This window comes from Orussus abietinus, unplaced genomic scaffold, assembly GCF_000612105.2.
Source record: "Orussus abietinus isolate OABI.00-Male unplaced genomic scaffold, Oabi_2.0 scaffold125, whole genome shotgun sequence".
Taxonomy (NCBI): Eukaryota; Metazoa; Arthropoda; class Insecta; order Hymenoptera; family Orussidae; genus Orussus; species Orussus abietinus.
In genome coordinates, this window is record NW_019394403.1 from 1 (window position 1) to 269,275 (window position 269,275).

Below are 269,275 nucleotides of genomic sequence, written 5' to 3' on the forward strand. Positions count from 1 at the left end.
GTTAAGCTGTCGGTAGAACAAGCGACGACCATCGGTAACGTAACGATAACGACAGTTGTCGTTACGAGTTAGAGAATAGGCGCACTGGTTTAGGCTCGTCTTATACAGAGAGAAAATCTTCTCTCTGGTCTATATTCTTACCGTCATGGAAAACAAGCAACATATGTTGCGGGTTCAATACCAACCCGTCACTACCGTGCATTTCCGAGTAGAATATGGATTTATGTAATATCGGATTGAGTAAATATCGACGGTAAATACTTAAGCCCAGCTCCACACTCGAGTTAATCTGAGTGTGAGCAGGGATGAACAGGGAAATGTTTCAAGCCTTTGTTAGAAAGTGAGGCACGGCTCACTGGCGCCCTCTTCGCCCTTGTAAGAGTTGGAACTGCTTTCAAAGGGGCGAAATATTCGTAACCGGTAAAACAGTACGGTAAGCATGAAATGTCATCTCGCGGCTAAAATATGAACTGCTTTCAAAAGGGCGAGAACTTTTACCGTTGATAAAAGAGTATGGTCCGAATCAAGTGCCTAGCGATCAGAAGGTAAACTGGTTTCAAAGGGGCGAGAACTTACATTATCGGTAAGAATATCCGAATGTAAGGAATTCAAACATGTGATTATCCTACATTGAATGATTATAGAAGCAGATATTTCAGAACAGACTCTCTTTATTATGAAATCGGTAAAATTAACAGGAGTGATCTGTCATTCTCTTCTTCATCACTTCGACATCCTAAAATTCCTCGAAGTCCTTAATTGCACGGGATATTTCTTGAGCTCCGACACTAAATGAGAAAAAAATTAAAATCAACTATTTTTGGTACATTAATATCGAGACAGTTCGGAAGATCAATGTATCACTGACGTTTGAGAGCAGGAAACACCACCTACACTGTATTCCTCATTGTCTTTTAAAATCGTAGTGGCTTGTGATTTTAAACAGAGATCATCTCTGTTTTAAATTAATTTTTCATTCTATTAAGTTATGTGTATTGATAAATGAAATGTGCATGTGGTAGAAGTAATCTTTAAAACAAGTTTCTTACCAATTAAACTTAGCGTGCGCGAATATTTCAAAATCTGCTGGGTTGATTTTGATCAAATTTTTACGGAGATTTTCCTTCTAATTTTGCGAAGTATACAGGCTTGATTTTTTGTNGTATCAGATACATTTGCCGATTTTATTATTAATAATAGAGACATTAACATTTTTTTTACAAAAAGGAGTGAAATCCCCTCAAAACATCTTCGGTGTACAAAAATGTAGCCAAATACATTTGTCTTTATTCAAATAATTGCAAAAATAGCTCAAATTGCTCCCTTCCCATTAAAAGCTCAAATCAACTATTTTTGCCAAATGTCACAGTACATTTGGTTTCACGCATGTTGTATGTGCAAGATTTTCTGCTTCCTCAAACCGAAGACAAATATTAAAAACTATATTCGAAATAAATTAAAAAATTACAAACTAAATTTGAAAACAATATTTTATTTGACGAGCACCCGAGGTATACTTCTAGCATATGATCATTTGGGTGCTCGCCAAATAAAATATTGTTTTCAAATTTAGTTCAACATTCTAAGTTAATAATAATGTATGACTATCATCCATGAGATGCTGAGGTTTCGAGGGACTCTATGGAGTGGAAAAAATTCCTGTGGATAGTTCGACTTCCTGGTTACTTTTCAAGAGAGTTCTATCGGCTAACAACGACAGAACTCTCTTGAAAATGGTTGTGGGAGCCTAGAACCATCCTCGGGACGTCTTTTACTGCATAGAGCCCCTAGAAACTCCAACGTCTCAAGGGTGATAGTCCTAAATTATTATTAACCTTTAACGGAATATTGTTAGCCGACAGAACTCTCTTGAAAAGTAACCAGGAAGCTTAGAACTATTGCAAGGAATTATTTCCACTCCATGGAGTTCGTTGAAACCCCTGCGTCTCAGGTATGATAGTCATGAGTTATTATTAACTATTAACATAATGTTGTTAACCGACAGAACTACGTTGAAAAGTGACGAGGGAACCTAAAACTATCCGCGGCAATTTTTTCCAGTCCGTAGAGACCGTTGTAAACACCGCATTTCATGTATGTATGTATGTATGTACATACCCTATGGTACTACGTTTCAAATTGTTAATGATGTTCAACTGATTGTTATCGATAGAACTATCGATTTGTGTTACCTAGAACTCTTAGTAACGTTAAAACCTGCAAGACTATGTACTTTTTTAATCAGATTTTCATTATTGAGATGCTACGGGACGTTAGCATCTCATTTTTTCAATTTCATTTTTTATTGACTAAATAAACAGAACTATTGAAATAAACTGCGGAGAACTCTAGAACTATTGAGGATGCTATTAGAACTCTACATTTTTCTTGAGATGACAGCAACTGATATGTTAATTTCACACTGCCATTCCGATTCCACATACTCGTTCCATTTTTTTTTTTCATTCAACCGACGATGGCAATCGATAATGCGATTGCGTGCGAAAACTGAACTCGGCGGTCGGAGGCATCCCGGAATGCGCTCTCTAGGAATAGGCTCTTTGCCCCCGGATGGAGTGTGAGAGAATCGTGGAGTGACTGTATTGGAATGAATGCGATTGATCTTTTAGATATAGCTAGGGAGATGGGATAGTTGTCTGGAGTAACGTCTCAATGTAAGTAGGCATGGCCAGAGCGTGATTTCTTCCTGAGGGTTTGGGGGGAGATTCTGGACTTAGGATACTTTTCCACCGTTCGCTCTTCCGGAAGAGCGAAGGATGTCCGTCCTGCGCCTGGGGTTCTATGCCGGCGGTAAGAATTATTTCCCGGAAAAAAATTCTTCTGCTGTATTTCTCATCAATATTCCAAAAATGTTCAGACCAATTTAGGACATCAAATTCTTTCCACAAAATCACTTCCTCCTGACATTAAAGGGTTGCGCCTCGGATTCTTACAAGATCAATTTTAGTGGAGTCATGAAATTTTTTTAATAAGGAACGTCTAGACTGCCGCGAGTAATTAATGGTAGTCTGGAAACTAAATTATCCGCTCAAAGTACTTCCGGACGCCCGCGATTGTGACAATTTTTGGACAGGAATGAAATTAATTAGACCGCGCATGAAAATCCGAATAAATGTGCAATACGCACGGACTGCGTATCCTCGGATCGTAGACTGTCGTTTTGCTTCCTTCTGGACCTACTGGCGGAGTGATTTTTTTTTAATCCGAAAATCAAGGAAATGCTAAGCGTTTAAGACGTAGGGGGCTCTGCCCGAAAAGACTGCAAGAGTCGAAAAAGTTATTTGCCGAAACGGTCCCTTCGGAAGAGGGCAACTACAATGACCTTCCATTCTTGGATTGACGGGGGAGAGACGGCGAATAATAATTTGTATTGTATTTTGTTAAGTCTGCATTTAAATGGATTTTTGCGTACTTAGTGACGTGAAAAATACCAGTCCAGTAAGTTTAACGAGATTGATGTACCATTAATATTCTTGACTTTTAGTAACTTATTCGCTGTCTATTCTCAGACTTCATGGATTTTTTTGAACGTTCTGTTTTGCCTGTTCTTTTGTGCCCCTTTCCAGGTTTAGGTAGATCATAACAGAATCCATTTTTTTTTTCAAGTCATCATGGGTAGTTCATCGCCGCAGATCTTGCTGTACTAAGACTTGCTGGTTAAGAGATGTTAAACGATATTTGTTATCACAGAGATGAGTTGGGAACAAAGATGAGAAAGTTCCCTGGATTGGACCGCCATTGGGGGATATCAGGTGGCAAGTGTGTTAGCTGTCCACATCCTCCACCGGGGGGCAGCGCAGAACGCGATCGCGTGACCCTGCCCGTGGCAATCTCCCTACTATCTCTGATGCCTAGAAGCAGGGTTGGGTAAGTATAATACGTTAAGTAATATACGTGGTTTTCTATATATATATTACAACGTATAATACGTCCCTAGTTTTCTACACAGGCACGAAGTATATTGGCCCAAACTAAATGTGCAAGGCGCATGCGCAATATCGTTAATAGCCAATGAGAGTCCACCTATTTACCTCTAAGAGGGATTCTCATTGGCTATTAAGGGGATTGCGCTTTAGACATCCACAAATACGCGCCATTCGAAATCAGCCTGGGAAATTTGAAATGTATGTAATAACGGTTGATAACAGCTATTTGATGTCGTAAGATTCGTAACCAATATTTGTATCAAAATGTATAAAGGTGAAAGACGAAAAAGTAAATTATGGTATGAAACAAATGGACAAATGGATAAAACAAAAACAAATTGGTCTGATAACTTTTGGGATTACTTTATATACAGCTGAATATGACACTACCTATTTCCTTAATTACCTATGTAGTTTTCAAAATCCCAAGCTTTACAAAATAACAAGTTATTGCGTTCAAAGCATTCATAGTTATACCTGTTATATCATACACTAATATTCACTAAAATTAAATATACTTTATATAGCAGGCTTACTTGATACTTTTTAATCCTTTCAAAAAGAATATTTTCATCCATTCTCTTTCGAAAATTGTCATGAGCCATCGTCGATGCTTGTATACTTCTTTGGACAGATATGTATAAATAAAAAGAATAAATTCAGTTAGAAATTAAATATTAAATCAAAAGAATTTTAAATACTAGAACTAAATAAATTTTCTCATGAAAATACTTACGTTTACATGTGTACTAAAAGATGTTTATAACCTAACGGATACCGTTTGCCATACCTCGGTCTTGTCCGTCATCTAGGATACGTTTTCTACTGGTTTTCTACGGTAAACTACTTGATTTACGTAATACACGTTAAAAACTTCGAAAATCGTGAAATTACCCAACCCTGCCCAGAAGGAAGCCAGCGCGACGGAAAGGAAGGGGTAGGAGAGCCATACTGTGGTGCCAGTTTTTTAGCCTTCTGATTGGTACACCACCTGCTTCATATTTTTTGTTTGCTTTAACTTATTTATTTTTGCCACTCTACGTAAAACATCATTTTTACACTTCTTTATGCTACATGTGGCATATTGTATTTAATGAGTATATTTAATGAGAAACATGAATATAAATATTCGGAACGGCTTTAATTTTTATAATTTATTCCGTATTAAATTTTGTAAATTTAACGATTTTTTTTGTATTCTCCTTTTAAGATCCTCTATTTCATCATTAGCAGCACGTATTGGAATATTATTGTCCAAACTGTAAAAATAATTGAACTATTACAATTAATTCTAGGATTAAGTAGATGTCTATCCAGTATTAATAGATGAAATTCGCAAATATGTATTTTTATTTATAAAGAAAAATCAAGAATAGAGTAAATGGTTCAGAACAATAAATTTTCAAGCATGGGAATTGCATACTTCTTTAACAAATATTTCTTCTATGTTAAATACAAAAACTGAAGTTACTGGTATCACATAATAATAATTCTTACATTTGTTCCCTCGTTGAAATTATATCGTCCAATAGTTCCTGTTCGAAGTATTTTTCCTTTGCATTGATACCATACATCTTGCTTAAAGCTTCAATATCTTTGTGTTCTATTATTAAATTATTTTTTGTTTTTTCTAACAGTGTTTCATATTCAGTAATAATTTTGAGCAGATTTCCCTTCTTCTGTTACAAAAACAAAAGAGCATTCTCTACCATATAAGGTCCAGACTATGTTTATTACTTAAAATAAAAAGAATAACAGAACATTCTTAAAAACTAATAGTTCCTAAAAACTGCATATGTTTTGTAAAAATATTTAGTACATGGATGTGGACGAAATATAAAATTATATATCCTAATTTATATTAGTAAGTGAATTTTTCTGTGATTTATGAGTTTATAAAATAAGTATAATTTTACTTACATACTCAATTTGAGCAGCTGGAAATTTTTGTGAGATGCATTTCATTTCTGATTGCATGTTTTGCCTTGTAAAGAAATAGATAACACTTTTTTATTGACTTTAGCATAGCTTATATTTTGGTAATATTTTGTATTTTATCCGATTACATTGATGATTGAAAAGTTAAATTATGCAAACCATTGTTCGTGTAGTCTTTGTGAATTCTCCATTTCATGTTGATTCAAGTAATTTTGTTTATTAATAATCTCTTCTTTAAATAATTTTAGTTTGCTTTCATTAGGAGCGATTTCTTTAACTATTTTCTCTAATAGTATTTCTAAATCTGAATTGTGTTGATTAACTTGATACGGTCGATGAAGCCATTTAATTAATGACTCTTCTACAGCTTTTAACTCTACATTCAAATTTTCATTCTACAATTTGTATAAATGTGAGTTTCAATATGCAGAATATTCATAAATATGATAATAATCAAGACTGAGCAAAGTCAATTAGAAAAGAATACCACGTTCAATTTTAATATTTAGGGGAAGGAAGGGGGTTTGTGTACGTATGAACAGAATTCCAATGCATAGCAGCAAGTAGATAAAAATAACTCAGTATTTAACCAAATGTGAGATTGATATTTGTTTTACTGCTGAAATTGCATAGTTTTATAAAAAAAATCTTGTTACCGAAGCTTAGATAAAACATTTTCAAAATCTGCGTCACGTAAAATGGAAATTTGCATACATGTATACAGAATAGAATACAATATTATTAATTACCTCTTGTATTAATAGGTTAACCATGTTTGGACGTCCTGTTTTCACACATTGAATTTTAGCAACACAGTTTTGTTTCTCCATCTCAAGATGTATTAAATTTATGTGAAATATATGGTATTGTAATGCGAATTCAACGAAAACAAACTTGAACAATTTAAATGGAGCGCAGTTTAAACGGTTTAAACCTTGGACTTTATAGGCATGGAGATTAGATTCCAGGAGGACGGACCATAGACTGCCATGAATGAACAAACCTAAAAATATATGGACGGAGCCTAAAGTCCTATCTCAGACTGTGGGAGGGGAAGCGACGCATCAAGAAGGGAGAGATAGGATAGCCACATTGTTGTGCTTATTTTTTCAGCTTCCCGATTGGTAGGTCATCGCTTCCTGTTTCCTGTTTACTCTAACTTATTTCTTTTTGCCACTCTTGTGCATGCATACGTAAAAAATCATTTTTAGCCTTCTTTATACTACAAGTGGCATATTGCACTTCATTCACTATTTATCTGTTTACACTCGCACCATTCTTTACCTACTACTCTTAAAGTGACAACTAAATCATAGCCAATCAGAGGAACCTAAGATTTTGGCATAACAATATGGCTACCTTCCCATTGTTCATACGCATTCCTCCCTTAGTTACTACGGCACTCCCCCTCTGTAGGCCTATTCTCTAACTCGTAACGACAGCTATCGTTATCGTTAATCTACCGAAGCGACACCGTAACGACAAAACCTATTCTATAACTTTCTTGAAGCGACAAACGTCGTTAATGTAGCGACAAATGTCGTTATGGGTATCGGTAGTATATCGAGCCCTAAAAGACCTCTCGCTAAGAGCGTAACGAGTAATGTCGAAGCGTTAACCAATGGGAATCCAAGAAAACCTCTTCTCTCATTGGTTCCATCGTGACATTTAAAATATATACAGAGACTCCCAACCAACAAGCTTTAATTAAACGCAATTTATGAATTTAACCAAACAGCAAATTTAGCTTTTGTAATTATTGACGTGGGTATTAATTTTGCGTAAGTTAAGTAATATAGAAGCAGTACATTCTAAGGTATGCATANCTTCATTCTATTTTAAAATTGTAGTGGTTTGTGATTTTAAACAGAGATCATCTCTGTTTTAAATTAATTTTTCATTCTCTTAAGTTATGTGTATTGATAAATGAAATGTACATGTGGCAGAAGTAATCTTTAAAACAAGTTTCTTACCAATTAAACCAGTTTTAACAACATTTATTGATATATTTTGGTATATTCATTAATTTATTTCTTCAATATAATATTCTTACATAATTGGCATATTTTTATGTATTAACACTATAGGAGGTGTTTTAATTAATATTACAGTATGATTTCTTTTTATATTTAATATCCATAGTCTTTTTTACCGACATCAATTGACGCTGAGACTGAAAACGAACTGTAGGTAAACGTGGTAGCTTCATTCTGTCGGTACCATGATCTATTTTGAATCTGCTAACACGTGTTTCTTTACCGATACAGAAAATTTCGCCCCTTTGAAGATGTTGCCATCGATTTTCCGTCGGTTTGGCGCTGAAAGCTGTAGGTTTTGCAGAAACTCGGCTGCCTCAATTCTAATGGGGGCGTGAGACATCTCCCTGCTCACCTTTGGTTACAGCAAGTTTAAACCTTGTATAAACCAGTTAAATTTCGTTTAACTAGAGCCGTGGAATCGGGCCTATGTGTAATCAGCTGGAAACGTCATCTGGAATTGCAGACTATAAAATCGAAAACAGGGACGACTCAACTAAGTCACAAAGATGGTTCCTGAAGATTCTATCATAGTACTATTTTCGAGTTAAATCTCTTTCAAGCTTCGTGACGGCTCTGTAAGCGTAAAATGTACGACATGTATATTACAATATTAGTAAAGATAATTCGGCAATTACTAATTTCGCAAAGTGTTTGTGGATAAAGTAAAAACGTAATACCGTCTTTTTGGAACCATTACGATAGATCTCACGACGTCCCTTTTCTCTTTGATGACACTGTGATCAAGTTTAACTTGAATATTTATATTATCATTATTCTTGTTTTACATTGAGAAACACATTCTCAATCATCTCCTGGTAAGAATATAATGTAATTTTGATTCTTGTAACATTACACCTGCTGATACTTTCTTGTATTGTTGGCAAGTGTAATGTCATCACATTCGCTTTACGGGTACATATGTATGTATGTATATACTAATGCATATAACGTGAATCATACTCATTATACATACATATATAGTGATGTGTCATTTGTCTGTTTCATGCATAGGCAAAAATGATTGAATCACAAAAGCTACGCTACCAATTCATTTTTAGTAAACTGTAAGATTTAAATTTTAGTTAAGAAGTGGAGCTCAAACATTTGTATTACTCTGTAAGTTATTTTTGGTTGTCCATAATGTCCTTCAATTCCCTAGCTGTAACAGCTAGAATATGTACATTTTTTATTGAATAATACAATAGTTCAGTGTTAAATTCCAACACTATCATTTCTTATGCTTACAATGGTTATATATCCAGTTATGTTGTTTATAAATCTTTGTTAAATCTTCGTTTTGTTTGTCAATAAATAATAACGCTATTGCTCTGTCAAAGATAGATAAATATAAATCAGTGCATAATATGATTTTATTAAGTAAGAATATCAGCAATAAAATGATAAAGTATGATCTTTAAAATTGACATTTTTTAGTATTTTTGTATGACATTTCTATGCCATACTTTTTGACAATGCTGGTATGTTTATACAAAGTTTATACAAAGAATAGTAATAAAAATATTAGCAAAAATTTACATACTTTATCATGTTATTGAAAATGTGTTTGAATTGTAGAATTTCTTTAGTTTTACTTGATGTTATTTCAGTTTTATATCATAAAAAGGAGTCGTACATTATTGATAAGTTGTAATGAATAGGGGAAGTTTTATCAAACTTCTTAAACTGGTTGGACTCAGTTGGTGCAAAGGCATACCATTGGTTAGTCGGGTTAGTAATCATAGGGTTAGAAATAAAGAAAAAATGCTTGATAACAAACTTGACAATCTATTGTGATACATAGTTCGGCAGGGATTGTATAAATGACAATGATCTGTAATTCATCAATGACTAGGCGTGCCTTCAACAACAACTAAGTCTTACCAATATTAAACCTTTTATGAAACTCATTCTGCATATGTTACATTTTATAGAATTTTTGCAGCAAGCTGGTAACAACTTCGGGAGTTCAAATGACTTTCTTATTCTACCTGTGAATGTTAAATATCAATATTTATATTTATATTCACTGTGTATTGGAAAAACGACTCAAGGAAAATCTCAAGATGGAAGATGATAAGAAAATCTTCCAGCCATGGCCCTATATGAATTTAATTTCAATAGTTACATCTATTGCAACAAAATTGGCAACAGTCGGTATTATATGGGGATGGGGTTATATGAATTGGAACATTGCATGGTTGGTCGCACCTGTTGTTGTTAGTGTTTTTCATGGTGAACGTAGTAAAGACAGGGTATTGAGAAGACTTACAGCTCAAGCTACAGTTATGGCAAAGGAAAAACATATAATAATGAGTAGAATGGATGAATTACCATCCTGGGTCTATTTTCCAGATTTCGATAGAGCAGAGTGGTTGAATAGGGTATGTTTTCATATGTTGCGCTATGATTGATAAATATACAATTCTGAGAAATATATATATTGAATTTTTCAGATTCTTTATAAGGTGTGGCCAAGCATGAATCATTATGTGCGCACAATGTGTAAGCAAACGATTCAACCTGCAATTGTTGAACGTCTATCTGAATACAAGATGAAAGGATTCCAATTTGAAAGACTAGTATTAGGCCGAATTGTAAGTTTTAACCCTTTAGTTACAAAGTGTTACTATAGTGGCTTAGGTCCGAACGACATTTTTTAAGAAGCACCATTAAAGTGGCTTCCACCTGACCAATGTGTTTTTACAAAGTGCAACTTTGATGGCTTTCGTCATTTTCATGCATTCAAAATAATAGATGAATGTTGTATTCATATAAAATAGCACTTTGTGATAGAGTTATTTCTATAGGCAGTGCAGCTTCAAGTCCACTACTGCTGTAGTGAAAGGGTTAAAGTTTCTTATCCTATTTTCACAGTTAAAAAGTATAATCTCATTATGACAATTTTATAAAGTAACATATACATCTATTCCATTCAAAATGTATAGTTGTAAATAATAATTCTGGAACTTAAGTTTCTGTATATCGTGTTCAGCTGTTTTCAGAAAGATAGGTGCACTGTATTAATCATATAACTACATTTTAGTTTAAATTTGAAATGAAAGTAAATTTTTGTTATACTTCTAAATATCAGAAACAGATCAGTTTTCATTGATTTAGCAAGACAACATTCTTTTTCAATTTCAGCCACCAAAAGTGTGTGGAGTAAAAGTTTACAGCACAAATACTTCAAGAAATGAAATAATTCTAGATATGGATCTTCTGTAAGTATCCATGTCATTTTATTATGAATTCATTTCTCTTGTAAGAGGCATTATATTCTTGCTGACATAATTTTTTAGATATGCTGGAGATTGTGATGTAAACTTTACTATTGGAAACCTCAGAGGAGGAATTAAGGATTTTCAGGTACTTTACCAGTTTACGAAATTATTTGTACTTATATTTTAAGAAAAATAAGTAATGAGATTTGTCATAACATTTTTAGATACGTGGAATGATACGTGTGGTTATGAAACCTATGATATCTGTTATGCCATTAATTGGTGGTTTACAAATATTTTTTTTAAACAATCCTGCTATTGACTTCAATCTAGTTGGAGCAGTCGACGTACTTGAATTACCTGGTTTCAAGTATGCACATTACAATTTTTATTTAACAAATATGATTTGCATATTTGAAAACAAATGCTAGCTTGAGAAAATTACAGTGACATTTTACGGAAAACAATTTTGGAGCAAGTTGCGGCAATTGTCGTCCTACCAAATAAACTTGTAATACGATTGAGTGAAGAAATACCTCCTGAAATATTAAAAACTCCAGAGCCAGAGGTATGGAATTGTATATAGGTGTACATTTCGTATGTAAATTATAAATATTATTTAAAATTTATAGGGGGTCCTTCGCATTCATGTAGTTCAAGCAAAACACCTTATGAAAAAAGACATTGGACTATTGGGTAAAGGCAAGTCTGATCCTTATGCTATTATCACAGTCGGGGCTCAGGAATTTCGGACTAAAACTATTGACAACACAGTGGATCCAAAGTGGGATTATTGGTGTGAGGTAAGAAATCAGTTTCACTCTGAACTTTTACGATATTAAATGCATGGCTTTTCAATATATTTGAATACGTTAAATTATTTAGTGCTCTCAAACACAAGATATGTGGTAAGAATTAATGTCTTCCAATTGATACAAACCTGTAGATCTTACATTATAAGAGAGCTTTAGGATTGATAACGCACGCTTATTTTTTATAGTACTTTAGCACTTATACAGTTTTTTTTTTTATATATATTTTCAACTATTGCAGCTTACTGAATGAACTTTGTGTTGCGTTTATTTTCCAGTATCAAACATATTTTTTATACACTGTATTAAAGGTACATTTTATGTTTTCCGCTATATTACTGTGGTAGGTGTTCTAAATTGGGATTGAATAATAACATAAAGAAGTTATTATTTAATTAAATTACGTGTTTCGATCATTTTGCCGGTTACGTTGAATATTAGGAATGTAATAATATATTATAAATTATTCATTCTTATTTGATTCAGTACTCTTATACAATACTATTCGTTTTGGTATGTCGCGTGTATGTGATACGTGGCGCGTTGTACGGGATTAGTGTGCGGTGACATCGTCCATCGCTCAGCAACTGACTATACATATTTGGGACTATGATGGCACAAAGGAGGATGAGAGTTTAGGAAGGTATGCAATTTCAGTGTTCATTTAATTTGGCCATCACAATACAAAAACGAATTTATTATTGCACATTTTTTTTTATTGATAACACATTTTATTAAATTACGTTAATCGTAATTTTTATATTGTGTTGGCCATATATACATAAGAAACAGTATCACTGCAAAAGAAAGAAAACATTCGATCAAAAACTAGAAAACGTTCAAATTTCGTTTTACGATATAATTCCTATTACCAGTTTTTAAATATTTTTACAATTAATTTTAACGCCAACGGAATTATTTTGTGTAACTAGTGCGGTTGTTACGTGTTCAAAATGCCCGCTCATAAACTATTCCCACTCATTTAAATTGTGGTCAAGAGTGTTTTTTATGAGATAGTACTTCTTTTCTGTAGTATGCATTTCATACTTTGTCTCCAATAGCGAATTAAGCTTCCTATATTTGTACGCTTTTTACAATTCCCATGTGATCAGCATGTTGATGTGATGGAATAAGTAAAACTATGGTTTACTAGATTGCTTGTGTAGTTCAGTTGTGCATGAATGTTGATGTAAGTAACAAAATATTTCACAGCGACATTTATTTTTTTTTTGGTATTCAGTATTTTTTTAAGTCATTTTCATCGCCTTTATTATTAATTTAAATTATTTGAATACTCTGATAATATTTACGTTAATTTTCATTAAATATGACTGACTAGATTTTTTTTTTAATTTAGTTAACGTGCGATGAAGGTGAATTAATAATCAATTCAATGAATATGTACGGCCAGTGGCCGTAATATGAAATTTACATTATAATCAATTGGAAGTAATGATATTTTTAAATACATTATGGATGTATGAACTATTATTCATGTGTTTTAGATGAAGTAGGCATTTCATTGTGATTAAAAGAAGCTCACATATTACGGAATATTTATTCAAGCAAAATCATACTTTAATCGTTTTCACAATATTCTCGTAGTATTTAGTAGAACCTTCCTCAGCATTAATAACAGTCTAAACTCTTCTTGGCCTGCGTTAGATGCATTTATTGGCATCATGTTTCAATTCAATAGATATGATGCCAAACTTTTATTAATGCTTTGATCAATTTTGTTTTAGTTGTAATGTTTCATGTTTTTTTTTGCAACTCTTCTCTTAAGATGTTCTCAAACATTCTCAATGGGATTGACTATCAGTACTACCACCAGTCAGAAGCAATGATAGTATTGTTAGCATTAAACTAAAAATACTTGTAGAGGAAGAAATAAGTCTGTGTTCGTAATAAAAAGCTTTGAATCTAAACTAATGAGAAAAGCTATACTGTAACTAATAAATTGACCACCGACTGTAAAATTGATTCTACATATTATTAAGACTTTAAAGATATTCTTGATTCTCCACATTCAGCATCACAGATATTTGACCAGAAATTATTGCTTTCATTTAATCTATGTTAAATTTGAATCTTACAATTTCATTACGTATCAAATCATCCAAGTTAATTTCTTGATTTACTTTTATGAAGAATATTAGGCAAGAATGAGTGTATACCGTTTAATGAAACATATATATATATATACACATAATTCTTTAAAAATGTTCAAAATCGTAACACATGCAATTTTTATCTATTCATTATTCATCATACTATTGGCATTTAAGCTATAATCAATCCACAATATCGGCAAGAAGCAGATGTATCGCTTTAGGATTGGGATCCTTCTCTGCTTGGTATACAAAATAATGACTTTCTTGGAAGGAAGTAGATGAATATAGAAGTCGTTTAAATTTTATAAACATCTGAATTAAGTACTGTAACTGACCTCTAAATGTTGGGACTGTACTATTATTTCTAACTTGTATCATACCTTAATAATGTGAAAGAGTGATCTAGTTGAAATACTTGCATGTAGAGGTATAATAGTAACCCATAGCATTTATTAATAATTCGCATGGCAATCAGAGAAAAATTCGATACTTATTAGTTAAAAATATTTCAATTATCATTATTTGTATACAATACATTAATTTTGAACCTAATTTATAATTCGTTTTGATTTAATTTTGTTTATTAAAGGCCATTAGAATCGCTCGTTTCAAGGCAATATTCAAGTACCTTAAGCAAGCATTGTATGTATGTTAAAAGCACTTGTATATTATCCATATTAAAAGAGTTAAAGTCCCAATTCACCTAATTATAAAAACATCTGAAATTTTTATCTATGATTACCGTAAGAGAGTCTTGGTATTTCTACCTTTGGTGTTCCTGCTTCACATATGTTAAATGGCAGAAATGACTAATTTAATCTTAATCATTAACCATTTCTACGAATATCGTAATGAAATGTTCAGATTGTTGAATTCTTATGAGAACTAACTAAAGCAGCTTATGTGTGGTGATAGTTTATGGTGGAGGAAGGTTCAAGCCGTTACGACATGGTGGTTGCTCGACTTTTTGACAAAGACAACACTGGTCAAGATGATCCTCTCGGCAGGTATTGCTCGTCGTATCATGTAATCTATGAATCACTAAGTGCAAACTTTCGAAAACAAAATAGCTGTCCTATATATTCTTATTTTAAGAAAAATGAGACAATACGCTACTTTTTAAAACGTACTGGCAGTGTACAGCATGCGTATGCGACGTTCGATAAAAATATAAAAAATAAAAAACTATCGCGGTGTACAAAGAAATAGCTCAATGCCAAACAGTGTGTAGTAGTGTTGTAGATTGGTTAATACGTATGTTTAAACTTCCAAGTAATTGAATTATTTAAAAATAAAAATTTGTTATACCCACAGAGAAGCCCCACCCTGAGATGTTGCATGCATAGTATTGCATGAAGTATCAAATATATTTTAAAAAGTGTATGATTTTAATGAAAAGCTCATGTCATACATCACCAAATTTTGCATGATAGTTGCTTTAATACATATAACAATGTAGCTCTTAACTTCGTTTCCTGTGAGCAGTTACTCACAATCGACGTTTAACGTCTTTGTCTGCTCCGATTATAATTTTCATAATATTTTATTTAGGGCCACCGTTGAAGTTAGTCGGGTGCAGAAGAAAGGAACAATTGATACTGTGAGTGAAAAAATAATACGTAAAAAGTGCTACCTTTATGAATGTATATTATCAATTATTATAGCAATTAATATCATTATTTTAAATTATTCTTTCTAGTGGGTTGCTTTAGAATTCGCCAAACATGGAATGGTGCACCTACGTCTCACGTGGTTGAAACTCTCCACTAACATTGCGGATCTCCAGACTGTAATTTTTTTAAATTATAATGTAAAAGGTGATGTGAAAGTGACGCCAAAGAGGTCTCGTTTATGAAACTTTTCTCTGAACTTGGTGCACCGAATCGTTTGAAATTGTACAGTGTGAACATGGAGTCTGTAAGAAAGGCTTCTCTCACTCATGAAATTTCAATTTTAAAACAATTTGTTTGTAGACGTTTTTTAATTAAAAAAAAAAAAGGTATTTTATGGACGTCGGGGCCTTCCTTATAGCCTCCATATTCTCGTTGTAAAGTTTTAAACGATTCGATACACCCAGATTGGATGAAAGTTTCATTACAGATGAGCGGGGAGATATATCACGCCATTATCGAAAGGGAGGCACGGCTCACTAGCACTACGAAACTGCTTTCGTAGGGGCGAAATATTCTCTATCGGTTAAGAAAAACGCGTCTGCAGATTTCAAATACAGCACAGTCTTGATAGGATGAAGTTATTGCGTTTTCGTTTTTAATATCAGGATCAATGTAGCTTGGGAAAGGAGACTACAAATACCAAATAACCTTATGCGTGGGTGATGGAGATTACGGCGCGGTACGCACGCATACCCTGCTTTACCGGTCATGAAGGTTTCGCCCCTTTGAAAGTAGTTACAATTTTTACAGGGGTGTACAGGGCGTAGAGGGCGTCAGTGAGCCGTGCCTTACCTTTAAATAATGGCGTGAAACATGTCCCCGGTCATCTTTGGTTTCATGAATGGTTGACTCCTCTGATGCTACTTTTACATCCCCTTAAAAATAATGAAATATTTACATTAACAAAGATGGACATTTTTTTTAGGCTTTACATGAAACTCAGAAGTTACAAGTCTCATCATTAAGTACAGCTATACTTATTCTTTACATAGACTCTGCAAAGAGTCTTCCTGTAAGTTGCCTTTTTCTAATTTTTATTGGCGAAGCTAAAGAGAAATCTAATAAGTGTTTTATTATCGTTGACAGTGTCTGCAGGGTAGTAAACAACCCGATGTTTATCTTGAAGCAAGTGTAGACAGTAAAAAGCAAAGAACCGTTACAATACCACGATCTTGTGATCCAGTTTGGGAACATGGATTTACATTCTTAGTTACTAATCCAGAAACCAGTGTTTTACATATAAAGGTATTTAAAGCAGTGCTACTAGGCAGGAGTTTCTGTATTCGTGTATCACTACTATTTTTGTGATTCTGAAATGGAGGAAGATAAATTTAATTATTTAGGTTTGGGACGAGAAGTCTGGAACAGTTATTGGCACCATGAGTTATAATTTATCCCTCGTCATGAGAAAGGATAATCTCGAGGTTACACAACAGCCTTACAATTTACAGGATGCACAGTCTAAGAGCAAACTTGTACTTTCAATGATGTTGCGTGTAAGTATTCTTGATATAAATTTACAGCCCAGAATACTTAAACGTTCACTCACAGATTCTCAGATACGAAGATCCTGAGCCTACTACCGAAGAAGACAACGATGACGATCATGATATCAACGAATTGAACAAGCGGATAGAGCGACAAGAATCAAACATTAGCAACACTGCGTCTAATAGTGGTATGTTGAGAATCTAAAGGTTTATTCTGTTTAACCCTGCATTAGTGCGATGGCTAATTGTCGCCTATCACAACAGTTGCGGTAAACTACTGAATTATACTCATATTGGTATGCGCACGGTCGTATGTTCCAGTGTTTTAGGAATTGCGACGAGAGAGAGAAAAAGAGGAGACAGCTCTGAGGGTATTTGTTTGTATCCCCTTTTTTTCAGTGCATGCTTGTCAATTAACATTTCAACGTCAGCAAAACATTTCGAGTAACTGTGTGCGAGAAAGGACCTAAATACCCTCTACCCACTGAACACCAAACATAACAGTTACATAACTTAAAACTAACAAATAACATAACGTTTGGTACAGTGTAATAACCTAACAGTTACGTAACATAAAGCTAACTAGTTACATGACATTTGTTACAATGTAGTAACTTAACAGTTATGTAACATGGAGCTAACAGGTTACATAATATTTGTTACTATCATATCTATATACATGTAGCGTACCTTTGTTACTCTTATTTTACATTATGTTACTGTCCTGATATTACTGTGTACATGCAGCACATGTTTGTAACAAAACAAAACTACATTGATGCTAACTGTCATCTATTTTATTACATCTTCGTCATCGTCATAATTATAATTCATCGTCAAATGTCATAAGATTAATACATGTCATATTTTGTTTACTACTTGTATGAAAAAATGTGATTGTAATTCACATGCGCATACACATTATCAGTAATTGTTTGCTAATCGAATGAAATTATTGATTTTTTTTTAAATCAGATAGTTTATCATTCACATTATTTCAGTTACAGTCTGATTTATTATATAATACCTACTTATTACCAAGTGCCACGAAATAATACAAAATAAAACATTGCATTATTTTTTTTATTAAATGTTTGAAAAATTAATATTATTTTAAGGTAACTGAACTTATAACATTAATATAACATGTTACCTTATTGAGTGGGAAATAATAACAAACATCTAACTTCCATGTTACTTTTATGCTACATAACACGTTAGCTTTGAAAATGTAACATTTACCTAACAGTTATATTAGTGTTCTGTGGGTACGGCCCTCTCTTTCATTGCGGGGATTAGCGCATTCCAGTATATAATTCCAAAGTATAATTCAGTAGGGTAGATCACATTCCGCCACATTAAAGCAGGGTTAATATCATGCTATTTTCTTTTTTTGTTGTTATATTTTGAGCGGTACAAATATTTTTTCTTGCAGTTCCTCCTAGTCCTTTACAGAAACAACCATCAAAGGAATCTGTCAATTGTTTAGCAAGTGGCATAATATCAACTGACGAGACAATGAATTCTACAACTAAGGCTGATGAATTGGTGCTTGCAGAAAGAGATACAATAATTTCGACAGTGTCAACAGAAGCATCTGCAAGTCCAGGCGTTATACACAGAAATCCAAGCATTACATCATCATCAGGGGCATCAAAACTTGGAAGGATTCAATTGACACTTCGGTACACTGCTTCGAGACAGACACTTGTTGTTGTTGTCCACAAAATTGCGTAAGTGAATACTTTTTTGATAAAGCAATTGATATACGATAAAAAAATTGTAATCTAGCTTTAAATTTTTAAATATCTTTAACAAAAGACAAATATAAGGATCGTAATTGATACAATTAATTCAAACAAAAATTCATATATATGATCGAAGATATTTTTATTCTAAGTAAACGAAATATTGTATATGATGGTAATGGTGATAGTTTGTTAGATTAATCATTTAAAAAATTTACCTTTAACAATTACATTTTTTCTTTAATTTATTTTTGCAGCAATTTGCCTCTCCCATTGAATGATCCAACTGATGTGCCAGATCCTTACGTTAAGCTATATTTGATGCGAGGTCAGCACAAGGAATTGAAGCGCAGAACTGCAGTTATCAGTAACAATTGTAATCCAGTGTTTGACGAACAGTTGGAATTTGTTATTCCACGATACGATTCTGATAATCGCACGCTAAAAGTTTCTGTGTGTACACAGAAAGGTTTTCTTTCATCTGGCAGTAATGTAATTGGTCAAGTTCATTTAAACTTGTCTGAAATGGATTTAGTCCGTCCAGTAACCAATTGGTACGATCTCTCACCTAAAAATAAAGACTAGAAAAAAAAGAAAGGAGGAAAAAGGAGGTTAACATGGCTTTGTAGACTCTTTGCGAAGCAGCCTCCACAAGTTCCTTCTTAAACAAAAATATTTTCGACATATGTTTTTAAAAAATGAAAGTATTACATTATTCAGAACGTCGATGTTAAGTGAGAGGCTAATTACTTTGAAGCTAACACTGCGCACGTCACGGTGCCATTCAGGTATATTATTTATTAACAGTTTATCAGTAGTTATGCGTGACGCAGAGTAACTTAAATATGGTGCTAATAGAAATCATTCGTTCTTATAAAGGCGATAATTAAATTTACAGTTGATTATTAAATATGTACATTGAGATTGTTCATAGTCTATGCATAAACATTTTATTTACTACATTTATCATAGTGTTTTTTGCATCTGAGATTTATTTATAAACTCAGTAAATATTTGTAATTAAATCTATTTTAGGTACCGTGAAGTCATATATTAGGTTCTACGTGCTTGCATAATACTACTTATAGAACTGCATTTGCCTTTGTTAATACTTTTTCAAGTTGCATTTACGCTGCTTAGCTATCTAGTGAGGTTATGTATATGTATATTCGTGCACATAACTAATTACAAGTGGGTAATTTGTTACAGTTCATCTTGAAACAAATATAAAAGTTCAATTTAATCATTAATCTTAAAGGAGATTTCTGGTAATGTGTTGCAATGAATCAGCACATAATTATTTGAAAGAAATTATTTAACCAATATTTGAGCAAATTTACTGCACTTTTTATCAAATGTTATAGTAATTATCAACGAGGAATTAATAGAGTACTTTAAGACATTGAGCGTACTAAAAAGAAATACTTATATTGCCAAACATTTTCTATAACTAAAAAAAAAGTCGCGTTTCAACTAGCTAATGACTATAATTAAGTCACCAGATTTTATAGAAGCATTATATTTATTCAAGATTTTTGCTATTTCTATACAATCGCATAATATGGCCGGACATAATATAGGATATGAGTGTACAAACTGTTAACTAAAATAAAAACAGCACGAGAGTTTTATTACATTCCCATCATGATGTAAAGGAGGCAAGGTGTGTTCCCACGGAGGTCTCTTTTTTGACTTATACCGCGCTTTGCAAAATACCGCCATATTGCATTATATTAAAAGTATCATTGGTTAGTTAACAAACATGGCGCCCTTTTGGAAATATATTATGACTGGTATGTCAAAAGGGCTGCGTCGTCCCACGCCTTATCTCCTTTACATCATGATTCCCATATTATTACAATATTTTCGAATCCCAAATTTCCAGACTCACTTCAGAAAGGTATTTTATTACTATTAATATTCATAGATCTATAGATTATAAATATTTTCATAAATTACATGAAGAGGCATTATGCACTTTTAATTAATAAATACATTGCAACATTAGCTTATGGACTTATCTTTATACCTCCCTGCAATCATCTATAATTAGATAATTATCATTCGAGCACCGAACCCTTCAGTCTACAAGTTTCCAAGGAAACGTCGAGGTAAATAAATTGTACCCTATATTTTACTTTGACTGTTGAGTACTTTGACTGCTTTGCCTACTCATGCCTTTCTTGTCGAGTTCATATTAGAAAGGTTATTTTCTTTATAATTCTTTTTTTCACTTTCGATTAAACGTTGGAGTTTACATAAAAATGCAACGTGCACCCTCGCTACCTCTTCTTCCAGGATTTAATTTCGACACAAAAGTAAGTAGTTGTCCTTTAAATAATTTCAAATATTATAACATGATAATACACCATCAATTCTTAACATTTCCCAACTCAAAATTCAAATTAACGTGGATTTATTATAGATTGGACAAACTAGATTCCATAGGCGTCAGAACTTTGACAAAATTCATGATGGTGTGTACTACTTGTCTGAAAGAACAATGTTTGGTAACCTCGAAGGTTTTTCGAAATTTGATCGCTACCCTTCAGTTTATCCCCGAGGAGAGGTGCGAACGGTCCCACCCTGGCTAGCCTTTGACGGACAGGTGGGTTGATAATTTTTAGAGACATTTTAAAGAAAATACCTAATGTGATACCATAGAATAAAATACGTTACAAAAAACATATAGGTAAAACAATATACACGTTTACTTTGAGATTCATTAATATGTGAAAAATGGAGCCAGTTGACCAAGTGAAAGATCCTCACGGAATATTCCCTATATATCAGTTACTTAAAGGTTAATAAATCTTAAACAGCGAATACCCACTGAACACCAAACATAACAGTTACGTAACATAGAGTTAACTAGTTACATGGCATTTGTTACTATCATATCTATATAAAAGTAGCGTAACTTCGTTACTCTTATTTTACATTATGTTACTGTCCTGATATTACTGTGTATATGCAGCACATATTTGTAACAAAACAGAACTACATTCCCAGTGAACACTGTTATATAACTGTTAGGTAAATGTTACGTTTTCGAAGCTAACGTGTTATGTAGCATAAAAGTAACATGGAAGTTAGATGTTAGTTATTATTTCCCCCTCGGTAAGGTAATATGTTATGTAACAGGTGATATTAATGTTATAATTTCAGTTACCTTAAAATAATATTAATTTTTCATAAATTTAATAAAAAAGATCACGCAATTTTATCAAAAATTATATAACTTTTTACTTTTAATTATTTTTTGCTACTTGACAATAGTTAGATATTAAAGGACAAATCAGACTTTCAATGAAATTATGCAATGATAAACTATCTGATTTTAATTAAAGACTATTAGGATTTCATTCCACTAGCAAACAATGACTGATAATGTACATGCGCGTATGAATTAAAGTTACATTTTTTCATACGAGTAGTAAACAAAATATGATATACATTAATCTTATGACATTTAACTATTAATTACGACAATGATGTAATAAAATAAATGACAGCACCGATGTAGTTCCGTTTTGTTACAAAATATGTGCTGCATGTACACAGTAATATCAGGACGGTAACATAAGATGAGAGTAACAAAGTTATGCTACATTTATATAAATATGATAGTAACAAATGTTATGTAACCTGTTAGCTCCATGGTACATAACCGTTAAGTTCCTGTATTGTAACAAATGTCATGTAACTAGTTAGCTCTATGTTATGTAACCGTTAGGTTATTACATTGTAACAAACGTTATGTTATTTGTTAGTTTTAAGTTACGTAACTGTTAGGTTTGGTNAACGGTAATAGAACATGTTACATAACATGTTACTTTATTGAGTGGGAAATAATAACAAACATCTAACTTCCATGTTACTTTTATGCTACATAACACGTAATGTTTGAAAAATTAATATTATTTTAAGGTAACTGAACTTATAACATTAATATAACATGTTACTTTATTGAGTGGGAAATAATAACAAACATCTAACTTCCATGTTACTTTTATGCTACGTAACACGTTAGCTTCGAAAACGTAACATTTACCTAAGAGTTATATAACAGTGTTCAGTGGGTAACTGTTTAATAAATTTTGAAAAATACAAAATAGAAGAAAGTGGGCTATAGTGAAATATTTCAATTATTGCAATATTAATCTTTAACAATTTTGATTAAGCTTATAAAAAACGCACTAGATATTAGTCATTTTTCCTACCTACAATCGGCAACTTTAATTACAAAATTGACGACTGTGAGATATACATGCTCCTGTTTTTCTACAAACGCTGTTTTTTTGTAACTCACATGTTTTACAGTCGTTGCTTACTCATGCTTAATTTAAAATACTATTTACAGTAAAACGAAATGGTTCGAAATAAAAAAAGGCGAATAAATATTGGCAGTTGTAGCGAAGAAAGCATGCTTATAACTGTACAATTAATATAAGATGCAAGAACTGGATATAACACTTTCAACAATAAGAGTACTGATCCGTATATTGAATGCGTATCTGGTCAAAGTAATAACTTTGGCACAAATGACAATATCAAGGACGCCGATTTTCTAATGAACTTAAATCTTGGTATAAACCAAAGATTGAGTTCAATTTTCGTTTGTTCGAAAAGCGTAGGTGACATTAATCATTATATAGACCTATATGTATTAAACAATATTATTAAATAATACTAAAGGTGAAACTTTTACGTTTGTTTCATTATGTCCTGCTGCTTGTTTCACTGTACCCCATATGTGGACAAGTGAAACATTTGTATTGCTTACAAATATCTGAACTTAAAAAAGACTCGATGATATTGAAAGAACAAGTAGTTAATACATAATTACACAATAAAAAGTCTATTTAACAATATGCACTAGGTCCCATTTTTCTAAAGATTACGCTTTTAAACTTATCGCGGTTTCAAACTTTTTTGTTCCGCTATACATCTGCCTCCTCAAAACATATATTCGACTTTGTTGAAACGTAATGAACTGATCGCATTGATGTAAATCTGGTTAGTCTCTGCAATGTGTACAATATTAAGGTGAATCGTAAATAAAATACGCGTCTTATTCTAAATCTTGATCTTACTTCTTGATCTTTCCAGAGACTGATGTTCAAAGCATATTTTCAAGAAACTGTTCAAGAGAGGTGGAGTTCGAATTTCCAGATTCGTGTAGTCACTATTAGTTTCTTTCTGGAGGATGGAACTATTAAAATATCAGAGCCGCCAGTGAACAACAGTGGCCTCGAGCAAGGTTTAATAATAGACAATCTTTTATAATAATGCGATTTAGAAGCTGTCTAGACCGAATGTTTTTATATTCTTTGCTTCCCGCACTATAATGAGATAGTGTACGAAAGAGTGATTTCAAATTTCAAGTAAAAGGTAATAGTTTGGGAACAGAGGGAATATAGTCTCCACTTCGTGTAGTTAGAAATTTGGCAGACTAACTTTCCTTCTCGGTTAAAAATTTGTGAGTGGAGGGCAATGAGTACTGTGAAATTGAGGACACTAGGAGAGAATAATTTGAAATTTAGGACGAAATCGTTTGCTAACAATGCTATGAATAAGTATAAAACATACACTAAATCATATTTATCGTTTCGTTTTTGCAAAATTAATTATTACGTTACTTTTACGTCATGAGAATTAGCGGCAATTTTAATCCTAGGAGTACTTCTGAGACGGCAGAGAATACCAATGCCAGAACCAGCGAGTTATCGGTTTTACGATATTTTGGATCTTAACATTGGTAAGGAACCGCAATTTTTTGGCCGCGTTTACAAAATTGTAGATTGTGACGAGTTTACCAGGAGATTCTTGAATCGTATGGGGATCCCTGTACCAAATTCTTTAGAAATTCCTTCTGATCGTTATAACGAGGGACGCAAAGTTGTAAGTAATTATATTATTAAAAGAACATATTAGATAATCATAAGATAATTTAAGATTTTAAAAGACTCGCATAAGTATGATTTATTATTTTAAGAAAAAGTACATGGATGATTTTATTTATAAATTTAAATATTATATTTTTATAATTAATTTAAATACAAAGATTGAAGGTTGTTGAATATGTCTGAAATATTTCAGAGATATCTAATATAAACAAAACGTTATATAAACATGTTAGAAAATCATAAGATAATTTAAGTTTTTAAGAAGCTTACATAAGTATGATTTATTATTTTAAGAAAAAATACGTGCATGATTTTATGAATAAATTTAAGTATTATATTTTAATAATTAATTTAAATACAAAAATTACAAGGTCATTTTATATGTCTGAAATATTTCAGGGACATCTAATATAAACAAAACGTTCATATTCATACTCTAAAAGATACCGTTTAAGCATTGTTCTGTGTAGGAATTCTTTCCAAAAAAACCGAATCTAAAGATAGACACTCTGGGCCAATTCTTAAAAAACGACAGGAAGGTTCTGCGATTTTACGGCTATTGGGACGATTCTGACAGTCCTTTCGGAGTCGTACACCACTTGGAAATACATTATTATCTCGCCGACGATACAATCGAGATAAAAGAAAACATTCCTCCGAACTCTGGACGAGACAGCGGGGTGACGTTTGTCAAAAGAACAAAAATACCTAAGGTAATCGAATTAACAATTTCAAAGTCAGAGCGTAGGAAAAATTTAAACAGAAGACCGCATTCAGTTTTACTCCAGGCTGGATCCCATAGGAGCTCAAGAACCCTACACGGTACTTAATGTTTTGGGCGAAAATGCCGCATCCACATATTACGTAGTAGATCCTTTGGACACTGGAAAGTTTTCTAAAGAATACTATAAAGATAATGATCTCGCTATTGGAGCACGAATCAGTGTTTTTGGTCGAGAAGTTGTCATTGTTGACCTTGATCCGTTTACGAAGGAGTACTATAGGTAAACCATCTTCAAACGTAAAAACCAATGAAGAATAAAACTGGCTACTATGTACGAATGCTATTTCTTTCTGAAAAGTTTTTGATAAAAAATACATTAATACCTTAATAATACTGGTTACTAAATTTTTACATGCTTGTATGTTTTGTTTTCGTATAAAGTTTGAAATTGAAGAATTTCCAATTAATCGTTCTTGATTGCAGAAAAAAGTACGGAATTAATGATTTCACGCCACTCGAAATTCCGAATACGGAGTCATCTTGTAAATCCGTGAAACCAGAAATCCCACCGTATAATGGTTTCGGTTCTTATGATGATTCCCTTGGGAATTGTTTTTCGGTGATACCGAAAGCGCCCAAGATGAACTTCACGAAATTCTACAACTACGACAAGTTTGTTAATTACTCTTTTGTATTTTACGTCATTATTATAAATAAATTGTTCCTCAATTGTTTTATTTCTGTTACTAGACACGGATTCGATGGTCACGTCTTAAGGTACCGGGCAAAAATGATTTCTAATATACCTGAAAACGTGGAAAGACATTTTATTATCAGAATTTTTTTAATGGATGACACTGTCTCGATATTCGAGTTAGCACCGAGAAACTCAGGTAATTCTTTTATGCGTTTTATGTTTCTTAAAAAAGTTTCCGATTTGACTACTAAGGTGCGCACTAATCTACGGATCCAAAGGATACAAACAGTTGGGGGATACTTACGTTTGTTACAGTTACCTTTTATCGTTGCTTTCCTTACCTATTGATACTCATTGATCACTGATGATCACTCATTACCGTACCTACATCTTAAATCATTTCGTTTCAGTCAACTAATCTTTTTCTCAGTGCACATATTATTTGCAACTCCATAGATGTTTTTCAACATTTTTCTTTTAGGCGGCTTTGTTGAGGTCCACTTTCTATTGCCTTGCCGTAACTTATAAGTGATGTTAATACTAGAGCAATAAAAACATTCAATAAGCTTAAAACTTGGTGTTCTCAGGCTTCGTAAGCAGCCTTTTCCAGAAAAGAATGCGAGTAATGTTGCCGGGGCAGAACGTGTTTACAAACAAGCCACCAAAATATTACGAACCCCAAGACTTTTATGTTGGTGCCCGATTAAATCTCTGTGAATTCCATTTCTTACTTACATCCGCAGACGTGTACACGTTGCGTTATATGGAACTTCATTGCGACAAGGTAGACTTTGGTCCTTAAAGACGAGTTCATTAACTCTAGACTTCATGTATAACTTTTTCTACCCTCTAATTCATGACTAGGGAAGGTATCCACCCCGCTTGTTTCTTGTTGATAAAATATTTCTTATCGGCACTAGAGAGGAGTGATAATAGATGAATCTCTCTGTTTTTAATAAGGAAGTGAATGGTCAGAAGCAAATTTAATTTGATTTAAATTTAGTTAATGAAAACCCCATTTAAAGGCTGAGGAACAATAAAAATTGTCCTCTTAGAGCGAAGTTTCGAACGTTACTGGGGTGGGTTTATACCCCATTCATGAGTTTTAGGGTTAATTATGAGCATTCGACAATCCCGAGTGAAGTCATATAATGCTTTCTTTTCCGTTCTAGTTTCCTAAAGCTAACATAAAATTAATCATGGAAAAACTAAGAGAGTCCTTGAAGCCAGTTTACAAGGAATTCCTTAAGGAGTATTGTCCTTGTCCGAAAGAAGATATTCAGAAACATGTGTTGGAATATAGGAGGCTTAAGTATGAACTCAGATAGGCTACTTAATTAATGAATTAATGTCAAGCTTTCGAATAACTTATACTATTAAATTTCTCTGATTATAGGGAAGCGCTCTGCAAATATCTTGGTGATAAAATAACCGAACATGAGATGATCACTACTGCTCGACATTATTCATCCCATGAGAAAAAAGAATTTTACTCCAGGGAATATATCAGGCGAGTTTTCAAAAATCAGAGACATTATAGTCTTGAAATATGCGCAACTTTAAGATGAATTGGAAAAAAATGTACCGTTACGTCATGAAATACTCATTTACAGGAGACTCGTACATACAGAAATCACTCGTTTGCTATGGAATGATTTGGACAGATTGTCGGAAGATCTTCGTTATCGAGATCGTATGAACACGGGATACTTATCTCGCCACGATATATACACAGTTTTACGAGGATGTAGAGTGCCCATGGACATAGAACTTCTTAATTCTATGCTAGACCAGTAAGTAAACTTGAACAATTAAATTCCTATATATTCGTAAAAACATTAAATGTTATATATGGTATCGGTTTAAACCTTTGACTTTTACGACTATTTTTACAAAACCTTCTATGAGTGTTAAAAATTCGTTATAATTTAAACTGGTATAACATTTTTAGTGTTCTAAGCTAAAATTCTTTCTAATTCTTAGCCTTAAAACAAACGAAGAAGGGAAGATCGATTACCATGACTTGTTAGAGGTCATGAATGTGAAAATAAATCCTGTGACTCCTGTTGTTCCAGTCAACATCAAGGTACGTTTTTCCATAATATTAAAGTAATGAAACGTAGAACAGAATTCTGTGATTTATGTTTGTGTTTAACATGTGAATTTAATTTCTTTTGTGATTTTTAGACGGCGCTATGGTGGGCTTCAGAGAAGGAACCGGATTGTGGTGCGGGAATAGATTGGTGTGCATTCTTGAAGGATTTAAATATAGAGGATGAAAGTATACCAGAAACTGGGAAGAAGTAGGAAAATTCGTAAAATAAATTGAATTAGAAAGTCATTACCCAATCTGACTTCTTGATGTATTTAATATTGCAATCTTATCAAACATTGATCGGTTTTATCCGGTTGCTGATTCTCAAAACGTAAAACAGAAGCCTTAGATGACACTACAAGTCCATTTATAATGTGACTTTATTATAGATACATTGAATACATCGAAGTACGCATTCTTTTTACACTCATTTGTCAGGCTGTCACCGCCTATTCCTTCAAGAGACTCTTATGCACTTATAACGCAAATGCATTGTTACATGGAGTTAATAAATACGGTACACAGACATAAATTAAATTTCATTGACAATACCTAGCTTGGCTAAAGTAGCCTTTGAAGATATTAAGCCTTTCTATATTTTTGTGCATGATATTTTTACATCTAGTACGTCCGCCAATAGTTGCGGACACCTTCGAAATCACATTCATACTGGAATACTCTACGTACAATTCTAATTCGCACTAAATGCGAGCCGGCCGATTCTTCTATATTTGCACCAGGTTTGCATTTATCAATTATGATCAATACCGACACTGATATCCGTCATTTGATGCTTCAACGATTACCTCATCCTGGAGGACTATTGCAGCCTTTAATCTGATCTAGGTAAAGCACTACCTTAAATAGCTTTATTTTCTTTGCACGAACGTTTTGAGAAGTTACTATTTCAACGCTTTTAGTGCCGGATATCGATATATCGTCCTTTTCTAAGTGGTAACGACTTCGGCCGGCACCAAAAGGTTAAATAGTGTTCACCCAATCTCGCAGTGTTCTCACAATTCCGAGTGATCTTTATATCTCGCCTCTATCAATGATTTCAATTGCATGCGTATGTTGTCACGACGTTTCGGCAAGTCTTACATTTGACGTAACAACAGATAAAATATTTGCAGTTGCATCTTTCGAGAATTTCTTCCGATTTTTTGACGTGACCCCTACCGCAACAAAGGTACTCACATCCATCGTACCCCGAACTGCTACCATTGCATTGTCTGAAACATAATTCCTTTAAAATAGCACCAAAGTATTGGCATATAAAAAAATTCATACGTTATACTAGCTTATGCATGAAATGTACTATCTACGTCCCTACTCAACATTAAAACTTTGGTCTGAAACTTTTTTTTCAAAAATGTTTTTGTTTCTAAAAATATTAGACCGTTTCCAGAGTTTTCCAACACCCTGTATATAAATATGTAAGCATAATTCAACCTTATAATTATGAATTTTTCCTAGATGTATTTAATTTTNCCATTTTGGTTCTGGTCTGGGCTGAGTTAAAAAGTTTTTTTAAAAAATCCAAATTTAGAATGTGTTAGGACAATTCTTAGGTGATCAGGAGTGATGTGTCAAAGTTTCGGACAGTTTGGTCTAATACCCTTAAAAAAAAAGTGTTGTATTCGAATCGACTGATTTGAAGGGTGTTTCACTTCACCTTAAGAGTGCTCCCGCGATTTTGCTCCCGTTAAATTGGAACGATCGTCGAAAACGTGCAAACGGAAAGGACCGTTGACCGAGTTAATTGAAAATGAAAACAAAACTAGATGAAAGCAGAGGAGTCGAGGGCGGTTCAAGCGGTCGTGTAGGGCTTCGAGAGGAAGAAAAAGAGTACGTCGAAGAAGGAGGCGTCACCCGTTTATTTGTAACCCATTCAACAGACGGGGCGTTAAATATCGTTCGGTCTTGAAAACCAGGATGAAAAGACGAGGCGTTATGTGATAAACATCGTGCACGCCCATCCCGACGTAATTACATACGAGCTGTAATTATCGGTTACGACTGTTGGGAAATGTACAGATTAAATCACCCCGTAAATCGAGTGGCAACGCGCGTGTTTTATCCGTGGGCTCGGAATCTCGTTTTCGATCCCTTCCTCCCTCTCTAATGAACAGGGTGCTACACTGCCACTCCGTATGTTATTTTCATGCTAATAGCCCACCGAATAACGGAATTTATTGCCTTTTTTGAGATCTCCAACGCAGATCTTCTTCCGATGTTAGGATGTATCCGAGATCAATGAAATATGAGGGATGCCGTTTATGATTATCCTATGTCATGCAATATATTGATTAAAAGTTCCTTAATATTGAGAACTACCGTCAACGGGTGGGGAAGATTGAAATGACTCAAAAGTATGACTTAGAGATAGGTTATATCATGAAATGGTAACGGTTAAGTTCATTTTGCTCGCTAGCTGGTTAAGTTTGCATTAATCCGGTACACTAGAATGGCTAGAAATTGGCTAGAAAATCTCCGCTTTACGTATATGGAGGAATGTCAACGTGTTGGGATTTCACTAAATCAAAAGGAAATCCTTGTGCTCGCGTAGGAAACTTCCGTATATGGGTTTCATTTTATGATTTTGGATATTAATACCGACCTGTAATCAACAATTTGTTCACTTCTGTCAAATTGCTTTGTTCTTAAGTAAATGAGTTAAATATCTAGACATGTAAATCTTTTGCATTATTTTAATTCACAAAATAACAAATAATCAATTTCATCGGTAAATTAACAGTGAATAATTACTTGTAACCCTTCTAATGGTTTGAATAACATACGTCCAATCTTCTCGACACAATTCCATATAGCACTAGGATGGAGGGTATGAAATCTCTTTGGGATGAAATATGGTATGAACGGAGTCGTACGTGCTTTCGCAGATTCGTGCCTAATGTAATGACAAAATTTGACAGCGCAGTCTCCTCAAGAATCGTAAACCTTTGAGGAATGCACCATTAGATTGAAAGGATTAAAGCTGTACTGTAGGAACGAATTCTTGCTCGTGAAAGCGACTTCGGTTACTTGCAAGAACCGATCAGTAACATTGGAATGTCGTGGGTGACGCTAATTTACAGGAAACGGGCGTGAATAATTCAGGACGGTCCAGCCATCGCTCGGTTCCTTTTCCCATTGTCCTCGAAAAAACCGTGGCAAATGCGATCATAGTACGGTATATAGAATTTTCCTTCCTAGAAATCGTTTCGAATGCGCTTTGAATACCCTTTGTTATTATGGTCCAGTTATATTGGTTTCCTCCTCTCTTAGTTCCACGGTCGTAATAAAGTAACGATGCGTGTCAAAACCATGCCCAATTGTGACGAACCCTTTTTTCTCCTGGTTCGCGCATAATTTAACAATCGACAAAATTACTCCTCCAAATGTTATACTCCTCAGTAAAGGTACCCACTCTGACCACCTCTTCCAACCACCAAAACATTAACCTGTTAAGGTGAAGTGAAACACGTCGAGGAACTTGATCGACGTCGATAAAGAAGATTTTTCTAAATGCCTACGTTGCCGACGTTCGTTTTTATATTGACAGCTGTGTCGAATTACATTGAACATTGTACCAAATGGCATACTCCACCTGTCGTTTTCGTACAATAAATATAAAGAAATCGAAGTAAAACTCCAGAAATCCTCTGGATTCATTCTTTCTGGAGCCCTAATTGACTGCAGAGGGACTCCCTGCGCCATCTGTGATTTCCAGGTCAATTAAATTTTCCCTCCAAGACCTCGTATTCCCATCGTATTAGCATAGAAGCGCATACAACACTTTTTTTGCCTTTATCCCGTTCAAATGCGAGTTTATTGATTACCAGAGTGTTCTAAATTGTCGTAAAATTGTCCTGACCGTTTCGTTTCTCATATCAGAGCCTTCGATAATTATATATTGATCGAAATATGAGAGCTCAACGCCATTTTGGTTCTGGTGTGGGCTGAGTTAAAAAGTTTTTTTAAAAAATCCAAATTTAGAATTTGTCAGGACAATTCTTAGATGATCAGGAATGATGTGTCAAAGTTTTGGACAGTTTGGTCTAATGCCTTTAAAAAAAAGTGTTGTATTCGAATCGACTGATTTGAAGGGGGTTTCACTTCACCTTAACCGGGTATGAGAAAATTTTTCGACATACCAGGAAGACATTTCAAATGGGCATGACGACTTTTTTCGTTACGGAAGGTGTGATAATATTACTATTAAGTCCCATTGTGAAACGAGTTGTACAAAAGTTAATTCCCCAGTTAACAGGTTAATATTTTGCAGTCCGCCGATGTGTAAAAGTCGTCGTCCGACGTATTCCGACGTTCAACCCGCAAACGGCACGGAATTGTCGCGGTAAGAACCTTAACTGTCAAGAAAAAACAGATCGGCAACCAATATTAATAGGAGCCTTTATATTGACATTCATCTATTGTTAAAAAGAAATGTGGCCAAATACGCATCAAAGAATCAGCTTGAACTACAGATCGCTATAGAGCCCTAGTAGCACAAAATATTTGTCCTATATTTTCTATATATTTAACGAATATCGTACATTTTGTAAATATTTAACAGACATTTGAAATATTTGCAAGACGTTTACTTTAGAATATTATTTCTATAATATTTATATAATATTACCTCCATGTGTTTTCATAATATTTTTCTACCAGATATACAAAACATTTCGTTTCATTTTATTGCAAATATTTTTTAAATATTATCCGCCGAATACATTATAAACGTTTTAAAAATATTTAAAATCAAAATTACACGTTTTGCTCTCATAATGAAATAGTGGAACGAAAATATTAGAAAAATCTCTCGTGTTTTTTGATACCAAATGAAGTGTCCGATAATAGTCGTGAAGTAAAAAATGTTTTTTTATTACATGTTCATAAATTAAAAAATATAATTTCTTGATATGTTTATAAATTATTGAAACTAAATATGTCATTGAGATTTTCAACAAATATTTCAGATATCTACGAATGAAATCTACAAGAAATCTTAAAAATCCGTCGCTTCAGATATTTAGCAAAGATTGTTAACAAATATTTAGAAATTATTCCATGCTACTAGGGAGTACTTCGTCCTGCGCATCTCGAAGTGTTACAAGTAGGTTTACCAATCTCAGGAAAATTGTAGCCGGAATCTACGTGGTTGCCTGAAACACCCTGTTTTAATTACAGGTAGTGTAAATAAATATCTACGTATCGGCCGGGAAGAGGATAGTCGAGAGAGGACAGGTTCTCTCCCGGAGTACCCTGGCGTACGCGTGTCCGGAAGAAAGCGCGGCAATAAGAGAACGACGAGAAAGGCACGATGAAAGGAGATAAAAAGAAAAATGGACAAGTAGGATATCCTAGAAGTACATCGAGGTGTCCGATACGCGAGCTTGTAAATCGTCAGCGGCTTGAGCGGTGACATTTACGGACCTACGCCGAGACATGGATGACAGGCGCGGTTTGCCCTCGTGGGCAGCGCAGGCCTCCCTCGCCGCACCTCGGTCCGAGTCACTCAATTCGACTCGAGACGGAGTCTCGGGCCTCGGTACATACGTTGAGAATATCGGCTGCTCTCTGTCACCCCTTGCGTCCGACATGTCGTTTAGAGGAAACGACCAGTCACTTAATAGTTGTATCTACGCGGGGCCCGACCGATGGGCCTCGTGTCTTGCACGCGAGTTCTACCTGGACTCGTTAAGGTGAAGTGAAACCCCCTTCAAATCAGTCGATTCGAATACAACACTTTTTTTTAAGGGCATTAGACCAAACTGTCCAAAACTTTGACACATCACTCCTGATCATCTAAGAATTGTCCTGACACATTCTAAATTTGGATTTTTTAAAAGAACTTTTTAAATCAGCCCAGACCAGAACCAAAATGGCGTCGAGCTTTCATATTTCGATCAATATACAATTATCGAAGGCTCTGATATGAGAATCGAAAGGGTCAGGACAATTTTACGACAATTTAGAACACTCTGGTAATCGATAAACTCGCATTTGAACGGGATAAAGGCAAAAAAAGTGTTGTATGCGCTTCTATGCTAAAACGATGGGAATACGAGGTCTCGGAGTGAAAATTTAATTGACCTGGAAATCACAGATGGCGCAGGGGGTCCCTCTGCAGTCAATTAGGGCCCCAGAAAGCATGAATCCAGAGGATTTCTGGAGTTTTACTTCGATTTCTTTATAATTATTGTACGAAAACGACAGGTGGAGTATGCCATTTGGTACAATACCCAATATAATTCACACAGCTGTCAATATAAAAACGAACGTCGGCAACGTAGGCATTTAGAAAAATCTTCTTTACCGACGTCGATCAAGTTCCTCGACGTGTTTCACATCACGTTAACGCAACAACTCGGCGGATTTTTTTTGGCTGAGTGGGCCATTTAAAACTAGCCATTTTGACTGGACTTGGTAATCCTAGTGTTAAGAATAACAAGTGCCTTCTGACGCCTCTTGAGCTGGATCTGTTATCTAACCCCTTCGCTGTGGAGCAAAAATGAACTTTTTTGCCACTAGCATGGGAAAAAAATGTTCTCGAATTTATTCGATGATTTTATTTTATTCAGGTTTTTGAGGTCGTTGAATCCTGATTTGATAACAATCGAGAAGAATAGCAAAATTCAAAATAGCGGATCCTATACGGCGGATCAAACATTTCAAAATGGTTGGGTGTTTATTAAAAAACGATATCTCAAAGTATTTGGGGGCGATGAATCTAAATTTGAAAATAAAATTTCAAAATTCAAAACGTTCTTTTTTATACTAATTATTTTGAAATGTTTGATCCGCTGTATTGGATTAGCCATTTTGAATATTGAAAATTTGTCATTAGCTTTGGATTCAGCGATCCCAGAAAACTATAAAGATGTCCACTTTTATCAAAATTGGAATGGGGTAACCCCACTATTTATAGATGGCCGTATACGGCCATCCACATCTGTGGGCCAACGTTTTTTAGCCGTATACGGATCACCCACAGTGAAGGGGTCAAAAGAATTACCTGGTTACGTAACAACCTCATTAACTTGAGGCTTATTGGTGGATCCGGTTAATAGGATTCGAAATTCTATCATCTGCTCCAAGTACCTAAGATATCGGGTGCTTTTTGGCACCTTCTGCACGCTTGATGTGTCGTTTAGAAAAAAACGATACGTTACTTAACCGCATCGATACAGTATCCAACCGGTGGGTCCAGTCAGTGACCATTTACCGCAAGACTCTATCCTGGATCCCGATTGTATCGAGGATATTAGATACTCTCTATCATCCTCTTGACTGGACTTATCATTTAGAGCAGAGGTTCTCAAACTTATTTGGCCTATCGGTCCTTTTCAAAAAAAGAAATTACTCATCGCCCCCCCGGAAATCTATCTTAAGGTGAAGTGAAACACGTCGAGGAACTTGATCGACGTCGATAAAGAAGATTTTTCTAAATGCCTACGTTGCCGACGTTCGTTTTTATATTGACAGCTGGGTCGAATTATATTGGGTATTGTACCAAATGGCATACTCCACCTGTCGTTTTCGTACAATAATTATAAAGAAATCGAAGTAAAACTCCAGAAATCCTCTGGATTCATGCTTTCTAGGGCTCTAATTGATTGCAGAGGGACTCCCTACGCCATCTATGATTTCCAAGTCAATTAAATTTTCCCTCCGAGACCTCGTATTCCCATCGTTTTAGCATAGAAGCGCATACAACACTTTTTTTGCCTTTATCCCGTTTAAGTGCGAGTTTATCGATTACCAGAGTGTTCTAAATTGTCGTAAAATTGTCCTGACTCATTCGATTCTCATACCAGAGCCTTCGATAATTGTATATTGATCGAAATATGAAAGCTCGACGCCATTTTGGTTCTGGTCTGGACTGAGTTAAAAATTTGTTTCCAAAACTCCAACTTTTGAATGTGTCAGGACAATTCTTAGATGATCAGGAGTGGTGTCAAAGTTTCAGACAGTTTGGTCTAATATCCTTAAAAGAGTGTTGTATTCGAATCGACTGATTTGAAGGGGGTTTCACTTCACCTTAAGCGAATCAGCAGAAAGATGCAGGGACAATCCCATTTATAAAAATAAATTATATTTATTCAAACCCCCAATTGAATCCGAGGCACCTATCGTCTCCCTGGATCGTTTCTGTGTTCCCTAGGGAACGGTATTGTCCTCTTTGGGAAACACTGGTTTAAAGGATGCGAAGTTTTACTTAAAAGATGTGTCTATGCGGAGTTCGCTCCTAGGCCTCGCGCGTTGCGCGCGAACCTGTCATGGGCCCTGCGCACGTTGAGTAGATAGGATATCGAGTTTACTCTCTAACACCCTCTACGTCCGACGTATCGTTCGAAGGAAACGACGAGTTACTTAATAGCCGCAACGTCCAGTTTTATTGCTCCCTTCCCTATGGCCTTCTCGTTACGAGCCATCCGCAAGCGGACCCAGCACGGGGCCATTAGCGCGACCATAACGCCGACTTTACGACATAGTTACCTCTATGCATCGAATGGGAGGAAATACATTTTTTTTTTCCTCTCTTTTTCTTTTGTTCCCCTCGTTTCCTTCACCCCTTCGGAATGTACGAAACATACGTGGATGGAACCTGGGCCCATACGTGTACCTACGATTGTATGCTCGAGGTCGGGCACCGAGACGTTGACGAAGAACAAATTGAAACTCACGCGAACCCGGTGTAATGGGCCAGGAGACCTCACGTTTCTCCAAGCTGTAAACCGAAGTGAGAAGATCGAGTGTAAAACCTCCAGTTTATGGAGGCTTTACGAGGTTATTTCTGTAACGAAGATGAAGGATCGAAGGAGAAGAGCGTAGGTACACCCTGCCGGACGCATCGCGATTGCGGAATTCGTGGTGGGAATATAATTTTGTATCATACATGGACATGTATAATCGGTGCATATTTTGAAGATAAGATTTTGACATAGGAGGAAGCGAAAATCGAATAAACTCCTTATGTACGTTTTATGATTTTAACCCGGAAAGAAGTAAAAGAAGAAGATAATGGAAAAGAATAAAATTTACGAGAAAACGTGCATATATGTGTAGGGGAGATTATTGTACGTATTAAGACCATAGGGTGCTTTCGGCTACTTCAAATATTTGCGACGTATTGTTGCAAAATTATTTCTTTCCCTGCGTCGCAAGTGGTCATCTCTCATAATCACAGTTAATCATTGTTCGATTGCACCTTATGATATTGATGATTCTAACGATTTCATAATACTTCATAATAAACGAAACTCTGATCCATGATGGATTTACTAGCAATTATTTATAAATTATTCTTAATTATACGAAATTATTCTGCAGAAAAAGTGTAATTGACAAATTTAATAACTGTGTGATCCTAGATAGACAAAGTGATGCAAAATTTGCATGCAATTTGCCTCATAAAAGATCATGAAATGAGTTATGAAGGTGTTGTTTATGAGTCCTCATTTGGAACTCATATCTGCAGTACACAGTGATAAACCAAAAATACTTAAATATGAAACAAAGTTAAGTACATGCAATGTCTCAATATTTGTACACTTATGTACAACCAAATTTATCTCACAAATTACTGGTGAACAATTGCAGCGTCCGTAGCTCATATTTGAGCCATAGCGTGACAAATATACCGCAAATGTTTCTTCAAATCTATTATGCAATATGCGTACATATATTGCAGACATTTCATGCAGCAAACGGTCTGCAAGTTGTTAGTAAATCGATTTTTCTCATCATATGATAATCATGGAGTTCTATCTAGGATACTTATCATTTCTCTCCATTATCTTTGAAGCATAAGATAGGTCATAAATGCATACAAAGTACAAAAATGGCTTAATTGCAGGTAATTCACAAGTTAGCGATTATTGGCCGAAGAATAAGTGCAGAAAATATCCCGTTTGGTAAAATTTACCTTCCAATTGTACCGAGGCTGCCTCGTTTCTTATCCGGGAGACAATAATCGGGGCTCTTTGTAGTATACAGAAGATTATCGTGATGATAAAGAGGCGGCAATCTCCCACCAGACTTAGATTTGACTTCCGCAGCTTCGGAGTATCTGCGGAAGAGTCGAACACCGGCGATGGCAGGTCCAGAAGAGCTGAGACCTCTCCAGCACGTGCGTAAGCTGCAGGAACCGGAAACTCCGTGGCACTTGCATTCCAAGGACAAAGATTGTTCCACGGCCTATATACAGTAACGGTATAGTCTCAACTTTTGTCAGGAATAATCCCTCCAATAGAGTCAATTGTACCTTACAGCTACAAGTTAAATCTTACCAAAGCGGGGAAACTTTCTTCAAAGGACTGCGCATTCACAGTTATTAAAAAGGAGTGTTTTTCCATGAAAAATAATATTTTAATTTGATCATTTAGTTTAAGGGCTCACCCTTCTTCCAGCTCTGTTGTTGTGCATGTTGACGGCGTGCATGAGTTTCCCGGTTGCACCTGCACCTGGAGGACTCGAACCCTGAAGAAACCTTTTGGCCATTCTGGAGGCGGATCTAACGTCATCGCCGCATCCTCCCCACTTGAACGAGTTTTTCGAGAACATGGCGTCAAAAGAGACGGAGGTCGAGGCTGAAGAGATCAGGGTAGAGGGGACCGGGGGATCCCTTCTAGGTGGCATTGCACAGGAACAGGCAGCCAAGCTTCCGAGGGCGCAGGACCTCGCCAAACGCCACACGGCTGCTGCAGCTGACATGGCATACACGAAAGCCTGCTCTCTTGTTCCTGTTGAAATATTTTAGACATTTATCTGATTTTCCCCAATCAATGTCAAATAAATTCAGAATTATTTGACGAAGTCTAATAATCCCTAAAAAAGCGAGGTCCGACAGTTTATTAATCTTAGAGAATTAATTTTTGTATATAACACATATTGAGATATGTGAATTCGACAATGAAGCCAACGTGTCGGTTTATCTACTATGTTTCAGGACAGCTTTGAAAGGAAGGACAGAAGCCACTGTAGTCAAGGCGTAGGTAATTTCTGTGAGTTGATAATAGAATCTAATTAAAGGCGGTTGCACCGGAGTCTTCTCATTCGTTGAGATTCCCACGCCAACAAAGAACACCACCTAGCTCTCGAAGTGTATCTAACCCGCTATCTTAATCTTTCTGCAAGGAAGGAAACCCCACCTATTTGACTTTCTATTTAAGGAAACGAGCCACCTTTAAAACATAAGGTAGACGGACCAGTACTTCATATATCGCATCAATATTTAATCAATTCCAGAATCTAACAATCATCTCTTACATTAATTGATAAAATCGTCGGTTAGATTGCCCATTATTTGAAAGCTACTGCCTAGAATTAGTTACAAGTAATAAAGCCTCTTTGTTTTAGTTGCAAAACGCATCGAGCAACCTATCATTTCTGCGATAGAAAATAAGGTCCATTACCGATCTGTTATTAGCACTCGTGAACACTGAAGGTATATCGGTAATTATCATTATTTCAGGAGGAAGACGTTTTAAGAGTAATCGCTCTCTCTTTATTGTTCCTTCTCAAAGAACTGAATTCAATTCGCAGAACGCAATTAATTTTCGATTGAAATGTCTATTGCTAAATCCATGGTTGGTAGTTTTACTTTGCCTAACCCTCGTGCAGACCTGTGAACAGTTCCGCTGTATAATCAGGAGCCTTTTCGATGCTGCTGCAGTTCCACCGGTGATGTCGAAAGGCATGTTGGCAGACGGTCGACGTGTCCTTGGCAGCTTGGACCAGTCCCTGCATCATGTCAGGGGTTGTCCTGCAGGCTCTAGCCTGCTTTCGCTCCAGGAGTCCTGCACTCTTGGCCGCTGTGCAAGCCTCGCGAGTCCAGCTCCGACCGTCCCCTGTTCGACCTAGGGCCCTGGAAATAGGAGAAAGGAAATAACGCTTTTAACTCTTTGCACTCCTAAGGCCAGGTCTTGGCATTGACTACCTGCGTCTAACCAAATTGCTGGGAATGCAAAGGGTTAACTAAGAGTACGCCATAGATAGCAGGTCCCCATGTTGCAATATTAATTGACACAACATTGGTAAAGTGTGGTTTACATAACGGCTAAATATTGCGAATATTGCTACAATATTGAATGTGAACATTTTGTTCTATTGGTAGAATATTCGATAGTAATACACAAAAGCAATATATATCCATTTTTGTAACAAAATGCAATTGTAGCAAAATATATTATAACAAAATACTGCGGGCCTAATGACGTTTATTCTATATTGTACCAACATGTTAAATGTAATATTTACTGGGACGCGAAATATTATATTTGTTTAATATTGGCAAGTAATTAATAATATTCGACCAATATTATATCAATACATTATTAATATTCGTTACTACAGGAGGCGCACCTGATATTCGACTAATCGGCGCCGATTACTGGTTACTTTTCAATTCATTATTACAGGCAAATTATGCACTGTAGAAAAAATAGCACAGGACTTCTTCATTCCATTTTTTACAAGAATAGCGCTATGTAAACCGTGTCCACCATTTCTGTAACAACCTGCACACAATCGCTCCCTGTACCCACCCTGCACCCTACACTCTACAACCGCTGCAGCTGCAACTGCAGAGTGCAGCCGCACCCTGTGTACAGATAATTTTTTCAATATAGGAATTGAAGACAGTTGGTTATGTACTATGCAATCAGCCCCATTGTGCAACCAAGTATCTAAGAATGTCGGATATAAGGACCCTCGTACATACCCACTTGCGTTTATTAAGACTTCTTTTATAATTTGTAGGTTTGTACATTCGAAAAGAATTTCTAAATTTCCCGTCATCGTTCCAAAATTATTCTGTACGATCGCGGAATGACGAAATTATACGGTCCCAAGTCAGTGAAACAAACGGGTTCCGAGAAAGACTAGAAACAGAATAGGAATTACGCCCCACGATTTCGATGAATTGATCGAAAATTCCAACAGGTCTTGGCCCTCCGAGGGAGAGGAAGCCACTCCGAATCGTAATGGGATGAAAATCATGAAGGCCCGAAGAAGATGCGTGAATTTTCATGAGACTTGTCCGCCTGTAAATCAAGGGTGAATTTAAAAAATTATAGGGCATGGAACTGAAGGGTGCTTTAAATGCCGCGGGGCGATCCGGGTTATAGGTTATGGGAGGTAATTACGAACACCTGAATGTTGAAATGGTTCGAGAGCTCGGATGCGTCTAGACGTAATTATTCTGACAATAACCGGGATTGGAGTTCTCGTATTAGGGCTTGCTCGGTCAACAATTATCCACCTAAAGAAGATTTTCAAGCCTTTTTCGTCACGTATCATGATTTCCTAGCATTGGCGATACTCCACCCCCCTTCCTTTCCGTGTTTGCAAAAAATGAAACTTTTACTAAGACTTATTGTACAAAAAACAATTCATGTCTCTGCCTGTTTACAATGCGTATACAGCGTCGAGGCGAAAGTCATTTCGAAGTATTATAATTGAAATAATTCTAGGGCGACGAACATTGACAGTCTAATCGATGTTCTTTTTTAGTGTTTTTTATTTCTGTGCCAACTATGTTATCTAAAGAAACCTACGTCGCAGATTCGCTCCTCGGATTTAATATGGCACTCAGTTACAACACTATACACACAAAGCGTGATATTATTTTAATTAAGAACATTTGGTCATGATTATTTTATTGATTTTGATTTAAAAATAGAATAACGGAATCGAGAGTTAATGGACGCTTATTAAAAAGATCATTATAAGTACTCCATCTTTCGCATAAGTTTGAGTAAAATTTTCTGAGAGAACGAACGATTGTTTTCAAGAAATCGAGATAGAGGGAGAGAGAGCGAAAGAGGGCCGGGGAAGGAAGAAAGAGAGAGAGGAAAAAGGGGGAAGATTGGGAGTTGGATCGGGAGCGGGGAGCGAGATTTCATTTTCTATGGGAACCGAAGGGACGGATAAATTACGAGGCTGGAAACATTAAGTCGTCATGTCGGAAATCCATTGGCGAAGCAGAGAGGTACACAAGCGGGAAGAGACTAGCGAAATTTTTCATCGGGCCCCTGACAAAAAAATGAGAGCCACATCGATCGGAGAGGCCAAGAGTTGGAAAGTAAAAGAGAAGCCATAAATATCCCCAGGCAAGTTATCAGCTCATTAACAAAAGATACGTACCGACCGAGAGTTTAGGCCCAACCGATCAAAAAGGCCTAACGAGAGGTCTTAAAGGCGTATATTTCAATGCCGACGAGGACGGATACTTGGTAAATTCAATTAAGGTGTTATGAAAGGGTCGTTCTATATACATCAAAACGTGAAAATATTTATAAAACTTTTCTTAGAACTGGATCCATCGAATCATTTGAAACTTCAGCATGTGATTATGGAGGTCTTAAGAACGAATGCGATGCTTATGAAATTTCATGTGACAAAAAATAATGTGTCTTTGGTTCTAGTCTGAGATAAATAAAAGATTTTTTTTTATTAAATTTCACGAACATCGCGTTCTTTCTTAGGGCCACCAATGATTCGATGCACCCAGTTTGAAAAAAAGTTTAATAAATATTTTGATGTTTTGATATATATAGAATAACCCTATCCTAACGCCTTAAGATTCAGGCTTTGCGGAATAGAGTCGCGAAGAGTCGAGCGGAAAAAAGTAAACGTTGTGTAGGAGCAAACACGACGTTTAGTCAGGCAGCATCGATGAGAAACTTGACGACAATTTCAGCGAATATCGCGACGAGTTTTTCCACCGGAGGTCCCCATTACGTTTCTACTGCATCCCGGTAGACTTTTCAACGGTCGATAGGACCGATAATGAATCTTGTTAATTGAAAAATCAGCCGGCACCTGCCCGATGGACGAGGAGCCGATAAGCGCGAAGTGCTAGGCACTGTCGTTCGGAGAGCATTTTCTAATCGTTCACTCGTCGTATCTATCTCGTGCCTCGAGAAATCCGGCGTGAGGTTTCACCCCGTTAATTGCACGACCACGTATCGGGAGGACGATTTTTCTGGGATGCTGCAAGATATACGAGACGGAATAGATTCTCATTATACCCCGGACAACGATTAATGACTGGTATCTATTATTACAAGCTGCCTTTGCATATCCTGACGCGATTTTATTTACAGAATTACGTCGGACGATAAATCGGTCGGGCCGGAAACTCGTTGAGGTAGATCCCGGAGCAAACTGCGGAGCGATCGAGTACTCGAGTATGCATGAGTAATGAGTAATACCCGCCGACCAATTTTCCCTCGAACGACGTCGCACCCGCGACAACGCTTGAAAGTGTTATTTATTGCGTTCGGAACGACGAGCACTTTCGAGTCCCGGTGAGACCTCGGTAGACTTTATTATCGACTTTATTGAGTGAGCACTTTCAGGCTGGCCCTATGCCCCCCGAGCACGAGGTGTGCGCTCTGGGTCTTGAAGGGCTGTAATCACCACCTATCGGAGAAACGTTTCTCAACGGCCCCAACCCCTCGTCATTTGATCAAACGTACGAGAATCCTCGTAAGAATCGTTTATGAGGTGCTTAAGATATTCACCGCGCGACTAGTTCTAGATAATTCGACGATTCATTCTATAAATCTCGTACCTCTATCTCGCTTGAGCGAACGAATTCCAGCTCTCCCTTGACAAGCCACGCTCGTATCCTCGAAGAGTTTTGCAGGTGTCTACTTTTAACTTTCGATTTCCTAGCCGGAGGTTACGGTCTTAAATCAAAGCGTTAATTATTCGGCCGCCCGGTTTCTAGAGTGATCGAATCCGAATTAGTAATTGCATTCAATTAAAATCCCTGATGGTGCTGCGTCCTTATATTGTGGGCGCGTTTCTTTTTTTTGCGTCGTTTTGATGAAATAAATATATCCGATAAACCTCTTCGTATTTGCTTTAGTGCGTAAGCTGCGGCTTTGCGGGGGCGGTTAAAAAAAGGCACCGTAACTTGGATTTAAGTACGATGTATATTCTTATTTAAATTGTAGTTTTATGCAAGGGATTTTCGGGTCCGGGCCTCTTGATGGGCCATTTCTATGAAAATCGTGGGATCGTAAACTTAGGCTTTGACGGTGTACAGCGGATACTATAGGCCGTGATTTCGAAATTAATTTTGATTTGCAAACCATAAAGTATCTTCTTTATCACCTGATAATAGGAGCGCGCCTCCCAGCGCCGGAATTCAATTCGTGAAAACGTCCCGGAATTTGAAACTGATATTATGTCCGACCTCAGGTGTGATTTACACTTGGAATTGCGAAATTAGCATACGTTTATACCTGCCTATCGCAGTTCCGTATGGTCCGATGAATTAAATTAAATGCAAATTAAGACACCGAGTGACCAATACAGACTACAACCGCTACAAAAGCCTTTGATTCCTATTGATTTAGATCATCCTTTCAAAATTCATTTCAAGAAAACATGCTAACATTTAAAAAGGAACTTGTGATCAATAATTACTTCGTATTAACCCTAGTAACACAAAATATTTGTCTTACATTTTTTTCACATTTAACAAATGTCGTACAGTTTATAAATATTTAGCAGGCAATTGAAATATCTGCAAAACGTTTACTTCAAAATATTATTTTTGTAATATTCTTGTAATATTAGCTCATTTGTGTGTTCGTAATATTTTTCTTACAGACATACAAAATATTTCGTTTCATTTTAATATAACTGTTTTTTTAAATATTGTCTGCCGAATACATTACAAACGTTTTAAAAATATATAACATCAAAATCACACGTTTTGCTCCCATAATGAAATAGCGGAACGAAAATATTAGAAAAATTCGTCGTGTTTTTCGATACCAAGCGAAGTGTCCTATAATAATCGTGAAGTAAAAAATGAATTTTTATTATATGTACATAAATTAAAANGGGGCGGTTAAAAAAAGGCACCGTAACTTGGATTTAAGTACGATGTATATTCTTATTTAAATTGTAGTTTTATGCAAGGGATTTTCGGGTCCGGGCCTCTTGATGGGCCATTTCTATGAAAATCGTGGGATCGTAAACTTAGGCTTTGACGGTGTACAGCGGATACTATAGGCCGTGATTTCGAAATTAATTTTGATTTGCAAACCATAAAGTATCTTCTTTATCACCTGATAATAGGAGCGCGCCTCCCAGCGCCGGAATTCAATTCGTGAAAACGTCCCGGAATTTGAAACTGATATTATGTCCGACCTCAGGTGTGATTTACACTTGGAATTGCGAAATTAGCATACGTTTATACCTGCCTATCGCAGTTCCGTATGGTCCGATGAATTAAATTAAATGCAAATTAAGACACCGAGTGACCAATACAGACTACAACCGCTACAAAAGCCTTTGATTCCTATTGATTTAGATCATCCTTTCAAAATTCATTTCAAGAAAACATGCTAACATTTAAAAAGGAACTTGTGATCAATAATTACTTCGTATTAACCCTAGTAACACAAAATATTTGTCTTACATTTTTTTCACATTTAACAAATGTCGTACAGTTTATAAATATTTAGCAGGCAATTGAAATATCTGCAAAACGTTTACTTCAAAATATTATTTTTGTAATATTCTTGTAATATTAGCTCATTTGTGTGTTCGTAATATTTTTCTTACAGACATACAAAATATTTCGTTTCATTTTAATATAACTGTTTAAAAAATATTATCTGCCAAATACATTATAAACGTACTAGAAATATTTTAAATCAAAAGCCCAACATATTTTGCTACAATACGGAAATGGCAGAACGAAAAAGTTGCAATCATTTTCTGTGTTTTTCGATACCAAATGATGTGTCAATTAAAATGTTAATATTTATGTATCTATACATAATCTAAAACGAAACCTTCATTTTGAAACACATTAAATCTTTTTTATTTTACTTTCTTTGTAAATCAAAATAAAACAGTTCCATATGTAAATATTCCGTATACCCTTTCTCTTCTAAACTCACTTCGATTAAAACGCATTTCCCAACCTACAAACCCCTTTAATCGATTTCAAGGTGTGTGTACCCTGCTACGATTCTAGAATTAGCGATCCTCGTCATTTGGAAGGCCACACACGAAGAGCCACTAGAAGTCAAGGGTTGCGGCGCGGACCCACGCTTCTCGACTTCCTCGACCGCTTGCCATTTATTCGATTCTCATTAACGAGCCTACATTAATCTTAGAACCCGAGTAGACTCTCTCGAAACGACGTGAGAACATCGATAGAGCCCTTAATCATAGATCGAGTATTAATCGCGATCGGACTTACAACCACTTTATGCACGAGCCACAGTGCGCTGCCAGCAGTAGAATCAATATCGAGTAGATCCTCAGGGTCTTCGGTGGAGATCGATTCTTCGTTCCAAGCATCTTCGTATCTCACATCCTCAAGACGCGAGCACACTTTTCTTAATTCCGTAGACGAGTATTTAAATCGAGAAGCCGGTGTCGATGATCGGTGAAAGAGGTCGATCAGAGATCGGTGCATCGAAGAGTCCGTTCTTCATGGCCGCCGATTAATCCTAGCATCGGTTGGTTCACATCAGGAATGAAACTGATGAGATTTAAGCCAACTTTATTTTGGAATCTTGAATCAAATTTCATAAGTACTGAAATCATTCTCTTTTGGGGTACAACGCGCATTCCGTCTCCTCGTTTCTAAAATTTTGGGAAAATGTTGGGCGAAAAAAGATAGGGTTTTCGATAAACGTAGGAGGGCATACAGCAAGATAATTCTTAAGTTGAACGAGTTCTCCATTGTTTCGGAGATAGACAAAGGCACGCACTTTCGGGTTCCTTCGATTTAGTGGGCGCGGACACGCGAACTACTCGTTCGTCAACAATTAACGTCAAACTACCCATAACTTTGAGCGTCAATTATCCCTTCTCTTAAATTAGTACTCTATGGGTACAAATATATAATTTTATCATAATTTACGAGGTGGCCCATAATGATCACTCTAGATTTCTTTCCTGCGGTCTGGGGCAAAAGGTCGTTATGCTTTGGAGTCTGCAACATTTTTGCACGAGCAGTGCTCATGGAAATGTATACCTATATCCATTTTAACAATTTAAATAAATCAATGAAGCTTAATACGACTTCCGCGTATACAGTAAGCAGCTACGACAGAGTATGCGCGTGGACGAGCGAAGAACTTTAATAAGTTGAAATTCATGAATTTGTAAGAAAAATTCTTTACATAATTGAAACTTCATAATAAATGTCACTTCTGTTTATCCATTCAACCGAAATCAAATAAACTAATAAATCCATAATTACGCATTTACCGGTACTCCGACATCACCGTTCCCTAATTTCCGAAAACGTTTTTAACGCAAACAAGGGTAACTCGATCGGAAACGAAAGAATGAAATTAAAATACAACTCGTCGTCGATCTTCGGAGTCTGAGAATATTTCGAACCGCGTATGTGTTCCGTGCAACTGCAGCGTCCACGTTAGCGTGGATGCGCTCTCGGAGGAATCGATGGGTAAACTGATAGAAAAAGGTCATTTTAAAAAGCTAATAGTCATTATCTGAAAAGAAAATGATTTTCTTATAAGAGTCGAGCTCTATGATCCATATCATTCGTATTCGTGGGTTCATCCGAATAAGGTCGATGATAAAATGCTTGACACCCTTGTGCAAGACCCGTTTAATAAAAGTTAAAAAAGATTCTCCTTTTGCGCCCGGTAACAGCGGCGTCTTACACAAAGATGCACGGAATACCATTAATGTGACTTGATTATAGACAATATACCTCGGTTTCTCAAAAGAACTACTTGGTAAAAATGAAAAATTCTCCTTTTGCATCCGAGGTGCCCCTGTCATTGGCGTTCTTGGTATCCAGCGCCCTTATGTCTTGTATAAGCTTCTTAGTGCGTTCTGTCGGCCTTGCAACCGAAACCGACATACCAATTGATTTAAAACCAAATGATGATATTCACTTTACCGGCATCACAGTCTTTCACGCTGGGCAAATTTCCCCCCTTTTTTAACACTTTTTTTTTTTGTTTAATTTGAGCGGGAAAGCGATGCAAGTGAGACGAAACTCTTGGCCGGTCTTTGAGGTCGAGGCGCACTTCGTACCGTGAGCAGTTAAGTGTACGCGGTGGCGTGGATGCGCCCTCGGTGGAGTCGGCGCGTGGACAGGCGGAGGATGGCAACCTCGAAGAGAAGAGAATATTCGGACTGACAACTGGCCGCGGAAGAGGCGGCTGCGAGGAGAAGGAGGAGACGAAGGAGGGCCCGGATGCCCCACCACCTTTGAGAGCAGTTCACTACCATCCAATAACCATCTGTCATTTGCTCGCGTTCATTCGGAATTTTCATTCGCTGCACCCTCGCCTCCCACGCCCCTCGCTCCTAAATGGCTACGACGCCGACGGCGTCTTCTTCAAGGGCGATATTTTTCGTGATCCCGAAGAGGACTCTATTTCGAACCACGTCACGCGTTTCGGCATCGATGTTTCTAAACTGAAACTGGAAATTGTCTTTTCTTAATACTTTTTACCTTTTTCTTTTTCCCCCCTTTTCAATGGCAACCTATTTTTCAAGTCGGAGGACGTAATTACTTATGATGTAAGATTTGACAAAAAGAATATCGAAATTCAGAAAGTTGGAGAGTTTTGAGACTGCAGATTTTTACATTACCTTCAATTAACCGGACTTCAATTAAAGCAGGATTAAAGATTAACGGGTGATTAAACAAAATGTAAACGTGGCTAAACGTCCAAACCTCCTCCCTTATTGCCATTGTTGTATATCAGCGAACCTCTTGTTACTCTCGCAAAAGTTGTTTTGAATGGCAAAGTAGATGTTACTTTTGTTGGAATAGAATTTCTAATTTACGAATCTTTAGTTTACAATTTGTTACGTTGATATACTTTTCACTTCAGCGTGCGCGCGAGCATTACCCGCGAAAAACAAATTTGCTTCCATCCATTGAAACATTCATTAATTTATTTCTTTATCTCCTTTTTTTATTCTCTCTTCGTGACCTAATTATTAAAGTCATTGGCATCCTATTCAAGAACATTCAGAAGTTCTGCCTAGAGAGTGCGTTGTTTAAGCATCGTAAACACTTCAAATATAAATGAAGTCTAAATTACAGATGCTGTTGTTGTAAGGTAAAGCGAGGGATCTCTTCCATTGTCGTTTCTTTTTTCCCTTCATTTTCTTGCTTTCAGTTATTCCGATGCGTTTAGTCGTTTTGTTTTCAGCAGCACAGAAAAGGGTATCCATTACGTGATACTTTTCTTCTCTGCTCGTTTTTATTCACGCCCTACTTTGGTACATTTTCCGCGGCATTTTAGTCTTCTAAGGCCGTCCCGTTTTATTCTTCGTATCTCACGTGGCTCATGTAGGGCCTGTGCGATTCGCACATTGTTCGCTCATGTTACCGCTGTGGATGTTACATGCATTATAAAAGAATAAGTTATGAGTACTTATAGAATGTGTTATTTTGTACTAAATTCTAATACTAGCTAATGTAGTCAGCAGATAAACAATAAAAGGATTGATAATGACGAACATAGGAAAAAGTAAAATATTTCTAGTTAATGACAATAAGACTTGCACCACAATTGCAATCACATACCAAACGTGATAAAGTAACATTTCTCGTTTTTACGACAAATGTTAGAGCACCGAATATTTCCATTAAACTAATATATTCTAATTAAAGCAGAAAAACATATATTGCAATGAATGCATAAAAATATGCAGTTAGGGTACAATACAGGTTGAGCATAAATTTAGAGTTTGTTTGCAGAGAGGCAATCACGGCTTTTTGTGGCGTTTCAAATTGACGCCAATGCGAAGAAAGCCATCGAGGATATACAAATAGTATTAATAACAACGACGCGTCATGGTCGCACCACTTTTTTTTATTATCGAAACCGGGCTATTCGTATGGTGAATATTCAAATGAACGTCTTGGCGAACTCTCATCTTTGTAGAGCGAAGAATTGACGGCGTTGCCTGTTGCATCGTCGCGTCTTTTCTTTGGTAGTATAATAAGAAGAGATCTGTCGTTCGGTCGATTCCTCGGCTTCGCTTAATGCGAGTCATGGTCGTCTCTTGCTGCGCAAGCAATAAATTCGTTCATTATGAAAGTTCTTGTCATCGGTCTCAAAGCTTCAAGAATACCCGACAGTTTAGGTTTATTGTTAGCTTTCACAGGTTCCATGCTTATCTTCCCGGGTCACCGTCTCGAGAGAAACAAAAATGTGTTCCGGTCGATTTTGAGGCCTTTCCCGAATTCTTGGATCTCCTCGAAGTTATCTGGCCGTGATGCTAGGTACGGAATATTCACAAAGGTGCCGCATGATCATTAGACGTCCTCTACAAATTAGGTTCGGCCCCCAATTTCACCTTCATCTTCTGCTCCTTTCCCTGAGGATTACGGCGGGATCTTCGGGAAGAAGCGTTACCCTTCTTAAGGCGATGTGAAAGTGGTGTCGAAGAGGTTTTGTTTATAAAACTTTTCTCCCAACTCGGTTTACCGAATAGTTTGAAACTTTACAACGTGAACAGGGAGACTATAAGGAAAGTCCTGAAGCTAATGAGATTTCAATTCTTTTCAAATTTGTTTATAGGTATTTTCAAAATAGCCTACAAAAAATGAAATTTCGCGAGATTCAGGACCTACCTTAGGGTTTCCGTATTCACGTTTGAAAGTATGAAACGATTTCAGATATCCAATTCGTAGAAAAGTTTTATGAACGATTGAGCTTTCGGATGCCACTCACATTCCCTTAAGTCGTATATGAGAATTTTCTTCCGAGATTCTCGAAATTCTGTGTAATGTCCATTTCGGATGATGTCTATTTTAAAGATTGTTAAAGATGAATCCAACATTCGTATTGTCTGATTGTAAGTCGAGGCGGATTGAAGTCAGTCTCAATCTCTGGTTTTTCGGCATTTTCATGCAAATAATGATTATTCCAAGTTTTGAAACTGGAGAGTATTAAAGGGTTAATTCTCTCCTATTTTCTGAATTGCATATAAGTTCGTGCATGTTTTAAATTAATTTGTAGCAAGTGGAAAAGTACCCTGATAAAATCACCGATACGTAAGTCTCAATTTCTTATATGTGAATAACATTCTTTAGAAGGTATACAATTATATTTGTTATCATTAAGAAACTATTTCTGCATTAAACGTGATTCCGAACTCATGTGCGTGCACTACCTACGTGATGTACATGTAGTACAATGGTTGTATGTCATACAGTAAACTCGTGTAATGTATTGCATGGTAGAAAATTACATCGTGTATTTAACGAATTTTTTCAAAATTAATTTAGCGAATTAGCTCTATGTTGACTTTTCACAATTTGACTTTTAATTAAATATTATATTCCTTAATATTACAGATAACGAAATTCAAGCGTTATTATCGTTGGAAATATATGTAGACGTTTTGTACCCGTTAAAATACAAACGTTTCGTGGTAAATTTAAAACGTTGAGAACGTTTCTCGTATGTTGGTGAATTCTGAAGAGATATTTCCTTCTTTCTGTACTCTCAGTCGGTTCTCTTCGTTCATTCTAAGAGGATTTTGGGTCGTCAATTATCCCATGTTCTTGAAGCTTTTTTCTACATCCTCTTCTTGTGTTCACAAAGAAAGTACATACTACCCTGATATATAGTGTAAAGTAAAAAAATATACCATTAAGTATAACTTGTGTCACTTTATTAACTTGTTTGATTTTCAGTTTGATTTTATATGAACAAACAGTGGCCATACCACGTATAATACGTATATTCTTAAACGTATATCCCATGTGTAACTATGCAAGTGGTTTTCTACATAATGTAATTTCATTAAAGCCGTTTAAAGTCTCCTGAATTCAAATAACCAGCACCTTAACTACCTCTTTTAGAAACATTCCGGATACGTATCCCAATGTCTAATGATTTCAAGGCATTGCCTTTAAGATATAACGTTACTCTTCAAATTCTTATTATATCCTAAAGGAGGTGTCATTTTATCTGATTTAAAGGAGTGGTAGTACTGTATGTTTCAAATAGAAAAGCTCAAATCTAGGCAGTTTTGTCGCATCGACTGCACGTCATCCCATCGTGATGCTGCAGACTATACGACCTGGTCTCGAAAGGAAGAGCTCGAACACGTATTTCAAAGTAGATAGTAACATTTTACCTTCCCACCGCAACCTTTGTGTTCTTCCCAATCATGTATTCACTTATCAATAACGATAATAATGATCGGTCACATTAACAAATAATGTTTAGAGTTAAATGTACTGTTCATGAAACATGTACACCGTGTAAAAAGGCTTTCAAGGAATATTCAGAAAAAACATTCCAAATATTTAAATAATACTTTTCAAATATTTATTTTGATTCGTATTCAGAATGAAAGGGATGAAGTCAATATTTTTGAAATACGGGATTTTGTAATAATCCTTTCGCTTCGGACAAAAATAATGGTTAATCCCACTGCCGTCAATGGATGAGATGGAAATTTTAATGTTGAATGCTCACGAAAAACCGGCGACTTGCAACATACGTTTTTAAGAGAACAATGCAATTCGTCAAGGTCATCCTCATCCCTAACGACCGTGCCGGTACAATCGTGTGGTATGCTACCACCGAAATCCATTATGACTCATCCCATTCAATTATGAAGCAACATCTGAATGCGCCAAAAATACAAGAAAGTCAATGTCAAGATGTTCCCAGGCATGTACCGAGGACCAAAATAGTCATTGTAATTACTTCGGGTTAACCTTTTGGTTACGAAGCCGTTTCGACGCATGGACCAAATTCATCGACGTGTACATCCTTTACATCCTAAACATCCTTTAGTAACCAAAGGGTTAAACGATCTAACATTGGAAAAATATTTCATTACTTTTAAATGCCGAGTCCCTTGTGAGGAAACCTTTCCGTATACATATTAAGCATTAATGTTTCTTTCGAAATACATTTTGGATTTAGTACATTTTCCCCTCTCCACGTATTCCGAAAATGTATTTCAGGTTGCACCGCGGTAGAACCGTGGGTAGAAAAATAGTTCCGGCGATTCCGAGGGGTTATGAACTCAGTAAATCATGGATTTTAATGCTCGAAATCACGCGGAAATCTGTTGAAAATCGGATGCAGAAATCACTGGAAATCACTGAAACGTCACAATTTTAAGATCAAACGTCACTTGTTACCGAATTGCATTGTTGTTTATCATATGAAATTAAATGCAATTTGTTCTCAAAGAAAGAAATCGTTTCACTGCTTCCCGAGTGAATACTGCCTCGGGCGATTTCTCAAAAAACCATGAAGCGAGGGGCTATTCACTTAGAAATCAGTGAAAATTATTCCTTTCTTCGAGAACCGATTGCTTTTGATTTCATGTGATAAACAACAATGCGATTCGGTAACAAGTGACGTTTAGCTTTAAAATTGTGACGGTTCGGTGATTTCCAATGATTTATAGTGATTTCTGCTCGCGATTTCCAGCTGTTTAGCCTTAAAATTGTGACGTTTCGGTAATTTCTAATGATTTATAGTGATTTCTGCTCGCGATTTCCAGCTGTTTAGCCTTAAAATTGTGACGTTTCGGTAATTTCCAATGATTTATAGTGATTTCTGCTCGCGATTTCCAGCTGATGTCCACGTGCTTTCGAGCATATTAAAATCCATGATTTCCTGAATGAATACCCCTTTGCTTTGAAGAACGGCGAAGAAGATTACGTCGTGCTCGGAAGTCGGAGTGAAAAAAGTGTACCGGGTTCTGGCTTTATTTCCTTCCTTCATTGTTCGTTAAGGCACACGGAGACATCGGCCGTTGGGTAGACAAACGCGGCGGCAGCTGGGTGCTGGCCGGCTATTAAAAGCGACTTACTCCCCTCGTGTCTCTTCGCGAGACTTTCTCGCGGCTCGCGCGCGCTTCTCACCAACCCCGAGCATCCCTCAACGAGGCTAGCGAAGAGTGCGCCTCTACTTAGGTACGCGAGCCCGATGCAAGTATGAAGATCGCTAAATGAGCCGTGAGAGAGTCCAACCGAGCAAAAACGATGGCGACGCTCCGAGCCTCTTTGCGGTGCGAAGACCGTCCTTAAGAATTCGAAAATCGACCATTCAAGTCTGCAACAGAGTAGCCTCAAAAACGTAATCCCTTCTCTTCCACGTTCACAGAAAAAATTAACAAATATTTGAAGCAGTATCACAAATAATTAGATTGATGCGACTTGCGTGAACATATTGTGAGAACGTTAAGGTTTAGCATTCACGATGAGGAAAGCGCGAAAGGTTGAATGTGTGTAATCATTCTTTTAGAAATTAGTTTTGGGGGAGTACGCTCGTGAAACAGAGTCCATTTTTATCTATGAATTATTTCATTACTAGGATTGGGTGTAAGAAGAGAGATTTGATAATGTTACCTTTATACTTAATATGTACGAAGAAAACTATAGTGCTTTTACAACAAAACATAAAAGCACATTTGTCATTGTTTGAGATAGGTTTGAAAATTAGTACATTAGGATATTCGTTGTTACAGCGAATATATTTCACGTTAATTAATCTAGTAATTGAAGAGCTTAACTGAACTAATAAAAAAAAACTGTGAACAGGAGTAATTAAAATTTGTCAGGGTTTTGTGTCAAAACAGAGTTTTCTGGCCTGATTCGCGAAAGCTATTATTATGCGATCATCTGCGTCGAAGTTATGGTCTTAATCGAAATTTTATGCACCGACTCGTATCCCCCGCGATACATCGGCATTAAAATGATATCAACATATCCTAATTCCACGACAAACGGATCTCATCTGCATAATCCTTATACAATGGGATGGAATGAAGGAAAAAGAAAAGTAGCTCCACGGGAAGCTTTCCCTTTCCCCATAACAGTTTGTGAGTATTGTAAATCTCTCCCTTGCGCTGGGCGATGCAAGTCCCCGCACCCTACAGACTTTTCATCAGACGATAGTTTGATCGATTTGACAATACACATAAGATTTTATAGGAGTGTGTACATCTACCGATTAAAAATCGGCCGGCCGATCAAGCTATCGGCCGATAAAAAGTGCACGGGCCCTAAAGAACAAAATCGACACCGTAATTAAAGAACTTCGTAACCGGTAAACTAAGGAAAAATTATCCAAAGATATTAATCTTCTTTCGCGGACGCATTAAAAGCAAAGATTAGCTAACCGGATCAAACATGACATAATGAATGGAAGCGTGTACGCCGAATAGGTATAAAATACTTTATACAGAAGTCAGCTATTTATTTTCTTAATCTAGGGCTTAAGGGATAAGGAGCGTGCCTCTTCTCTCAAACTGCAATCTCCCAACGACAAGAAGATTCTGGCAAACTGAAAAATGACTCGGGGCTTAATCTTTGTAAACGAAACCGCGAATATAAACGACACGTCATTTACTCGGTGTCCTCGAATGGAGTTAAGGAATTTTTTGTCTTAATCTGGGGTCTCTTTCCGAAGAGGAAACATCCCAATACCCTTTAAAATATTACTTATGATTTGTTTGGCGTTCTCATAGGCCCACGAAAAAAAAATGACAAGTCGTTAGTTCTTTCTTTTGTAGACAAGAATACGAATCAGAAAAGTGTAAAATTCGTCTTTTACTTACAGTCTTGCACTGTACATTAAAAATTGACACGTTATAGATTTATTCTATGGCATAAAAGTAAACAATCTAACTAAAAAAATATTATTCCATGTTTGTTGGTAGTGAATACTATGTGTATATAAATATCCTCGCATCTTTTTTCGTTTAATGTCATTTAAACGACTGTTTCAGGAAAAGATTACACTCAATACCGAGCAATTAATTTAGTGTATGCGGCGAGAAAAACAGACTGCAGAGGTGTGTGAATACTCCTTAAAAAAGTTGATTGGCCCGCACTCTTAACCCATGGCATCCAAACTCCGTTAAAGTGACCGGGAAAGGATGCTGGGTCCACATCTGCATTAGTTTGCGGCATCAGTTCCGGACGATACTGATCGATGAAGCTGTTTAAGACTTCGACGATCTACAAAAATAAACGAAAAATAACTAAACATTCTGAGAGTAATTTCGGAATACCTTAAACAGATGATTGCGAGATTTCCAAGGATATGTCTGAGTAAGAAAATGATTAAAATAGATTCTTACATGAGGATATTCCAAGGATACGTCGGCGGTCTCACAAGGATCTTTAATAACATCGAATAGGCAATATTTAGAGCAGTTAGCTGGAGCTGTACGGTCTTCGCATACCACTCTGGCTTTTTCTTTCAATTCGATAATTTTAGATACACTTAAAGTATATTTCGATTGTGACGATATTGCAAAGCCCGCCAAAGACTTGAGTACGTTCTCTGCGTTATACTTTGGATTAGACGGTTCACTGCCACTGTCACCGTAATAATCACCATACAGGTCGACAGCCCCTAAATATCACAACATTAACGACAAAAAGAAATCACGAATCAGCCAATAAGATCAACAGCAGGGTCAAGCCAGGGACTATTCTCTCGGAAATCAGGTAAAATGATGTCCTTTGAAATCTGTTTGTCATTGATTTCATATTATGAGCAACAATGTAATATCATAGAAAGTGACGTTCCGCACTAAAATTTGCGTAATATTCTGCACGCGATTTTCTTTGCAACAAATAATTTTCCATTGATCTTAAATGGTTGTCGACGAGTTATATCGTTGTTACACGTTTCGAATAATTTCAACATGTTACAATGTGCAACAGACTCCCACTGATTTTCAGCTGATTCCATACGATTTCCAAAAAGATAACGCAACCCTAGTAGCATAGAATAATTTCTAAATATTTGTTTGTAATCTTTGCTAAATATCTCAAGCGACAGATTTTTAAGAATTTCTTGTAGATTTCATTCGAAGGTATCCGAAATATTTGTTGAAAATCTCAATGACATATGTAGCTTCAATAATTTATAAACATATATTANGAGATAATATTCTAAAGTAAACGTTTTGCAAATATTTCAAATGTCTGTTAAATATTTACAAAATGTACGATATTCGTTAAATATATAGAAAATATCGGACAAATATTTCATGCTACTAGGGAAGATTTCCTTAATGAATAACCCCTCGGGATCCAAGACGTGGCTTGTAGTAGTCATACTTGCCTTTTACGAGTTTGAAACGACCAGCTAAAGCTCCTTCGAGATTAGCGACTTCGTCGATATTCAGAAGTATGGATTCTCTGGGAGTTTCTTTGTAATTGCTGAGAGCTGACCACTGGTCTACTCCGTCTATAGGGCCAAGGTCAGCAAGATCACCGCCTGCAGCTGAATAAAATGTTGGTAACCAATCCGTAATGTGGACCAGCTGATTCGAAATCCGCGAGCGATCCTTTATGAGCGGCGAGTAAATGCAGGACGCTCCGCGAATTCCCCCCTCATAAAGGGTGAATTTTAACTAGAAATAAATTAATATTATAAATCACATTTAACAGTAAAGGCAATAATAATATGCGATTTTAGGATTATCGAAACGGAGATGACTACTTTGCCGAGTAAACCGAGCAAAAATCTAATCGTAATGATTAAATATACCTTAATGAAACTATGAAATCAAGAAAATTGAGTATTATTTAAAAAGCGTATTAATTTCATTCAATCTGCACTTCGTAACTTATTTTGTTGATAGTTCCAAGTAAAAATCTATTTGACAGAAGAATTTCTTTTTATGTAGAAAGTAATTTTGTCGTTCAGTATAGGTTTGTACGCAATTACGCGTTGAAGGTATCCCTAGTGGCACAAAATATTTATCGTATATTTTCTACATATTTAACGAACATTTTGTAAATATTTAGCAGACATTTGAAATATTCGCAAAACGTTTTCTTTAGAATATTATCTTTATAATATTGGTATAATATTAGCTCCACGTGTTTTCATAATATTTTTCCACCAGATATACAAAACATTTCGTTTCATTTTAATACAANGTTCTGGTCTGGGCTAAGTTAAAAAATTTTTTCAAAAAATCCAAATTTTGAATGTGTCAGGACAATTCTTAGATGATCAGGAGTGATGTGTCAAAGTTTCGGACAGTTTGGTCTAATACCCTTAAAAAAAAGTGTTGTATTCGAATCGACTGATTTGAAGGGGGTTTCACTTCACCTTAATTCAATTGAAATTGTCGAGACCGACCCCAGTACGACTCACCCGCGTACTTTCTGCGATCAATAGACTCAACGTAACCCAGAGTTGCATTGACCGAGGCCATGTCGCGAACTTCGAGGGTATCGTCGTTATCACTGGAGTGAGGAGCCCCGTGAGATATTTGGAGATACAGAGGCTTCGAGGGATCATGACTGGCAATGATACTTTCAGCTTCCTCCGAGATGGCGTCCGTCAAGTACGTCCTGCCATACGTATAGTCAGCTGCCAAGGTGGTGGCAGTATCCCTATGAAAATCGTAACCGGTACGATTCTGGGTAAAGAAAAGTCAAGGAAATTTTACGCCTTCTCTTCACACGCCGCTGTCGTATATACACCAGTGGCAAGATTGCCGACAGGAGAAATTTTGGAATCCTGCCAGCCGTCGCGTGCTTTCACGAATTGTTTTACGTTTTGCGCTTTCAGAGCCGACCGCGTAGTCACAACTTGAACCTGGCATAACAGGACTAACCTGTTGAGTGATGGTATAATTGAAGTACTGGATGTAACCGTTGTAGTAACCGCGGAAGTCGTCGAATCCACGTCGGGCCGGCGTGTAATTCTCCGAGAAGTATCCTACGTGCCATTTACCCACCAGGTGAGTACTATATCCCATTCGGCGAAGGTGCTCCGGAAGGAGAACCGTGTCCAGAGGAATGCCGCGAGGCTCGCCGGCCTTTAAAGGGTACCCTTGCATTCCTGCACAAATTTTGTTATTAATTTGAAACCGCCATTTTAATCTGCACTCATGTCTATCCTTCGATCGCGTGATATTCTGTTTCGTCTCGTCGTTTTAGTTTCGTGACAGTATTTATTTAATTGACTACCAGAAATAACATGCGGTACAAGCCAAGAATTGCTAAGCCATGTAAACCAATTAAAATGTTTAGAAAAGAATTTTATTCAATTTACCCTACAAAGTACATTCGGATTCTATTTCGTATCCTGGACCTAATTTTATCATTTTTTTCGATATTCAGAATATGATAAGGAATATCACGGAACTCGAGAGTCAGTTTTATGTCATTTGTAAATAATTAAATTTATTCGTTATCATTTAAAATGAATTACCTGCCCTGATAGGATATCGTCCTGTGAGGAAAGCTGTTCTCGAAGGAGTACACGTCGGTAGAACATAATGTCGGTTCAGTATTACCCCATAATACGCGAGCGCGTCTATGTTAGGGGTTGGTATCTGGTTTGACCCGTGGAAACCGACGTCGTTCCACCCCTTAATTAAAACAAACCAGCTCGTTTTTAATAAAAATCCAATTTATTGCAAGGTATACGCATACAAGGTGTCCCATTTCAATCAATTCAGGTTAATATTTTGTAAACTGTGGAAAATAGCGAAAAATGTTTCAGTAAAAAGTTGTAGGGTTTGAAAGGGATAAAAAGATACAGGTAGTGATTTTTAGGTGAAGGTCATTTCAAGGTCAACATCATTTGTGTAGAATAGAAAGTACTATTTTTTATGCCAGAAATCAATGGAGCGTCAAATTCCACGTAAAATTACCATACGTAATACTTGGAGTTATGTCGACCAGAATTGGATATATAGGTCGAAACGTGTTGTCACAAGTGAAATCTGGTTGGCGCTAATGGATCGTATGAAATTCAATTCTTTTCAGAGGATGGGGTTCATGTAACTTTGAACCTTGATTATCTAACATAAAATGTGATTCCCAACAGTTCTTGGTGTTAGAGCCCTTTCTTTGAAAGGAGTGATTTTCACACGATCCATTAGCGTCAATCGGACTCCACTTGTGACATGTTTCGACCTTTATAACCCATTATGGTCAACGGAACTTCACATGTTTCTACATAGAATTTGATATTCTATCAATTTCCGGTATCAAAGTCCTTTCCGTTTAAAAAAATGAAGTTCACCTTGTAATAAACTCGAGTAAAACCTTCGCGTAAAAGTCATGACCTGTGTTTTGTTAACTTCTTTAAACTCTACAACTTTGTATTGAAATGTTTTTTGCTATCTCCCTCAATTTACGAAATATTAATTTGGATTGATTATAACCGGACACCTTGTACTTACATACTCAACCGTCAAATATAGCACGCTGTTTTGTAGTTATTGCTAATTCGTGCAATTAGAATAAGATTTTTCATAAAATATGCAAACCTTTGCGTCGGCGTATGAAGGTAAGAAGAATATTTTGTGTTGCGCTTGAACTGTATATGAAAGACAAATGATAACGCCATTTGTGTCGAATTTAATCATTCTCGCAAATTAAGTTACGCAGTAGGTGTTGGCGTATGTCTTTTAACTAAAGTCATGTGATTACGATACGCAACCGCTCTTGAGACCTGCGATGTGTCCTTCACCTAATTTTGAGGAAATGCTACACTACGTTTAGAACACGGAGAAAAGATACTTCATGAAGATAGATTTATTATCGAATGGTGCAGTCTAAGAGTTTCTTTTTAGGCCCCGTCGATGTGACAAAATGCTGCGAATACCTTGGCACAAATTAGGCAACTGTTCCTATATGTATTACAATTTGTCCTTCAATTCTTGAATACGTAACTGATAATAAACAAGAACCTTACCAAATCATCCGCAATAATGACGACGATATGTGGTTGTTTACTCGACGTTTTTTCAAAGTGGCCATTTTTCCTATGTACTGATATTCCGCAAACGTACAATACCGCAAATGCCCATATTATGCTGAAAGATCCTATGATTCTCCTGTCATTTGGAAATGCCGATTTTATATTAATACACATTTTATACAGTAATAAATTAATTTTCTTTAAGAATTTACAAACGATTATTAGAGTGGTCAGTTTTCAATCAATAATTTTATACCAACCAAACTTTTCTTAAGCCAAGACGACCTTGGTAATACAATTTCATTTCTTATTTAACAATGAAATATTACGTTGTATTGTATTATTTACTTTAGAACTAATTTTAATATATTAAAGATGAAAAGCAAATGAAGAATTACCCGTTCAAAATGGATAATTGTACACAAATGTATTTCCCACCCAAATTCTCGATTATTACATTAAGTGTATAATTTCAAATTCAAATGCCGAATCACTTTTTTTCCGTTTATCAAATACGTGCAAGAATAGACATTTGAAATGTATTTATTCGAAATGCATATCAAATTACAATTGAAGCTCTGATTTCTTAATAAAAAACGTACAACCTGTTCTGGAAATCGGCGCAGATAATTTTTCTACAAATTGTTCGACTTATTTTAAATGAAAGTATACACGAATTGTGAACAAAATATTGCAAAATGAAGTGTTTGTATATTGGATAGATAGGTAACAAAAACCCACATTTTTTAAATTTCTTCTTCGCAATATTATTTTCGTAACGTACGTTACTCAGAATTTCATATCCATGAAATGTTATTACTATTGATTGAATTAATTTCATTTGCGTAATTTGTGATTTTTTAATGTAGTCTTATCTTTACTCTCTAATTGTCACACTAATTGTAAATAATGTAAAAAAATTAATTTGAATTGTAGAAATATTTTATTACATAATGTAATCATAATAACTCAATTTGAAGATTAGACACATATATTCTTGAAATAGAACATTTAATAATACAAATAACAGAAATTAATCCTTATCGAATCCTTATACATATTGTACTTACATTTCTGAGACTTGTTGTTATGGCTACGGGTCGGGAGTAAATGAACAAGAAAGTAGAGACACGTGCATTTATGTATCTTCATTAGATAAGCTAAGGTAATGCTGCGGTGTTCCACGAACTTCATACTCGGAATAGTTTCCACTTAAATATTTCCGTTTGATAATTCCGTTTCTCCCACTGGAAGATTAACAAGAACAATTTCCTTATCTTAAGAAATATTATTTCAACTAATATTTTTTGTTTAATGTGTAGATCTACAATATGGAACGTTAAGGAAGTTTGAAAGTAAAAAACACCGCTTAAAACATTTATCAATAACTTGTGTCACTTAAGGTAGATAACTAACTCGTAATATTGTCATTTTATTACACTACTGCACAAGTTTCAATAAATACTATATTTAACTACACCTCACGCTGCTATTGGCATGTCGAACGCTTATTCACGGATATAGAAGAAAACGTGTCCTAGTTATTCACGACTACGGATACATTACGCTTAACACATTACCAACTGAAAGCTTATTAATTGGTTTTGCGATACCCGTGATCGCCATTTATCCCCAAATCCGCCGGTAAGTAATGTGTTAATAGTTATTCCGCTATTGGTGTATAAAACGTAAAATCGCCAACGAAAAAAATAAATATAATTAGAATATGTGTTATCCGCAACGATTGAAATATAGTAAATATAGTTGTACCAACCTACTTGTACTACCGTTGGTGGTCGTAGTATGTAAACAGACTTACAAATACCTGAATGAATTTAGTAAAGAAATACTATTCTTCTGAAATATTGTGTAAAATTCATTATAATCTATTTACACTACGATCATTGTAAACCTTTTTCATTGATTATTAACTGTCGTAATAAATTCTGATAGAAACTGAAGGTGCAGTTAACATTTGAAATGTTTGAAAGTTGAAATTACATGACATACCACGTTGTATTTGTTTTATCCTGCATCGACAAACTTAATGTTCTGGAAACTATTGGTTATGCATTGACTTTACTAAACTTCAACTTTATTTAAATCGATATCTGTGTCTTCTCTCGTAGACGAGTAAAATACCGCGTTATTACTTTTGATGGTGCAAGAATCTTGCAGTCAAATGAATACTCTCAGTCCAACTATTAATAATGCCATTCCGAGATGTGCACAAACCGCTAATGTACTAATTGCAGTTGCAGCACTCGCATATGCGTAGAGCATTGCTCCTGGATTTAACCAGGGTTCCCAAGTATTGTTTTTTCCCCTCGGATTGGCCATCCAGTCAATAGGCAATTTGGCTTGCTTCATCAGGACATTCCCGTACTTTTCCAGAAACAGATCCAGTTGTGTGACCATCTAAAAATTAATGTATGGTAAAGGCAAAATGAAATGAACATTAAAAAAAAAGTGTTTCAGCAGCCAAAGGTGAAAATTTTATCACTGAGATAACAACATCGAGGTATGAGATGGTTAATTTAACAGACCTTACACCCTAATAAAGTAATAAATCAAATTAATTTTTTCATAATAATGCCTAAAAAGCGATTAACCAACACGCCCTAATTTCAACATAATTATCAATACAGTAAAAAATACTGTGCGGCGGTATAATACTAAAAACCGTCCTTTTGTATTAACTATTCATCATGTATTTATGTATTTCTGTTCTCCTTCTTTCCAGACAAAATAATGCTCTGCAGTTATTATGATATTTCGTCGATAAAACTGGTTAATAGTAATTATCAACAGCCAAAGATAAGTTTTTATTCCTTGAGTCTTCCGACATTTTAGTTCTTCACGTTTTCTTGAAGTTTTTTGCAAACAAAAATGCTTATCGATTTAGAAAAAAAATACTGAAGTTCACTTAACGACAGGTAGTAATACCAGTAAACAAATGCAAATATCAGTAAATTATATTCAACAAAAGTTCTCTTTTAGTTATGTCAAACGTAGGTTCGTTACTTACTCTGGGATACTCCTTTGCAATATTGCGAATCTCGCAAGGATCATTAACTATGTCAAAGAGACACTCGGTTTCGTTGCAGGACCCTGAATTATGTCTTATGAAATGGGTGGCGTTTGCGTAACACTGAACAGTTGCTTTCTGTCGAAGAGTTATCATTGCGCTAGGTTGAGTTACGGGACCACCAAGATGAGCAGTTATGCTACGCGAAACTGCACTCCTCAGAACTCTAGTCGTATTGTAGAGGGGAACATCCCGATTTCTTCCCGATTCACCATGATATCCGTCATAGTATCCACGTTTAACGGAGCCTGCAAGCAAAGCATCATAAGACGTTTACAACTCGGACATTTACGACTCGAAAGTTATAATCGGTATTACGTGGATCCATTACCTCGAATAATTTTATACCGTCCATGTATAGCCCCCTCGGTTTTTGATACTTCGTCGACATTCAATAGGAGCGAGTCCCTGGTTGGAGGACAATCTTCACCGAGAGCTGGCCATTGATTTATGCCATCGATGTCGCCAAGATCCTTCAGATCACCACCGGCAGCGGCATAAAATGTTGGAAGCCAATCGGTAATGTGTATCAGATTCTCAGAAACGTATGCCATCTGGTGTAATCTAGGAGACCACAACGCTGCAACTCCTCTCACGCCTCCTTCGTACAGAGTGTATTTTGTCTAAAAGAAAGATAATTCAAGATCTTAACGGAAAAGATCATCACAGTAAGGTGCAATTGCGCGACATGATGAACTATTTATCGTGTCACGTTCAATTTTTTGCATAATTGTTACATAAATGACATGAATAATAAAGAGGCTAATAATGTATTATTGATGATAAGGCGAGGAATATGTCAGTGGTGACTATTGAGTACATACTCCTTTTAAAGGGTAATTGGAACCCCAATTTCGAAATTTGCCAATAGAAGCTGCACCGTTGTCGCTGAGGAACAGGATTAAAGAGTCTTTCAGCATTCCCTTGTCTCCCAAGGAAGCAACAACTCGCCCGAGAGAATTATCCAACTGGGCTACCATCGCTACGAACGAAAGATACATTACGATGGAAGTCAAGAAACTTTAGATAAATCTCAGGTAATTTTATATAATTGGCAACATTTGGGTATGCCTTATTCCTACCAGCATACTTGCGACGATTGTGTTCGTGGATATGAGAAAAATCTTTGTTATTGTAATCCTCGGGTGGCATTTCCACGGGTGCATGAACGGCTAGGTGAGATATTTGAAGGTAAAGAGGTCTTTGGGGATCATGATGATCAATAATTCTCAATGCCTCTTCTGTAAAAAGATCGGTAGCGTAGATACCGTGAAGTCCGTATGCTGGGTCATCCCCACTGTGCAGGTCGAATCCAGTCATGTTCTAAAGTGAACATATTAAATTGTTCCGGAGAAGAGTGCAGTAAATCGTTCGTAAATATCAAATTCAACCATATTCAAAAGACAATGAAAAGCGGCAAAAATGCGACTAATCGTTCCAAGAAACGTATGAATGCAACAATTGATTACTCACTCCTTGGGAATATTTATAATCGTAATAAGTGATGTAACTGTTGTAAAATCCAAGGAATGAATCGAAACCTCTGTGAAGAGGCGTGTGCTGAGGTGTATGAAATCCAACGTGCCATTTTCCGATAAGCTTCGTCACGTATCCTAATCGACGAAGGTGTTCCGGTAAAATGCGCACATTCAAGGGAAGTCCTCTCGGTTCACCCCCCTGAATGCCGTCGCCCTGCATTCCTGAAGGATTAGAAATATTTTTTACATTTGTACGCATGTAACAAATCATTTAAGTAATTTAGCAAGAAGCTTTGCTCACCCATTCTAATGGGATATTTTCCAGTGAAAAAAGCAGTCCTAGATGGTGTGCACGAAGGAAGTACATAATGCCTGTTTAATATTACTCCGTTGTAACCAAGAGCGTCAATGTTTGGAGTTGGTATTTGATTTGAACCGTGAAAACCTACGTCATTCCACCCCTGCAAATGAAAATCGATGAACCTTATGAGAACTCTTTTTGTTAAACGGAACATTTTTGTTTATATTTAATTTTAAATATTCAAATTTAAATATTATATCGTACGGGGAACTTCCACTTCGTAACGCAATAAAAGTAACTAATGATGATTTTCATAACAAAAAATAAGTTATAGAAATTGGATAATATTACAAATGTCGAATTTATATCTGAAGTCGAAAATTACAAATGGACTCAGTATTGTATTTTACTTTTTTAGGAAAAATATAAACATTTCGAGGACATTCTTATGAAAGGTACTAGAATAAAAATGAACTTATGCAACCAGAATATATTAACGTCGCCACTTTGAAGGAATTTTGTTTGGCAGATGAGTCACTACGGACAGCATCCTCATTGAGGGCGGGGGCGTTTAGACAGTATGTGAGGATTGGTAATTGTCTTAACTAAGGCCAGCGTTAACTTAAGACAGCTTCATTGCAGAGTAATCCTATTAAGAAGGGTTCAGACAAAAGGAACGACTGACATCAGGAAGAGCAAATGCAGTAGATAACTACGTTTTGCATGAATGGAACCTCCTACTTTCTTTACGCCAACATCTACAACCCACGTTCCATTATTTATGATACTTTAATTAAATCATTTACGCGCCGTGATACTTATAATATACATAAGGACTATTGTAAATTTGTAGTTCTCGTTACTTCTTAAATCAACGATAATAATAAAAGTCACAAAATATATGGAGGGTATACGATTGAAAAAACAAATTTTATTGCTCATCTTTGAATGCAAGCGAATTTTTTTACAGTCGCTTTAAATTTTACGGTTCTAAAAATATGCAACAAACTTTATATTAACAGGAAATAATTTAATAGTGTATGTTTCATAAGAACTGTTCAATTTTCGATTATTCTGACGTGTATTAATTTGAGAGTTCGTGCGCCTAAAGAACATAAAATTCTGGATAATTAGTATTCCAAACATCGAGTCAACTTCTCTTAGCCTGAGATAAAAAATCTTTCAATAAAATCTTATTGACGTAAATTATATTTATTCCCTTTAAAAACAGATTAAAAAAAGAAACTGCCATATCTTTAAAATAGAAGTAAATTTTAGTTACTGATTGACATCCCATAAACAAAATAAATGTATGATAAAACTATACTGCATAGATAACAATCTTACCAAATCATCAGCCATGATCACAATTATGTGAGGTCGTGTCTGATAAAGACCAGTAGATGTTCCGATATAGAAACCTATCAAGTACAGGACGATACTCGTCCTTAATGCGAAGTCAAACACCATGATCACAAATAGTTCCACCACGGATATTTATCTATATTAAGCACGACATCGATTTTCACAACACCAAACAATTTTTTTTCGTATTCATATAAAAAACCATGAGTAAATGGGGTTAGAACATCGTGAACGTCCGGACTGAGAAGCTCTAAAAGGAATAAACGCATTTATATAGTCCGCCTACGAATAACAGCATGTATGGTGTTTAAAGGGAGAGGGAACATATACTAATGATCCCAGCAATGAACGAAATACGTGCTTGAGCTAGGAACCTTATCAACTTACGAGTGATCTTGTCACTAAATTTTCTACTCGTGCATATATTTCAAGAGTGGCTCCAATACAAACAAATGACAAAAATGTTAACCTTAATATTATGAGAATAAACTCAGAAGGTAAAGGTCTTCATTAATTTGTATTCTGTTGAAGAGAGCCATATTTTCCCATGTCAGCATGCATAACAAGGGCAAATCATTTACATTAACAATAATGTCAATTATTTAATGAATGTGTTTCATATAATTATTGTTGATCCGTATAATACTCAGAACCGTTACTGCTTAATGGGTACCCAGTGAACACTGTTATATAACTGTTGGGTAAATGTTCGAAACTAACATGTTATGTAGCATAAAAGTAACATGGAAGTTAGATGTTAGTTATTATTTCCCACTCAGTAAGGTAACATGTTATGTAACATGTTATATTAATGTTATAATTTCAGTTACCTTAAAATAATATTAATTTTTCATACATTTAATAAAAAAGATCACGCAGTTTTATCCAAAATTATATAATTTTTTATTTTTTATTATTTTTTGGTACTTGACAATAGTGAAATCGATATTAAATGACAAATTAGACTTTCAATGCAATTATGTAATGATAAACTATCTGATTTTACTTAAATACAATTAGGATTTCATTCGACTAGCAAACAATGGCTGATAATGTATATGCGCGTATGAATTAAAGTCACATTTTTTCATACGAGTAGGAAACAAAATATAACATATATTAATCTTATGACAATGACGATGACGATAATGTAATAAAATAAATGACAGTTAATACCAATGTAGTTCTGTTTTGTTACAAATATGTGCTACATATACACAGTAATATCAGGACGGTAACATAATGTAAGATGAGAGAAACAAAGTTATGCTACATTTATATAGATATGATAGTAACAAATGTCATGTAACCTGTTAGCTCCATGTTACATAACTGTTAAGTTACTGCATTGTAATAAATGTCATGTAACTAATTAGCTCTATGTTACGTAACTGTTAGGTTATTAGATTGTAACAAATGTTATGTTATTTGTTAGTGTTAAGTTACGTAACTGTTAGGTTTGGTGTTCAATGGGTACCTTTGTTTCTAATCACATCATATTTTCGCATTTCTATATATTGCATTTTTAATATATCTTCATGGGCAAGTTAAGAAACAGAAAGTAAAGATTTGAATTAAAATAATAATTTTTGTCATTATATTATGTTGTACCTTAAACCACACATTTTTACATGTTACATTTTGCTTCATTAATGCCCATGTATTGTTAATGATATTGCAATATAATGAATACAAAATAGACTATTTTTATTATAATATTTAATATATTACATCCGTGCTTAAAAATGATATATTTATCGTAACAAGTTCATTATTGTAGAATTATCTGTAACTTATCTTGAATAATATTCAAAGCAATACCATTTACTTTGTAATGTATCTCACGTGCGCATGCGCGTTTCATGGTATGTACCTTACTTAAAGGAAAAAAAACAAAAGGGTCGTACTTTCAGGGTCGCAAGATCAAACGGTGTTAATAAGAGGTACCAATTATTTAATTCACCACTTCCTTACTGAAAAGTAGGGCATTTGGAAAGTCCTCTAAGTAAAAATAACACGGAAGAAGTTTATGTAAGAAGAAGGTCCCAACTTATGAATCACAAACATGAATACGCAACTCTTCGTGGGTTGCTCATATCACTATAAACAGGGCTAGTAGGGCTTATAATTTTATTCCATTTTTATTACACAATTTATTAGCTGAAAAAGTTTTGTTGACCATTATTACATGTACATGCATATTGTAGCCCGTCTTTATATAACAAAATCGTTGGTTTTCGTAAAGTTTTGAAAAAATTAAGATCATTCTAAAAATTACTTCTTCCTTAGAAATGTAAGCTACGTGGGATGATATCTATAAAAATTGTAGATGCTGGAAATTAATTCTAATAACTTCCATTACATTTTCGTCGCCCACGATTAAAAGAGCAACTAACAAGGGTTTTTGAGTGGAGTATTGCAAATAATATTAATCTAATTTTATTCATGGTATAGATTCTTCTTGAAACATCTGTTACATTTCATTTTTAAATTGAATAACATTACATTTCTCAAAAATCATTAAAAACAACGAAATATATGTAATAAAGTATGCTATCAAATGTAATTTTCATGCAAAGAATGCATTCTTAATCCTCGTACATCCGTTTACCTTTTATTTTATTTAAGCTTAGCTATGTATGTGTGTACGTACATACATTCAGAGATAAGTTACATCAGTTTTTGATGATCAATTAACAAAACAAAACATGCCTGTCCTCATTCTCATAAAGGGCTTTATATTTATATCTGGATAGAACTGACCGGCTCCAAAAAATGTATCGTGGACGAACCGGTTGACAATTAGATGATTTCATAAATTGCCGCCGGAAGTGCGAATTGCAGGCGATAAAACTGTTTTCGTGTGATGGAATGTAGTGACATATCTAGAGTATCGTGCTGGAGCAAAATATCATTTACCATAAAGGAAAGCAAGCGTTTATCAAACAAAGTTACGTAAGTTAAAATTCACTTATTATATACTAGGTGCGAGATGCTACCGCGTCTCCTATGTCAACAGTAGAAATTTCTGTCATCATAACCTATCTTACTTTCAATTCTAAATCGGCAGCGTCTACAATATCTAGTTAAACAAGTGAAAATACAAAACGTGTCCTCCAAAGTCCAAATAATGAAATGTTCTCAAGGAAGGAACAATTAATTCAACGTACAGGAGAACATGGAATTGGTCGTTTTGACTTTTTAAAACTTTTAGTTACTGAATTTAAAACTACTAAGTCAAAAGGTAACCTATATTTCTTCATGTTACTGCGAGTCTTTTATCACTTTTATGTACTTATCACTACCATCTCCTCAGATGCAAAGCAGCAAGTTTTGGCTAATCTGGCAAATTTTGCATATGACCCAGTAAACTATGAATATTTGCAACGCTTAAAAGTTATTGATTTGTTTTTGTTAACACTTTCTGATGACAATAAGCTATTGGTTCGATTTGCTATAGGAGGTATATGCAACTTATGTTTAGGTGAGTCAAAGTGTCATTTGTGATTCTTAATATATAATACAATTAACGCAACTTAATTTCTAATTGTGTATAACATAATTTTAATAGTTTAAGAGAATACTATAAAAATTATGCTGTGTTACAGATGTACAAAATAAGGAATATATTTTACGTAATCAAGGCATATGGATCATTTCATCATTACTTTCTTCATCCGATGAGGAAACCGTTCTGTCAGCGATAACGACATTGATGTTTCTGATGAATCCCACTTCGAAGAAAGAAATAACTTCATCTGAAATAATCAAATATATGCTAAATTTCTCTGAAAGTGCCAACAGTCGAATTAAAAATTTAGCTCAACTATTTTTAATGGACTTCTGTGAAGCCTCCGATATCGATGAAGTTAAGAAAAGTTTAGAAATTGTTTCAGTGTGAGAAGCATATTACAATTTATTAATGAAAAAAATGCAGAAGTTGTCTCATTTGAAAATGATGCAAGTTCTTCGACACCAATTTAATTATTCCACAAAAGTTCCTGCAATTCTTGATTGGGTCGAACTACAAAAAAAATTGAAAATTGGTAGTCAGGCTTCAGTTGTGAAAACTGTGACAAAAATTGATATACTTAAATTTGCTGAATTAACAGGAGACTGTAATCCAATTCATGTTAGTGCAGAGAAGAATATTGTTCATGGGTCATTATTAAATGGTTTGGTATCTGGGGTAATTGGCACTAAATTACCTGGACCTGGAACATTGGTAGTGGAACAGTTAATTAAATATCCAAAGCCATGTTATGTTGGAGATAGCGTAAGAGTAACAGTAACAATTACATCTGTAAGGAAAATAGTTATGTGTAAATATTCCTGCATTGCAAACCAAGAAAGAGTAGTTTTAGAAGGAGAAGCAAAACTTATTGTTAGTAATGAGAAGATAAAGCAAGCCTTAGGCTCAAAAACTGAAATTGCTCAAGCACAAGTTTTCAAGGTAATAAAAGAATGAGTACATATTTTGTATGTATGTCAACATTTAAAAATTATTTTCTTAAAATGAAAGGATTTCTTGAAGTGTGTCACTCACCATGTAACTTTGTTGACTGCAACGTTTGCAAATGTGTCTCATTTTTGCAATATCAGCGATTGCACCATCTGAATGCAAATACCGGTAAGCTTTCAGTAAGGTAATACCTGCAAGGAACAGGCGACATTTTCGTTCCGGAAGTTGGATTGACATCCACATATTCCCAGTAAGTTTCAGTCGGTGTCATTTACCATTTTGAAGCATATGTGCTAAGTTATATCTAAGGTTAAAAAGATAAATTAATTACTCCTCTAAAATTGAGAAAAAAACATCTGTTTTGCAGAGAAATATGTCAACCTATCTGATCCTATTGCTTTGCATATCATTGTGTTGTGCTCAAGATAATAATACTGTGGTGGAAAACACTTCTACAACTGAAGCTTCAACAACTGATGGATCTGTTGGGTGCATTTGTGGCGTGTTCTTAAGTGGACAGTTCAAGAAAGGAAGCAAGGAACAGCCGAAAGGAAATCCTGCATTGTTACATGAATATTCGGATTCTTTTCCATGTACTGTTGTTGGAAACAAATTGTGCACCAATAAATGCCTGGATGTTGTAAGTCTAAATTTAATTGGATCATAAATAGAAATAAAAGAAAGAACAATTTGTTGAAAAGTATACACATTTGTTACTTTTTTTAAGTTTAAGGTATTTGGACATGTAGAAATGTTTCATCTCCCTTTCCCATTTTATAACCAATGTCGTAATTAAATTCTCCCAGAATCATGTAACAAATTAAAGGTACAGTTTACAAAGATAATGCTAACAGATATTGATGCCATTACATTATTTCTGCTGAAAAACAGTATAAACCGTGTATAAGGCAATCTGTTGGTTCGAAATGCGTATAAAGTATAATAAATAAAAAATGAAACATGTTAAACAAATAATTAAGCCCAAAATTGATATCATACACCTTCAAACAGGATAATGGAAATGGAATGGAATTAATGTATTAATTAATAATTTTTAATTCTGAATTCTGTAATAATATAGAATATTGAATGTTTTACATGGAATTAATATCTTGTTTTGCTTAATTAAACATTTACATTGCAGATAGTAAAACATTTACCAAATAGTCCTGCAATTCTCTGTGGCTCCATTGATCGGGATTGTCACAAGGAAAGAGTAAGTATTAACTAATTTTTTTTTTCAACTTGTTTATTACTCGGTAATACTTTTCTTTACAGGCATATCTTTTTATAAAGAACTGTAAAGACGAATGGATTAATACTAATCTGTCTGCTGGACGAGAATATTGCTGTAAAGATGGTATTCCATACAAGTGCCCCATTTTAAGTTGAATAAGTTAATCAGGTTTTACCGATAGTACTTGAACTTTCTTAGTACGAATTTTCTTTAATAAATTTGGTACTTTTTGCTCGAAATAATGCTTTTAAATGCCCCGCCCAAAGAAATCTAAATTTAACTTTTAAAACAGTCATAGGTATCTATAGTATTTAGGAGTCCAATGTCTATCGACGTGAAAATTTAAGACCGTCATGCTACACTTAAACATTTTGTGATGATAATTTAATTTGAAAATTCTGTCAGAACAATATGGTTGCTTCTCTAACGATTTATAAGACAGAACAATATAATTTAAATATGTGTAGTGTTCAATTATATCGTAATTGAATGATGTTCTGGTATAACCTCCATCATTAAAACTATATTTTTGTGTTATATTTAGCCTCTGTGTCAATTTGCAAGGTTTCTCGCAATATGCGCATTGAAAATTTATTCCAGAACAAAAATTATTTTAAATAATTTTTGAACGCTAGTATATAGAAGATTGTGCATCATTCTCATGGATTTAGAACTTTTGATTAAACCGTACAGTTCTGTTATATACTAATAAATACAACGTTTCTGCTGGGTCAAACCGTTCAATTTAAATAGCAGACCAGAAAATCATATGTGTGACATGTAATAACTGCTTATCCAAAAAAAGAGGACGAAAAAATGTGTGCTCATTTGCTGACATGTCCATTGTGTTCGCAACCAGGTTTCTTAACATTAGATGCACTTCGAGCTGGACTCGTAAGTGTAGCAACACGTCCATTGGCATGCCCAATATGTAACGAAGTGCTACTTGGTATAGATAAACTTACAATTCACTTATTTGGTCATACAATTAATCAAAATAATATTGAAAGTGCAACGGAAGTACCAAAGATCACCAGCGCTGTGTCTTGCAATAATGTTCAAGAATTAATTCACGGCAAATTAAACATTTCCAAACAAGATGAAGATGCACCTAAGTTGCACAAAGAAGAAAAAGTATGCAATCCAGCTTTGAATCATGACATCAAAATATTTAGTAAGGTCCCGATCATTTCATTACCAAAAGAAACATCGTTTTTTGTTCAATCGATTAATATCAGAGACAGCTCAAATATAGTGAATTCTGTAAGTCCACATCAAAATGAGGATTTATCTCTAAAAACAAATCAGATCATCTACATACAAAACTTATCACAGTTGCAAGAGATTTATCCTCAAGCAGAACACGTAGAGCAGTCTGTGCCAATACAGAAACCTCTTTGTCAAGTAAATGATACAAATGTAAAGAACAATTCTTGCGAGCAAAAACTTATGGATAATACCGTATCAAATTATGTCAACCAGTACACTCAATGCAAAATATCTCCAAATTTGAAATTACAAAGTGAACCTTCCAAAGAACAGGAAAATATACCTGCATTCCAGACTACTTGGATAAAAAATATATGTAATGATAGTTCTCAACACAGACATCAAGAATCTGTAGTGCCAAGTATAATCACTTCAGATGAAAACAAAAGTCAGCAACATCTTCTAGAAATGTCTACTGTTATTACAACTATTGGGTCAGCTAGCTCTGACAGCAATGTCCCAGGTTTTCAGTCAGTCTCCTGCATCCCAACTTCAGCACAACCTTCTTGCTATATGAGAGAAGATTCCATCCCAATTTCGTCTGAAGCCATACCCGCGAAAGACATTTCAGATAAACAATCAGAAAGTTCAAATCAATCAGGATTGTTATCACAACTGGAAGCCTTTAAAATTCTCGAGACGAAACAAAAAATGGTACGGTGCGACATTTGTGGATTTCACTTTCCGGACAGTAATATTTTGCTGTTACACAAACAACTTATTCATACCATCGATGAAAAAGATTTCAATATTAAGTCAGACAACATGTTGAAAAGTTATCCTTGCCATCTGTGTTCAAAAGTTTTTAAGATGCGAGGAAGTCTCATGATTCATATGAGAGTTTCACACATGGGTTATAATTTAGGTAATGATTTTTTCAATATTCATGATTTACTGAAATTAAAAAATGCTAATGTAAATTCTATATAGGGTCTTCACTTAAGCATGGAGAGACTGCATCAACTCTGAATGATAATGGATACAATTGTCCAACATGTGGAAAGAATTTTAAAAAGGTATTAATTCATAAATAATATTATGTTGATATTTTAATCTTTTAGATGATAATTTATGATGACTATGTTACTTCTTTTTCATAGGAGCAACATGTAACTCAACATTTGAAAACACATGAAGGTAAACAATGGGAATGTGATGTATGCAACAAAATGTTTACTACAAAATATTTCCTAAAGAAGCATAAAAGGCTGCACTCAGGAGAAATGCCATATAAGTGCACTATTTGCGACAAGACATTCACCTTCCAGCAATCGTATCACAAGCATAGACTTTATCATAAAGATGATAAACCTCATACATGCGCTACTTGTGGCAGATCCTTTAAAGAACTATCCACTTTGCACAACCATGAACGCATTCACACAGGAGAAAAACCATTTGCTTGTGAAACTTGTGGTATGTTAAAAGGATTCAATATTTTATTTTTTACGCTTATCGCTTAGAGTATCGGAAGTAGATGTTACTAAAGCACGCTTTATTGTTTTCAGTTTTTACTAATGATCTAATACTCAGTACATGTTGTAATGTAGGAGTGTGGTGCATGAGTTAACAAATAAAACAAGGTAAGTTTCCAAATTCATAACAGGTTTGTCTTTCGATTCCTGTTAGAAAACAATTTATAGAATCTTATATAAAATGATAAAACTACACAGAAAACGGTAAAATTACATTTCAATGTCTCCTATAAGATTCTGTCAAATTTCTTCAACAGGAGAAAACATTGACTACCAGATAATACAGATATACTTGGGTTGTCCAGAAAATTCGTTTCAATTTTTAAGTCCTAATGTCGCCTACCAAAAATCGGTACGAACTTTCTGGACAACCCAATATAATGATATTTCTAAAAATTTGGATCACCTCTTAACAGGGAAATGTTTTCGACAACGGATTTCATATTTAGTTCATCGTAGAATTCATACAGGTGCTCTGCCATACAAATGTACAGCTTGTGGAAAAAGTTTCAGATACAAGGTATTTCATGAATATTACATTTTCATTTTCTGGCTTCATTATTTATCTACCTCTTATTTTTTCACATAGGTGAGCCAACGAACGCACAAATGTCCAGCACAACCACCTGGTACTGTTGTGAGACAGTCCGATAATCTGGTGGAAAGATTAATGCAAGCTTCCCAAATTAAAGATGACCCTACGAAATCTTTTGATATAACAAAACAACACACAATATCCAATCAAAAAAACTTGAATGAAGATAAATATATTTTAATAGTTAATACCAATGGTCAACCAACTTTACCAAAGCACTTGAACATAGAAGCAGTTAATTCTACAAATAAGGAAACCAATGAAAATTGTACGAAGAAGTACAATAAAGACAATGAAGAATTTATAAAGGATCTGTGGAATCCTGACGTTACCAATGAAATACCGATGAAGAAACACGAGTTCCCCATCAAAGAACATGCGTTATATGAAAAAGTGAAAGTAAACGACACTAATGATTTCTTTACAATGGTAATGTCCCCTTTGGAAAATGAATTGCCATCCCCTTCAACTGAAATGGAACACTTAAGACTTTCATCTCCTGTCGATCGGGAGGAACAATTAGGTAGAAGTGACAATTATAACAATAGTTCAAATAACTATCAAAATTATGTAGACAACATACAGGAACATTTTCAAGGAAGATCTAGGATTGATTCTCTACAAACTATAAACGAGGAATCATTAAATCAACTGCTGTATGGAATCCATAAGAAACAATGATGTACAGTTTGAGAACTTTGTACAATAAAATTTGTACTTTACTCGAAACTACAAGAGATCAAATTTGCGTTCCACATTCATGAAAAAATCAGTAGTCAAGAATTACACTTCACAATATTTCTTATTTCGGTTACAGCAAAATTAAAAATACTTAAAGTATATATTATAATTAATCCTTGCAGCCTTTTTCCACTATAATTTCCTGTATTTTTCCTGTTCTGTATCCATGTGCCACATATTTGAAATATCATTTCCATGTTCTCCTGTACATCTTTCTCAAACAAGTCGACATTCCAATAAAATACTCTATTTATGGATGGCCTTGCAAGCACATTCCTGGCTGCATCCCCTTTCTTTGCCATAATGTCACCCCCGACATATCCGTTTCTTTGTATCGCATCGAAGATAAAACCGTTTGGCTAAGGTCGTTGTCCTCGGCAGTAGTATATCCTTATACCTTATCTCCCGCAAATTGCGTCCCTTTCTGAAGTCGAAGCAGGGACGCGAGCACAAACGGGCAGGCGGTGTGCAAGGACAGCAACTTGACTGGGGTCAACGTCTTGCCTGAATCTGTCTGAATCGGTTACATTATATCGATGCATAAAGCCAGGGTGGAAACAAATTGTGCGCCATTTCAACCGAGTGAAGGATCGTGCATGAAAATAATGCCCTTCGTTAAAATAATATTAATCATAAGTTCGACAAAGAGGTACCGAACCAGTTAGAAATCATCTCCGTGTCAGCTGTCCGTGCGTCGTAACTTAAAACTCGTTATCTCGTTTTCCGATAAATGCGATAGGGAGCATCGGTAGGTCTCATCGGCATATGCACACGTTACTTCGTTTTGTCGGTTTTGTAATCGTATCGCGTTCAAGATTGCCACCATCGGCGCCATCTTGCGTAGTACGGCATGGCCCCCTGGAGCGCGGTGATTGGCCGAGACAGCTGAAGCAACCTGTTCAACTCGACGGACCCTGGCAGACGCATCTCGATAGCAGACGACGCACCGATCGACTTGACAGCGCATTCCGTGTTTTCACGTGTCTCCTCGCGCATCTCGTTACATAACTAGGGTCCCACTTCCAGGGAGGAGCTTCCTTTTTCGGTAAGTAGAATTAAATTCGATGAGAACCCTTTAACGGGTGTAGCCCCGAGGAGGTCCCGATATCTCGATCGCCAGGGCGAATTTATCGATTAAAGGGGGAACGGAGGACTCGATGCGGGCCGCCTTGACAAGGGTTCGGGAGTCCTTTGCGGTTTATCACCGGCCAATTGGGCTTCGTCAAATTATAGTCTCGACCAATCACGGCTCGCGTGCCACGGTCGAAACCAGACAGGAGAAGTATACACGACAGCTGTTACAACGCCGACGTTGCCAGATCTTCAAGCTCCCGCTCTCCACAATTGCGAAGTAACCTTATTAAATCAAGACTCTCGTTCCAAAGCTTGGTTAGTTTGACTTTAAATTCCCAGTCCTGCCACCGAGAGCTGAAAACTCCTCGCGCGGCGAGTCCTTCGGTGACTCGGATAACCGAGAGGATTCGAAGCAATCCGGAGAATTGTTAAAAAAACTTTTAAGTGCCCGTAACGTCGACGAAGTACAATCTGCCAAGTATTTTGCTGCTTTAACTCGTGCGTTCGACGTGCGATTCCAACAGCAGGGGATACGTTCTTTACGATGTCTGAAAGTTGCGCCAGGTAGCACGTGTCGATCCGAACGAATCGAGACATCCGTCATTCTTCCTTTCTCCCTCGTTAACGTGCTACGGCCATGGCGTTACTCGACGGTAATAACATCGAGATCGCGTTCGATCTCGCGTATGCGACGTAAATTCCTAGAAAGAAGTAAGACGACGACGTCGACCAACCAAACGCGCCGGCCCTGCGAAAGACTTGAATTTCCCGCCGAGTCGTCTCTCCCGGGGCTCGGGCGACTTGACAACGCAGCATCGGATACGAAGCATATGTGCGTACCGACGGGTTTCGGACGGCCACCTACACCTGCGCAACGCACGTGTCCGGACAGGTCCGCACGTTAGTCGTACGTGTCGCGTCTACTGCGCCCACGCGTTCGATGCAGTCGACAAAAGCGAAGCGGAGGGATCAGCTGTACGGGTGAGGGTGCGCGCGCCGAGACCCGCCACGACGGGAAGCCTCGGTGTCATCCCTTTCCATCGAGTCCGAACGCGTCGGTTGTCCTCGGGTTTTTACGGTCGCAAACCCTCGGCAGTAACCCTGCTGACTCGAATGACGTATCAACCGATCGGGGGCGGAGCAACCCGGGACCTTCTTCGACCGAGCGCTCAACGCATTCCGCCCGATTCGCGTTCCTTCGCGTGCCTCGATCGCCGCCTCGGCCGAAGTCGGCCGCGCTCGGGTGTTTCCGCCTCGCGTCGGCCAGTGCGTGTCGGCTGTGTCCGATGCGCAGGGTTTGTGCGCGGTGCGCCGCGAGCTACGTAGGTAGCTTTTAGAGCGTGCGCGTCCGTGCGCCGTCGAGTACGAGATCGTGTGCGAAAGTGCGCGGGTGCTCAGAGATCGTTCCCGTTCCGAGTGTTCCGCGGTGCGTTCCGTTCCGTTCCGTTCCGTGGTACATCGCGTTCCGAGGCCCTACGAGAGACGATCGTTCCGTTCGCGCGCGACTCACGATGCCTCGAGCGCGCTTCGCCGACATTCAGGTAATCCGTCGTCCTGAGTCGCCCCGAGCTCCCGAGGCTCCGCTCCCCTTGCGAACGCTATCCGATCGTCGAGGCGACCGCGAAAGCGAGAGAGAAAGAGAGAGAGAGAGCGAGAGGAAGGAGGTGCACGGCCTCGGAGGGAGAGAGGGAGAGACTGGGCACAGAGGGAGGGAGGGAAAGAGACGGCTAGAGTAAACTCGTCCTCCATTACAAGCAAGCAAATGGTGGCCCGTTGGCCGCGAGCAGACCTCTTTGTTACCCGTCATCTAAACTTTACTGTGCCGAGCGACGCGCAGGAGATCGACCTTGCTCGCGACGATCTGTCCCCTCGGTTTCGCGTCGCTTCCCCGGGGCGAGTCTACCTCGTCGTAACGCTCTGGGAGCGCCGTTCGATACCGAAGAACGAACGCGAACGAGCCGAGCTCGAGACTCCTCGAGGCTCGACCTGCCACAGGACTCGCCCAGCCTGCCTAGACTTCGCTTCGCGTTGGGTTTGTTGTGATTCTCGTCGCTACGATATCGGGACTAGACCGGACTTTCGATCCCTTCCGATCTTCGATCTTCGGCCCCGATATGCCTCCCCGCGAGAGTCTTTTTCGGGCCTTTTTCCCCATTTCATCCAAGTCCCGAATTACGAGTGAAGTTTAGAGCTCCAGCTTCCAGTTTGTATTTTTGAAACGACACTGGATCGTTTTCAGCGCTTTCACTTGTCTCCGGGAATCTCGACGGCTTCTGTTTTCGCCTCGAATGTTGCATTGTTGCAATAGGTATCGTGATCGTTCCCTGAAGCTCGAGCCCCGCGTAACGGAACTACGGTGGTGTAAGCGCAGTTCGCCAGCTTCGGAAATTGTTGCGAGTATTTCGCGCGAAGCTACGCGTCTGGCCCTCGACGAGATCGTGCGTGTTCCGAATTGCCTAAAATTTGCGCAACATTCTCGTTGGGATAATTTGTTTCCTTTTTTTTTCCATTGTCGGAATTACTCTGCATTTTCGTATCATTTTAGGGAGGTATTTTTAGGATAACGGTGAATCGTTTACAAGGCTTTCATTCGATTTTGCAAAAGACAATGGGTTATTCTGCTTTTAAAAATTGCTAAGTTATAAAGGAATATATACGGTTCCTTCAAAGGATTTGAATTCAGCGAAAAGCTTAGTGAACATGAAATCGTTGACGAGCTAGCACTCCTGAAATTTAATGTGCAGCTAGTCGTGCATAAAATATCCCTTTTTTGATTGTATAAAAAAATTGGGAAAACTATTTACTTAAACAGAAGACAGCCTCTGGGAAGCTAGTTTGAGAATGTATCGTTCGAATGCCTGAAATTCATTTTTAACGTTTTCCTTCTCAGCCAGAGGGGTTTGTATCCATGACGTAATGAAATTTTGCATTATTCGATTAAGAATTACTGGTATAAAAGTGTTTACTTCTTCTTTTTTTAAACAATTTATCTTTCTCTTATCTCCCCCCTTCCTCTCTATCTCCTGGACTTGGGTGTTTGTTTTCTGCTGTCAAAGAAGGATCTCGTGATTGTGTATTTCATGTTCTATGTACATGTCTAATGTCTTCAAAGCCCAGTAAAGTATTTTAAATTATCCGTTTGTACTTGAAATTTTTTTGTCTCTATGAATTATTATGTAATATCTGATAAAAAAGAATACATTAAACATCTGTTCATAATTAGTCTGATTATGCATTACCGATGTCATGTGATGCACGTAATCATAAACCTATCTATATTTAATATTTTATTATTTTATTTTTTTTAGACTGCATTTCTGCTATGCAAAATATTTTACCTAATAACGTAATACTTCTTCACTTAATAGTAATACCTGTCGTGATTTAAAATACGTTTGTTATATTAAAGATATTTTTAATGTTACTTTTCATGAATAATTAGTGTTTAAATTTTAAGATATATTAAATTGATGGAACAATTTTGAATACTGTTAAAGCTATTGTCGGAATATTATTTAATTTCGTACAAGTTTTTGTAATGTAACTTTGTTATGATGCAATAGAAAGCAATACAATTATGAGATGCATTTATAATTTTTTATTTTCAGACAGCATAGTGGCATGAGTCGATTAATCTATGGCAGATCAACAAGATCAGTCGTCGTCTGGGGGGTCTGTAGAGAAGGCCAGTGCTTCGGCAGACACCTCTAAACAAAGGGGGAAAAGCTCTGGTAGTGCTGGTACTGGAAACAGGAAGAGACAAAATAGTAGTGCCGTACCAGTAACGTTTGAGGAAAAGCGGCGCAGACAAGCTATTGGTGATCTGCACCCTTCTTCTCAGCCTTTACATAATACATCCACGCATCGACGTCTCTTTGATTCCTCTAAGGGGGAGGGCTGGACAAGGGGAGAACGCAAAAATCATGGCACTGGTCTAGGATTGTTACTAGGTTTGTGTGATTCCTATTTACATGAATAAAAAGGAGATACTTGTTACTTATTTTGATTTTAACGAAATTATGGGTCTTTGACTAATTTTCTTTCTGTGATTAGCAGACACAGATCGAAGACAGCAGCAGAAAGCACAGCAACTAAATTACAACATTAGTGGTAGCAGTACAAGAGGACGTGGTGCTGCCAGGTCCAGCCAACCGGATCTAAATTTACCACCCATTGATTGTGTAGCTTCGCGAACTCGCTCCCGTACTCCACAAAACTCACAGGCTTTATCACAAGGAAATAGTAACTACGAACTTTCCATATCTAGTGGGTTCAACAATAGAAAGGTTTCATTGGTTCACGCTAATTCCGTGTCATCAATAAACAATCCACCGACGCCGCTTACAAATCATCCATCCACTTCGAGGGGTAGAGGTCAGTATAAAAGGATACTTTTACATGTAACTTGTGCCATTTTTATTATTGATTTTGTGTTTTATTTGATGTAGCGTACTTATTCAATTATTTTCTATTTCTGTGGCATCACTTTCATAATATTGAAATTATTAAAGTTTGGGGCAAACTCATTTCCTTTAGTAACAAATCAATAATGATTGATGGTGATACACTTTGTAGTAATATTCTTCCAAAATGCCTCATTACTATTTAATGCTACAAGCAGTACAGTAATTAAAAAGAGATGAATTTTTAGGTGTCTTGAATTAAAATATTAAGTTTCGAATAGGATATTCTTGTATACGGTGAGATGTTGCAAAACTCAGATTGAATTGAAACATTTTCATCTAATCCATCGATTGCTTACTTTTACTTTTCTACGTTAAAATTGTCAACAACAACAACAAATTGGAATGTACAGCGAACGTATTGATTTCCTGCAGAAACTTTATTCACATATCAAATATTTATATTTTTCTAACCTATTGATTTTGATAAAGTACAGAATGATACTACTGAATTAACTTTGCAACATATTTAATTGCTGAATCAAAATGACAAATGTAAGCAGATCGTGAAAGCTCATTCTGTAACATTTTCGTTTAGTTGGATTGAGATAAGATCGTTATTTGATAAAATTACAAAGTTAGATTTATCAAAATAAAAGTCATAGATCAGACTGTATCATTAGGCCTGAGGATGAGCGAATGTCTGGAAGGATTTGTGTCCGCTGTCAAAGCACTTTTTCCAATATCGGCACAATCATATCACCAAGAAGGTAAGCCTAAGGAGATCGTAGTCCATATCACATTGTTTTTTCTTTTCTATTTTTTTAACCTCCCGCGTGTAGATACTTAGAAAAGAATGCAAAATATATTAAAAATATTAGTCACTTTGTTCTGCTATTGACATATGAGCAATGTCGTACAAAATGTGTAATATAATAACACATTCAATCTTCCCTATCCAGTATTTTTGTGCATGACATTTTCTTAAAATTTCTGTTTGATTCTAATATATTTTCATGAATCTAGAGAGATCCGATATACAACAATGAGAAAATTTTAAGTTGAATATTGTCATAATTTTTAAGAAGTATAATTATATAAGTTGTGATTAAATACAAGGTGTATCACTCATAATCACAGTGATACATGTTAAATATCTTGTGGGTACCCCAATTGTCACAGGAGTAGAATGCAATTAAAAAATATTGTTTTGCACCAATTCCTTTTGGAAGTTCACCGTATATTCTTATGGAATGATTAATCTTGAAATTAATTATTCCTGTTGGAACGCATTATTAAAACGGCCGATTTTGCCACTCACAATTTGTTATTAACCCTTTGCGGTCGTAAGGCGGACTATGCTCGACGAAATATACGCATGTTCAGATGTGCTACAATCACAAAGGGTTAATATTTGGAAACGAAAATTCAAGATCGAGAATAATTTTCTCAAGGTTTCAAGAATCTCAAAATATTCTTATTCTCAGTTGTATTGATTTTAGTCCCAAGTAAATAGAAACAAATACCGAGATTACGTAAAAGACGTTAGTCCGACTAACATCTTCTAAATTTACGATTCCATAGAAAATATTTTCTATGGAATTGTAAATTTTCTATCTACTAAAGGAGAAGAGCAGCACTGAGATTTCAAATATAGCATTTGTTTCATTATACTCGGTTCATTGAAACGGATGAAAACAATTGCGCAGTAACTTGTTAGTTATCACCACTGCTTATCAGAAATCAAAGAAATTCTTCAGTTTACTGGAAAAAATTAAGAATCAATGTCGTTACTTGGATAATCATAAATCTTTCGTACAGTTTAATTTCTGTTACTGATTATTAATAAGAAATGTATTACATAATTGTTTAGTTTTTGCAATAATCACGGATTATGAAAGAAAGATTTTACATTTCAAGATAAGTGATGCTTCGAACATAAACGTTTTCACTCGTTAAAAATTAAAAAAATGTTAGATTGCGCTACTTGTAAAGAACAATTGTGCAGTTGTATGTATTATTCTCGTTCGCCATTATTATTATCTGTGGGCTCTTATATCAAGGCGCAAGTTCCCCTGGTCGGTCTTAAATGATGTGTCACGCAATATGTATTCAGTTTCTGTCAAAGAAAGTATTTGAGATCCATTAGTAGGGTTTGATAATTTTTCAAATTAAACGTAGTACCCAGATAAATAAAATCTAAGTTATCTTTAACACATTTTAATCAACAGACGTATCAAATTTTCTGTACTCTGAAACTCTGGATTGGTATTGATTCGGTCTTAATGCAAGATAACGATGTAGCTTTGTTGTGACACATGTAATGGATCATGCAGTTATACCGAACGGTAACTTGATTAATTCTTTGTTTCTTTGTGCAGTTCTGAATAAAAGTTGCGGGTGTAAGACAATATGTTCTTATTCAAACCTTACTTTGAAACTACTTTGCTTCCGGAGAACCGGAATGAAAAATATTTAACGAGTATACAAGTGTATACAGAGCGCACATCACATTTTAAATAGTAATATAAATATCCATTCTCATTCATTTGAGATACGTATGCAATATTTGAAAGCTTCGAAAAGTGTCTAAAAAGTGGCACGTAGTGTGAGTCTTTGATGAAATCGAACACTCGGCATGGGCCTTTCTTTAAGTGAATTATGTTTGAACGCCACAGGATCGAAGTCCCAAAGCAGCAGTAGCTGTGCAATCGGAGGTGCGAGTGGTCAAGTTTTGGGTGTGAAGTCCAGCATCAGAGTGGGTAACGCAGCCAGCAATTCTGTGGAGAGTGGTGGCGGGGCGTTGGCACATGACGGGGCGGGCACCAGCGGAACCGCAGCAACTCCGACTGCCACGCCGCTCGTGTCAGCCACCGCTGCTGCTTCACCGCTCGTGTCCGCCACTGCCGCAGCGAATCCTGCGCACCCTTATCCTACGCACAAGCACCTTCTGCGCTCTCGAGTAAAGCTCTCCAGCGAGCAGCCGAAGGAACTGCCGATTGGCAACAAGACCCCAGGGAAGCATCATAAGAAAGACTCTACAACGGGCTCCTGCTCCAGTTCCAGGTAATAAAGTCCAGTCGAAAACCTGTTAAACGTTAAAAAGATCACTTTTCGGAATTTGCATTCGAGAGGCGACGCTCACTCGTCGCTGGCAACTCGAGGAGTGAAAGCTTCTAATGCGAAGGGGTAGAAGTCTGTAACCGATGTCATTTTATTAGGTAAAACATTCGTACTTTAATGGAAATAATATTTCATTTGCAGACATCGCTCTTCATCGCGCGCCAGTAAGGCAGTGGTGGAGGGTGGTTCTGGCGGAGCAGGAGTTGTAATGTCTGGTAGTGAATCGGTTACTAATAGTGCCACGCCAACGTCCGTTACCTCCTCGACCCCTGGTAATCAGTTAACGTCTACTACAGGTGAGGAGGAGTCAGCCTCTACCGCTACATCGGCCACGGGTAATTGCTTAGTCCCCAACCTAGAGAAGAAGACGAATCTTTCTATCTCAGTTATTTTATGAGGACACGTATACATTGGCTTGTGATAAATATTTAGCTTCATGCGTGATGATCAATTGTTACAGCCAGTGGAGGACCTTCTGGAATGTCCGGAACTACGGGGGACAGTGAAAGCGACGATGGCGAAGTTGGAAGACTTCAGGCACTTCTTGAAGCTCGTGGATTGCCACCTCATGTCTTTGGTGCTTTGGGGCCTCGTATGCAACACATACTTAATAGAAGTATGGGGGCAAGTTCTGGTAATTACACAAATATACGTAACTCTAATTCATTGCATGCGTCGTCGACTATTTTAATTTAATTTTACTTTTTATAAATGTGTATAGTCAGTGAGTTCGGTTTGAAAATAGTCGACCAGTGGTTCGAAAAAAGCAATGAAATTAAGATAAAGATATTTATTAATTCATTTTGTATAATTTTTTTTTGTTCATCAGCTGCGAAAGCGCAACAGCTTCTAGCGGGTCTGCAAGCTGTCGACGATGAGGGAGAACAACTTCAAGCAGTCATCGGCATGGGAGAAATATTGGTCATGGGGAACGAAGATACATTGACTGGTTTCCCCGTTAAACAAGTGGTTGCAGCTTTAATCAACTTATTAGGGATAGAGCACAATTTTGTAATAATGACCCACGCGTGTCGCGCACTAACATACATGATGGAAGCACTACCTCGTTCATCGACAGTTGTTGTCGACGCGGTACCAGTGTTCTTGCAGAAACTAGAATCCATCGAATGTATGGATGTTGCGGAACAGTGCTTAACTGCTTTAGCAATGTTGTCACGTAGACACAGTAAAACGATCTTACACGCGGTAAATATTTTTCTTACTGACTTCTGAACTTTTAATAAGCTTCTTTGTCCGTTAAGATGATTTAACTATTCTGTTAATTCTATTAATTTCGATTCCAGGGAGGTGTGTCAGCTTGTTTGAAATTTGTCGACTTTTTCAACATCGCTGCTCAACGTGCTGCATTAACGATCACTGCGAATTGTTGTCAGAATCTACATCCTGATGACTTCCATCTAGTCGCCGACAGTTTACCTCTGCTAACTAGCAGATTGGCTAACCAAGACAAGAAAAGCGTAGAATGTGTTTGCCAAGCTTTCAGTCGCCTGGTCGATAGCTTCCAGCATGATCCAGCAATGTTGCATAAGATTATTAATGCGGAATTGTTACAAAATCTGCAACAACTAGTAAGTTCTACTTATAGTAAAGTTAACGAAGGGATGTACAAATAATGGATTTTATTTCTTTTTGCAGCTTATGATTACCCCACCGGTCAATAGTATCGGCAATTTCATTACCGTACTACGAATGCTTTCTGTGATATCTAATCGTTGTCCCGATTTGGCACAGCTGCTCCTACAACAGAATATCGCCTTCACTCTCAGTTACCTTCTGACCGGTTCTTTGGAGGTTAAAACTGAGGATGTTGAGTTAGTGCCACGATCACCGCAGGAGTGGTTCGAGATTACTTGTCTGATCGAAGAGCTTATGCCTCCTTTGCCAACGGACGGTATATTCAGTGTAAATAGTTTACTAGAGAGGACAGGCAATCAACAGGAAACGGTGCATTGGGAATGGCGCGATGAGAGACATTGTTGCCATCCTTTCAACACAATTGATTCCAGGATTATAGAGGTATTTTGCTTCGTGTTTGTTAATGTTATGAAAAGTGTAGAAAAATTATACATTATTTTCACATTTGTTAGATGGCTTTCCAAAATGGAGAGGATGAAATATGTTTGTCCACATTGGGACGCACGTACACGATAGATCTGACTGTGATGAAACAAATCAATGAAGACATTGGAATGGCGAGAAGTATATTTCGTAGAGTGAATGCCAACCCGGCTGAAGGAAAAAGTCCAACGTGTTCGTCTAGGTATACGGCAACAAAATTATTTAACGCATATACAATTATGTTGGGCATGCATTATAACGCGATTTTTTGTTCACAGCATGGATGTCGTGCCTCCAGTCATAGAAACTAACGAATGGTTGGTATCGTTTATTCGAACGCTATTTTCGGTGCTGTACGAAGTTTACAGCAGCTCCGCTGGTCCTGCTGTAAAGTGTAAATGCCTTCGTGCGCTACTGCGTATGGTCTATTATGCTTCTACCGATCTATTAAAAGTAAGTAGCACAAAAACTAGTATTTGGATGAAAATGAATGACACTGTTATTGTAAGGACATTATATAATTTAATTTCGTGTAATACTAAATGAAATTCGTTTTCCGGACAGGATGTACTAAAGAATCAAGTAGTATCATCCCATATAGCAGGAATGTTGGCATCTCAGGATTTACGGATAGTAATAGGGGCTTTGCAAATGGCAAGTATTCTGATGAAACGATTACCACATGTATTCGGAGTACACTTTCATCGAGAGGGAGTGCTGCACCAAATTCGGCAACTGGCTGATCCTGATATACCTCTTGGCGTATCACCACCTAAGTGTCCTTCCGGTAATGTAACTTGCTAAAGCAATCTCATGAAATTTCGTAGCTGACAAAGAATCAATTAGTACGCTAAATTCAAGAACATATTAAAGTTGACTGACACACATCCATTCCATATCCATTCAGTAGCCATCATATTTTGTCAGAGTCACTACACGACCGTCCACGTTACATCGGTCAGGCAATGTTAGTTTTCAATTGTTAAAACAAAATTAAATTCATTAATAAAAATAACCTAGATACAGAAAGAAATGTGTTAATGAAATTACAAAGTATAAAACTTGATCAGGAAGAAGAGATACAGAGAGTTGTAAACGTTTCGCCATTATAAATAATCAGGCTAAGTAAAATTGTATAATGGATGTATATTTGAATTTAAGGCACCTTTAATATCTATTATTGGTACTATTAGTTCAAACTGCGATTTTCCTTATGAAATTGATTTTCCATTTGTCCAGGTACATCATTGCCAAGTCCACAACCTGGCCCATCAAACACACCGCTCTCTTCCACCATGACGTTATCTTCGAGCTGTGCCACATCTCCCGTAGCATCTCCAACGACAAATGGTAACATTTTGTTTGGCGCAATCGCTACGAGTCAGTTAAAACCGAGCCTAGCTGCTACTATGGAGACCCGTAGTAGAACTGACTTGAATGTCAGTGTTGACGATACAAGCACGCCACAGAGTGCTCACTTGTGAGTATGCATTAGAAGTTTCAAAAAACAAAAATAGTTAATTTTGTAGGATTGTCAAGTCTTGAACTCAGTTGTTATTATTTTCATTATTATTTTCTCCTTCAGAAGAATTGGGGATGTTCTGAAGAGGAAACGCCAAAATAAAAAAGGCCGATTTCCAAGGTTGGGTGGAACTACGCCACAACAACCTCAACAACCCGATTCCTTGTTCACTGGTTTTACTCCTAAGAACAATAGATTTTTGGGGAATCTCAATCCTGCTAGGTGGGGAAGAAAATCCTCGACTTCTAGTGCCACGAGTGATAAACGCGATTCCAGCTCCTCCACGAATCTAGCGAAACCGCCCAGTAATCCAAGTCTAACAGGAGGAAATCGGGACAAAGCGAAAGCTTGGGTTCGTGAACAGGCATCGCAGTTTCTGTCCAGATATCAGGACGACTCACCATGTACACATCCTGCACTCACTGTCCTTGCACGGCTCACGTCTGCAATACAACGTCTACAGTCCAACGTAAGTTAGCTTAGAAGTTTTGCACGTTATATTAACTGTTTAACGGTCACCGCTAAATCATGCAAATATGCAGAATGAAAGGAGAAAAATATAGACAATATCCTATTGATTTTAATAGAAAATCTTGAATTTTAAATGACTTTGTATTAAGGATAAATTTCAATTTGTCTTGTATTACATAAACCAAACACGAAAAAATGTGTTTCTCTCAAAGTTATATTTTTAATGTCAGTGGCGTCGATAGTGTCTGCAATTTTTATCCAATAGACTTCGGACTTTCACATGATCATTCTTTTGTGACATATTTAAAACTGCTTTTGCTACAAATATTTTTTATACAACCTTTTTTGGTAAATATCAACATTTTTCTTTCAATTGTATCTTATTTTCACATAAATCAGTATTTTTTATATCTTATCTTTTATATATCTTTCACACTAGCCCAATAAGTGCTATGCAGTAGAAATGAGGAATTTTTGTTTTTTGTCCCACCTCAAAAAAACTATCCGTAATCGACATTACCGTAACGAGGGTTACCTGAATATAGGTTGTTGCGGCAAAACTACTCTATAGCCGTCACTTTGTGTTTTAAAAGATGTGTACATGTTCTTTTACACCTATATAACAAAGTCTTATTAAACTAATGTTCTATTTACTGTTTCTCCATTTTCCGAAAAAAATGTGGAAAAATCGCAATGATCAAACTTTTATTGTGGTGTAATCTTTTGAGTAAACTTCACGCATCTCACTTTAGTACTTATTTCTTGAGAAATTTGAATAAGTATAATTGCTTTGTCAACTGCCGATTATTTGAGATAACAGTATGTACATAACCAACATTATTGTTTACATAATTTAAACATTCTATGAACTTAATCTCACTTAAGGATATTGACTATAAATCTCCTGAGTAGACTTTTATGAACTAATTATTCTATGCTTTTACAGGAATTAGACGAAATGCTATCGGCTCTTACGGAATTACGTGATATAGTTTTGGAAAGTGATATTTCACCATTTGAAATGAATTATAGCGGTCTGATTAAGGCTTTACTTAACTTCCTCACTACTACCGACGCTCCTGGTAATCGTTATGATCGACTTCGTATGTTTTGGAAACTGTTTGCGGAGTCTACGGTAAGTGGCTTTTTTTTATTGCTGCATATTTTCATAATATATCTTATAGATGACTGTTTTGCTGCAGATACAGCAAGATAATAACACGGTAGTAGACTTAAACCCTGGAGCGTTTGGAGCTTTGGTTGCCAAGTTAAACAGCTGTGTTGCACAGCTTGAACAATTTCCAGTCAAAGTGCATGACTTGCCAGCAGGTTCTGGTGCTGGTCGAGGTGGCACGAGTGCACTCAAATTTTTCAATACCCACCAATTAAAGGTATGAATAATCGGTAGGCAGGTCTCAGACGATACTCAATTAATAAATAATGATTTTACAGTGCAATCTTCAACGGCATCCAGACTGCAACAATCTCAAGCAGTGGAAAGGAGGTACCGTTAAAATAGATCCTTTAGCTTTGGTTCAAGCTATAGAAAGATACTTGATGGTTCGAGGGTATGGTAGAATCAGAGATGCTGAGTCCATGGTCAGTGATGATGACAATAGCGAAGATGATATAGATGATACATTGGTAAAGACTACATTACGCCTAGGGACAGTTGTGTAAAGTCAATATATATTTCATTCGATGATAAACATTTGTACATGATTTTATAGGCAGCGGTAGTGATCAGCCAAGGATCGGCGAAGCATAAGCTCCAATTTTTGATCGGAGACGAAATATTACCGTTCAATATGACCGTCTATCAGGCAGTAAGACAGTTCGGCTGCTCTGGGGTTGACCATTCCGAGGCCGAGGCAGATAGTGAACCTCCTCTTGGGCACGATGCTGTCTGGGTTCAAACGCATACAATATATTACAGGTACGGTTCAAAGGCCCACCGTTTAAATAACACACGCGTTTAATTATGTTATTTATATATTATATACGAATATGTTGTTGTTATTATTGTTGTTATTGTTGTTGTTGTTATTAATACGAATACATTATATACGAATTTTCTTACACTTTATGAAGGCCTGTGCCCGAAGAAGAAATCGCTACATCCCCCAAACCTGGCTCGAGTTCTCAAAGTAGCAGCAGAAAAGGCAAAGGAAAGAGTACGAAAATTAGTTCAAAAAGGAAAGAAGACAGTCTTTGGTTGGAAGGGACAATTCCGCCGCCGCGTTGTCCACTAGCTTCGTACTTGGCACCTGTTTTGCCTCCTGTAGTTACGATCACTGATGCCTCCGTCGACGGCCTGTGCCTACTACGTCTTCTGCATGCTTTGAACCGACATTGGGGTGTTTTGTTTCCGCATATAAAGAGTATCAGTCTCTTATCTCCTCAAGACTTTATTAATAATAAGATCGCTGCAAAGGCGAGTAGACAATTACAGGATCCTTTGGTTATCATGACCGGAAACCTTCCGCCATGGTTACAACAAATCGCCACTGTTTGGTGAGTATATTTTCTTTTCCACTTTATAATTAAACGGATGATAAAATAGTTAGACTGATAGCACTTTTTTTTTCCTTGCAGCCCTTTTCTCTTTCCGTTCGAAACTAGACAATTATTACTGTATGCAACATCCTTCGATCGAGATAGGGCATTGCAGCGACTTTTAGATTCCGCCCCTGAGCTTTCTGGGTCTGATAGTCAAGAACGCGTTACGCCTCGACTTGAGAGGAGGAAACGAACAATATCACGAACGGATATTCTGAAACAGGCCGAACAGGTTATACAGGATTTGGCGTCCAGTAAAGCGTTGCTTGAGGTGCAATACGTCAACGAGGTAACTATCATACTTATTTAGCGCTATCATCGTGGAACCCGTGTATATTGTGTGATTATTATTTTTAGGTCGGTACTGGTCTCGGCCCCACGTTAGAGTTCTACGCTCTAGTTTCTCGTGAACTGCAGCGAGCGGATTTAGAACTTTGGCATGGTAGTTCAACACCGAGCGAATCGGGTTACGTGCATTCTCCACACGGTCTATTTGTCACTCCAATCCCTTGGAATACCAAAGTATCGCACTTGGCTAAACTGAAGACGAAGTTCAAGTTCCTTGGGAAATTTATGGCAAAGGCAATTTATGACTCTAGAATGGTAAGTTTATCAGCCATTAATGCGAACCACTGATTTCACCTGTAACATAAAATTGACATTTACTTTACAGCTGGATCTACCATTCAGTTTGACCTTCTATCGATGGTTGTTGGCCGAGGAGCATACATTGACCCTTGCGGATTTGGCTTATGTCTGTCCCGATGTCCATCGTACACTCACTAAACTTCAAGATGTCGTAAGACGGAAGGAAGCCATCGAAAGAGATCAAACTCTTAGGTCTAACGAACGCATTCAACTAATCGAGTCACTGGACTTGGATGGCTGTTTAATTAGCGATCTCGGTCTCGTCTTTGAATTACCTGGGTACGAGAACGTCGAGTTACGGAAAAATGGTGGCGAGATACCAGTCACGATACATAATCTGGACCAATATATCAAGGTATGTAGCTATTATAAAAATAAACACCATGCGGATAAGAACCGATACAAATGGAGATTTCAATTCTTTACAGCTGGTGGTTCATTGGTTCTTGTACGAAGGAGTATTCAGGCAAATGGAAGCATTTCGAGAAGGCTTCGAGTCCGTTTTTCCCCCAGCACAGTTAAGACTGTTCTTCCCGGAGGAGTTGGAAGCGGTATTCTGTGGCCATGCTCAAACAGGTGGCCAATGGGACGTTAAAACTCTGCTCGAATGTTGCCGAACGGATCACGGCTACACGCCGGACTCTCGGGCGATTCGTTTCTTGTTTGAAGTAATGGCTGAATATAATAGCGAAGAACAAAGGCAGTTTATCCAGTTCGTCACGGGATCTCCACGACTGCCTGTTGGAGGTCGGTTGGGATGAATTTATTTATACAGAATTAATTGAGAAGTGCTCGAAGTTAAGAGTCCAATATTCATGCGAGATCAATTTTACAGGATTTAAGAGTTTAACGCCACCCTTAACGATAGTCCGCAAAACCTTCGATCCATCCATGAAGACGGACGACTTTTTACCATCTGTCATGACCTGTGTCAACTACTTGAAACTGCCCGATTATACTACTTTGGAAATAATGCGAGAGAAGCTCCGAATAGCTGCCCAGGAAGGCCAACATTCGTTTCATCTTTCCTAGAGATGGAAGGAAGTGTCAACGTGTTTCATCTCGATCATTTTCCTGCTCTTTGAATCGAGGATGGGGACACGGCGCCTGTCGAAGAGTTCGAGGAAAGAGAACGCTATACGAAGCATTCGGCAACGAGAAGTTTTACACTTTGTATGGCTCTCTTCGAACAGATTTTTTTTCTTCATTTACCCAAGGATTTCATTGAAATAAATTCCAGTTTGGTGTTTATTTTTTTACGTGTACCAATTTGGATTGTGATATATATTTTATCAGACAAAGTGCAAAGATCGCATTTGTGTCCTTGACCGCAGTGAGGAAGGGGGGAGAGCAGGGGCGGAGGAGAAACTCGACCGTTGCGGTTGGCCGTGAGTCGGGTGAATTTGAAGGTGGCCTGGCTCCAGGGATTTCGTCTTCGGTGTGTTACGATAATAAAAACAAACCTGTAAATATATATAATTATCTCGACATAGTTTGATATACACAAGTCTATACATAAATACTTTATATAATAGTAACAATAGCGATACCGCAACAGAAAAACACCGATACTAACTAAATTATAGATCGAGAGGACGTTGAATAGATGTAAGGAAAGTTTTATATCATCAGCGCATCGCACGCTGCCTCGCGTCGCCACTCACCATCTCGTAATGCAAAATGCGTATACGAGACAAAATCATTAGTCATTCGTGGGGATACACGTGGGTCACATCGAAGTAGAGCGTATGTTCGAGGTGGACCGATACGTCTGATAAGAACCCAGCAAGCACCCGTAATATCATGCCGTACCTCCGATTCACGTCTCATCTTTTGTAATCGATCTCCTGCGTTCGCTGCTTTGCTCTCGCGGCAACGTTCCGAGCACTCGTGCGAACCTTCGTGCAAAACACTTCTACGTTTAATTTTCGGTCAATGTATCATCAATAATTATTTCATATTTCTATCGTAGATAAGATAGTTGAATTATTAATTAGTTATGTAAGGATGCTGCCAGCATCGCCAGACCGTGTCACCGTTATGCAGAGAACCCAGCCGAAACCTTCGATACAAAGAAAACATCGTGTTTCTGTCGTTATCAAACGTCGTGTTTCCGCCTCATTGATATTCATCATAGTTCGTACGAATCAGTGTAACGGTCGGACAAAAGGAGGCTTTCTTCACTTTTGTCACATTTTGCGATTTTCCACACTTTGACAACCTCTGTTATTTACATACGCGAGCTTAATTGTTGAAACGATAGCCGAATTAGTAGATTCGAATTTAAGTTGCGTAACGTGTAAAGAAGTTACTTGCCAAACTTATAGCTGTATACAATTTAGTTAATATGTTACAATGTAATGATACTTTAAAGATATAGCTTATCGAATTATAACACCGTGGACGATACATCGTCTGGTCTGGCGGTGTACGATGATGTTTGTTACATTTGGCAATGGTTCAAACGTGTTATTATATAGCCTTTGAAAAACGGAACACTTCGTTATTTTATTATGTCATGAATCGCTTCACGACGGAATCACGGCTGGTAATGCGTATGACGAAATTGGAAAGTATCAATGTGAAAAAAAAAAATATGTGCAAGAAGTCAAGTCTTAGATACTCGTCCCATTAAGGGTGTAACGATTCAGGATACGATCCAGAATTACAACATATTAACATTATAAACGAAAGTTATATTTATATCGATTCCCTAGTATAAATGAATTTCACTTTGATTGGAAATTTTTGTTTCTTTGGATTCCTTCAATAAAAGGCGACGTAACTGATATATTACTCGGAAAATTATTCCTAACAGGTATTCATAAAGGTTGAATCTCAAAATGGCGGTTTCCAGGTACAATTTTAATCCTGTTCAAATTATGTATGTTTTATATCCATAAGGATTATTTGTGGCAAAAATCAAACGAAATTTCACAAGAATTATATATTTCAACAATTTACAGAAAATAATTGTGAATTACAAAAATTGAATCATACGAGATATTTTGATGTTTAAAATATCATTCCCAACCATCCTAGAATAAAACACGTGCCTCCGATTGGTGTGAAACGGCTGAACCTTTTGTCACCTGTGAATGCATAGTAATAGCAACTTCCACAGAACAGTACTATTCCTGATACCATAAATGTTCCAGCCTAAATGAAAAATAAACACAAAAATGTAAGCCATACATGTTGATCGATGTAATGATTAGTAGATAAAAGTAGTTACTATGTATGGTGCCCTGCATAAAGGTAATCCCATCAAGGCCAACGTGTGCACAAAATGGTAAAAGGAGGCTGTTTTGAAAACTTCCTTTTGGTCTTGGCCTTTTTCATCTGGATATTTTCCTAATAGAATTACCAAGTAACCCAGAATTATGTGAAATAAAAAATATTTAAAATGATGACGAACTAATATTTACTGTGTGTGCCAGTTGCACCCAAAATAATTGCAGCTGTTCCACTTATAGCTGCAAGTCTTATAAAAGGCCCGGATGCAGCTGCTAGTTTCCACAAGGGAACTGGATCCGGAGTTACCATTTTAACTTGCACTCTCGGTTGTAGTCCTATATAATCTCTAACCTGCAAAAAGGAGCTAAATGTTTAATCCTGCTACATAAGGATCCTGTCGTGAGCACCACAAAATCATGCAAAGAAGTTACTTAAACTTTCTTATGAAAATCAATACTTATTAGATTTAAGTAAAAAATGTAATTTTTTATAGGGTGAGAACTGTAGTATACCGTTTGTTCACACTGAATTGCACAGAGATAGCATGACATTTCATTCTTCAAAGTTACAAAGTTCAGACTTTCGATTAAATATGGCACATTCTCATGTAATGTTGCAAAAAACGAAAATACTTTATTATTTAACTTTTCTTAAACTCACAGCGATTGATGCAGTTTTTGCATAAGAATACGCTCCAGAACTGATCGGATTAGTAAACAATGTGTAAGATATAATATCTTGTACTCCCATTGTCCTTTGTTTACATTTGTACTACTTATAATTTACAGAAAAATTTGACCGGTTTTTGGGACACTTCCAAAATTAAACCATCAGTTCAAAAGTTTCAATTACGCATAACAACAGGATTCTTACAATTTGATTGACAGAAGATACCGGGGAAATAGTAATAAAGAGAGCGGAACAGAATTGAGTAATTTCGCGTTTTTCTAAGTTTTTGACGTATATTACGTAAACCAAGTAGTTTACAGCAGCAAATCCTAGAAAACCAGTAAATTACGTTCCAATATGGAAGATGTCAGAAACGGACCATAGACGAGTGCCGAAGTAAGTAAGGAGGGAACATGTAGGAACAAACAATGAAAAGCTAGCCATATTGTTATGCCAAATTCTTAGCTTCCTCTGATTGGCTGAGATTTAGATATTACTTTAAGAATAGCGAGTAAAGACAGAGATGAGTTGGAAGATTGCTCACGGCTAGGTCGCGCGATCGCGTTCTGTGCTGCCCTCGGTGGAGAATGCGGGCGGCTCGCGCACTTGCCACCTGATACCCCTCAGTGGCGGCCCAACTCAGGGATCTTCCTCATCTCTGCTCCCAATTCATCTTTGAGTTGGGCCGCTACCCGGCTCACTGATTAGGCAAAGCCGTCTTTTGTCGCGCCGCCGAGCACGCCTGTAAGCAAATCGATTGGTCTCACCCAGTCGATGAAAGTTGTTCAGACCGACTGATATGGTTACACGCATGTTCGGCGGCTCGACAGAAGACGGCTTCACCCATTCAGGTAGCTGGGTCGCGGCCAGGGATCGCGTAGAATCTGTCGTGATAAGATGCCATGAAAATTAAGAGAATGGCGAGGAATATGAGGGACGTATTACGTGCTACATTCTAAATTTAAACCAACGGGGCGCATTAGATTTCCATTGACGGCATTCTCGTTCGTAATGAGGTTCAAGGGAGGCTCCGTAGATGAAGGGGTGGTGTACGCCGGATTTCCGTGTCGAGGCTTGGGGGACTCGAAGACAATGCGGTCAGTGCGCAACAGTGACCTCGGGCCGCGAGTGCCAAGGATTAAATATCGTTCAATGAAAGAAGAGGAAGCGGAAGCAGAGGTAAAAAGCAGCCAATGACATCTTCAAGGTGGAGGCAGATGGAGCCAAAGCCAGAAACCCCGGATCTCCTTCGGGAGGGATCTCCTGGGGGAGTATCGCGTGAAGCAGATGAAACGCCTCGTCAGTGAGTTTCCATATTTCGTTCCTCCGGCCTCCTTATGTCGCAGGGTATAAGGTCTGTGCTGGCACGGGGGCCGGTTCTATGTTTGCCGGTTTATTCGAGGAACCACGAGTCGACGAGACGACCTCTCTCGAGCGGCCGCGCTAATTTTCTTTGTTTTTTATGTATCAATTGAGACTAGGGGTAGACCTCTCCCGGGTCCGCGGTAGTTTTCGGTTCGCGATGCTTAATCGAGCGCCGGGAAGTCGGATGACCCTCCGACTTCGAGGCCGCCGGTTCTGCGGAATTTCTAGATTGAAATTGATTCGAAAAAGATGCAGGAGAAGAGTCTCGCGATGAGCCGAACCCGAGTCAAGGTGGCACGTCAATGTTCTCGCGGATCGCTTTAGAACCGCCATCTCGACGAGGGGGCCGACTTCAGAAATTATAGGTTTCTTCAGCCAAGCCTTCACTACCCTGGGACCGTAGTGTGAGCTGGGCTTGGCCTTTTTTTAACTAGAAATTGTGAAATATCAATGTCGTGTAGAGTCGGTAGCTCATCGGTAGTTCGATATTTAATCAATAAAGTTAGGTGGTTTTCAGCTTCATCAACTGTAAGTGTCTCTTCCTGTAGCTGCGTTCCTTGCTGGCCCTCGCCCATCGACTCCTCTAGGAGCGAGTTGAATGTGTCAGGGCTAGAAGGCGTGCTAAAAAAACTTTTTTTGAAAACTTCTTCGATTGCCATTCGGGTTCCGATTGCATGTATTCATTAAATTTTTTAAAATTTACACGGCGATGGCAATCGATGATGCGTTTGCGTGCGAAAACTGAACTCGGCGGTCGGAGGCATCCCGGAATGCGCTCTCTAGGATAAGGCTCTTTGCCCCCGGGTAGAGTGTGAGAGAATCGTGGAGTGACTGTGTTAGAATGAATGTGATTGATCTTTTATATATATCTAGGGAGATTGGATAGTTGTCTGGAGTAAACGTCTAAATGTGAGCAGACATGGCCAGGGTGGGATTTCTTCCTGGGGGTTTGGAGGGAGATCCTGGACCTAGGATACTTTTCCACCGTTTGCTCTTCCGGAAGAGCGAAGGATGTCCGTCCTGCGCCCGTGGTTCTATGCCGGCGGTAAGAATTATTTCCCGGAAAAAATTCTTGTTGTATTTCTCATCAATATTCCAAAAATTTTCAGACCAATTTAGGACATCAAATTTTTTTCACAAAATCGCTTCTTCCTGACATTAAAGGGTTGCGCCTCGGATTCTTACAAGATCAATTTTAGTGGAGCCATGCAATTTCTTTAATAAGGAACGTCTAGATTGCTGCGAGTAATTAATGGTAGTCTGGAAACTAAATTATCCGCTCAAAGTACTCTCGGACGCCCGCCATTGTGACAATTTCCTTTCAGAAATGAAATTAGTTAGACCGCGCTTGGTAATCCGGATAAATGTGCAATACGCACGGACTGCGGATCCTCGGATCGTAGGTCGTCGTTTTGCTAGTTTTTGAATCTGTTCTCGGAGTGATTTTTTTAATCCGAAAAATCAGGAGTTGCCAAACGTTCGAAACGTAGGGGGCTCTGCCCGAAGAGACTGCAAGAATCGAAGAGGCTATATGCCGAAGAAGAGGGCAACTACAATGGCCTTCCGTTCTTTTGAACGGACAGTCATTAATTGTTTTGGCCACGTTGTCCCTCTTATTTTTCTCTATGCCGTTTTGTCGGGATTGACGGGGAAGAAACGGCCAAAAATCACTTTGATTATATTTTGTCCAATCTGCATTTTTGCATACTTACAAGGAAACACTCCCAAGTGTCTGCCGCTGATCTTATTGATTTTCATATATGTTGAAGAACACCAAAACCTAAGAGACACGTGTTTTTTTTTTATCTGCAATAGTTCACATTGAAGGGGTGAAACAACCCTCCAAAGTTTGGCGAAAATTCGATTTTTATATTAATTTCCGTAGAAGCAATGGAGGGATTTCGACGAAACTTGGAATAAACGTATTCTATATACAGACAGTGAAAACACAATATTGTCCAATAATGCTACACCACCGGAAGGGGGTGAACTACTCAAGTGAAATTTTGTTGTAATATCTATTAAACAAGCACTCCTACTTAAGTTCCACTTAATCCATGTGATTGCTCACAAAAAATGAGGAAATACGTGTTTTTTGCTTTTTGCCAATAAACATTTATACATCGGTTGAAAAAAGTTGATGAAGGTGGTTATATCCTGACTATATTTATTGGGTTATATCGTAATCAATTCATTGTACATAAATCGTGTAAACGTGTTAATTCTTCAAATCACATGCAATTATTTATAAATAAATTAAAAAAACACTTTAAGAGACTGAAATTGTTCTGCAACAGATTCGATGACAATATAATCCAATAAAGATAGTCGGGATATACCAATATACTACCTACATCCCTTTTTTTCAACCAATGTATAAATATTTATTGGCAAAAAGCAAAAAACACGTATTTCCTCATTTTTCGTGAGCAATCACATAGCGTAAGTGGAATTTAAGTAGGAGTGCATTTAATAGATATTACAACAAAATTTAGCTTGAAGGGTAGTTCACCCCCTTCAGGTGGTGTAGCATTACTGGACAATATAATGTTTTCACCGTCCTTATATAGAATACGTTTATTCCAAGTTTCGTCGAAATCCCTCCATTGCTTCTACGGAAATTAATATAAAAATCGAATTTTCGCCAAACTTTGGAAGGCAGTTTCACCCCTTAAATGTGGACCATTGGAGATAAAAAAAAAGACACGTGTTTGTTAGATTTTTATGTTCTTCAGCATATATGAAAATTAATAAGATCGGCGGCGGACACTTGAGAATGTTTCCTTGTTAGTAATATGAAAAATACCAGTTCAGTAAATTTGATGAGATCGATGTACATTCCATTAATATTCTTGACTTTTAATAACTTATTCGCTGTCCAATCTCAGACTTCATGGATTCTTTGCCTGGCCTTTTGTGCCCCTTTCCAGGTTTATGTAGACTACTTAACAGGATCCGATTTTTTTTTTCCAGTCATCATGGGTAGTTCATTGCCGCAGAGTTTGCTGGATTTTTAAAAATATGTTCAAAGATGTTAAAGGAAGTTTGTTGTCACACAGATGAGTTGGGAGATTGCTCATGGGCCGGGTCGCGCGATTGCGCACTTGTCACCTGAAACTCCTCAGTGGCGGCCCAATTCAGGGATGAGTTGGGAGCACAGATGAGGAGGATCCCTGAGTTGGGTCGCCACTCGGGAGTATCAGGAGGTAAGTGCACGAGTTGCCCGCATTCTCCACCAAACGCAGCACAGAACGCGATCGCGCGACCCTGCTCGTAAACAATCACTCAACTCGTCTCTGTTAGTAATTTATTGTCATAATCTTAAATATTGGCTAAGATATGATTGTTGTATTATAAATGATTAACAAGACAAACAAGAAACGAATGACAGTTTCAGAACTATGCCGATTTTTGATATTTTTACAAGTTCAATTAATTACAAATACAAAACCACATTATGTTCATTTAGTACATTATTTGTTCTAGCGTTATCAATTATAACATTAGTAGGACCACTGGTTATTGTTCACCTTAGTGGAGGTATGGGTTTAAATATTTTGGCTTGTCAGTCTTCAAATATGTTAATATTGCACACTTTTGACATTTATGAGTATACATTTACTATAGCAGATTATGAATTGCATGTATTTTATTTCAGGTTTTTGGCTACGAAATAGTATGTATATGGAAATACCAGAAATTACATTTAAGCAGAAGTACCTGTTACTCGCTGAGAGTGGCTTTGATTCCAACTCAGTTGTCTGTTCTACTTTTGCAACTTACAAAGAGAATAAAATTGCAGATAATTGTACTTTGATTAAGGTAGTTTATTACTTCAATAGTCTAATTAATTTTATGTGAATATTCTTAAAATAGTTTTTTTTATAGGTTCAAGAGGCTGATACAAATAACGATGGATTAAAAGATGTATTAAAATTTGAAGCACATTTTTATACAGATGTACCCATTCGCTCTATGAAGCTACTTCTGTTTTTTAATTACAATCTAACGGTTAATAATATGTGTATTTTGTATTAAAGTTTCTATATTATATAGTGTGTGAAAAATAATATTATTTTTTTAGAAGCTTGTACAGACTGCAATGGAAACTATGGCTGTTGTGGATTATACTCTTCCATATCCTGTCCAAGAAATATATTTCGTAAGCGATTTAAAGTTACGCCAAAAAAGTGTTTTGCAAAAAGATAATATTCATAATTTATACAATCAAAGTATTGACCTAGATGACTTAACCGTACATCAATTACTAATTGATAATGCAAAAAAAGCACGTAAGTAATTAAAAATGATTAAATATAAATGCCATATCTCAAATGATTATTCACTAATTTTCATATAATTATATAATAAAATATTTTAGTTACAGTCCAAATTACGAATACTGAATTCACATGGCATACTGGATTCTCCAACGACAGAGAATTTCTAGTTCAAGGTGAAATATTTTATTTACAAGTGCCAATATATTATCAGGTTGATATTTGGGAAGATCTAAAATGGGCATGGATGCAATATGTATCCATTCTTCTCGTTTTTATTTATATAACCAAGCGCTGTTTATACATTGCTTTTACTGGTGGATATCTAAAAAGTTATATTGTAAGACCAGAAAAAGTCAAATAAACTATCACTTTGAAAACATGTTTTTTTTTTAAATATCTTCCGCAATTCTGTATTAGGTTTCAAGTTGTTTATACACAGGGTAATAATATATAACAAAACAAGATAATCCACAAAAGTGGTTATTTTAATAAGATCAAAAATATGTCCAGGAGAATATAAACTCCATAGATTTTAGTGCAAGGTTTTGTCATGTTCATAATTGAGTTAATTATACCAAAAAAATTTTAGTATCTACGTTCTTGTTTACGATCTGTTCGTTGTTTCATTTAAGTATATTGCAATTATAAATATGCTACGAAGTTTTCATCTCTTGAATCCTAATACATTTAATATTGGGTCTTCAAGTATTTAGTAAATAAAACTCTCTCTTCCGAGGAGTACAGAAATAATAAATATTTTTTAATTCACTGAGAAATTTACAGACCGAATAATTTTATATTAACGTTTTTTTTCCCGTGACTTTAATGTTGCATGCCAATAATCAGTGTGTATGCTTCCTTCTGTATAAATATATGTAATTTTAATGGCCATAGAGAGTTATAACAATGAAGGTTATTCAGGCATATACCTGATAACTGCTAAATTATAATTATCAGAGTAATAATGCCGGCATTAGAGTCAAGTATGAATGTGGATCGATACGCTTGGTTTTCCGGTAGTGAACCCGAGTTCACTTGTCTCCAACTGAGTTTACGTATAAGGTTGCTTAGCAAGAGTTCTCGCGTGAGGTGAGTCAGAAGTAATTGGAATACCGTCCTGTTTCTCTAGGAACGCTACACTCCGAAGCACCTGGATGTCTTAAAAATATATAGCACGTCTTTAATTTAAAACATTCGGACATTTAGTAAAAATCTAAATTACAGATTTCTTTGACGGAATCAAATGGAATCGGGGTAATATCTACCGTTCTAATACGTTTCATTTGATTAAAGTATATATTTCACCTTATAGGCATTGATGTAGAACGTAAACATTGGGTTTCATGAAATTGTGATATGCTAACCGAATTTTGTATCGTAGGTTGCTAAAATATTTTCGAATCGGGATAATATCTACCGTTCTAATACGTTTCATTTGATTAAAGTATATATTTCACCTTATAGGCATTTATGTAGAATGTAAATATTGAGTTTCATGAAATTGTGATTTGCTAACCGAATTTTGTATCGTAGGTTGCTAAAATATTTTCGATACACAGAATTGTTATCCAAATTTTTGAATAACGAACAAATATTATACAAAAGTATATATTTTTTTTATAACACATGTATGGCGGGCTTGCGTTTTCACACCCTTTAAGGTGATATGAAAGGGTTATTCTATATATATAAAATGTTAAGATATTTATAAAACTTTTCTCCAAGATGGATACAACTAATCGTTGGAAACCTCAGCATGTGATTATAAAGGTATGTACAAAGGAAGAACGCGGTGCTCATGAAATTTCATTTTTGAAAACCAATTTTTTTCATTTATCTCAGGCTAGAACCAAGAATACATATTTTTTGGAAAAATGAAATTTCATGAGCACCACGTTCTTCTTTAGGGTCTTCATAATCACCTACTGAAATTTCAAATGATTCGGTGTGCCCAGTTGGGTGAAAATTTTTATAAATGTTTTTACATTTTACATATATAGAATGACTCTTTCATATCACCTTAATAATTTTAATGTTTAAATTTTGGAAAACAGTTCGTTTTATCCGAAAAAGATTATCGTTTTATCTTGAAAAAGGTACGAAGAACATGTTAGCAATTCTACGTATGGGATAGAAGCACTTATAGTGCGTTAATTTTTTGAGAAAGGGAGGGCGAAACAGACCTGGTCTCTTAGCGAGGGGTGCGAGAGGGTCGTATGTGGTAGTATGACCGAGGGACGAAACCGCCGCCGCCTCGCAGCTACCATAGAGCTTACAGAAATTGAGACGACATTGCACATGTCGTTACGAGTTCGAGAATAGTCCTCAGGAGGTCAGACAGGGAATGAGACCGTCTTTCTTTAAGTGATGCTGGAAGTATGTATGTACCCTGCGCGCGCATAGGAGTATTGATACACGAAATTTAAACGATAGGTCGAATAACAAAAACATGCGAAGATACTTGTTCCTTATTGGAAAAGTTCCTTATAATGAACGAATATTAATTTGGTGCTTTTTTCTGATCTCTTTTTGTAGGTTTTACATATTTATGCGAAATAGGGCAGTCACAACATGTATATAGGTATATGCAACACTTGCGCAGGAAGAACTTCCAGCAGCGCTTAGAGAGAAAAAGAGACCTCTCGGTTTACCATGTTGCGGACATCCCCACCTTCACCGCTACTTCTATAAGCTCTATGATAGCTACCCTCTTGAACTTGGCGTAGGCGCAGAGCGGCACAGAGCGGCATGCGCAAGAGCGCATGGGGGTGCTGGGCAGCAGCCAGTGGCGTAGCCTCGGTTACTACCCTGCCCAGGCACAACAGTAAGCTCGACCGTGGGGCGGGCTCGGCCGCTTCTTGTTAAATGTATGGCACTGTTTCCTCGGGATAGTTCGGTACAGAAGCCTCGCCCTAGTTCCCCGTTTAATGACGAATGAGACTGCGCTGTGTATTTCGTTGCACTTTCACGCGGACACAACTTAATGGAGATACGTCGAAGTAATCCTTCCCAGGAGGAAAGTATGCGTCGCCGAGATTCAAGACAAGGTGAGTTAAATTACTGGAATCGTCGAGTCGATAATGTCTGGCTCAAATCGCTCCGGTTAAATAAGGGTAATAAATTAGTTAAAGCATTTTTTGGATTAGAGTTGACCCTGGAATACCAGTGTCATAATAAAATTGATTCTCATCGGGCGGTATTGTCGATGACGATGTACATATGTTGCAAAAATTAAAGGGGTTATTAAAATGTGGACATTTTTTGTGGAATGCTTCGTCTTAGCCATATGGAACGGGAAAAAGTACACCGATCGTTTTTCCGAATTATCCAAATTATCTTTGCTTTGCCCTGTGTCCCTTCCAATTATAACTTATGCTTCTAGACACCGTAAATCGTACGCAATTCTTATGACCGTGTATTCTCGATGCGATGTCAGTGTTCAATGAGAACGCCTTTTACATGTGTTTTGCCAAATCGCATCAATCCTCGTTCTTTAGCCATTTTCCTCTGGTTGAAGCATTTTTATTCATGGACATCGACGAATCTTTTTTTGGACGAGCCTTTACGATTTCTTTCCCGTGTTCATTTTCCAGAAATTTGTTACAACCCGAATTTTTAGATCCTCAAGGTATGCAATCTGTTAACAGGTTTTTATTAAGTATCAGATGTTTCCAGATTGTCACAATTATAGTTAATCAACAGAATGCAATATGAGATTACTTTTAATAACGTAAAATAGGAACCATAGAGGCAGTTTTTGTGACGAACATTGAATTATTGCAGTTTTTCTAAATTCAGTACTAGAGAACCTTAAATTCAACAAATACTTCTTATTTTCATATTCGAGTTAAACACACGGGTGATTTGATTTTGATTATCACATAATTGGAAGAAAAGGTATATAATTCTAAGTTAAGAGCTGAACAGAAAGTTGATATTATAAATAATTGGCATTTCGTACATTTCAGCATGTTAATATTTTACATTTTGAGAAGCATGAACATATTGATATAATAATTTCCTTATTTGATTCTTTGTAAATATTAGGTTTAGAGACGAAAACCCTATGCATTGGCATCCGGTTATATTTCTGTGTATGCAGGAAAACTCATCAGTAGGGGCAAATGAAAATTACGTTACTTTACTTTTAAAATTTACCCGCAGCATAATACTTACTCATAGTTTATTTAAATTATAGAAAACAACTTGAATGTTATTTAAGAAATTCAATTCTCATGAATTTGCAGAGGATTTAATTATTGGTTATGTTCTCGTTATCAGTCATATTATTAGGGTAATATAACGCACTAAAAATGCTAGCCATACCGGTGTATGTTATAAAAGTAATTCCATGAATTATTTCGTTTTGGAATTGGACACGATAGAAATAAAATTTGTAAAATAAGTGAATGCTATTTTATACATATAACGTATATACTAAATTACAACATGAATTTAATGATGGGCTACAAAATGCCTTTAAATTTACTGTGAACTTCTGTCCTGGTAAAAGGTGTCAGTTCTATTTTGCTAAATTTCGGAACATTTCTTGTCTTCTTGCTTATGAGTAATGTGAAGTTGAATACATTGAATATGGCTACGTGTCCCTTATGAATTTCAAAATAACACTGCCCAAAGCGTTTCCTGTGACAGTTTTTTTTTTTAATAATGGAGGCGTGAGCTTAGAAATATAACAGCTAATAAACGTACGTTCTATTAATTATTGATGTCACAAAATTTATTCGTGTAAGGCTGAATGATTAATTGAAAACCTGTGCTTGTGATAAAGAATATTTCAAACATCAAACAGAATGAAGGTAAAATTTGTAAATATTAAAAATTTACATTTAAAAACAGTGTAGATCGTTGATATGTGAAAATAATAATTAAACACTAAATACATAATTATTACTCATAACATGTGACATGTAGTTTTTGGTTATTTTTAAAACATTTAATTGAAATGTGTTTTAGGTAAATGTCTTAAAATTATGTATTACATAACTAATTTATTTCAGACTAAGCGGATTGCACAGAAGATTCAAGGTATTAATCATGACAACAAGATCAAAGGAGAAAGTGGTAGCTGCCTTTCGTAAATTGTTTCGCTCTTCTGAGAAAATCGACGAACCAAATGGAGCAAGTAGTTCAACAAGTTCACCATCCCGAAGGCTGTTAAGTCGTCATCATCGACCTGATGCAGTTACTCCATCCGATGGATCGCTGCAGGATAATCCTAGTAGCAGTCATAATGGTAGCTGCTTCTTTAAAACAAAGAAATCCACTGAGAACTGTTCGAAAGCAATTACAAATATGCCTGAAAAAGGCTTGCGTTTACGAAGATTAATGAAGGAACTTAGTGAGATTCAAAGAATACAGAATCGACAGGAATCCACTTTTACCGTGGAATTAGTTAATGACAATTTATATGAGTGGCATGTACGATTACACAAGATCGACCCTGAGAGTAAACTAGCAGAAGATATGAAAGAGTTCAACATACCTCATATACTTTTGCATCTAGTTTTCCCTGAAGATTTCCCATTCTCACCACCTTTCATGAGAGTAATTTCACCACGAATTGAAAAAGGCTTTGTGATGGAAGGAGGTGCAATATGTATGGAATTACTAACTCCGAGAGGTTGGGCAAGTGCATACACGGTCGAAGCAGTCATTACACAATTTGCTGCTAGTATCGTTAAGGGGCAGGTAGGCGATAAGCAATTAATATTTTGCTAATTTTATACTTGCTATATTAAATGACATGTCAATACATTTGAAACAAAAATATTATGCTTATTATTAAATTACGTAAACTTGATGATATGCATTTAAGGGAAGGATTACAAGGAAACCAAAGACGAACAAGGAATTCAATAGACGATTGGCTGAGGAGTCTTTCAGAAGTTTGGTAAAGACTCATGAGAAATATGGTTGGGTGACTCCGCCGCTGTCCGAGGGTTGAAAATAGTCGCAATAGATAAGTTTTTGCAAGATGAACTACCTTCGATTATAATGTCTCACCAAATTTTCGTAAACAATAGATAATTCTTTATAACTAAATGCAGGAGTAGTATGTATTTAATTACAACACATTGGAAGCCAATTCTTTAATCATTGCCAATACGTTTGTACTTATCAGATTTATATCCTTATCAAATGATTACATTTCAATAATTATATAAAATATTACATGTTCCTTCTGTGATTAATATGTAAGGCACTAGTATTTTATTTTAATTTGTTGTGTTCATAAGTCATTAAATATTTCAACAGCTCAAATACAAACGAAAATCAATAGTTATATGTCCTTGATAAATGCAGTTCCTTAATGGAATACGGATTGCTTGTAAAAACAATGGTCATATGCTAGATAACAATGTTTGATTTGTCACATGTATCAAGTATACAGTTCCACATATTATTTCACTATAATTTTGGTGAATTAAAAAATACCGACTTCTTTATGTTAACATAAATAAGTGAATATGTAATATAGTTAATAAGAATTACCTGGGTTTATTATCTTAGTAACTGGGTTCGTTAGGAAAAAGGTTTTAAATTCTTGTTTTGGAATCAAAATGTTACAAAAACATATATCTTCATACTTGTAAAAATGTTTCTTATTAATATAAGGTAAAGTTTTCAAGATATAGTGATGCAGTTAGTTTCAGTAAAATATAGTTTATTAGATACAATACGTAGTATTATAAATTACGTGCCAAATAAATATTAATTAATATCCCAGTTGCATTTGTGGATACAAATTGAGCTACATTAAAATTGTATATACGTCGTGTATTTCTTGTGTAACACCTTTTCATAAAAATAATATTTTTTATTGTAATATATTAAGTGGGTAGATGGGTAAATGTACAGCGCATTGAATGGCAACAAAAACATGATCGTCATTCTTTCATGTAATTACGTATGTTGTAAATATATTACATTTTTAGAACAAATAAGTAAGCTAAATACAGTTGTGCATTAGGCAATAATTCAGTAGTTGATCAATCAATCAGCTTTTCTCAGTTTGTACAGTGATAGTGTGATGTTGCTCTTTATTTTTTCTCAGGTTTATCACGTAATGTACATTTGTGACGACAAAATCTGGCTCTTTAACTGCTACAGTGTTCGTAAGTATTCAGCCATAACAAAAAATTTGTCTTAAACCTGTACATTTATCTTCATAAAATATTTCCACATTATCCTCACTTAGAATTGCTTTCTGTGTTGTTTTATTTTTTAAATATTTTCAGAATATGCTATCGATGTATCAGCATCATATTACAAACGTTTCTATAAATGCCCACCTTTAGATCCATTCCGGCCTAAATATTCAGATTGTCAAAATAGGTATCACAACTCTACTCAATATGTATTTAAAGGCACAATGGAAATTAGAAAAGAGAGAAAAAAATTACTCCAATCATTTTTTTAAATTTAACATTAAACCATATTTGAATTTAAGAAAGTACATTATATGTATATATAATCATGTGTGATGTAACATATTTGTTTGTTCCTTTTCTTTATATATATATATTATTTTCTTTCCTTTGTTTTATAATTGATAAGTTCTATTGCTAGATCGTATAAAATATAATTCAGATTTTAGTAGTACTTATAAATAACCCAAATTTCCATTATTTTAATGTTTGTTGCTTTCTCAAGGCATTGTCATTAGTATCTCAAGACAAATTTTTGAGACTACGTTGAACTATAAATTTTGTACTCATACAGTTATTGAATATTTTTGTAAACTATATAGAGTCATTAAATATGCCATATTTATCGTTATGGTCATTATGACAGCATTGAAAATTTAATGTACCGCATTCTTCTAAAGACAATTAAATGTCATTTCTTCAAATTTCCTTATTGTATTCAAGAAGTTGCACTTGTCTTTAAAGGTCATCTATCAAAATAGTTCTCGAATATCATTCATTGCTTTAAATCTCCGCTGTAATCGGTTACGTAGTTTTGCGACTACTTTTTCAATATTCATCAGCTTCCTTGACGACTTCCTACTAAATATTCTCAATCGCTCTTATCTTCTTCCACACACATGAACATTTTAGCACAAGTCATAGTGAATTTGTCTAAAAGAAGATGAAAAGTTATTTTGAAAAAAAGCTCCATTGATATAATACAATACTGTATCATACTCATACTTGTGCAATCTACTTACGTGAAGCATGGACGAACCACTGAGGTTTGTTCTTTTGGTATATTAAAATCCAGTAAACGGGGATACCCGATAAAATAATGATAACACCCATGCCTACTTCCCACGGCGAGACATAACATGGCAATGTTACCAAAAATGCACAGATTAGGAAAAATGTGATGGGTAACAGAATAGGTACCTGAGAAATAAAAAATGTTGCAACATAAATATCGGAAAAATCACGAAAACTTAATTAATTAGCATTTCGCGGTACGTTCCAATATAGAGAAAAATGGTTATCATGATAATACTAAACAAGATCATTTTCAATTGCACCGTTTTAGAACTTGAAATTTTCATCTGTAACAAAATATCTTGTTTACATATATATTATAATTACCATATTTTTATACGGATTTGTTGCCTTCTTTGCATTTTTGAATTGTTATAATTTAAAGACGGATATGTTACATTTTATATATAGAGGAATGAAATCATAGAGACGGTAGTATATAACGTTCATTGTGAGATTGTATCATTTTTAATTAATTATTTTCCATAAGTAACAAACAACCCAGAATTTATTTATAATTATTATACTTACTTTGATGGGCCGATGAAGATCAGGTTTTTTGTACCTTAGCCATAAGAGGCCAGATATTGAAAGAGTAGTAAATAGTGCTTCAACAAAGCTCACGTAATCGATAAGCGCATAAACATCATCAATTACCAGAAGAGCTAGGGTAATGATGCACTGCAATGAGAAATTATAAATGCCATTAATTTAGTGAAATTGTTAGATATTATGGTAAGTATTACATGTAATACTAATATATTAACTATAATATAGAGTAACATTACTGCTATAGGTTGTGCCTATAAGGAAGAGTTTGTTATACAAAAAGCGGTTAATATTTTTCCAGGATCATAATATGAACTATTTTTTTTAAACATGGTACCAACAGTTGTAAGTAATTTGTGTGAATAAAATAACACGGCTGCAGTGTTTAATTCATAAATCATTTCTAAGTCCTTAAGAAAGCGTTTATTGTTACTTTGATCAATCTTTTGTTAAGGTAATAAAACTACAATTGGCATAATTGAGCGGTAACTAACGTAAGCCTTAACTTCCGACATCAATTGATGGAGGAAAGTTCATTGTCAAGTAAAGTTTATTCTGTTGGTGGTCATTTTCTTATCTAAAAAACAGAATTACGCACAGCAATTATAAAATTTCATTCATGCCGTATTTCACGAAAGAAAATAGTAGTTTTCTAGTAACTACAACTAAAAATTTTGTTCTGTGTGGCATAACGTGTAGATTACGTGAAGCATGGGTGAAATATCCTTGCTTGATATCTACAACGTTAAAGGGTATACGTCACTCTTCTTTCTTTTCTTAAATAATATTGCACACGACGTTATACATTTATGACAAGGAAACGATAAAAGTTTACATATTTTCGTCGAGGAATTATCGGTGATAGGCCGAAGGGTGATAAATGTCGGTGGACAGGCCGTTAAGAACGATTGACGGTTCAGTTACGGAACAAACGTGAAGGTAATGCATAGAGGCAGTGATATTACTTGACGCAGCAACACATAAATATACAGCTTTGTGATTAATCAGTGATTCTTATTACTCGAAGTGTGCATTGAACTTTAGACGTTACGTGATGATGGGCATTCCTAGTTAACGTGCTTTAGATTCTTAGGTGGATATTATCTAAAAGGAACCAAAATATCTGTAAACAATTTAACATGTTTGAAATAATAAGTATTGATGGGCATTTCTAATTATCATGCTTCAGATTCTTAGGTGGGTATTATTTAAAAGAAATCAAAATATCTAAAAACAATTTAACATGTTTGAAATAACGCGTGAAAAAATAATATGTCCAACTCCCTTTAAAAACAAGTTTACAACGTACTTTAAGTCCGTTTCACAGGAGCTTCACCCCCTTCACACGAATCAAAATGATCTTTATGACCTTGATGCACAATATACTATTTAAATCATAAAGAATGTCTCTATATAAACCTTTCTTGCACTATAATGGGTTGTGGAAAAATGAGAGAACGTGACATTGCAATCTTTTTTGAGGAAAAAGGTTTTAAATATTGAATGATATAAATACTGTGTTGAAGTTTTAGTAGTAATTAATGCGGAAAGTAATTCAAGGTAGTATATTCTACTACACTTGAAGTATATGTCATTACATTTACGCAGTGAGTAGTCTTACACCTATATTTACTTTCGATTTATTTGTACATGCAGTAGGTTCAAGCATACTTACAAGAAAGATAAGTGAAGGCATGGGTGTTAGGTTTTTAACATTGATGAGAGTTATAGCAGTCGGTAGATGACCATTACGAGCACCAACGAAAAAGAGTCTCGACGATACTAATATCGCACCGTTGAGTGCCCCGAAGGTCGAGCAAGCTGCAAAAACGGGAATGGTCCAAGCCATCATCCCCAGTACTTTATCACCGAATGTCTGGAATAATATATTCATCGATTTTTCGTTTCATAAAGAAAGTGGTCTTACATCTTTCAGGTGTAATACTTACAACTGCAACGGCGCTTGAAGCCAAAATTTCAGGTCGTGTCAGGACTACAAAATAGGCTACGTTAGTGAGAACGTAGATAACGGTAATCAAGGGCATCGAAATGCATATTGCTTTAGGAAGATTCCTGATAGAAAATTAATAAAACAAAAATATTACTGCGTATATAAACGGACATAAGTCGCTATAAAAGACTTAACATATTTTTTTTGTTTCCTGAGCGTTTTTTGACAGTTGTTGGAAATTTGATAACATTTTCTTCTTATTGCAGGTAAACGAGTTAAAACTTATTTTTCAATTAACAACCCTTTAAAGTAACAATTTTAAACGCCAACGTTCAAATTTTGAAGGTCCCTATTGCGATCTTTTTAATGCTGACAGTGAGTCCTTTAATAAGCCTTTACATAACAACTTAGAAATGGGTCATAATTGTCGGTTTCATTACCTATTAGATATCATATTAGGTATACATTTGCTCACCGATATAATCGTTCATTAAATAGATACTGCGCCAGAAAAACGTATATTCTAACGTAAACGAGTATCGTGAAGTGCTATGTCAGAAATATTGAAAATATGTATGAAATAAAAAAAAGAAAATGTCTATACATTTTGAAAAAGAATCATTATATACACTTTCGTTAATTACACAATACAAATTATAAACGTTAGAAGAAACGTTTAAAATATACGTAATCGTTCTAGTTCCTAAATTCACAAACCTGTTATAGGTAAGTATAGGCAGTACTGTAGTCGATTTGACGTTTTTCTCGAAAAAAAAACTACTATTTTATCTTGGTGAACTATGTTATCACTTTACAGGTCGCTTTATTCGGTTTCATTGAACTCTCGAGAATGTGACTGTCACAGGAAGTGAGAGCGGCCTGTTAAGTGTTATTGACAAGGTCTTGGTAGCATAGGTGTCCATAGAAATAGTAACTTACTTGTGAGGGTCCTTCAGTTCTTCTGTAATGAAATTAAGATAATTCCAGCCAGCATAGGAAAATAGCCCGGAGTAAACTGCCAATGCCATGTAACCCGGCTGTGTATTGGTTCCTTCCATTGGATTTTGGAAATTTTCCGTATTTCCTAAGCAGAGCCACCAAAGTCCAGCAATGATAATTATCACTAGAGCGAATATTTTGGTGGCTGTAAAAATATCTTGTACTCTTGTTGCCCATTTGACATTGTAACAATTAATGGCAGTCAGAAGACCTGCGTGACGTAAACAACATTTCATGTCAATTGCTTTAAATTATGAGAAATAAGTACGGCAATTTGTAATCAAGTGTTAGAAAGTATTTAAATGCAATACTTTGAAATATTCTTCGTAGTTGTACATTCTCTATACCATTCTAAAGTTTAACGATAACAACGTTAAAAATATAGTTCTATGTATCAGTATATAATACTTTCATGATCAGTTAAAGAAACATTTACTGCCTCTTAAAATGGAATGTAGAAGTAGGAAATGTTTTAATTGGAAAATATAAAAAATAAAAACATATACATACATATTCCTCAAAAACGAGGCGCCTTGTTGTAATTAAAATACGTATTGTTCGAAATAATATCGTATACAATAAAGTATTGGATAAATTTAGTAAAATCGTTGCAGTTTAGAGCAGTCTGCAATTTATTTTGCCAGCCATTCTCTGAAACGTGTGTTCATTCACCAAAAGTAAGACACACGTTTTTCGCTGTATAGGCATTACTTGACGTACACAGTTGAAAACATTCTACATGATTTACGTATATATGGTATATAATCATGACTTTTTAATGATTATCAATTTATATCGAAACATTTGATCTATCATTCTCTTTAAATTTGGAACAGTATACTTTCGAAACGTACTTGGCCAAACATTATTTATAATTAAAACCTGCGATTTACTTACACGTGATTGTTGCAGCCAGCAAGCGCACTGCAACATAAGGAGGTTCGCATGTCGGCCATACCGGTTGCAAGATGTATTGTGAAAACGTTAGTGCAGTAATAGCGTTTCCAGTTGGTACCAATACGAACAAAGCTACCCACAAATATAAGAATGCAGGTAGCGGTCCAAACGCATCGCCAATGTATGCGTAATCACCACCTGACTTCGGTATCATCGTTCCTACATTAAAGTACAAAAGAAATTCATTAAACCTTTCTGTCGCATGATTCGTACGCCAACGTCACGTCAGAAAATTATCTTTCATGGCTTTTGAAAGTAACGGTATGTTCAGCGCAGGAGCTCTAATTTATTCCAATGAAATAAATTATAAACCCAGTTCTTTCAATTAGCTAACAAAAAGCTGCATTGTCCTATAAACCGGGTTTATGCGAAAGTAATTGGAAACGTGACCTCCACTAACTTCATTACGAAAACCGTTTTTGTTACTTCACCTTCAACATAATAACGGTAGTAGGTGATCATGTTTAAAGATGAGTGTATTTGTGAAGTGTTCCACGAAGGTACTAATAATTGTCCAGTACTGTAAAAATAAATTATTGAAACACTATCTCGGTCTCAAAGGCTGACGGGTTATATAATGAGCCGAGAAAATTGTTTTTCAGACAGCGTCATCCTTCCATTAGGCCTATTGTAATTTGCAGGAAATTTATTATTTAGCAGAACTTAAAACTGCAGAATCGGCTGCTAGAATGTATGACTTATATTCGCCTCAGAAAAGGATGATCGAAAAGAGAGGTTACGGAAAACACTGCACTCTGAAGTCGATGAAAAAGCATCGAATATAAACCAAAGAAAAGATGTTTGAATTTTTTAATCTTATAATCTTGATTAAAAGATGCTAAAACCCGGCACATAAGATATCTGTTCCTCATCGTTTTATCGACGACATGCTATAACCGATGATTTTTCGAAAAATTCGTCATCTCTTAGACATCTTTTCGTCGTTGTGTTTGTTTAATCCGTATCCGTTCAGGGTATTTCAGGAAGCTGATGGAAATAACGTTTTACAATTAGATTTAAATGAACTTATACATTTCCGTATTCGTACTGACACGGAAGTAATACGGAAATGAATGAATACCCCAATATAATTTAAAGAAATTATTTCTATTGATACATGAAAGTCAGTGCAATGTAGTGTCATGGACACGATATGGATATGTTTAAATCGACATATATTCGAGGCATGGCGGAAAAGTTCGAGCAAGTATGCGTGCTTTGCGATCACTTTTGCATTATCCATGATTTTCAATTATCCGCGCATCCATTTTCAGTTATTATCGTGGATAATCGGGAGTCCATTATTTACGACTTTCTTTTTATAAACAATAGAATAATAAGGATCCATGTATCAGATTCGATCAATCATTGTAGGTGAACTAAACCTTTGGAATACTGCCTCCCTGTTCTAAATCCGATAAAGACGCATCTCTCTGAACAGATAATCTTTCAATTAGAGGTGTCCTCATCAACGATAACCGATGGAGATTGTAGACTACCTGAGATAAATCACGTTAGGAACGTTTTCAGGAACAGGCATTATCGTTGAAGCTCACATAGCACATATTTTTTTGTCTGCGAATTATACAAAATTTGACAAATCGTCTCGCAACTCATTGTGAACACGTATATACGCGCTTACCTGTAAAATTACAAAAACCAACACCGCGTACATTCTTTCCGCGCCCTTTCAAGAATTAACACAAGTAAATTTGTAGATGTGGGGAAATGTGTCTAATTAAGTGTGAAATGCATACATATCGTTAATGAAACGATGTAGTCTTCATTCTAAAATTTCCATTGATCTATCGACTTAAAGATTTCTAATGAAATTAGTGAGCCACGATTTAGAAAGAGCGATAAAATCCATTTATCGAAGTATTAATTTCTCCATTTTTCCTATTATGAAGATCTATCCCGGGATTCTTAAAGCCGGTACTAATCTATACTCATGGCGATGGCAGGTAAGAAGATTCGCCGAAATCAACGTCCTCTTTCACCACACGACAAAAGATTTCGAATGTTGAAAAAGGGTGCCATGGTTGCGTCAGAACGAGAAAACGTGCGGGGGTCGTTGCCCAAAAATCGCACACGTATAATACACGTGAACACGTGATATGAATCATCTTATGGTCCGAAAGTTCCTACTCCGTCAAAAAGCGAATCGTAATCGCAGAATAAACGGTTTGGAAACGAAGCTTCGTTGTCGAGATTTCGAGAATATGGAAATCTGTCAGTATTGTACGAGCGCACCTGCCTAATTTAAAGTCTCGGCTTTTTGGACCTCGATCGGTATTCCCGCGTTAGATTGATTTCGTAAACGATTTTCTATCTTTGTAGGGAAAGAAAGTAAGAGAGAGAATTTTTGTTCATCATGTGGTAAATATGTTGACGCGCGCGAACGATGCGAAAATTGGAGTAGTGGCGACGGTACGTATCACAGTCGTTACGATTGCTATACTTAGCAGATATTACTTTTTCCGAAGTTTCACGAATAAGCTTATCTTGAAAATAACCAGAGCACTGGAAATCAAGGAACGCATAGTATACCGTCACGAAGGCATTATAATTCACTGTAAAGAAAGTCGCTCTGTATAAATCCTCCGCGAAGAAAAAAAATGTTTCACTATAATCATGACCACCCTCATGTATAAAATGAATCCGGTAAACGTAGATGTACAATTACCGAAACGTACGCATATTCGGCGTACTTTGCGAAAGAATTTTTCTCAAAATCGAAGGTGCGCACGTACCTATTTAATCCTTCATTCAAGTAATTAATCAATAAAGAACCACTCCAGTCCATTACGATGATACGCGCGAACAACCCCGCGCAAAAGGGTTTCGAACCCACCGAGTTCGGCGTAGCAGAGGGCTCCGATGAGGGAGAGCAATCCGGAGAAAACCCATACTATGATGGCCAGGCCGACGCTGCCACTGTTGAGCAGGACACCCTTCGGGGAGACGAAGATACCCGCGCCAATGATGACGCCGACGATGATGGCCACACCGTCAAGGAGACCGATGTCCTTCTTCAGTTTGACACCGTCTTCGGAGGAAGCCGTCCTCGCGCATGTGGCCGTCTCAGCGGGTGCTACTTTGGCCGGCATTTTGACAGGGCTCGGCAGCCGCTGCGTGCGATCTAGACGCGATGCGAGGATTTAAAGTGAAGCGCACGGAAGAGCGCGCTTAACTTACGTGGGCCGAGGCGAGCGGACGGGCGCGAACTGTCGAACTCGTGGCGCGCGTGGCCCGGCTTGACACGTGGTCGCGGCCGGCCACGACCGGCTCACCATAGGCAGGGATGCCGGAGACGCGCCGCGCGTCCCCCGGCCCTGCTCGTCCTCGTCGAGGAGTCCAGAGGAGTCGCCGTTTCGAATCGAGGGAGCGCGCTCGCAAATCTCGGCCTGGACCACGTGACGCGAGGGGCGTTTCGTAGGACGGAAGTCGAAGGTACTCCCTCGGGAGTCGGGGCACACTTGCGCGTTGCCGACCGGCGCGTTCCCGACAGGCCCCAACCCCTTTAAAAAACATGGCGGCAAGTTCACTTCGAACTTCGAGCCTGCAGGCAGAGTACCATTGGCCTCGATCCATCGATTTACCGATTTCTGGCCTGGATAATGCAGGACTCGGAGGGGCCTCGTCAAGGTCTCGAGAAGGGGTCCGGATTAGGAAGCGACCTCGATTATCGGAGTGTCCTGCTGAATAGTCGGGAGAAGGTAGAGGGCAACGATCTTTCTCAAAATGCTGAGGGAGAGCCTTTCGAGATTTGAACCCGGTGTAACTTTGGTTTTTGATTGTTGACTTTTTGAGTGGTTATCTAATCGTAAATTGTGGGGCTTAGATAAGGTCTTGGGAATGCATTTCGTGTGGAAAAGGAATGATGTTATTTGGGTAGGCTAGTGGCGAGGGATAGGTAAAGGATAAATCGTTTTAAAATGATGAGGAAAGTTTTTTCAAGATTTTCTAGCGTCCGTGAAACGAATGAAAATAGATCAAGGTATTTCCTATCTTATTGTAAGAGATGACAAATAAATGATAAAAGATACCCAGGTAGTGTAAATAAACATCAAATATTCTTATATACATGGTCAAATACGTAAAAAAGAAAGGAAAAAGAAAAAGGCCTTCAAATACTCCACCCGTGAGTCATCAGGATTTGAACTAGATAGTTGTAGATTGTACTAAATGATAGGGATATATTTTGAGAGAAACCCTCAATACGTTATTTTTACAGAATATGTCCTACCATTATATAGTAGTTTTCCATTTTAAATTATACGATTTTCAAAAAATGATCGATAGTCAATTAAAATTTCTTATTTTTCAAAGGAAAAAAGAGTACGTTTTAAAGTAATTTTATGCAAACACTAGCTAAATAAATATTTTAAACGGAATATTTAAGAAGACGAAAAAAGGCGATTATTTAGATATAAACGATTCAAAATTTTCCATGTCTTTACGGCCCTTTATTATGATTTTCGGTCCTTTGAAAAACGTTTCTTGATGACATCTTTGTTAAAATCGTTCCTTTACGTAATTGTTATTTCCTTCAGCGAGAAAATAAAATATTGTGTCAAGTTGTGTTTACGCAATGTCGCGGAAAGTACACCTGAGTGAATTGGGGCCAACGACTCAAGGGACTTGAGCAAAAAAAAAATGACGCACTAAGGAATGACAAGAAAGTCTCAAAAATGTTGTTTAAAATATAAATTAGAAATATATACGTGTCCCAGTGATACGTTATTTCTCCGACATGCTTGTTAATTCCTTATACAAGAAAAAGCAATATGCTGTCAGTTGCTAAAATTGATTCGTGATAACCGAGTAACTTGTCACACAACCGTGTTAACGATTCTGCTTGAACCTTGCATTGTGCAATCGCAGTATCTCAACTTGTCGCGTGTTTTGAATTTTTGGCTTGATATAAAGCAGCTTGTAAAAATTATATTTTTCTCGTAGAGATTGTTAAATACCTTAAAAAATCGCAACACAGTTTTTGCGATATTGTTGTAAAGCCGTTCTATATGTCGGGTTTCATAAGTTATTCTAGATATCGAAATTGGAAGTAGAATAACAACTCTGGCCAAGTTTAATTATCTTATTTACGATGATATTAAAGAGAAATATATGCATGTTTCATAATCGCGGGTGTAATGACGTTAACCTGAATTTAACTTCTCATATTAATTTAGCAATCGTCGTACTTTCACTCAAACATGAAGTTTTGTGAAAGATCGTAATTCCCTTTTGCAAGAGTAGTAATGGCATTAAACGTAACAAAGGAGTGACGACAACGATACGCTGCAAACTGTGGAAAATAGTGTACACAGAGATTATCATTTTTTCCAACGGCACTTTATAGACGCACTAACGAGCTATGATTGTTAACATAAAAAAGATACTATACCGTTTCACTTCCAACACATTGCATATTCGCAATGCACATTGCTCAGTCTACTTAAGGAAGGGTGCAGTTATGGCTCGCTGATGCATACCGACTTCGTATAAACAATATCCTAGTAGTATAGAATAATTTCTAAATATTTGTTTTTAATCTTTGCTAAATATCTCAAGCAACAGGTTTTTTAAGATTTCTTGTAGATTTCATTTGAAGATATCTGAAATATTTGTTGAAAATCTCAATGACATATTTAGTTTCAATAATTTATGAACATATATAGAAATTATATTTTTTAATTTATGAACATATAATAAAAATACATTTCATTTATATCACGACTATTATCGCGGACACTTCATTTGGTATCAAAAAACACAAGAAATGTTTATATTTTCGTTCCGCTATTTCATTATGGAAGCAGAACGTGTGATTTTGATTTTAAATATTTTCAAAACTTTTATAATGTATTCGGCGGATAACATTTAAAAAATACTTGTATTAAAATGAAACGAAATGTTTTGTATATCTGGTAAAAAAATATTATGAAAACACATGGAGCTAATATTATATAAATGTTACAGGGATAATATTCTAAAGTAAACGTTTTGCAAATATTTCAAATGTCGGCTAAATGTTTACAAAATGTACGATATTCATTAAATATATAGAAAATATAGGACAAATCTTTTTTGCTACTAGGGTATGCTTGAATAGGAATCGACTTTGGATTAATTCGAGTTTCTCTTTTGCTCACAAATCGATCAGCGGATGATTTTGTTTGAACAGATGATTTCTAAAAATGGATAAAAAGACCAAAGAAAGTCGCGAAGACGTATTCAAGACGGTATACACCGCGCGTCGGATTAAACATTATTATCTTGTTTCATTGATGATGCAAAATCAACTGTCATTAAAGTCAGTGTTTTGGAATTACATGAGTATAACTTTACGTTCAATCAATAACTTGTCGAATTAAATGAAATTCGTTGAAAACAAAAATTCTATTACTTAAGGCAATTGTCGAGTGAAATCTTGAAAAACATAGTATTTCTTCTACGTATTTTGTAAATAGTTTAATTGTCCGCAAATTATATATTCCACATTTATACAATGACTGTGTGTATCTTAATGCGAGCGTTATTATTGTCAAGTATTATATTGTTTTCCCGTAACCGCAGTAAGTCGAATCCCCTTACTTAAGAACACCGCACACGATAGACAGTCGGTAACCGATAATTTTTGTCGTCCATAATGTTCACGATACATTTTATCTATCTTTTTAGTCGCCATATGCGGTGTTTCGTAAGAATCTATTGTGAACATTTTGACTGATAAAATTGTCAGTCATCGACTATCCGTCGTGCGTGATGGCCCTTAAATCTCGTAGAGATTTAATAGAAAAGGCTACGTTACATACCGGTCACAGTACACATACATGTAACAAATAACACGTATTTACCTGAGTATATTAACATTTTCGGTTAATGATTTTCATAGACATGGCGACTTAAATAAAGAGTAAATTACACAGGTGAAATAGATTCGCAGATGTTGCTAATGTTCTCTTTTTTTATACGATTATCAATGAGTGTATTACGCACACGACGTGTTCCTTAGTTTATTCAAGTATCGCGAGATTGTACTCGAGACCTCCAACGAAGTATTCTTCGTGTGGCGTCAGATTGTAATTTAAATTCAAATTTATCTTAAGAACACTAATCAATTGATTGGTGATAATATTTGATTCGTTACGTTTGATCAGGAAAGCAAAGAAAGCTGCTTTTCAAGAGTTTCAAAGTTACATCACTGTTTTGAGATTGACGAAAGAACAGATGTTCATTGACTTTTTTCACTTGTGAGATTTATTGACAGGAATAACGTGATATGATCAGATGCGTACGTTGCATATACGTTGGCTCTCATAAATGGATGGTACGGTATAAACCAATTCAAAGATTTTAAGCGTCTTCATGGGAGTTAAACATTTGTAAGCGCTGTGACAAGATTTTGTTATATTTATATTTGCATGAATAAATGATAATAAGCACGGAACGTTATGCTAATTTTCTCTCTACGCGCTTTCTTCCATGCTGACAACGTATACTACATTTTTCAACAATAAGCAGTACTAACTATATATGAGGGGCGAGCCGGTCCCGAGCTCTTGAGAGAACCCTAGATACAATGGCGCAGATTAAATAAATTCAAGTTTGAATGGAACGAATTAATCTGTGCGTATTCTCCATGGCTTTCTAAATGTACATATGTTTAAGGCTTTCCAGAAAATCTATACTTGTTTTTTTCATTTTTTTCCTTTTCCGGACGCACTTTCAATTGACAGAAGTAATGAATGAAGAAAGATAACCGAAGTTATAATTCAACGATTTCCCATTTGAAATTCTAAATTTCAAGCTATCGTATCAATCCGAATAATTATAAATTTTAATAATTTGGAAAAATTTGAAGCGTTCTTGAGATAAGTGCAAAATTATATATAATTATTAAATATGCATTAAAGCAGAAATTGTACTATTGCAGATACTTGATTAACCCCTTTTGTCATTGTAGTGGACTATTGCTTTTAGAGAGATATGATATTAGAAAGAGAATATTAGTAAGTATATATTATGCTAATACTTACGAGCGTCGTTATCGCTAACAATAATGAAGATATCGATTATTTCACCGAAAATTCGTAGACATGCGATTGTGAATGCTACGCTTATGTCGTCAGTTAGAAGCTTCCGGCTGCTATCGGTCTGCCCCTTTCAGTTACAGAGAATCTGAGAACACTTTTCAGCCCTCTCGCTATCAACTCTATGTTCAACCAAACAAATTTACGATTATGAGTTATTTACATCTATATTAAAGTTCGCAGTCACACTGAAAACTATCGGTCGAAGTACATGAAAACTAAACGATACCTCACTGCGTCTCACAGTACGTTGCTACACCTCTTCTGCATTTAGACAAGAGCGAGATAATTTGCAGACTTAAATTAAACTTATGTGCGACTTGACGTTTCCATTATTATTAACGCTTATCACTAACTAGCAAATTGTGCTCTTTTCAATTTCAAGCTGTCGAACAGTATTCGCGTACTGGTATCCGTGTCTTTCTTGATAACATGAACTCTCAATTTTCAATTTACAAATTTTTATAGAATTAATTACTCATTAATAATCTAGGTTTTAACTGAATAATAAGGAAAATTAGTTGTGACGTTTACAGATTACAATTTGAAATCGGAGATGCCAAGTTTCATTTTTTACGCTTGAATGAGAAACCACAATTTTTAGAAAAAATTATCTACAGTAAGTAAATTAACATTATTCTCGATTAGAAATTTCTACGATCAATTTGGTAATTTACACGAAATGTATTAAAATTATGGAGATTCAAGGCTCTAACGCAGAAATTAATATTTCTGCGTTAGAGCCTTCCTAACAGTCGAAATGAAAATGTTCGAAGTGGTTTCTTCAATCGAAGCTATAAGCATCTCAAGATCATTTAGAAGATTCCCAAATTTAGTGAAAATTATTGAAATTTTCTAAAATTACATTGTGAAAGCTGCCTACAATGTGGAAGCGGATTTCTTACACATCTTTGGAAATGTTTAAGTTATTATTAGAAAGAAAATTCTTGAAAACCTGTCTGTTTGGCTGCTTATATTTACAGTTTAATGATGTATGAATATTTTATAGATTCCATTCACATACACTTCCAGCATAAGAATAGGATAATAATGAAGGATTCAAAGAGCATAATATAAATTACTTTTTTCAAATGTAATTCCTTTAATTTTATAACTTTCTTCTTTTGGTAGTTTACTCTTCCTCTGTAGAGTTTGAATACTAGACCGTAAAGCATGACGGATCTTCGTGACCGACGTGAAGTTGACTGCTAGGAGTCTATACTTATATAGTCGAAGGTGCTGGCGGAAACGTAGTAACTAAATACGTTTACTCGCTGAAATATATAGTAAACTGGAATGTTCGCCGCGCTTAAGAATGCACGGCGAGTTTGTTGCAGAGAGACATAGATTAGGATGTCTCTGCATCCTTGTCACACGAAGTTTAGTACCCATTTGTGCGAGAGAGATGAAATGATGGATGTCTCTTTGTCGCAGTTCCACTCCCAGATTAATCAATGCGTGCGCACCGTTTATACCGTCCGAAAGGATAATTTAGTATCATTCACAATTGTCATCGTGTAGTAGAAGTGCCAAACTTAATTTGTAATTAGACTGTACAAAAGCGGGCACGCTGGCGAGTGTTCCAGTTTACTATATATCCTGTATATATCAGTGGTGAATACATGCCAATACATACTGTAAGCCTTCACTTTGCTTTATCTTGAATGTGTTCCTGAAACGTTTGTATTTATCGTCCATGCTGTTCCATGTTATATGTGTTTTATAAAAAAAACAGCTCATAGATTTGTTAAAGATTTGCTCTATGTACTATATGAATATAAAATGTGTAAACGAACGAGTAAGATAGTATCAATATCTCCTTGAGTTTCTAACCTCAAAATGTGACAGTTAAAAATCGACTGATTAGAAAGTTTATTATTACCTTAAATGCATTTAAAATGGAAAATGTTGAAATTGAAGATTATCACCATCACGACTTTACAACTGCCACAGAATGGGAAGTGTTCATAGCACGCTTAGAAGAAATCATTCGAGAATGGAAACTCCCTCAAACAAAAATTGGTCCTCCCTTAAAATCGGGTGACTTCTTGAATTTATCATGGGATGAAAATGTTGAAAATTTACATTTTGCAGGTATACATTTATTGCATGATGGTTTCTAGACTAATACGTTAAGGTTATAATCATTTATAAAGCATAATAATAAGTTTTTAATTCTTTTAGATGTTGAGTTTTCGCTAAAGCATTATAAGCTAAAGGTTGAAAACGTCTCGAATGTTGAAGATGGTTCAGACAGTGACGAGGAAGATTCTGTGGAAACTAAAACACAGTGTCAAATAGACTGTCTTGATACTTCAAATGACTTTTTAACGTTAACTGAAAGACATTTAGAGTTAGCAAATTACTTTGGTATTAGGGAATTTATTATTTTGGTACCAACTAAACAACTTGCTATATCAGATGAAACAAGAATTAAAATATTAGTAAGTTCTTTAACAATTGCATCACATAATGCACATTGGTAAGTAGTCAGGTAGAACGCTGATAATTTCAATTTTTTTTTATTTGTTATTGATATGTAGAACAGTGTGCATTACAGCTATATGTGTTTTTTTGTTGTGCTTTCAGTGAAGTTCCTGCATTTGTACAAATACATGAGCCATGGCAAAAATTTTACCTTGGTATTAGTGTCGGTCAAGGAATACGTACACATTTTGAGATGGTGCACTTGAAAAAGGTACCTCCTCACTGCAGATGTCTTAATGGTATATACTTTATTGTGGGTACATTATGGAATTGTAAAATACAATGCAATTATATACATTTATTTCTGTTAGGTTTACTTGCATTATTTAAACAAAAAATTGGAGAAAGTTGTGGTATACGTTTAGATCCTACATTGGTATCTATTCGGTTCTCCTACTTATTGAAAGATTGGACCAATAGCACATGGACACAGGAGCCTCCAGATTTTGATTTCTTACAAGGAAAGACACTAGGTGTGGCTGAATTAGGAAAACTTCCATTTGGAGCCACGCTTGACCCAGTAGGGTAAAAATACATTTGATACATTATAAAATTAGTTTCTTTTACAAGTATTATATATGTCTCGTTATCATGGTCTTAATATTCTTTCTATTTTAGGGAACTGCATTTGTTTGCAACGTGGCCTCAAATGCTAGAATATGTGATAGTGGAAAGTGAAACATTTTCTGATCTTGAACCACCATTGGCACCGGAATGGTCGGTACAAGTTTCAATGGTGCCATCACCTGCTTGTTTACTTGGAGAATATCTAAGAGATTTCCTTCAATTATGTTACAATCAGAAGACTATCGTTGAGTTGTTAGGCGATGATGTTAATAATGCAAATGATGATATTAATAGATTGAGGTCTGCGCTTAATGTGTTGACAGCATCTAAAATACCAACATTATCAGATGTTGTTGGTAAAGCAACTGCTAGAAAACGAACAAATACAGAGGGGCCAATTACAGAGGAACTTTTACTGCCTATCATTTACTTTTTGTTCCCTGATGCAGATGAAGATTCGGTGTGTATACTTAAATGTTTAAAACTATCAATAAATATAATTTTGGGTAGAAATATACCAATTATTAAATAAGAAAATATTTGAATAAGGCAATTAATACAGTAATATCAAAATCAACTTCCCTAAGTATTTCAAGTATGTATGAAAATAATTAGATTCATAATTATTTTAATATAGCACATACAATTGCTGTTACTAGATCAACGTTTCAAAGCAGTGCTACTTTCGGTTATATTTTTCTTCCAATTTCACAAAAACATTTGCATAAGTATGAAAAAATTTGCATCCTTAAATTCTTTCATATTCAGGTTACCATTCGCTTGATCAAATTTGTGAATTTTCATTAAACCCATTCGTTATTTAATGCTTAAATGTTTTCTTAGTTTTCTCAAACGAAAAATAGCTGTTAATTATAATTTAACTTTCTAGTCACATGAAACAGTTGTGATGTATATGATTTTTCTCATGTTACAGAAAACTCCATATGATGACAACGATGCATATAGCATTGATGAAGATCAGTGGAAGGGGGTAAAAAGTAGTGCAGTAGATGGTCTTGTTTGGAGACTTGCAATCGTCGCAGCACATTGCACTCAAAGTTTTGGAGGTGCAGCAGCTTTAGCTCAGTTGTGGCATGAATTCGTTCAGGAAATCAGATTTAGATGGGAGAAAAGTATTTCTATACCAGGGTAAGTAAATATTTTGATTAATTTACGAATATGTACACATATTTTAATCGCTTATAACATACATACGAATATTGCACGCAACTGTAACTAAAACACATGTATTGCACTGCCTTAGTTTACACACGCACGAATACGTATTTTGGGCCCGGAACATTAGTTAAAATTATGGTATAAGTATCAAGAATTTGTGTTTCTTGGTTCTTTTCTTTTCATTACTGTAAATTCTTGCAGTCTTTGGGTAAAGCTCATGCATAATAAATTTGACTTACGATTGAGGTCCATTATTCAATATAAATACATACATGAATTAAATTACCAGTTATTGAAACTCAACGTACCTGTTGAACACTTTAATTATTCTTTTTCTTAAGCACCCTGTTCAATGGTCGGAGTTATACGTAACCAAAATAGATTTTCTTTTTTTGACATCCTGTTATTGGATATCAACGTTAACATCCTGTTGTAGGATTCATGTAACTTTAGCTGAGTTTCTCTTAATGTTCGCGAAACGAGACGGTGATTTAGACAAAAAAAAATGGAATGAAAAATACCGTTCTCATTTCTAAACTTCAATTAAACCTTACATTATTGATTGTTCTGCATTTTTAATTAATGATCTAAATAGTATATGGTACATATGCCTTAGAGTTTTTAGCCACACGCAAGACTTTCTAACTGCACTTTCTACACGTATGAAAAATAGAACTTTTCATTTCACACGATACCAAATTCATAATATAAAACATGATTCAAGTAATTAAATGCTCTGTTCCAAACATTTCCTACTTTCAATCGGTATTTACATCACGTATCTTTAAAACAGAAAATGGATGTATCGGGGTCGAAGGAAATGGAGCCATAGCCTTTTGAGCGAAAACGGCAGTATTTTTCTCTTAGGTCTATTGATTTCCCCAGCAAACAAAAAATGAGGGTATACGACATTAAAGTGGCACGAGACCACTTCTCGCAGTCGGATTGCGTGCCATGTATATATCCATATCGTGATCGGTCCAGTTGTTCTCGTCGTAATTATTCAGGGTGTGAGTCGATTCTGCGAGACTGTAGCGGCTACCAGGTCGGGGAGGGTGTTGCTCAAGCGTCCTATTCCTCGATTGCGGTCGTTGTCGCCTCGAAGAAGTGTGCGCTGCCAAGTGACTCGCGGGGTAACTTGCCCGTGACATCCTGTCCGATGCTGCAGCCAAGGACTGTCTCGATTGACGTAGTTCTGTAACAATCGAATTTCATTTGCTCATGTGAATTCCATGATCATTGGCGAAACCATCGTCAATAGGTTTCACTGATTCTACAGATCTGTATCGATTAAACGGTATGTCGTGGTTTCTGCAAGTCGCGTATTATCAATTGATCTACAGGAGCAAGAGCATATACATTTTTAATACTCTCCAGGGAATCTGTAACTTCTGATTTTTGGAAGAGATTACCTTAACCTGACGCTACCTAAACAGGACGTCAAAGTTCGACGTATTTTGAGAAAACGCTGATTCCTCCAATGAGAAATTCAAAAACTTAAATGATCGGGACAGCCAGAATTTGCCTATAATTCTATAGGTGTGAATATAAGGAAGTGTTCAGAAATAAGAAACTATAGCTATTCTTGATGCGAGGGCTGATTTTTGTGGACGAATATTTAACAAGACATGGGATAAATTCTCTCATGGACGGATTACGTATCGCGTTTCATTTTGGGCATATTAAGGCCCGGTTCCACAACTCGAGTTAACTGGAGTTTAAGTGGTTTACAGTGATTTAAACCGAGTGTTCCGAGCGTACCGAGTTTGCGCCAGGAGCCTTAAATATTATAAAAGTACCTGGCCTTGTATTCACGAGATTAGAAGCCAAAGCGCTATTGGCGAAGTAACGCGTTGAATTGTTGGAGAAGCTGTGCTGAGACTGGCCGTCTGCAACTGATCTGCCGGAAACTTTGTTTGGATAATGTGACGTTTGAGATCGAACATCGTCAATGCAGGGAGCTCGTGTGATGGAACCTGGGAAGCAGAAACGCTCTTTCAACCTTGTTTTAAAATGTTAAATCGGGGATAGTGCGAAGCCAGAAATATGAAAACATTGTAGGTGATCACCTTGACGATCTACGGGAAAGATCCTTGGACGCGGGATGCTCCGATTGCTGTAAGCGGACACCTGGTCCCACTCCTTTTGTGTGTTAAAAGCGTTTAACGTCGCCATCGACGATAACGGACCACCTGGACTGGGAGTGGGGCCAATATTGGAGCAACAATTCACCGGCAAACCGGTAATCGGACCACTCATTTTGGTGCTTTGCTCGATAGTGTGGAGGGTGTGTAGTTTTTTGGCTCTTCTTCGGTTGGCCACGATGAAAATGATGACTGCGACCACGATCGTGGCGCAGATTGCTGCACTCGCAGCGATAGTTATTTTGTCCATGTTCGAGGTTAGCGAATTTTCTGTCCTCACTTCTCTGCATTGATTGTACGGAACATTCGCAGGCGTGACGTTGGTTTCCTCTAGGGAAACAACACAGACTATGATACATTCCTGTAATCACAAGATACAAATAAAATGAAGAACTGGTTGCATTTAATCCTTTGAACGGTCGGCTTTTTCCGTGGAAACCGAACATTAAATTAAGTTTGTCCTACCTGGGAGGGCACATTCTTAATCTTGAATTCGCGTTCACTAGCCTCCAGAGGCGGGGCCTGCTTGAATGTCGAATCTCCAAATAAGCGGTAGATTACTCGAAAACCAAGGATATTAGGCTCGTCGGTGTCCCAGTAAATAACGACCGCGTTGTCTTGCCTGAGGACATCTTTTACAGTGATATCCTTGTTGGCAGATTTAGTCTTGTAAAGCGGAGACCCGATGACCAGTGGTGGTTTGGGATGGTTTTGCAACGAGCCCAGATCTTGATTGTGCCTCGACGGAGGTATAGTGGTTCGCATTATGACTACGTTTCCAGTTCGGCTAGCAGTTGGTCTTGCAGTTGTGCTCATAGTTGTTGTTGGTGGTGGAGGTGGCGGTTCCGTCCTCTTGTATATCGTCGTAGTTGGGGACGTGGTCGCTACGGACGTTGTTGTAGCCACTGTTGTGGCACTCAACGTGCTGGTTGGAACGCGAGTTGTTGGTAAATGCATTTCCGCGACTCCGTCTACGGGACCCGTTGGTTCTTTGGTATCCACGCTTTCCACTGTGCCTATGCCGATTATTTCCGGAGTTTTTTCGCAGGTCATCTCTGCAATCGGTAGAATATTCGTTTTAAATTGTACACGTTCAACGTGGGGAATTTTTTATGCGAATGAATTTAAAGCCTTACCTTCTGGGTTGATGTTGTAAAAACTTCTGTCTTGCAGACGCAGGGGAGCTCCACAGAATTGTGGTTTACGCTCTCGACTTGTAACCTGTAAATCTTTCGTGCGAATCCATTCGACGATCCATCTCAGCTTGCAGTCGCACACCAGGAACCGTCCGCCGAGACTCAGGCCACGTAAAGTTCCGTTTAGGCGAGCCAGAACTGCCTCAGATACCGTCGTCAACGGGTTTCCGTCGATGGCGAGCAAAGTTATGGATGGGTTGTTTTGAAAGGCAATAACCGGTAATTCAGTAATTAGGTTGAAACCGATATCCAGCACCTGCAAGGTAAAAATATTTGTGACCAAACGATCCATAACTATCAGTTGCGTTCCTAACACTAAAACTACCGACGATTTATACCCCCATTACAAATACCATTTAAACCGGTCAATTTGACCCGCCGGTAATAGGTTTAGTGTTAAGGAACCATTGCAGTTTATTCGTTACATTTCATAAGTTCAAACTCACCTTTAAATCATGCACACTATTGATAGCACCGGTGGGAAAATCAGGTAGGACGTTGTTGAGGAGACTAAGGGAGCTCAAAGTGTTCTTAACACCGTGGAAGGCATTTGAGCCAATGTTTTGGATAAAATTCCTTTCGAGATTGAGCCCCGTTAGGGAATCCAATCCTTCGAAAGCTCGTTCACCAGCAGACCCTGGAAGCTCCCGCAAGCTGTTTTGCGACAGATCCAGAAAGGCCAAAGCTTTCAAACCCCTGAGGGCCTCCGGAATCTTCTTCTGTCGCGTTCCCTTCAGGTTCAGGTTTTTAAGGGTATTTTCCAAACCCCGGAATGACCCGGGGACAAGGGTGACCTCGTTGTCGGACAATTTTAGCGTCATCAGCTTCAGTTCACCAAAAGCATTTTCTTCTACCCTGGTGATTTTGTTCATCGACAAGTCAAGGACGGTTAAATTGCGCAGAGACCTCAACGCCTCCGTGGGGACTTCCGAGAGCTCGTTGTGCTTCAGGTTTAGCGTCTTCAAGGAGTTCTCTTGACCTTTGAAGGTGTCTTTGCTGATAGTTTTGATTCGGCACCCGGACAGCTGAATATTGTTGATCCTCAGGGTGGACAGCGACCCGTTATTAAGGGCGCCTATTGTGCTGTTGTTCACGTAGAAGAGGTCTACGTTGACTTTTGCCGCGTATCGACGCATTGCCGATACAAGCTGGCTATAATTTACGTTGTCGCATTGTATCGATAGTTCCTTCGCTAGATTATAGTCACAAATGCAGGAGCTATCAAGTTCCGGTATTTGCGTTGTCCATGGACAAGGGGACGTCGCTACTGCACCGCTATACGCTGCCGCTAATAGTAGCAGCAACCACGTCGCTGTTGGACCTAGAACACAAATATGAAGAACGGTTGACTCTCACTTCGACATTTAACAGCTTTCGGACCTCCTAAGAAATTAGAGATCCATATGTATCTAGTTATGTCACGCGGCCGGGTTACCGTAATTCGAGATCCCAACAAAAAATAAGAGAATTTCTATTTAACCCTAGACCTCATGTATCGTTGTTTCTACCCTCTAACTCATGATTAGGGTAGATATTCACCCCGCTTATTTTTTTATTAACAACATGATTCCTATCAGTAGTAAAGAGGAATCTTAGTATGAGAATCTCTTCGTTTTTTGTAATATTATTGCATTCAGTGCCTGAATGAACTGGTTCAATTTTTTGGTCGGACGCTCAGACCGCGTCTCTTATCATTCATGTACACTTTGAGATTTTCAAGTTAAAATTACGAGGTTTATCATTCATATTCGGTAGCGATGGTACGTAATAAAACAATTTATCTTACAACAGATTGATAGTATCCTAATATGTGATATTGTTCGGTTGTTCATCGCATACAATTTTCGCGATTTTTTTACAAAGTGCAGGAAATAATTACCATAGAAGTTTACGCTAACCTCGGAAACTCATTCTTAACCCTAGGATGTGGTTACCGATTCATCATATGGAGAGTTCTTAAGAGAGGGAAAGAGAGACGTCACGCGACGAGGTAAATTACTTTCGCAACATTTTTCGAAAGCCCGACGTTCAGTCTTAACGCAAACGTGAAATGTCAGTTACGCAATTTTGATTGCTCCTGTTGTATGACCAATTCATTCTACACCATTTTTCATTATTGAAGTTACTTGAATTAAATATATTCAAAGCCCTCGGAATCAGTGACAAAAAGACTGACGAAATTAGGATGTTTTGTAATTTTTTTTTTACTGAAAATAACGAATGAATCCAGGAAAAATATAAATCGTTCAATGCGGTTTGAATTTTAACTTTCTATATACACAGGAAAGAAAGGGGAAAAATCCTAAGAATGTTAAAAGAATCCAGGAAAAATATAAATCATTCATTGCGGTTTGACTTCTTACTTTCCATTTACAAAGTAAAGAAAGGAGAAAAATTCTATGAATGTTAAGCTTCATCGAGCAATTCAGTTTCTTGCTTCTTTACGACCGATACAGACCGAGCAAACATGGTTGAACAACAATTGAGCATTGTACGAATTCGTTCAATGTACGCGTTTCCCACCAGTTGGATAGCAGTTAGCAACGACCATAACTTAATTTAACAAAAAATGTAGAGCAACACTGCCTTGAATATGGACGCTTCGACAAGCTTTCATTTTTTCATGTACCTACTAAGCGAACGTCGTAGTTACAAGCGGTGGGATTATCTCTGAGGAGCATTTAATTATTATGCAACTTTTCTCTCAGTAAATTAGTAATCCGCCTTATTAATTATTCAATAATGTCTCCCGCGTTTGTGGCCATTCTTTGGTTTTTGAATATATACCCGTAGAAAAAGAATTCACAGACATGAGAAGAAATTTTACTTGCCGCAACAAACGTGAACAGGTGAAAATGGGTCAGCAACATTATTGTCCAGAAATATTTTTGTTATATTGACAACAACCAAAAAATGATTACTTCACTGGAGTAACACAAATCTATTCACAATTGCAATATCCTTCTCTAGCGACATCAAATTGCATATCGCCTATTCGTTTGAATAGTAACGACAATATTTTGGAGATTGTCGCAATAAATTCATTTGTTAAGGTGAAGTGAAACACGTCGAGGAACTTGATCGACGTCGATAAAGAAGATTTTTCTAAATGCTTACGTTGCCGACGTTCGTTTTTATATTGACAGCTGTGTCGAATTATATTGGATATTGTACCAAATGGCATACACCATATGTCGTTTCCGTACAATAATTATAAAGAAATCGAAGTAAAACTCCAGAAATCCTCTGGATTCATGCTTTCTAGGGCCCTAATTGACTGCACAGGGACACCCTGCGCCATCTGTGATTTCCAGGTCAATTAAATTTTCACTCCGAGACCTCGTATTCCCATCGTTTTAGCATAGAAGCGCATAAAACACTTTTTTTGCCTTTATCCCGTTCAAATGCGAGTTTATCGATTATCAGAGTGTTCTAAATTGTCGTACAAGTGTCCTGACCCTTTCGATTCTCATATCAGAGCCTTCGATAATTATATATTGATCGAAATATGAGAGCTCGACGCCATTTTGGTTTTGGTCTGGGCTGTTAAAAAATTTGTTTGAAAAATCCAAATTTTGAATATGTCAGGACAATTCTTAGATGATCAGGAGTGATGTGTCAATGTTTCGGACAGTTTGGCCTAATACCCGTAAAAAAAGTGTTGTATTCGAATTAACTGATTTGAGGCGGGTTTCACTTCACATTAATTTAGCAAGTATTTCTTCTAAAGAGAGCTCTCCAATCGTTACATCTACGATTCTATATAATTACAAACATGTTTGTTCTTGGTGCGATTGTTCCTGCAGTAAAAGCAAAGTTTAACGGTAATGCTGTTATTTGCCAAGAGTTGCAACTGCCTTTTTTTCCGTGTAGTTAAAAACGAGATGCCGCCGAGAATTCAGTTACAGTGAGTGCCTTGAAAATTCTGAACGATGACAACCTGGATCCATTTATGAGGTCTGAGAGACGGTGGACCCTGTTATTGTTGATGGCCTCATGGGAGTCATTCATCTTCTTACTGCTAATTTTTCTATGAATGCATCGAGACTTTGAAAATTTTGAAAATTCTGAACGTTGAAAACCTGGATCCATTTATGAGGTCTGAGAGATGGTGGACCCTACTGTTGTTCATGGCTTCATGGGGTTCATTCATCTTCTTACAGTTAATCTTTCTATGAATTCATCGAGGCTTCGCATGTTACATGGACATTTTGACAAGTTCGATAAAAAGGCTAATTTTCCGAGGGAAGAATCGCAACGCGAGTTCTGATAGACTCGAGTTCCTCGAGGAGTCGCGAGGACACGAGTCTTCGAGTCGAACCCGTTACGAGTCAATGCCCGGTGTGAACGAGTCCTTTAGTCGATGTAGGTACCTATAAACGATGTCGCCATACTTCGCGACGTATGCACGTACTTTGCTGAAGCTATGTCGGATGCGAATGGGACGTAAATAAAACTTATACATTATATAAGTGTGAAAACTTTTACGACCAAGCATACAATGCACTTACTACTCGCGTGGAGAATTAAGAGTTTCAACCGCGATCGTTTAGTCACTATCATTTTAATAATGTTCTAGTTATCCTTATCAGTGTAATCGAAGAGTTAGAAGGTAAACGTTTTCTCCACGACCTGGGGAGGAAAATATATGGAGAATATACATTTTATTTATTTTTACTCTTTATTTATTATTTATTTTATAGCGCGTTTTCATAATTAAATATTTAGTTCATGGTTTGTCATTGTAAAATCTGTAGAAGAAATTATGGCAGATCGGCGAATTATGGGGAATTTTTATAAATGTGTTGAAATAATGGTAGAGAGTTCATTGTAATGCTTCGGCGATGTATACACAGTTGTGATGTAATTTTTGGTACGGATATCCATGTTCGCGAGTGGAGTTATTACGTTCAGTTACACGGTCGATAGATTCAGAATGGCCGAAACTCACGGACATTACTTCCTGATAAACAAGGTTCTCCTTATTTAACATGCTGATATACCTCTTTAATATACAAGTAATGCGCTTTCCATCCGCTCGTGTTAAAAATACAACTATTTGCACAAGCCATAAATTGGTTTCGTAACTCTCAAGCACGTTCTCGATATATCGGAAAGATAAACGAAAAAAAAATATATAAATAATCAACACAGGACGTTAAGTAATCGCAATACATGTGCGACAGGTTGTGGCAAATACGTATCATTAATTGCAAAATCTTTCTTAACGCGAACTCTAACTGAAGAATCGATACTTTATTTGTGGTTATCCGAAAAAGTACACAGCACTTGACTTTACCTCGTACGGCTTCGTGGCACCCAAGGAGCTTAAAGGTAACATTTTGCGATATTACAACTTTTCAACACTTTCAGTACCTTCGTTGACTTTAAAGTTCTTTTAGTGCCCTTCGAATTCTCGTCCACCTTGAAATTCTGGACCAGCAGAAGGCCTCGGTCTCCTCGTTACTTTTCGCAGCCGCTGTTAAACGGTTCCACGAACATCTTCGAATTCTTTCCTAATGTCTAATATTTATTTTGTACTCTACAAAATACTTTTCTCCGAAAACGTTCGCAGTATTCAAACTGTCTTTTGTATAATTTATGGTATATGGCATGTTATGCTTCGACTGACTCAGGTGAATTTATTATACAGTGGAATGCTAAATACCTGAAATAGTACACAGGAATAAAATCTTCACAATAATAAAACTTTTAGTTTTAAAGCAATATTTTTAATATACGATTTAAGTATTTTTTATTTAACTGGACTTGGAATTCCTTATGACGTAAATATTTACGTAACATTTGTTCTTTGGTGAGCCATCAACAATTGATAAGGGATACCCTGTAACGTAAAAGCACGTGAGGAAGTAGAACAAGTAGCTATTTTTCCGTTTTCTTCTATTCATTTCCTCTTGTGCGATTATTTACGCAAAATGATGTCTCCCATTATTTAGGAGCGATCTACTGGTTATCGTTACCAGACAATCAGACAATTCTCGTATCAATTAACGCGTTTTTATAAATTAACCAGCATCTGTAGAGAATAATCCAGAATATGTATGATTTTACCGGTTTGTGCAGAAATGCTTTCCGTGGGGACTTGATGCGTATTGCAGTCACTGTACAAAACAGTGCGATTACGTACACTGGTAATATAACGATTGTGCCAACACCTTTGTCGCTACTTCCTCGGAAATCCTTGCGATGCAATTCTACCGAGGGAAATGTCTGTCTTTAAAGAAATCACCGAGTTGGAGAAAAAATTGCCCAAGTCCAAACAGGTCTAACCTTATGCTATTTTTCTTCTTTCTTAGTGGGTGTTCCCATTTACGTCTCTTACTTTTTGACATATGAATGTTTTGCGTGAGTTCGAGTCATTTTTCGTGAAACGAATCTCAAAATGTAAGACAGTATATGATATTTCTATATCTCCTTTTTTTAACGACCCAAATTGAAATAAAATAAGAGAAAGGTTTGGATTTCCTTGAAAGGAGTAAGCGTTTGTAAAATAAGGAATACCGAACGTACCGTTATCTTCGTCTATAGATGCAGTGTTAATTTTCATGAAAAATGTTTACCCTCGTGAAATTGGTGTATCGTTTACATCAATCATATTTATCAGACATTCGTTTTTCGTTTTCAAAGATCGATCTTATGAAGTCCCAATTATCGGAAACATTTCCAGTCCCCATTAGGCCCGATAATTAACTTTCTAACGTACGAAGGTAATATTAATCGGAGGTCCTCTTATTTTGACCTTGCTGTGCTGAATAGCGTTATTATATTTACTGTTATGCGCATGTTTACTCGCTCAACGGGAACCGCTTCTAAATTGGCTAGCATTCGAGCAGGTAACGCACGATGCACGGCTGCTACAAGCTGCGAAACTTTGCCGACTCGGTCAAGGCTCTGTAGGATATGAAAAAGCACCTCGTACTGACATTGAAATGTAATGAAAATTTCTGTAAAGAATTTCTCGGTTGCGGAACCTCCATGACATCGCGAAAACCCGCGGAAAAATGTCAATTACGCGTCCCCTCGTAATGTGACGCAATTTTGATATCTCGTTGCAATAATCGCCACAGCAGCTGACATGCTTTTCGTTCGTTTCCTCGGGAAGAGTACTGTTACCGGTGGTAACTGAAACGAGCGTCTCTCACGCGAAACTTATACGTTCTAATAAATCCGGACCGTTTTGTGCATTTTTTAACGTACGTTAATAAACTCTCTACTTGTTAGAAGGTAATAACGTTGCGTATCGGTGACGTTGAAATGTCCGGTAGGCACGGCACGATGGGCTCCTAGGTGATGGATACTTCAAAATACCGCTTATGTAAATGTAATTAGGGCCTATCGGGATTATATTAGTCGAGTTACCTTAACGAGGCAAGTCATTGACCTAGGAGAGGAATTTAACGTTCCTCGCCCTTTACTTCGCCACATTATGCGATACAGTCACCGCTCTTGGTTTGATTTATACATGTAAATATGTACCCGTTCCACCAACGATATTAAAAATTCAAGGTAACATTAAACGTTCATTACGGACTAAGAATATTTTATAATTGATGAAAGTTGTGAAATAATACACGACTACAAACGACTCCGAGTTTTGGTTTGCTCGGTCTGGCTTGGGTATGGTCGAAGATTGACTCGGAGCATCCTTCGGGATACTTCAACATTCTGGTCTCTCCAAGGGCAGCAACTAGACGGTAATAAAAAATCGCACCCCCACTCGCGCGAATTCCGCAAGAGGAGTCCCACCGAAGTTCTCGTATACACGTAGCTACATTTTCTTGGACTACAGTTCTCTTAGACTTTTAAGTAAGGTCAGAATATTTCCGTTTATTTTTCCGAATATTTAGTTCAAATACGTCGGAATTTTCGAGTATACAAAAATGCTTACATCTGGACTCATTTTGACGGTATTCATTATTTTCGAACGAAAACGAGCACGAGGTGAGCGAGTGAGTTTACTGAATTTCTAGTTCCTCGAAGTAGAGGCAATGTCTCCTCTGTCTCTAAACTGCTACCTCTCTTGCGGGTGCAAGTGTGTCTTACCAAGAAGTCCGTTAAATCCCGTTAAATTATGTACCTAATCTTCCATTCTGAAAATCAATCTTTGAAGTACTCCATCTTCAAGCGACCGGCACTCCATTGTATCGGCGCGCAAAAGCGACTCTCTTCCGCTTTCCAGGATTCCGCGGATGGCTTCCGTGAAATGCCGGAAACGATCGTTCCGCACCGGCTGTTGTTCGCCTCTCGTTAAGAGGACCGATTAGAAGAATGCTTAATTAATTAACGACGCTCCAAAGCATCGGGACGCGGAACACTTGCTATCAGGGACACGAGCCCAGTTTCCCAAGCGCGATGCACGCGCGCTGCGTCCTCGTCCTTATCGCAGGAATTTATCTGGCCGCCGATTCCACCGATTCGCCCGAAGAATCAGGATCTTTACTGTTTCATTTTCAGAGAAAAGAAAAGAAAAACGCAGATCCATTTTTAGATGGCCTTTCTTTGAGCAAGTTTAATTTTTCCTCATTCCGCTCTATAATCTGGATAATCTTTCGGACGGTACAGTTAAAGTGTAGGTTAAACAAAAAAAAAAGAGAAAATCAGAAAATAGACCCCATGGCAAGTCTATGACGATAAAATGGTTTTAAAAATGACTAGACTCTTTCCGGTCAATTCTCTCTGTTTTCTTGTTAGATCATTTCATTTTTAATGATTCTTTTTAAATATTGGTACAAGAGCTACTTGACAATGTGAAAGCGGAGTCGAACAGATTTTATGATTTGTTAATCAGGTAAATAACATACATTATTACATTTGGAGATGGGAGAAGTAACGCGGACTACGTTAAAAGAGTAATAATTCCGCTTCCTCTGCCGTGTTTCCCTTTTGTTCGAATCATTGTTTTTTCATGCAATTATCTGGGCTTCGTTGATATTTCTTTTAACAAACTAAACTTGTAATCGCAAGTTTATGTCTTAACTAGTTATTTATAATAATACCATCATTACCCCTACTGGTATCATATAGGTATATATTCCACTTAACTGATGTAAACACAACTACGGTGTACGAGGAAAACGGTGGATTACAAAATTAATTCAACATTTGTGCAGGTTGCAGGATTCACAACAAAACAAAACATTTCACTAAAAACAAGTGTAGCATATCGATCACTATTTATGGGTAAATTCCTTATACGATTAGTCAATATAGAACAAATAGGAATTTTATAAATTATTGCCGCGCCTGAGATCTACCAAACCAGACTTTCCACTCGATCAATCTCGAGAATTGCGTGCAAAAGGAAATCCGGTCGTTTTTAAAACAGGCTACATAATTGTAGCTTTATTTTGCATGCGTTGGAAGGTAAATGCATATCAGCATAGCTAATGAAAAATAAAGCGAGGGAACGACAGATAATAATTCCCCGTGGACATTGATAAACCCTAGGTATTTCTCTCGACGTTTCACACATCCTGCAGGCATCTATTTGGAAAAAAAGTTGCCATGAGGAGGAAGCCGGTTTAATAAACACCGGTGGGCCCTTCGTCGCGGTTGTTATACCTGGAGTAATTGTAAAGACAGCCAATAAGAGGCGGCGATCTTATAAGGAATTATCGAGCCGTCGGCGTATGATCGAGAACGTGGTGGACGTTTTTCTCCGGGCTGCATGTGGCCTTGACGGGACGCAAGATCACTGCAGAATCGCCATGCGATCACCGCAGGACCACCGCAGGTTTGCTGCAGAAAAGCCGCAAGAATCGCTGATAACTTGTCCCGCGTGCATGTCCAATGAGTTTACGCGCCGGCTTTCCCTTAATTTACCTTTTCCATTCCACTTCCAATTGTGCGTATAACGGACCACAATACATGTAAACCCGAGAATTTAATCAGTCACTTACACGCGTTGCGAGAAAATGCTGTTTCGTGTATTCTTAGGCGTCCCAACAATATAAATTCTGATTTCATAAGTAAAACTCAACATGAAGAATTCATCTGCATTTTCGCCGAATTCATTTTTTCTATTGCCAGAATCGAAATTTCTGCATTCGAACGAAAATTCATTTGAACGATAAGTGAACTCTTTAAATTACATTTTAAACAGTTGATTTTTTTTTTTTATGATCATGCTTGAGGGAAAAGAACAAGATATGGATTATGCAGAATTTCGTCGAGGTCAAATTATATCGGCGAGTGTAACATTTTGGAGAAACGATTCCTGGTCATCCTTCATTTCTTAAACCTGTATTTTTATCACAGTTAATGCTCCCCTGCGGACGCAATTACAACAATTAACGCGACTATTTCTTCACCACGAGAGCGTTTTTCCACCGCTCTAATGACTCGATTTTAATATCCCGTCGTCGTTGCTCTCCTTTTGGGCAAGCATGACAAAATCCCGAGTTTCCATAGGCTTTCTCTTTTTATTTTGATCTTATGACACGGTCACTCGTCTTGAGGATCGAGGATCTCCTTATGCAATTATTTCTAGCCAATTGTAGATGCTTGCCAACTGACATCAGAGTCTCGGGTGCGTTACGAACTGAGAATTCGACGTGTAAGACACGATGACGCATCTGAGCCCGGAGCATAATGAAATCCCAACCTTTCACTTTCATTCTCTTTGGACGCTGCTCCCTCTCTTTCTCTCTCTTTCTCTCCTCCCATACAAGAATCATTTGCGGAAATTATTCTATCGTGTAGAACTATGCGACCCGCATGCGGATATTGCGGGTTGATTACCGTTCTCCGGAGAAACTGAGTTCTTTTCAGTAGTTTCAAGAGATCCGCAAGGTGTTCACACTTCCGTGTCAATTTTATCGTGGCTCGCTCCGATTTGCGAAAAAATTCGTACCATCCCAGGTTTACTAAATTTCGAAGTGCATTTAATCACGATACACGGGTCTGAATACACGTTTTCTTGCACGGCTTATCCGTAATACAAAATTCCCCGCTGAATCACGCGGTTAAGCCATCAGAGAGAGTATGCAGAAACATCTAATATTATGGAAGTGAGGAAACAGAGCAATAGAAGAATTCTGTGATGCAACAGTCCGAAAAATGATAAAGTTTGTTAGGCACAATGATTACTAGAAGGAAATCATTTTTGGAATTTATCAAAGTTTTGAATGATATATAGACTTACAAATCTAAATAGTGGAGCAAAATTTAAACGATCCGCATGTAATGCTACCTACGAGTACCTGTAGGTAATATCTTTCTTAACGGACACAAATCGTTTTTCCCAATTCGGGTAGTTAACTTTTCCCCGAGAGGTAGACTTCCGTTTTATACGGCTGACTGGAACAATCGTGGGTTTCGGATGTTCCAACGTTCTCAAATTGTCTCACATAATGCTAGAATAATGCTTTATTCACCCGCTCCGTTCAGAACTGATTTCGTAACTTTGTACGAGTTCCCTCATTCTGGTAATTAATTGAAAAAAAGATCCCGAATTCTGACGAAAAATAATGGGCGACTCGGAAAGTCTTACAATATCATTCGCAAGTTCCGGATTCATTAACGTTCTCGAATTATTTCATACGAGAACGGAATAACATTGCGTTCACACGACCCGTTCGGACTGATTTCCTAACTCTTTACGAGCCGTTTCCGATTGTCGCGGTTGACCGAAAAAAAGGATCATTATCTGAATTCCGATCAGAAACGTGGCGCTCTGAATGTATGCCGTCAGGGACACGTATCTCTGCCGTATAATTACATATCACCCATGCTGTCGCGCACCAGTCGGTGGCACAATTGCGTTGATACAATTAGACGAATAGCGTAAGACTATTTTTCCCACCCCTTTCGAGACCATTGTTCGAGCTACGGGCCGAAAGAAGTGGAAGTGCGTACGTATCTCCTTGCGAGGATTTCTCACACCGCGCGTATAAGATGTTCGAGAAAGCGGAGGTCAGCTAAACAATAGTTGATGCCCATGACAGAACGATCCACGAGAGGAGGCTTTTGATAATCCCTTAAGATGAAGTGAAACCCCCTTCAAATCAGTCAATTCGAATACAACACTTTTTTTTAAGGGTATTAGACCAAACTCCTGATCATCTAAGAATTGTCCTGACACATTCAAAATTTGGATTTTTAAACAAAATTTTTTAACTTAGCCCAGACCAGGACCAAAATGGCGTCGAGCTCTCATATTTCGATCAATATATAATTATTGAAGGCTCTGATATGAGAAACGAAAGGGTCAGGACAATTTTACGACAATTTAGAACTATCTGGTAATCGATAAACTCGTATTTGAACGGGATAAAGGCAAAAAAAGTGTTGTATGCGCTTATATGCTAAAACGATGGGAATACGAGGTCTCGGAGTGAAAATTTAATTAACCTGGAAATCACAGATGGCGCAAGGTGTCCCCGTGCAGTCAATTAGGGCCCTAGAAAGCATGAATCCAGAGGATTTCTGGAGTTTTACTTCGATTTCTTTATCATTATTGTATGGAAACGACACATGGTGTATGCCATTTGGTACTATATCTAATATAATTTGGCACAGCTATCAATATAAAAAGGAACGTCGGCAACGTAGGCATTTAGGAAAATCTTCTTTATCGACGTCGATCAAGTTCCTCGACGTGTTTCACGTCACCTTAAAAACTCCGGATACACAACTCGAGCCAAACGTCTTTACGTTAGGTATTCTCGTGTGAGTATACGGAAAGAAAAGTTTTACAGATTTTATCCCCGAATTCCAGTTGGTTTCCTTCTAGCTTCGATTGTTGCTTGGATTTCGAGCAACTATTTTTTAATGCCTTACAGAGCGGACAATTCACTCATGGATTTACAGGGTGTTTAAAAATAGAGACATTCAGTAACTAGCGGATGTGATTCCAGATAAAGAATGAAGTAACAAAAATGCACACATGCAAAAAAAGAATTCACAGTCATAACAGGAAATTTTATTTGCTTCAACATATCATTGCAAACATTTTTGCTGCTGGTGCAATTATATCTATAGGAAGAGGGAAAGTTTGTCAGCAATGTTATCCTTTGCTAGAAGGGCAAATTTCTTATTTCCGTGCAATAAGGTAATCAACTTACACCGTGCAAAGTGCACACTTTAGAAAAGTTCCGTCAGTACTTTTATACACCCTGTTCATTTCCCGTATACATTTATACATACATATATTTGTAATTTTCAAACTTATCAAAAAAACATGTTCAGCCTTTTTTCACGTGAGATTTCGCGTCAGTCCTAATTGAAGTCAATGCCAGGATTCGTTCGGTTCGAACATACATCGCTGTAACGTACTTCTGGGAGCGTTGCACATTAACGCGAGCGTTGCATCGTGATAGTACTTGATCTCAGCTGATCCTTCGACCTTGGAGAAAGTCATAGCAATTTCCCCGATAACCGTCACAGTCTCGCTGATTTAATCCACCAATAGGCACGGTCGATCTCGCGCTCTCGAACCGCCAAGCCCCGGTTTCCTTTTTCCAGAGGAAGGGTAACGATGCTTCACCGGTAAAAGTGAAGTGCAATGATACCATCCGTTAGGGCGATCGTGTTAGACCCGAAAGCACACACTTGCGCTTGCCTTGCACATTTCCAATAGAATATACTATCGTACAATGTGAATCGCGTTAAGGTGAAGTGAAACACGTCGAGGAACTTGATCGACGTCGATAAATAAGATTTTTCTAAATGCCTACATTGCCGACGTTTGTTTTTATATTGACAGCTGTGTCGAATTATATTGGATATTGTACCAAATGACGTACACCATATGTCGTTTCCATACAATAATTATAAAGAAATCAAAGTAAAACTCCAGAAATCCTCTAGATTCGTGCTTTCTAGGGCTCTAAATGATTGCAGAGGGACGCCCTGCGCCATCTGTGATTTCCAGGTTAATTAAATTTTCACTCCGAGACCTCGTATTTCCATCGTTTTAGCATAGAAGCGCATACAACACTTTTTTTGCCTGTATCCCGTTCAAATGCGAGTTTATCGATTACCAGAGTGTTCTAAATTGTCGTAAAATTGTCCTGACCCTTTCGTTTCTCATATCAGAGCCTTCGATAATTATATATTGATCGAAATATGAGAGCTCGACGCCATTTTGGTTCTGGTCTGGGCTGAGTTAAAAAGTTTTTTTTTTAAATCCAAATTTTGAATGTGTCAGGACAATTCTTAGAGGATCAGGAGTGATGTGTCAATATTTCGGACAGTTTGGTCTAATACCCTTAAAAAAAAGTGTTGTATTCGAATTGACTGATTTGAAGGGGGTTTCACATCACCTTAACACTAGTGAATTTATGACGTTGGCTTTAAAGTGGATGTAAATTCTTTATGGACTTCCGATTTTCATTTATCCATAACTAAGTTCATATCGCCAGTGGTGCAGCGCCGTTTGCACAATACACCGCGTTTTTGCCCCTGAATTACTTGTTATGCTAACTCATGGTCCTAAAATTCAACGTTAGAAACTTTCCCCGCGTCGTTCTTAATTTCTTTTTACTTCTTTTTATTTTTATTAAGACACGAAATATCGCGGTTCGCACCTTGGCAGGTCGTACGCAGACATCCTCGAGGAATGGCGTTACTCTTTCATTCATCACTGTCATTCCCACGTCTTACGACTTAACTGTATCGTACCTTGAGGTGCTGAATCTATGTCGTAACCTGTTTCGGAAGAAGAAAAAGATTCGAGGGACGAGATTTCACTTTTTCTTTTTTTTTTCTGTTACTTTTAAACAGCTTGTAGGAAAAGCTACGCGTTTGTTTCACGATAAACTTCTGTGGCATTAACTTGTTAGATTTCTAGAGGGTAATATGTGGCTCTTTTTTTCCATCTGCGTTTTCAAGCCAAGAGGAATCTGGAGCGATTTTCTTGCGTTATAGGAAATACACCGTGTCCTAAGGTGCTGGGAATGCGTCGAGGTCCAAATTTTGAACAGAAAAAACGAGCGATAACAAATGACGGTCAAGGAATAAGAACGCAGGTTTCCCATGGAATCCAATCTCGAACGAAACTTAATTTCTGCGGAAAGCGAACACGCGAATTATCGCGTGCCCACCGGATGATCGCGTGCGCAAGTCGAGAGTACGTCGATCAACATCTTGGATCTCTCTCTCCAACGAGAAACTTAAATTTCCCTGCGAGAAGGTATCGTTGGACATAACTCCCCTGCAATTATGAAATTGCACGGCGAATCGAGAGCAAATTTCGATACCTTCTGCTCGACGATAGACACGCGCTTCGTTTCCTGCGTGCACCGACTTTCAACGGAAGGGACACTTTAAGGAGACATATTACAATACCGCGCGGAATATTTTCCACCCCGTTAGACGTCGATTGAAAGAGGTGAATTCTTCGCATATTTCATACGGAAGTTCTAACCTTTGATTTTGATACCTATTCGCGGGCTGAAATTGAAATTTCAATAAATGTAAGACTCAACGAAGCTTAATCTGATTCAAACGCGAATTTCGGCTAATTAAGAAATCATTTATTCCGAAAAATATTTAAAAATAATTTAACGAAACTATGTGCGCCCAATTGAAGGGATGACGTTCACATAAGCAATTCGCCGTAATGAGAGCCATATACTCGACGGAAACGCATACTGCTTGAAGAGATTCTTCGGGCAATGTTAATTTCACTTTTAGTTGAAATGATTACCGTCATCCATGATATCTAAGTCTGCAACCAATTGCTTATTCCCCGTCCATCGAAGCATGGTGCACTACTGCTGGAGAAAATTATTTGCAATAAAATGTCGCACAACTGGTACCGTACGATCGGTAATTCGTTACGTGTAACTTGTTGATAGAAAATTATACCGTGTTCCTCATTCATTGCTTCATGTTACGTAATTAGAAATGCGATGCGATAAATTTCACTGCATAAGAGATTTCGTCCTATCGCACGTCGTTATTTCTCGTGAATGTAGTGCTGATAGAACTAATATCGCAACACCGTGTACATTGTTCGATGCAAGGTCGGATTAATATTCTTTAGGTTAGAGGTAATTTTGCTGTGTCACTGTGTCGCTCTAAGTATTTTACCTTGGTTTTACCTGGTTAGCCGATTTGACCGAAACGATACAATTAAACTCCGGTTATCCGGAATCAAATCATTTCCGATGTTATAGATAATTAAAATCGAAGGAAATGCCTAATAAGCATTCCTTATTCCAGGTTATTTATACCTCATGATGATTAGTATGTGATATATTCGAGGTTACGGTCATCACATTCTAATTTCTGTGTACTACACCCTCCGTTGCAAGTTGACTTTTCAGATAAGTCATATTCGTACATTGAAACTTTGTCAAACTCTAGTAATTGCCTCGGCATTCAGTACTTCAGCTGTCGTCAAACAGCCGTTAACCCATTTACCGCGTCTATGCTTCGAATTAAAATACCCGAGATGAATAATTCACACCAAGCGAGCTCTAACAAAGTGTCACAGAAATAGTGCTAATCCCGCAATTACTATCGTCTACTCTGAAATTTACCACACACGTAAGGAATTTAACCAAGCACGCAAAGAGCTGCACAGATTCGTTCGAGATAATTCGATGTATATAGTGCATGAATGAGAGAGATTTTTTTTACGACGATAACGGACTACCGTGACGTCGTACCGTAGGGAATTTTCGCTTCACGCAGTCCCCTCAAGTGGCAATTTCAATCCGAGACTGCGCTGATGGGACAAGAAATGTGGGTACAATCATTTATTTTATTTCATTCCTCAAACATATTTTTACCAAACCTAATTCTAAATTTTAACATAACTGATCATTTGACATATGTATAGACGTATTTAGAATTTGCCACGAAGTCTGATCTCCATGCTATACAATTCAAAATTCCGTCACCGATATAACAGATCTCTTTAGAAATGATTCTCCCCGTTATTGATACTAGAAAACTGAAAGGTTAGTTATGAATAAGGTATATTAGGATAATAAAGTCCATCGTAACTTACAAGGCCTGTAAAAGCTAACATATAAAGTATTTTAAGGAGGGGAAATGAGCAGGGTGTACGTGAACCCTGTTTATTTCGGTCACAAACTATAAAAGTAAATTACAAATAAACAAAAAATTGTACTAGCTTCTGGGCTTCGTTACGCGTGCGTAACAAAGCCCAAAAGTGGCTAATAAGACCCGCGGGCATCGGTGGGAAGATCCAACCGACTGTGCACATTAATTTGCACAGTAAGTTACCTTACGCGTAAAACACCTGCCGTGTCGCCAACTTCTCTTTGAATTTAAAAAGGTCCTGCCGACGAGGCTTCGAAAACAAATATTGAATTTCTCGCGGATTCTAAATGTCTCCCTCGAGCGAACGGCCATATGCTTCCTCCATTTTGAGTCTTTAAACTAGGACACTAAATCCGGATTCAAAGATATCCGGAACTGGTGGCGTCAAGTTTCGATGGAAACGTGCGGATGATATCATCGGATAACCTAACCGCCCGCATATTTTTGACAATTTCGTCCCACCGTTCCACCTTGACGCAGCCAAGGAAGAAATTCCTCGAGTGGCCGCGCGTGACCGGCGACCACTTGACTCGGTCTGGCCTGGCGCAGAAACTCTCGGCGGGGGTTTAGCCGCGATCGCGATTTGCCTGGCGATGGCGAACGACGCTAACCCACATTTTCCCGGGGCCCTCGAAACTTCCCGTATGTTCGTAACGGTTCCGCGTGGCCGGCGAGTCGGCGACGCATTCTCGGTGCCCGTTCGAGTACTGTTACCGGCACCGACTCGGTGAGCCGACGACACGCCTGACTCGCCGATTTCTTTGATCGCGACGACTGCCGGGCCTCGCCGATTAACGGCGTAGACACAATGATGGGGGCGCACACTGTCGAGCGTGCTTCCCCGCGGCGTCGATGACAACCCGAAGCGAACAGATAATGCATCGGTCATGGGAGTCGCGACACGGGCCGAGGCGTTAAGGTGAAGTGAAACACCCTTCAAATCAGTCGATTCGAATACAACACTTTTTTTTAAGGGTATTAGACCAAACTGTCCGAAACTTTGACACATCACTCCTGATCATCTAAGAATTGTCCTGACACATTCAAAATTTGGATTTTTCAACCAAATTTATTAACTCAGCCCAGACCAGAACCAAAATGGCGTCGAGCTCTCATATTTCGATCAATATAGAATTATCGAAGGCTCTGATATGAGAATCGAAAGGGTCAGGACAATTGTACGACAATTTAGAACACTCTGGTAATCGATAAACTCGCATTTGAACGGGATAAAGGCAAAAAAAGTGTTGTATGCGCTTCTATGCTAAAACGATGGGAATACGAGGTCTCGGAGTGGAAATTTAATTAACCTGGAAATCACAGATGGCGCAGGGTGTCACTCTGCAATCAATTAGGACCCTAGAAAGCATGAATCTAGAGGATTTCTGGAGTTTTACTTCGATTTCTTTATAATTATTGTATGGAAACGACATATGGTGTATACCATTTGGTACTATATCCAATATAATTTGACACAGCTGTCAATATAAAAACGAACGTCGGCAACGTAGGCATTTAGAAAAATCTTCTTTATCGACGTCGATTAAGTTCCTCGACGTGTTTCACTTCACCTTAATGCGAGGTGGAAATCAAGGCAAAAGAAAAGAAGGGAAATTATTCGAAGAAACAGGGGCAGTCGACTTCGCGCGATTGTTTTAGGATTTATTGTATATCGTATTGTTTATAATAACGTGTAATATTCTTTAATGCCGTTGACAATGGCGTTGTTTATGATACGGATCGTTTTATTTTCTTGAACACCTTCGCGTTCCGCCTCGTCTAGAAGCGTTTACCCTTAGATAACAATTGTGGTCGAAAGTTTAGCATCGATCAAAAGCACTTTTTTTTTCGCGTAAACGTTAAGGTTCGTCACGTCCAACACATATCTTTCTGTTTCACCGTTTAATTTGGTGGGAAGATAATTTAAGTTAGGATTAAGCGTATTTTTGCTTTTAATGCAAGTGATTTAAGCCAAAGGTTAAAGTTCTAGCCTGGAATTATACCCAGAACAAGCAAATTATAGTATGTGGGGGAATCATGTAATTATGCCGAGTACCCCTACGTTCGGTCGAGTGTCATTGATAATCAGTTATTATTATTATACGTGTATTTCTATGGATACGGGGTATAATGTGTCAGGGAATATTTTAATTAGAATATGAGATCGTATCGAATGGTATGAAATCGAATGGCCATTGCCCTTAACCCATTACGATGGGACACGCACAAGATTTGCGGTTACAAAACGACATTGGCTTTTTCACCCAACAGCCCACGCTGACCGCACTTGTGTAGAAAGTGTAAAGTCCGGCCGGCCGTTGATTCCAAAGAGTCAATCAGAATCTGCACTTTCTATCCCAGTACGGCAAAGTGCAGGGGCAACAAAAACGGATTTAACAACAGGTTGGACGAGTTCTTTTAGATATCCGCGGTTGAGGAATCGAACGTGTCGTTGACTCGTTGAACTTTTTTCATCCCTAAGTGTCTTGAGATCGTTTAATAACCACAGTGAAGGTATCCTGCGAATGCAGTTGATCATTGCTCCTCATAAATGTAAAACGAGTTGGCCAGTAAAGTTGCCGGACTAAGGCTTGGGCGACACGAACGCCGTTTCGACGTCCGTCGTTGCAACGTCCGTCGTAGAAGTATATTATGACCCGTGGGTGAACATACGTCGCTTTTGTTGTAACAAACGGACGTGAATTACAATTCAACGTCCGTCGTAACGCACATCGTTTACGACGCTCGTTTGGCTCCGGCTTAAATAAACGGCAACTATACAACTTTATGCGCAGATGTCCTGCAAACAAAAAAGTTATAACAGGCATTTAATTTCCAATGTACAAAAATCAACCTGTATATGAGCCGCTCAGTGCATACATTGATTAACTCCATAAAACAAAAAGTTGAGAAATGCGATGAAGTAATGTAGATTCTTTTTTAAAATTCCTATTATAATATAACGTCAAATATATAATGTAGAATACATAAATACAGTTATAGTTTTCATCTAACGGTATATAAAATTAATAAGAAAGGATAGCCAAAAAATAATCATCTGCATTTTATATCGACAAATGTTTTTGCAGGTATTAAATTTCCTCCCCTATTCCTGTATGCCAAACCTTTTGTTCCGTTATGCTTTTGTAAATTTCGTGCCCATTTATCAGGATTACGACTTCTTTTCCTCTCAATCGACGTGTTTGTTGGGGAATTTGTACTGTTGCAATCGTATGAATCCGAGAAACACGATAAACGTCTTCTTGCACCAGACTTTCTGCTGATAAATCGTATTGAAGAATCATCCCTGCTTTCCACATCCACATTGTTATTAGTTTCACTCATCTTGATTATAACGGTATAATATTTAGTTCTTTAAAAACAATCAGGGAGTAATGTTGAAAAGACCAAAAAATATCTAGTCCGTGTAATATTGGTGAAGTATACGGTAACATTCAGCGTGAGAGATCACCGTTATACTAACTACCGTCTGCATTGCGCTTCTTTCTATCTGTTTGCTGATGCGATTTTATTACTCATATTGTTGAAAGGGGGAAAGCATCTTCGGCTGTTTAAAAAAAAAAGCGTCGATGTACGGCCGCAACAGATAATCCAATAATACTATACTGCCAGGTATTCGTCTACGATTTACATTAGAGTATGGAGTTAATCAAAATGGCTTCTGAAATAAATTACTTATTATTCAATGCCCAAAAAAATTTTGCCGTTTAATGGTGTTAATCTCTAGTAATCAGGAAAGATATTATAAATATAAAAAGTTATGACTATACCAAGTGCTTTGACACCTAAATTTAAGATTTTTCAAAAAGTGGAGTTAGTCGATGTGTGCACTGAGCGGCTCATATGATATATAGGATATGCTACGAATCCTCCTTCGTCGCTTCGTGTCAAACCGCGAGATTCAGAATCATTCTCATAGTTTCCCGGTGCTTTTAAGCCGGCAAGCTTCGATCGAAAGTATATGCAAGAACGCTCGCGAACGTAGAATTCTCTGTACTTAGAGGCGGTCGCTCTCTCGCGCGCGTGCGGAACTTTCATACGAAGCGAGCGGCGAGCGAAGGGGCGATCGGGTTCGCCCCTCTGCGCAACGAGCCATCGCAGATTCCGGCGGCATTACCTCGGCAGCGGCCAATATTCCTGCAAGGACCGATCGGTATTGGGTTATTACCGATGATTTTAAAGCGTTCCACCTGGCCGCGCACGACCAATCTTCGCTTTTCTCCAGAAAATGCCGAGTCTCGACCGCGCTTCCCGCCTCATTTGTCGTTAAATAGAGCAGACGTTTCGAGATGGTCGAAAAAATTTAACCGGAGTACTGCCAAACGTACACTGGCGGACATGAATGCCTTCCCTGTGGAACATGTTGCCGTTATTATAGAATTGGAAGGCATTTCCGACAGTATACATGCGGTGCCTTGGTGTTATAGCAGTCGAAGTTCCATGCATTTATTTCCTTTTAGCTTCTTTTAATCACTTAAATATTATTCCTCGTTAATCGTTGCGATAATTTTTTCGTGCAAAAAATTTTAAATCGGTCAAAGGCAGTAGGTATGTAATCGTTGATCCTGTAGGCAGGGAATACGCCTCAAGGGGTCGACGATCCTATAACGGCAATGACTCATTCTTGAATCATGAGTCGTTGCGCTATGCGCTGACTATAACTACCGTTAGACAAGATTCTCCGATCGCAGAGGTTTCCTCGGAATCCTGAACGATCATTTTGAGAATCGAAAGCGACAAACGCTTGTGAGCCTAGTCATTATAATACGCGCTTACGAAACATAAATTCCTGACGCGGAAACTCTGCCTCTACTGTTCCTCGAGCCCTTACCCCAACCGAACGGTACTTCGATAATAAATATATATATGCTCTTTTCCTTTCTAACAATGTATTCTTGTTACAAAAAACATAGCTACAGGGACAAAAAATTAAATTCCTTTGAGAAGGAGGCGTTGACTTTTCAATGCATTTACGGCAAATGTAATTTATGTCGTCAAAGTATCTAGACAAAACTTATAAAGGTAATACGGAATGATTCATTCGCGATTTACATGAAAACGAACGCGAAGCGCTATTTGACCGCTTCCCTTGAAGCAGAGATCAAGAATCGTTGAACCATCGAGCTGAGTTTATAATCGAAAGCAACGAGGCCTGGCCAACACGCGGCTAACGCGCTCGTGGCATTCGGATTCCTGGCGCAAAACGTGCGCGCTCTCTTACGCAAGGTTTCCTCTCTCGGGGTAGAACCGTATCCGCTCCACCGACCACAGCTATTCGGCGCTCCAGTAAAACTCACGCTTCCTTCCTTCACTCGAGGTGGAAGCGCACATGGGAGCTGGCCTCGAGAAAAGGGCATGGAATGCGCGCGCATGTCAGCCTCGCGGGGTCCTACGCGGAGGTGAGAGCGAGAGAGCGCGCGCGGCGCACGCGGCACCTGCGCGTGTCGACTGTACCGCGACTGTACCGCGCTTGACTTTCTGCGAGGCGCGCCACGTGTGAGCGCACCTTTCCACGTGTGAGCGCGCGCCTCCGCGCGTGCGCTCCCTGCACGGAAGAAAAAGACATTTGCACTTTTAGTAAACGACGGTATTGCTGATAAAGTTATGCTTCTACTTCATGAATAATCGCACCAACGACAAAAATGCAATTATATAGAATCGTAGATGTAACGATTGGGGACGTCTCCTTAGAAGAAATCCTTGCTAAATTAACAAATGAATTTGTTGCGACAGCCTAAAAGATATTGTCGTCACTGTTCAAACGAATGAGCGACATTCAATTTGGTGTCGCTAGAAAAGGATATTGCAATTGTGAAGAGAACTTGCTCTAGTGAAGTAGTCGTTTCTGGTTGTTGTCGATATAACAATAATATTTCTGGAGAAAAATCTTGCCGACCCATTTTCAAGTGTTCACGTTTGGTGCAGCAAGTAAAATTTCTTGGGTCTGATTTCTTGTTCTGCGGGTGGCCACATCTCCGGAGGGAGGTTTCGTAAGTCTCTCGACATACCTCTGCCCGCAGGACGTCGTTTGCGTTTCTTAATATCTTATGGTAATTGCGCGGCGCCTGATTCGAGAAACGACTCTCAAAAGGGTACACGCCTTCGGTGGACATCCTTCGGAAGTCCATGTGCTCGGTAACGGTAACGGGTTTGGACTTCTCGAAAAGAGGTTACGGGGGCTTATACACAGATATCTTTCAAAAGCAATTGTACGTTTAACCCTTTCGTTACCTTCGACGAGATATCTCGCGACCCGATACTGGCCGATTAACGCTTTTGACGAGATATCTCGCGACCCGATACTGGCCGATCAACGCTTTTGACGAGATATCTTGCGATCCGGTAGTAGCGCTTTAACAATAAGCGACATAAAAACTCAAAGGCAGAACACAAAATAATTTGTCTAGAATGTCAAAATATTAGTGCTAGGAAGCTAGATTATCGTCAGAAGCGTTAATCCGCTACTACCGGATCGCGAGATATCTCGTCAAAAGCGTTGATCGGCCAGTATCGGGTCGCGAGATATCTCGTCCAAGGTAACGAAAGGGTTAATCGGCAACCTTCTATTCTGAACCATCCGAGAATAATGGTACGATTCAATTTTACTTTCTCTCTAAAAATCAAAACCGATACCAAAATAAATCGGTACAAACGATAGGTACATTTCTCGCTATCTTTCCGAAGCAGTTTTTCGATATCACGGAACATTGAAGTTCTAATTTCGAATGAGACATTGAATCATCGTCATCCTTCTTCGAACCCGTTCAAGAAATCCGTAGGTGGAAAAAAAAGAACGTATCACAGTCTGATGAAATGCAGGCCAGGGCAGTTGATCGATCGTTCGATCGATCGTCGTTTTGGAATCGTGCCAACCTGATACCCGCGATACAGGTGAGCCCTCCGGAATAATAAAGTTGTCGTTTTCTACCCAGTGATCTTACGTTATAATTCGCCTTTTCGTTGGGTTTCCACCTTCGGTAGACCGTGAAACGATCCGGCTCATCGAAAAATATCCCAAGGTAAAGATGCACGTCGGTATTCGACGGGGTTATAAATTTCGACATAGGTGTGTCGGCCATTCCTGCAAGGTTTCACGACCGAAGTTTAATATGTGAAGGCTAGGATGAGGGCCGTCTATGAATTGACCTTTGAAATTGAAATTTCACAATCCCGTGCGTTTACATGCGTCAACTCGCACCTCGATTAAGCTCAAGTTGGAACAGGGCGCTTTATCGATAATCGAGCGATGTGCCAATCCACAGATTTTTTTACGCATTACGCGACCTAGGGCGAATACCTTGCGACAGTAAATTGTCTTACGTGTATCGAGCGAAATTGCTTTCATTATCAAATTATCTTTCAACCAGGATTCTGTGTACTCGATTTTTCACGCGTAACATTTTCCTGGACTAACTTTGCAAATTATTGAAGCATTAGTTACCTATACATAATGTCTCGATAGAAGTTCAGTTAAAGGCCAGGAATGTTTACATCTCACAGTTTCTCGCTGATTTCCTGGCCGATGCGTAAAACGTAAACAATAACGCATGATTGACAAGTGGTAATGAAAAAGCCGTATCCATAGAACGTAATATGAAGTCGCGAGGAAATGTTAAACACACGCACTCGTTTTATGGATACGTATTATCTCCGACTAATAGGCGCGGTAACCTCTGGAGGGTTTATTGCTTTGTAACGTTAGGAAAGAGAAATGTTCTCTAATTAGTACCTAGACGCAGAAGGACGTGTCCGGGTGAGGAACGAACTAAACGGGAGTTCCGATACGAGTGAAATCCTGGAGAAGGCCTTGTAACGCGTCGGCTTATATAATATTCTTAACGTATATATGTACCACGAGGGCACGGGCGTCGTTCCATGCGGATAAACGTGCGTGTGCCCACGTTACGTGAAACGAATTCCTACGGCTCGACTTCGGGCTAAAATCGCTCGCGAATGGCCGCAAAGTCATTCCGCGAGCCCCTCAATAGTGCGTTTAACCATTACTCCCACTAATGCTTAACTATTGTTTAACGACACCCTATAATCATAAGGTGTCGTTAAACAATAGTTGAGCATTAGTGGGACTTTTTTACCGGCGTCAATTCGCCGTAAAGCACAAGATGCAAAAGGTGAAATCGTATCGCTCTCCCTTCCTTTTAAAGGCTGCAAAACGCGTTAACTTCGTTTCTCGACCTTTTTCGAAACGCCGTTTTACGGCGATAACGGGTTTGCCCGTGGAGTTCGGAAATTCCATCGAAGTGACGCAGGGGACGATGCGTCTTTTAAGTGTTACATTCAACGATTCAAGGGGCGAGTCGAATTAATTATTATAGCGAAACACGTTGCCGAGGAATCCGCCATTTCTGAATCCGGCGTGAAACTGTTAAATGTCACGCCGGTACGTCAATGCGTAATAATTCAATTCAGCGACAATAATTATCATCGTTGGGTGTTAGGTATGCTCTCATTGTCTCCCTCTTTTCCTTCGAAACGAATTTATCTCCCTTCCTCCTGACTTCTGCAGAGATGAAAGATTCTATTTCACGTTTTAAAAATGACGGTAATCTCGATATCTCGTTAGAAGGCATGGAAATGAAGTATCGTTACGCAGTCTCCTCGAAACCATGAAATCATTATCTAAATTATTCTTCATTGATTATCGGCATAGAGCAGATACTTGAAACGATTTCTTACGAAACGTTTACAAAGCATCGTAGAAACGTGCAATCGGAAGAGTCCCCATTGCCTTGATTTATCCGCGAAAAATGCAGCAACGAGGGAACGGTGGGAAAAGTGTCTCCTGAGACGTGTTCTTTCGCAAACGAGCTAAACGAGAAAGCTAATTACTTAAGGAAGTCATAGATTCTAGAGCGAAGGAATGCCACGGGGAGTCGAGAGCGCGTTGCGTCGCCGCAAAACCGTCGCGGTGTAATGGTACTTGCAACGGTACACCGATCGAATGACGCCAAACATACGTGTCTACTTAATCACAAAACCCTACATATCCCTCAGCGCCTCGTAAAAAATCGCCGAAAGCACGTACCGGAGAAACCGGCATCAACAACTGGAACGATCGTGGGAAAAGTAGCCGCAGAAATTTATTCCTTCGCTTCCTTGGAGGAGGAGGAAGAGAACGCGTAAGGGAAGTCATAGATTCCGGAGCGAAAGAATGTTAGGCCGATCCGCATTACGTCGGCGCAACGCGTAACGTAGCTCGGGGATTGCACTCGTCGCGAGAATCGCCGCACAATGACGAACCAAAGGCCGCACACCGAATACAATAAGCGAGGAAACACGAGACGCATAATTGCGATTCTCGAAGCAGAGCGTTGTTCTGATCGTTTGCCGGGTATGTACACTAGCGGATGCGAATGTCTTCCCTGCGGATACGGTGTCGCCAGTATATGGTTTTCGTTTCCGTCAGTGTACCTCGGCAGACCTCGAATATCCCTTAAGGTGAAGTGAAACACCCTTCAAATCAGTCGATTCGAATACAACACTTTTTTTTAAGGGTATTAGACCAAACTGTCCGAAACTTTGACACATCACTCCTGATCATCTAAGAATTGTCCTGACACATTCAAAATTTGGATTTTTCAACCAAATTTATTAACTCAGCCCAGACCAGAACCAAAATGGCGTCGAGTTCTCATATTTCGATCTATATATAATTATCGAAGGCTCTGATATGAGAATCGAAAGGGTCAGGACAATTGTACGACAATTTAGAACACTCTGGTAATCGATAAACTCGCATTTGAATGGGATAAAGGCAAAAAAAGTGTTGTATGCGCTTCTATGCTAAAATGATGGGAATACGAGGTTTTGGAGGGAAAATTTAATTGACCTGGAAATTACAGATGGCACAGGGAGTCCCTCTGCAGTCAATTAGGGCCCCAGAAAGCATGAATCTAGAGGATTTCTGGAGTTTTACTTTGATTTCTTGATATTTATTGTACGAAAACGTCAGGTGGAGTATGCCATTTGGGACAATATCCAATATAATTCGACACAGCTGTCATTCAGAAAAATCTTCTTTATCGACGTCAATTAAGTTCCTCGACGTGTTTCACTTCACCTTAAGGTCGATTTACCCCCATCCGATCAGACTCCGATCCAGCTCCGGTTTGTACAGGATCGAAGATGCATACATTCATCTTCTACATTGGCGGTCTCATATCTCTGCGGGAGACATTCGTGTTCGCTCCTGTGCAAATCAGAACCGGATCGGAGACAGATCGGACGTATGTAAATAGACCTTTATACGTTATTTTTGCTCTGAGAATCCCTGATGTACAAATGGGATTCCGTGTCAAGCCCGGGATATGGAATCTGCTAATTTGAATCGGATAAGATCCTGGCCAGTTGGTCGTGAGCGTGGAAGATACATGGATTATCCATCGATTTTCAAGAACCCTTCCCGATCGGAGCACCAAGAAATCCTACGAGGTCCTTCAATTACCCGCTAGCCCCGACGGAAGTCAAGAAGCAGCCCCGGAAATGAGACCCACGCCATTCCGGCTAAACTCGATTTTCCTTCGTCTCTGGATGTAGGTTATTTCAGGATATTCAAATTTCGATGGCTTTTCTTTCCCTCGAAAGACTTTTAACGATCTGCTCGAACCCTCGGGGAATTCCGGGGAAAGCCGGACACTTATGCGATCGCGAATGCGGTGTCGGGTTATTGTTGAGCGGCGCAAGTACCGAGTCTTGTGATCGCGCGAACGGCGATGGCTCGTAAAAGTGTTTAGGTTTTTCTGTAACATCGCGCCAGATGGGAGAGCTAGAGAAAGAGCCCCTTCGTTAAAATTAGTCAGTTTTATTATCGGCTTAGATTCTTTTCTCAGTAAATGCTCATTTTTTGGTTTATATGTAATACCTTGAAAGCCTGGTAATGTTTACTAGAGTTAAAACAAATTTTTCTCAGGACTATGTTGTAAGTCCCGGTGTTGCGACCAATTTCTTGTAACGTTTTTAAGTTGTTCCGTTAAATCTTGTTTATTATAATGATAGGGTAACACGAAACAAAGTCAATACGTATGGTTCTTGGTTAAAATTAATGGACATACAAAATCGTAGACCGTTTATTTAACACAGTGGCATGTTTTTTATGATTCACACCTATTGACTCAAACCATTTCTACTTAAATGCTCCTTCCTCCGAAATCTCCGTTCTCCAAGTTACTCGTGGGACCACACTTAGGTCAGAAAGAATGAAGAAACGTGTTAAGGTGAGGTGAAAGTAACGCCAAAGAGGTCTCGTTTATGAAACCTTTATCCGAACTGGGTGAAATAAATCGTTTCAACTTTTACAATGTGAATCTGGAGGTTATAAGGAAGATCGTGACACCCACGAAATTTCTATTTGTTCTTAATCTGTTCGTGGATTTTTTAAAAATGTTGTATTAAAATTGTAATTTCATGGGTATCGGGATCTTCTTTATAGCCACCATATTGGTGTTGTAAAGTTTGAAACTATTCGGTATGTTCAGTTTGGAGAAAAGTTTCATGAACGATTGACCTCTCAGATTTCACTTTTACATCCTCTTAAATTGCAGCACGAAGCAACGAGAAGCCTACGATATTTTACAACTTTTAAGATTGTAAACTAATTGAGCGATATCTAAAAATTCCATCGGAAAATAGGGTTAACGTCGTTATCGATTAAAAATACAGTTCAAATTGAGTAGATATCAAGATCATATAAATGCATCTTAAAATTCGTAGCTTGAAACTCTTCTACAGACGTATTTTGTTTGTTCCGCAAATTCCCCCCTTCGCGGTGTTTTACAATTTACCACAAAATATTAAATACTTGAGACGCAATCAGATACAGGATGTAAACAGAATATAAAGTATTGATACGATCGATACATTAAAGTGGAGCCATTGAATCCCAGAGTTTAATCATGAAGATATACTTATTAATTATTTAAGTAATCATATACTGGGTTGAAAGTTAAATGATTCATACACAACGAAGGTATTCTTTGAATATTTACGAATGTATATACTATTCAAGAAAAAGGATCAGTCTGAATTAGTAATACATTATGTACGGCCAACATAACGGGTTGTACCCAAACATTTATCTGTGTTCAGAGTCAGTGAGGAGCACTTGTCCATTTATGAGCACAATTTACGATTATTTTTATACGGTGCTTTACCCGTGCCCATATGAAAACCGCCGTGCCGTTAGCATACCGGAATACTCTAAGTGTTACTAGATAAAGGCAAAGTCCAGGGCACCACGAGAAATTTCGTGACTCTCGGGGTAATGCCAAGCATAGATTACGAACTGTTTCTCTTTCTCGATATAATCTGATTTAGAAAATAGAAATTATGGAGTGGTGGATGAATACGACGAAAAAGTCGGTACATTCTCCCTGATACTTAAGTTATGACCTAATGAAAAAATAATTAACCCTTCGTCTGTAAACGTTTTTTCGGCACCTTCCCTCTGAAAACCTGGGTCTTTCACGTCCGGTTGTCTTTTCACCCTGTTAATACCCTCAAAAAATTCCGAAAAAATGTATGCTAATGTTGGAAACTTTCAACTTGAAATATCAATCATAAAATTGTAGAAAAATAAATTTTTTCATATAATTTTTGAAAATATTATTCAGTACTTTTGACAACATTTCAGCTGGTCGAATTAATCGAAACAATTCGGTTGGTCCCATAATATAACGCAGATGTACGCGGGAAGTATTGGCTCAAAGAAAGTATACGTGTAGCACGCGATTTTTCTACCAGACTTTTCTCGTGAACAAACGACGATAAATGGCGTCTATCGTCATAAAGTTGTTTATTTTCGCCATTTATCAAGCGCTCGTACCCACGAGTACCTCTTGGACATTTATTTTCTGTGCGTACCTTTGAGATACATTTTTAATATCTTGCGTGAAAGTGATAAGGACGTAAAGAATTGTGGCAGCGGAGCACCACGGTCTGGTGCCCAGGCCGTCCAAGCAACTAGGCAACTAGATCGCTAGTAACCTCGCTCGTTCCGCACTTTCGACGCAGGAAATGTCGCGCGATGAGAAAGAAGGAACTTAAACTGACAGTCTTTTTCGCGAGCGTTAAAGAACCCCTAGCCGAGTTGCGGCAGCAAAACGCAAGCCTTTATCGGCAACTGCTTGAAAATTCCGGCAGTAAAGTCAAAGCCACGGAACGCGAAAACAGTGCTCGAGCTCACCAACTAGCACCGATCATTCCATTTAGACATTCAATTCTTGACCCGATTTTTGTGATACTTAAATATTCGTGAATTCGAAAGCTCGAAATCTTGAGTTTGGCATCCCCTATACTGTCAGCGATTCCCTGGTCGTAAATTCGTTTTCTTTCTTATTTTTCAGAAAAATAAAACGTCATAAGTACCCTATTAATTGCCTCCGGAATTCTAAATGTTCCAGTTTTAGCATTTAAACATCTCCTCTCGTCGGACAATTTCAAATGAGTTTACCACCTGGTTTTTTAACCGTTGCACGCGAGAAAATAAAATGTTTAAAGGACAAAAAATTGTTTCGTCCTGATAAATGCACCTCGGCCCTGGAAACAAAACCGGAAAGAGGGCATAAACTCCATCAAAGGGGCCGATATGAAATATACGCGTTCAGATAAGACTAAAGTACCAGAATTCGCAGGACCGATAGTCCCGGTCTTTGAGTCCTGTACCTCTGGCTGTTCTTGACGTCTTGCCACGCTCGCCTGTACATCAAGGCAAACGTCCTTCCTCCCGATTATACGTGGATACACGGATGCAGCATCGTAATTGATTTCCGAAACCGACATTGAAGGTCGCTAAGGACGCGGAACGACTTAAATGTGATTTCAACTTAATTTTAACTTTACCTGCCGTAGAATCGTACTTTTCGTTCCCATTCAATTGGGCTCCCAAAATATAAAAATAACCGACATACGTACGGTAAATTAAACATTCAACCGACATCTTGGCACGGGAAAGCACGGTGAACTCAAAAGGAAAGCGTACACAATGAATCCGTAATAACTTTTGAACATTACATATACGATAAATACAGTTCGGCGACAATAAGGAAAGTCGTGCATCCTTTAAACGAACGTTTCCCTTGCTCGCGTGAATTTTTCAACGGCTTCCAAAAATGTCAACGGGTTGATAATATAGAGAGAATGCCGTATCTCCGGTCCTCCCCTCTCCGGGCGCATACCGAGGCGCCGTGCACCGTACGCGGTGCATCGCGGACTCGAGAAGTTTACTCACCCATTTCGGTGCTCTTCCTTCAGGATCGCCAGCGAGGCATGTCGAATGGCCGGTAAGTCAGGTTGGACCGGCAAGGAGCGACCAGTTGCCCGGGCGTCGTCGCAAGATCGGGTTTTCCTGATTTTTCTCCTTAGGGGGACAACCGGCGGTCGGTAATCCTCGAGGCACGGGAGGGAGAACGACGAGCGCGGGAAGAATGAAAATAAGACGGAGAAATCGGTTCTCGTCACTTCGGGGGATAGGCGAGTCTCCTTTTTTCAGTTAATCTCGCCGTTCCTGATTGGTGGACGCGCCAGATCCGTCGTGCACCATCTCGCGCCCGGTCGAGACGAGCTGCGGCGTGAAGTTGGTTGCCGGCGATGCGAGCCACGAGCAACCCTGGCGCAACCTTCGCTCGGGTTGGACCGACCTCGGATTCCGTTATGTTAGGTTCTCCGTCGCATCGGCATCGCGGGCTTAGCCACGACTGGACTCGCCTCGGCTCCGCTCGACTCCGAGAACTCGAGCTCGGCCTCGTGGAACACTGTCTCCCCTGATGCGACACTCCGGTACCGGCGCTGCACAAAACGGTCCGGAATGAAGGTTAAACGTCGACACGGTCCTAGCTGGCAAATCGTCATCAAACCTCTACCGTATATTAACTATCGAAACTATTGACTTAGGACTTAGGATGAGAAGTCGATAATTACTGAAACTTGGAGCGGAAGCGAACCGTGGTCGCTGGATCGTCATCGGTATCGACGGAAGTTAATCCTTCGCGAAAGGGAGGCGGGCCGTTCTCGGGAATTCTATCGCGACGCGTAAAGGGTTAACTTCGACTTACGGACAAGGTCGCGAACTAGGAGTCTTCCTCGTGCCGTGCGATCGAAAGCAGCCGGTAATAAACTCGAGTCTTCCTTTAAAAGTATCCGACATCGAAATAGGACTCGAAGGGACGAACCGAAACCGGTCTTATATGCTAGGGGAATCCGCGAATGCTGCATTTACATATCACGAATATTCCGACAATTCGAAAACGTCTCGCCAGGATCTACGATCGGTTTAGCACGGATGCATCTTTGAGAGATAATTTCCGGAGCGATAGGCTCAGTGATTTGCCGACAAGATACTTAGTTTTCGAAATGTATACGTTACGAGCATGGCCCTAACGGGAATTAATTCACCTTCCATTCCGAAGGAAGTACTCGTCCACTCGATAAGATCAACGATTCGACTATTTGAGAGTAATTCCGAACCCTGCTACTCTCGGGGATTCCACCTGCTCTTGAGAAAAAGTTAATCGTAAATCCATTGATTCCCTTTTCGGTAACACGTTTTTACTACATCACCGATTTCCCGATTAAAATCTTTTATCGCGTATCTTGACATTTTTCTGGTACTCCAGCCATAAATAGCCGACGGCCTTAACGGCGGTTCGCAAAACGCGCCCTCTTACTCACATTAGAAATATTCGATAGAGGTATCAGAGTTCAACGATCACCAGGTTAGAGTTAAGGACGAGTCGGCCGAGTCGCGGTCGCTCTTGACTCGCTTGGTCGCAACTCGTATCCCGGGTTTAGGTAAGCACGTAAGACGGCCGACTCGGGTTCCCGTTAGGTCCTCCGCCGCATCGGCATCACGGTCTTGGGCTCGACTGCGAGAACCCGTCGAGTTCGAACCCGTAGAATGCCGTATCTGGTGGCGGCACTCCGGTACCGGCGCTGCACGGAGTAGGGTAGGGTAGGGTAAGCGCACAGGTACAGGTACAGGTACAGGTACAGGCACGGCATAGGCCAGAACTCCGCCGCAACGCGCGGCCCACCCTGGATTGCGCGTCCGGAGGTGAAGGTTAACGTTTTTACGCATCGAACGAGATATCTCGAAAGCCAAAGGAACGTTATCGATGCCGCTGAAATTGCCATTATTACAATGTTTCTCTTAATTGAAAGCTCATTTTTTTATTACCTAGCAACCGTTTGATCCGCCTCCGCTTGATAATTTCATAACACGGTTCCGCGAAACGGGCGTCGCGAACATTGAGTATTGGCAGTACTCGCTATAGTTTGATTAAGAGGATATCGTACCACCGATACAGTAGTGTTAATCAAATTTCTGGAAAACTGAAGAAAGTTAATCGAGTCGAAATCGTTTGCACATTTTTTGCCCTATTGTATCGCGGGTAAGTTGATTGTCGGTTCATCGGTAACGAAAGGACGGACTGGAGATGTTTCAAGAATTGTGATGTATATGCATTTTAATAAGATCGTAATCTACGTAGTATCAATATTTCCTTGTTAGAACTGACATTGTGACATTTATTTGTAAATTCAAAATCTTTTTTCTTTCAAACCTTGTATTCGAAGGTAAAGCGTTTAACATCCCACGCGTTAAAGTAGTCCACTGTTACATCTTACTATCCTTCCAGATAACGAACTTGCATCTAATGAACGTTCTACGATTGTTCACATTGAATATTTAGTTGTTCACGTTGAATATTTAGTTGTTCACGTTGAATATTTAGTTGTTCACGTTGAATATTTAGTTGCTCACGTTGAATATTTAGTTGTTCACGTTGAATATTTAGTTGCTCACGTTGAATATTTAGTTGTTCACGTTGAATATTTAGTTGTTCACGTTGAATATTTAGTTGTTCCCAGAACATGCTACAAATATTCATGTTATATAATCAACATTCATAACACGCAAAATGTCCGCCCCGTGGATATTCTTATAATAACTGGAGGAATATTTGTCCAGATATTCAGAAAATATCCTCATATGATTCTTAAAAAATTTCCTGAATATTACAGAAAAATTTTCGAGATACAAATGCCGGCAAATTTCTTGACTTATATTGTACCTGGAATGGCAGTACTCTACATTCTGCCCGCTAAAAAAATAAGTAAATCACATTTTATAACTGTTATCTCATAGATTAAAATATTCCCTTCATTTTTTATCACTTGGTGAACTAGGGTGGAAATTCTATTCTATTTTGGATTTGTTCGGAGAAGAAAATAATTCAATAAACATATAGCAGAATTAAAGAATAACTATCTTAAAAATCTATCCAAATTTTTTTGAGAATATTCTAAACATGTCCAAATTTATAAACGTATATATATAGAATACTCATTAAATATTTCAAATATCTTTCGAAAGATTTAGAGGGTGTTCAGAGAAATATTGGTGTTATCTGGACTAAATGGTTTCATTTGTGCCAATTGTGTGATATACGGATGAAATGCTATCGTAATTTTAGAAACGAATTTCCTATTCGATTATAAAAGGGCGTAAACTCGGAATGCGTCCATATAGAGTTTCGATATGTTCTTGAGCATTGGACGAAATGGTTCTTTTGGGTTTAGAAGTGTCAGGAAACATTGAAAATAAAGGAAAGCCTTCCGATGAAACGGGAAGGCAGAACGCATACGCACGCTGCACACGTGTGCGTTCTCTTTCCGGGAGCTCAAGCTCGACCTGGCAGCACGGAGAAACCTTCGGATATGGCAGGGCCGCTTCGGGGTCATCGCCCACTTGTTGCTTCTTCCCTACGGAATAGTCGCATTGTTCTCAACACGTTCCGTAACACATGGACAATTCGCGAATCGCGTATCGGAAATCCGGGGGCGTACACGATTTACTTGGGATTAGTCTCGACACAGAAGTATTGGGTTGATGAATGGCGTTTTTAATACGTAACGTAAAGTGTAAAAAAATTCCATTACTTATGCATCAACCCAATAGATGCCCAAAAGACAAGGGATGATTAAAACTTCTTATAATTTTACCTGAGTAAACTGAGGAAAATTAAACATATTTCATCTAATGGTACAAACACGTCGTACATGAACCGAATGGTACAAAAACGTCAGTATGAGAAAATTTACTCTTCTAATTGTTATTATTAGAGATATCCCATCGCTCTGAGTTCATCAACCAAATGATAATGGCAGTTTCTGCGTATGTTTTTACGAAACGGATAAAAATATATGGTTAAGCACAACAAATTTTCGAATTAGTATACGCATAATGGCTTGCGCGCATTATAGCCGCAGCGCATCGCATTGCAAAAATGCGGAAGCGCACGATAAAGAAGATTTTTCTAAATGCCTACGTTGCCGACGTTCGTTTTTATATTGACAGCTGGGTCGAATTATATTGGGTATTGTACCAAATGGCATACTCCACCTGTCGTTTTCGTACTATAAATATCAAGAAATCGAAGTAAAATTCCAGAAATCCTCTGGATTCATGCTTTCTGGGGCCCTAATTGACTGCAGAGGGACTCCCTGCGCCATCTGTGATTTCCAGGTCAATTAAATTTTCACTCCAAGACCTCGTATTCCCATCGTTTTAGCATAGAAGCGCATACAATACTTTTTTTGCCTTTATCCCGTTCAAATGCGAGTTTATCGATTACCAGTGTTCTAAATTGTCGTAAAATTATCCTGACTCTTTTGATTCTCATATCAGAGCACTCGATAATTGTATACTGATCGAAATATGAGAGCTCGACGCCATTTTGGTTCTGATCAAGGCTGAGTGAAAAAGTTTTCTTAAAAAATCCAAATTTTGAATGTGCCAGGACAATTCTTATATGATCAGGAGTGATATGTCAAAGTTTTGGACAGTTAGGTCTAATGCCCTTAAAAAAAAGTGTTGTATTCGAATCGACTGATTTGAAGGGGGTTTCATTTCACCTTAACACGTTAAGCGCGGCGTCAGTCCCTGGCGACTGGCACGGCATTAAAAATCCTATATATAAAAAATTGTGCCACCTAAACGGAAAGCTCAGCAACATCGATTCCGCGCTTAACGTGTTAAAACATACAATTGTCGCATCAGTTCTCCATTGACCTTGTTTGCGTCCGTACGTTTTCCAACATGGATAGCTCCGATAAAGAACTTTATTTATTTACAATTTTTTTTAATGAAGAAATGGAAAAGAAGAGAACTGAAGTGAGAAAACGTGGTATACGGTATTACAATATTTGCTCGAAAAGAAAGTTATTTGAAGACTTTCAAGTATTTTTGAAGATTTGCTCGAAGATGGAAAAAAATAGGTTATGCGTCGACAAGAATTGCCGAGGGCCTATATGCGCTAACGGTATATTACGAGCAAATTTTTATATCGCCTATATCCCAACGGTATTCACACGGTTAATGATAGTTACCTGCATGTCTAAAACTCACGCCTCCGTGCGATGAATGTCGCGTTGTGTGTGTATTACGCAAATCCGTCGCACACTTTGATAGGTCGCAGCGGGTCCGCGCAAAAATCCGTCTAACGAGCGATCCGTCTGTAATATGCGATAATCCATATAAAATCTATGAAATCGATCCCGTGCGGATTTTTTAAATGAGATGCGCTGCGATCCGCCCGGGCATAATATGCGCGAGCCTTAAGTATACATTCTTTTATGATAACGCATAAAGTAGTAGTCGTTGCAAATGGGAAATAACGTTAATCCTATTTACTTTTAAAAATATGTATAAACTTAATGTACACATGAACTATTTTCTGCTTTCAGTGTAGGACCTGACTTTCCGGATTGTGTACGCACGTGTTTACTAAATCAGAAACTTCAGGTATGCACATTCTGTATATATTATTTCATTAAAGTCCTTTATATTTTGTCATAAAGGAAGAAAGCAGTTCTAACACCCACTATTAATGTTCAGTTATTAATGTTCTTCAGTTGTTTTTTTTTTTTTAATTATATTTGCATATTCTCGTTCACAGATGATGAATTGCTGCATTCAGCGTAAGCAAGCACGCGAGCACTCGGCATATAAACAACAAAGTTTGGATTTTGATGATTCAGGTAAACATTTTAATTTTTGTTACACACATTAATTTAGTATTTTCTTATAAATTATAATATTTTAACATATCGGGGCATCACCTTCAGAATCTCAAGAAGAATTCCTTGAGCGTCTGTGAAATGTTTTTGCCGATTATAAAATATCGTGTTTCAGAATCTGAAGAAGAATTCTTTGAGTGTACTAGCGAACAACAAACGGAAGAGGTCGAAGCTGGGCAGTCAAAGCCCCCCAGCAAAACGAAACATTCCTTATGGAACAGGCCATCGGGAAGATTAACCGAACATCCGTCATTACGATTGATACACACCGGGGAAACACTTTATTTGCCAATAACTCAAGATCCTGTTCCAAAAACTGAAGATCAATTAGAAGAAGACGCACAAGTTATGATGCAGTTAGGAACCGATCAGCATGCGTCCGAAATGCGGGCCCGGTTGATGAGTGCATCCCTGCTTTCCGATATGGAATCCTTCAAAGTACATAGCTGAGTATATTAGCTGTAAGCTCTAAGGTGAACAAGCTAGCAACTTTAAATCCTAAAGACATTATTTTTAAGAAAACTACTTTCCCATCTTTACATTGGGGATTTTTAATTCCACTTTTTGCTGTGTTGAAAATAATCTAATATTATAATTAATAATGAATATATTTCGAGAAAGCAAAATAGGCGAAACATTATGAAACTTATAAGAATGCTCTTTTGTACATTTAAAATTGCATCAATCGTATTGTGCGTAATTACTGTACGTTACGTACGTTAATGAAACCGAGCATAAACCTATACAAAGAATGGAATATATATATATGAACAAAATTTTTATGAATTATTCTTATAGAATAAGTATTAGTGTTTATTATTTATGTTTTGATTGGACCTGATTTTGTCTGATTAGGCTGCAAACCCTGGGGCGGAAATGGAGGACTTCATCCGATGGTATTCCCCGCGAGATTGGATCGAGGACGCGGACGTTGATGAATGGGGACAACAGAAGGGTATCTTATGAACTAGTTAAAGTGTTTCTTACAAATGCAAGGTACTGATTTGATTTTACAATTTATCTTATATCTGTACAGGGCATCTTTCACCTCGGATGATGATCCCTAATAATCCATGGGCTGTTGCGTGGAAATCCGCACAACCTGTTCCGGCTCATCGTCAAAAGCGATTATTCGACGACACAAGAGAAGCGGAAAAGGCTTTACATTTTTTGGCATCTAGACGGATTAATCTAATTGCCCAACTTCTGCTACCATCTCTCACTAACGCAGCTTTGAATACTCTCGGTTCACAGAAAGCGGATGCTTTACCAAATCTACCAGAAGTTACTGAGAAAATTCTGAACAAGTTGCAAGTGGCCTCTAAACCGCTTCATCAAAACCTAAATTTGTACGAGGTATGGTCATTTGCGTTAACAATTAATCATCACTAGCACACAATTATCAGAGATTCATTGGAAGCTACCATGCCACGTTATCGTTGTAATTACAACTCTCAAATTCCCATTGCTTTTCTAAAAATGATTACAGATCAATTGAAACAACTTTTAAGTTTATGAATTACTTGAAAATTATTTGAAACAGTTACATGCCTTGCACCATAAAGCAAGTTATTTTAATAAGATCATGCGGGACATAATTGTTTTAAAAAATGTATTAAAAATGATAGTGAACGAGAAAGCGATCTAAAAATAATTACGGTCGTCCTCGAGTCTCTTAAAAATAGTAATTAAAATATGTTATTACTCTTTTTTCGCAGGAAATTATTCATGATATTGAAGGAATCGAGACTTTAGTTGCTCAGGTATATTCTCTGCAACATAAACTTGGTGGAAATGACAACTCCAATGAACTCACCCCTTTCTTAATCCAATTAATGCGCGGCAAGGAAGTATCCGTACCAAAAGGTGCTAAAGGAAATATTGGATTGCGCATAACAACAATGTTTCGAGATGCTCAACGGGTATAATCGCGTTTTAATAATAAATCCATTTCTACTTTCACCTATTAAAAAAATATATATTTAAGTGCAGTTATTTAAATCCATTGATCCTAATTCCGATACAATCAAAATTGTGAGCTATAATTAATGTTTCTAATTTTGTTATCAGGCCGCTCACATGATGACCTCTGTTGCCACCTCTAGTGAAGCAAATGCGACAAAAGATGAAATGCATAAAGCATTTCCGGAACCCACATGCAAAGAATACATTTTGCGTACAAGCATACCTCGACCAACGCCGGTATCTACTCGACAAGCCCAGCGAATGTATGCCTACATTACTCGAGACTGCATTCGCCTTGCAGGCTCATTTTCGGAAGACACTGTGTTCATTTAGAGAGCGATATATGAATTACAGAATAATTACAAACGGCAGCGTGCAATTAGTTAATGTAGTTTGTAACTACGCCATACCAGCAATTCTTAGATACCATGCATAAATTGAAATAAATTAGAATAACTGTAAATTGAAAGTAGGTCGTTGGAAATATGTTGATAACGTAATTGAAAGGTCTTAACATTTTATATTTCAAAATAGTTTTAAAAAATACATATTATTATATTAATCAATATGTTCAGGTGATGGTCTTTGTGGATAGTTAATAAATCGGCCTTATGAATTACTTTTTCTTAAATAATTTTGAATTAAGAAAATTTCTATCTGAAATAAAACAGTTTTTACTACATTAGTGGGTACACCGGTTTTTTTAAAGAATTCTAAATACATAGTTATTCTTTAAGGAGGAATAGTACATATTTTTCTGTCTTCGCACTCTGCTGGAAGTGGGGAAATTTCGCACCTAAAATTGTTTGCACAGAATGTACTTTAAATAACTTGAATGGATGAAATCACAGCCTTTCGAAAATATAATTTTTCTTGCGAAACCAAATTTTTAAACTACTTCCCAGAAAAAATATAAATAATAATTGAAGATCCGTACTGGCAGCCGACGAATCTATCATGTCAGTTCAACATGTTCTCTACTGTTACTCGTTCAACATTTACGGTACTGTTTCATAGAATCACTAATAAAAACCAGAAAAGGTCCATGTCAGGAAAGTTGTACACTTGTCGACTTCACACTCTATGACTAAGAATTGTTGCAAAGAATTGTTGTTTGTGAAAGTATTTTCTATATTTTCCCACCTGACTCTGTAATATTCCATTTCAATAGTATTCTAAATTGTTTGAGCTAGGTCTTGAAACTCTTAATTTTTCTAACCTTCAAACAGTGAAAACATTAAAAACGTGCATTGTCGATGTCACGTTGGTTCTAATTAATGATAAATGAAGAAAAAATTTTTTTAATGAAATTTCGCAAGTTCCAGAACCTACCTTAGGACCTCCGTATTCACGTGGTAACATTTGATATGAATTGGTACACCCAATTCAGAGAATACTTTCACAAACGGGTTGGCCTTTCAGATATGGGGTGACCATTTCATACCACTTTAAGGACGTTAACATGCAAACGTGTGACGAGTTGTTTTCGTACGATAGGTGATATATGATAGATCTCACCAGTTTTAAATAAAGTAATTATGATAGTTCCATTACAATTTTTTTCTCAAGTAACGGTTTAGCAAATAAGAAATCACGCACAATATCGTCAAGCTCTTCAAGGGCCAACTGAGCGTGAAGACGTAATACAGAATCGTTATCATTGTCCCGCAGGTTTTTCAGTCCACGATATATATCTACTAGATCTTTCGCAATATCCGTCAAAACAGCTTTTCCAAGACCTCGGAATAAAAGTGTTACAACCAAAACTGCAGCCCTTCGACATTCTGGAGCCTTATCAGTCTTTATTATACACCCAATGCAATATAAGACCTGTAATAAAAAAGAAACATAACCAAATCGATATTTTCAACATTGTTATAAATATGTTCTGTTCAATGGATAAATAATGGTCTGCATATATCTATGTAATTATTATAAATCCAAAAAAAATGTATCGTTATATGTACAATATGTACACAATCATTGTTTACAATTACTATAATCTGGAAACTCGATAGTGTTTTCTGACAGAATATTTATACATACGTAGGTCTGCAAGAAAGCCACCAATTGTTTTGTAAATATTATTAATAACCAATAACCACCTTAAACCGTATTTTTAAAATACAATCCAAAAGCAAAACATTGTCATTAAAACTTTTACTTAAAATTCATTTAAATAATGAATACTCTTATTTTTAGTTTCTGCAAAAAACTTACCTCGATCGTCATGTGACCCAATCGAAATCCTAGGACTTTGCAAAGTTCTCCAAGACATGAAAGGCTCGAAGAGCGCACTAAGGGGTCTTCATCACGAGTACTGCACAAGAAAGCATTTATCAGTATGTTCTTATATACGGGTGCCATGTCACCTGTAAATAAAAGTCAGAAATTGAAGATAATGAATGTTGCTTCTTTCCTGCTAAATGTTTCACACGTAAGTACGTTCTTTTGCCCTATTAACAGCATATTTTCAGTTTTCTTATTCTGTTAAGATTGTGATATGTTTGATACTTGTAACAATTGTTAGTCAACTTTAAGTCAAGTGTGAGTATACAACATATTTAAAGGCGCAATTCCTTAAAAAATACTGCGTGTTATGAAAACGCAATGCAAATGTAAATACCTAAACCCTTCGTTACTTTAACGAGAATTTCTCCAAGTTTCGCTCTGTTTTCAGAAGAGACTTCAGTCGTCAAATTTCGCTGAGGCATGTTAATAAACTCTTGTACCAGAATCTCCACAACATCTGCAGGAAACTTCATAGCAAGTGCAGTAAGAGCATTGACAGCTGCTAGGTATATAAATGAATCATCGTGTTTTAAATTTTCCTAAAAATGTAAACATATTTTAAATATTTTTTACAAATAATACTTTGATAATATATTATACGCGTTAATACTTGAACAGATTGTCAGAAAATGTAGAATTTAGACATTAGTGAAAAACAAGAGGTATATGAAAAAGGATACTAACTTGGAAAAAACATAGTAGAACACTTTTCTTAGCTAGAGCTGTAGTATTAGATGCTTCAATCAACCTTGTGAGCGATATTAAACCATGACCACGAACGGGAAGTAATGGATCAGCTAAATTATTTAATGCTTTTTCAAATTCATCAATACTTTCATTATCTACTGATAAATCTTCATAATGCTTCCGTTTTGGATGACCTCGTAGTTTAATGAGTGAAAGCACCTCCTGTATTAAAGATGACACTTCCGATGATGTTTCCTTGAATCTATTATTTAGAAACTGTGCAAGATCATCAAACGGTTCCCATTTTTTTGGTTTCTTGGTCCCAGTTAATACAATCTTTACAAGTATTAAGCTGGTGTATAATATTTCAAAATTATCGTCCTCTGAATCTATTAGTTGTTTGGACTTAACATTATCTGTCTCTTGATGGAATAAAGATTTAATAAATATGAGCAATGATTCAGGATTTTCGATTTGTGCTTCTTGTATTGCAGATGTATTACCAAGTTGACATAGGAGTTTAGCAGCAGTTATTTTTTTCCATACTGTATGCTCAGTCGCAACAAGACAACTCCCACTATTAGTTGCTCGAATGTCAGTGAGACTAGACAGTGATTTTAGTAGATAACTAAATAAGCTAGATGATAAAGGTTTACTCATATGTACTAAATCAAAAAGACTATCTGCTAATTCTTCTTGGCTAGGTTTCTCCTTTTCTTTACTTATTATGAATCCCCCAGAAGGTCCAAAAGTAAACGATAACCTTTCTCCAAAATTGTATGAACATTTTATGTTATCATGGTCTAGGAACACGGAAAAAATATTTTCTCGCAGTTCCTTTTCTTGAAGCAAATGAAGTAGAAGTTCCCCAACTTTCTTCTTTAACACGGAAACTCCACGACGGGCTACAGTATATAAATAAAATAATGGAACCGCCACTTCTGCAATAACTGTGCAAGGCAGTTGCTTAAACTTAGCTTCAGTAGACACGAAACAATTTGAAAGATTCTCTATGCATTTAGTTAGTTCACATTCCTTTTCTTCTACACTGGAACCATCAATATTTGGTTTTTCTACCAAGAGAGGAGCACATATGACACGAACGATTTTTTCTTTGCAAATATCAGGATTATAATCATACAATGCTGTAAAACAGCAATTTGCTATAGTTGGTCCATGTTGAATATTTCTTGATGATAAAATATCAATTAGCTAGAAATAAATTATACCATATTATTATTATTTTAATAAGATTAATTTACATAGTTAGACATCTACTCTGATATCTATACAAACCTGTGGGCATATGGAATCATAGTAGCTATTGGAGTAACTGGTATGTGGAATTGTGATTAATTTTGCCGCAGTATCTATTTTATCCCAGTGTGTACCAATATCCAAAGTATCTTCACACATTGCCAGCATTAAAGACATTACTCCATTAGGTTGCATTATTTGTTCAATTAAATACTTCCTTGTGTGTTTACGAAGCCAATTAGGTGCATTGGGTAAACCTAGAATTATCAGCATATATTTCATAATTACAGATTTTGGACATTCATCAATGATGTACTGTAATTTGCTACTAAATTCTTTCTGATCATTCATTAATTGTTTATACAGGGCAAATGTCATCTTAAATTGTACATCTTGTTTATCTGCCTGGTCAATCAATTTATCATCTGGTATAGGTTTCATTAATGGAACGTGTGATAATTGTAACAAAGCTGCAATTATGGATCCAATTTCATTTATCAGAGCTGGGCGCAGTGCAACTTCTTTGTAACAATCCACAAGAATATTGATACAATGCGACAATTGCGTATATTTCTGAAATGGTTACAATTTAAAACATTTTTTAGGTTTTTAAACTGAATATAAAAATATTAGTAAATGCTTCAAATATACACATTACCTGAAATTCTGTCAGAGACTTCTGAAGACCTCCATTATTTTGAGAATCTACTTTCTTCAAGTTTATTCCAACGCCAGGTAACAGGCAAGGAGTAATTCCAATATCTGATATCACCTCGACTGCCGATTTTATTTTTTGAAATTGATTTACAGTTAAGAATGTATCACTACATGCAAGACTTTTCGGCAATTCTTTTAATACAAATAATAATGCATGTAAATAATCAGACCTATTAATATAAAAGAATTGTGTATCGTTATTAATTTTTTGTATTTCGAAAGACATTATAATATGTTATTTGTATACCTTAAGTCATACTTCTGTCTATCATTTATTAATTCCATTTGTATTTCCGTGGGCAATTGCAAAATCGCTTTTTGCATATTGTCATACAGAGCATTTCCATTTGTTTCTATTCCTGAAAAATTCAATTATGATTTTTGTTACTTCTATTTTCATTAAATTTAACCTTTTTCATTAAATTCAATCTGTCAAATGTATATCATGTTCTTCTATAATACGTTGAATACCGATGGAGTTACCGATGACTGAGAACCACATTGCGATAATGTAGATATTATCCACCCCTGACACTCAACATTAAATTATTCTTATTACGCATTATATATGATTATACATAATAAAACAATTAGTAACTATTCCAATAGAGGATACATTGAATTAAGTACAAATACAGCTTAAATGTAACAAAGCTATACAAATTTCAAACTTTATAAATCAAGAACTTACCATCTGCCATCAATAGTTGTAAAAAATGATGTAAAGCCATTTTTAATGTTCTTTTATTTACAGCTTCATGTTATGACAATCTTTATTTTCTACACTGTTATAAATCATATATTCTTCATTACAGACATGCCTTCAAACAGTACATTGTCAGTTCGCAAAATATAATTGTTCTTATAAGTCATGTTACCATATATAAATATATTTAAACTCAAACAGAATCCATAGAGCTCATAGAAATTTTTACGTGTTTACATGTGCGTTAAAAGACGTTCATAACCTAACGGATACTTACATTGTGTGTATATACATACAGTCCTGTCACACATTTTTTCTTCGTAGAAACCGATCCTTAGATATTTACGAAGTACAATAATTAAAGGTAAATAATGTGAAACGTATTGCATGATTTTACTATACAGAAAAATATACTATTCTCTCCCTATTATATGTATGTATGTATATACACACCGATATGGTTTGCCTATCACTTCACTGCATTCCATTAAACTTTCCATTCAGACTGTACAAATGATGCGCACGCATCGCTTAAACAAGGGTAGATATAGTTTCTCTGAGGGTGGAACAATGATGGAGGCCGACCATTTCTTATCTTCGTCGCACCAATGCTTCCTAGACCCTGTGCGACAAGGATGCAGAGACATCCAAATCTATCTCTCTCTGGACAAGCTTGCCGTATACATCACGGTTGGATAAGTAAAATACTCCAGGTAATTTACATACTTCTTTACAGTAAATTACTAGGTATTTTACTCTAGTTTTATACGTGATGTAAATTACATGAATATTGGTCTTTATGTTCATCGATTTCCTGTTCCTGTTTCTAACGACATACGAACTAATATCCTGCTCATCTCTGCTAATATGCATTTTATTCCTTTTTTTGACTAAAATGTTTATTCATAAGTGATTTATATTTTAGCCATTATAAAAAAGTGAGGTTATAGCACCGCTATCTTTGTCGGGTAATTTGTTAGGTATTTGACTTAAATGTTACGTAAAATACTTCCCTTAAGTATTTTACGTAAGTAACTTCGAATGACGCGTAATTGCCCAACCCTGGTATACATACATACGCTTAAGCAGAGTTAGGTAATTTCGCGTTTTTCAAGGTTTTTGATGTATATTCTGTAAACAATGTAATTTACCGTAGAAAAACGTAGAAAACCAGTAAATTACATTTCCATCATCTCTGCCAATATGAAGAATGCCGCAGATGTGCGATATACAGCATCCGCTAAATTATAAACGTCTTTTAGTGCATATATAAACACGTTTTAATTTTGAAGGAATAATTAATTTGGCGCATGTATTCAAAACTCTTTCAATTTAACCCTGTTTAATATCAAATTTCTAACTGGATTTATTATTTTCTATTTAGAAATAGAAGGGCGTAATATACTTTACGCTCACGCAGAAAACTAAAGACGAATTATACGTTGTAATATACGCGTTGAAAACCACGTATATTACGCGCCATATTATACCTACCCTGCGTTTAAGCATGACGAGTTTACTGTAAATTTCAATGATACATGCGTACACGCATATTCAAATATATAACAAAAATTTATATTCCATTCTTATTAATTGCATTTGATAGACTCGTTCCTTTACTTTTTCTTACCTGGTTTTGATAGAAAAATCAGTATTAGTGTCATATAGGAAACTTGAAATTAAACAAAAGATAGAACGTGTAAAAGGCGCATAAAGTTCCTGTATGATAGCTGCCTTCAAGAGATTTCCTGTCATATTTTAGGGAAAATTTTGTTTAGGAGTTCTGCAATATTTCCAATTGCTGTTTTCGCTATGAGCGACTGCTATCAACTGCCAAAAACATCCATTTACTCAGAATATGGTTCAAAACGAGAAGATGCATGTATCGATGCGTCGTATTCAAATGCAGTGTCCAATCGGTGGAAATCTATTCTTAGGTGTTGCTTACGAAATTCTCGGAAAAGAAATAAATCTTTGCCAGATTACAATCCAGATGAGTATGATTGCATAATTGAGAAACTTGTGGTGAAACGAATTCCTCTTGCTTTATATGCGACTCCTCACGACTACTTCGAAAGGAACAAAGACGGTTTTTACTTTAACAACAAATCAATACATAATCCTTCTGTAGATACAACAAACAATGTTTCGGTGTTACCTGAAGTAAAGTCTACCTTATACTATACTAAAAGTAGAACTTACAGCAATTTATCCAGTAACATATCAAATAAAAATTTACGTTTCGATAAAAGAGAAGATGTATTGGATGAAGATGCTATTCCTACAACTTCTTCCGCACACGAAATGAGCTTGGAGCAAAAATTAAGAAATGCAGAAATTCTTAATCAATTCTCTGCATTACATCCTGATTTAAAGGAATCCGAACGACCACCTAAAGACCCTTGTCCATTAAACTTATTGAAAAGCAAACGCTCATTAGCAGAGAGTATATCAGAGGTAGCTTCTGCAAAACCGTATCATAATCCGAGTTTCAGGACAAAACCACGCTCAAAGTCTAATAACGTTTATATTGCGCCGTCCATCGTGTCCAGAGAAATGTCAACAATGGCTACCAATGAAGAAATTCCTACTCACGATAAAAATCATTCACTTAGAACATTTTCTACTTCCCCAAAAATAGGAAGTACATCATGTATGCCTCATTGTCAGAAAGATATTAAAATACCAACACAAAAGTCGGACAATCATCGAAACAACATTCAATTTAAAGAATTTCATTCCAACTTTCAATATCCAAGAAAATCTCAGGATTATCCTAGCTCCTCTAAAAAAAATAAATATATTGTTTCTCCTTTGCAAGTACATTATGTGTCTCCCAACATAGGACCTCCGAAGAAAAAATCAAGTACACATGAGAATGAACTGGATAGTACGTATGTGCAAGAACAAAATAATATTGCGGAAGTAATGAAAGTACGTGACAGTATAGTTCCCAGTGTCGTAGAATCTGTAACCGACGAAGCCTCGCTTACCTCTGATGATTTAAGAAACGATGAGTTATCTGGAACTACGCTAAGATGGAAAATTATTATTAAACATCATCAACCGGATACATCGTCTACGACACACGTATCCCTTCCAGATTTAGAAGAAGGATTAAAAACACATCAGCTTACCGATGCAAGAAAAGGAGCTATTCAAGGTGATGCCCAATTTATTGATAAATATACTAATGACCAAAACATGCGTGGAACAGTTTAAAATGAACGGAAGAAGATTAACAACGATACAATTTCTAGTAATAAAAAATAGGATAACTGAAGACCGGAATATCGCGCGCTTATGTAAGACATTCCTGGAAGTCATCTTTGCATTAAATGGTTTGAGTTAGAAAAAGAGATTATCGTTTACTTCTCATAAGTATATGTTTTAGAAAAGAGTTGCCTGAATATAGGGGAAAAGCCATAATGTAAGATTTAAAAAGTCCTGAAGTCATCGTGCGTTTCCGCCTTTTATTTAATTATATCGTTTATAAAAGGATTATATTGGTTTAAATCACTTAGGTTCTAATGAATCATAGTTACATAAAAAATAAAAGGAAGATCTTAATTTTAATTAAACCTCTACAAAACCATTTTAGGTGTATACAAACTTCGCCAAATACATATTTGTTTCCTCCATCAACCGCAAAAGTAACTCAAATCGCGGTCTCAAAATGAAAAGATCGGATCATTTATTTCTACAAAATATAATCGTATTTTTATAACATGGAAAATTTAAATCACATTTTTGCCAAATATGAAACTATATTTAGTTGTGTAAATATGCTTAGTTTAATTGGGTGAACTCGCTTTAACTAGAGACTGTTTAACTCTACTGGTACCAAGACGATCATGAAAAAGAATTGCACCGTCGATACCGGTCTGACGCTTGATGTTCGTTTAAAAGAACTTTTAAATTTTTTAAGTAAAAAAATCTGACGGGAAATATTATTACAAGTTACGACGTTCGAGCGTCCGACTGAAATTAAGAGACGTCGCCTTTTGAACTTTCTTTTCGCCTTTGAAACTTATCGCCGCTATCGGTCCCTAAGCATGTTCCTCTCCCCGACAACTCCATTACAGCGGATTATAAAGGGCTACCCAGTGAACACTGTTATATAATTATTGGATAAATGTTACGTTTTCGAAATCAACACGTTATGTAGCATAAAAGTAACATGGAAGTTAGATGTTAGTTATTATTTCCCACTCAGTAAGGCAACANCTCGGAGAGAGAGAGAGAGAGTGTGAGAGAGGGAGAGGAGGAGGCAGCTCCAGGGGAGCGCCAACTCGAGAGAAAGAAAGTGAGAGAGAGGAAGATTTTTTATTATTTTTTGGTACTTGACAATAGTTAGATATTAAATGACACATCAGACATTCAATGAAATTATGTAATGATCAACTATCTGATTTTACTTAAAGACTATTATGATTTCATTCGACTCGCAAACAATTACTGATAATGTATATGCGCGTACGAATTAAAATCAAATTTTTTATACGAGTAGTAAACAAAATATGACATAAATTAATCTTATGATATTTGTCGATGAATTATGACAATGACGATGACGATAATGTAATAAAATAGATGACAGCACCGATGTAGTTCTGTTTTGTTACAAATATGTGCTGCATGTACACATTAATATCAGGACGGTAACATAATGTAAGATAAGAATAACAAAGTTACGCTACATATATATAGATATGATCGTAGCGAATGTTATGTAACCTGTTAGCTCTATGTTACGTATCTGTTAGGTTATTACGTTGTAACAAACGTTATGTTATTTGTTAGTTTTAAGTTACGTAACTGTTAGTTGTGGTGTTCAGTGGGTACTGTGTGCTTCGGTTCGTTCGGTCCAGGTTATTAACGCTAGAAATATTAAGCCCAGTAAAAATGACTGGGTTTAAATGGCTCACCATAGCCAAAAAAATCCGCCGGTAGTTCTAATATTAACCTTTTGCACTTCTATGTCAAGGGTGATTCGACAATTACAAGGCGATTTCAGAAACTTGGAGCGGAAAGGGTTAAAAACGCACGGGATTGCGCGGCCGATGCCGCGGGTCTCGCCAATGGTTCCGATAGCACAGTGACCGGTACCCAAGATACAGGGTCCAGCATCGGCACCTCCTCTACTATCGCCATCCTAACAGTCCGAGATCATAGACCGCAACTAGCTTAAGGTCGAAACCCCTACCGCCGAGGTCGAGGTATTCGCAGAGGTCGCGGCAGAGGTTCCCACTAAACCTCATCTCGTCGTTCAGAACGTGACAAATTCTTCCGCTATTCTATGCAGGATAGGCAACTAATAAAATTATTCACATTTTATATTTACATTTTTATAACTTATATGCGAATGTACATAATATTATACTAGTTGGTTTCTAAATAGCGTTAAAAATAGGAATAGAGTTTTATCATACAACAATATTCAGCATAGTTAATAATATTTAATGCGGTTGAATAGCGGCGTAGGAATCATCGTTGCTTAAAACTTCTTCGACTAGATTTGAAAACGTTTCTTCACATACACCATCTGCTTTATCTTTTTCAAGACCTTGTTTCCACAATGAATCGAAATCCTCGTTTGCAAATAAGATTCCAACATTTTTTAAAATTGAATGTATCTCTTCTTTTGACTGCACCTATTGAGATGCAAAATAAATTCAATTGTAGTATATTGTTACATACACTTTTCATTTATAAACAATTATTGTACATTGGAGCGGAGGGACAATATTACCTTGAGAAAATCGTTATGACTCAATCCAATTTTAGTAGATACCGTGGGGAAGAGGACAGAATAAGCAGATGTTTCATCGCTTAAATTTGTCTTTTGTATTTCATTCCACTTACAATGAGTTGGGCGTTTCCTTTAACATACAATTAGAAAATCAATGATTTAATCGCTGTAGGAGGAACCGGCTATTAGCATATTTTAGTGGCTCTACTATCCTCTCGGATTAATTGTTAACACCTTGGAGTAGAACTGATGAATTTAGCATCGTTTCCTGATATTCAATTTTGTAGTGCTGATAGCAATCGGAAACCACTGTAGAAGAAATATAAGTATTATACGCCTTTGCTCTCGGTTTCTCTCTCATTTGTACAATAAGAGCCTTTATTGTTACCATTTAATTTGGATAACTAAGGGAATGGGTATTTTAAATTCAAGAGATCAATTACGTACTTGTAAATTACTTTCCCGTCGTTTATGAAATTTAAAGCATTTAATAGTGATTCGAACAACATTTTATCAGGATTAATGTTATATTTTAATAAAATGTCATATAATATTACCAATTCAATTTTTCCTGAGTTGTTCTAGAAAATTATTGAATTCTTTAGCCAAATATGAAGTCATGCATGGCAGTGAAATATGTTTTGTTAACTATTAACAGAGTCAAATGTGGTGTTCCAGTTCACAATTTATATCTGGTACTTTGCAAGAACGCTGATGCCTGAATCTGTACTTCCTGATGTTTTTTAAAAAATTCCATATGCAATAACATACTATACAGAGTAAAGTTTGCTTTATGCTGACATTTATAACCATTATAGACTGTAACTGCTCTCACCTTGTTTGAAATGTGATTTATGAAAACCTCATCGAAGTAACACAATGTTTCATACAATTCCATAAAGAAATCAGAGGATTTTTTCTTTAAATTAACTCGTAACCTGTTTATATGTATAAGATAGTTGTTAAGGTAATAAACTTCGTTAAATGTGCGATGTGGCTGTAATATTTCAGATACCCCACTTGGGTCAAAGTTATAGTTATCCTCGAACAATTCATTTTGTAATTGTTTCTCTCCCCTAAAAGAAGTTTTCATAATTTATTAGAGATAATGAATACTCACTTAAACTAAATTTTATCTAGCCGAGAATTCTCAAAAAAGGACAAAATGAAAAAGATTTTAACACTTAAACGACCGCTCACGAGATTTCTCGTTTTAATACTGAGACGTATATGACCGGCAACGAGATTTCTCGTTTTTACCTCTTTTCGCCGGTCTTAGAGTAAACCAACGGGAAATAATATGCGGTCATTTAAGTGTTGATAAAGATATTTCTTATTTCATGAATTACAAGAAATATTAATGAACTCTTGTTTAAAAAAATTAATGGTTAAAAGATAATCTGTATCGTAATTTATTACAATACAAATATTAAATACCATTCGGTTTTAGAAGGATGTTGTCGTACGGGGTTTCTTCCTTGACAAGGGGTCGCGTCAGCGGCGACCCCGTGCTGGCGACGGAGGGTCGCACCCCCTTACTCGTCCCCAACCTCCGAGGATTCGTCCCCGAAGAGTTCCTCAAGGAGGCGTCGTCCGGAGCGGCGGAGTCGTTTCGGGCGAGGAACCAGCCCTAGGGTCTTCCCGGGAGGTGCGAGGGAGACCGTCCGGGCGGAGGTCGAGATCGCCCTCGGGGGGTACAGTCGTCGAGTCGGTCCCTAAAGGTGCCGGCGGCGGCGACGTCGACGGGGCGGCGGCGAGGTCGATGGCGGACTGGTCCTCGGGGAGGTTCGCGGTCCCACCGCGACCGACGGGCGGATCAACTCCCCGCCCGGGCCCCGCGGGTCGGTTCCCGCCGACGAGCGACACAAGAGAGTATGTCCCCTCACGGACCCGTCCGTCCTCGGGACGTACCCCGTGTTTGCGGAGGAACGCGAGGAGTCGACGCTCCTGGATGCGTTTGCCCGCGCGTTTTCCGCGGACCCGGGGCATCCCTTGGACCGAAGGCGGCGTAGCTCGGGGCGACGGCGTCCGTGGGCAGCCCCCGAGGAGCGCTTATCCGCAAACGAGACGTGGAGAGGGTGAGAGAGAGAGGGAGAGAGAGAGAGGAGGCAGCTCCAGGGGAGCGCCAACTCGAGAGAGAGAGAGAAAGTAAGAGAGAGGGAGAGGTGAAGGCAGCTCCAGGGGAGCGCCAACTCGAGAGAGAGAAAGAGGGAGAAGAGGAGGCAGCTCCAGGGGAGCGCCAACTCGGAGAGAGAGAGAGAGAGTGTGAGAGAGGGAGAGGAGGAGGCAGCTCCAGGGGAGCGCCAACTCGAGAGAAAGAAAGTGAGAGAGAGGAAGAGGAGGAGGCAGCTCCAGGGGAGCTCCAATTCGAGAGGGAGAGTGAGAGAGAGGTAGAAGAGGAGGCAGCTCTAAGGGAGCGCCAACTCGGGAGGGCGAGTGGGAGAGAGGGAGAGGAGGCAGCTCCTGGAGAGCGCCAACTCGAGGGAAGGAAGATGGGTGAAAAAAAGTTCCGTGAGAAATTACTAGACGACGTTTTCGGTTAACTTCGGGAGACCGACTGTGTTCATTTCAATTTTGGGCCCTCTTTATATAGTGAGGGCCCCAACGCGTCAGCCAATTAGAGAGCTCCTTAGGGGACCTCTCTGTCTATTTTTACCTATGGGTATTTACCGCGGCTACCTGGGCGGCGGCCGCACCCTTCGGTTTCTCGGCGCGGCGCAGGTCAATTCGGGGGAGCGTTAACGGCGCGGCGGCTCGGGCCTGGTCGCCGCGGCGTCCAAGGCGCGAGCCTCGCGACGCTACGCATGGCACCCGGGGTTCGGCCCGACAGGACACGTGGAGGGAAAGGAGAGAATGGAAGGATCGGGAATTGGGTGGGAGGCTGGGTGGACGCGGAGGGTGGCGCGCGCTTGCGCCACCGCGTTGCTGCTCCCCGCCGCATTTGGGGCCCGGTCGGGCCCGCGCAATGGAAGTTGGGGGGTTGAGTCAACGCCAGCGGCCATAATTCGCGAGATTCCCCGAACCTCCGCGGGATGGACCCGAATACTCCTCGCGTCCCCTTCGCGACCTAGTCGCGGGGGCCCCGTTACTTGGGGCCGCGGCTCGGGTTTTTCCGCCGGCTGCGCGGGCCAGCTAACGGGACCCGCGGTCGATCGCCCGGAAAACCCGGCCGTTAACGAGGCTGGACGCGAGGAACGGCAGTTTTTGACAAAGGGGGTCGTAAACTGCTTTGTAGAGGACCCGACCCGAGCGCGGTGTGCACGGGTTCGGCCCGAAACGGGATCGGGGGTGTGGGTTTTTTGAGGGACATTGTCGGGCCGTTCGACCCTCGGGTGTGGAAATCCCCTTATTGACCGGGTTTGCGACAAGGATTTAATATCTAATGCTCAAAATTAATTCTATGAAAACATGTAAAAGAATTTATATTTTGATGAAAAGGAGTAATATATCAGTTTCTAAATATAAAGGGGCAATCTATTTAAATCATTGAAGCTGTTGCCAAAAGCATCACGAAATGATTACAAAATCGTTCAATTACGCTTATAATTTTTACTTCACTTACTTCGTATTCTTGAGTATGTGATTATGATTTAATCGATCTGATAACATCAAATCGTTACTGATCCACCTTAACACCAAAACTACCGAGACCAGTCAAAATGTCTGGTTTCAAATGGCACATCTTATACAAAAAAAAATCCGCCGGTAGTTCTAGTGTTAACAATTTTTAAGTCTATTGGCCGTTATAATCAACATTACTTTTCTGTCCAAATATAAATAGCTTATCAAAGGGTTTTTTATAACTGTCAACATAAAAGTGCAATGCAATGTTTAATATACATATACGCAAAATGTATACGGGGTGTCCCATGGGAAGTTGCTGAAACTAATCGGCAATTATTTTAAAATGCATGCAGATATCAAGATGCCTCAAATTGCTTTAAAAACAAGACATTTGGAGGTTTTTTCATGCATAAATTTATTATAATTAATAATATTTCAATACATTTATTTTACATTTTTAAAATCGATAAATTTAATGATAAATATTATCGAAGTATTCACCATCACCACTCGAGCAACAATAAATTATTTTTCGAAAACTATACGAAACTTTACTTAATATTTCATCTGATATACTATTTACAGTTTTTCTAATAGCTTTCATCAATTCTTCTGTTGTTGTTGGATTTTCAGAATAACAGTGATCTTTAATGTAATCCCACACGAAAAAGTCACAGGGGTTTAAATCTGGGGAGTATGGTGGCCACTCAATTCCTCCTTGAGCAAATTTAGGGTATCCTAAACCAATCACTCGATTTTCACATACATTGTAAATAACCTCGAACACTTCTTTGGTGCGATGCTCCATCTTGCATAAAATGAAAAGTTTTAACCTAACCTCCCTTCTTTGCAAAGGGGAAAAACATTGTCTCCAACAGCTCTTTATAACTATCCCCAGTGACCGTTGAATCGAAGAAATGTAGGTCAATTTCTTTGACGGACAAAGTTGCCCATAGGGTTACCTTTTCTGGATGGAGATTTTGATATCGAAATATTGGGATTTTCCGCACCCCAAAACCGATAATTTTGTTTATTCACGTATCCATTCAACCAAAAATGAGCCTCGTCCGAAAAAACAATTTTGTTTTCATCAATTTCACCGGATTCAAACATCTCTGTTATGGTCTTGCAGAATTTTACACGTGCCTCCATAGATTTTGTTGTTAATAACTGATGAGTTGTTATTTTATATCGATGTAATTTCAAAAAGTTTTTTACAATCCTGTGTAGCGAAGATTTTGAAATTTTTAGTACTTGAGCAGCTTTTCTGATGGTGGAATTTGGATGTTCTGAGAAATATTTTTCTACTTCATCCACTGTTTCTTACGTCACAACTGTATATGAAGGGCCCGGAGCATCATATTTGCGGTCCTGAAGAGTGCCATACTGTATAAAATTGTCAATAATCCTGTATAAAAAAAACGCATTTGAGTGAAATTCGGTTAGAAAAATTCATAAGACAAAACATGCATAAGAAGTTTTTCATATATTTTTAGAGTGTTTTCACCAGCAACTCTTTGCTGTCCAAACTTAATTCTAAATCCTCTATACGCGTTTGCATACACTTTATCTCTAGAGTAGAAGCACTCACTGAGATATACTTTTTCTTCAGCCGTGAAGTCATTCATTTCGACCAGAGATGATCTCTGTTTCGACGCATGTATTCGTAACTCTACAGCGCCTGAAATGAAACTACCAACACTCAGATATATGACCATCAACTAGAGAAATCCTACTCAGATGGTGGAGGGGGAAGAGAGTTATTTAGTTTCAGCAAATTCCCATGGGACACTCTGTACTGCCCTGTTCATCTTAAAAAGCTCATTTTTACCCTCTATTTATTTGCTCCGAGGAATAAAAGCTGTTATGACTTTTTCTATATAATTTATGTCCTAAGTCTGATTCTAGAATAACTTCCAAAAGCTACTTGAAGAATGCAACGTTCCTGCAACGATTGAAAAAAAAAAATTTCTTGTGTTCATAACATTTAATTTGCAATTCTAAGGTACATGAAACAAAAAAACCAATAGTGATTCTTGATTCAACCCCCCCTTCGTTAAAAAACGTACCCCTATACAGAAACAATACATTCCACCGACCGTCAAACGTACCACACAAACCAGGCAGTCTTAATCGCCAAATTTTTAATATGCTCTCTGGAAAATGATAACAAATGATCGTGCAAACGGAGAAATAAATTAATTATCCGGAACCGACCGTTCATCCCCCATAACCGTGGCGGTGTAGACCTCACGTCACAGGTAATGTCCTGTAAAACATAAACCGGGAGGACTTAATCACCAAATTTTTAATATGTTCTCCGGAAAATAATAACAAACGCTCGTGCAACCGAAGAAAAAAATTAATTATCCGGAACCGACCGTTCATCCCCCATAACCGCGGCGGGGTAGACCTTCACGTCACAGGTAATGTCCTATAAAACATAAACCGGGAGGACTTAATCGCCAAATTTTTAGTATGTTTTGCGGAAAATTATAATTAATGATTATGCAACCGGAGAAAAAAATTAATTATCCGGAACCGACCGTTCATCCCCCATAACCGCGGCAGGGTAGACCATCACGTCACAGGTAATGTGCTGTAAAATATAAACCGGGAGGACTTAATCGCCAAATTTTTAATATGTTCTTCGGAAAATAATAACAAACGATCGTGCAAACGGAGAAAAAAATTAATTATCCGGAACCGACCGTTCATCTCCCATAACCGCGCAGGCATACGCCCTCACGTCGCAGGTAAGGTCCTGTAAAATATAATTCGGGAGAATTTAATCGTCAAATTTTTTAATACGTTGTCAGAAAGACGAAAACAATCGACTGGGCAAACGAAGAACTGTGAGCGTTCGGTAGTGTTTGCTTTAAACATAATAAAGCTAACTCGCTAAGATGAATTTAAATAAAAATTAACTGCAAAAGCGCAGCATTTCATTATCCGAATTTCTTTAATGATATGCAAACTTAAAGTACTACCGTGTTATATGAAATTTCATTTAAAAATAATGCCATTAAGTATTGTTCAGAATATTTTTATTCGTGTTTATAGGAAAGAATACAAAACGGCCAAAGTAACGCCGAAGATATCCGCTGGTATTGATATGCCACAAAACATCACTTTATGCATTGACAACCTTCACCAATTACAGTTTTCTTATCTGCTTCTATTATCATAATCGCTGAAATAGCATTTTCCCCCCAGAGAATGGAAATGAACAATTTTTGCCAAATACGATAGTACTTGCATACGATTATAAACTGTAATCAGTTCTATTTGCTAAATGTTGCAGTTAATTAAACCCGACATAATACAAGTACATGTATTCCAAACATTACATTTTTTTCCCCTCAAAATAATATGTTTATAAAAATGTAGTTGTCAATTTCATTTAACAAAATGAAAAAAGAAAAAACTAAAAAATCTAACTAAATAAGTAAACCTAGAAACTCAATTTGAAAACAATGTGGTTAGCCTTTGAAGTCTACTCATCGGCCTCTTCGACATTGTATTGGTGATCGTCAAATAAAATGTTGTTTTAAAATTGAGTTCTTAAGTTTATTTATTTGGTTAAATTTTTGGGTTGAAAATTTTAAATTAGTTTTATGAACCGGAAAACTAGATTTTCATAAACACATTATTTTGAGGAAATTAGAAAATAATTGTTGAAATATATGTACTTATATTACTTATGGCAAAATTTACAATAACGTTTGGCAACAATAACCGATTAGAGTATTCAAGTACTACCGAATTTTGCAGAAATGGTTGATTTACATATTTTCTTCCAGTGGGGAAATGCTATTTCAGCCATTTTTATAATAGAAGTCGATATGAAAAATCTATGGGCGTATGCCGTTGCGGTTATGGGGGATGAACGGTCGGTTCCTAAAAATTCATTTTTTTCTCCGTTTGCACGATCATTTGTTATTATTTTCCGAAGAACATATTAAAAATTAATTTATTTCTCCGTTTGCACGATCATTTGTTATCATTTTCCTTCATTTGGCGATTAAGTCCCCCCGGTTTAAATTTTACAGAACTTTACTTGCGACGTGAGAGCGTATGCCGGTGCGGTTATGGGGGATGAACGATCGGTTCCGGATAATTAATTTTTTTCTCCGTTGGCACGATCATTTGTTATTATTTTCCGGTGATCATATTAAAAATTTGGCGATTATATTTTACAGGACATTACCTGTGACGTGAAGGTCTACACCGCCACGGTTATGGGGGATGAACGGTCGGTTCCGGATAATTAATTTATTTCTCCGTTTGCACGATCGTTTGTTATCATTTTCCGGAGAGCATATTAAAAATTTGGCGACTAAGACTGCCTGGTTTGTGTGGTACGTTTGACGGTCGGTGGAGTGTATCGTTTCTGTACAGGGGTACGTTTTTTAGCGAAGGGGGGGTTGAATCAAGAACCACCATTGGTTTTTTTGTTTCATGTAGCTTAGAATTGCAAATGAAATGTTGTGAACTCAAGAAATTTTATTTTTTTTTCAATCGTTGCAGGAACGTTGCATTCTTCAAGTAGCTCTTCCAAATGTGTTTTTGGCTGATTTATAAGATTTGTCACAGTTTCCCCTGATAATTATTACATCATATCAATCACTAAATAGTGAACTGATCCATTGTGAACATTACAATTTATACAGAATTGTTAAAAAAAAAGCACCAAGTGATGATAATGTTTAACACTAAACATACCACTGCCGGGTCAAATGACCATTTTCCAATAGTTATTGATAATGGGGTTATAAATTGTCGGTAGGTTTACTGTTAAGAATAAGTTAATACATAATATTGAAAAATGATCCTGTTAATATTTCATTCATAATCATTTCTATCAAATATCTTTTCCATAAATCATCAACAAAAAATAATACATTATTTAATCAAAATGTTTGTTTGACCATACAGACTAATTGATATGGTACATTTAAATACGAAATTTAATAGTTTTTCCAAACGTTGTTGACTGCAAAACCATGCCAATGGGAAGATTAAGTACTTGATCATGAACTTTTCCAATTTCCTTCTTCCAATAACTGTTCATTATAGTGTTTTTGAATTACGAAACTAAAGATTGATATGGTGTTAATTTGTCTGGCTCTAAACATTTTTTAACCTTACGAAATAAATATTCATTATTTTTCTATCTTGGGGGGGGAGGGGGATTGAAATTTCACCTTTTATTATTACCAGAAATATAATTTAACTACCAAAGGTGTTTGTCAAAGAAACTCACCTCAATAAAGATCCCATTGTGAGCACCATGACCTTGGATATGACAATTGCTTAAGGTGAAGTGAAACACGTCGGGGAACTTAATCGACGTCGATAAAGAAGATTTTTCTAAATGCCTACGTTGCCGACGTTCGTTTTTATATTGACAGCTGTGTCAAATTATATTGGATATAGTACCAAATGGCATACACCATATGTCGTTTCCATACAATAATTATAAAGAAATCGAAGTAAAACTCCAGAAATCCTCTAGATTCATGCTTTCTATGGCCCTAATTGATTGCAGAGTGACACCCTGCGCCATCTGTGATTTCCAGGTTAATTAAATTTTCACTTCGAGACCTCGTATTCCCATCGTTTTAGCAGAGATGCGCATACAACATTTTTTTGCCTTTATCCCGTTCGAATGCGAGTTTATCGATTACCAGAGTGTTCTAAATTGTCGTAAAATTGTTCTGACCCTTTCGTTTCTCATGTCAGAGCCTTCGATAATTGTATATTGATCGAAATATGAGAGCTCGACGTCATTTTGGTTCTGGTCTGGGCTAAGTTAAACAATTTGTTTTAAAAATCCAAATTTTGAATGTGTCAGGACAATTCTTAGATGATCAGGAGTGATGTGTCAATGTTTCGGGCAGTTTGGTCTAATACCCTCAAAAAAAAGTGTTGTATTCGAATTGACTGATTTGAAGGGGGTTTCACTTCACCTTAAATTGCTAGCCATAGAATGTGTTTCTTTAATTCCTAAACTACACTTTACTGCTTCTCCTTTGTCGGAAATTTTATATTCCCGAAAACAGTCTTTGAGACACGTTGTAGGAAGCATCTTCTTTGACTGCCGACACTTAAAAATATTTTAATCTTCAGTGTTTCAACAAATTTTGATCTTTATCCTATTATGAATTTAATCCATAACTTACAGATATGTTCACGTGATTAGTAGTATTTTTAGACTACATTCCCATAATGTTATGGTCAATTTGTATAGCATATTTTGACATTTTTAAACTAGTATTGGGAACCATTTGTCATGTAAAATAATATATATAACAATGCAGAAATAGTAAACAGTACGTAGCAACCAAAGTAAGTGCGGATACGTAAATAGTCAAATTCATGAAAATTAGAGATCAGGAGGACGAACTGCATAGGGTCTCGTACGAGAGTGCGTGTTTACGAAAAAGGATACAGAACATTATTTGGCGAGCACTGTAATAATTATCATAAATGCTGAATTTATTTTGAGTGCTCGCCAAATCAAGTTTTTTTTTTCAAATTTAGTTTCTAATTTACTTTTATTTAGTTAGATTTAGTTTTTAGTTTTTTTTTTATTTGCTATATTTGAACAATATCGGCACAGTAGATTGCGAGTTTTGCGCGCACGTATCAACAAATGCTTTCATTTGTCTTTAATGTAGCGAAGAGTATAGAAGTGATAAAGGATAGAGATAAAAATATATAGAAGAAAAGAGAGGAAGAAATAAAGAGACATATTTAGATATAGAGATAGAGAAGAAATAGACATAGATAAGAGATAGAGTATAGATATAGATGGAAGATATAACACAAAGGATTTAACGTACAGTTCAGTACATAAATATTTACCGAATAGCAATGGACAAATGTTATAAGTTTAAATAGAAACGCTGTATTATGTTTTGAAATTAACATGGAAAATATTACTATTACAATAACATTTCATATATCACAAATTTATATCCCAATAGCAGAATACCCTTTACAACACTATTGAAATACAAACGTGGCGTACAAAATTGAGAAATAGTACAGAATAGGATGGAAGATTAAAAATTGTTGCTTATATACGCATGCTTGAAGTTGTTACTATAAAGTTTCATTATTAGTATCATATTAAATGTATTATACAACCTTAAGAACCATATATAATTCAGCGCAGCGAGTTATTTACAGGACGCAATAAAACCCTAGTCGCCTTTTACAGTGGACCTCAATTTATAAAAATAGCTATGCACGACGTTCTGTTAAATCGGAAACTTCATAAAAAATGGAAATGTAGGCAGCAAAGATTGCACCTAAGTTAACTTCGTATATTTAACAGCTACAGAATTCATAATGCTTTTGATCTTCATTAATGAACGCAACTTAAGGAAACGGGTACCTCGTATTCTGAGTTTATGATTTTGTTTAGGCACAAATGTGCAGGAGTGGCGCCAAGTATCTCTAGGACAGGGTACAATAGCGCAGTGGATACAGACATTTTCGTACAACTGGAATCGGTACTTCTTTTTCGTCTGTAGCCACAATACTGAAGGCTGAAAGTTTCTTTCATAATTCCTAGTTCGTAAGATATTCGAATAAATAGTCGAGCGACGCACTGTACTCTCTATACTATCGCTCATGCATTGATACTTAAATGCAGTAATAATTACAAAGGACATGTTGTTCGGTTAATGATACTTTGTACGCAAATCAAAGTTTAAAATATTCGCATTAGGCTTAGTCATATATGACCTGTTTAACTCGTCCATTGTGTTCTTTTCTCTCAGTCTAATGCCTATGTAAATGTAACATGTTTACTTTTGCTTGCATTTATCCTTTAAGATTCTATTCTCACAGTATCGTTATAAAATGCAAAAGTGATAATTATCTGGTAAGACATAGCAGTAATATTCTGAAGGTGAAAAGAACTTAAGTAAGTCTCGAATCGTACAATGTTAATAGATTTCATTTTCATTAATAAATGTCAAATTATTAAAACATATAAAACATCAATGAATAATTATGCAGAAAAGTATCAAATTAGGACATATCAATTTACAGTAAGCAATACAGCTTGATATAAAACGTACAATACACATTTTTTACCTAAACGTGAATTTTTACAAGCACTAGGTTACAGTTGTAAAAAGAAAAACAACCAAAAAGAAATTCAAGTTCATATTTTCATATCAAAAGGTATAAACACCGTATCCGAAACATACGCAAATAAGTTATTATTAAATCAATTTCACTATTAAGTGAAAATAATTAAATAATAATATATTAATTATTGAAATCGTTAATTATTAACTAATGTGCAAAGAAGGTCAGCAGACTCCAATGTGCACTTTTTAGAATGAACTACTTGTTCAACAAGTTCTTAGATGTTGAATTCCTAGAAAATGCGCTTGTAACGATGCTTGCTACTCATCTAAAGCCAATTTTGTTTATTATTAATGATTAATATAGCTAACAATCCAAAAATGTCAGCATATTCGGAAAATAATTCTTGCAATTGATCATATATCTCAATTTACATGAATTACAAACTTAATTAACAGGAAAAATATTTGTATGTTTGCATAATCATTTTTGACTGATTTTCTGGTCAATCAGTATTGTGGCCGACTATGATATATTACACCATTCACAATTAGCGACAGTACTGCTGTTACATTATAGTAATATATGAATATGTAACATGATAATTGACAATGATGCTGTAACGTTAGCATGTCTATAGGAGAAAGCTAATTGTATTCCTAATGAAGTCAAACATATATGGAAGAGCAGTTTGATGAGACATTTTATGTTTGAAAATTTGATACTAACGATAAAAAATCATTTTAGGTTTCAAACTACTATATTGAATGTATTTATGTTCGACTTTGTTAATGTTTTCTCTGTGCGAGCACAGAATCATTAAACTTTCTCCTACGGACATACAATCATCATACAAGTATAAAATATTTTTACAAATATGTACTCCTACAAAGATACTAAGTACATATACAAGGGTTACTCTTGATTATATTTCAAGATACCGTATCAAGAGATTATCATGTCAATGACAGATTTAGCTTTACTTAATCAGTCAATCCATCAGATACAATTAATGCACACATGTTCTTGTTTACATTAAATAAGTGTATCTGAAATCTTTAAAAAAAAATATATGCATACTATTAATAATATCTGCAATAGTCTATATACTTTTCTTTGTTATTTAGATATATCAATCTATGATCAAGCAAATTTTTAATCGCCTATTTAAATATCTTACGATAAAATAGCGATGCTGCGCCTGGGTCCACCTATGCATACATTATCTAAACTAGACCATTTTTTTATACCATTGCGTAAAGCTTCAGCCGTCACTTTGTCTTCATATACTCTAGACATTGCTTCAAGCTTTTGAGCTTTTTCCTTACTTAAGGGCTCACTGGGGAATGTTAATTCATTTGCTTCTGCAAGCGTCCGGAGATCGAAATAGTATTTGGCATACACACTCGAAGGAACATTTATATTAAATTGCAGCATTTCTAGAAACTGCCTCTCCAACTCATTCCTGTTAAAAAGAAAAACAGATTCATTGTGCCATGTTTCCATATATCATTTTAAATCTTGAACATATAAGTTCTGTGACATTCACTATTTATTAAAGATTAGGCAATAAAATATCAAATAATTTGTTGTTTGTGTAAAACAAGGTACTTGTGGTATCCATGATTATAAAATAATTGATCAATAAAAGTCGGGCACATTGGTTAAATTTTTTAAAATACACAGAATTTCAAATGATACTTACATGTCTTCTACTGTTATATCTTTAAGAATCTGACAGTAATCCACGTTCCATACAGCTTGATCGTCCCATACTTTAGATGCTAATAAAATTGCACCAAGCACAATCCGTTTCCAATTAGCAGGTGTTATATCTATTTCTGCATACGTCAACAGCCGTTCGAGATATACTAAAGTAATTATAGCACACTCAGCAGTCAGCTGAGCTGCATTGAATAAAGTCCGTACAAATTTATAGATCTGTTTGTGTTCAGGATTGTGCTTGTCATAATCTTCGGAAACACCATCTCTCTATGAAATATTGCAAGAGTAGTAATAAAATTAAATATTTCTTATTTAATTCAATTAAATAATTTACTTATTTAATTCAAAAATATTTCATGTTCACAAATCACACGTTAAAATGTCTTTATATATTGAAATTAAAAAATAAAATTGAATAAAAACTTGTACTTACTGTTAATGGATGAAGCTTCTCGTCGAATATGTCAATTTGTCTTTGTGAAGTTCTATTTTTAATGTGATAGTAAACAGCTAAGGCAACACATTTAACAGTATTTTTTAGATTTGGTTGTGATACGGTACTGTCATCTAAATATATCGTACTACAACTACTACTCTTTTTTAAAGGCCTTATATCAGCTAATTGGTGTTGACTTTTCTTTCTCACCATACCATCTGTAATATTTGAAAAAACTCAGCATTATACTTTCAAGTTTACAGAGGTCACACAATTTAAAAGTACTGTCAAATGACATCTAAAACAATACTAATATCAAACTCGTTCCTTAATATTTATATTAATTATGATTTCAAAAACTTAATTTCAAACAATATAAAATTAGATTGCATTGTTATAAATGAAATATAAATTATGATAAATAATAAAAAATTTCTCACTATAGCTTGTGATATTGCTTACTTTCGATGGATTGCTTTGAGCGTTCCATAAAGATAGTCCCTGCACAAGGATGCAATGAAGGATCGGAATCCCAATCTTCTGGTTCTCGTTCGCTAATATGTTGTAAATTATTAACACTGATTTCACCTTCTGGTAGGTGCTCCTCCAATCCCCGACCACCACCTTCGCGTACTAATTCCTTTCGCCCAGTTTGAGGACTCGAATAGACGCAACAACTGATTTTATTTCCCATTTTTCTCAATGACTTCACATTCGAATATAAATGTAATGTTTCTCTGTTATCTTATCCACAACTTCCTTAGCTCAGTCTTCCCTGATAACTAGTTTGCAAAAGTAATTCAGTGTGAGAAAGATGGACTCCTAAATGGTTCACATGTTACTTGCTGTTGATCAGCTGACAGGGATAACAATACACGAGAAATATCGTGAACTACTCCTTCCATTCATGACGCCCTCTTAAGAACGTCCAGAGGAAAGAGCCCATCCAAAGAGTCCAGCCGACTTTTAATAGGGTTCCGTCTAACAATTTAGAATATTATTATTCAGAGATAACGCAGGATTCGACAAAATGTCAGGTAATAAAAAGACAACGCTTGACGTCGACTGTACTCACCGGCTGATCTTTGAGGTTCGATGGAGGAAAGATCAAATTTTTCCGCTAGAATATGAGTTACTGCATGAGTCATCATAGATATATACAGTCGACATCATTTTCTGATTTAAATCAGAGTAGAGATCACCGTAGGAAACTTTATCAGACAATCTGGAACTTCGGCTCCTTCGCGTTCTTACATCTCGAACAATACCTTACCACTCATCTGTAAAGTCTGATGGAATCGAATACATGTGAAATTCAACAGCAGGATGTCATACTACATTTCCACCGACACCTAAATGCCGGGCTTAAGTACGAAGGATTTCTTAATGCCATACTCCAAAAGTGGAAACGTATACGGATTTATAAAGTTAGTATATGTGAGGTGGAAACGGAATATAAAATCCTCTCTCGAACCAGGGGGGAGCCTGTAGGTTTGTTCGTATTGCCTACACTGTCTACACTTTTACGAAAAGTGTACACTTTGGCGTTCGTTTTGACGGAAGTGACGCAACGTCGCTGTTCGTTTTGACGGAAGTGACGCAACGTCGCTGTTCGTTTTGCGAGTGCATCTACACCGAGTATACACTTCCTCTACACTTTCTACCAGGGTTGGGTAAGCATAATACATCAAGTAATATACGTGATTCTCTACACGTATATTAGAACGTATAATACGTCCCTAGTTTTCTACGCAGGCACGAAGTATATTAAACCAAACTAAATGTACAAAGCGCATGAGCCATATCGTCAATAACCAATGAAAGTCCCCCTATTTACCTATAAGAGAGATTCTCATTGGATATTACGGGGATTGCACTTTACGTATCCACAAATCCGCACACATTCGAAATCAGCCTTGGAAGTTTGAAATGTATGCATATATGTGAATTTGACGTTTGTTTATAACGGCTGATAACGACTACTTGAAGTCGTAAGATTCGTAACCAATATTTGTATCAAAATGTATAAAAGTGGAAGACCAAGAAGTAAATTATGGGATGAAACAAATGGACAAGATGGATGTTTATAACCTAGTAGATATCGCATGCCCTACGTCTGTCTTATCCGCCATATTTGATACGTTTTCTCCTGGTTTTATACGTTTTCTACGGTAAACTACTTGATTTACGAAATATACGCCAAAAACCTCGAAAATCATGAAATTACCCAACCCTGCTTTTTACCCTCAATCCCGAGCGAGTGCAAAAGGTGTAGCCCGCGAATTTAGCGGCAAATTTCAAAATTGAAAAGACCAACAAACAGGAAAATACAACATTTTTATGCTAACATCTCAACGTAATATAAACAGAAGTAATTATTCATGCATTTTCTTCATGTGTAGAACGATTTAGCGTTTTAATTTTGTACATAATGTTTGAAATAATTTACAATAATTATGAATGACTACTGAACCGCGGTTGGAATTAACTAAACTATAATTTTTCGCTGTTGTAGTTAAATGGTTTTTCATTCTACAGCAATAATATTCTGACCCTTATTGATCTTCAATAGCTGAAATTCGTAAATGGAATTTTTATCTTCTACAATTACAAGGTAATAGAACGAATTATAGGATTTGAAGAAAACGAAGACAGCTCAAGAAGGAAGGCTGGAAAAAGCATTATATTTTCGTATTCATCATCGTCCGATACGAATAACCTCAAAATCGCGTACTTCTCTACTAAATCGGTCATCTTGGACTTTCGTGAGGTTTCTAGCGTTCGGGACATCGATGAAAGTGTATCTACACTTCTGCACTTTTCAAGAAAAGTGTAGTACACTCGTTACCCTCGAGTGTAGAAAGTGCAGTCAACGCGAACAAACCATGTATGTCGCAAAAGGAAGGGACCGGGTGGTCATATTAGTCAACCAAATTTTCAGCCGCCTGCTTGGTAGGTCATCTGTATCATATTTCCTACTTGTTCTAACTTATTTCTTTCGCCACTCATCTACATAAAACATAATTTTTACACTTCTTTGCGATACAAGTGGCACATTGTACATACATACATACGTACTTCGTTTTCTGTTTATAGCCCGCACCGTACTTTACTCGCTACTCCTAAGGTGACAACTAAATTTTAGCCAACCAGGATATTGGCTGACCAATATGGCTACCTTCCTATTGCTCTGTGTTCCCCCTTTCACTTTGAAATTTATAACGAAAATAATTGTAATCAGTAGTTGTGAAATCTTACTTTCAAATGCTATCCCACGTATATTTAATTCTTGATATATTGTGAAATCCACTTCAAAGTTTGCGTTGCACGAAGAAAGTTAATTGTTTATAAATAAGATATCACTTAGCACGGTTTCACAACGCGAGTTAATCGGAGTTTAATTGGTTAACAGCAGGTTTAAACCGGATATAAACCAGTTAAACTTTGATTACCTGGAGTTGTTTCTGTAATGTGATATGATCGATTAATCTCTAATCTTAGCTTTGAACGATATGTTGCGTCTTTCTATCTTTACTCTCATATTTTGTGCTATGAATACCTTTACCCATGCAGTAGTGGTCCATTTACTTTAATGAAGCGGGAATCGATTTATATCCAATTTTTTCACCTACGAATAAATTTCCGACAAAGTTATCCAGAAGATATCTTTCAGTTGGGTTCTTTTCACTTCCAATTAAGAGTTAACCGTCGAGTAATGTTATCCGGTAGTTTGAATAACAGATATCTAGCAAATATCTACTATAGCGCTCTCGATGGGAACACTTGGAAATGTTTTGTATAGCTTAAAGGTCACAAACGGATATAACCTAATAAATTAGTTGTGTGGTCCACGGAGAATGACCAAATTAACGATAATTTTGTAACCCGAATGATAAACGATAAATATACGATAGTTTAATCAAAGTGTGGTTGTTTAAATTTTCTTTCCTTTCTTTTCATTTAATGCTGGACCCCAGCTAATGAATTAATATTCATAATGCATATTCTGTGTCTTTGACTCGTTAAACGTATTACTTATTCCAATGTCATGTAATAATAAAAAATTGTAAACCATTTTCTAACAAAATACTATTCTTTAGCACCTGGAGGATTTAAAGTAATAAAAGTACACTACAAAATTGTGTTTAATATAATTTAACATTAATTCCCAAAATCAAATTCAAACTTTCTCACCAATAGACGTAAATATTTAAAGAGTATCGTAATTCACGAAGTCAGTTACTTCTCGCATTTGCGGTGTTGCCAGATCGGCCAAAACATTTAACTATCCTTCAAATAGCAAGCCTTATAGTTCAGGGAAAATAACCAAACCTTTACTTATCTGGCAGATATTTTTATCCGGAGGGTAGTTATCCGGGAGTATGAAAAAGTCGGGCATTAATTGAGAATCTAATTAGAACTCTGAGGTATACGACATCGTTAGTTCTTGATCCTCGATGGGGCTGATATATTAGCAACCTGAGTGAAGTTGACAGCTAGCAGTCCATACTTTTATAAACAAAGTCTCAATGGGACTTCGGCCAGAAATGAGTTGGGAGATTGCTTACGGGACGGATTTCTCTGTCGCGCGATCGCGTCCTGTACTGTCCCCCCGGTGAAGAATGTGGACGACTAACACACCTGCCACCTAATATCCCCTAATGACGGCTCAATTCAGGGATCCTCCTCATCTCTGCTCCCAACTCATCTCTATGATAATACATCATTTAACATCTTTTAACATCTCTTACCAACAAGTCCAGCAAGATCTGCGGCGATAAATTACCCATGATGACTTGAAAAAAAAAAATGGATCCTGTTGTGATCCATCTAAACCTGGAAAGGGGCACAAAGGAACAGACAGAACAGAACAATCATAAAGATCCAGGAAGTTTGAGATTAGACAGCGAATAAGTTACTAAAAGTTAAGAACATTAATGGTAGATCGATTTTGTTAAATTGACTGAACTGGTATTTTTCATATCACTAAATAGGAAAAAATCCATTTAAATGTAGAATCGACAAAATATAATCGAAATGATCGTTCGCCTGCTCTTCTCCGTCAATCCTGACAAAATGACACAGAAAAAAATACGAGGAACGATGTGGCTAAAAAATGGATGGTTGTCCGTTCGAAAGAACAGAAGACCATCGTAGTTGCCCTTTTCTTAAGGGACCGCTTAGGCATGTTGCCTCTTCGACTCATGCAGTCATTGCTGGCAGAGCCCCCTACGTCTCGAACGCTTGGCAATCTCCTGATTTTTAATATTAATAAAAATCACTCCGCGAGCAGATCCAAAAGCTAGGAAAACGACGACCTACGATCCGAGGATGCGCAGACCGGGCATATTGCACATTTATCCGGATTCTCAAGCGCGGTCTAATTAATATCATCCCCGAAACAAAATTGTCACAATCGCGGGCGTCCGGGAGTACTCTGAGCGAATAATTTACTTTCTAGACTACAATTAATTACTCACGGTAATCTAGACATTCCATATTAAAGAAATTTCACGGCTCAACTAAAATTGATTTTGTAGGAATCAGAGGTGCAACCCGTTAATGTCAGGAGGAAGTAATTTTGCGAAAAGAATTTGATATCCAAAATTGGTCTGAAAATTTTCGGAATATTGATAAAAAATATATGACAAGAATTTTTTTGCCGGAAAGTAATTCTTACCGACGGTGTAGAACCCCGGGCGCAGGACGGTCATTTTCCGCTCTTCCAGAAGGGCGAACGATGGAAAAGTATCCTAGGTCCAGGATTTCCCCCCAAACCCCCAGGAAGAGATCTCGCTCTGGCACTGCTTGCTTACATCTTGACATTCATTCCAGACAACTATCCTACCTCACTAGCTATACCTGAAACAACAACCACACTCCTTCCAACATACTCGACTTGGGACCGGCTCCTCGCGAAACCCTCCTCCCAAGTCTTTTTTGAGTGAACCGAAGAAATATCGCGAAACGGGTTGCCCCAAAATCGGAGGGTCATCCGACTTCCCTGCGTTCAACAAAAGAACATGAAACGAGATCTCCCGCGGACCCGGGGGAAGTTTATTCCTAGTCTAAATTAACACACAAGAAACAAAGAAAATTCGCGTGGCCACTCGCGCGTTCGCGAGAGGTCGTCCCGTCGACTCGCGGTCCCTTAGATAAATCGGAATATGCATACAACCAACCCCCGTGCTGGTACGGATCTTTTGTCCTGCGACATGAGGAAGTCCTAGGAACGAAATGTTAAAACTCACTGACGGGACGTTTATCTGTTTCGGGAGGCACATGTACTACCCTAGGAGATCCCTCCCGAAGGAGACCTAGGGTTTCTGACCTCGGCTCCGTCTGCCTCCACCCCGAAGTTGGCTCTGACTGTATTTCACCTTTGCTTCCGCTTCCTCTGCCTTCGCTACTTACGCTTTCTTTTCCTTTGTTGAACGATATTTAATTCTTGGCACTCACGACCCGTGACCACTATTTCGTCCCGACCGTCTTGACTTCGATTCTCCCGCATGTCGGCACGGAAACTGCGCGTGAATCCCCCCGACATTTACGGAGCCTCACCTGAACCTCGTTACGAACGAGAATGCCGTCGATCCTTAAGAAATGTTTCACGCCCCGTTGGTTTCAATTAAGAACGTAGCACGTAATACGTCCTCGCAATTCTCTAAACTGATCGCGACATCTTATTGCAGCGGCTTATCCTGGCTTATTCGGGGAAACTGCCGGTCCGTCGGCCCGGGCCGCGACCACTGGCCGGACTCGACTCCCGGATTGGGCCCGTCCTCGTCCAATCCGGGAGCTGGATTGCAGTCAGGGGTCGCGGTGTACAATGTATGTACATATGTACATACATACTCAAGGGCATGTACATATGTACAAGGGCAACTCATTTCTGGCAGATATGAGTTGCGCCGCCATTGAAGGGTAACAGGTAGCAAGTATGTTAGCCGCTCGCACCAACCACCAGACGGCAGCACAGGACTCGATCGCGCGTCCTGCCCGTGTTCAATCTCTGAACTCATCTCTGCTTCGGCCTCATTCTCATTTCTGTTTTCCTGTTACACGATTGACAGTTATGCCGCTAGATGTCATAATATCGACTGTATCTGCTTAAGAATTCTGTTTTGCGGATGGTTGCTCTACAACAAATTGATTCAACTTATCGAGGTAGCGGCTGCTTAAGGTTGTAGACAGTATTCCGATTTATAGAATATTAGTTAATTAATTTATAAACCGTTTCAAAGATGTTGATTAAGGTAAAGGTAAGAGTGAAATGTTTTACTCATTGTTTGCTCATATACATGTACATATATCGGTTTCAGCTAATCTTACTTAACCTTTTTCAGACACTTACAGGGAAAGAGGCAAGTAATCTCACTATTCATTTGCATCATTGTTTTGTTGAAAAAATAAGGAAATGCTTGAAGTTTATATTGTTTAATCAATGGTTACCAATTGCTTAGATAAATATTACTCCAATAGTTGTGGTGTTTTAAAGGAAATGTACATTGTTCTTTTATATTCTGATAATTTTGCAAACTATCGTGAAAATAAAATAGAATTTTATACATTTATAATAATAAGATACTAAATTTAAAATCTGTACATTCTTTCATATAATTCATCATTTATTTTGTAGATTGAAATTGATATTGAGCCTACAGATAAAGTAGAGAGAATCAAGGAAAGAGTAGAAGAAAAGGAAGGAATTCCACCTCAACAACAGAGATTAATTTTTTCGGGTAAACAAATGTATGTGATAAATATAAAATGCAAATCATGCATTTTTTATAAAATACGATATGATTCTTATATGGTTGGACTCACACATCTTGAATGTAGCAATTGTTAATGATCAAAATCCTAGGGATCAATGGCTCAATGGTTAATGATAGTTTATTATTTACTGATCTAAGCTGTTAAAAATTATGAGTTTCAATTCAAATGTATTTTAAGGACATCGTTTCTTTAATTGTGTGTACTTGAAAATCACGATGAGAGGATATTCATTTCGAGTGATTTTGATGATTGACAATGAACATTATTACCGATGGACTGCATAATGACATTTCACTGTATGTTTGAAAATTCTCTGCCCGTACATTTATTATCTGTCACTATCAGTTATATCCAATTTATTGATTACATACTTAATGATATACTGAATTATCAGTTGATCTGACAACAGCATATGCAATGTAATTTGGTTTATTCGAATTAAAACATTAATATTGACTTTATGCCTCAAATTTAGTATAAAAGCAAAATGTGATGCAATTTATCAGATGATTACATCTTAGTATTTACAGTATTTATGTACTTATTGAAAATATTTCGTAGAACATCAGGTTGATACTGTTACATTATTTCTATGTGAATATATGAATAGGGTATGATAATACAAACTTCATTACTACACAGTAGTGAAATATTAATTTTTATGATTTGATAATAAAATTATGTTAAACTAGCAAAAGTTGTTGAAGACCACTTATTCTATATTTACAGGAATGATGAAAAGACGGCACAAGACTATAAGGTTCAAGGAGGATCCGTGCTACATTTGGTGCTTGCATTAAGAGGAGGCTTATAATTATAACATTCCTCAGTGACAAATTACTTCTTTTACACTAAAAATTTGATGAGACCACTTGTATGAAAAGCATTAATAAGTTCAAATGTGGAAAGTCACGATTCAATAATGGAAGCAGTGGTTTCAATGTGATTTAAAGTATGTTTATAATTTGCTACAGTATGTAATAAAATAATTTAATTATAGATTCTGACTTTAAATTTAACCACACAAGATCTACGTGTACAATTTATTATACAATGTAATAAAAATTCACAATTGTTTATGAAAGTAAATAATTAAGATAAGGTAGATTTCTTCATTTTAAAAAGCAGGTAATCTAAGTAAGGCATTTTGCTACGTTCATTGAATATTTTGCGCTGCATTAACATTGACACCATATGCTTTATTACGCATTTGTGTTACTCTTTTATGTTCTATGTTCTATGGTATCTGCTATTGTGGGTTGCACGACTCCACTTCGTTTTGAAGAACCGTTGACAGATGTTACAATAAGCAGCAGCACTTGGAGACGCTTCATGCTTCGAAGCAATATGTCGTAGTAAAGCATGCTGCGTGGTAAATGTAGTATTACATTTAGAGCAGCACCAAATTGGTGAATGGGTGCCACGTTGTAAGGATGTCCTGACATCGAAGATTTCTATAAATTTATTTTTAAACGTATGATTTACATTGAATATACTAATACTTACTAGGGGATGGTATGGATGCTATTGAATCGGGAAACGCAGGGATTAAGTAGTGAGACTTTTCAAGTTGTATTATTTTAATCAATTACAATAAGTCACACGATATATAGTAGCGATGTTTTAGTCATTTTACGTATGAAATCATTTAAATTTACATGTAATTCAAATAACATCATGCAATTTCTTGAATTCGTTTCATCTACCATCGCGTACCTTTTCGCCCACTCGTGCTATTAGTGATAGTATTATTAATATCATTGACTAAGAGACCAAGATTTAAGCAATCCTCAGCAGAGAGAAATAATATATGGCAATATAATTTACGGGCTCGGAGACCAACCTTTCAAATTTTGCTATATATTTTTATGGAAAAACGAACAAATAACAGTCATGATGGATCTAATGAATGGTTACGATAATGCAAGTCTGCATTCTTTAAAATAAAAAATCCTTTTATTCTACTTTTATCTATAACAAATAGTATAATACCCAACAATCCAAAATAGATAATCGTTTTAAATGAATTGTATTTTGAATAAAGTACTGATACTTCAAAGCATAAGCTTGTATTATCCAAGCTTTTTATCTAATACACCTTTTGTATATATTACGTACGTGCACTCGCTTGTTTAGTGTGACTATTTAAAAAATTTTATAACAATACATTGATTCCATACATAGTACTTGATCTGTACTTCATTTGGAAAACACAATTGATCTTTCAAATTTGGTGCATCTTACAAATGCTACCTAAGTTCTTTTACGAATGAAGTATGCTATTAATCTTGAATGCCCTTAATTTTCATGTTCACAGTTTAAGTGTACAGTTCCTTACTTATAGTTATGTACCATAATTATATGACTTGCATCTCTTACGTTACTGTTAGCTTTAAATTTACTTGATATATAATTTTACAGCAGTTTATCATAAGAATTCTAAAAATGAAATCTAAAAACACTAAGGTTTTCATTTTTTCTACATGTTCAACCTTTTTTCAAAACTAACACGTTTCTTAAATAAAAATAACTGTTGTTCTTTGTGTAAAGAAAAAAACTAATTGATATGTATGCGAGCCCAAATGGTTGACGATGTTCATATGCATACGTGTTTATCTTTTGTTAAAGCAGAAAACAGTTCTCCCATAAAGTAAGAAAAATTCCATGTAATGAATTGAGGGGTGCGATTACTCATGTGACGTCTGCACGCACTCTTTTAGCTTTTTGAATTAACAAGCCATTTTACGACATGCAATAACATCATTTATATTATATCTAATATGATACTAATATTCATACAACTTAGCAAAGCAATGAATGTTATCGTTTAGCATTATTTTCTCATATACTAACATTTGTTTTTAGTCTTGTCGACAATTAATGTAAATATACATTGTATCTGCCATTTCGCTAATTATTAGTATCTTTACTTTGTTGTAATATAATGCTTGGAATAAAAACCTACGTTTTAATAAAGTAAACATAGTATGATTTCTCTGGTCTATGAAAATTGCGTCTATGCCTGATCAGCAATTTTACACAATAAACTCAAAATATTGGTATTAGTGTAACAAGCATAATATAAACAAAATTGACTATAAACGGACAGCTGAGTTAACTACCAACATTGTTATGGTAAGAAATAAGATGCTTGTGTATCGTTAATAGTACATGGACGGACTAAGAGAGAGTACTTCTACCGCTTTGTAATCTGGTACATATTTATCGTCGGTCATTGTGGTATATGCTTGTGAATTCTTGAATCTATTTATAGGCATGGAATTGTACGTTTGTACAAACTTCAGCCCTCGTATGTGTAAACAAGTAATGTTGAATTTCTTGTACTGCGACATATTGTACAGGTTTCCTCTTTTTAGCACTATGTATTAATAAATATTTCATTGCATGTGATATTGGAATGTTGTATGCAAATGTCGGACTTTCGCGAGGATATTTTCATTTGCACAGGGAGGAAATAATAATTGATTCCTATACAATAATTATAAAATAATTAAACATTAATTCAATATTCGCCGAGAAAAATTCTTGAATAATCAACACATCCACGTAGGCGTCTTGCTGAGAAAATTGTGTACATAATTATCTACACGTCAGGAAACCGATTACAGAACACAAATTTGAATATATAATCTATATACATGAAGAATTAAGCTAGTAAACTGTACGCAACTCGTGTATGCCAGTTCATTTTCTACATTTACACAGTATGTTATACGAATTTAATACCACTAAAATAATTTTAAGTTAAACCGAATAAATGAATTAAAAAAATATATTACTTTTGAGTGAAATATGTTATTGGCATCGAGACATTATTAAAGTCTTGAAGATCGTTTGTGAGACGACTCTTGTCGTTTAACATTGAAGGGAATGTTATACAATTAAAATAAAAACAGTCATAACCAGGAAAATTGGAAATGAACGATTCAAAATACTATACAAATAAAATATAGTAGTCCAAAAACATTCAACCTTTGAACATAAATGATTGTTGGGGTAATCTCCTACAACGTGTATTTTTTATCCGCTCCAAATTTGTTCTATTAATTATCACTGACATGCACGCACAAAGTGACTTGATCTATTTAGAAGTCTAGTAAGTCGATTTTATCTCAGTGTTTGGAAACTTAAAAGAGTTAACAACATTTTACACAATTCATATACAATAATGTAGTTTCATAATTTTTACAACATAATTGCCAAATTATTTTATGGGAGGAAACTGTCAAATATTGAAGCGTATGTATTATTTTATGGTACTTTATGGAACATTCTATCAGTATAACGTGACTTTTAATTCTATACTTCAGTTTTAAGGCTATTACTTATTATGTATTAACTACATAATCTATTACATGTAAAATATACCTTTAGTGAAGGCAACACACGCAACGGTGCTATTCATCTATTAAAAATACTGCAAACAATGACTAGAATTTAGGCATTGATATTAATTATTTCTCAATATCTTGTTTCATCGATATACTTAAAAGACTCGTGAATTGTACCTCAGTACAATCAAGTACATAGTACAAAATTAAATTTTTTGTTACGCAAAACCATACAAAACTAATTGCAGAAATAAAGGTTCAATTAACTTTTTACTAATGACTCTTTTGAAATACAAATTTGAAGTGGTTCAGGTTATATGCTCTATTTTTTTTTGTAATGGATATGTAATGTTGGTAATTTACAAACAAACCATTTGTTTTATTACCGTTCAATGCAATAATTTTATCAAGAACGTTCATACACGTCGATCATAAGCAAAGCTCATGTAACGTTTCTTCTTTCTCCGCGTAAAAAATATTCCATTAACCAATTAACCTCCATTTTCCAACAGTTTATGTTATTTTAGGAGCATTCGAGATTTTTTATTCCTCTCTTCTCTCGTTGCCGAATTAATGAAGTATTTATTAAAAAGCGAACAGATAAACGTTTGAATTTACTGAGCGTCCTTCGCAATGTACCGACCATTCCAAATCGGTTATTGGTGTTCGCAAAATAAAATGTACAAAACGAACTGTATACAGTGAGTTACAAAACAATCTAACCGCGATTACATCGACACAAGCAAGCGCATTATTATAGGTTTCGACTTTTCCATCATAGTTCGGTTACAATTTCGACGACAATTAAGTAAAAATAAATACATTCACAACAAAAATAATGCCTCGTACTCAGCGCTCGTAGTCACTCACCACGCCATCCGCTAGGTCGCAAATACGAACAATATACGTACAAGTACATACTACTAGGATGGACCGCAGTAACGAACGCACGTCTGAAGAGCACGCACGTGACGGTGTCATGCAACTTCGAAAAACGTCAACATTTATCATTTTTACATGTATATATATATATATATGTATGAATATAAGGGTCGATTCGCCAGCTAAACGGAATATCTTGGCGAAGCTAGGAGAAAAAAAAGGTGAAAAGAAAACGAGAGAAATAATGTCAACGGGAGAAGGAACCGCGCTAAAAAGCCTGTTTCGTCGACGTCGAAATTGAATTTCATGCGGATAAATTCGTGAAAGAATCGGCCGCGTCGTGCATAGGGTGTGCATAGAACGCGCAACCACGAGGGTCGAGTCGAGACGGCCACCAGCCAGAATTTACGAGTTCAATTCCTTTTTAGAGCTCCGGTGCCTCTGGATAGTCTTTTGCCATTGCATGTTATGCTTCAAACGCATATGACGACGCAGGTCGGTTCTACGACTGAGAGTGGTGTGACAGAGGATGCAGGTTGTCTGGTTCCGATGCACTTCAAGGTGCTGGGTCAGCGAAGCAAGGTGCTTGTAAACGCTTCCGCAGAGTCTGCACGAAAAACGCCCTGGACCCTGCATCACCACTTGACCAGTTGTATCTCCAACATGCTTCCGTTTCCGTCCCACCCCCCCTGCAACACATAACAGCTTCGTGACCCCGATTCCTCATATACGGTTAATCAAGAGTTACACATACAGCCTACTAGTCTACGATAACTAATTCACTGAGAAATGCGTAACCTGTAGATTGAAACGGCACCCTACATTTTTTACGTCTATCCTCTCCTCTCGGTTCTTTCGCAAATGCAGAACGCAAGGTTAACTTCGAGGCGGTTCAAAACCGACTTACCGTTCGAGATTATCGACGTCTTGATCCCTCACGATTCTTCGAGGTTAACACGCAAGGAACTGCCTGGAGATTTCATAGAGATTACACCTAGACCAGAGGGACCATATTTTAACTGACAAAAAGGTGTTCAAGCGATTGGAATTCAGTAAAAAAAGATATTTTAGTTCTCCCTCACCATCTGGGAAAGGCACGATGGTGTGACGACTCGTCATGTGTACGTGTTCGAGCTGTTTTAAAGTCTTACATCCGAATGATATAATTGTATCCTTAGTAAATGGTACCGCTGGTCCAGATGTGCACGCGTCGGTGGTGTAGCCAGTTACTTGCACTAACTTCGAAAACTAGAGGGGAGGCGTCAGTAAACTCATGTGGTAAGAAGGGTTTGAAACTTTTTCAAATTACCGTAGGAAGGTTCTCCTACAATTTGTGAAGTACAGACATCATCAAATTGTGTAATTATTATATTTTGATCCTGGAGAATATCCCATCATCGGGGCCACACAGGATCCATGTTTGTCGAGAGTATTCATTGAGCCTTGTGTACCAACATATAGTCAATAATCACGCTTTATACGTATATAATCTACTGATTTAACGTTAGCGATTTGTTGGGGAATGTATGAGTTAAGAAATGTAAAACGGTACTTTTCATAATTCGTTGTTGTTGGATATATTTTATGTGATAGTGAACTGTGACATTTTTAGGGCAATTAAAGTTGTCCTCGAACTTATAAAATACCAATCAAATCTTTTTTAAATGCTCATGTACTTGGCGTGGAGATATCATCACGTGACTTGATAATCTTACGACTAAGTAATTGTTATTACAGTCATAAAGAAGCTAGAGTTCCGTGACAACATTCATCTGATATCAAATTTTGTTATTTATTTGTACAATGTTCTAATCCAGATTTACTAATCTGTTCAGAAATATCTTGTGGATTCAAGTGCATGTTAGTACTTTCTTAAATTTATTCTTAATAGCCTCTAACACCTTCATCGTTAAATATTTGTTGTAGTATTTGTCAAAGTACAAAAGTTGTCGTCATCAAAAAAATATTTTTTAAATCCTATACGTATCAAATATATTTCATTAGTAGTAAATAGGGTTTAAGTTAGTCTAGCAGTATTCACTCAGCCGTCCTTCAAAGAATTCGAGACGTAACTCACCACTTTTTTTGTACCTATTTGACACGCATTTTCTAATGTTGATTTTAATCATATTTATATGCTTGTTACACCATCGATATTTTAAGCTTTACATCCCAATTAACCGGATCAAAATAATTTATGTAGTGACGCCGTTGATAACTTACACATTGATATTCAGTGTAAAATGCAAAACGGTCGTTCTTTGGGTAACATCATTTTTATTACGAGTAAATACGATAAATACATAGGATTATTCTGAAAAAAGATCTTTGAATTGACTAGCTTACTGTTTTCAAGCATTGCCGAATTAATCCTATTCTTTTTTTAATTTCTCAATGACTTAGATATAATTTAGGTTTAACGGTGTTCAATTGATTATACTTATATACAATTATACTTATTCTTATATTTTATAGAAAGCATTCGTAAGAAGCTACGCAAAGTTCGATGGGATACAACATTTTTTTGTACACTAATTTGTGACTGAATTCAAGAAATGAGTCCTTTGACTCTTTTATTTTTGGGGGATATTTCACGTACATATCTTCTATATTTCACCCGTCAATGAACATTCTATATACACATTAATATCATATGTACTACACCTAGATAATTATAAATCTTGCTTTAAAATGTTACATTTACACATTAAGAACTGTATCATGTATTGTTACAATTTCTAAGAAGACGCAAGGAATAGATCGAACCGGAAGTAACTACAGAATCTTCATAGTCATAATTAGGAGAAAAGATGGCGTTAATTGATTCACGTTTGAAACTTTATTCACACATATTTTCACTTACAATATTTGCCTGTTGAGCCTAACATAGAAGTACTTAATAATATATTATATGAATGCTTCTTTATATAAATAATAAACTAAAGAAATATCAATTATCCTTTTTTAACATAATAGTTGGCAATCTTGTACTTATGTGTATTGTGGCTCTCGAGGAATGTGCACATTCGTTTGGTCTCTTAGGAATTAGGAAAATAATTTTACCGTATCTTTACTGGGTAAATATATAAATCATTTACATATCAGTGCAATTACAAACGCCAGGAAAGTGTTTACATTTCTGTATGTTAACGATACAGATAATTTTTACAAAGTCTTTTAACGAATGTGAATTCGAAGGAAACTTATTCATTTGGTAAAGGCATGCTTTCAGTGCCTTCCGAGATTTACCATTAGATTTACCACTGAGAGTACGGTATCTTTTTAAAACGATTTTCAACATAAAACAAAAAGTAACATAAAGCAGATGTTAGCGTTCAATATTGTTTTTTCACATTTCAAATGTCACAGGCTTAAAGAAATAAGGTGAAAAACAGAAATAAAGACATACGTTATTAGTGATAACTATCAATTCAAAATATGAATATAAATGCCTGAAATAATGAATATGCAAAAATTGTTGAAAAAATGAAAAATCGATACTTTCAGTAAAATTCGGAATGCCTTTACAGCATGACATTCTTAGTACGAATATTCTCGAGGAAAACAAAAATTCTGGTAAGAAATTTACATAATTGCTTTCATTGCTAACATGCCCATTTTTGAAATTATAACTTAACGAAGCCTTGAGAAGAATGTAATTCAAATCACCTAGCATTGATAAACGAATTTGAAAACCTTGCATTCTCCTCGTGCACACGCAACTTACCACGAGTTAGAGTATTCTTTGTTTTTCTACTCAGTATCGCAGATATAAAATATAATATTAGCACTTAAGAGATCATAATTCAATAGAATTTTGTATAACGTCATTCTCAGTATTCTCTGTAAATCGATGCTTACAGATTTATAAGATTCGGGAACGTCTCTATCTTTTAGCATTATTCTTTATAGAATAAAATCAATTCAATTTTCATTAAGATAGAGAACGAAATCGTTCGTCCGATAATTCGGTGAAAACAAAAGCAGAAACTCTTTAGCTTCGAAACAAAAAAGAAAAAGACATAATTTACGATTTTACTAATGTTCAAAACATTTGCTAAGTTAACTTATCGCTACTTTAAATAATATGAGTGTATGCATTAATATCATGCGTGTTGTTGGCTACGTGTTTTGATCTATAAGCCTTAAAAAAATTCAGGGTAATATGTACATATACATATATAAATAAAAGAAAGATGGCACATGTGACCAAGGGTGACCAATAAAATTAGGGCAAGAAGAACGTATAAATATAAATATAATTCGCATAGATTTTCGCCCTAATTTTGAGTTACTCCTGTTCCGTTGGCAGGCTATGAATTCGTACTCTAAGTACGAACACATAAACGAATAAATCCATCGCATAGCTTTAAGGGGGTTTTACTCTGACATTTTACCAGGTGGTTTTATCGATATGTTAGCAGTTCACAATTTTCCTAAATCAGTGCATAGAACCGATTTAAATGTTGACACGTGAATATTGATATAAAACGGTTTCCCCATTTCTTCGCCGAAGAAATTGCGTTCGATCGAAAAAGTTAAAATGGCGTTATAACCTATCACGTGACACTTAATTAATCGTTATAAAATCTCTTATCGGTATTAAACGATTATCTCTTTAGGTAGTAAAAGTCCTTTCCAATTTAAACGTGGACTTGTCAGTATTTGGTTCCATGCACTAACGTGGAAAAATAACGCGAGACTGACTTCGTCGATGCGCTCACGCAATAAACGGTCATTTACGAATTCCCTTAATAGACGTAGGACAGGGATCTGACTTATCGACGGAATCCTGTCCGAGGACAACTTCAGATTCCCGCCTACGCGAGCGAACAAATAAATAGATGCCAACGTGAAATTAGCGGTTTTCGGAGGCGATACACCCGACGTTCTCTAACTCGGCTTTGGCAGTTAATCCAGACTAGAAGAATGTTAAATCCGATTGGCCCGACGGTCGCTTCGGTTGGTTCAGTCGTTACCGCGTCATTGACGCTAACCGGCGAGGGTGGCGCCAACCGTGCGATATCGCGGGCCCCCGGGTCCGATCTCTCTCTCCCTCTCTCTATCTCTCCCTCTCTGACAAACCTCGCAACAAAAGATGCACATTCCTCCTTACGCTACTAAGTACTGAAATCAATTGACTAGACGAAATAACGTTCCACGCGTCTTTGGTTGGGAAGCGTCTCCCGAGCGGTGCGGGGGGTGGTACGTAGGTGTAGATGCGTGGGACTCTCCGTGCGCGCGTGCGTCGTGGTCGTCGCGTGCGCGCGGGCGCACGCCCACGCGAGATACATAGAAGAGACACGTGCACGCGTAGAAATGACTAGGATAAGAAATCGAAGACGGGCGTCGGTAGCGCATCTTATCTTTGGTAGCACTTCACACTAAGGAATGGGACTAGAAGTGATTCTCTCGACGCTGCTCTCCCTAATGCGTATAGTGGTAAAGGTCGCGTTGGACTCGAGATTGGCCGTGGCGGCGCTCTGCTGGCCGACCGTCGAGGAGGAACCAGGTAACGGGGTAGCGGTGCGCCCGGTCTCCGCGGCTGATCCAAATCCCAGCCAGCTGTGGCGATTTTTTAAGTGGCGTTTCATGTGCGTCGTACGGCTCAACACTTTGTGGCACACCGGGCACTGGGTCGTCCCCTTGTGCATATTCATATGTTTATACATAGAGTCCCGATTCCAAAACGATTTACCGCAGAGTTTGCACGAATGCGACGGTTGTTCGATGACCACTGTACGAGAATCTAAATCAAATAAACATCATGCTAGAGACACATCGGTTTCTCGGCAGGTTGCCCGCTCGAGGGAATCCCGCTCCTGCGTTCATCCAAGTTACCCAAACCCCCGAAAGGAGCGACGTCGTCGCGTCCTTAGATGCCCAAAGATCGGAATCGAGTCGGCCTCGGTGACCTAACGCTCACGTGCAATCGTCTTTCGTTCAATGGTTACGCAACGATTTGCGCCGATACTACAATCGATTTACCGATCGACGAGGTATCGCGCGGCAACTTGATCCAAACTATTCTGTATTTTGACGCCAACTACTTGGTCGCGATGCGATATCTCGTCGACGAATGATTTAGTTGCGCGGGTCGGTGCGTCTTAATCATTTGGATCTACGCGGAAACCATTTAGTTGACTAAACTTGTAGGTGCTTTTCGGTTACACGTGAGCGCTGTGTCGTGTAAACACGCTGTTGTCACTTATGCAACTAAATTGTTGAGCGTCTGGTAATCGCACGTGAGCACTAGGCCTAAGGGAAGTACTTCGCTCGAGGGTCGTCGTGACTCTCGGCCGGACTACTCTGCTTAGGCGTAGCACACCTGCGCGCTCGCGTGCACGCACGCCCGCCCTCACTTTTCAGCCGATCGTGCTTCTCGGTGAACGGAACAAGATTAAGTACACTCTGAGGTTCGGGGGCTTGCGTGAGTGCGCGCGCGTTTACGCGTAATCACTCTTGCACCCTTGCATTTGCTTTTCCATTCGCACTCGCATTCATCCTTGTGTACGTACGACATTTTAAAAAACCATGCACGGTGACTACTAGAGCCCGGAAGTAGAGGCAGAATGCCCGATTTGAGCTTGCGAAGCCACTTTTCGTCTCACGTTCCGCTACGTTTGTTCCGCGTCTGTTATCGAGTAACGTGAATAAAATTACTTTGCACGGTATGATGAAAAATGGAACGATCATCGCACCGTTACAGTTGCTTGAGGCGGATCGATACCGACTTTATTGAACGAGCATATCGCCGTCTTAGTTTCTTGCCATTTTTGATCATTAATGCACAAAGCAGCTTAGAACGTTAACACGCGAGAATCCAAGACAGGGAAGCCATTTATTGACTGAGAAAATTGTATTCGGTTACGTGAAACTTAATCAAGAAATTAGACGTTTCTGTTTTCACGGGCCGCTTTGAATAAATAAAAAGAGGTACGCCCTGTCACGTGACATATGCTCGAGTCGCTATTAAATTTTACGACTCGTATAAGATATTATATCCTCTGATATATGCTTGAGTCTATTAAGTTTTATGACTCGTGTAAGATATTACATTCTCAGTCAGCAAATGATCTTCCCGATTCCGGCATACATGTGTCAGTGTTTCAAACACTTTCGTGCACCAATCTCAAAAATCAAGAAGAAACTAATGTCGTTGGAAATCGGACGCGATAAACGGTCATCCACGAATCCCTTTAACAAATCTTGCTTCATATACGTGTATTATCCGTAAATACGTATAGTATAATTTTTAATGAACTACGTATAATACACATATTTGAGGTTTCCGAATGAGTGAATTACCGTTTACACCCGTTCGTTTCCATTACGGGTTTCCAGTGGAATACATCACGAAGCAGAGGTTTTCAATGCGTCGCTTCTCCGGGCTCTAGTAACGATCAACTTGAGTGTTACACGACAAAACTCAACTATATTTCTCAAAACAAGCGCAACACATAGTATACGATCTATCGTCGGTATTGAGCGAAGCTGGTACATTAACTTCGATCGATACCGAGTCAATTTGGAGCAGTGTACCGACAATCATGTTTTACTTTAAATGCTACGTCCTAGATAATACTGCAAAAACCAAACTCAATTATACGATAGCACACTCCACGCTTAAGTAGTACATTCCTTATTGATTTCAGGGTAAGATGAACGTGTCAGAGATTCACCTGCCAATTTAGGATTAACCGTGAATGCGATTTATTCATGTAAGGTTAGCAGTGTTTTAAACACCGAGAAACTCGAAGATAACTTCTGTGTAGCTTTATTCCTTAAGATGACAAATACAAAGAAATACTTCCGTTTAATATAACTTATAGTTTTGTAAGACCACTGGGTTTGCATTTACCCTTCGCTGTTGGTGGAAGAACATTTTACTGGGCGCTTCGAGTTTATATACGTGTACATGAATCTTTTTAACGCATTCGCTGCAAAGACAAAAGCTCTTCTCAGCGCAATGGTAATATCGTGTCCTTGATAGGATTACTTCGTGATTCAATTTGCAGGAACGCATTACATTTTCTGTTAAAAGAAGTAAAAAAAGACTGACTTATATCGATAATACTAAATTGTATCACTCTTACAAGTATGTCAGTTGTATAAGTACACGATAAATGAATTCGTATTGCACAAATCAATTGAATATCCCATTTAAACGAGGTTGGAATCATGGAAATTCAACCTTCTACGTCTTTCTCTTTTGAGAGGTATTTTGTAAGAATCAATTGACAGAATCAGAACGTTAGTGGTTAAAAGCTCCATAAATTACAAAAAGTCGTTTATTTTGTCGCAATAATATCTTCTTGAAATGTGCTTTAAATATCGATCTCATTTAAACCCATCGTTTTTCAAAGTACAATTACAACATTTTCTAAGTACTTGATTTTGCCGTTTAAAATGCGTCTTGAACGAATTTAAAAAGAGTCTAAATACAAAATTACACATAGTTTATGGAGACGAAACAAAAAAAAGAGTATTATCGCATCATTGTAAAAAAAATAATTAAATGTTAAAAACAACCGTTAAAAGCGTTAAAAATTACGTATATTCATAAATACTAAAGAACACGAAGAAAAATAAAATTGATGGCTTCTATAGAACAAGCAATGAGATATACGAAAGGCTAGAAGGCTGTTTCGACAGTAATAATGTGTAGCAAAATGCATAAAAAATGCCTGTCATAAATTTAAAATAAATTTTAATGCCTGGAACTGGTTTCAAGATCACTTTTTACACGACGTACCGTGAGTAAAAACACCATACCAATGAGTAGAATCGTTACGTTTTTTTTTTGTACAAGTAACGTTACCTACTGATTTGTATAAGATAAACACTACGCGGAAAGATTGTGTTACAGATAAATCAATTGAAAACTTTTTCAATTCAATTCAATTGAAAACAAAGTTAGAAGTTTTGTTGAATAAGGCAATCGGGAAGTATTGATTGTGTTATATACATCTACAGCAAGAAGAGAAATTAAACCATTGAAAGCACGTTACTACTCTTTCTTGCGTATTATATACAATGTTTACAATACGAGGAAAAAAATAACGTAATAGAAAATCCGCATAGTTGTAGAAAAAAAGGACTTGACGATATAAATAACATCTGATTTTGTCATTTTCTGTTAAGGTATGATCTTTTGACGTTCACTAAAATGGTACGTATATATGCAAAAGAAAGTGATGATTGTTTACCAATCCCGTGTACTAACATTTCACTCAAATGGGTTCGATTCAAATTGGATCGATACATCGCTACGGAAGTTGAATTCTCTTTCAAAATATATGTCCCAACTGCGCGTGTCACAAATAACTCCAGGACCAACATGACAGTTGACAGCTTAGTTGACAGCTTAGCTGCAGCTGTCACGCATAACACTTTGATATGAGTCAGATTGCAACGGGAATGAAGTAAAGCGATAAATTAAAAAAAGAACGTATAAAAAATAAAGTAATCTTCAGACAAAAACAATTACGATATAAACATTAATATTTTAGGCAAATTGTGGTCATGTAATGGCTCGCATACGTTGTTTGTATTTTTAGAAACAATGACGTAAAATTTATTAAGTGTGGCAGGACGAATTTTCAAAAATACGTATTGCAAAAAAAATTTCCAAGATTTGTTGGTCTCATCATTGAGGCACAAATTTTGAGTTAAATAGTACAATAAAGTTTTTACTGTCTGTAGATTCTTATGAGGTCGATTGAACAGATTGTACAATCTATAAATAAATATGGTTTCTCGTCTTTTAATAGAAACTAGTATTATTTTTATAGACAAATTCACAGTAATTCTGTTTATTTTTCTTCATAACCGTGGAATCTGTGTGTGACGGTTACTGAAAGGGCCAGCTGTCATATTATTCTCACATCTACTGTACCATTACGAGCAATTTCCACGTATTCGCGTGTACTCCACATCGTGCATATTATCGATCGATTTGAAACCTTAACCGCCTTTCAATGAAATGTTCGTCCGTACACGTTTAAAAAATTATTACGCGTATTTTACCCCTTACTTCATACGGTACTCGAAATACGTGCGGATACGTTATCTGTCACGCTTTAAATTATTATATTTAAACATTTATTTAGTATATACATTACTAATTCGTGCCTAATGATGGATTATAAATATATTTTACCTCGACTGATATTAAATCGAAACGGATAATTTATACATAATCTATTATCATGAGTGGATGATAATGTAATTTGTTGCAATATTTGTCAAAACTCAAAGTTCTCAACTCTTTAACAATACGGGTAAAGTACTACAATGTATTCAAAGATCGTTACATTTATAAAGTCATTTTTAATTAAATGTTTTTTTTTCCAAGAAATATTGGTAAACATAATACATCTACTCTTCACTCACATGTTTGCTCAGAACGAGTAGGAGAACATAAAGTGAGACATTGCGCATAACAACGTTAAAAATACCGGGAAAGAATGAACGTCAACCGTTCTCTCTATAGTTACAAAATAAAATTGATTTTGGACAGTAGGCAAATTCGTAAAACATTTACATCTCAAATGTACTCGTGCTACGAAAGAAATGCGTTTATCTACGCAAAATTGCGTAATGCATCTGACCAGAGATAGTTTTAAGTGGCGTACACTGTAAACTCATTCAAATAATTAAAATCGAATTCGATGATCAATTCTTTTTAAGGCGACAAATATATGTGTATAACAAACGTAAAAAACTGTAAACAAAAAATTCAGACACAAATTAAAATCATATCTAAAGGGAAACAAAAGTGTTTCGCTATACAACTGCAATTTTACATGCAGTTATTACGCACAGAAAATGCCAGTAAACGCAGCTCATGACACACAAATTGAATTCTAAAAAAATATGAATGGGAAATGAATTAAAGTAGTAAAAATGACGTTCTAGAAAAGTAAAATTAGCTTGTTAAAGTAACTTCTGCAATATGTCGAGACGGCTACGAGTTCTGATAATGACCTAATTATGCAACTCTATGTACAACTAGAGAAATCATTTTAAAATTGGAGTAAACCGTAATAAAATCGCAAGATGAGTGATTCTAATTTGATTCGATACGATTCCCTTTTTAAGGAGATCGCTCTCTCGTCTCTGTTAAAGAGGTCAGTCACTTTTTTCAAATAGAAAAAAAAAGATAGTCTTGTATGTAGAATTGGGTATATACTACGTTATTCTATGTATTATCTAACGATTATGAAATGAATGCAATTCGTCACATTAATTCATGTTCAATATACAAAGTAAATTAAAGTTACTTTCAGCGGCCTGCACATTTTTTAGTAAAATCGAATTAAAATTATTTTGGATAATTCTGATGAAAATGAAATAAATAATTTTCTTAATAAACGATGATTAAATCAGCCAACCGTGCAACATATTCATCAAATTAAAAACGTTAAAAGGTGATTATTTATCTCACTAAATTTCTGGCGTGGATAGTCAACCTCATCCATGTATACCTCGAAAGTTTCAACATTTTACAAAAGAAGTTATCGTTCGAATTTTTATAAAAATGACGCAAGCCAAAAACTCTATACATATTTGAATCATCTTGTATGCATCTCATTATATATTTACTGCAACGAGAGATGATAACCGATATGTATATCTTCGTTGGATCTGTAACACCTCCTGAGGAATGCAAAAGATTTGTAATAAAATGTCGACAACGAAGACTAAAATTCGCCACCTACCAAATTTATAAAACACGCATTTACATTTTGTTCTCTCTATAATACGTAAAAAGTAATAATTTAATTTTAATCTTTCGACTTCTATATAGAATAACTAGAAAATGTTTTTCAAAATATTTACAAATGTGATTTATCACATTTCTTTAAGCATGCCAATAAATACGACATACCTCGCAATTGAACTTCTGACGACTGTCTTACGCACACACAGAACGTTACCGTCTACAATTTAGATTTTATAACGTCTATCCTCCCCTAAATTTCTTTCATCCTATTTTTAACAACGAAGCGTTTACTTCGAGTTCGAAATGTCAGGCTACGCGAACCGCAACATCGAATGTAACGGAGGCGTCGAAGATCCACGCGACGATATAATTCCGTATACGCCCAATTCTAATGGAAAAAAAGTGTACATCGTCTGTAGAGAATGTACGCGGGGTTTCGGCTCGAGCTTAAACGAAAAGCAAGACCGGCGCGAGCGGTCCTCGCAGCATCAGGTGGGCCTTCGTCGGTCTAGGCGGGGAAGCACCAACTCTTTCTCGCTCTACGATCACTTGCACCCATGGACATTGACCATGTGGCAGCGCATCGTGTACTTGCGCGTGAAGACGGTTTGGCAAATCGGACAAACTGTGTCTCCTCTGTGTATACTGCGATGGTGGGCAAGGGAGTCCCCGCGATTGTAGACTTTTCCGCAAACGTCACAAACCCACCGACCGTTTTCATCGTGAAGTGGCCGCGACCTTCGCCTGGCATCGTAACCAAAGCCGCTACGAAGTTGATGCCCAACAGGTGAATCGTACTTTGGTTCTGCGCACACAATCCAAAGTGTTTTTCCCATACACTCAGAGCCAGATAAACCTTATCTCCTCCTCTCTGTTAACGGGTAAACTATAGTAGGTATGTGAGTACGTAAGTTTTGCTACCGTGTAGAGCGACGTCGCCCCCGTCAGCGAGACCCATAAGCATGTCCAACTAAGCCTTCAACCAGAAATTAAAGGAATGTCGTTTTTTCTCCATCGAAATGTCCATATCGAAATGTCAAAAAGCTTGTAGACTTTGTGCCTCGTGGTGATCCTCCTCGAGGAGGAGTGCACCCCTAATTTAGCGGTATGTACCTCACGGAAGCAAGCCTCGAGGTCGCCTTGCTCGACCGCGTCCCCTTCGCGTTTCGTGCTCGCTCTTCGTGTCTCTTAACATCCTCGTCTATCGGGAATCGCCCAACGAGGTATCTTTGCGCGTCAAATTTACAAGGACAACGCGCGTCGCCGGTTCTGTCGGTTGCACGAGACTCGGATATATGCGTCGCAAGCTGTTTTCGTGAATGAGGGAGGAATCACCCTGTATACATGTCATGGGAGAAGTCTCACGCGTCGGTGTTTTTCGCTAGCAATAAGAGTACGTGTACTTGTACGACTATCCGACGCTAGGAAGAAGTTTTATATCTTCGAGAGGTTTACGTCGCGAGAGGCACGACGCTTTGATCGAGCGAGCAAGTATTTGCAATGCCTACTTGCCTATTACTATTATCAAAGTGCATACGATCTTGAAGCTTTCCTCGTTCCTTAAAGTATAAACTCCATAAGATTCAAATGAAACTTCTTTTTCTTGGGATGATTTCGGTTCTTAAACAATTTATACATCTTTATAAATTGCCGTTGCCCCTCCCTTGTGTTACATACTTCTGAGAAAAGCTACTCTTTAAGCTGCGGTTCGAGGTTTCTCTTCATCTTCGACGGATAATTGTATAAAAGCATTAAAGCTTATGCCCGTACACCATTTGACGCGTGTAAGCATGGGATGGATTAATTGCAAATGTAAGCCATTGAAATGTATAATTTATCGATAACACATATTACTTTTCCTTATGTTACGATTAGAAACGCGATGGATAATGTACGATAAACGAAAATTAGAGTTAAAACGGTAAAAATCTGCACTCTTGTAATTATAATCAACATTGCGTACATTAAGAACGCCCTTCGTGATGGTTGACAAATTTAGAATACTTAACATTTATGCTGAGAGTTTGACACGATTCAAATAAACATTGCAATGATAAGAAAATTATGATAAATTGTTGAACTTTGTAACAAGGTTAAATGTACCAATATTTTTGTTCCCTTCGGAGATCAACAACGCATTGAGCAGTTTTACAGGTTTTTCTTTATTGAAAATAACTGATAAGATCCAGAGTCATTATGAATCACACCATAATTCGATATATTTCTCAAAGTTATATCGATACAATTGTCCTACAAGTATCTGTAATGCAAATCTTTTTAACTAAAAAACTAAAATTTAAACAGAATTCGATGGGCAATCTTTAATTTAAATAAAACTAATTGTTTATGAAATCGAATGGATTCATTCTTTATTTATACTTGCGGCTTACCCTGGGCATAGCTCATTTCTTTTGTAAGATCGGAAATGGATTTTGATTGAGATGTAACGACTACAGAAAACTATTCTGAACGAAATATAAATTCGCAAGGTAAGGAACACTGAGACTATTAAAAAGAGAAGTTTTAGTTTTTTTCATTAGTTACGTAGGCCACATAAGAAGTTAGATGACTTTACTTATTACGCTTACGTTGCTCGTAATAATAAAGTTCTCGAAGACGATAGTTCTGCAAACTGTCAATTATATCGTATTCCGCTTGTCGACACGTTGGATCTAATGTCACAATCGTATAGGAAGTGAAGTACTAAAGAAGATAAACATCATTAACTGTATTTGAACTGGCAGAGATGCAACGTTAAAACGTTTTTCAGAGCAAGAAGAAAATATTATATCGAGTAACTAGGGCAGAGAATAGGCAGTTCTAGACGAATATGACGTTTATAGCACAAATTGACAATAAGGGCTACAAAATTCACACGAGTCAGAACCACCTATTTGCACCTGTCACACATGACATTTATTGTAACAAATGCAGAAAATGTTTGACTTCGAATACTAAATGAGAATCCGTAACAAAAATTGGCAAATGGATAGTATTCACAGATAGAACTCCGGTGGAAGGGGCGGAAAGCAAATCTCTTTTTCTTAATGGTCCTTTTCAAGTACAGTACTGAACTAACGTACGGTTTCTGAGTTTAATCGCACATAAAAGTAATTTCTGATCGACGGTACAGGCAGGTACAGTTCAAGAAAGAACTCGAAGTGCCCGTGCACAACGGTGCTTGAACTTTACTTTCACGTATCGCTTAGGAATTGCCTATTTTGTATACGTTTTACATGCGACGAAAATCGAACATTCCCGGCATGTGTTACAAAAAAGTAGTATTAAGGGCATTTTTTAAAATACACGTATCCAAATATCAAATGAAATCAATTTAACATGACATTCAAAATCTAATTCATCCGAGGTAACACTGCGACACGGGCATCATGGATAAACCCCAAAAATAAAATAAATGATAGATAAACATGTACGACTGAGGTAATATAATGACGACGTATTTATCATTTAGTATGTATTAAGTATCGCAGTCTAAAAACGGCTTTTTTTATCGAAAGACCTTAACTTTCGTTCATTGTTTTTATCTGCCCCAAAGAAGAGGCAACGAAAACAATTTGACTTAAGATATTTACAATAATTTAAATGTCGAGTGCTGAAAGTAATTGTCATTATATTATGTACACTAATAAATTATACAGTGTAACAGAGAAGCGATACAATGTAGTCTTTCTTAGTAAACGTTATTTAGTGTGTCTACAGTACATTGAATTAGTCGACTGGAAATTCCGTAATTCAAGTATCACAAATATATAATACGGCCCAACTAAACCTTGTCATTATATTATATGATGAGGGACAGTATCAAACGCACATTACTTGTTCGGAATAATCGACCTATTTTCTAAACGTAGTGAAGCTTCGAATTATTTAACACTAAAATTATAACAGTCACGAAATCTCATAATATCGGGAATTAAAAAAAAAAATGGAATCGACCAATTTCGGTACCTTTCAACTGCAATCATTGATAACTGAACGAGTGTAAAGTGATAGACGTCATGTAACACAGTTAAACTCTATATCTAAATGGCATTACTAGATAATACTATCTTGTGCAACATTAATTTTTCAGAATAAATTAAATATCGGTACAACATTAAAATCAGTTGCATTAAAAAAATTGGATTAAGTGAAATGCTCTTCAAATTTTGTATTCATTATTAACTCATAGTATTAAAACAGGATATCACAAATGATTATGCTAAAGTACCAACACAACCAGAGCACCGTGTAATTCTAAAAATTCAATAAAAAATAAATAAGGACTGCAAGTGCACGTAAAAAAATCTCGTTTAAATGTAATTAGACGACTCAAGTAATAGTGTACGCAACAAACCTTTAGGTGAAGCATATTTTGTACAACACAGTATTTTATGGCACAATGTTCTAACGCATAAAGCTTCGAAAGTTCAAATAAAGCATTGAGGCAAAATAAATCACTGTACATCTTGTATAAATTAAGACGGAGTGTTTTAAGGTAGTTAATTGCTGAGGCTTTTTTCCTTGCATCGAACTCATTTAATCACTAGCTTATTTCTCTTTTACACTTAATATCTAGTCACTCAAGAGTAGAGACAATTCGCTCGTGCACTCACGTAATTTTTTCCGTTTCTTTCAATTTTAATACTAAGTTATCGCGACTACGACATAAAATAGTTCTACACTATTATAAATCAATGCCTCTAGTATTCGTTGAGTGAAATTGTCGAGTCATATACCTTAGTAAGCTTTACATATTTCGCGTGTTATATTTATAAAGAAACATCAGGAAATTAACGTACTTCCTCATTGTTTCTTTTCTCACTCGCATATTTGTTTAAAACCGTGAGATCACGAGAAGTCTTCGTACAAGTACAAAAGGAGCAAAGGCATTATTTTTGACTGTTCAGTTTTGTGTCTGGACAAAATGTACAATTATGGATACGCATCAGATGCATTTTCATGTCATAACTCCGACTAAAAACGCGATGGCAAATAGGGCACTTGGTTTGTCCTGTATGCAAGTCCTTATGTAGTGTCAAAGACATTGGATGCTTGAAACCCTTCCAACAAATTCTACACCGAAACAATAATTCTGTATCCGAGGATTGACCGAAATCATCATCTACTGTCGAACCCAAATCTGCACTAGGACCAGTATTACCGCTTCCAGTATCTTCAGCCGGTTCTAAAATAAACAAACATCACCTCTATAAGTGTGATATACTCTTCAACGCGTACCTTAAGTAGCATGAAAGCATAAGCTAGGAAAGAAGCCCGATCAGATAAAGAAAGAATTAAAGTACCATAACATTTAAGCGCTAATCCCAGTTTCCAACCAACTGGAGGCGGCGTTATATGCATATGAGGTAAATCGAATAATTGAATATCTAGGCCATCACACGCTGACGTCTTTTATTTCAAACAAAAGGTTCATCTGTATAGGATTTCGCGTATCATGTTAAAAGTAATCATGATTGCCAACACGTTTCTACACTTTTAACACAGTCTCGATATGTGTGGTAATAATCAGCCAAAATAACTTTAAATCATTGATCAATTTTCAAACAATGTTTTGCTTGTGAAATCTTTCTGCATTAGGATAACCAGAGAATAAGCAATTTTTGATTTTACTGCATAATGTCTAACAAAAAACTGTACAACGTTAAAAAAAAGGTTTATGATTACTGCTGATATGACATTCTGGCAACCGCATACTACTATAACTGTTTATAGTCAAAATATGGGTATATTTGCTCTAAAATGTCTAGGTTCAAACTCCGATGGCAAAGCGTGAATGACTCGAGAGAGAGAGAGAGAGCACAAAAAAACCGTTTATACTTCTTCGTTTACTTCTTGAAATCGAAACTTGACAAATTATACTTTTTTTTAATTAATGAATTACATTCTTTTGTAAAGATATACAAATTTTAACAAGAGAATTTACATTTTGGAAAACCATAATAAAAGAAACATTATTTCATTTAGTAATTATGGTAACTCATTTTTTTTCACTACATACTATCTAATGACAAATTCTAATAGCAATGTCAATAAGTTGAATGAAGTAAAATTTTCGATGCCACGTAGCATAAGTGGAATCGGTATCTTAATTCTGCGGGTGACCATGGTCACGTCAGTGTATCCATTAATTTGGCAGCATCGTAATTTGCTTACGACATCTTTGTGAGCAATCATTTTTAAAACTAAACAATTTCCATTTAACTTATTTGAACTACTTAAAGTACCGTTGGACATAATGATTATATAAATTAGACTTCGATACAATTACAATATTACTTTACACTTGCCAGTGGTACTGTTGCTGACAAAATAATAACAATAGCCTTCGTATTTAAAAGAAACCCTTGCATAAAAGTTGTTTTTTTGAAAAAGCCATTTAAATCTTCAACTTACGCTACAGCAGAAACATGCTAATACACTTTGATCGACAGTTCTTTTTTCAATTTCTAAAATAAGGTTTAAAAATTATTTAAATTAGTATAAAGAATTGAAAACATTGATTCATTTATTTTTAATACTCTTGATGTCACTAGTCGTTAAGTTAAGCAATAATTGAAATGTTAAAATACGGGATTGTTATTAGGAATTAAGTACCAAAACACTGAGGATGTAACAGTACCAAAGGTCCTAAGTCAATACTAGGACTGCTAATTTTGTACAAATGCATTTGTTTAAAGCTTTTGCAGCGTACTGAGTATTGTTTATATTTTTGCAGCATGTCGAAGCCTTAAGTCGAAAAATGAAAGCAGTTGTAAACGATTTGACTTTTTGATTTGGACTGTAATAATGTTACCATTACTTTCTCCCTGTACCTGAATTTCATTTAAGCGGCCTTTAATATTATATCCAGAAAGTTCGCTACGTTTACGATTTTCATCGTGGTCTCCTATATGTATGTAACACCTAACTAATAACAAACATTTCAGTCAACGGTGTTGTCGTCTTTCATCGTAGTGTTGTTGCTTATTACTTTATAATAAAATACTGAACATCTATGACAAGTAATCTGAAATTTATCTTCTCACTGTTTCTCATTTTGAGTTATTTTGTAACCTCTAGTTTAATTTTAGCGCGTTTCGTAAAGAATTCAAGCATTAATATGTAATGTATGCTAAATCTACAATTGTCCTTATAGTAGAAACATCAGTCTGTAAGCAGTGTATTGTAAGTCTTCGACTTTCTTACGCTATTTCGATGTCATGAATATAATAATTTCATCAAGATTAAGATATAGTTCAGTTATCATAAGGTAATTTACTCATTACATTAAAATTAAATCGTACATATTTATATGTATTCGTTCACGGAGTATATTATAATTGGTATTAAAAAATTGTGCTCGAAACGGTACCAGGCCTGCGCGACTGAAGTATATTGTGATGCTTCTGCAGATACGACATTAAATTAATACAATGTAAGTACCACGGTACGTAAAACTGTTTTACATTGTATAAAATGTATTCACAATCCGTTTTTACGTTCTCGAGCATGGCAATGATCTCAGGCATAAAAATATTAAAAATTAATGTTTCTAAATCAGAACAATATTCTAGTGACGAAATCGTTGTTGAGAAAGTGATTAAGCTTAAACATCGGTACATCGAATATCTTTTTCATTTACTGCAAAACATGTCAATAAAAACAACATAATTGAACATCTTATACCTCAAAATGAGACAGAGAGAAATTACAGGATAGTACCTAGAAATAAATTAATGACCGAGGAATAGAGTATTTCAACCATATACGTTGGATTGAACCTTAACTTACATATACACTGACGGACATAAATGCCTCCCCTTCTAACACTTGCGGCACAATATCCACAGAGAAGACATTTACGTCCGCTACTGTACAACAGCTGAAAATGTATAGTGCACCGATTAAACTCTTAGCAATAATCGCATTTATATGTCGTGCTTGCAATGCTTCCTCAATCATCGTTTTCAATTATTTAAGTTTAAAACTGCCCGTATCGCAAATGTCACAAAATGTACCTGTCTACAATCATGTGTAAGCATTCATACGAAAAACAATTTCTGTAGTATTCATTTCTAGGTACTCCTTCCTAATTACATTACAATACAGGACATAAAGAATAAAAAAAATAGTAAGTCACTGTCTTAAACATTAAAATTCCGAAACAGATAAATTCACCGATTTTTTTCCAGATCCTACATATCTGTACAAAGAGTATTTTGTCTTAATAAATGCGAGTACACGCAAGCTTAGTACGTACGCATTATCCATCGGGATAATTTTTGCTTGGCACATTCTACTTACACTGCCTTCCTTAGTCACTGCTAGATTAGAACTATTTGTTCGGAATCAACAAGAAATTTAAATAAGTACTAATTGCCTACATAATTACTATTACAAGAAGGGATCTATCCGTTAATTGGATGATCCTTCATAATGTACAAGTTTGTATAGTTAAGAGTATTACAATTGGCAAAGGTACACTCGATTTGTTATTTCTTCGGCCCGATCGAAAAACTAACCAAATATGTTAGCTCTTCCGAAGATCTTACACGGGGAAACAAATATCGTTCTGGATGCCTATACCGTGAATAAAGGTAGACGTTAACATTAAAGTAAATGGTAAAAAATTCACCAAATATCATTTTTTGAGCCAAAATAATAAACGAAAAATGTATGTTCATTCATTTATAAGTTATATCCCGTTTCTCTAAACGTAAGAACGAATTGGTCGAAATTTCGTTGATAAACTTAACCTGACAAAGTGTAACTCCCTCTTCTATGTAACAGCTCCATGCCAGAGACATCGATACTAAGATTCAAATCAAACCATTGTAGTAGTAAAGTATATGGCATCGAACACTCAATTGAAGTGAAAAGCAATTAAATATTGCTGCCTTCGCGTTATTTTATTATTCATTGAAAACCAAGCTCTTAAAAACGTCATTATAAGTTTTTCCCGAAATTAAAACCGATACTACATATTAAAAACTGGACATTAAAACTTCCATATATTTTGTATGGAAATCCTGGTTGCATCTCTACATTTTAACTGGCAAAGGCCAGATCTGCTGCAATGAAATGCATACTTCGTACAAAGCACAATACNCCCACAAAGTATTATTTGATTAAAACATTTAAACGTAACGTACACTTTTATAAAATGAGTATAAGCACTTTTATATTACTACTGTGTGTTATCCAACTTAGAGAGAGCATGAAATAAAGAAATAAAAAGAAATATAGAGAAATCTTGAGGCACCATCGAGCTGTTCCAGAAAACGTGACGCCAAATCGTTTCACGATCATATTTTTACCGAGAAAAGTGTGGCACTTTATTTGATCCTACCATTTTCTGGAATCGTTTGTTGCCGCTTCGAGAAACGTCTCTAGTCGTGTCTCTCGATTTGCACCTTGATTTTTACACATTTTCATGGTACTGGATTCAAAATTCGCTCGAAAAATCCTATCCGAAAGCATTAACGGCATTAACTCTTCGGTGCATGAACTTGATTTTATTTTCGAATAATCGTAAGGAAACGTATTCGGTCGAGGCAAGTACGGCCGTCCATCGATGGCTAACTAGCTAGGCTAATCCAACGTTACTGGATGTCCCCGTAAGGAACTGACACGGGTACTCGACTCCTCGCTCTCGCGCGATATGCAATTTAGGGTTATAAGACTCGAATTGTCCGGCATCTGGATACGAATACTTGTCTCCCCGTGCGTCCGTTCTCCGAGCAGGGACGTGCTATTAAAGATCTCGACGGGACTCGAGCGATACTCGAGCCATGCTCGGCCGGTACAGGCGACATCGAGTAGGCACCGTAGTGGGTATTAGTTGATCTTAAACGTACGGCGTAAGGGCAGGTTGGTGCTATGGAGGGGGGATGTGAGGGATCGCTCGCATCTCGTGAAATTCCGCGAAACACGGCCAGCGGCACAGACAGGCATTGCAGGGCCAACATTTGAAGCGCGTCTGCCTGAGCTTTCCACGTGACGTGAGCACTCCGAGCCGCTTGCAGTGTACACATACTTTCCCGTGACCGTTCGCTTTGCTGAGGCTATGCGGTTGACCAGAAACGTACGTAATCCCTCCTGGAGAAAATTGGCCAAATCGTCGGTTAGTCAGATCCTTAGAATATGTGCACATGCAGCAACCATTAGTAAGGTGACCATAAGTATCGTGTGTGACCGATCCCAGCACCAACCCGTAGCCGTAAGCCAGTCTAGATATGTATGAGCGACCAATACCCACGTTTAGCATTGCCAGGTGCTAGTTCAACCGCGCTCGCACTGCTCGATTGCTGACCTTCCTCCCACGCTCAGCCGAGCGAGTTCATCTTGTAAGCGAACGATAATCAATTGTCCGTTACCGTTATCGATGCGATCGGGTCTCGTTAGATACTCCGAGTCGGGACGCTCCCCTCCGATCTATCGCTACTTTTTCTCTTTCCTTCCACGACACGGACTGCGAGTCCTCGTGCGAGACTACGTTACGAACGGATAATCGTTTTCAAACGACTCGGCCAATTCGGCTGTCCAATTTCGCGTAATTTCGTTAACGAACCCTCGCATCACGGGAAAGTAGGATTAACTGTGGAAAACGATGTAAGTAATGGTCATGCCATCCCAGATTATTCTCATACTCTCCGGGGAAATACTTTCCGAGAAATAGCACAGTTACGACGCGGAGGATAGTTTTATGAGAACATTGGATTGAATGCGATAAAGAATTATTCATTAATGGTATTCAGCGTGGTTTCCTTATGTTGGTACTAGGGGCTAAAATAGAAACGAGAACTTCGGAACTTCTTTAGTTCTACCGATCAATTATTAATTATTTCAATCATTGAATTTAATGGAAAAAGGGTGGAGAAGAATCAGAATCAAAGCAGCGTTATACGCGCGAGATGTAGGCTGAATGTATTGCGCAGCAGCAGCATCATTACGGAGGTTAAAAATACAAAAGTTGATATAAATTACGCTTAGGACATTATGTCATATTTTAGTTCTTCTGCTTGTATTCTGTGTCATTTTCAAGAGATTGTAGCTCAAACCAATTGTTAATGCTTTAATGTACTACATGCGGAAAGTACGCGGAGAAATATGAATGCCATAAAAAGGAAGAGTTTACATTTGAAATAAAGTTTTTCCGTTTCGTTGCTTTGTTATTTCAGTTGATTTTACGGTTTACTTATATCGTTTCCAACGAAAATTTCCTTATCTTTCTTCCAATACCCACCAAAATCACTTACTGTTTAAAAGACTGAAGCAAAACGGATAAACCATCGAATTATGTTCAGTTTTAGTTCAAATATGTTATGTTATGACATCGATTTTAGTTAAATTTTAGAATTATATTAACATTTAGTATAGAACTTACGTAAGCACAATAAAATCTTCCGTGGGGCAAATCTATTTAATATTATATTATTTCTAATTCCTCAAGGGTATATTTAAACATTCTAAAACCAGTTAAGAATCCAAATATATTTAACATTTCTCCGAGAGGTTCGTATCTTCCTAAACAAGACGTAAAAGGACACCTTACCATTATTTCGAAATGAGCCAAATTTTGAAGAAGCTTAGATACTTTCGAATTCTATAGTTTGACTCATTTTGATAAGAATTATACTGTTCAAGTATTCTATTTTTCGTTCCTTTTAAAGCAGCTTTCCTATTATATGGGCATGCATTCATGAGTGAAACAACGAAAAAAGGCTTATAACGATATCGTTTACAACAGGTTTACGCCTGTTTCCTCAAAATTAACAGTTTTCGAAATAAACGGTTTAACTGATGCCAGTTGATTGGTACTTTTTCTACGACACGCACGCTTCTGAAGTGCGAATCCGATGTCATTTATGATACAGTCTAAAACCGTTAAATATATGCGTAATTCTTTTACTTGTCACTTTGACCCATCGATACAGATTTGTAAATGAATACTTATGAAATAACGATATCAACGACGCACCCACATAAATTACACGAATTTTTGTTAAAAATTGTAAATCGCACTTTCGCTTTTATGTAGTTCTAATAATATTCTAGAGTTACACTGTTCGATGATTTATTTCCTCTTCTTGATAATGAATTTTATGCTACGTTATAAGAGAAAATTTAAATCTAGTAAGTATCTGAATACTTTAATAAACCGTTTTTGTAAAACCAATGAAATATTTATAACACCCGCAATATTTAACATCCTATTTTAGTCAATTCTTGTTTTTCAATTGGTCGAAATACCTCTCTTTCAACTTGATACAAATAAAAAATGTGGGGCATTAAAAAATATTTAACTTAAATATAATTACAGATATAATAAAAGATGTGATAGATAATAGTTTCCCCACAAAGTATTATTTGATTAAAACATTTAAACGTAACGTACACTTTTATAAAATGAGTATAAGCACTTTTATATTACTACTGTGTGTTATCCAACTTACTTGATTTCAATTTAAATAAGGTATGTGTACAAGGTGAAGATATTACTGTCTGCAAATCGAACGTGAATGTAGATTTAAATTTCAGTATCTTTCTGTAAAACCTAATATTAAACTACGTATTACTTGTAATAATACGTATTTACGTAAACTCCTTTTCATAAAAAAACATTATTTTGTGCTTAATGTTGATTATAATGTTTTTAATTTGGTCATAAATGGGGAGAAAGGGAGAAAAGTGTATCAGATACAAACTGTAACACTTCTGTAAATCTTGAAAGTATTATATTTTCAATCCCATTAACAGTATGTATTTCTGTAATTAATATATTTCGTTTAAGTTCTTGTACTTCGAGAACCTATTCAAAATTACTTATTCAAGGTCAACTACATTTTTCAGAAAATAGTAACCAGTAGTCACAATTTAATGTTTACATTTTCTTCTGACAAAAATTTGTTTATAGTACTATTTGATGCAGAAATGTTTACTTTTACCCGAATGAGTGTATTATTTATAGATAAGAAATCTTAACGGTGCATTCGTCATATCGCGTTTATAACAGGTGATTTAAGATTATTGTTTACTTATTACTCCACAAACAACAAAATTCATTAAGATATGTAGTTGAAATATGTACGTTGATACACGTGTCAGTTGATTTTTGATCATGAAATATTTTGCCTGAGCACAAAACGAGATTATATATTACTTCTACCAGAATAATTGAATTGCACAATATACGCTCTCAACACTTATACACGTATGTATACAGGGTCATTCGGCATCGATATGTCTAGTAAGATGTACAAGACTGGTAGAAACGACAAGGTCTACTTTTGAACAGCTGGATGAGAAGAAATGTTAAAATCAATTCTTCGTTTGTTAATTAAAATTATCTGATCGGTCTGAAGTACTATCGTTCAGGCCAATCTTGCACATTTCAAGTATTCCATACTCCTAAACAGCTTAGTATACGCATAAAACAGTCATCTGTACATTGAGTCATTTGGTAATATTTTACCAAACTGATTAAAAGGGTGAATACATAAGACTGATTTTTCAGTCAGAAATCAACGTTGACATTATCTAACTGATATTAGATGTTGCAGTCGAAATTTGTACCTAGCCTTTTTCTCTTGCAATGTAAAATTAATTACGTTTATAGTTCGGTGGATGTTGGATTCACTCCATTAAATATTTCGACGACATATGTACCATCAGAAATACGGTAACAATAATTGTGGAAATAAATAAATAAAATTCAAAATTTGGTGCACAGTTTCAGATTACAGTAGTGGTGATTTTCTGTTCCAGCAAAACGAGCGGAACGAGATATACACGACTTTACGATATCACAGTGAAATATTAGTATCTGAATTTGATGGACAAGCTTTTTGATATCTTAAAGAAAGTACTACTGAAAGGGTGCATGCTTCTGCTGTAAGTCTCAGTCTTTACTTACCTATAGATATTAATACTAGACTTTAAATTGTACAAATCGTGCAACCATGGTGATAGTTGGTCGGAAAATATACCCATGATTGCTTACATGCCACAGACACCACCACCGATACCATCGTCACCACCACCACCATCGTTAGCAACTGCATTAGTTATATAAGAAGTTTCTACGAATCTCTTCTAATTGAGAAGTTTTACCGTACAATGTACCTCAAAAACGGACGTTGTCACAATATCGATACAAAATTTTACATTGTAAGCCAGAAATTGCAACGCATGAGTTTCTTCTGTGATTTGCATGAATGATCGTTTTGAATTTACCATGTGTTAAGGTAAAGAAAGAAGTACAAAGAATACAATATTTTCGACATTTCAAGTTTTAATCTTTTTCGTTACGTGTCCGTATCGTGAGACATTATTTAGTTTCGATATCGTATACCTCAAACCGGAAGATATGTATCCTTAAAATCATAATCATATAAAACTGAAATTTGAACTCTAATTATTTAATTATCATCGACAAAGTGGACTAAAGTTTCGTAAAATCGATTAGAATATGAAGCGTAGAAACGTTAGAAAATCAATAGAAGTTTAAGTTTGAGGGTAAATAAACTTCACGTCCGAATAATACAGAGGTAGTAGATGTTAACGATGTGAGAAAATTGCAGTGTACTGCAATAGCAATTCCTCGATTCATTTTAAGAGTGTACATTTGCAGGTTGTGTATATTAAAAGTACAGTGATAGCCTTGTTTAAAATATTAAAAGAACAATGATGATTGTCGGCACACATATAGCACTTGGCAATGCTTGCTAATATCTACTGCTCAACCTACACCCGAGTACCTGTACCACACGATTACATTCAAAATCCATGCACTCTTTAAATTAAAATGCATCCTTAACGATCAGTCAAAGGAGAATGATTTTTGACAGAAGAAAGTGTCACCTTGGTGTGTTATTGTTATACCGTGTATTCGCATTCTCGGATTTGATACAGACACAATTTGTGAACCTGATATTATCCTTTAACATGATACCGTCTAAATAAGTGTTAATTTTCATTTAGACTTTTACAAAATCGTTCAAACGATTACAAAATAACTTGTTAAAATCAATTTATAGCATTAAAACAAATCAAATAAAATACTTGTTTTGTTCCCTGAAAACCCAATTACACCTAACAAGGTGCAACACGTGGTATATGCTTATGAACCTCAATCATTAATGACAAAATCACTTACAGTTTACTAGTTTTGTTAAAATATTAATCCCGTTGAATGCACATAAGGACATTCTGCTATAGTACTTATTTAGTTATAAGTACTAATTTGAACATTTAATTAATAAACATATTCCATTACTTTAATGTTTCAATGACCATGTTAAAGATTTAGTTAATTTGTATTTAAATGGCTGGTTAATATTTGAAGCAGTTACTGCAACAAGACTTTGATTTGGAAGATTTTTATATTAACTGCTTATGTCAGGTTCACAAAATGAGATTGTTACAAGTTTGCTCAAAAATTGCGTTTCACGAAGCAATAATAAATCCTTTGACCTATATTTCATTATTGCCTCTACCTTACCCAAATCCTGTACTAACTTTATGATTATGGAAATATAAGTTATGCGAAAGCTGTATAGGCTACTGAACTGTAGGCGCGTTTTAATCAACAGTATTTATTAGTTAACTACCCCCTTAAATATTCGTACAACAATGTCAAGAAACAATATAGTTCCTTTCCATTGTTCGGTAATATCACTGAACCCTCTTCCATTAACTGAGATTTATTCCAGCAATGTTAACAAATAATGGTCAATCGTGATTTATTTCATATAATTCATATCATTAATTAAATAGTCTGTTTGCGCTTCTGTTTTACATCTTTTATGGAATAAGGTTCAATGAAAATTGTGCCCAAAATGCATGAAACCATGTCATTACAAATATAAAGTCTTTTTACGTGCATTCTGTTAAATCTTTAATTATGTTACTATTAAAACGTTAACGTTACCCAATTTTATGACTTACAAGTCACTTACATTATATAGTAAAACCGTACTGTTTAAATTGTGAGTTAATTGATACTGAAGTTGACTATGAAAACAAAATGATGCATTCGTGTGTTCTTTTTCTAAGAATTTAATGTATAAATCTTGAATCAGACTTTACATTATAATTGGCATTCATACAATATATGGGCACGATATTGCCTGCTGCAGTGCCATCCCTCCACCTGACAAATATTGATACTCTCTTGAATAGAAATATTGAAATAATTTTTAAAATGTTCGATTTATTTATATCTAAAATTTATTCAATTTCAAAACACGCAGGGTATTCCCAGTGTATTACATTTCTTTTAAAATTAATCTTGAGAATATAACAATAATTTCAATCTCAATAAAGGGATTTGATTAATGGAATTTTTATGTTCATTCCAGGTGTTTTTCGCGTTTATTGTATTCTTTGTCGATACGTCTTTTCCAGAAAATATCCCTGATAGTTGGAAACATTTTTTGAATATACAAAAATCAATCATAACAATCAAGTATCTTTCAACTCAATTTAGATGGACTGTTCTACTATCATTATTGTTATGGGACCAAGATTTCTACAAAATTCTGTCCAAGTGTACAATGAGCTAAAGAACCCACCGCACGCTTGGACAATTGACCTTGAAGGTGTGGGTAGTAACACTCCGAAAACGTCGATAAAGGGAATAAGAAGCCAACTAACGCAGGAGATATCTGGGAGGTATAGAACAAGAGTATAGCTGAAAAAGATTCAATTTGCCAAACGTCTTTATAATAATACATTCATTGTTTACAACATGTACTTCCTTTCAATAAAGAAATCATCTTCATTTATTGATTAATGCAATTTGCTTTAAATTCTTCCAAATTCATTATACTATACTTATTTAAATGGTAATAAATTTCCATAAAGGGTGAAGGAGTAGCTTTAATGAGAGTATTCAGTAAAAGGTTTTGGCAACAGCAGCAAGTAATAACATATAATCTAAAAAAAATAACGTAAAAGAACTCACCCTGCCCTGCATCCTGTGATAACCTCTCTCCTGATGTACTAGGTTTGGATAACAGATGGCCTAATCATACAAACACATTTTATCATACTTACAATATAATATAATGCACATGAAATTAAATGGCAAGGTTACAATTTCTTTTAATTAATTTCAAACGTTAAAGTATAATAATTAATACATATGTTACGGGTAATGTGCACAACGATGAATTTTAATAATACCCAAGCATTATAACCAGATAGTCTATATAGTGCCAAGGCATTGCACAGGTTACCCATAACATATATATTTGTGAAAGAAACTCCTACACACGGAGTATTATATATTTCTATCAATTTCCTGTACTCAATGTTACGAATTACTTGTAATGTATCTGCCTATATTAAACAAGGTTGTATGTATCCGCGCCCGTACGCGTGTATGTTCGTTCACTCGACTACAGGTCCTGATTGAATTTATTCAGAACGGGAAGGGATGATGTACTTATAATCCTTCATTGAAATAGTTTGGAAAAAAGTTTTTAATTTTCTGAAGGTATTCATTTTTTTATGAGTACATTTCGATTAAGTCACCTTTTGGAACTTATCTCAGGAAAGTTATTTGAAATGTAAGATTTTCAATAAATGAATATTCAAGTGTGAACACTGCATTTAAATTATACACGTTTTGTAAGAAAGAAAAGAAATAAAACATTAAGAATAATTTATTTGTATAAGAGTACATTGGAAAGTTGCAATTATATGAAATTGGATAAGCGGCTGACCATTTTGAATTAAAAATTTGGAATAGAACAGAAAAAACTTTGTTAAGTGAAGCAAAAACTAGTACAGATTATATCGAGAATCGCTTATACAGATAATTGTCTGAACTAAAGTCCCAATATCAATTAATAATAAGAATGCAGTATGTCACTGCTTTTTCTTCAGTTGGTTATATTTTTTTTACAATTTAAAAACAATTTAAAAAATTTTGTTCAATAAATATAATAATTACTATGCTCAATAACTTACAAAATATAAAATTTAAACTTTGCTCTATTACAACAGGAAATTGTTACTTACCAAGATCAGTCGAATGATGTTTGCCATCTAAAGATGCATCCGAGGTTGATTGATTCGTTGAATAAAATGTTTGGCTGATATCTGGCTTTTGGTCATGTTCTGGTGTGTCAGAAGGAGTATCGTCCACTCCCACTCTGTTTATAGAACTTTCCCCCGTACTTTGTTCCTCGTAACTACAACTGCTGCCATCCTGTTCCAAGTATTCCGGCATTTCCAACTTTAAGTTTGGCATGAGTGGAATTATTTCAACAGGATCAGACCCAGATGCCACTTGATTCTCTGTCGATTTACTTTCTGAATCTTTTGTAGATGAAGCATTTCCTGAACTTGCTTTTTCTGCTGTCGTTTCACGACATTTTCGTCGTTTAGTAGGTGGTGTCTCTGATTGTAACTCAACAGAGTGATACGACGTTGGTGAAGGTGATTTATTTCCTCGACCCGAGGAATTTGATGTTACTTTACTAATAGCATTTTGAAGTTGCACTTCAGGTTCATTTGGAATCTCCACGTCATCCTAAAAAATGATTTTATACATATTATTAAAGTTGTTTTTTTATGAAATTTACATTGCTTATATAGACTTAATGTGATAATTGTAATTAAATTAAATGTGACACAATGTTTTTAACTCAACGTGTTTCACATTTTTAACTTTAGATAATATTTAAAATGAAAATGGAAATATTTCAGCTGTATTTATGTCATTTTAAAATACCTCAGTTGACATTTTGAAAATACATATCGGTTCTCTTTATAAAACTTAAATAAATAAAATTGTATGTACATTGGGTGTGTGAATTAAATGAAAAAATAAGATTATATCAATAAAAGTACATACTACGTCATACAGTACAAATTACATATAGCACCCTCATGAAGAAGGCAAAATGTTCTATTATTTTTAATACAAACCTCAGCTAAACTGTCATTATCCTTTCCTGTACCATCAGTGAGGCCCTGAACTGCCAAGAGTTCTGCTGTTGTTAAAAAACTTGCAAGCTGCTCCTGTACAACATTTACTTCACCCTGGTACATAAAGTCAACAAGCGCAGCCAAATCATCAAACTTTACATTGCGAAATATTATAACAGGGTGCTGGCAAGGATTCTCCTGTAATTGCATACAATTTTTTTTAATTTCATAAATGGATGTTTAATAATTAGGTAACGGCAAACTAGATCTTAAATGCGCACTGAAGAGATTAAATGATAAATGCTTAATCTTGTACATTGAAAACTAGTAGAACAATTAAAGAATAGTATAAAATGTTTCAATCAAACCAATAATTCATATTATACAGATTTAAAGTACAATCACCTTGAATAAATCCCTGAAATATGTACTGCATGCTGATAAAAGCATTTTGTGTGCTCGTATTCGTTTTCCTTCACAACTCAAAGTAACATCTACCAAATCTTCGTCCGTGCGTAACGTGTCGAAAGCACACGTTATGTGTTTTAGATAATTGTTCCATCGTAAGGAGAATTGCTGGCTCGAACCCATACTGCTTCTTAAAAACAAAAAACATATGTATTTCCTCATATAAAATACAAACAAATATAATAATCTTACAGAATAAAACTAAATTTCATTTAATTTAAATTTGTATTAACACTAGAACTACCAGTAAATGTTTTTTGTATAGGATGAGTCATCTGAAACCAGTCATTTTTATTGGCCTCGGTAGTTCTAGTGTTAAATAAATAGCCATATCTATAACTAAAATAATTAACAGATTTACATGTATGGTATATTAAATTACATTATTTCATATGCAATAGATGTTAGATATATATGTATATGACGAACAAAATAATGTCGCCACATATTTCATAAGTCACAAATGAAATGTTTAAATTTATAATTATACATTTGATCTAAAATCTTTTTTGTTCTCATGAATGTATTTCCTGAACACGTAATGTGAATCATATATCTATTTAAGGCAATTGAAGACATCTGCGAAAATTATTATTCCTAAATACAGGTATTTATATCAATTAAACATGATGCTGTTGCTTATATATATTGTAGTTCATGCAGCCTATATATATATATATATATATGATAGCAGATATATATATATAATCTTAGCAGATGTGCTCTGTGTCCATTCTAGATATAATTGTTTAATAGAAGTTCAATAATATTTCTGTATTATTCTGACGATCATCTATGTTACCTAGCATGAAACAAAAGCTGAACCGAGTACACCAAATTATAAGTTCAGTTTGATCCTATTTCCGCCAAATGTAATTATTTCCCAAGAATTCAGTAATATTCATATATTGAACCAAAATTTAAAAAGTTCAAGTATGGTTTATTAACGATCGCAATGTATAAATAAATAGCGCGACAGATATTAAAAACGTAATGAATTTATTTTCGACCCGAGTAAATTCACCTTACCTTTGATGCGTTCGGAAATTTTGCCAGAAGTAGATAAGCTCGAAGGTTCTTTCGAGCTAATTAAGGGCTATCGATCGTTACGCTTTCGTAAATGTTAGTTATCCGCACGAATGAGCGTTTACGAAATGCGCGTTTAACATTAGCTTTAGCCCTTATTCGATCTATGGAAAATTAGGACTATAAACAGTATAATGGAGTACGCTTTCATGGCACTGTACAGATTCGGGGAGTTGAGCGTACGCCGAATCTTGGACTTAATTCGACGATTTTCACATTATATGATTGCACCAGATTACTTCACTGCACCCCCGTACCACTTCTCGCTCAATTCCCAGTGCTTTATACATTACATTTCCCAACAAAATGACAGCTGGAAGCCATTTTCCTTCAGGAAAACGCGTAACTTATGTGAAAGAAGCTCCACTTCCTGCACAAGCCACGCGCGGTGCGTGGGATGATGCTCGGCTCAAGTCGCGTTTACATTGCAGCGACACGCTACTAAACGTAATTCTCATGATCAATCGCTAAGTAAAAGAGATGTTTATCCTTTTATTAAAAAATTCTCTAACAGGAAAAGAATCAATTAATACTCCATGTGCAATGAATAATTTTTGGTATATTATAATCAAACGAATATTCAGTTACATCAAGCGAATATTCAGAACTAGAACTGACTGACCAAGCTCACCGAAAATATGCCCCGGAATCGATATCGCAATATCGTGACCAATCACAAACCGTTCTACTCCCGCGCACTTCAAACTCGTACAAAACCCATCGAACTATAATATCGCAGAAAAGTCTCCAAAATATGACAATGTTATCTAAATTTGAAAACCAAAGGTTTTCCAACGAAATTGAATTACTAAAATTTAAGGAAAAAATTAATCCGAAATAATAAATTTTGCGACTGGCAGAAAAGAATAATGGAAAATGATAAACCAATGACATGGTGTAGTTAAATCATTTTTTAAAAATACGTGAAAAAATGTAAAAGGCAATTATATTATATACATCATTATATTTATTTTTGAATATTTTTGTTTCGACATTTTTCTGTATAGAAAATGTCTGTATCCATTATTAATGATAACGATGTACATGAGTGTGATATGTGTTGATATTTAATTATAGCGGCAATGTCTATACAATGAGTTGGGCATTACAACACATTTATTGGTTGCAAAAATTCAAGGAAAAGGATTCAACAAGGATATGTGGAATCACTTAAAAGAACATTTCAAAACTTCCTTGGTTAATACAAAAAATCATTTAATCATATGTACATACATAAAATAACGAATACATACTTAGAAAGTTTAATTCCCTAATCCATAGGTTTCAAAAACTTTGGTTTCTTTTTAATAAGTTCTTCATGGGATGCTTCTTGTGACCTTTTTTTATTTTTATGTTTTGTTTTATCTTCTTTAACTGAATTTTCTTTAGAGAGTATTAAACACTTCGCCATTTGTTCATCGCTAACATCGCACTCTTCCTTCGCTGCCTTAGGTTGATTCGTTTCTTGCTCCAATTCCATGAGCCTTTCTATTTCAGGATTCATTCCATTAAAACTTACTCTGCCGTCAATTAAATTTTCACAAAAAACATAGCTTGGTTCAATAATGAATTTTCCGCTGAAACAAATAATTTTTAAATAATTATCCATAGGCTAATATTAATAGTTCTAAAAAGTATAGAAATTGTTACTTAATGTTAACATACGATTTTTGTTTCATACAGGTAGTGAGGTGACTTCCAAAATATTCTTCTCCTTCCTCTTGATACAATTGCTTCTCTACTTTCTCCTTTGTTTTTTTCATAAACTGTAAAATTGAATATACAATATTTTGACAATAAAAATGAGCACTTTATTGTTTCAATAAGAAAATGGTAATCATGTCTATACCTTCATTTCTAGGATTCCCTTGGACAATGTCACTGTGCTTGTATTACTTTTCGACATGTTTAAATGCTTCGTTCAACAGTTTCAGATCGTAATGTAATTTATTTCGACCTCCCAATATGGATTTTTCAAAACTATCAAACGGCAAACAATAAATTAAAATCTTTTTCTTTCCACGTCTACAGAAAACAGCATGTGCATAAAACAATCAAAATAATGACTAATAACACAAGTTAAAAGTGAACAATTTAAATAAACTATAATCATGTCAGAACATACATTTTTCTAATAATTTAATATCGAATCATAGTTATCAAATAATATTAGATTGGTCAATATATAATGTCAGATTTTTTTTATTGGTCTAGCCTAAAATATCAATACTACTCTTTGACGAACTCGATCTAATAATTCGACTAGATCAAAGAAAGAGGATTGACTACGTCTCCATCGTACTCGTAATCCGGAATCTATCGAGTCCGGACTCAGTAAATCCAAATTTTAAGTGTCGATAGAGACGCTTAGGCTCGAACTCAAGTAAGCCGAATTTAATTTTAGGATTAGTTCAATAAACATCAGATTTAAAGTGATGGAGACGGGTGATGGTGCGGATCGAATATATTCGATCGTAACCAACTGTACCACACAAAATGTTCAGCAAAGTCGTTTCATTATATTAAACAAAGATGTGCACGTCAGTAATAAAAAGAACCAAGCCGTATTCTGTAATTCGTAACGACAACTATCGTTATCTTTAGCCAACCGTAGCGACGCCGTAACGACAAAACCTATACTGTAACTTTCATGAAGCGATAAACGTTGTTAACAGTAATGCGATGAAACCCTATGGTTTATAAATCCCGGATTTCGCGTACAATGGAGACATTGTCATTGAATACTGTTGAATAGAACGAAAGGTCACATAAGGCCACAATGACTACGTTTCCATCGTACTCAAAATCCGGGATTTATCATGTTCGGACCTAGTAAATCCGAATTTAACCCTTATCACTTCAACCGGCAGTAGTGCTGCCAACTTCTAATACTCTTCTAAAATTCTTGGCGTGATCAGGCGTGATACGGATTAAGTGTCGATCGAAATCGAGTTGATCAGGATCGAATCTACGCATTTATTAATGTGACGGAGACATGCGATTTACTGAATCTAAACCCGATAAATCCCGGATTTAAAAGTACGATGGAGTCGTAGTTAGTGTCTCGTAAATAAACTTGGCAATCTTGGCAATCCAATCCTCACAACTACGACACAAGACGTAAGGTTTTTATCTTATTACTGTAAAATGTTGAACTAACGTAAATCGTAATCACATCTTAAATAAAAAAACTAGGCAGTATAACGATTTAATTGAGCACGACATACAGCATACATGAAGGTTACTCCACATCAGAGGTTAGTGATGGTTGGAGATAGAGATGGGTGAGTAATATTTACAAACAGTGAATTCATTGTAACATCATATTCATTCGAGATCTTTATATTATATTCAATCCTTTACAGGCTGAAAGAATTGCTTCGACGTCGTCTGGTCGAATGTGGCTGGAGAGATCAAGTAAAAATTATTTGTAAGGAACTTATCAAAGAAAATGGACAAGACATCACGTACGACACATTACTCTCAATGGTAACAAGCAGAGCTCGTGGATTAGTACCTGATTCTGTGAAAAAAGAACTTCTGCAGAAAATAAAAAATCAACTCCTTGCTCAGGAAGAGAAATTAAAAATGTGATAAATGTTTAATTAATGTATATGTCCTGTAAATTAAGATTTCATATATTTTTTAATTGAACACAATAATGATTGTACTATCAACATACGTATCCTTATAAGAATATGTGAAGTCTGTTTGTCAAAATACATTCAATAAAGCTATTTTTAATTGTTTTGTATAATCATCTTTTCTTAGTATAGCAAATGGTTATATTTTCTTAACACAGTAGAACCAAATATAATTCCTCTAATCTATATTCTTTAGTGTATTATATAACAAATGTCAGTACCAATACATGTTTAATTAAAAAAAAAAAACCAAACTTTACCAATGAATTTAGACATGACTAGAAATTTGTTTCCTAAGAAAAAATGAGATCATGGACCTAAGAATGTGTGGACAGAGCCCGAAGTCCCATCTTAAACCAGGGGAGGAAACATGCGCGTCGGAAAGGGACGGTGTATCATTGGAAAATTAATCAGCCTCCTGATTGTGTAGGTCACCTGCTTCATATTTCCTGTTTGCTCAAACTTATTTCTTTTTGACACTCTTGTACGTAAAACATACTTTTTAACCTTCTTTATACTAAAATTGACATATTGTATGCATGTACATACACATTCACTGTCTACCTTATTCACAGCCAGCACGGTTGGGTAAGTATAATACGTCAAATAATATACGTAGTTTTCTACACGTATATTACAACGTATGATACGCCCTAGTTTTCACGCAGGCACGAAGTGTATTACCCCAAACTAAATGTGCAAAGCGTATGCGCAATATCGTCAATAGCCAATGAGAGCCCACTTATTTACCTCTAAGAGAGATTCGCATTGGCTATTATGGGGGTTGCGCTTTACGCATCAACAAATCCACGCACAATCGAAATCAGCCTTGGAAGTTTGAAATGTATGTGTATATGTGCATTTAACGTTTGTTTATAACGGCTACTTGAAGTCGTAAGATTCGTAACCAATATTTGTATCAAAATGTATAAAGGTAGAAGACCAAAAAGTAAATTATGGGATGAAATAAATGGACAAGATGGATGTTTATAACCTAGCGGATACCGCGTGCCCTACGTCTGTCTTGTCTGCCATATTTAATACGTTTCTCCTGGTTTTCTACGTTTTCTACGGTAAACTACTTGATTTACGTAATACACGTCAAAAACCTCGAAAATCATAAAATTACCAACCCTGTTACCAACCCTGACAGCCAGTATGTATGTTCTTTTCCAGAGATGAGTTGAGAGATTGCTCACGGGCAGGATCACGCGTCACGTCCTGTGCTGCCCCCCTGTGAAGGATGTGGACGGCTAAAGCACTTACCACCTGATATCCCCTCCAATGGCAGCCCAATTCAGGGATCCTCCTCATCTCTGTTCTCAACTCATCTCTGCGATAACAAACATCGTTTAACATTTTTTAACATCTCTTACCAACAAATCCAGCAAGATCTGCGGCGATGAATTACTCATGATGACTTGAAAAAAAATGGATCCTGGTGCGATCCACTTAAACCTGGAAAGGGGCATAAAAGAACGAGCAAAATAGAACATTAAAAAAAATCGAGGAAGTCTAAGATTAGATAGCGAATACGTTACTAAAACTCAAAAATATTAATGGTATATGGATCTTGTTCAATTGACTGGACTGGTATTTTTCATATCACTAAGTAGGAAAAAATTGATTTGAATGTAGAATCGACAAAATATAATCGAAATGATCGTTTGCTGTCTCTTCTCCGTCAATCCTGACAAAATGACGTAGAAATAAATAGGAGGAACAACGTGGCCAAAAATGGATGGCTGTCCGTTCGAAAGAACGGAAGGCCATCGTAGTTGCCCTCTTCTTAAGGGGCTGCTTCAGCATATAGCCTCTTCGACTCTAGTACTCTCTTCGGACAGAGCCCCCTACGTCCCGGACGCTTGGCAAACCCCTGATTTTTCGTATTAAAAAAAATCACTTTGCAAGAGCAAATCTAAAAGCTAGCAAAACGACGACCTACGATCTGAGGATGCGCAGTTAGTGCGCATTGCACATTTATCCGGATTCCCAGGCGCGGTCTAATTAATTTCATTCCTGAAAGAAAATTGTCACAATCGCGGGTATGTTACAGATCGGACATCCTCCGCCCTTCCGGAAGGGCGAACGATGGATAAGTACCTCAGGCCCAGGATCTCCCCCAAACTCCCGGGAAGGGATTCAGCCCTAGCCCTGCCTGCTTACATTTAGACGTTCACTCCAGACAACTATCCCATCTCCCTAGCTATATCTAAAAGAATAACCACATTCGTTCCAACGCAGTCGCTCCACGGTTCTCTCATACTCTTCCCGGGGGCAAAGAGCCTAATCCTATGATGCGCATCTCGGGATGCCTCCGACCTCCGATTTCAGTTCTCGCATTTCTAAAGTCCCATCGATTGCCATCGCCGGTTGAATAAAAAAGAAAAAATGAAATGAATACATGAAATCGGAACGCGGATGGCAATTGAAGGAATTCACAAAGTTATAATTTACCATGTCTTCTGGTGCCGACCCGATCGACTCGCTCCTTGAGGAATCGAAGGGCAAGGGCCAGCAACGAACGCGGTCACAGCAAGAGGCACCTACCGTCAAAAACGCTGAAAACATCCCAAGCTGATTACTTTATACATCGCTAAAACGAGCTATCAATCCTACTCGACTTTTATACTTCAGAATTTGGACAAGAGAAAAAGGTCAAGCCCAGCTCGCACTACGGCACCAGGGTAGTTAAAGGCTTGGCCGAAAAATGCTACAATCCCTGAAGCCATCCTCTTCGTAGAGGCGACAGCTCTAATGCGACCGGCAAGAAGATCAAAATTCCACCTCGACTTGGATCCGACTCCTCGCGAAACACTTCTCCTGCGTCTTTTTTTAATTAACCGAAAAAACTCCGCGGAACAAGCGGCCCCAAAGTCGGTGGGTCGTCCGACTTCCCGGCGCTCGAGAAAGGATCGCGAACCGAAGCCTACCCCAAGTCTACATTGATACATAAAAAACAAAAAAAAATCCGTGCGGCCATTCGCGAGTCAGCAAGAGATCGTCCCGTCGACTCGCGGTCCCTCAAATAAACCAGGAAACATAAAATCGGCCTCTGTGCTGATTTGGACCTTTCGTCCTGCGACGGAAGGAGGCCGGAGGAAGGAAACGTTAAAACTCATCGACGGGACGTTTCGTCTTGTTCGCGCGGTATTTTCCCCAGGAGATCCCTCTCCAAGGAGACCTGGGGTTTCTGGCCTCGGCCCCGTCTGCCGCCGCCCCGAAGTTGGCTCTGGCTGCATTCCACCTCTGTTTCCACTTCCGCTTCCTCTTACTTCGTTGAACGATATTTAATCCTTGGCACTCGCGGCCCGTGATCACTGTGTCGCCCTGACTTCGATTTTCCCGCGTGTCGGCACGGAAGCTGCGCATGCACCCCCCCACCATTTACGGAGCCTCCCTTGAACCTTGTTACGAATGAGAATACCGTTGGTTCTTGAGAAATATTTCACACCACGTTGGTTTGAATTCGGACGTAGCACGTAATACGTCCTTCGCCATTCTCTGAACTGATTACGGCGTCTTATCACTGCGGCTTATCCGGGGTAACTGTCGGTCCGTCGGCCCGGACCGCGACCGCTGGCCGGATCCGGCTCTCGGATTGGCCGAGGCCAGGCCCAATTCGGGGACTGGATCGCGGCCAGAGGGTCTCAATTAGAGTTCGAAAATTCTCGGTAACATTAAATTGGAGAAGGTAACTGTGAAACATGCCGTAAGTTACCGGGAACATTGAGAATTTAAGAAAACGTTAATTTTGTTATTTATACTTTAGGTTTCTTCGTTTAAATAACTTTTTTTTTCAATCAATTTCAAAGCTCAAGCTAAAGAGTAATAATTACTATTAGAAAATATTGATTATAGGGTCGTATTTACCTCCAGCTAAAAATATTCACGTACGTACAACTTCACGGAAAATTCCATGCCATTTGTTTCAAACGAACTGATATTTCATTCTGCGACGAAGCGAATGGGAGGTTTTGATTGGTTACGGAGAACGTACAACGGAAATTCCCCTCTACGATGTTTCTCTATAGCTAATCGAAACCTCTCGTTCGCTCTGTTGAAAAATTCAAAATCTCATAATTTCTCCATAAAAAAGGCTTTGGAGAAATTACCGATAAGTTACCGGGAATTTCTCTTCGTTTCTGACGTAACTTACTGGATTTAGAACTCTAGTCTCAACATATAGGGGTAACTCATTTCTGGCAAAGATGAGTTGTGGTGGGACTGAGGGGTAACAGGTGGCAAGTAGGAACGTAATGAAAACGGTGCCTTATACTTATCGGTTCGAATAACAGTACTTAGAAAAATTACCAACTATATTTGAATTATCAGAGATTTTCAAAAATTTTACCGCATATGGTACACTGTACACTTCCATTTTATATTTTTTTATATAAGTTAAGTAAACACATAGCTATACATTCTGTATTCTTTTTTACATTTCCATAGCATATTTATGTTATTCCTTATCAATTACAATTTTTCTTAACATTCGTTTATTTACAGAACTACCAAGTAGTATCAAATATGTACATTTATTTCAGTTGTCTGTAAAATATTTAATATGGATAATCTTGGGACTACATTGAAACAAACATGTAAGCAATCGGTATAGAGTATTACTTTGATGTTCTTCAATTTTAATAATGTTTCATTATAAAGAAAGTGTAGGTGACACATTTAAATATACTGATTTCAAATTAAATTGTATTAATAATAAGTTGCAATGAAGTACATATATTGTATTTGTACATCTGTCTTATATTATTAATGAATTATATTTTGCATGTAGATTATTTATTAACACTTACAATTAGTATACAATTAGTATACATAATTACCATACGACTTTGGAAAGTACTAAGGCAATTGGTTTATTTGAAACTAATGTATAACAGCAATATAATATCTGTTCTTCGAGCTGCCATGGAATTTAATCAAAAGTCTATAATAGTCATTGTGTTAAGTAGCATATCTGAAGCAGTAAGTAAAAAATTTCCGTTCTGTATTTCCGTAATTTGTGCTCGTGTAATGGATGAGCTATTAGTAGAGTAGAGGTACTTCTGAATATTCTTAACATGTTTTGTAATATAAGTAAATGTTGTAAAATGATATTGTATCGTATCTATGTATTTTAAGTTTTTCAGAAAAGAGCAATACAGACTGCAGACAGAAAACACAATACCTTTTATCATTTGTTTCATATTCTGTGCATTGTTCTTGGAGGAAATTGGTATTGTAAGTAATAAGGGTTTGTTTTTGTATGTATTCTATTATGTAGGATTTAATTTCTGTGTACTCAAAAAGTAAATATTTTATACAGAATGACTGTAAATTGAATATCTCAGAATCTCTACGAAATATGGGTGGAGTAGATTATGGCAGTGGAATGGCACTCAGTTATTTTTATGGATATTTGCAAATTGTACTTCCAGTAACTGGAAACTGTGATAAAGGTATAAATTATTTATTTTAAGCTTCTTTTACATTCTCTTTAAACGCTTATTTGCATCATATATGTATCATACATAATTTTCTATGTATATATGAATATATTTAAATTAATACAAGCCTGTGTTAATTTAACAAATATTTAATACCTTAGTACTTATTTTAGGCCTTCGTGAAAAAATTGAACTATTTGAATCTAAGGAGGGTGTATCAATACCAGTAAAAAAGCTTTTTATATTGATACCTTCATCTTCATATATTCCTCCAGATCTTAAAACTGTCTCTCCAGGTTGGATGGAAAGTGTAGAGGTTAGATAAATATTTATACAATACAGGTCTTCTAAAGAACTAATAGAATTAAGCAATTTCTAACAATTTTTAGTAGCTGTACTCACTTGTAGTATATATTGTTATGGTTCTTGCACATTAACACTTAAAAGTAATGAAAAGTGTAATTATGCCATAGATTGTGGAACCTTGTGCAACTTAAAAATATTTAACATGTAGATTAGCAAATTACTTTTCAGACATTAGAAATGACAATTAAAGATAGAGCGGGTGTAAAAGGTAGAAAATACCATAATACCGTATACAAAATATATAAGAAAGGACCTGAAGTAAATGAACATTATGTGTATGTAGTTGCAGAAGGTGCAACACCTGTTCAAACATTGTTTGAAATTTCAAAACATCGTCATAAAGAGGCAAGTATGTATTAAGACAATTGTACCGCTCTTTATAATTTTTATACCTCACATTTTCTCTGTGAGAAAATGTGTTCAGTCAACAATTCTAAAAGTAATACTAACACATTTTCTCTGTGAGAAAATGTGTTAGTATTACTTTTAGAATTGTTAACCATTGTTCATGTAGAACTACTAAATTGTTTGTATTCCCAAATATTACAAAGAATTTTGAAGCTTTAATTCACGAAGAGAGCGTTAATTACTCATGTCCACGCATGCTTTAAATAGAATATTACCACACACGCGTTCACGTAGATTTCAAATCTAAATGCCTACTATATAATATATAATAAAGAAGAAAGAAGTGTAGCTCTGACGTTTAACAAGTCAGCTGTTTTCACAGTAAACACATTCTGACGAAAAGTAACTGCTAAAATACGTACTTCTTACTTTTAAAAAATTATCTATTGGTATGTAAAACACTTCTTACAATCAGCATGAACTAGGCATACGGTGTTTCTATATATTTTGTATGTTATCTCTGATATTCATCCTTATTCGTTGTTTTTTCAGTAAGATGTTCAGAAGTTTTATCTGAAATTTTGATATCCTTTTACAAAACCTTACAAAGTTTGTTGGATGATGACCCACAGTGTACCGATCTCTGCGAATTAATATTTTATAATGGTAAGTTAACTCTTACTTATTCCCTTCTGTGGGGGTACACGTGAACTGAAAACGTTACAATATCGGTCGTGGGACTACCGTTTATACGTCATACGGATAGTTGCTGATAGCGCAGTGTTAATGTTTTATATGAATACGATACTCATTTGTCGCTTTGAATGCATGGAAATGAACAGGACTATTATAGTGGCGTTTCGGAAAAGAACGTTGGTCAGGCGGAAGCCAGTATAGTGATACTGCGTGACTAAAGGATTAAAGATTAACCAAGTTTCTTTACATATCAAACACGTTGGAACATTTTTTATGACAAATATTATGAATAATATATAGTAAAAGAGACTGTTTTTCCTATACTTCTTACCCTTCTTGTTTCAGTAAGAGTGTAGATAGAGTGCTGATATTTGGATGGACATTTGTCATTCCTATCGCGCGTTATCGATTGTCGAAGTGAAAATGAAAGTGACACGAAATCTGACGATATGATATTAAAAAATATCATATTGACTAATTTTAATTATTTTTAGATGTAACATATCATAATCAGATTTTTTTACTGCATATGTTGTATTGTTCCAGATGGAGATGCAAATGGAAAAAAAACAAATGTAGCGAAAATTCTTTTACAAAGAATTCAAAATGAAACGTTCATCTGATACACTGCAGGTAACAACATTTGATTAACGTGACATCGAAGATAGATTAGGCTGCGGCTACACTACAACCGATCAGATCAAACTAGATCAGACCAAATCAGTTCCAATAGAAAAAAAACGTATTACTTCTTATGGACGTAGATACATTGCGTCCGAATTTGATCTTATCTGACGGACATAGTGTGATCACGTCCATAAGAAGTAATACGTTAAATTATGGACTCTACTTATGACTACAAAAATGTGTTGAAAAGTGAGGAATAAGAAAAAGGTTTTGGGTTAAAAGGAAATATAGAGAAAGTCTATAGGTTGAAGTATATTAGATTTCGACCCGAAAAAATCCGGGAATGAAATAGAATAGCAATTCTGATCAGTTAGGATGTGTATACTCCTATTTAAAACGTGCAGTAAGGTGCTTAACCCCTTAACGCACAGATTTAAAAAAAAAACCGGCCAAAAAATAAAATTCTAGATTATATTCGAGTGTGAAAAATTATAGTAGCATAAAATATAACGCCGCTCGAATTATCTCGAGTGTGCACAGTTTGGCCTGTTTAGCGCGCTCGAATTAACTCGAGCGCACAAGTTAAGGGGTTAATTAAGAATTTGAACTTTATACCAGATATGGGAGTCAAGCATTGGAAAATCTCGATGACTACGACCAATCTCCAATCTAAAAGACTGCAGAGTGCACCGATATTGCTTAAAGAACAGAAAATGGGGAAATAGCATCTCTGGTAGATGCAATTCAAATTCGCTGTATCGTACATCATCAATTTAGCACTCCTACTTTGTTGCTCATGATTTCATATACATACTTTCAGCAAATAAAGTAATATTTTCTCAAACTTGAACGAAAACTGTTACCTGCTGATCCTATCACACAAACGTGGGCAGTGAGCGCACAGAGGTGCACATACGGAGCGCAATATATGCGTATAGTTTAAATATTTTTTCGATAATTATCATCCGGAATACTGCCGTGATTCGGATAAACGGAGCACTGTTTTCTGAAATTAAAACCACGTTTCAGTAATCGATAATTCTTAATAAATAAAAGTGGTAAATATTGATCTCTGTAAGTAATCTCTATGTACTGGTATCTTGTAATAATAAGCAAGTGAAAAAAAAATACGTGTGCATTCTTTTTGAAATTTCCTAAAATTAAGAAAAATAAAATTGTGGCGCAAATAATGTAAGAAATAGTATATTGATTAGTAGCTAATGGAGATAAAATTAAAAAAATGTAATTTATTGAAGAAATCAACCTATCTGGAATCGAATCCAACTTTGCAGCAAACCTGCCCTGCCAACTGGACCACCCTACATGATCGATGACATCGGGTTTCGAATTGATAGAATATTAATCATTTCAAATTTTCTAAAATAACATCTCATAAACCAAGATGCGTTGAATAAAAAAAATCTAAGGTCTTGTCGACAAAGCTGAGCCCTACATGAAAAAAAAATCATACAAATTCATGATCCGATCCTTGCGTGCTTCACTTGTAAGTACATGAAAAAAATAAACTAAACACGTACCGTACTTATTAGCTTTTAGAAAGAATCCTAAGGTTCTAGTAGAACGGAATTAAAGGTAATTCATCCTACATAGATATTAGCTTGTAAAATAAAATTACGTTACGTATTATCAGATTTAAAGTTGCAAGTTTAATTTGTAAACTTACAAATATTTCTAAACTACCTACTAATTATTGGGATGTGGTAAATAAATGTATCATACATGTTTAATTTTTAGGGATCACTGCCAGTGTCCTATTTCCCTCTTTTTAATCATTTTTTATTCATTTTTAATGACTTGACACACATAGAGAGCAGAATATCTCCAAAACATCAAAAAAATAATTATGCTTACGCCACGCACGCACATTTCATTTATCTAAAATCCTGTTATACAATCGAGTAGTGTTCAAGTTGGGATTTGAATTGTCTCTTTCAGGTATATTTATGATTTTGAATTAAACCATAGATCCACATGTCGGTGTAGTAGTTGCCGTTATCGAAGCATTCGATCCAATTGCAGTTTAACACATGTTGGAAAATAGTCATTCCGTTTTAACTGTTTCCATCGTGTTACACCTTTGATAACCAAGTCAATTTCACGTCGTATTGCTTTTCTGTTACATTCCCTTCTTCCTATACAATATTGTGAATACACCGGTACAACAGGTTAGCTTACAATTATATCCCTTCGCTTAGATACATACAAATAAAAGGATACTAAATATCATTTGCTTCGCTTCTCCTTTATTCCTTAGACCCCTTCCCTCTCTCTCTGTCTCATCGAACTTAGAATTTCCCCTCCTTGTTATCAATATTCTATTCTACAATGCGCATCTTAATTCCATGTTCCTTTAGACGTGATACTACTGATATGTGCAAGGGAACTTTTTAGCGCACCTATAAGCCAAACGGTAACTATCCGATAATCATCGGCTACGCATCAAAACGTTTCAAATGTTTCTTGTAATAAAACTATGGAGATCTCAGCAAATAATCGATAATGAATATACTCTCGCGCAGGTTTTTGTTTTTTTCACAGTAGAACTCGCATTACTTTATGCATTAACGATTCGTACAAAATGAGAAAGGATGAGGCAGCACGCGAAAGAAATCAGATTTATGAACGAAACAAAAGATTTTGTCTATCTTACTTAGGAACATAATTGCACTGCGTGCCAGATTTAAGAAAGACCTCATTTATAACGTTAAAGTGACTTTTTATTTTGCTTCAATCGTAACACATTCTGACGGTAAAGGTAAGACAATTTGACCGATATAGACTAAAAATTAAGACTCCACCTCTCGAGTCGAGAGTTCTGACAGATGTAAAGATGTAACAATTGTCATATATTCGTTTCTGTTTTCCACGTATTGCTGTTAAACTTTGTGGCTAGTCTGTCATTTCGATCTTATCCCTTAACTGACGTGAGGTCAATGGACTCCGCGACACGTGTAATCCTTATGGTTCTCAATGTGATGATGTTAGATAAGGGTTAACAATAAAGCCTAGCAGCTAATTAATCGCAAAATAATATATGAATCGTCAGATTTCAACGTTAATTTAATTAATGAGTCATGTAATCAACAGATTTCCAGAACGTAAACGTATTACGAAGAATTTCTTGGCTTCGGCACTCAAAGCATACGAAGCTTAATGTAGTAATAGTTGAATGATTTGTCTACTCATACTTTGAACGTCACTTAAAAATTGTCAACTAAAGACCGTTAATATCGAATACCATTTCATAGGTCGTTCGAACGTAAATCCTATTCTTGGACTGTAATTAAGTGTTATCATTGACTACACCCTGCAACTTTTCGGAGTCTTTATTTTAATAAATAATTATGTCGTGTAGATGTTACATCGCATGCAGAGCTGATATAATAAACCAAGAGTCAATTGTGCGCCCTTGCCTCTTTCACGCATCACCGGTAACAAACTGTGGGTCCATTAATCTAACTCGAAGAACGTTCTCCGGGCCGTCGACTGTGAAACGCCACTTTCCGCGCACGGTGCAAAAATTCATGAAGTTAAATTAGTTGTTTAACCTTACGAGCGCCCGAATAGCGACCTCCATAAATAATAAAGTACTTAGAAAGACTCGCGATCGTTTCCATACATATGTACAATCGAATTTTCACCGTAACACGGAGTAAGGGAATCGATGCCGAATCGCGCGTTTTCCCATTACTATGCAAGACGAGGCGGCCAATGCACCGCGAAAAAGAACGTCGCAATAAGCTCTAATCCCGTGATGTGTATCGTTTGATTTAGGTACTTTGTACTTTCGCGTTTCACCTCGAAATAAAACGGTATAACATTCTAAGCCTAAGAAATACACAACCGATGCATCGCGACCCGATGCATCCTCGAGACAGAAAGCCACAAGAAGGGGACTTCGTAAGCAGTTTGTAACCGATGACCCCACGACCCGAGGGGACCTTTCCACGTACCTACACATTTGCGTAAATTGGCACGTAAATGTCCTCTCTTACGAGCAGGCCTCTCGCGTACACCGAATAACGCTGTGGTCCCATTACGCACGGAAGCGCTTTAAAGGTATTCACGTCTCGTAGAGTTAAGCGTGCAAATAATTTGACGGCTTAAGATAAAAAAAACCCATCGATACGCAGGTGCCCTTGACTGGGTTCCGTGCCACGGTATTGTACAACAAGGGGTGCAAAGCCCGAGTCTCACGGGAGATCCGCGCGTTACGAGAGGCCTGACCGCATGCATTGCGTACAAAAAGAAATGATCACGAAAGGTAACCGAATCGCCCCGGTGAGAAAAACAAGAAAGAACGATAAAATGGGACAGTCAGTTATCGTTACGCAAAGAGCCTTCGAAGAGGTCGCATCTCTCGATCGTCGATACTCGAATTTCGGATCCACCGCGTCCACGCAAAAGCCATGGACCGCGATTCAATTCTCGTTAAGGTAAGTCGTGATTCTAGGCGCGAGGTCATATCGCAAGCACAGCCATTACCCGCGAGATCGATGCCGCGACGTCGATCGGTAGCGCTGGTACCGACGAATTGGGCGTCGCCCGGAATTCGCCACCTTTCAACTTAATTCTAATCGAATCGTACGATAAGTAAGTACATAGTTAATTGGAATAACATTGGAAGCGCACAAACGTTAGTCGGTAAAATGACAAATAAGAAAGAAGTAGCGCCGGCAACGTCCCTCGCCCCCTTAATCGGATATCTTCCTGACTTGCCCGCTTATTGTCACCCTCTAACGAACTAAAAGTAGAACGCAATTTATATTCTAGATATCTGCAAGATGAGCCCGTGTGCAGCTAGCAGTCGGCATCGAAGTATTTAGAATATGCGGAAGGTTGATTGGGCAGCACAAAGCCACCCGAATTTGTGCTAAACCATGTATCTCCGCCGGTGGGAAGGTTAAGTACGTCGCTGCGCAATTGCGCCTGTACACGAGTGCCTCGATACCCAAAGGTAAAGTGTATAGGCTGAAATAAAAGAGTACCGGCAGGTACTGGAACACCGTGCCGAGCACAGTCCGATCTCTCCTGCTCCGATTGGCCGATCGTTCTCGTACGTGAGTTTCGGACCGATCCTAACGTTCCCGCTGCGGTTAATTTACATTAACGACAACGTAGGGATATTTAACGATAATTAGGGTATTAACTGTAGATCGCGCGCAGGTACACGTACGTACATCTCGTGCGCTAATTGCAAATTCGCCAATTCGCTAGCGGGATGCAGATATGTGCAAGTTATATCACATTAACTGAATATTAACGATATTCATTTAAATAATAGGAGTAATCGATCCTCGTAAACCAGCCTTATGTTTGAATTAAGTCCAAAATAAATATTACGGATAATGACGTCACGGGGAGATCCAAACGCGAGTCACGATCCTCTTTCGGTGGCGTGTATTACTCGCGCATGGATTTCCGTGCGGGTCAAGCAATATTAGGAAATAATTTCTTAGTCGCGATTAACTAGATTAACAACCTTGGGTAGTCAGAGTATGGCTGTGCCGCGTTAATGACCCGCTCTGGTGCGATTTGCATCCTGCTGATTTTCACCCGCAATCATTCTTAGCGATGCAACGTTCAGTCGCATCACCCGCTCGTACATATATTCATGGGCACGGTTCAATTTAAGAAAATGTAATCGTATTACGTTCTTTACCTGCCAGAAATAAAACTCGTTAAGACTGACTTTTCAGATACATTCTTAAGTGTCACTTTCGACATGAAAAAAATGCTTCATACAACCAGTTCGTCGATGAATCGTTCTTTAACGAAGAATACGAATTTCCAAATGATGTCGTCGGCAATAACAAATATACCGACGTGCGGTTGTGAGCACAAACTGGGATTAAGGAAAGTTTCAAAAAGTCGCTCATTTACATAAAATACGTCGCTTCTGAAACATATGTGGCTAGTTTCAAAGGTTCCAGAAACGAATTTTTCTCGAGTTTATGTTTTCAATTCAGACCTCAATTATCACATTACAAAATTGTATTAAGTACATTATACGTGATAACAAACTCATTGCTCGATGGAAAAACCAAGTAAATCATTTTTTAAATAAAACCAAATTGGAAAAAAACGCCCGATTTAGAAAATGTATTGCACGAACGTAATGTATTACAACAAATAAAATATACATGAAAAAAAATTATTAATAAAGGATTTGTTAAATGATGAATTAGTAAATCTCGTAAGGAACGCGTTAAAACTGATTTCATACAGTGATAATGCAATAAGCTACGTGTAAACACTAATATGCATGTAAACAAAACTATTCATTGAAAATCTAACAATTTCCAAAATGTTTAATTTGCCGATTAGATTTGTTAAAGTTCTAGTATTGATCTTCCTCGGAAGATCCAAAAATGTTATTGTATCATGAGATTTGTATTATTCCCAATTCCGCAAAAAAATATTAACTATGACGTCATTTTGAATGATACTACTCTACTTTCTTAAGGTATTATGACAGAATCATTCTATACATATCAAAACGTTAAAATATTTACAAACCTTTTCTTCAAACTGGGTACACTTAGTAATTTGAAACTTCAGGACATGATTATGACCGGCCCTAAGGAAGAAAGAAATTTTTCCTCACGAAATTTCATAAAAAAAATTTTTTTGTTTATCCCAGATTATAACCAAGGACACTTTTTTTTTTTAATGAAATTTCATAATCACGCGCTGAAGTTTCAAACGATTCAGTGCACGCAGTTTGGAGAAAAGTTTTATAGATATTTGGACGTTTCGATATATATAGATCCTTTCACAACACCTTAAATATTATCATTCAAAACAAAAATATTCCTAGAAAAGGACTATTGTACATAAAATAACATTTTGTCTTAGAAAAGTGAGTAATATGAATGACTTGGTTCCGCAATCGGACAATAAAAATATTATATAAATATTTATATATAATTGCGAAAAGTTACTTATAGTGAAAACAAAAGTAATCACTGAGCGTTCCGAACACAGTTAATGTCAAATAAGTACTTAGTAACATTTAGGTTGTCTACGCATCGATATATTCTGAGCTCAACTGAAGTTATTTTGTCATCACCAATCCAAATTATTTTTCTACTAACCCGCAAATAAACAGTTTCGTTAAAAAATTTGAAGTCTACTACATTATTTTTATTCTAACCGATGATGAAGAAAAACTGGTCTTTGTATAAGTGATTACATATATGTACTAAGTGAAAAGCTTTATATTCGTGTATGACGTTGTATAGCGACATTCAATTGGACTACATCGGTCAGCCAAATCTGTATCGTTATAATTCTGGGCATATGAAATATTAAGAAAATAGACATATTTGTGCTCACAAACATTGTTCGGTTGACTAGTTAGCCATAATATCTGAAAAAATTGTTTACAACGGAGTGAAATGTCATGACAGTGTGTAATATTTACAAGAATGAAAAGGCGCGTTCATGAACGGCGGTGACGCTTAATGCAGACATTTTTGCCGATAATTTATCCTCTTATGTAACTTATTTTTTGAAACAATACGTTATTCGATCGTGAAACATAGTTATAACGTTTAATATATTCTATCAAATTCCAACGAAAACCAGGCAATTTCAAATCTACCTCGTATTACATTTTATAACGTATGTCAGACTCACAAAGGATTCAAACAATCTCGAATTAAAAGAAATTTCAGAGTTTTCTTAAATTCGAATAGGAATAACGCACTTATATAAATGATAAACTCTTATATGGTATGAATAATTCTTTCTGAACTATAATGTATCGACACCTTTAGTCGAGAGCTATTCAAGTTCCTTGCAGAAATGATTAATTTTGAGATAAGGTCAATGAGATTTAACGGGTTCAATGCCTTCAGTATTTTTCATTACCCTTTTCTTAAAACATTAGGTTGGCAAATGTCTACAGTTAATAGTAAAGGAATTTATAAATGTACTTCTTATCATAACTGACATGAAAACGAATCAAACCATGTGAACTTCGCTACAATGTTTAAGTGCATACTTCATGTATGTTACCTTAAGCTTCCGGTTTGGATATAAAAGAGATAGCGAAGCATATGTTACATTTGTTATTTTGAGTGTTCATTTGAAATAATTCCCAAATAATGAAACAGTGTACTGCAAAAATTGGCAGTTTTGCAAATGATAACTGATGAACTCAATTAACGAATATCGAAACAATAGAATGGCCAATTGAGCAATATGCTTACAAATGTAAAAAAAAATATAGCCAGCAAGAGTTATATCGTACAAAATAAATTCGGTGTCCCAATATTTACTTCGTTCTCTTCTCAAGTGATTAGCAATGGATTGCTGACTTCTCATACAAACGGCTGTTCTCGTATGACAATAGCATGACTTGAAATGGCTTAATTTGCTGATGATATTAAATACAAGTTTGTATGATGGACTAGCTTTGGATTGAGACTCGAATAAGAATCAACGTTCCTAACAAGCCTTCATAGGTTTAGACGTTATGCTATGGGCCATTCAAGCACTGTCACCGAGTCCCGGTCTTGACTTTGTTTAAAAAAAATTTGAACAATCTTACATTTAATTCACACGTTAGTTAACTCCAAAAATATCGTTTACAATGTGATTTACAGTGGACTCTCGATCATCCGAGGTAATGACTGGAAATGGTTGCCGGACCAATGCCCGGACAATTGAAAATCACGTACAATGCAAAAGCAATCGCAATGCGTTTATATTTATTCGAACTTATCTGCCATAACCCAAATAAAAATCGCCGACAGTCCGGATATTTCAATCGGCAAGGTGTACGGCTAATCCGCAAACCAGATATTAAGAACCCGGTTAATGAAGAGTCTACTGTACCTCAAAGCTGATAGGCTTACCTTTCAACGTATAAAGGATTTTAAACAAACATATGGTGAAACGTCTGCAAACACGTTTACTCAATTTGAATATGTGTAAATATAAGAAAAATTAAAAAAAAATAGTTGAGTTATATACTTAAAGAAAATTGGTTGGAAAATCGTTAAGTTATTCTCCTGCGCAAAACGTATAGAATGTCAGTTGTTCTACGAAGTGTACATTTACCAAGCTTTAACAAGTACGGGACCCTTTGACTTTGTTTTAGACCAATTTTACCCACAGCATGTAAGCATTACCACTCAAGATATCGCTGATTTACACATCTTTACCTAATATCCTGTGTCTAATATGCCCACGAATCAAGTTAAGAATATTCTGTTTTGATCGAGCAATAGACACGATTCGAAGCATGCTTCATGCAGTTTCTCATGGAAGCCAATCGAGGATTTGTCGGTATAGACCGTGACGATCAGCACTTAACGATCATGCAGGAATCGCAGTGCTTCTACAACACTGCCCTATATTAGTATTGCCATACTCACATCAATGAATGTCCGATCGGCATTTGTGTAATATCTTCACATTTTTAGAAAGATCGTTAAAACGCTGAATTATTTCTTGTGCTAATCTTTCCATGAAAAATAACCATGAAACACGTTTTCGTAGTCTACACCCTTCGGAGATGAGTTTGGACATGGCGAGAGTGATGGCTCTTACGCTTCCGTAGACGCTACCAGGGAGCCTTTAGGCGTGTACGCTGTCGCATTAGGATCCAGATTCGAAGTAGTGCATCCTGGACATGAGTTCTCGTTTGCACGCATTTTGGTTCTTCCAACGCGTATTTCATTATTGAGACGAAGTTTCGACGTGGAACATGTCGGAGCTGGACTAAACGTCTCTTGAGGCATCACAGCTAAATCTTGCGCGATTTTTGCTTTTAATATCTCGATTTCTTTTTCTTGCGATTTAATTAAATCTGCCGAAAAAGAGAAAGACTTGTGATGTCAGTAAAACACAAACACCTCCTTTATCTTCGATAGCTTTCCAAATTTAAATGATGTAATAAGTTAACGTACTTTCTCTAATGCCAAGCTGACGCTTAGCTTCTCCGAATGCTGAGAAAAGGTCGAGCTTGATTCGGGTCTCTGCACTAAGACTATTTTCCAAGTGAGCATTTTTATCTTGCAACACATTAAGTGCTTCAAGCAAGATTTCAGTCTCCCCATGGCTCTCCTTACAGTGAGATGCATCTTTCTCCAGAATGATACATCTAAAATTAATTTATACGTTAGCAAGAAAGATAAATAAGGAGTTAAATTAATCATAAATTATTTTTGAGACTACTAAGCGATTCAATGACACTTTTAATGCAGCTCTACTGCTACAATTTCTGGGATCTAACTGCAAATGCTAGCGTACATGGTACGTATGTTGCATTATTCGACATCAAAATACGTTATGTTATGACGTCTTATATCAGTACATTGTTCCATTGAAGTATAATCAAAATCGACCTGCATTTATTACTTCCTATTAACTTTCTTCTCTAACATTGGTTATATTAGAATTTATCTCGTATTTCTACGCTTCTTATAATCAAATGTAAAGAAATTTTAAAGCTCAACGGTATGAAAGTATTACCTATCTTCTTTTAATTTAATTTCCCGACGTAGGGCTTTAAGATCCTGTTCCAACTGTGCTCTACGAGATTTGCACGCATCCGTGCATTCTTGCCTGACAAGTGGAGGCGGCGGTGGAACCGCGGATCTGGCTTCCTCCGCAGCACGACGTGCTCGCCTCTCAGAGGCTAATGAAGCTTCACAGGCAGTCCGCTGCCTCCTTTCTTCCGCGATTCGTCTTTCTAAAGATGACATAGTTTGCTTGTCTAATTGACGAGCTGTTACTAAACCATGCAATCTGAAATGAAAACGAAAAACAACAAATATAGATAACCGTATAACACGCTAACTTAAAACAATATAAACTATAGACTTACTGTCGCAATTCAAGGCAAAATTAACAATTATTTTAATTTGTATCCGGGCAAATCCCGACAAATACTCACTTGCTTTGTAATTGGTCGTTATCATGTTGAAGTTGCTGAATGTCACCTTTTACTTGGCGTTCGCCATTTAACAAAGTATTAATCTGCGAACGTAACTCTTGCTCCACTTGCCGGCTTGATTGTAAGTCTGATTTCAAGCGTTTAACATCTGCCTCGAGCCTGCGACACATCAGTAACCTATTTCAACGATAGTTAATTTAGAAATAGCCCTAATCGATAACAATGCTTTCACAATCGAATAGTTCTAATTACACGGATCAACTATGTGTGATTAAAAAAACTGCGAAGTCTCGAATACTAAATGTATCATTTGATAGATTCATTTATCATAAAATCAGACGCGTATAAGCATTTGTCTCTAATCCAATTGAACCAAGTACCTACTCAATTTTAATAAGATATTAAATTTAAATTAAAAAGAATTATATTCCCTATACATTACCCTTTGCCTTATAATATTTTACTAGATATACCCCGAGCGCCGACGCGCCCGGCTTCGACAGCACAGCTCTTCGCGGTGGCTCGATTGCGCCGAGTTTGATCAACCAATCGCCGAATCTCGATCGGAATTTTTTTGATCCGATGAATCTTTTGACATCCTTGACCCCGATTTAGGGGGGACATGCATTGGCGATTTTCAAAATACGAACCGGAACCCGCCGATAAAGCGTTACCTTTGTTTCGTGACACACAAATTCGCACGAAAACAGCGCTTTAGTAAATATTTTATATCCATCTCAATCTTCGAACAAAATATGTCGAATAATTTATAAGGCAAAGGAATAAGAATTGTATAAGAATTATTACTTCTATTGTTAGGTTTTTCATTATACAGAATGTATTTTGAATGGAAAGTACAAATATATTGGTCATCGTTCTGCATACCTTTGACAGTATTCATCCTGTTGCTTTTGTTGTTCAGCTAATGTGTCAATAACAATTTTGGTCTGTCGACCTTTCCGTTCTCGTTGATTGTTTACTGTATTTGAGGTTTCTTTGACATTATTCCATTTACCAGTGGTTGCACCATTGGATTGTGCTTTTACTGAATTATGTCCAGAACATCCACCTTTTACGGATTTGTCTTTCTCTACCTCATTTACATCAAAGTCATTCACAGAACTGTAATTTAAAAGAAAATTTGAAAATTAATATATTATTTTGCCACACGTATTGCCGTTCGATTGTTGTACATCTGTAAAGTTGTTCCATCTCACCAAATCTGCTCTTTTAGATTGTTATAAGATTAACAAATTACATGCAAGCTTTGAGATATCTTGTAATTTGCAAACAAATCACTGAAATCAGGTCACAAGATATCTCGTTTTTAGATTTTGGTAGCATGACTATTAATGTACTAGTCCTAAAAACAAGTTAAAATAACAAAGCACTGTATATAGCATATTAAAATACTAATTTAATTGACTTAATTTGGTAACTTACCCAATCCTCTCAATAAATTGTAGTTCATTAGACGATACTGTGGTTCCATTTGTGTGCGAAAACCTCTTGTCACTTTTTTCCAACTGTGACGTATTTCCTGTATTGTGTTTAAAGTTGTGTTGATCCTCCTGCTTCTCACCCTTATCTAAGGATTTTCTGTGACTGTTCTTAGTAATAGCACTTTGTGCTTGTGATACACTTTGATTATTGTGAACACTACCATTTTGTATAATTGTATCCACAGATATACTTCCATTACCTCCTGTTGACACATTTTGCACAATTGTTTTGTAGAAATATATACCTACTATGTATTTCTGTATCGAGTGGTGTAAATATTTCCAAATAGTCGTAAATGAATACAAACTACCTCTGCTTTTTTCTGGACTTGCATTATACTGTGGACTTGGCCTCTGAGGCTGTGATTTTGTGTGTTGTTCCAAAGAAGCACTGACAAGTTGTGCTTGGGGTTGAAGCTGCTGCGTGGTTGCAGCTTGCTGTTCAACAGGCAGCGCTTGTTGCAATAACTGCAAGTAGAACTCATTTTCCTTTGCCACATCTTTTTGTTTTCGCTGTCAGTAGAAATAACAAGTATTACAATATCAATTCGAATTCAATATTAAAAAAAAAAAAAAATATCGCATAATGTATTATTTAATGCTTATGTTAAATTCATTTACTAATAATTTGAATATGAACAGAAGGTTCATGTAATCGTAACATGCATCTAAACTAGTCATACAGACTCACCTGTCTCATTCTGTAGCCTACATAGCTCTTGAAACCAAAGCCTAACGTGACTACTGGATATCCAATGCTGAAACCATGTCAAAACTATAAGTAACAACTTCAACTAAAAAGCTATCAAAATATAAGGGTAATTAATCAAATGAATACCAATGCGCTGCAAATGGCCTACAAAGATCCAGGTGAAATGGCATATGGCGTAAATCTCTCAGCCGAATTGCAGCTTCTATGTAGAGAAATAGCAGCCATAGCATCACAGTTGGTAGGCACACACCTTTATCTAAAATAAAAATACAATAACCTCAGAATGAATAAAAATTCTTTTTCTTATACCGTATTATTTAACCTGTTGACCAGGGCTTCGGGTTACAAATGCAATCTTTAATGACAACTTAATTCGTCATGAACAGTTAACAGGTTAAAGATTCTGTGCTATTTTAGACTAAACGCTATACAATAACCAAGAAGGTACATACCTGTGTGCCAAACGTACTGTACCCAAACGTACGTGCTGGCAGCAAAAAATAGCCAATGTATAGGGATGAAAAAGAAACAAATCATGTCTGAAGTGAGAGCAATGCAAATAAAAAATACAGAGAAGGCCTGAAAAAGAAAATAAACGTTAATTTAAACGAAACATTTTCACCGATAATTGTCAGTTACTAGTAACTTACCAAGCCTTGATATTTAAAAGAATCATACACACTTCGAAGAAGGAGCCAAAATGGCCATAAAAACTCAAAGCGGAATTCTAAAATGAAGTCTGCTAAAATCACCATGGCCCATAATAGCAGAAACTTCAGATAAAGCAGAGTGCTGAAACAAATAAACATATGAACATTAAGAAACTATTATTTGACACAAAAATCTATACTTTTGTTAAAAAAAAATCTTAATTTTCATATCGCACTCTCCATTTACAATATGTTTAAATAAAGCATGGTACGCTGCATCTATCTTATAACTAAACGATTTGTTGTGTCAAGAACATTGGTTACGGATGAACCTAAAACTCTTTCGATAACCATGGTTTATCAAACGATGCAAGCTACACCAACGCGAGTATTACTTAATTAAAACTATAACGATGCAACCATTAATATTTACGTCAATAGGTTCTGTAGCGATCGAAACCAAAGTAGAAGCAACATTAAGGATTCTCTATGTCAAAACTGGTATTAATGCAAATGATGTGTACATCGCAGACCTAACGCTCAACGAGAAATGGACTTCTCATTGACGATCTTGATAAAACTGCCTGCAAATAGCAAGCAACGTCTGCTAATGATTTCATAGAAACGTTAAGAATAAAATCATAGGTTAAACCCTCCAAAATGAAAGATCGAAAGCGCACGTACAGCGGATCAAGTCGCATCGTTAGGCTATGTTGGGTATCGCGACATCGTCGTCGAGGACCGTCCCCGTGATCCGGCTCCGACGGTCGGTTGCACCGGGTTTTTGGTTATTTTTAAAATCGACCATTACGATGCACGCATATGGCGACCGAAAGTTTACCTTCCGTAGATTCCTTCGGTGATCTTGTTGCGTTTCAAGGGCCTCCGAAGCTTGCCGCACTCGGCATTTCTTCTCTTCATATTCCCCGAGACTTTCGCTGCTACTCGACGACGCTATTATTGGCGGCAACACAATGAAAAAAGTATAAATTCCCGCAGAATCGGGCTCGCTGGATTCTATCAATCTCTTTTGTTGTCATTCGTCCGTGGACAGATTCGAGGCCTCACGGCGGTTCACCAAGCAGCTGATTGGTCCATCGCGGGACATGGCGCTAATCAACCACTAACGATCCTCCGCGAGAGATCATCGCGCACGGACACTCGTGGAACTCGGCACGTGCACGCGACCCCGCGTGCTTCTACTCTACTCGTCGATCCCGAAGCCGGCTACCATCCGCGGTTATTAACGAACGCGTCCGGTAATTCCGGGTTCGAGCCTCTATCGATCGTGCGCTAACGATGGACGTTCCGCACCCGCGGATCGGACCGGAGCGGAGTACCGCCGTTCAGCCTGGCATTGGACTCCCGCGTCGTCTCGCCTCTCGTCTCCGTTGCGTCGCAGCGGGATACCAACGGGTCCAAACGGGTCCACACGAGTCCCGCCGAAGCTCGGCCGTGTCGACCGACTGCGTCTATACCGACCCACGCGATGCCTTCGTGACGATGCCCTCCGATGCCCACCGATGCTTCACCGATGCTGGTTGTTGCCTGACTTTGGCTAGCGAGCGCGCGCACCTTGCTTCCGTCCCGCCAGCTGTTCGCGAGCAGTGTCGTCCACGCAACCGCCGTTTTTCGATGGCACACCGCTCCCGGTCGCTCCCTTCGCTCGTCGATCGTATCTCCTGCCACTGTGCGATACCCTCTATAATACCAACTAATCGATTTTCTCCCGCGTACCTCGCCGGATAGTTGGTTTTCGATTAAGCGCGAATGCTTGCAGTGCACTATCGCGTAGCTTAAAGTTCCCGCCAAAAGTGGTCGAAGCGTTCGGCAGCTATCGGGCAGAGTCGGCCGAGATCGGTGAGCTCACCCTTTCCCAGCTGGCGCGCGGATTGTTTACCCACGAGCAGCCGCAAGGCCACGAGCTGGTCGCTCTGCTTCGGATGTCATGAATATTTACGAAAGTTGACTTAAAATTTAGTTGAGCACTAGTGACTCCTGTTTGATTTAGACTCGAGAACCAGTACGCGAAAAGATAACGCAACTCGACGAATCTCTAAGATGTCAAATGTGATACGTGTAATGTAATAAATTTTAAACGAGCAATTTGTGCAGTTATTTGAAACGTCGAAAAGGAGGATTCAATTTATCCCGTAGTCGAAACACCCCCTTATTTTAGAGCTTCCTATTAGTTATTCTTAATGTTAAATACTTACTCCGTGTTACGTTGGCTAAAATTTATTTTTCATGTGATTAAAACGATGCGTAAGTAACGATTGACTTTGAGTCTTTTTGTATTTAATCTTCTAACGGTCACCCATCCAAGCAGGTTCCCGTATCCGACGTCGTTTAACTTCGGGTTCTTATATGTATAGTTTTTAATGCGTTATATTACCTAGTAATATATCCGAAAACGAGAATATAATCAAGAATATAATCGATAATTAAATTCTCTGCGATTTTATGAGAATTTAAAAGAATTGAATTTTTTTAATAATATTTAAGTTATTTTCTATAATTTGAATATACTATAAGTGTTTATAATAGTGCACGAAAATTTGAATTGTACTTCTGAAGATTTTAGCTTTTTAAACTTTCAATACCAGAATTTCTGAACTTCCAATAATTGCATAAACTACAGTTAATCGACTAACCTAACTTCCTAACCTTTTGTGTATCTTGAGATTAATAAGAGTGGCAACGCAAATTATAGAAATAGAAAATCATGGCAAGGAAGAAAGGAATCACAAATGAAAGGAACACTATTTTCGGCTAATAAGTATCTTGGCTTTATCAATATTACGAAATAAAAATAATAAATTATTTTTAGAAATTAATTTAAATACAAATTCTCAGAGTTCTCTTAAATTCTTTAAAATTTTTTCGAGATTTTTAAATTACCATAAGGATTTTAATTAGTATATTCGGCTATATTATTCGAACTTAAATTCTCGAGAATTTAAAAACATCATCTAGTTCAAGCATGACCAACATACGGTCCGCGGGCCGTATGTTGGCCATGCCTGATCTAGTTAGTTCATATCGGTGGTGAGAATCCCTAGGTTTGTTCCCGTTGTCTGCACTTTCTACACTCGAGTGTAACGAGGGTACTACACTTTTCTTGAAAGGTGCAGAAGGGTAGATACACTTTCATCGACGTCCCGAACGCCAGAAACCTCACGAAAGTCCAAGATGACCGATTTAGTAGAGAGGTACGCGATTTTCAGGTTATCCGTATCGGACGATGATGAATACGAAAATGTAATGCTTCTTCCAGCCTTCCTTCTTGAGCTGTCTTCGTTTTCTTCAAATCCTACAATTCGTTGTATTACCTTATAATTGTAGAAGATGAAAATTCCTTTCACGAATTTCAGGTATTGAGGGTGAATAAGGGTCAGAATATTATTGCAGTAGAATGAAATGCAATTTAACTACGACAGTGAAAAATTATAGTTTAGTTCATTTCAACAGCGATTAGGTAGTAATACATAATTTTTGTAAATTGTTTCAAACATTACGTACAAAACTAAAACTGTAAATCGTTCTATACAGGAAGAAGATGCATTAATAATTACTTCTGTTTATATTACGTTGAGATGTTAGCATAAATGTTGTATTTTCCTGTTTGTTGGTCTTTTCCATTTTGAAATTTGCCGCCAAATTTGCGGGTTACACTTCTTGCACTCGCTCGGGATCGAGGGTAGAAAGTGTAGAAACAGTGTACACTGGACTCCATCGATGGCTTGCACCTGGTCCGCACTGCCCTCTCCGGCCGCGCAGCGTACTAGCGGCGGGAGCAGCGCGGAATTCGAATC

At 36.8% G+C, this 269,275-nt stretch overlaps 24 protein-coding genes across 55 annotated transcripts; 12 read left to right on the plus strand and 12 right to left on the minus strand.

Annotated features, from left to right (window-relative positions):
* Positions 1–6,034: 6,034 nt before the first annotated feature.
* LOC105697015 lies at positions 6,035–6,811 on the minus strand. Its single transcript, XM_012419949.2, has 2 exons — positions 6,635–6,811; positions 6,035–6,280 (listed from the first exon to the last, which is right to left on the minus strand). The coding sequence occupies exons 1-2, from the start codon at positions 6,713–6,715 to the stop codon at positions 6,035–6,037; spliced, it is 327 nt and encodes a 108-aa protein (XP_012275372.1). The 5' UTR covers positions 6,716–6,811.
* Positions 6,812–8,086: 1,275 nt separating this feature from the next.
* Positions 8,087–20,618, plus strand: LOC105697064 (extended synaptotagmin-1). Of its 5 annotated transcripts, none has more exons than XM_012420049.2 (17): positions 8,087–8,739; positions 9,867–10,305; positions 10,378–10,518; positions 11,069–11,145; positions 11,224–11,290; positions 11,370–11,515; positions 11,593–11,713; positions 11,778–11,948; positions 12,515–12,600; positions 15,623–15,671; positions 15,771–15,860; positions 16,670–16,756; positions 16,831–16,989; positions 17,088–17,240; positions 17,296–17,422; positions 18,670–18,967; positions 19,240–19,567. In XM_012420049.2, exons 2-17 carry the CDS (start codon positions 9,919–9,921, stop codon positions 19,565–19,567), a joined length of 2,487 nt encoding a protein of 828 aa, XP_012275472.1. In that variant the 5' UTR covers positions 8,087–8,739; positions 9,867–9,918. The 5 variants fall into 5 exon arrangements, with proteins under 5 accessions (XP_012275472.1, XP_012275473.1, XP_012275469.1 ...); XM_012420050.2 differs by having other exon boundaries at positions 8,087–8,512; positions 9,856–10,305; XM_012420046.2 differs by having other exon boundaries at positions 8,088–8,739; positions 9,856–10,305; positions 19,240–20,618.
* Positions 20,619–21,246: 628 nt separating this feature from the next.
* Positions 21,247–28,619, plus strand: LOC105697016 (EF-hand domain-containing family member C2). The gene is made up of 14 exons (XM_012419950.1): positions 21,247–21,300; positions 21,408–21,590; positions 24,095–24,245; positions 24,663–24,886; positions 25,362–25,604; positions 25,669–25,895; positions 26,099–26,287; positions 26,366–26,508; positions 26,900–27,096; positions 27,485–27,624; positions 27,709–27,822; positions 27,926–28,105; positions 28,296–28,398; positions 28,500–28,619. Exons 1-14 carry the CDS (start codon positions 21,247–21,249, stop codon positions 28,617–28,619), a joined length of 2,268 nt encoding a protein of 755 aa, XP_012275373.1.
* Positions 28,620–29,464: 845 nt separating this feature from the next.
* Positions 29,465–46,755, minus strand: LOC105697017 (protein Wnt-11b-2). The gene is made up of 5 exons (XM_012419951.1): positions 46,655–46,755; positions 40,044–40,285; positions 38,818–39,161; positions 38,345–38,616; positions 29,465–29,639 (listed from the first exon to the last, which is right to left on the minus strand). The coding sequence occupies exons 1-5, from the start codon at positions 46,753–46,755 to the stop codon at positions 29,465–29,467; spliced, it is 1,134 nt and encodes a 377-aa protein (XP_012275374.1).
* Positions 46,756–56,126: 9,371 nt separating this feature from the next.
* Positions 56,127–62,269, minus strand: LOC105697073 (arylsulfatase B). Its single transcript, XM_023432174.1, has 9 exons — positions 62,201–62,269; positions 61,125–61,266; positions 59,631–59,790; positions 59,032–59,258; positions 58,574–58,833; positions 57,951–57,960; positions 57,522–57,813; positions 56,527–56,804; positions 56,127–56,404 (listed from the first exon to the last, which is right to left on the minus strand). Coding segments are annotated over exons 1-9 (1,590 nt in total). The 5' UTR covers positions 62,203–62,269; the 3' UTR covers positions 56,127–56,185.
* On the minus strand, positions 62,254–67,589 carry LOC105697072 (arylsulfatase B). The gene is made up of 8 exons (XM_012420063.2): positions 67,345–67,589; positions 65,998–66,157; positions 65,692–65,918; positions 65,301–65,541; positions 65,043–65,200; positions 64,550–64,841; positions 64,159–64,466; positions 62,254–63,548 (listed from the first exon to the last, which is right to left on the minus strand). The coding sequence occupies exons 1-8, from the start codon at positions 67,465–67,467 to the stop codon at positions 63,309–63,311; spliced, it is 1,749 nt and encodes a 582-aa protein (XP_012275486.1). The 5' UTR covers positions 67,468–67,589; the 3' UTR covers positions 62,254–63,308.
* Positions 67,590–69,837: 2,248 nt separating this feature from the next.
* On the plus strand, positions 69,838–72,019 carry LOC105697066. Its single transcript, XM_023432172.1, is given in 5 exon segments — positions 69,838–70,317; positions 70,433–70,606; positions 70,679–70,846; positions 70,971–71,815; positions 71,885–72,019. Coding segments are annotated over 4 exon segments (1,218 nt in total). The 5' UTR covers positions 69,838–70,317; positions 70,433–70,497; the 3' UTR covers positions 71,981–72,019.
* Positions 72,020–72,067: 48 nt separating this feature from the next.
* Positions 72,068–73,300, plus strand: LOC111673930 (follicle cell protein 3C-1-like). The gene is made up of 3 exons (XM_023432171.1): positions 72,068–72,464; positions 72,969–73,040; positions 73,103–73,300. Exons 1-3 carry the CDS (start codon positions 72,198–72,200, stop codon positions 73,214–73,216), a joined length of 453 nt encoding a protein of 150 aa, XP_023287939.1. The 5' UTR covers positions 72,068–72,197; the 3' UTR covers positions 73,217–73,300.
* A 72-nt stretch (positions 73,301–73,372) lies between these two features.
* Positions 73,373–77,129, plus strand: LOC105697065 (zinc finger protein 267). The gene is made up of 5 exons (XM_012420052.2): positions 73,373–75,195; positions 75,261–75,346; positions 75,431–75,746; positions 76,222–76,325; positions 76,395–77,129. The coding sequence occupies exons 1-5, from the start codon at positions 73,878–73,880 to the stop codon at positions 77,079–77,081; spliced, it is 2,511 nt and encodes an 836-aa protein (XP_012275475.1). The 5' UTR covers positions 73,373–73,877; the 3' UTR covers positions 77,082–77,129.
* Positions 77,130–78,081: 952 nt separating this feature from the next.
* On the plus strand, positions 78,082–95,811 carry LOC105697042 (E3 ubiquitin-protein ligase TRIP12). 9 transcript variants are annotated; one of them, XM_012419993.1, is made up of 25 exons: positions 78,082–78,186; positions 81,824–82,165; positions 82,269–82,589; positions 83,302–83,388; positions 85,297–85,684; positions 85,883–86,076; positions 86,202–86,375; positions 86,571–86,947; positions 87,046–87,330; positions 87,398–87,778; positions 87,850–88,022; positions 88,099–88,273; positions 88,385–88,607; positions 89,060–89,300; positions 89,406–89,811; positions 90,760–90,948; positions 91,016–91,204; positions 91,266–91,457; positions 91,544–91,749; positions 91,905–92,327; positions 92,409–92,661; positions 92,730–92,975; positions 93,046–93,375; positions 93,449–93,767; positions 93,856–95,811. In XM_012419993.1, the coding sequence occupies exons 2-25, from the start codon at positions 81,853–81,855 to the stop codon at positions 94,050–94,052; spliced, it is 6,282 nt and encodes a 2,093-aa protein (XP_012275416.1). In that variant the 5' UTR covers positions 78,082–78,186; positions 81,824–81,852; the 3' UTR covers positions 94,053–95,811. The 9 variants fall into 9 exon arrangements, with proteins under 9 accessions (XP_012275416.1, XP_023287946.1, XP_012275415.1 ...); XM_023432178.1 differs by lacking the exon at positions 78,082–78,186 and adding an exon at positions 79,495–79,756 and having other exon boundaries at positions 89,409–89,811; XM_012419992.2 differs by lacking the exon at positions 78,082–78,186 and adding an exon at positions 79,496–79,756.
* Positions 95,812–95,952: 141 nt separating this feature from the next.
* On the minus strand, positions 95,953–97,305 carry LOC105697044 (transmembrane protein 256 homolog). Of its 3 annotated transcripts, none has more exons than XM_012420000.2 (4): positions 96,918–97,305; positions 96,449–96,608; positions 96,256–96,374; positions 95,953–96,179 (listed from the first exon to the last, which is right to left on the minus strand). In XM_012420000.2, the coding sequence occupies exons 1-4, from the start codon at positions 97,005–97,007 to the stop codon at positions 96,036–96,038; spliced, it is 513 nt and encodes a 170-aa protein (XP_012275423.1). In that variant the 5' UTR covers positions 97,008–97,305; the 3' UTR covers positions 95,953–96,035. The 3 variants fall into 3 exon arrangements, with proteins under 3 accessions (XP_012275423.1, XP_012275425.1, XP_012275424.1); XM_012420002.2 differs by lacking the exon at positions 96,918–97,305 and adding an exon at positions 96,770–96,890; XM_012420001.2 differs by lacking the exon at positions 96,918–97,305 and adding an exon at positions 96,719–96,885.
* Positions 97,306–101,588: 4,283 nt separating this feature from the next.
* Positions 101,589–102,951, plus strand: LOC105697027 (transmembrane protein 231). The gene is made up of 5 exons (XM_012419965.1): positions 101,589–101,831; positions 101,950–102,113; positions 102,180–102,302; positions 102,376–102,583; positions 102,673–102,951. The coding sequence occupies exons 1-5, from the start codon at positions 101,693–101,695 to the stop codon at positions 102,933–102,935; spliced, it is 897 nt and encodes a 298-aa protein (XP_012275388.1). The 5' UTR covers positions 101,589–101,692; the 3' UTR covers positions 102,936–102,951.
* A 659-nt stretch (positions 102,952–103,610) lies between these two features.
* LOC105697071 (ubiquitin-conjugating enzyme E2Q-like protein 1) lies at positions 103,611–109,375 on the plus strand. Of its 3 annotated transcripts, none has more exons than XM_012420062.1 (3): positions 103,611–103,663; positions 107,593–108,283; positions 108,411–109,375. In XM_012420062.1, the coding sequence occupies exons 2-3, from the start codon at positions 107,630–107,632 to the stop codon at positions 108,537–108,539; spliced, it is 783 nt and encodes a 260-aa protein (XP_012275485.1). In that variant the 5' UTR covers positions 103,611–103,663; positions 107,593–107,629; the 3' UTR covers positions 108,540–109,375. The 3 variants fall into 3 exon arrangements, with proteins under 3 accessions (XP_012275485.1, XP_012275483.1, XP_012275482.1); XM_012420060.1 differs by lacking the exon at positions 103,611–103,663 and adding an exon at positions 105,390–105,621; XM_012420059.1 differs by lacking the exon at positions 103,611–103,663 and adding an exon at positions 107,235–107,391.
* Positions 109,239–118,480, minus strand: LOC105697070 (Y+L amino acid transporter 2). The gene is made up of 8 exons (XM_012420058.1): positions 118,128–118,480; positions 115,214–115,432; positions 114,257–114,527; positions 113,316–113,439; positions 113,042–113,242; positions 111,349–111,498; positions 110,766–110,943; positions 109,239–110,676 (listed from the first exon to the last, which is right to left on the minus strand). The coding sequence occupies exons 1-8, from the start codon at positions 118,381–118,383 to the stop codon at positions 110,615–110,617; spliced, it is 1,461 nt and encodes a 486-aa protein (XP_012275481.1). The 5' UTR covers positions 118,384–118,480; the 3' UTR covers positions 109,239–110,614.
* Positions 118,481–125,014: 6,534 nt separating this feature from the next.
* On the plus strand, positions 125,015–170,742 carry LOC105697053 (rab3 GTPase-activating protein catalytic subunit). The gene is made up of 13 exons (XM_012420023.2): positions 125,015–125,466; positions 125,557–125,854; positions 125,962–126,098; positions 126,171–126,384; positions 126,478–126,886; positions 127,361–127,575; positions 167,759–167,816; positions 167,971–168,052; positions 168,207–168,529; positions 168,947–169,046; positions 169,128–169,447; positions 169,810–170,013; positions 170,162–170,742. The coding sequence occupies exons 1-13, from the start codon at positions 125,271–125,273 to the stop codon at positions 170,387–170,389; spliced, it is 2,784 nt and encodes a 927-aa protein (XP_012275446.1). The 5' UTR covers positions 125,015–125,270; the 3' UTR covers positions 170,390–170,742.
* Positions 128,418–162,486, minus strand: LOC105697055. Its single transcript, XM_012420029.1, has 7 exons — positions 162,246–162,486; positions 131,392–132,266; positions 130,886–131,201; positions 130,215–130,804; positions 129,675–130,110; positions 129,405–129,581; positions 128,418–128,800 (listed from the first exon to the last, which is right to left on the minus strand). The coding sequence occupies exons 1-7, from the start codon at positions 162,247–162,249 to the stop codon at positions 128,517–128,519; spliced, it is 2,682 nt and encodes an 893-aa protein (XP_012275452.1). The 5' UTR covers positions 162,250–162,486; the 3' UTR covers positions 128,418–128,516.
* LOC105697054 (transport and Golgi organization protein 6 homolog) lies at positions 170,557–176,149 on the minus strand. Of its 4 annotated transcripts, none has more exons than XM_012420026.1 (9): positions 175,993–176,149; positions 175,701–175,794; positions 175,257–175,368; positions 174,951–175,179; positions 174,332–174,865; positions 173,033–174,247; positions 172,683–172,887; positions 172,277–172,428; positions 170,557–171,886 (listed from the first exon to the last, which is right to left on the minus strand). In XM_012420026.1, exons 2-9 carry the CDS (start codon positions 175,738–175,740, stop codon positions 171,593–171,595), a joined length of 2,781 nt encoding a protein of 926 aa, XP_012275449.1. In that variant the 5' UTR covers positions 175,741–175,794; positions 175,993–176,149; the 3' UTR covers positions 170,557–171,592. The 4 variants fall into 4 exon arrangements, with proteins under 4 accessions (XP_012275449.1, XP_012275448.1, XP_012275450.1 ...); XM_012420025.1 differs by having other exon boundaries at positions 175,701–175,830; XM_012420027.2 differs by lacking the exon at positions 175,993–176,149 and adding an exon at positions 175,888–175,937.
* A 15,775-nt stretch (positions 176,150–191,924) lies between these two features.
* On the minus strand, positions 191,925–196,791 carry LOC105697068 (cyclin-Y). Its single transcript, XM_012420057.2, has 6 exons — positions 196,776–196,791; positions 196,377–196,590; positions 195,764–196,282; positions 195,299–195,519; positions 194,846–195,132; positions 191,925–194,605 (listed from the first exon to the last, which is right to left on the minus strand). The coding sequence occupies exons 3-6, from the start codon at positions 195,993–195,995 to the stop codon at positions 194,317–194,319; spliced, it is 1,029 nt and encodes a 342-aa protein (XP_012275480.1). The 5' UTR covers positions 195,996–196,282; positions 196,377–196,590; positions 196,776–196,791; the 3' UTR covers positions 191,925–194,316.
* A 5,615-nt stretch (positions 196,792–202,406) lies between these two features.
* Positions 202,407–204,079, plus strand: LOC105697033 (NEDD8). Of its 3 annotated transcripts, none has more exons than XM_012419976.1 (4): positions 202,407–202,563; positions 202,648–202,665; positions 202,941–203,043; positions 203,810–204,079. In XM_012419976.1, the coding sequence occupies exons 1-4, from the start codon at positions 202,546–202,548 to the stop codon at positions 203,878–203,880; spliced, it is 210 nt and encodes a 69-aa protein (XP_012275399.1). In that variant the 5' UTR covers positions 202,407–202,545; the 3' UTR covers positions 203,881–204,079. The 3 variants fall into 3 exon arrangements, with proteins under 3 accessions (XP_012275399.1, XP_012275398.1, XP_012275397.1); XM_012419975.1 differs by having other exon boundaries at positions 202,407–202,557; positions 202,941–203,053; XM_012419974.1 differs by having other exon boundaries at positions 202,408–202,563; positions 202,941–203,053.
* An 86-nt stretch (positions 204,080–204,165) lies between these two features.
* Positions 204,166–240,931, minus strand: LOC105697032 (broad-complex core protein isoforms 1/2/3/4/5). 7 transcript variants are annotated; one of them, XM_023432177.1, is made up of 6 exons: positions 240,482–240,931; positions 239,390–239,582; positions 238,985–239,182; positions 238,073–238,586; positions 237,012–237,071; positions 204,166–204,534 (listed from the first exon to the last, which is right to left on the minus strand). In XM_023432177.1, the coding sequence occupies exons 2-6, from the start codon at positions 239,573–239,575 to the stop codon at positions 204,311–204,313; spliced, it is 1,182 nt and encodes a 393-aa protein (XP_023287945.1). In that variant the 5' UTR covers positions 239,576–239,582; positions 240,482–240,931; the 3' UTR covers positions 204,166–204,310. The 7 variants fall into 7 exon arrangements, with proteins under 7 accessions (XP_023287945.1, XP_012275394.1, XP_012275393.1 ...); XM_012419971.1 differs by having other exon boundaries at positions 204,436–209,003; XM_012419970.1 differs by lacking the exon at positions 204,166–204,534 and adding an exon at positions 210,862–214,063 and having other exon boundaries at positions 239,390–239,579.
* Positions 240,932–241,736: 805 nt separating this feature from the next.
* Positions 241,737–242,811, minus strand: LOC105697025 (M-phase phosphoprotein 6). The gene is made up of 4 exons (XM_012419963.1): positions 242,664–242,811; positions 242,388–242,518; positions 242,204–242,304; positions 241,737–242,115 (listed from the first exon to the last, which is right to left on the minus strand). Exons 2-4 carry the CDS (start codon positions 242,442–242,444, stop codon positions 241,809–241,811), a joined length of 465 nt encoding a protein of 154 aa, XP_012275386.1. The 5' UTR covers positions 242,445–242,518; positions 242,664–242,811; the 3' UTR covers positions 241,737–241,808.
* Positions 242,812–243,433: 622 nt separating this feature from the next.
* On the plus strand, positions 243,434–244,295 carry LOC105697024 (transcription and mRNA export factor ENY2). 2 transcript variants are annotated; one of them, XM_012419962.2, is made up of 3 exons: positions 243,434–243,658; positions 243,734–243,822; positions 243,904–244,295. In XM_012419962.2, exons 2-3 carry the CDS (start codon positions 243,773–243,775, stop codon positions 244,130–244,132), a joined length of 279 nt encoding a protein of 92 aa, XP_012275385.1. In that variant the 5' UTR covers positions 243,434–243,658; positions 243,734–243,772; the 3' UTR covers positions 244,133–244,295. The 2 variants fall into 2 exon arrangements, with proteins under 2 accessions (XP_012275385.1, XP_012275384.1); XM_012419961.2 differs by having other exon boundaries at positions 243,435–243,822.
* A 4,171-nt stretch (positions 244,296–248,466) lies between these two features.
* On the plus strand, positions 248,467–253,119 carry LOC105697079 (stimulator of interferon genes protein). Of its 3 annotated transcripts, XM_012420073.1 has the most exons (10): positions 248,467–248,783; positions 248,978–249,168; positions 249,325–249,423; positions 249,509–249,641; positions 249,803–249,945; positions 250,164–250,203; positions 250,279–250,344; positions 250,896–251,009; positions 251,586–251,672; positions 252,285–253,119. In XM_012420073.1, exons 1-9 carry the CDS (start codon positions 248,750–248,752, stop codon positions 251,660–251,662), a joined length of 897 nt encoding a protein of 298 aa, XP_012275496.1. In that variant the 5' UTR covers positions 248,467–248,749; the 3' UTR covers positions 251,663–251,672; positions 252,285–253,119. The 3 variants fall into 3 exon arrangements, with proteins under 3 accessions (XP_012275496.1, XP_023287938.1, XP_012275498.1); XM_023432170.1 differs by having other exon boundaries at positions 250,164–250,344; XM_012420075.1 differs by lacking the exons at positions 251,586–251,672; positions 252,285–253,119 and having other exon boundaries at positions 250,164–250,340; positions 250,896–250,980.
* Positions 253,120–258,383: 5,264 nt separating this feature from the next.
* LOC105697067 (macoilin-1) lies at positions 258,384–267,666 on the minus strand. Of its 2 annotated transcripts, none has more exons than XM_012420056.2 (12): positions 266,302–267,666; positions 265,461–265,602; positions 265,263–265,389; positions 264,937–265,066; positions 264,790–264,856; positions 264,410–264,611; positions 264,040–264,301; positions 263,482–263,718; positions 262,597–262,755; positions 262,173–262,448; positions 261,608–261,801; positions 258,384–261,507 (listed from the first exon to the last, which is right to left on the minus strand). In XM_012420056.2, exons 1-12 carry the CDS (start codon positions 266,379–266,381, stop codon positions 261,245–261,247), a joined length of 2,139 nt encoding a protein of 712 aa, XP_012275479.1. In that variant the 5' UTR covers positions 266,382–267,666; the 3' UTR covers positions 258,384–261,244. The 2 variants fall into 2 exon arrangements, with proteins under 2 accessions (XP_012275479.1, XP_012275477.1); XM_012420054.2 differs by having other exon boundaries at positions 262,597–262,773.
* Positions 267,667–269,275: the final 1,609 nt, after the last annotated feature.

Excerpts from the sequence above, each read along its gene's own strand:
- LOC105697015 (XM_012419949.2), bottom strand. The coding sequence starts at position 6,715 with ATGGAGAAACAAAACTGTGTTGCTAAAATTCAATGTGTGAAAACAGGA. Across the intron at positions 6,281-6,634 it reads TTAACCTATTAATACAAGAG|AATGAAAATTTGAATGTAGA; the intron begins GTAATTAATAAT and ends TACAAATTGTAG.
- LOC105697064 (XM_012420049.2), top strand. The coding sequence starts at position 9,919 with ATGTTAAATATCAATATTTATATTTATATTCACTGTGTATTGGAAAAA. Across the intron at positions 11,146-11,223 it reads ATTCTAGATATGGATCTTCT|ATATGCTGGAGATTGTGATG; the intron begins GTAAGTATCCAT and ends ATAATTTTTTAG. Across the intron at positions 16,990-17,087 it reads CCAGTGTTTTACATATAAAG|GTTTGGGACGAGAAGTCTGG; the intron begins GTATTTAAAGCA and ends TTAATTATTTAG.
- LOC105697016 (XM_012419950.1), top strand. The coding sequence starts at position 21,247 with ATGCAACGTGCACCCTCGCTACCTCTTCTTCCAGGATTTAATTTCGAC. Across the intron at positions 25,605-25,668 it reads AAAGAACAAAAATACCTAAG|TTTTACTCCAGGCTGGATCC; the intron begins GTAATCGAATTA and ends GACCGCATTCAG. Across the intron at positions 28,106-28,295 it reads CTTAATTCTATGCTAGACCA|CCTTAAAACAAACGAAGAAG; the intron begins GTAAGTAAACTT and ends TCTAATTCTTAG.
- LOC105697017 (XM_012419951.1), bottom strand. The coding sequence starts at position 46,755 with ATGCTTGGAACGAAGAATCGATCTCCACCGAAGACCCTGAGGATCTAC. Across the intron at positions 40,286-46,654 it reads GGCTCGTGCATAAAGTGGTT|GGCCCTAGGTCGAACAGGGG; the intron begins GTAAGTCCGATC and ends TCCTATTTCCAG. Across the intron at positions 29,640-38,344 it reads AGCCTCGGTACAATTGGAAG|ACAATGCAATGGTAGCAGTT; the intron begins GTAAATTTTACC and ends ATTATGTTTCAG.
- LOC105697073 (XM_023432174.1), bottom strand. Across the intron at positions 59,791-61,124 it reads TCATTATTGCGGATGATTTG|GGGTGGAACGACGTCGGTTT; the intron begins GTAAGGTTCTTG and ends GTTTTAATTAAG. Across the intron at positions 56,405-56,526 it reads TATCCTTGGAATATCCTCAT|ATCGTCGAAGTCTTAAACAG; the intron begins GTAAGAATCTAT and ends TTATTTTTGTAG.
- LOC105697072 (XM_012420063.2), bottom strand. The coding sequence starts at position 67,467 with ATGGTGTTTGACTTCGCATTAAGGACGAGTATCGTCCTGTACTTGATA. Across the intron at positions 65,542-65,691 it reads ATTATAAATATTCCCAAGGA|AACATGACTGGATTCGACCT; the intron begins GTGAGTAATCAA and ends TGTTCACTTTAG. Across the intron at positions 65,201-65,300 it reads CAATCGTCGCAAGTATGCTG|CGATGGTAGCCCAGTTGGAT; the intron begins GTAGGAATAAGG and ends TTTCGTTCGTAG.
- LOC111673930 (XM_023432171.1), top strand. The coding sequence starts at position 72,198 with ATGTCAACCTATCTGATCCTATTGCTTTGCATATCATTGTGTTGTGCT. Across the intron at positions 72,465-72,968 it reads CCAATAAATGCCTGGATGTT|ATAGTAAAACATTTACCAAA; the intron begins GTAAGTCTAAAT and ends TTTACATTGCAG. Across the intron at positions 73,041-73,102 it reads GGGATTGTCACAAGGAAAGA|GCATATCTTTTTATAAAGAA; the intron begins GTAAGTATTAAC and ends TTTTCTTTACAG.
- LOC105697065 (XM_012420052.2), top strand. The coding sequence starts at position 73,878 with ATGTGTGCTCATTTGCTGACATGTCCATTGTGTTCGCAACCAGGTTTC. Across the intron at positions 75,747-76,221 it reads ATTTGCTTGTGAAACTTGTG|GGAAATGTTTTCGACAACGG; the intron begins GTATGTTAAAAG and ends ACCTCTTAACAG. Across the intron at positions 76,326-76,394 it reads GAAAAAGTTTCAGATACAAG|GTGAGCCAACGAACGCACAA; the intron begins GTATTTCATGAA and ends TTTTTCACATAG.
- LOC105697042 (XM_012419993.1), top strand. The coding sequence starts at position 81,853 with ATGGCAGATCAACAAGATCAGTCGTCGTCTGGGGGGTCTGTAGAGAAG. Across the intron at positions 88,608-89,059 it reads ACCACCTAAGTGTCCTTCCG|GTACATCATTGCCAAGTCCA; the intron begins GTAATGTAACTT and ends CCATTTGTCCAG. Across the intron at positions 89,812-90,759 it reads TACAACGTCTACAGTCCAAC|GAATTAGACGAAATGCTATC; the intron begins GTAAGTTAGCTT and ends ATGCTTTTACAG.
- LOC105697044 (XM_012420000.2), bottom strand. The coding sequence starts at position 97,007 with ATGGGAGTACAAGATATTATATCTTACACATTGTTTACTAATCCGATC. Across the intron at positions 96,609-96,917 it reads CAAAAACTGCATCAATCGCT|GTTAGAGATTATATAGGACT; the intron begins GTGAGTTTAAGA and ends TCCTTTTTGCAG. Across the intron at positions 96,180-96,255 it reads TATGCAGGGCACCATACATA|GCTGGAACATTTATGGTATC; the intron begins GTAACTACTTTT and ends TTTTTCATTTAG.
- LOC105697027 (XM_012419965.1), top strand. The coding sequence starts at position 101,693 with ATGCCGATTTTTGATATTTTTACAAGTTCAATTAATTACAAATACAAA. Across the intron at positions 101,832-101,949 it reads TATTGTTCACCTTAGTGGAG|GTTTTTGGCTACGAAATAGT; the intron begins GTATGGGTTTAA and ends ATTTTATTTCAG. Across the intron at positions 102,584-102,672 it reads TGATAATGCAAAAAAAGCAC|TTACAGTCCAAATTACGAAT; the intron begins GTAAGTAATTAA and ends AAAATATTTTAG.
- LOC105697071 (XM_012420062.1), top strand. The coding sequence starts at position 107,630 with ATGACAACAAGATCAAAGGAGAAAGTGGTAGCTGCCTTTCGTAAATTG. Across the intron at positions 108,284-108,410 it reads CTAGTATCGTTAAGGGGCAG|GGAAGGATTACAAGGAAACC; the intron begins GTAGGCGATAAG and ends TATGCATTTAAG.
- LOC105697070 (XM_012420058.1), bottom strand. The coding sequence starts at position 118,383 with ATGCCGGCCAAAGTAGCACCCGCTGAGACGGCCACATGCGCGAGGACG. Across the intron at positions 113,440-114,256 it reads GAACTGAAGGACCCTCACAA|GAATCTTCCTAAAGCAATAT; the intron begins GTAAGTTACTAT and ends ATTTTCTATCAG. Across the intron at positions 110,677-110,765 it reads GTGGTTCGTCCATGCTTCAC|ACAAATTCACTATGACTTGT; the intron begins GTAAGTAGATTG and ends ATCTTCTTTTAG.
- LOC105697053 (XM_012420023.2), top strand. The coding sequence starts at position 125,271 with ATGGAAAATGTTGAAATTGAAGATTATCACCATCACGACTTTACAACT. Across the intron at positions 168,053-168,206 it reads TTTGGATTTTGATGATTCAG|AATCTGAAGAAGAATTCTTT; the intron begins GTAAACATTTTA and ends ATCGTGTTTCAG. Across the intron at positions 169,047-169,127 it reads TGAATGGGGACAACAGAAGG|GGCATCTTTCACCTCGGATG; the intron begins GTATCTTATGAA and ends ATATCTGTACAG.
- LOC105697055 (XM_012420029.1), bottom strand. Across the intron at positions 131,202-131,391 it reads ATAGTGTGCATGATTTAAAG|GTGCTGGATATCGGTTTCAA; the intron begins GTGAGTTTGAAC and ends TTTACCTTGCAG. Across the intron at positions 130,111-130,214 it reads TTAAGAATGTGCCCTCCCAG|GAATGTATCATAGTCTGTGT; the intron begins GTAGGACAAACT and ends TTGTGATTACAG.
- LOC105697054 (XM_012420026.1), bottom strand. The coding sequence starts at position 175,740 with ATGGCTTTACATCATTTTTTACAACTATTGATGGCAGATG. Across the intron at positions 175,369-175,700 it reads ACAACTATTGATGGCAGATG|GAATAGAAACAAATGGAAAT; the intron begins GTAAGTTCTTGA and ends TGAATTTTTCAG. Across the intron at positions 174,866-174,950 it reads AGTCTCTGACAGAATTTCAG|AAATATACGCAATTGTCGCA; the intron begins GTAATGTGTATA and ends TAACCATTTCAG.
- LOC105697068 (XM_012420057.2), bottom strand. The coding sequence starts at position 195,995 with ATGGGAAATAAAATCAGTTGTTGCGTCTATTCGAGTCCTCAAACTGGG. Across the intron at positions 195,520-195,763 it reads CTCAAAGCAATCCATCGAAA|ATGGTATGGTGAGAAAGAAA; the intron begins GTAAGCAATATC and ends CAAATATTACAG. Across the intron at positions 194,606-194,845 it reads GATATAACAGTAGAAGACAT|GAATGAGTTGGAGAGGCAGT; the intron begins GTAAGTATCATT and ends TCTTTTTAACAG.
- LOC105697033 (XM_012419974.1), top strand. Across the intron at positions 203,054-203,809 it reads ATTTTTTCGGGTAAACAAAT|GAATGATGAAAAGACGGCAC; the intron begins GTATGTGATAAA and ends CTATATTTACAG.
- LOC105697032 (XM_012419970.1), bottom strand. The coding sequence starts at position 239,575 with ATGGGTTCGAGCCAGCAATTCTCCTTACGATGGAACAATTATCTAAAA. Across the intron at positions 238,587-238,984 it reads ATAATGACAGTTTAGCTGAG|GATGACGTGGAGATTCCAAA; the intron begins GTTTGTATTAAA and ends ATCATTTTTTAG. Across the intron at positions 237,072-238,072 it reads ACATCATTCGACTGATCTTG|GCCATCTGTTATCCAAACCT; the intron begins GTAAGTAACAAT and ends TTGTATGATTAG.
- LOC105697025 (XM_012419963.1), bottom strand. The coding sequence starts at position 242,444 with ATGTCGAAAAGTAATACAAGCACAGTGACATTGTCCAAGGGAATCCTA. Across the intron at positions 242,305-242,387 it reads AGGGAATCCTAGAAATGAAG|TTTATGAAAAAAACAAAGGA; the intron begins GTATAGACATGA and ends TCAATTTTACAG. Across the intron at positions 242,116-242,203 it reads ACCTGTATGAAACAAAAATC|CGGAAAATTCATTATTGAAC; the intron begins GTATGTTAACAT and ends TATTTGTTTCAG.
- LOC105697024 (XM_012419962.2), top strand. The coding sequence starts at position 243,773 with ATGAAGGTTACTCCACATCAGAGGTTAGTGATGGTTGGAGATAGAGAT. Across the intron at positions 243,823-243,903 it reads ATGGTTGGAGATAGAGATGG|GCTGAAAGAATTGCTTCGAC; the intron begins GTGAGTAATATT and ends AATCCTTTACAG.
- LOC105697079 (XM_023432170.1), top strand. The coding sequence starts at position 248,750 with ATGGATAATCTTGGGACTACATTGAAACAAACAT. Across the intron at positions 248,784-248,977 it reads GACTACATTGAAACAAACAT|ATTATTTATTAACACTTACA; the intron begins GTAAGCAATCGG and ends TTTTGCATGTAG. Across the intron at positions 249,946-250,163 it reads GTTGGATGGAAAGTGTAGAG|ACATTAGAAATGACAATTAA; the intron begins GTTAGATAAATA and ends ATTACTTTTCAG.
- LOC105697067 (XM_012420054.2), bottom strand. The coding sequence starts at position 266,381 with ATGAAGAGAAGAAATGCCGAGTGCGGCAAGCTTCGGAGGCCCTTGAAA. Across the intron at positions 265,603-266,301 it reads ACCGAAGGAATCTACGGAAG|CACTCTGCTTTATCTGAAGT; the intron begins GTAAACTTTCGG and ends TATTTGTTTCAG. Across the intron at positions 263,719-264,039 it reads CAATTTATTGAGAGGATTGG|TTCTGTGAATGACTTTGATG; the intron begins GTAAGTTACCAA and ends TTTAAATTACAG.